Source organism: Rhododendron vialii, chromosome 13a, assembly GCF_030253575.1.
Source record: "Rhododendron vialii isolate Sample 1 chromosome 13a, ASM3025357v1".
Classification (NCBI taxonomy): Eukaryota; Viridiplantae; Streptophyta; class Magnoliopsida; order Ericales; family Ericaceae; genus Rhododendron; species Rhododendron vialii.
The window spans coordinates 10,133,575-10,370,620 of NC_080569.1; the positions used below are offsets into that span (position 1 = coordinate 10,133,575).

At 38.6% G+C, this 237,046-nt stretch overlaps 20 protein-coding genes, 1 long non-coding RNA gene, 1 other non-coding gene and 2 pseudogenes across 50 annotated transcripts; 18 read left to right on the forward strand and 6 right to left on the reverse strand.

The window, feature by feature from the left end:
- Positions 1 to 2,557: 2,557 nt before the first annotated feature.
- Positions 2,558 to 6,820, forward strand: LOC131313862 (protein NRT1/ PTR FAMILY 2.3-like). Its single transcript, XM_058342360.1, has 3 exons — positions 2,558 to 2,742; positions 3,406 to 3,623; positions 6,656 to 6,820. Exons 1-3 carry the CDS (start codon positions 2,634 to 2,636, stop codon positions 6,818 to 6,820), a joined length of 492 nt encoding a protein of 163 aa, XP_058198343.1. The 5' UTR covers positions 2,558 to 2,633.
- Positions 6,821 to 7,625: 805 nt separating this feature from the next.
- Positions 7,626 to 11,857, forward strand: LOC131314830 (protein NRT1/ PTR FAMILY 2.6-like). Its single transcript, XM_058343699.1, has 5 exons — positions 7,626 to 7,761; positions 9,180 to 9,397; positions 9,834 to 10,381; positions 10,537 to 11,092; positions 11,378 to 11,857. Exons 1-5 carry the CDS (start codon positions 7,653 to 7,655, stop codon positions 11,639 to 11,641), a joined length of 1,695 nt encoding a protein of 564 aa, XP_058199682.1. The 5' UTR covers positions 7,626 to 7,652; the 3' UTR covers positions 11,642 to 11,857.
- An 8,852-nt stretch (positions 11,858 to 20,709) lies between these two features.
- Positions 20,710 to 22,617, reverse strand: LOC131313863 (uncharacterized). The gene has a single exon (XM_058342361.1). The coding sequence runs from the start codon at positions 22,615 to 22,617 to the stop codon at positions 20,710 to 20,712; it is 1,908 nt and encodes a 635-aa protein (XP_058198344.1).
- Positions 22,618 to 36,336: 13,719 nt separating this feature from the next.
- Positions 36,337 to 55,214, forward strand: LOC131314833 (protein NRT1/ PTR FAMILY 2.3-like). 3 transcript variants are annotated; one of them, XM_058343710.1, is made up of 4 exons: positions 36,337 to 36,464; positions 48,466 to 48,683; positions 52,682 to 53,226; positions 54,257 to 55,214. In XM_058343710.1, the coding sequence occupies exons 1-4, from the start codon at positions 36,401 to 36,403 to the stop codon at positions 55,050 to 55,052; spliced, it is 1,623 nt and encodes a 540-aa protein (XP_058199693.1). In that variant the 5' UTR covers positions 36,337 to 36,400; the 3' UTR covers positions 55,053 to 55,214. The 3 variants fall into 3 exon arrangements, with proteins under 3 accessions (XP_058199693.1, XP_058199692.1, XP_058199691.1); XM_058343709.1 differs by lacking the exons at positions 48,466 to 48,683; positions 52,682 to 53,226; positions 54,257 to 55,214 and adding exons at positions 36,665 to 36,882; positions 38,644 to 39,188; positions 44,416 to 45,338; XM_058343708.1 differs by lacking the exon at positions 36,337 to 36,464 and adding an exon at positions 48,120 to 48,279.
- Positions 45,649 to 62,005, reverse strand: LOC131314832 (uncharacterized). Of its 4 annotated transcripts, none has more exons than XM_058343705.1 (11): positions 61,636 to 62,005; positions 61,106 to 61,315; positions 60,862 to 61,001; positions 60,547 to 60,632; positions 60,267 to 60,430; positions 59,902 to 60,038; positions 59,525 to 59,740; positions 57,167 to 59,397; positions 56,945 to 57,053; positions 56,160 to 56,240; positions 45,649 to 45,898 (listed from the first exon to the last, which is right to left on the reverse strand). In XM_058343705.1, exons 1-11 carry the CDS (start codon positions 61,787 to 61,789, stop codon positions 45,824 to 45,826), a joined length of 3,603 nt encoding a protein of 1,200 aa, XP_058199688.1. In that variant the 5' UTR covers positions 61,790 to 62,005; the 3' UTR covers positions 45,649 to 45,823. The 4 variants fall into 4 exon arrangements, with proteins under 4 accessions (XP_058199688.1, XP_058199689.1, XP_058199687.1 ...); XM_058343706.1 differs by lacking the exon at positions 45,649 to 45,898 and adding an exon at positions 55,332 to 55,694 and having other exon boundaries at positions 59,902 to 60,035; XM_058343704.1 differs by lacking the exon at positions 45,649 to 45,898 and adding an exon at positions 55,332 to 55,694.
- A 2,620-nt stretch (positions 62,006 to 64,625) lies between these two features.
- Positions 64,626 to 84,976, reverse strand: LOC131314834 (V-type proton ATPase subunit a1-like). Its single transcript, XM_058343711.1, has 18 exons — positions 84,597 to 84,976; positions 80,152 to 80,196; positions 78,983 to 79,105; positions 78,579 to 78,686; positions 77,645 to 77,773; positions 77,388 to 77,561; positions 77,053 to 77,190; positions 73,874 to 73,981; positions 73,662 to 73,769; positions 73,403 to 73,551; positions 72,619 to 72,772; positions 70,665 to 70,825; positions 68,940 to 69,146; positions 68,658 to 68,841; positions 68,481 to 68,564; positions 66,683 to 66,876; positions 66,547 to 66,606; positions 64,626 to 65,326 (listed from the first exon to the last, which is right to left on the reverse strand). The coding sequence occupies exons 1-18, from the start codon at positions 84,735 to 84,737 to the stop codon at positions 65,122 to 65,124; spliced, it is 2,472 nt and encodes an 823-aa protein (XP_058199694.1). The 5' UTR covers positions 84,738 to 84,976; the 3' UTR covers positions 64,626 to 65,121.
- On the reverse strand, positions 81,868 to 82,162 carry LOC131314835 (uncharacterized mitochondrial protein AtMg00530). The gene is given in 4 exon segments (XM_058343712.1): positions 81,868 to 81,892; positions 81,894 to 82,025; positions 82,027 to 82,078; positions 82,081 to 82,162. Coding segments are annotated over 4 exon segments (291 nt in total).
- A 1,660-nt stretch (positions 84,977 to 86,636) lies between the features above and the next one.
- LOC131314838 (uncharacterized) lies at positions 86,637 to 97,018 on the forward strand. The gene is made up of 3 exons (XR_009196525.1): positions 86,637 to 86,788; positions 94,954 to 95,987; positions 96,542 to 97,018. It is a non-coding gene; the product is annotated as an uncharacterized LOC131314838 (long non-coding RNA).
- LOC131314836 (tRNA-splicing endonuclease subunit Sen2-1-like) lies at positions 86,670 to 89,674 on the forward strand (annotated as a pseudogene).
- An 8,525-nt stretch (positions 97,019 to 105,543) lies between the features above and the next one.
- Positions 105,544 to 107,920, forward strand: LOC131314839 (dof zinc finger protein DOF2.1-like). The gene is made up of 2 exons (XM_058343713.1): positions 105,544 to 105,811; positions 106,818 to 107,920. Exons 1-2 carry the CDS (start codon positions 105,782 to 105,784, stop codon positions 107,742 to 107,744), a joined length of 957 nt encoding a protein of 318 aa, XP_058199696.1. The 5' UTR covers positions 105,544 to 105,781; the 3' UTR covers positions 107,745 to 107,920.
- A 12,950-nt stretch (positions 107,921 to 120,870) lies between these two features.
- On the forward strand, positions 120,871 to 126,971 carry LOC131314840 (tetraspanin-3-like). The gene is made up of 2 exons (XM_058343714.1): positions 120,871 to 121,609; positions 126,362 to 126,971. Exons 1-2 carry the CDS (start codon positions 121,097 to 121,099, stop codon positions 126,704 to 126,706), a joined length of 858 nt encoding a protein of 285 aa, XP_058199697.1. The 5' UTR covers positions 120,871 to 121,096; the 3' UTR covers positions 126,707 to 126,971.
- Positions 126,972 to 128,217: 1,246 nt separating this feature from the next.
- LOC131314841 (tRNA-splicing endonuclease subunit Sen2-1) lies at positions 128,218 to 133,222 on the reverse strand. Of its 2 annotated transcripts, none has more exons than XM_058343716.1 (2): positions 132,969 to 133,222; positions 128,218 to 129,191 (listed from the first exon to the last, which is right to left on the reverse strand). In XM_058343716.1, the coding sequence occupies exon 2, from the start codon at positions 129,128 to 129,130 to the stop codon at positions 128,396 to 128,398; it is 735 nt and encodes a 244-aa protein (XP_058199699.1). In that variant the 5' UTR covers positions 129,131 to 129,191; positions 132,969 to 133,222; the 3' UTR covers positions 128,218 to 128,395. The 2 variants fall into 2 exon arrangements, with proteins under 2 accessions (XP_058199699.1, XP_058199700.1); XM_058343717.1 differs by having other exon boundaries at positions 128,218 to 129,154; positions 132,969 to 133,199.
- A 15,397-nt stretch (positions 133,223 to 148,619) lies between these two features.
- LOC131314842 (LOB domain-containing protein 1-like) lies at positions 148,620 to 151,291 on the forward strand. Its single transcript, XM_058343718.1, has 2 exons — positions 148,620 to 148,950; positions 150,721 to 151,291. Exons 1-2 carry the CDS (start codon positions 148,672 to 148,674, stop codon positions 151,051 to 151,053), a joined length of 612 nt encoding a protein of 203 aa, XP_058199701.1. The 5' UTR covers positions 148,620 to 148,671; the 3' UTR covers positions 151,054 to 151,291.
- Positions 151,292 to 158,551: 7,260 nt separating this feature from the next.
- Positions 158,552 to 164,036, forward strand: LOC131313864 (E3 ubiquitin-protein ligase RSL1-like). Its single transcript, XM_058342362.1, has 3 exons — positions 158,552 to 159,424; positions 160,393 to 161,174; positions 163,350 to 164,036. Exons 1-3 carry the CDS (start codon positions 158,552 to 158,554, stop codon positions 163,549 to 163,551), a joined length of 1,857 nt encoding a protein of 618 aa, XP_058198345.1. The 3' UTR covers positions 163,552 to 164,036.
- Positions 164,037 to 172,831: 8,795 nt separating this feature from the next.
- On the forward strand, positions 172,832 to 178,173 carry LOC131314844 (E3 ubiquitin-protein ligase RSL1-like). The gene is made up of 2 exons (XM_058343723.1): positions 172,832 to 173,651; positions 175,932 to 178,173. Exons 1-2 carry the CDS (start codon positions 172,935 to 172,937, stop codon positions 176,685 to 176,687), a joined length of 1,473 nt encoding a protein of 490 aa, XP_058199706.1. The 5' UTR covers positions 172,832 to 172,934; the 3' UTR covers positions 176,688 to 178,173.
- LOC131315425 (U6 spliceosomal RNA) lies at positions 177,875 to 177,977 on the forward strand. Its single transcript, XR_009196754.1, has one exon. It is a non-coding gene; the product is annotated as a U6 spliceosomal RNA (small nuclear RNA).
- A 2,184-nt stretch (positions 178,174 to 180,357) lies between the features above and the next one.
- LOC131314843 (E3 ubiquitin-protein ligase RSL1-like) lies at positions 180,358 to 185,729 on the forward strand. Of its 4 annotated transcripts, none has more exons than XM_058343720.1 (4): positions 180,452 to 180,468; positions 180,546 to 181,339; positions 183,365 to 184,116; positions 185,193 to 185,729. In XM_058343720.1, exons 2-4 carry the CDS (start codon positions 180,623 to 180,625, stop codon positions 185,320 to 185,322), a joined length of 1,599 nt encoding a protein of 532 aa, XP_058199703.1. In that variant the 5' UTR covers positions 180,452 to 180,468; positions 180,546 to 180,622; the 3' UTR covers positions 185,323 to 185,729. The 4 variants fall into 4 exon arrangements, with proteins under 4 accessions (XP_058199702.1, XP_058199703.1, XP_058199705.1 ...); XM_058343722.1 differs by lacking the exon at positions 180,452 to 180,468 and having other exon boundaries at positions 180,502 to 181,339; positions 183,365 to 183,418; positions 183,677 to 184,116; XM_058343719.1 differs by having other exon boundaries at positions 180,358 to 181,339.
- Positions 185,730 to 185,764: 35 nt separating this feature from the next.
- Positions 185,765 to 185,858, forward strand: LOC131315429 (U6 spliceosomal RNA; annotated as a pseudogene).
- Positions 185,859 to 186,842: 984 nt separating this feature from the next.
- On the forward strand, positions 186,843 to 194,939 carry LOC131314846 (ATP synthase subunit d, mitochondrial-like). The gene is made up of 5 exons (XM_058343725.1): positions 186,843 to 187,287; positions 192,394 to 192,475; positions 194,041 to 194,105; positions 194,359 to 194,445; positions 194,577 to 194,939. Exons 1-5 carry the CDS (start codon positions 187,111 to 187,113, stop codon positions 194,676 to 194,678), a joined length of 513 nt encoding a protein of 170 aa, XP_058199708.1. The 5' UTR covers positions 186,843 to 187,110; the 3' UTR covers positions 194,679 to 194,939.
- Positions 194,940 to 198,040: 3,101 nt separating this feature from the next.
- On the forward strand, positions 198,041 to 203,430 carry LOC131314847 (uncharacterized). Its single transcript, XM_058343726.1, has 6 exons — positions 198,041 to 198,602; positions 200,211 to 200,402; positions 200,518 to 200,757; positions 201,705 to 201,922; positions 202,179 to 202,433; positions 202,884 to 203,430. Exons 1-6 carry the CDS (start codon positions 198,269 to 198,271, stop codon positions 203,148 to 203,150), a joined length of 1,506 nt encoding a protein of 501 aa, XP_058199709.1. The 5' UTR covers positions 198,041 to 198,268; the 3' UTR covers positions 203,151 to 203,430.
- A 274-nt stretch (positions 203,431 to 203,704) lies between these two features.
- On the reverse strand, positions 203,705 to 204,411 carry LOC131314848 (uncharacterized). The gene has a single exon (XM_058343727.1). The coding sequence runs from the start codon at positions 204,242 to 204,244 to the stop codon at positions 203,855 to 203,857; it is 390 nt and encodes a 129-aa protein (XP_058199710.1). The 5' UTR covers positions 204,245 to 204,411; the 3' UTR covers positions 203,705 to 203,854.
- Positions 204,412 to 204,971: 560 nt separating this feature from the next.
- LOC131314849 (vicilin-like seed storage protein At2g28490) lies at positions 204,972 to 209,430 on the forward strand. The gene is made up of 5 exons (XM_058343728.1): positions 204,972 to 205,575; positions 207,307 to 207,488; positions 207,582 to 207,662; positions 207,964 to 208,365; positions 208,740 to 209,430. Exons 1-5 carry the CDS (start codon positions 205,158 to 205,160, stop codon positions 209,214 to 209,216), a joined length of 1,560 nt encoding a protein of 519 aa, XP_058199711.1. The 5' UTR covers positions 204,972 to 205,157; the 3' UTR covers positions 209,217 to 209,430.
- A 1,894-nt stretch (positions 209,431 to 211,324) lies between these two features.
- LOC131314850 (pentatricopeptide repeat-containing protein At2g27800, mitochondrial-like) lies at positions 211,325 to 216,266 on the forward strand. 20 transcript variants are annotated; one of them, XM_058343745.1, is made up of 6 exons: positions 211,520 to 213,315; positions 213,467 to 213,546; positions 214,165 to 214,265; positions 214,420 to 214,504; positions 215,407 to 215,526; positions 215,644 to 216,266. In XM_058343745.1, the coding sequence occupies exon 1, from the start codon at positions 211,952 to 211,954 to the stop codon at positions 213,305 to 213,307; it is 1,356 nt and encodes a 451-aa protein (XP_058199728.1). In that variant the 5' UTR covers positions 211,520 to 211,951; the 3' UTR covers positions 213,308 to 213,315; positions 213,467 to 213,546; positions 214,165 to 214,265; positions 214,420 to 214,504; positions 215,407 to 215,526; positions 215,644 to 216,266. The 20 variants fall into 20 exon arrangements, with proteins under 20 accessions (XP_058199716.1, XP_058199728.1, XP_058199717.1 ...); XM_058343733.1 differs by lacking the exon at positions 215,407 to 215,526 and adding an exon at positions 211,325 to 211,468 and having other exon boundaries at positions 211,646 to 213,315; positions 214,165 to 214,504; XM_058343734.1 differs by having other exon boundaries at positions 214,165 to 214,504.
- A 3,385-nt stretch (positions 216,267 to 219,651) lies between these two features.
- LOC131314853 (uncharacterized) lies at positions 219,652 to 220,358 on the forward strand. Its single transcript, XM_058343750.1, has 2 exons — positions 219,652 to 219,904; positions 220,000 to 220,358. The coding sequence occupies exons 1-2, from the start codon at positions 219,819 to 219,821 to the stop codon at positions 220,208 to 220,210; spliced, it is 297 nt and encodes a 98-aa protein (XP_058199733.1). The 5' UTR covers positions 219,652 to 219,818; the 3' UTR covers positions 220,211 to 220,358.
- Positions 220,359 to 237,046: the final 16,688 nt, after the last annotated feature.

A 237,046-nucleotide genomic window follows, 5' to 3' on the forward strand; every position in this document is an offset into this window, starting at 1 on the left:
TTTGGTTTTCTCGCAATGGCTAACTGATTTGTGTCGGCTGCCATTAAAAATGGGAGTGATCCAGCCAGCGGTTTGGTCGCCTTCTTGGTTTGTGCTCTTGGTTTTCGCTTGTTTCATGTGTTTTTGGGGATGACTGCGACTTGTTGTTTGGAAGGTGTTTCATATGGCTTAGTTGTAGTTTTAATTGTTTATGTTGTATTTGTGTATTTGCGGCGCAATGCTCTGCTCCTTAGGCTCTTGTTGGCTTTCGCTTGTCGCCGGCGCTTTTTCTATCTTTCGGCGATAGCACTGTTGCTCTTTCTCTTGTATTATCTATTTTTATATCAATGAAGTTCTTTTTTATGCCAAAAAAAAAAATAGCACACTGGACGGTATGTGTTAGGAGTAATATAAATTCCCAAGTATGTGAAGGGAATTTTCTTTCCAAGGGTAATATAAATTCCCAAGTAGGAGTAATATACACAGGCAACCAGGCTGTAATACCCCACACCCCCCCCCCCCCCCCCCCCCCCGAATCAGAATACTAGTCAACTCCTTCACATTGGCAATCACTCCTCTCTTTTTTTTCAAAATTAATTAATTGGTGCTCAAATAATACACTATTCAACCAGAAGGCGAGCCTATACACTTTCATTTGGTGTTTTATTTATTTATTGGTTGTTAACAAAACGTTGGGAAAAAAAATAACTTCAACTCAGGGTGATCGCGGATGATCAACAACCTTTTTTTTTTGTTGCTCGGCAAAGAAAATATTATTGGCTCGAAAAGGGTACATCGAGAGAAGAATTCACTAAGCACACACGCTTACCGCGAGAGGAAAACAAAGCGGGAAAACAAGAAGAAAAAAAATAAAAAACAGAGGACCATCTAATAGAAAATTGGATTGCCCCCACCCTCATTACAAGTTTCACTTGCTACACTTTCTCCTTTCTCATTCCATCAATATAGCCCTTGAAATCTTCCACCGAGTGCAACTTAATATCGAACTTCACCTTGACCCACATTGCTACCCTAGTTTTAATAAGCTCCCCAAGATCCTCCACTCGCCAAGATGCACCGTTGAAAACAATCTCATTCCGAGCCAACCAAACGGACCAAATTGCAGCATGGAATGTCGTTTCCCACAAATATTTCTCAAGATTTTTGAAACCACTACCTATCCACCATGTGAATAAATCAATCAGAGAGCCAGGGCATACCCAACAAGCATGCCACCAGTCTATCAACAACAACCAAACATCCCAAAAAAATTGACAATGAAGGAAAAGATGTTCCGGGGTTTCAAGATGCACTGAACAGAAGGGGCACAAAACCGATTGTCCCTCCGGAATCAAGTTTCTTTGAAGGAGAACCGATCTCGTAGCCACTCTATTTTGAAGAGCTTGCCACGAAAAAATTTCCACTTTGGGTGGGCTAATACTAGTCCAAATCGAGCCCATCACCCGGTTGGTTTCGAAATTCAGTTGCTCCCATCTATTATAAACAGATTTTACCGAGAAGCAATTGTCAGTCGCCCATCTCCAACTCAATGCATCGTTTTTGGACAAATCCAAAGTCACACGTTGTAACCTCATAAGCAAGTCTTCGAATTGACGAACTTCCAATCCCTTAGCCTCCTCTGGAAAAGCAGATTCCATCTACCATCACTACTTGTATCAAATAAATCTCCAACCACCTTCTCTTTTTGAGTAGAAATAAGGTAGAGGCGAGGGAACTCTTCTTTAAGAGTCGTGTCCCCTAACCAAACCTGGTTCCAAAACGAAGTCTTCGGCCCAGAGTGAACCATTAATCTGAAGCCTTCCTGAATAATTGACCGGATACTTGAGGAGGGTTCCCTATCGAACATATGTCCTTCCAAATGTTTGAGGCCTTACCTAAGGATGGCAAGCGAGGTAACCAACAGCTTTGCTCCAAGTTGTATTTGCTTTTGATCACCTTCACCCATAGAGAGTCATTATCCTTATAAAATCTCCACCACCATTTAGCTAAAAGGGCTAGATTTTGGATCATCAAATTCTTTACCCCCAACCCTCCATACTCTTTCTTTTTCAAGATCACCTCCCATTTAACCAAATGAATTTTCCTCTTTTTCGCTGTATCATCCCAAAAAAATTGTCTTTGAATCTTTGCTATCACCTTCGCAACAGACATCGGCATTTTGAACAAGGACATGAAGTAAATAGGCAGACTACTAAGGGATGAATTCATTAGAGTAAGTCTGCCCCCTGACGTGTGTTAAATCTCCTACGCCAAACAGTAAGCCTCTTTTTCATTTGTTGGACCACTGGATCCCATGTTATCACTCTATTCGGATTAGCCCCTAGTGGAAGCCCCAGGTATTAATTGATTGGCAACTGATCAATTTTACAACTCATAATCATAGCAAGGGAGGAAACAACTTGGTGACTCACTTTTACTCCGCACAAAGAACTTTTGGAGAAATTAATCTTCAATCCAAACAAGAGTTGAAAACATCGCAGAATTCTTTTAATATTAGCCAACTCCTCCCTATCTTTATCAACAACCTTGCATAAAGAAAAACCATATACATATTTTTTTTTCTGCATATATAGCATTGCGATTTCAGAGGCCAAAACAGTCACTGAGTTAAATTCATAATCGTATTGAGTCACATGGGCATGGAAGAAGGCTCATTCCCTAGTGATGGAGAGGTTCAGCTGTTGGAGGCCGCCTCTGATGGAAAGCACCGTGGTGGCTGGATCACATTTCCCGTAATCATAGGTCCTCATTCTCTCTCTCTCTCTCTCAAAAATTCTGGAAAAATTGGGCCTCATTGTTCCGTTTGTTTTACGTATTTTTTTGTTTTGTTTTTGGCTGATAAAATATGGGGAAAAAAAACTCTAGTACGTAATTTTTGGGTGTGGGGCAAATGAGGGAGGGAAAATGATTTACGCATGAAACTTCCATCACGAATTCTCTTATTCACTACCTTTCACATGAGTCCTATGCAATTTATGCAAAACACGCTCTCTATATAACACACTGACTGGAAGACAATTTGTGAAAGTTTATCGACATTTCTGTTTTGACCTTTTAAAGTGGACAAATATTTTGGGACATCTCAAAATAAGAAGAATGACAGGTAATATGGGACGATGAGAGTATGAATTTTTTTGTAAAATATACGAACCCAAACTTAATTTATTGTGACGGTTCAAGAAAATTTTCACTGTGATCGACATTCTTCCCAAAATAGCCAAACACTGACAAAAAAAAGAACTACAACTTTTCCCCCCCGCAAAATCCTTTCACATAAAAGGTATTTTGCAACAGAAGCTATTTTACGTTGAACCATACCTTAATGGCACTTGAATTCTAAACTTGGCTCTTGTTCTTTCTGTGTTGATCCATGTACGCATTATATGACGTGTTTGTGTTGGGCAGCAACTATAGCGGGATTGACGCTGGTGTCGGGAGGATGGATTTTTAACTTCATAGTGTTCATGATCGAGGAATTCAATGTGAAAGGCATCGATGCCGGCCAAATCTGCATCGTTGTTAATGGCTGCACTGCTATGTTTCCAGTCCTAGGAGCAATTGCCGCCGGCTCCTTTCTGGGAAATTTCTCGGTCATCTTGATTTCTTCCGTCTTCTCTCTCCTGGTAATTATGTAACATCCCGTATTTTCCTTAATTGGTAATTTTACTTGAGTTGAATATTTAGACAATATAGGAAAAAAAATGAAAGAGGTATTCGGTGGTGGACTTATCTGACCAATTTGGGTTTTTGTTTTCTTCTAATTTCAGATTTTTGAATGAGCTACTATTGGACCGCATGTTTAAGATGGATGTGGCATGGATTGGTTGCTAGGTGGCATGCATGCACCCTTGAGGTTATTTATTTTCTAGCCATATAAAAAAAGCCTTCGGTGGAGAAACAAAGTATACCTAGCCTCATGTTATCATAGGACTCTGTTTCTTAACACAAACTTTTGAGCTTGTTCTTCACCATTTAGGAGGACTCATCTGACAGTGGAGATGGAGTTGCGTTGAGATTATTTAAAGTTGTGGTTTCTTGGTCCAATAATTTACATATTCTATAGCAACGATTATAATTTGAGGTACCAGGTAGTGTGCAATATATTCCTAACTAAATCTCTTTGCAAAGAGTATTCTTTGATTCTTTCATATTTGTACTCATTTGATGTCTAAGCTTTGTTGATTCAGTTATTGTCACTTCTTGTTTTGTGATAGAGAAAGTATTTGGCTGAAATCCATGGAACAGATTGGTACATGTTTAAGCCTACTGGGTCATAGAGTTATGAAAGATGTACGATGGACTGCTCCACGGGGAGTCCAGTATGTTTATGGGGCCCATGTGTCCAATACAGAGTTTTGACCTGAGTGGTGCTTGGCATGTTATTGAAATGAGCCGGGTATGAGGCTACAAATGAAAAGCGTTCAGAATGATCCTACTTGATTTGTTATCCTCGTTTATTGAGCATATTCTTATTGCTAGCCATGTTATTGTTCTCGTATTGCATATACTACCCGGGCGTTTTATATTTTTCAGGTGCAAAGCAAGTTAGTGGGGACCCGAGTTGGAGTATTTGAAAGACTCAGTTTTAGAGATTGTTTAGAAATATGTATATTTTGGAGGTTTTTAGGCCCACTATGTATATTTATCTTGAGGATTTGTAATTATTGGAGATGTACTTATTTTGAGGCAACGTAAAAATTCGGGTTGTCACAAATTACTAGGGAGAATTTTTAGGAGGTTCGCTATAGCATGTTTCTAACTCCACTAGTCCACTAATAATTCCAATAACAAAACTATCTTATGTAAAAGAAATAAGGGCCGTATTTGGCTAACACAAAAAAATGTATTTTTTCATTTTTTCGATCTTATTGCAACCGCATAACCACCACCACCTCCACCACCACCACCACACCAACACCACCAACACACCAACATATAACGTTATATGTGTTGACAAAAATTTGTCTTTTCTTTTTTTTTTCCCACCACCACCACTCCACCTCCATCACCACCACGTTAGCATATAACATTATATGTGTGACAAAAATTTTTATTTTCTTCTTTTTATTATTGTTTTGAGCCATTCTCTTTTTAAACCTGTCACCTCTTAACATATAACGTTATATGTGGAAAAAAAAAAATTTCTTTTTTTTTTTTTACTTGTTTTGAGCTCTTCCCTTTTTGAACCCGCCACATATTAACATATAATATTATCTGTCCCAATCTGCGTTCTTATCTTATGTTTGGCACTACATCAGCAAAAGTGCACATATAATCTTATATATGTCTCAATTTGTCATCTGTACGTTATCAAAAACGAAGATAGATCTGAGACATATAATATTATTTATGGATATTTGTAACGTATTTTTTTGCCAACACAAGCACATATAATGTTATATGTGTATATCTGAACTTTGTACCATGCCAAATATGTTCTTTGCATATTGAAATAGTACACATATAAACTTATATGTCACAATTTACGTTTTGCCTTATGTTTCGTAATACATTAAAAAAAGTGCACATATAATCTTGTATGTCCCAATCTATTCTCTGTATGTTATCAAAAAAGAAAATAGATCTGAGACATATAAAGTGATCTATGTATATCTGAAATGTGTTTTATGCCAAACACAATCACACATAATATTATGTGTATACCCACCGCCAAAAAAAAAAAACCGAATATTTATTATCAATGAGTTGACAAGATCCACAATCCAAAATGAAATAGTCCAAATTTCAATAAAAGTAGAAGGACCACATATACATAACATTAAAAACCCTTGAAAATGGCATGGATCGTTGCTTCCAACGTGAAATAATCAAAGCAAAGCAAATCCAAAAGTGGACCCATGTAGACCCAAAAGTGGACGTCCAATAAATAAAACAGCTAGATGTGAACAAACTATACACTTCTGTCAGAGAAAATACAACACTTCTGTCAGAGAAAATACAACAGAAGATGCAACATATACTTAACAAAGGTAGGCAATCATCCACTTGATCTAGCCAATGATCTAAAAGCCCGACGCATCATGCCAAAGAAGTTAGGAGGCGAAGAAATGAGAGACAGAGTATTTGATCGAGGCGGAGCCGACCAAGGAGGCGAAGAATGGGAGGCCATCGATCGGACCTGTTTACCGCAGTGTATTCGCCAAGGACGGGTTTTCGGCGCCGATCGAAGGCATGGACAACTGCTGGGACATTTTCCGGTGAGGTTTTTGTACTTTTCGAGAGAGAGAGAGAGAGAGGGAGGCTGTGCTCTAAATTTATTTTTGGTCTAGGATTTCTCTCTATATAACAGTTTATATAAAAGGATATTTTTGTCTTGGTATAATTTTTTTTAAAAAAAAGTAGACTTAAGGTCTTACTAAACTATATTAGTAGACTAGAGGGATTATAAACATTAAAGATGGACTAACTAGGTTACAAGTTCTCTATAGTGAACCCTAGACTAATTTTTTATAATTACTAGCACTTGCGCTCATTCGCGTTTTTCTTCGTTTACCTCTTCAACATTCTGTATAGGAACGTGAAGTATCATAGTATTGTTAAATTAGTCTGCACAAGTTCTTGTTTTTGCGTAATTTTGATCGCGCGGAATTACGTACGTTGAATGACAATGTCAAAAGTGCACCTGCAAATGCAGGGCCTAATCCTTCTTATCCTCTGTTCCACAATCGACTCCCTGAGGCCTTCACCATGCGATCCAAATGGACCCACCTCGTGTATCGCGCCGTCAACGCTCCAACTCTCAATCCTCTACCTAGCCAGAACCCTCGCAACGATAGGCGTGGGAGGCACACGCTTATGAGGTCAATAATATTACACTAAGGAAGCAAATGCATTGAGAGAACTTTGAAGATTATAGTACTCTCCTAGTAATTCGACTCGCATAACTTAACCTACTTCTCAATCCCTCGATAGCCCCTCGATTTTGTAAATAAAATAGTTGACAAGATGCCAAGTAAACACCTATTGCTTCAGCCCCCACAAAACCAATACCCAGGCCACATGCATTTTTATTTCCTGCACCTGTCATGTTTTCCAATTTTTTTTTCTTTCCCCAAAAGGCCAATACAATGGCCTTCCCAATAAAAAATGATACTTCATTCATGTGCCCAAGAAACTGACCCTTGAACTTCCCAATTAACACACCTCTCCAAAAAACATCTTTGCCAGAAAGAACAACCATATTACAATTGTATGGTACCTATAAATATGATACTGTAATAGAGTGTATTATTAATATAATGTACGATGCATGTGAAAGGAATTTTGTTCCTAAGTCATTAATTATTGAAATTCCTTAGTACCAAAACAATAATAATTATTATTATATTGAAGGGGAGTCAAAAGACCCACCCAGACAACCAGGCAAAATGATCTGTTTTCCCCCCTTCCCCCACCCCCCTGCACACTGGGAATCACTCATTTGCTTACATTGTTTTAAATTTAGTTGGTGCTTAATAAATAAATACTGCACCTACTGAACGGTTGGAAACAAAAAAAATAACTTCAACTTGGGTGATCGTGGATGATCAACCACACTGTATAGTGCATATAAATATATATTTTTCGTATATATAGGATTCCCCTTCGGAGGCCAAAATAGTCACCAAGTTAAACTCAGAACGCCGAGTCCCATGGGCATGGAAGAAGGCTCAGCCTCCAGCGATGGAGAGGTTCGACTGTCGTCCATGGCCTCCGATGGCAAGCAGCGAGGTGGCTGGATCACGTTTCCTTTCATCATAGGTCCTGATCTTCTCTCTGTTTCTCTTACATATGTAATGTACGCATATATATACTGCATATTCTGCACCTCTGGGTGATTATATTGGATGACACTCGATACTTTTTTGACTATTTTACCATCTTAATGAAATAATCAAAAGTAAAAAGAATATAGATTGGTTTTTTCAAAAGTTCAAAAAATGTGGTTTTTTTTAAAAACTAGTTAATACTATTCAACTCGCTTGGCTACTCTATTAGTCTTAAGTGGTCAACTTGTGAGGTCAGGTGTTGAGATGATTAATGTGCCTTACTTTTTTTTAACAAAAATAGCAGAACAAAATTTTTGGAAAAACAAGGCCTCAGGCTCCGTTTGTTTTATCAATTTTTTTGTGTTTGATTTTGATTGACAAAATATGGGCAAAATTAAGCTCTAGTAATTTTTTTTATTGCAAATTAAGGAAAATGACTTATGCATGAAATTTCTGGTCCATCCCAATTTCTCCTTCCATTCAACCACCTGTCAGCCACCCTACACCGCTTGGCAAGTTGCAGCGTAATTGAGAGCATCCCTCATTCTGTCCCTCCTCCCTTTCATTCTCTTTCACCAGAGTGCTATGCATAAATCATCCATTGTAGACTTCTCTCTCTCTCTCTCTCACACACACACACACACACTTACTGGAAGACAATTAATCTGGGGTAAATTTTCGTAGTCGTCCCTCCAGTTTTACGGTTGTCTCAATTTCGTTCTTGTAGTTTGTTTTACGTTTCAAATTGGTAAAATGGTTAACACCATTAATGAAACTAACGGAAAAAATATGATTAAAAAATTAAGTGTTCCAATTTTCAATCCGATTGAACCGGTGCGAAGATCTTATTTTTTTTTATCATTTTATCCTAGATGATCATAATGAATTTTTGGAGCACTTAATTTTTTAATCATATTTTTTCTGTTAGTTTCATTAACGGTGTTAACGATTTTACCAATTTGGAACGTAAAACAAACTACAGGGACAAAATTGAGACAATTGAAACTAGAGGGACGAAATTGAGACAATCGTAAAACTAGAGGGACGACTATAAAAATTTGCCTATTAATCTGTGAATATTTATACACTTCTTCCATGGGCTTTTAAAGTGTACAAGTTATATGAACGGAGAGAGCATAATTTTGGCGTAAATAAATGAACCCAAACTAAATTTGTAGTGACGGTTCAACAAAACTTTCATTGTGATAGATACTTTTCCAAAAATACCCAAATACCGAAAAAAAATATAACAAGTGTTTTCTGGTAAAAAAAATTTGGCATAAAAAGTTATTTCCATCGGAAATTCTCACATGGAAACAAACGGAGGCTTGTCAGAATTGAAACCATTGGCTCTTGTTGTTTCTTCGTTGCACCCATGTAGAATATGATGTGTTTGTTTGTTTCGGGCAGCAACCGTCGCGGGATTAACGCTGGCGTCGGGAGGATGGATGTTCAACTTTATAGTGTTCATGATTGGGGAATTCAACGTGAAAAGCATTGATGCCGCTCAAATCTGGAACGTTGTCAATGGCTGCACTACCATGTTCCCAATCCTCGGAGCAATTGTTGCCGACTCCTTTCTGGGAAGCTTCTCGGTCATCTTGATTTCTTCTGTCTTCTCTCTCCTGGTAATCGCCAGTACTAGTATATATCTTTCTTTACCAGTCATCTGCAGTAAGAATTTCTCTGTTAAGACTTCGACCGGCTTATTTGCGGGATATAGGAGCCGGATATCTCCCTTAGCCGGATTTGGAAATCCGGGTGAAGGAGTGTTTGTGTAATTTTTTTGCACCTGGATATGTATTGGCTTGAAAAGATAATTCCCTTCGAGGGAGATTAATTTTGGACACCTCTTGAGGTGTCCAAAATATATCCGGGTGTATGGATTATGGATAGAAAATTTACGAAATGGCTTTTAAAATATGGGCTTAAGATACGGAGTTTTAATAAGGGTGGTTTTTTTCTAATAAGGGTGTTGTTAATACCAAAACTATTTTTGTTTGTGTCAAATTTATAATGCATAAAAGTTTTGTACATTGTGCAACAACTGACCTACAAATGTAGGGTATAATCCTTCTACTCATCTGTTCCACAATCGACTCCCTGAGGCCTCCACCATGCGATCCAAACGGACCCGCCTCCTGCATCTCGCCATCAAGACTCCAACTCTCAATCCTGTATCTAGCCATAACCCTTGCCACGATAGGCGTCGGAGGCACGCGCTTCACCCTCGGCTCAATGGGTGCCGATCAATTCGACCACCCAAAACACCAATGGAGCTTCTTCAACTGGTACATGTTCACAATGTACACCACAATAGTGTTGAGCACCACGGCCGTTACCTACGTGGAAGACGACGTGAGCTGGGGGTGGGGGTTTGGCATTTGTGTTGCAGCTAACGTAGCTGGGTTGGTTGTTTTTGTGGCGGGGAGCCGGTTTTACCGTCGTGTTAAGCCGAAGGGGAGCCCGTTTACAGGCTTGGCTCGGGTGGTTGTTGCGGCTTTTCGGAAGAGGAATGTGGTGGTTTCCAACAAAAGTGAAGATTATTACTATGGAGCAGATGATGGACAGGTAAATGTGGTTGCTGCAACAGTACCTAGTGGTACTTTCAAGTAAGTAGTATTTCTTTCAATTGCTCATTAATTATTTCCCAATTTTGTGCTAACAAATAGGAATATATATCGAATTGATTACTATATATGTTCTTCAGCCACTCAAATTCTCTCTGATTTGAAATCCCAAAATTGGATTCTCAAAACACAAGCAGGTTTCTGAACCAGGCAGCACTAAAAACAGAAGGAGATATCAAACTTGACGGCTCAATTGCAAAAGTATGGAGGCTATGCACACTACAACAAGTAGAAGATCTGAAAACCCTAATCAAACTATCCCCACTTTGGTCAACCGGCATTTTGTTGAGCATCCCTCTCGCGGTCCAAACCAGCTTAGCCACCCTCCAAGCCATCACCATGGACCGCCACCTTGGCCCCCACTTCAAAATTCCACCAGGTTCAATGTTAGTATTCTTACCCATCTCCACTACCCTCACCATAATCTTCCTAGACCAGTTCTTGTACCCCGCGTGGCAAAAGGTCATCGGCTGGTTTCCCCCACCACTCCAACGGATAGGAATCGGCCACGTGTTATGTGCCCTGAGCATGGCGGTTTCAGCTGTGGTGGAATCAAATCGGTTAAAAAGGGCTCACAACGTTGGTGCAAATTCAACTGTTCCTCTATCGGCCTTATGGCTAGTACCACAACTAGCCCTAGCCGGAATAGGGGAGGCATTTCATTTTCCAGGAAATGTTTCGTTGTTTTATCAGGTATTAAATTGTTAGCCATAGATTTATTTAAAATGTTAGGCTTCTAATTTTATTGGGCATTTTAACTTTTATACTCTACTAATGATTAACATTCATAAGAGGCCGGGCTACATAATTAAATGAGTGCAAATATTTTACTAGTTAGCTAGTGAGGGTTGAATACAAACTCTACTTTCTGATCATCTGGTACCATGAAATTCTCTTACCAGCCAACTCATCTAAAAACTCAACTAAGCCATTAAAGAACGATAATTTTCTAATAATCAAATTCTGATCGAACACCAGGAATTTCCGGTTGCACTGAAAAGTACGGCGACAGCAATGGTGGCTATGATGCTAGCTCTAGCTTATTACCTGAGCACGGCTGTGGTGGGGATAGTCCAGAGAGAGACGAATTGGTTGCCGGACAATATAAATGAGGGGAGGATGGATAAAGTGTATTGGGTGATGTTTGGGCTTGGGGGGATTAACTTTGTGTATTACTTAGTATGTGCTTGGTTTTACAAGTATCAAGGTCTTGCCAAGGCAGCGGAGGGGAATAAAGCTTGATTCCTTAAATGTATTTGCTGGTTTGTAACATTTATCTGTCAATATTCAATTTACGGTCTTTCTATCGTCAGTCCACTACTGGATTGACAATAAATACACAAGAAGGCAAATAAAACATGTATTCTTGGGTACTTTTTTATACTTTTTAATACATATTCATACACTTATTATTGTCAGCGTGTGATCATATGTGAATATTCCAATGGTGATATCAAATTTTTTTCCCAAGCATAATCTACAAAGTTTTGATGTGAATTCCCTTGCAAATAAGAGTTTGGAAGAGGATATATAATCTGACAATGCTTTTTGTTGGTAATACAACTTTGAATTGGGTTACATAGTTATGGTTCATTTCCATTAATGTCTCAGTGAATTCAAGAAAATCTTTGACGAATTTAAACAAAATAGAAGGTATATAAAAATTAAAAAAAAAAACTTTGTGTAAGTCAGTGAGAACCATTTGAATCAAGTATTGGAGTGACTTTGCACTATAGTTAGCTCAACACCAATCAAAAATTCCCAAGGAATCCCAAGAATATTTGTTATACATTCGTTCCAACCCTCAACCCTCTTTTCTAGATTCATCGATATTGAATCAATTTTCCTCTTTTCTTGACATTTTTATTCCTCAACCGTACTCACTCTTTACTCGCACGATTGGTTTTTTCTTATTCTCATTATTACTCAGTTCAAGTGCTGTAAAACTCGTTTTTTGATATAATAGTAATAATCTAACATTTTTAGAATGACGACGATAGTCTGTATATAAATGTGATCCTCAAAACTAGTGCAGTCTTTTTTTTTTTCTCAGCAAAAGAAAATTTTATAAAGCTCAAAAGGATACATCGAGAGGGAGGAGCACAGATGCTCTACTCAACCGGGGGAGGGGGGAACGTAAATCATCCAGCACGAAGTTGAATGATAAATGCCAAAAAAGATTACAATTTTAGCAAACGGATACCATCCAGAAACATTTTAAAATCCTCCACAGAGTACAATCTAATATTGAATTTAACTTTGATCCACATAACCACTCTAAATTTAATTCTATCCACCACCTCCTCTGTGTTTACAACCGCATTCTTAAAAATACACCCATTCCGCATCACTCAAATGGACCAGATTGTAGCATAAAAACACACTTCCCCCATATGTTTTTCCAAGTTGCAATATGTTGTGCCGAACACGAAATTGAGAATATAACAAATCAACAAGCGATAAACAAGAACACAAGGATATACGTGGTTCCGTTCAAGCACAAAGCAAGAACGTACTCCACGGGGAAAAGAGCAAGAGGATTCACTATAAACGAGGAGAGAAACAAAGAGCTGGCTATACCCGTAACTCTAATTGAAGCACCAAACAGATATCTAGGGACAAATCTCTGGTGGAACCCAAAAGGGAGACACAAACCCTTGGTGGAACCCTAAGAGCATAAACAAAACCCTAATATCTAAGCCCTTGAACAAAAGACCATAACCCTAGGAACCCCCAAGGTCCCTATTTATAGGAAAACACTAAATAAACCTAAACCGAATAGGAAAAGGAATCCTAGTCAATTTAGGAATTCTAGTCAATTTCCAACACAATAGCTATTGTCGAACCACCAGACCATGAGACTTGCGACCGAAGAAGGGCATACCCATATGGTGTGCCACCAATTCAAAATTTGAGACCAAACAAACCAAGAAAATTGGCAGTGAAGAAATAAATGGTTGGGGTTTCCATAAGCAGAGAGCAAAATAGGCACGAATAAACATTCAGGGCAATATTCCTACTAGTGCAGTCTTATGACCTAATGTATCATCCAATAGACATTTTGATGAACGAACCTGCTCCTCTCAAGTTAATTTTGAATCAAAATTGAATCGGTCTAATTTTGGATTAATTTTTGGATCATATCTGGAGCTTACTTCAAAATTGAATCAGTTACTGCAGTCTTACATTTTATATCTTATTATCTTAAAAATATAATACTGAAATTCCCTTAGTCGATTAAACATTATACTCAAATGGCCAGTTATGTTGAAATATGGTAAGCTTAATTTACACGTGAGAAATATGTTCAAGGCTTTGTCAAGGATTTGGATTTGGATCAGACTAAGAGATTTTGTCAAAGATTGATTGGATAAGATTTGGTCTTGAAAGTCCAATTTGGTAGGCGCACGGGTGATTTCATGAGATTTGTCTTTTGTTTGATTTAGAGCTTGTATCCTATATATATGTGTACAAGTCGTAGTGTAAATGTGTGGAAAGTGAAAGATAAAAAGAGTAGAAGAGATCAGAGAGGAAGAGATAATCAAGGAGCCCCCTGCGGGGGACTCCCCCACCAGTGGATGTGAGAAATACAGTTGTAAGTGATAGATAGGGCTGCAATCGAGCCGAGCCGAGCCGAGTTTTAGAGTGTTCGAGCTCGGCTCGGTAAAAATTTAGTTGGCTCGAGCTCGGCTCGAGCTCGTGACGAGCTGCAGAACTCGAGCTCGAGCTCGGCTCGATAGGTATTTACGGAGCTCGAGCTCGGCTCGTTCGGCTCGTTTATGAAACAAATATATATAAATATATATATAAATAAATATAAATATGTAAAAAAAAAAATATATAAATATATTATATAATCGAGCTCGCGAGCCAATTCGAGCCGAGTTTCGACTAGCTCGAGCTCGGCTCGTTTATGAAACGAGCCCAGGACTCGAGCTCGAGCTCGGCTCGTTTTTGTCTTGAACCGAGCCGAGCCGAGCCGTTATCGAGCCGAGCTCCGAGCCGCTCGCGAGCGGCTCGGATCGTTTGCAGCCCTAGTGATAGAGGTGTAATTTTTGCAAGTGTGTTTGTGTTAGGAATCTTTAAAATTGAGATTGTACAGTGCACGAATTTGTGTCGCTTCCACTTTCCAACAAGTTAGTGCAGTCTTACATTTTATATCTTATTATCTTAAAAATATAATACTGAAATTCCCTTAGTCGATTAAACATTATACTCAAATGGTCCAAAAGCATATCAAATTAAGCCCCTCCAATTAACATTGCCTAAAGAATTAAGGTAAAATCGTACGTAGATTTATGGCCAAAGCCCCTCCAATTACGTTGCCTCCAGAAGCAACGGTAACATCGATCCTAGTAATCCTACGTAGATTTCTGTATAGTTGGCATCTTGTTAACTATAGTTTTTTTTTTTGTGTTATTTAAAAATTGAGAGTAACAGCATTAGAAGAGTCCTTGTTCACTGTTCGATGCTCTCTCTAACGCATTTCTTTTTCTATTGTACTAGTTCTATATTTTTATTCTTGTGATGTATAAAATTTCTTTGCCGATAAAAAAAAACATCCTATGTAGATTTGGAGTTCTTCGATGTCCATATAGCAATGTCAAATCTGTTTTTTTTTCTTCAAGGAAAATGATTTTCAATTTTCACACTCCCTTTTTAATCATCCACACTTCTTTTTTTTTTTTGTTTTTATCCACATGAATTTACAATATTGTCCTTAAATGCGTGGAAAAGTGTATTGACTAAAGGGCAAGATAGTAAATTCAAGTGAATAAAGATAAAAAATGGAGTGTGGATTGTAAAAATGGAAGTGAAAATCAATTCCCTTTTTTCAATGTCAAATCTGTTTTTGTTTTAAAAAAAATGACCATTTGAGAACAAATTCTTTTGTTAACCAATTAATAATTGCTGAGATTCGTGGGGGAATATTGGAGTCATATGTAACGCCCCGATTTTTGAAAATAAAATCGGAGGTTTAAATATTAATTTCTAAAAATTTATTAAATTAAAATTCGAAATCCAAACCGGATAATTCACCCTAAAGTTTCGTCTATTACAAATTATCGTAGAAATACTGAAAATAGTCTTTATGGTAATAAACTGAACAAATTCACAGAGCCATCCTCTAAGTTTGATACGGATCACAAGCATATTCTGGCTCAGCTCCCACCTCTGGGTTCTCTTCAGCATAAAACTGTTCACCTTCGGGGTTTGGTGTTTCTTCTTGATTATCTGCAAAATCTGGCACGGAAGCCAGGCAATCCGTACCTGAGTGAACGAGTTCACCCCGAAGTATAATCCAACCCAACTACCCTTCTTACTTTACAGTTAGCATGCAACAGGATAATAATAGCGCGAAAAAAAATAACACAGAGTTTGTTCCATATAATCAGTTTATTACTATCCATTAACTTGTCGTGTAATCTAAGATCTCCTCCGCGGGATCTTTCCTCCCCAACCACTAGCCATGCTCGGTCCCATGAGATCACTTCCCTTTGCTGTCGCAGATGCATCTAAGTTATGTACCGAGTATGCATCCCAATAACTACAACAAGGGGAAAGCTTATCATGCCTGAATCACGACTAGGGTTCGCTTATCTTATGTACCACTTCACAAACCACATCACAATCACCACTGGACTCCCGCCAGTATATCAATTCATCACTGAACACCCGCCAGTCTATCAATTTATCACTGGACACCCGCCAGTTTCAATCTCATCACAAATCTCAACATCACGCCTGCAGGCAATCTAGAAATAAAACTTTTCAATTCATCCATTATCTAGTATCGTCTATGTGAACTCTATTCGCATACCACCCCATGTCTCTAGGGTCCAATCTATCACTCAAATCGATGCAATATACAACGAATCAATAATAATTAAAACAATTAATAAACAACGTAATCACGCAACTTATTATGAACGGGCCGTTGCCCTTAATCTTGTATAGTCCCAATGTCAACAATAAAGTAAGAGTTTTAAAAGGAATTTAAAAGGAAAATTTTCCAGGCTTTTATTAATTAATTCTAAGATAATAGATTAATTAAAAACTAATTAAATACATTAATTGGACAAAAATATTGAAACATTTATCATGACTTTAATAAAAGTCCTAAAGGTCCTATGCAACCAGTGGAGTGTTAGAAGTTGGGTTTGGAAGGTCACGGGATTAATTTAAATAAAGACGTTTAAATAAAGTGGCCGAAAGTGAATTAAATAGATAATAAATAATTTGCAAATTTAAAATATTCTACTGTTAACAAGATTTCATCCTCAGAATATAGAGAGTCTAAATAAAAATTATTCGGGCATTTATAATAAGGTTATAAGGCCGTAAAGAATTTTTGATTGAAAACGCTATAGAGATAACAATAAATAGTAAATTAAATAAAAAAAATTATCTTAACAAGATATTATCTTTGAGATGCAAGAAGTCTAGGAAAAATTAGTTTGGGTGTTAAAACGTTGTTTGGAAGGTCGCAAATATTTTTCGTGTGTAAACTTTAATAGATAACGAACAAATAATTTAATAAATAGATAATTAAATAAATAAAATATGATCTTAACAAGTTATGATCTTTGAAGTATGAAAAGTCTAGGAAAAATAGTTCGGGGGTCGAAAACGATGTTCGGAGGGTCGAAAAGTCAATTCGAAACGAAATAGAAACTGTCGCAAGGTTTGACCGAGTCAACCTTGCGGCTGGGCAGCGAACCGCAACCTCAAGCCTGGTTCTTGCGGCCCGAAGGTTGCGGCCGCAAGGTCGCGTCCAGATTCGGTTTTCTTGGTTTTTCGTCACGGTTTTGATGCATGGGCTCGTTCGGGCTATTGGGTTACGCATAAAAACAATAAATATACTTAGAGGAGTGTTTGGAAGGGATTATACTACCTTGGTTCGGGCCGAATTGATTTTAAAACGAATTTTGAAACTTTGGAGAAGACAACTTCGGTTTTGGCGATCGGGGGACCTTGGGCTCGAATTGATTGACGTTTAGCGATGCTAGGAGTGGTAGAAACAGATTGGAATGGTCAATTTGGGTTTTGATTGGCTTCGGAAAGGAAACTCACTTTTCTCTCTCTCTTTTTCTCTCTCTAGAACTCCATTGATTGGAGTTCGATATTTCTCAAATTTCTCTCTCTCTGTGGACTGGTGAAATATGGGGAGTGGCGTGGTGTGCCCTAGGGTCGGGGTTATAGGATATATATAAGGGAATTTTTATAAAAGTTGAAGAAAATTGAGTTTAAAAAGGATTCTATTACTAGGCTTGAGATGGACGAAAAAGGAGTGGGGATGTGATCAGGGAGAGGGAGTAGAGTCTGAGTAGGAGAGGGAGAGGTGGAAGGAATTTTCGTAATATGCATGCATGCAAATAAAAAAAAAAAAGGTAGGATAATTAGAATAGGATAATTATGTTTGATATAAATATATCCTATTAAAGAATAATTAATCTTTATTATCAATAATACTAATTATATGATATTACTATTAATAAAAATATCGGGTTGTTACAACCTATCCCCCTTAATAAAATTTCGTCCTCGAAATTAAAAAGTACCTTTAGGAGGAAACAGATTCGGGTAGTTGGCGCGCATAGTATCCGTTCGCTCCCAGGTTGATTCCTCAATTCCTCGATGTCGCCAAAGGATTCGGACAAGTTGAATGGTTTTTCCTCGAATGCACTTCTCACTATAGTCTTGGATTTCCACTGGTTGTTCCTCTAGAGTGGCGTCCTCGTTGAGTTCGATGTTTTCCCAATTGACGATGTGGGAAGGATGTGCCATGTACTTTCGGAGCATTGACACATGGAACACATTGTGAACTCGGTCCAGTTGTGGTGGTAGTGCTAGGCGGTACGCCACTTCTCCAATTTTCTCGAGGATTTCAAAAGGGCCAATGTATCGTGGTGACAGTTTTCCTTTCTTTCCAAATCGAATAACTCCTTTTCGTGGTCTGATCTTCAAGAACACATGTTCTCCAACTTCAAAGGTCAATGGTCGGGTCCTTTTGTCAGCGTAGCTCTTTTGTCGACTCTGCGCGGTTAGGAGTCGTTGGCGAATGATTTGGATCTTTTCTGTTGTTTCTCGGACTAACTCTGGTCCTAGTAAGCTTGCTTTTCCCAATTCAGCCCAACAAACTGGCGATCGACAAGGTCGCCCATACAGAGCTTCGTATGGTGCCATGTCTATGCTGGATTGATAGCTGTTATTGTAGGCAAACTCAACTAGGGGTAAGTGTCGTTCCCAACTTCCTTTGAAGTCCAAAACGCAGGCGCGGAGCATATCTTCTAGGATTTGGATTGTTCTTTCGGATTGTCCATCCGTCTGTGGGTGAAATGTAGTGCTGAGACGAAGGTCGGTTCCCAAAGCTTTCTGCAAGCTACTCCAAAAGGTCGAGGTGAATCGTGAATCTCGATCACTCACGATGGATACTGGTACACCGTGTAATCGCACGATTTCTCGGATGTAGAGTGTGCTGAGGGAGTCCATCGAATCCGTCATCTTCATAGGTAAAAAGTGGGCGGATTTGGTTAAACGGTCAACTATCACCCAAATGGCGGTGTTCGATTGTGGAGACCTTGGTAATCCTGTCACAAAATCCATGGCAATATGTTCCCACTTCCATCCAGGTATAGGTAATGGTTGTAGGGTCCCACCGGGTTTCTGATGTTCCGCCTTTACTTGTTGGCAGGTGAGGCAGGATGAGACGTATTTTGCCACGTCTCTCTTGATTCCAGCCCACCAGTACTGTCGGCGGAGGTCTTGGTACATCTTGGTGCTCCCTGGGTGGACGGCGAAATTGGAATGGTGGAATTCCTTAAGTACTGCTTCTCGGAGGGTACCGATGTCCGGTACAAAGATTCTTCCCTGGAAGCGGAGGCTCTTATCAGTGTGAATTTCCCACCCAACTGCTGCTTTCCCAATTGAGAATTGGTGTCTGATGAAATCACACTCTTGTTCAAAGGTTTGGGCTAACAGGATTTCTCGATGTAAGGCTGGGGTTGCGACTACAACGAAGAGACACGCGTCAGTGCCCTCTGGGGTTGGTTGTAGTTTGAAGCTGTTAAGGTCCTCCATCATTTCCCACTCTCTTATGGCTAAGCTAGCCACTTGTCCTCGGTTCTTGCGACTCAGCGCATCAGCAACTACATTTGCCTTTCCAGGATGATAGGACATTGTGAAGTTGAAATCCTCCAAGTATTCCACCCATCTCCTTTGTCTCATGTTCAGCTCTTTCTGGGTAAATAAGTATTTCAAACTTTTGTGGTCCGTGAACACCTCGAACTGCTCTCCGTATAGATAATGTCGCCAAGACTTTAGGGCGAATACTACTGCGGCCAATTCCAAATCGTGAGTTGGATAGTTCTTTTCATGTGGCCTCAACTGTCGGGATCCGTAAGCAACTACCTTTCCATTTTGCATGAGTACAGCTCCCAATCCATCTCTAGATGCGTCGCAGTACACGGTATACCCTGCATCTCGTTCAGGTATGATCAATATAGGAGTGCTAGTCAGCCTCTTCTTAAGTTCTTGGAATGATCTCTCACATGCTTCGTTCCATTCAAACTTAACCCCTTTTTGGGTCAATCGCGTCAATGGTTTTCCCAAGATGGAGAAATTCTGAATGAATCTTCTGTAGTAACCGGCTAATCCCAAGAAACTTCTAATCTCGAATACCGTAGAAGGTCTTTTCCAGTCCATGACTGCTTCTACTTTGCTGTCGTCGACTGAGATTCCTTTCTCTGACACTACGTGTCCTAGGAATTTGACTTCTTTCATCCAGAATTCGCACTTGCTGGCCTTCGCATACAAATGGTTGTCTCGTAGTACTTGGAGGACAGTTCTCAAGTGGTCTTCGTGTTCTTTCTCCGTTGGAGAGTATATCAGGATGTCATCGATGAACACTACCACAAATTTGTCCAAGTACGGCGTGAAAATTTGGTTCATCAGGCACATGAAAACAGCAGGAGCATTGGTTAGACCGAACGGCATGACTATGAACTCGTAATGTCCATAACGTGTGCGGAACGCCGTCTTGAGTATATCGCAATCCCGAATTCTCAATTGGTGATACCCAGATCTTAGATCAATCTTTGAGAAACAAGTCGATCCTCTCAGTTGATCGAACAAGTCGTCTATTCTCGGTAGAGGATATCGGTTCTTGATGGTGACTTTATTGAGTTGACGATAGTCGATACAGAGTCGGAGCGTTCCTTCTTTCTTTTTGACGAATAGCGCTGGGGCTCCCCATGGTGAGGTACTAGGTCGGATAAAACCCTTCTCTAAGAGTTCCTGCAACTGTGTTTTCAACTCTCGTAGTTCTGCTGGAGCCATTCGATACGGGCCATCGAGATTGGGGCTGTGCCGGGTTGTAGTTCGATGGTGAAATCCAATTCTCTTGGCGGCGGTAATCCAGGTAATTCTTCTGGAAATACGTCTTCGTACTCGCAGACAACGTGAGGGAGACCCAACTCCATTCGGTTCGTTTCCTCCAACGTGAGACTTGCTAACCATCCAGCAAGCTTCCTATGCCACTTCGTTTTGTGCGCGTGGGGTGCAGATGGGTCTTGTCTATCCCCCTTAAACTTGAAGCACGTTCCATCTGGCAAATAGGCTGTCACCATCTTTCGATGGCAGTCTATGACAGCTCGGTGTGCAGTCAACCAGTCCATTCCGAGTATGACGTCAAAGTCCGTCATTTCGATTACTCGTAAGTCGCATGTTAACCGTAAGTTCGATATCTCTAGTTCGCACCCTTTACAAATTAGTACTACCGGAATCTTACCCCCTAGTGGTGAGGTCACATGCATAGCTGTCTTTAGAGATTCAGTTTCTAAACCAAGTGTAGATACACATGTGGTAGATATAAATGAGTGCGAAGCTCCAGAATCAAATAATGCTTGAACGCATGTAGTAAAAAGAGTGAGGGTACCTTGGATTACTGCAGGGTCCATCTCCTCTTCCGTCCCTTGCAGCGCAAACACTCTTCCCGCATTGGGCTGGATTGGCCCGTTCAATCCCCTGTTCTGAGTTGGCGGTTGGTTCCATCCACCACGAGGCTGGTTCTGTCCTCCAGCTTGGTTACCATTCCATACCGGTCTAGCTGGATTCTGATTTCTAAATCCTGCAGTCCTGACCTGATTCTGCGGTTGTCCTCCAGAGTTTCCAGTGCCGTTCAACTTAGGACAATTCCTCCTGATATGTCCTTCTTCTTGGCAATAAAAACAGCTGTGGTCTATGCTTTGATTATGGGGGAGGGGGTTGCGGTTTGGTCCAAGATTAAGGTTTGGGCCTCGGTTTGGTACTTGGATCTGGTTCGGATTAGGGTTAAGGTTCCGATTGAAGTTTGGATTGGGGTTTCTCCAAGCTGGGTTGGGTTGCATCTGTTGTGGGCGAGAGTAGTTTTGGTGGTACGGTTGAGTGGTTAGAGTAATCCGGTTAGGGGGGTTGGTGCGGATAGGTCCTCCAACTGCTGGTATTGCCTTCTTTTGCTCACGCCTTGCCTTGAAATCCAAGTTCTCTCTTTCCATCTTAAATGCGTATTGCACCACTTGTGAATAGGTGGGAAGTGTCTGTGCCACTACTGCTCGGCGTGTCTCATTGAGTCCCCACTCAAATTTTCTCGCCTTGTCGTCATCAGTAGGTATGATTTTCGTGCCATAGCGAGACAGTTCCTCAAATCGTGCTGCGTACTGGGCCACGGTCATTGTGCCCTGCTCAAGGTTCATGAATTCCAAGGCTAATGCTTGTTTGACAGGTGTTGGAAAGTACTTGTCAAGGAAAATTTCCTCGAACCTATCCCAAGTCATTGCTGCCACATCATGGGTGTTTTTCATTAGGTCCCACCAATGCTGAGCTTCACTCTGCATTTGATAGGTTGCTAGGGCAATTCGATTGCTGGCCTCTTGAATGTCTAGGGTTTCAAGAATTTTCTTGATTTCCGCTAGCCAAGCTTCCGCAGCTGTAGGGTTAGGTTCTCCTTGAAAGTAGGGCGGGCGGCGCTTGCAGAATTCATTTAGTGCCTGACTTCTGGTCATTGGTCCTCGAGGTGTGAGCGGGGCTCCGCGCTGATTTTGGTTATTCGCAGTCGCAGCGGTAATGAACGCTTGCATGAGTTGGACTAGTTCGGTAGCCCCAATTTGATTGTTGAGTTGAGGAGCTCCATTTTGTCCGTTGTTTTGCTCATTATTCTGGTTGTCTCTCGTTTCCTCCATCTAGATATCGTTATGTTGTAATTTAGTAAGGGGAGGGTTTATTATGAGAACATATATATTTGGGTATTTGTTAAATACACGGAAACAGAACATCATAAGAAACTTTTATTTTATTAACAAAACGAATCAAACACATCAATCATGTCAAAACACAATATTTAGACATGTAGCTACCAAAAGTCGAGATAAATCCTACCACCACAATTGTTTTCCTAAAAAAAATGTCTAGAAAAATTCTTACTACCACAATTGTTTTCCCTAAAAAAAAAATGAACTGTGCGTGAACTAACTAGAAAAAATTAAAGAAAGCGATCAATCGAAAAGCATAGGAAAGTTTTCCGCCAGAACACTCTGTTTCTCGACTGTGTCCTCTGTGAGCCCGTAGCAACGCCATGTTACTCGCCATAGTGGTTCCTGCTGGTTGGGGTAGTTATAAGGTTCTAGGCGGATGGGTACCTCTACATAGGTAACGTGATCGGTGAAGTCGGCATTCTCTGTAATGATGCGATGTTCCTGCTCGGGACGGGACCTTGCGACTCGTGAATAATGAATGCGGTCGGTGTAGTGTTCCCGAAATCCTGGGGGTACGGCGATGAGATAGTATCCATTATAGCATGGGGCTAGGATCTTTACTGGCCCTAGGTAGGCGGACTGGGATCGGATCTTGAATGGGCAAGGGTATAGCGGTTCCAGCTGTATATAGACCCAAGTGTTTGGATCGTAGTCAGAATGGTGTCCTACCCATGGAATTCCTGCGGGTCGAGTCATCTTAGGACGAGGTGGGGGGTCAGCATCTATGACTTCACACTCACTATCTGATTCTTCCATTGGTACGGGAGCTGGAGGAGGTAAAGGTTCCTGCATTTCGAGCCGTTGGCTAGTCAGCCACCACTGCAGCTCGGCATCCATATCTCTTGGTGCATCTATGGGTAGAAGCCAGCCATAATCATCCATCTCCGGCTCTGCCAAGAATCCGTCTTCACTGTCAGTGCTGTTTCTCGCATCTTCTTCTAATTCCGGCTCATCATCGTCCATCTCTTCTTCCTGATTTTGTCCTTCTGGATCTTCTTCCTCCTCGGGGGGTTCTTCAGGATCTTCCTCTTCTTCAGGGGGTTCTTCAGGATCTTCTTCTTCCTCAGGGGGTTCTTCAGGATCTTCTTCTTCCTCAGGGGGTTCTTCAGGATCTTCTTCCTCTTCAGGGGGTTCTTCAGGATCTTCTCGCGGTCCCACTTGTACTCCGAGGATGTAGGTTAGTATGCCTCGTATCTCGGGATCTTCAACGACGGAGCGGGTGACGGCGTCGGCGAAAGCTGCAATCCTTCGGTGGGCCTGTCTCATTCGATAGAGGGTAGGGAACATTTCTGCCAAAGACTCATCTCCCATCGGAAAATCTGGGGTGGCTGTCATGAATGCCCTTAGGTTTGTTACTTCCGTAGTCAGCTGGGCCATTAGCTGGGCCTTCTCATCCTCTTCCGGAATGGGGGAAAGGCTATGGTTATGGCTCTGGTCAGGGGTAGGAATCGGGGGCTGGTTATCCATATCCCTATAATGTGAGTAATAGGGTTCGCTCCAGATGTCAAAGCCTGGTATACTTTCGAGTATGTCACGGATTTCCCTCTCGAGGTTAGCCCTTCTCCATGGGCTTGGATGTTGCGCCGTGTATACCTCTCTTTGGTTTGGCGAATTCGCCCTCAGCTGCTGATACTGGCCGTACATAATAGGGAACTCAGCTGGTACGTAAGGGTCTCGGAAAGAGAAGTCGGATCCAACGGTGTTTTCCAAAAAGTCCTGCAATCTGCTCCATTCATCGGCTAGTCGGTCCGCAAACGTGGGGTCCATCTATAAAAGCAAGAAAAATATATTTATCGTTAGGTTTTGGTATGTTTCAAGCAGTGTCATTTTAAACTTGTAGTGAAATACTCAATCTGATGTGATCTACCCAAACTACCCATGGCCGAGGGTTGAACCTAAGGCTTTGATACCAAGTTGTAACGCCCTGATTTTTGAAAATAAAATCGGAGGTTTAAATATTAATTTCTAAAAATTTATTAAATTAAAATTCGAAATCCAAACCGGATAATTCACCCTAAAGTTTCGTCTATTACAAATTATCGTAGAAATACTGAAAATAGTCTTTATGGTAATAAACTGAACAAATTCACAGAGCCATCCTCTAAGTTTGATACGGATCCCAAGCATATTCTGGCTCAGCTCCCACCTCTGGGTTCTCTTCAGCATAAAACTGTTCACCTTCGGGGTTTGGTGTTTCTTCTTGATTATCTGCAAAATCTGGCACGGAAGCCAGGCAATTTGTACCTGAGTGAACGAGTTCACCCCGAAGTATAATCCAACCCAACTACCCTTCTTACTTTACAGTTAGCATGCAACAGGATAATAATAGCGCGAAAAAAAATAACACAGAGTTTGTTCCATATAATCAGTTTATTACTATCCATTAACTTGTCGTGTAATCTAAGATCTCCTCCGCGGGATCTTTCCTCCCCAACCACTAGCCATGCTCGGTCCCATGAGATCACTTCCCTTTGCTGTCGCAGATGCATCTAAGTTATGTACCGAGTATGCATCCCAATAACTACAACAAGGGGAAAGCTTATCATGCCTGAATCACGACTAGGGTTCGCTTATCTTATGTACCACTTCACAAACCACATCACAATCACCACTGGACACCCGCCAGTATATCAATTCATCACTGAACACCCGCCAGTCTATCAATTTATCACTGGACACCCGCCAGTTTCAATCTCATCACAAATCTCAACATCACGCCTGCAGGCAATCTAGAAATAAAACTTTCCAATTCATCCATTATCTAGTATCGTCTATGTGAACTCTATTCGCATACCACCCCATGTCTCTAGGGTCCAATCTATCACTCAAATCGATGCAATATACAACGAATCAATAATAATTAAAACAATTAATAAACAACGTAATCACGCAACTTATTATGAACGGGCCGTTGCCCTTAATCTTGTATAGTCCCAATGTCAACAATAAAGTAAGAGTTTTAAAAGAAATTTAAAAGGAAAATTTTCCAGGCTTTTATTAATTAATTCTAAGATAATAGATTAATTAAAAACTAATTAAATACATTAATTGGACAAAAATATTGAAACATTTATCATGACTTTAATAAAAGTCCTAAAGGTCCTATGCAACCAGTGGAGTGTTAGAAGTTGGGTTTGGAAGGTCACGGGATTAATTTAAATAAAGACGTTTAAATAAAGTGGCCGAAAGTGAATTAAATAGATAATAAATAATTTGCAAATTTAAAATATTCTACTGTTAACAAGATTTCATCCTCAGAATATAGAGAGTCTAAATAAAAATTATTCGGGCATTTATAATAAGGTTATAAGGCCGTAAAGAATTTTTGATTGAAAACGCTATAGAGATAACAATAAATAGTAAATTAAATAAAAAAAATTATCTTAACAAGATATTATCTTTGAGATGCAAGAAGTCTAGGAAAAATTAGTTTGGGTGTTAAAACGTTGTTTGGAAGGTCGCAAATATTTTTCGTGTGTAAACTTTAATAGATAACGAACAAATAATTTAATAAATAGATAATTAAATAAAAAAATATGATCTTAACAAGTTATGATCTTTGAAGTATGAAAAGTCTAGGAAAAATAGTTCGGGGGTCGAAAACGATGTTCGGAGGGTCGAAAAGTCAATTCGAAACGAAATAGAAACTGCCGCAAGGTTTGACCGAGTCAACCTTGCGGCTGGGCAGCGAACCGCAACCTCAAGCCTGGTTCTTGCGGCCCGAAGGTTGCGGCCGCAAGGTCGCGTCCAGATTCGGTTTTCTTGGTTTTTCGTCACGGTTTTGATGCATGGGCTCGTTCGGGCTATTGAGTTACGCATAAAAACAATAAATATACTTAGAGGAGTGTTTGGAAGGGATTATACTACCTTGGTTCGGGCCGAATTGATTTTAAAACGAATTTTGAAACTTTGGAGAAGACAACTTCGGTTTTGGCGATCGGGGGACCTTGGGCTCGAATTGATTGACGTTTAGCGATGCTAGGAGTGGTAGAAACAGATTGGAATGGTCAATTTGGGTTTTGATTGGCTTCGGAAAGGAAACCCACTTTTCTCTCTCTCTTTTTCTCTCTCTAGAACTCCATTGATTGGAGTTCGATATTTCTCAAATTTCTCTCTCTCTGTGGACTGGTGAAATATGGGGAGTGGCGTGGTGTGCCCTAGGGTCGGGGTTATAGGATATATATAAGGGAATTTTTATAAAAGTTGAAGAAAATTGAGTTTAAAAAGGATTCTAATACTAGGCTTGAGATGGACGAAAAAGGAGTGGGGATGTGATCAGGGAGAGGGAGTAGAGTCTGAGTAGGAGAGGGAGAGGTGGAAGGAATTTTCGTAATATGCATGCATGCAAATAAAAAAAAAAAAGGTAGGATAATTAGAATAGGATAATTATGTTTGATATAAATATATCCTATTAAAGAATAATTAATCTTTATTATCAATAATACTAATTATATGATATTACTATTAATAAAAATATCGGGTTGTTACATCATATGATGGGAAAAAATTGAATACAAGGCATGCCTCGTGGTGACAGAGTTTGGGTGGTGTTTATACCATATTTCACCGCCTGTCGATGATCGACCGAAAGATGGCAATTATGAGAGTGCTTCCTATTTTATTATTATTAAGTATTCGTATTAATATTAGAACTAGTATTAGTATTTCTTTTATTATTGTTATCTGCATGCAGGATATTTGGCTTGCTCCTACACATATGGAAGTTAAAAGGACACTTGTCATGCTCATACACATTTGAAGGGAAGTGGAAAGTTATTTTGACAAGCGTGGAAGCAAAGGATTGAATGAAGACTAGTGGAGAAGTTAGGAAGTTATTTCCTACGTTTGTTGTTTTCTATAAATAGTCTTTTAAGAAATCATTGTAATTCCTCTCCAACAAATCAAAGTCTATCTTTATTTGTCTTAATTTTTGGCATTACTAACCCATTCGGGTTATAATTAGGAGTAGGAGTAGAATTTCATATTCTAAGCTTAACTTAGAATCTTCGATGTCGCTCACGGCGATAGATCAATCGTTGAAGATTAACGGAAGTCTCTTCCATTTGTCTTCAATTTCGTTCTTAATCTCACATTTGACTCAACTGCCATTTCTCTTCCGGTGAAGTCCTAAAACACGACGTGGAACCACGGTTCCATCTTGTGGAGACATAGCCGCATTCACCCTTATTTTTGTTGTTGGCATTGTTTCCCGAAATCTCTGTCGATTTCGATCTAGGGAAAAATTGGTAAACAATTTTGGCGCTAGAAGGAGGGCGACATTACTAAATCGGAAGTAATGGTGAAATCATATGTGAAAAGAAAACCTTAAAGGTTTTTTGACATTTTATGTAATAGATAAACGGCCATTTGTTGGCCAATTGGAACAGTAAGGTTCCGGATCAAATGTAAAAAAAATAATAATAATTTTCAAGCTTTGCATGATGGGCTTGAAAGCAATTTATTGTTCAAAAGAAGCCGGCCAATTGTTGGCCAACTGTTCGAGGGATTTGAACCATGTCTCTGCCTTTGACAAAAAGGTTCAACAGAGGCATTGATTTGCCTCGTAAAGAATTTGTCTTTGCTTCTTGTTAAAATTTCAGCCTTGTATGAAGGCTTGAACCAATGTGAAATGTGTCATTTGTAAAGAAGATTAAATAAACAACTGGCCATGAAGTAAATCCTTTCTTTAGACCCAAATGAAAGGGTCTCCAATAAAATTTAATTTGCCATAAACATGGAGGCTTCGATAATCTTTTGTAAAAAAGGCCATTAGTGAAATTTGTCCCTAAATTGGAACAAATGTAAATGTTAATTTGGCCATTGATGTGCAGGGAAAGTCTCGTTGGTACGTAAGAAATAGTGCAGGAGACTATCATATGGCTTAATACGTTAATCCAATTTTGGATTAGTGTTAGCCTTTTTAATTCAAACATTAAATGGAGTGAAGACCTCATTCAGGTATGCATAAAGCCACTGTGATGGCTGTGTTGCAATTGCTCCTCGACAGGCTACATGGCTTTGTTTGTATCGAATCTGAACCCAAATTAGAGGGTTCATTATAAACAAATGTAAGAGATGAAAAATTCTAGCCTAATACAGAGGCTACACCAATTTATGTGTTTAAAGAATGTCATCCAATAGGAAGATTAACCCTTATTAAGTGGGACAATGTAGGGGGGCGAAATATCCGAAGGTTCATAGGGTTCGCAAGGTCCAATGGGGGAGAACAGGTTCACACGCTGTTTAACCAGTTGTCCAGTTGTCTCAGTTCATCTGTAAATAAAGATGAGCTTAGGCGTGATGTACCGTTAATCTTCCGAGGGATAGATGGATCCCCGGGTGCTTCACCGAACGATGTACGTCCATCCGAACGCACATAAACTCGAACTCACTCGGCAGTCTTATCTTCTGCCCAAGGATATCTTATCGTTCGGCGAGGTTGTTCTTCGGAGAGCACACCAAATGCTCGGAGCAGCTTCATCCATCAGGAGGGAGTTTCGCCGAGTACAGTAGTTTATGGAACCTTCTAGAAATATCTATTGATAAGTAAGTTGTTTTATCTGATATTCGAAGTGACATCTCTGAGCGATGTGACCTTTCTGACATCGACCCATGTGACTCTGTAAGATCTGGGGAAGCGGCGCTCATTAAATGGCTTTGCTGCATGACGTCATCCGAGCGTTACTTGACGCGTGGAAAGCAAAGCCATCTTGCTTAGCACTCCACCTTTCTGCCTATAAATAGAAGGGCATTATCACTAAGAAAAAGATGTGGACTCCTTCTCAACAGCACTCTCTCCTCTCTACTAGCATATTTCTTACTAAACTTCCTCTTATCTTCTCCACTTACTGACAAGTTCGTCGGAGCTTCTTCCCGGAGGAACACCCCCCCTCCGGTTCTGCAGGTACTCCAAGTTCAACGCCGTCTTCTACGGTCCAGCAAACGGAGAAAGACACACAGGAAATATCACGAAGAAAGCGACCCCCACAGACAATCTGTGAATTCTTGGCATCATTGAAAGGCTATACCCATAAGTCTTGGGGGGCAAAAATTCGTCCCTCTTTTCGATGATGGGCAGAAATTCATCTTTGGATATATGGCAACGATTGGATTGGTTGCTTGGTCCAGTCGATTTTGAACACTTTGCAGTTGATAATGGACATGCAGAGACATGTAATTTTGGGTGCCACCTGTGTTCCTAAAGGCCTTTATAGTTTATGATTTTCAACTGTTTTAAAAAGAGGCCATGGTTCATCGTTGGCGACTGGAAAATTTTGAAAGGTCTTGTTGGCATCTATGTCTCCTTCATCTAGATTTTAGTAAGGATGATTGAAATGAGAATTAGCCCTCTTTTGATATCGAGTTTGCATGGGGGGCAAACTCATCTTTAGAAGAGCCAGTTAGTGGCTCAAAAATTGAAACTCTAAGCAAGTCGAGTCATGAAAGTTACTCGACTAGAATAGAAAATCGACTGAACAAAATGAAAATGGTCGATGTACAAAGTGATCCACTATGGGTTCATGCATGGATGTGATAAAAACAGATTCTCAACATAAGTGGACTTGTATATAGGCTACGTTGAGTACACGTATTCAATCCATGTGTTATTAAATTATGTAATTAGACCCCAGTTGCCCATGGTTTTTGTTCCCGTCGATGGGAACATACTTATGATGATAATGGACAAGGCTAAGGAAGTTCAAGCCTAATAGTATGTTTATGATATGCCTCGACCATGTTTCCTTGTTTCCTGTTTTTCTTCAGTAGGAATTATAGTTGAAGGGAACTAATCGACAGAGCCATGTTATTCTCAACAGTGATTATTAAGCCTTGATGGCTTTATTGTACCAATCGAAAAGTGAAAAGATTGTGTAAAATTTATCTAAAACTCTTCGAGAGTTGGGGGCATAAATATTTACACCGTAAAGAGTTATCACCCGTCAATATCGACAGAGGAGTGATTTAAAATTAGTTAAATTATTCACTTGGGTTACATTAGCCCTTCACCCAAATGAATAAGGGGGGCATTGTTTACACCATATTTCACCGCCTGTCAATGATCGGTCGAAATGTAGCAATTATGAGAATACTTCCTATTTCATTATTATTAAGTATTCGTATTAATATTAGAACTAGTATTAGTATTTCTTTTATTATTGTTATTTGCATGCAGGACATTTGGCTTGCTCCTACACATATGGAAGTTAAAAGGACACTTGCCATGCTTCTACACATTTGAAGGGAAGTGAGAAGTTATTTTGACAAGTGGAAGCAAATGATTGAATGAAGACTAGTGGAGAAGTTAGAAAGTTATTTCCTACGTTTGTTGTTTTCTATAAATAGTCTTTTAAGACTTTATTGTAATTCCTTTCCAACAAATCAAAGTTTATCTTTATTTGTCTTAATTTTTGGCATTACTAACCCATTCGGGTTATAATTAGGAGTATGAGTAGAATTTCATATTCTAAGCTTAACTTAGGATCTTCGATGTGTTGCTCACGGCGATAGATCAATCGTTGAAGATTAACGGAAGTCTCTTCCATTTGTTTTCAATTTCGTTCTTAATCTCACTTTTGACTCGACTGCCATTTCTCTTCCGGTGAAGTCCTGAAATACGGCGTGGAACCACGGATCCGTCTTGTGGATATATAGCCGCATTCGCCCTTGTTTTTGTTGTTGGCATTGTTTCCCGAAATCTCTGTCGATTTCGATCGAGGGAAAAATTGGTAAACATGTAGAAAAAAAGGCTTTGATTTTGATGAATTTTTTTTGCCCATTGTGAAAATGTCCTCCATTCGTATTGTTCTTGGTATACATAGCCGCAAGTTTGAACCTTGAGATTGAACAACTTGATGTGAAAATTGCATTTCTTCACGGTGATTTAGAAGAGGAGATTTGTTTGGCTCAACCTGAAGGCTTCAAAAAAAAGAAAAGGAAAATCTTGTTTGCAAATTGAAGAAGAGCTTGTATGGCTTAAAACAAGATGGCATGAAAGCTATGGTTAAGGGCCCTGAAGACAACTGGTTGGGAAATTTTTTTGAGGAGGTGAGACAGTGGAGTCCTGATGTTGTTATTAAAGCTTCTCGCACAATCTGGATTAATTGCTATGGTGTGTCATTGCGCTTGTGGAATTCTGATACTTTCTTCCGCATCGGAAGGCTTTGGGGAGATTCGATTACTCTTGATGAAACAACATCCAAATTAAGGTTTATCTTTCTCTTCGGGTAGGGAGCAGATTTCTACCAAATCTTTTGGTATTATCAATCAAGGGATCAATTTGGAGGCTAACGGAAAAGTATATCCGAACTGGGTAGTGGAAGAACAAATGGTGGTCAACAATTTGGTATGGGGTGTTTGTGAATATAAGTGTAAAGGAAGAGATTGTCTCAGTTTCAAGAAATCTAATTTGGATAAGGATGATGATGATCCTGACGAGGTCATGGAAACTTCGTTTTGCTCAATTGATTCTACAGGTAATGAGGAGAATTTTGATTACGGCCGGAAGACAAGATTCTTGAGAAAGTAGAAAATCATGGAGTGGAAACCGTTGGAGCCCAAGACACAGGGTATGGAGGAGCGGCCATGGATTCTATGGGCCTTTTGGGAGATCCTCATGATGCTATTTTATCGGGTGTAGGGGATTCAAACCCATTAAATGAGGGCAATGATAAGAACGGGTGTATCATGAACAGTTTTGATGGCGTTAAGGAGCTTGCTTTTCCTTTGTCAATGGAGAAGAGGCACAGTGGTTCCCATGAAAGTACGCAGATGAGAGCTTCACTTATCCTCTTGCTCATGTGGTTGGTAAGCAGAGAAAAGTTGGGGAGTAGCGTTTCTGGAGATCGATCATCCCTGGTTGCTATCCATAAAATGGAAAAGAGATTGAGACGGTCATAGAGGAAGATTAATTAAAAAGAAGAAATCTCTAATGGAGCTTGGGGTTAAGGCCGTCAAGTTGAACCATAGAAACATGAAGGTCTCATCTTCTTCCTTGTCTTCCGATGACATCCGGAATAGAAACTTCATCCTCTTTAAAGAAGCTCGCAAGACGTTGGATTTAGCCCCCATGTTGGGCATTGAAGTTAGAGGGAGAAACTTTATTTTAAAAAGATTTGCTGAAATGCAAGAGGAAGAATTTAAGAAGAGGATCCATGCTCTAGATGACTTGGAGGAGGAGTTTGGCTCAGAGGAAGATGTTGATTTTGAGGATGGTGCCTCTCCTGGTTGTGGTCTTGATTTTGGTTTTGGTTTTAATCTTTTGGTTCTATTTCTTGTGGTCTTAGGTTGTTGGTGGAGTTTTGGGTTTTGAGGTGTAATCCTGGAGTTTCCCGTTAGGTTTTTGGGTGTTTTTTGACAAGTCTTTCTTAGGCTTTTGGTGTTTTGGTTGGTGTCTTACCGTCCTTTTTCGGTGGTCTTGGGTGACTTTTGCTGGTGTGCACTTGTTTCGTTTAATCTTTGTAATCGTTTATAAAGATTAATAAAATCTTTTTGCTGAGGAAAAAAAAAAAAAAACAAGCACCGAGGCAATGGTACAAGAAATTTAATCCCTTTATGATGGAGCATGGGTATTCAAGAGCCACCACTGCAACTGGAGTTGAGGAGATCTGTTAGAGAGAAACAAACATCAAGAAAATACTCTCCCGATCAATTTGTGACGGTAACAGAAAATGGAGAGCCCGAGAGCTACCAAGAAGCCGTGGAGCATGATAAGAAAGGTGAGTGGACCAAGGCTATGCAAGAAGCTAGAAATGAAGTCATTGCTCACTTATGATTTGGGTCTTTGCAGAACCAATTACAAACATAAGGAGCAAAATGGGTAAGGTAACAAAAACACAAGGAGCAAAATGCTGTGGACAGAAACTCATCTACTTTCCCTCATTTTCTTGAGAACCAAACGACAGACGAATATAAAATGAAATCGAGATCATTTGACTGTGAATAGAATGCGCAGATTACAAGAGAAATAAACATAGTTACAAGCGAGACGATCAAGCGGGCGGAGGTGGTGAAGACTCAATCAATGAAAAATAGTAGACTCAAACGGAGGATGTGAAACTCGTGAATGTAGAATGAGAGAAATTGAAGATTCCATTTCTGCCCTTCAAAAAAGTGCACATGCTCTCTTTTCCGTTAAAAACGTGGAGGGAGTTAATCTGAGGACAAAATAGAAGGGCTTTGGATAGTTTGAGGGATGAAATTGATGGTTTAAATAGTTCGAGGACGAAGTAAAAAAAATAATGATAGTTTAAGGGATGTTTTCATAAAAAAAACAAAAAACCATCCTATGTAGATTTGGCATTCTTCGATGTCCATACATATAAAAATGTCAAATCTGTTTATTTTCAATGTGAAATCGGTTTTTGCTTGAAAAGAATGACCATTTGAGAGCAAATTCTTTTGAAAACCAATAATTGTTGAGATTCATGCAGGAATGTTGGAGTCATATCAATCATGGATCCAATGTGAGGGGAGTGATCCGGGGATTGTGCTGTGCATTCATGCGGGAATGTTGGAGTCATATCAGTCATGAATCCAATGTGAGGGGAGTGATCCGGGGATTGTGCTGTGCAGCCCGTGTGTGGAGGTTGATTTCTTCGTGATCTTTCTTGTGTTGTTTTCTCTATCTGCTGGACCGTGGGAGACGGCGTTGAACTTGGGGTACTTGCAGAACCGGAGGGGGATGTTCCTTCGGGAAGAAGCTCCGACGAACTAGTCAGTAAGTGGAGAAAGAAGAAGAAGAAGTTTAGTAAGAAATATGCTAGTGAAGAAGGAGGAGTGCTGTGGTTGAGGAGTTCAGAGAGTTTTCTTAGTGACAGTACCCTACTATTTATAGGCGAAGGGATAAAGTGCTGAGCAAGTTGGCTCTGCTTTACACGCGTCGAATAATGCTCGGATGACGTCATGCAGCAGGGCCATTTAATGAGCACCGCTTCCCAGATCTTACAGAATCACATGGGTCCATGTCAGAAAGGTCACATCGCTCAGAGATGTCATTTCGATTATCAAAAAGGACAGCTTACTTATCAAAAGATATTTTTGGAAGGTTCCACAAACATCTACACTCGGTGGGGCTCACTTCTGATGGTCGAAGAAACTCCGAGCATTTGGTATTCTCTCTGAAGAACATTTGGGCCGAACGAGAGGACGTCCCCGAGCGTAAGATTATATCACCGAGCGAACTCAAATACATGTACGTTCGGATAGGCGTACAACGTTCGGCGAAGCACCCGGGGATCCATCTATCCTTCGGAAGATTTATGACACATCACGCCTAAGCTCACTTTTATTTACAGATAAACTGAGACAACAGGACAACGGGTCAAATAGCATGTAAACTTGCTCCACCCCATTGGACCATATGAACCTTCGGATATTTCGGCCCCCTACACCGTGCTGCACAGCAAAACGAGACGTCGTTTTGCTGTTGTTCTGGTAAAAATGTTTCAGCCAACAAGGGCTTCATTTGGCTGCCCAAATTTCTGCAATTTCACATTATACCCACAAAAAAGAGTATTCCAAATTGCAAAGTGTACTAGGCAACAAATCAAACCCAAACAATTTCAAATGTAGCGTCTGAAATTTGTCCCAATCTTCTCTGTATACGAAATGTATTCCATTGGGCACAAATCAAAACAGAGTATTTGGATGACGATATGAGCATCTGACACTGGAAATTGATTGTTAAGAGGCAAAACTAGCAGGCTCACCTGTTCCCACGTAGCCACAGCTTCGCAAAGATTAAAATTAAATGACATGCAAGCCTCCAAATTCTCCTGCTTTGGGATCTCTCTGTTCTAGATGTTGGATTCACTCAACAAAGTCAAAAAAGTAAAAGAGCTTATCGTATGGATGGACAATGAATATTCTCTCTAAAAGTCATTTGAATGTAGTCATTGGCGAGAGCAGCAAGAGTCGATGGTTTTGGGGGGAGTCAATGAGGGATTAGGGAGAGATGTTCGGGTTTTTCTCTACTGAACGCTGTCGTTCTGTTTTGTGGGTATAATGCAAAATTGCAGAAATTTGGGCAGTCAAACGGAACCCTTGTTGGCTGAAACATTAGGACCAGCACAGCAGCAAAATGACATCGTTTTGTTGTGCAGCACGCTGCGCAGCACAGTCCCTAGATCCGTGAGGGGAGAGTAGCCAACCTAGCTAGTATTCCCTTTGATAGTCTCTGTCCGTAGAACGTAACACAAGCTTTCTGACCAATCGATACGGATGACTTCAAACTTGAAGCTAAGGTAATGGAACCCTTGTTGGCTGAAACATTAGGACCAGCACAGCAGCAAAATGACATCGTTTTATTGTGCAGCACGTTGCGCAGCACAATCCCTGGATCCATGAGGGGAGAGTAGCCAACCTAGCTAGTATTCCCTTTGATAGTCTCTGTCCATAGAACGTAACACAAGCTTTTTGACCAATCGATACGGATGACTCCAAACTTGAAGCTAAGGTTGGAAAGGGAGAACTTTGTGGATGTCAAATTATCATACACGCCTTTAAAAAAATTTAAATACAAAAATTTGTAGCCAGAATTAAGATGCTCTTCTAGGTAGTAGGTACCATCGATCCCTGCACGTTTTTTAATTGGTCGCCTACAGGACCTAACTTCTTTATATACACCCACAAAGAATATCTCACCAAGAAGTGGAAAACAGCATAGTGTGTATGTGTAGAGAGAGTAGAGCAAACTGACGCATTTGTTTGCATTATGGAAGCACAAACTGGTCATCTTCCCAAACAAGGAGGGTGGATCACCTTCCCCTTCATCATAGGTCTCTCTCTCTCTCTCTCTCTCTCTCTCTCTCTCTCTCTCTCTCTCTCATACGCATATTTGTACCCTAATCAATTAACAAGAATATGTAGAAATTGCACCCAATAAGAAGGCGGTAACATATATCTGGGTTTTTTTTTGTGTTTTTTTTTTTGAAACGGAAAAATATTATTAAAAAACTTGAAATGACACTGCATGCAGCAACGTCAGCTTGCTTGACGCTGGGGAGTGCGGGATGGGTAAGCAACCTCATAGTATATATGATTGGAGAATTCAACGTCAAGAGAATCGATGCTGCCCAGGTTTTCAATATCGTCAATGGTTCCATTAGTTTGTTCCCTCTGCTAGGAGCTATCATCGCCGACTCTTTTCTTGGATGTTTCTCCGTTGTTTGGATTTCTTCTTTCATCGCTCTCCTCGTAAGAAACTTTGTAGTATAATCATGCACTATATAAACCCAAGGATTTTTGTTCATTACTCTGTTTCGAGATGTCCTATAATATTTTTCTTTTTTGAAAAGTCAATAATAAAAGATTTAGTACAATTTATATTGGAAAATGATTTTCACTCCCCCCCGCCCCCTCCTTTTTTAAAAAAAATTCTGGCGACACTCTTTTTCTTGTCTTTTAGTAAAAAAATTCACACAAAAACTTCACTAAAAAACAAAAAATAGAGTGCCATAATCAAAAAAGAAAGTGTGAAAATCATTTCCGTTTTGGTCTTCTCCTGTTGCATTGATGTAAAATTGTGATAGCTCTGAAGATCGAAAAGATAAGCAATAGTTTGTACGTAAGGATACTTTCGGAAAGTTAGCTTCGCAACTGAAATCAGAAAATACTCCATCTCAGTCCCCACTTGTTAGTCTTTTGTTATATTCTAATTGGATTAAAATATTGGTTATGTTTTTAATTGGTAATACATTTAATATGAAATATAGATATTATTTGATAGATTTTAACTAGCACTACTAAATAATATTTTTAAAATTAAGTAAAACATTATAAATTACGAGATACAAACAATTGAAAGTTGCACGAACTCAAAAAAAAAAAAGACTAACAAATGGCGATGAAGGAACGTATGGAGTAAAGTATGTGCATTATATTCAGTAATTCTGATAAATCTTATCATGTACTTATTGTTTGCATTAAAGTTGCTTCTAGCTACTTAATTGGTAGATTTTTTTTTTAATTTTTATCCAACTTCTATACTTGGTATATATATATATATATAGTAAGCTTCTAATGTGGACCTCCGCATCCAAGCAAAGTGCGGACCTCCTCTTTCCCGATCGAATTTCGATGATCCGAGTCGCTCAATGTGTTTAGAACGTGATTTTAAGAGTACCCGCGAGAAATCAGAAAAAAAAAAAAAAAAAAAAAAACCGGGAAGGGCTTCATCCGAGCAGTTTTTGTTTATTTTTTATTGAACGGTTCAAATAAAAACTGTTCAAATCAAGCCCTTCCCGGTCATTTTTTTTGCCGATTTCTCGCGGCTACCTTTAAAATCACGTTCTGAACACATTGAACGGCTCGGATCATCAAAATTCAATCGGAAAAGGGAAGAAATGGAGTGGTCCGCACTTTGCTTGAATGCGGAGGTCCGCATTATAATATATATATATATATATATACAGAAATCTTCAGGTAATGACCTTAAAATGAAGACCTTATATGCGGACCTCCCATTTCTCGCCTTTTCCGATCGGATTTTGATGATCCGAGCTGCTCAATGTGTTCAAAACGTGATTTTAAGAATAATTGAGCGAAATCGGCAAAAAAAATGACCGGGAAGGGCTTGATTTGAGCAGTTGTTATTTGAACCGTTAGATAAAAAACAAACAAAAACTGTTCGGATGAAGCCCTTCCCGGTCTTTTTATTTGCTGATTCCTGACGGTTACCCTTAAAATCACGTTCTGAACACATTGAGCGGCTCGGATCATAGAAATTCGATCGGAAAAGAGAGGTCCACATTTTATTAAAATAAAGAGGCCCTTATAAGAAGGGGACTCGTATATATATATCTTAAGATTTTATAATTTTTTTTTTATCCAGCTTCTATATTTGGTAGATTGAAATATATATATCTTAAGATTTTATAATATCACTAACTCAATATTCAAGAATCTTGTATGATCAACATCTTTTCATTTATTAATTAATTACCAAGTAATTTTCAGGGTACTGTTCTCCTAACACTAACCTCCGCGATCGATTCTCTAAGGCCTCAACCATGCAAAACAGGATCGATCACGTGCCCAACCCCGTCGAAGTTTCAACTCACTGTTCTCTATGCGGGTTTAGCCTTATCCTCTTTAGGAATTGGAGGCATGCGATTTACGTTGACAACGATGGGAGCAAATCAATACACTACCACCAAGGAGCAATCAATTTACTTCAACTGGTACTTCTTCTCCATGTACGCTTCTGCTATTACTGCGTCCACGGCCATTGTCTACGTCGAAGATAACGTGAGCTGGGCGTGGGGATTTGGTCTGTGCGCCGCGGCCAATGCCCTTGGTCTCGCCATTTTCTTGTTCGGAAGCCGGTTTTATCGCCATGTTAAACCTGAAGGGAGCCCTTTTACCGGTTTAGTACGAGTGTTCGTTGCAAGCATTAGGAAAAGGAAGGCCCAAATCTCATTGAAAAGTGATGATTACTATCGTGGTGGTCATGATAATGGCATCCAAGAACTGGTGGCTGCAACACCTACAACAAGCTTCAGGTACCAATTTCTGATTATTTTCAGCCCCGAGTATGTGGAGCCAATAGTCCTAGAGGCGCACACACTTTCGCTAATCCGTTTTATAAATCAAAATTTGAATTTTGATGCACCCATCGATGTCCGGTGAATTTAATTTTTTGAATCCTTGAGCCAAACCGGCTAGACCCACATAAAACATCTAATACGTGTTTTTATTTACTGTAATTAAAATTCTTAGAGACAACAATATTTATGGAGTTGCACTATAATTAAAATTCTTAGAGACAACAATATATATGGAGTTGCACTATATAACGGTGGTCTGAATATGGAATTTTTTTTTCCTATAAGCTTTTTACGAATTCTGAAACAGTTTTTACTGATATTATTGAATTGTGCTAATTTTTTTAGGAAGCCATAAAAAAACATTTTAAGAATAACTTGCGGTTTGAATAATCTTTGTGACTCGTAATAGGCCCCACAAAAATTAAAAAAAGAAGAAGAAGGCCAACCAAACAAGGACTAAAGCTGTAAATAGTGTGCATCATTTAAGCCCATAATGCCTTGATTTTGCTCGCAACAGCCCCCAACTCCCCAATTCTATGTTAGAGCTTTACAACTTCCTATCATACATATTCGTGAAGAATTCAGCTTGTTTTGTCCACCGGTAGTTAGGCCGGTAGTCAGGTCGGTAGTCGAGGACTACCATGGAACTACCAGCCAGTAGCTACAAGTACCGGGTAGTCGAGGACTACCATGGAACTACCAGCCAGTAGCTACGAGTACCGGTTCAACAGTGTTATTTGGGACCGGTCAACCGATGAACTGGTCGTCGCGAGAAGTTTCAGTATATAAAGTGCGTTTTAGGGTTTCATTTTTTTGTACTGAAATGCACAACAACTTTAGAGGGAGAAAAGAGAGAACTTTGAGAGATCTTATCTATAGCCTTCGGGCATCTGATTTTCCCATCCGTATAGTGAAATCCTCAATCATTTGACTGCTCATTGAGTGAGTATTCCTGCCGAACACGTCTGTTTTTTGTATTTGTTAACGCTTCTGCACAACAACATGGATAGGTTAAATTCCAAAACAAAAACCACCCTAGAAAATAAATAAATAGAACTACTAGTAGATCCAACTCTGTTACTAGTCAACCATTGAAAGCAAGTTCCATCGTATTTTAATTAAGGTCCTGTTTGGCTAAATAAGTTAACTGACTTATTTTTTTGTCTTTATTCAATTTTTTTTCGTATTTGTTAGTGTTTTGTCAATTTTTGGGGATTATTGCATTGTCATGACAAGGGGAATCTAAAAGGTAAAAAATTACGATCGAAACCTAATTTATTTGAATAAAAACAAAAATAAGCCAATTTTTTCGTCTTTATTCTAAAAAAATTGGATTTCGATCATAATTTTTTACTTTTTAGATTCATCTCGTTATGACGATGCAATAATTCCTAAAAAATTGATGAAAAACTAACAAATAAAAAAAAATTTGAATAAAAACAAAAAAATAAACTAATTAACTTATTTAGCCGAACAAGACCTAAATTTCTCTATTCCCCTTCAATTTTGTTGTAAAATTGACCAAAAAAGAGGAAACGTTAGTGGGTACGGCTTTAAGATTAGGATAATATATTTTTTTGCAAGTGGTTCTTTGACTGTAGCCTTTGATCCGGACCCTAGGTGGGTTGGAGATGAGAGTGATACAACCTCTCATATATATATATATATATATGGGACTCATATATAGTAATATGTATGAAACTCACATATATATATATATATATATATATAAAATGTGTAAATTATTATATTTAAATTGTTACAGTATATGAATATCATTTTTGTAATTACATATCATATGAATTTTGTTAGAAACAGCCCAATGGGCGTCTGCATAGGGAAGACAATGGATAGCTGTTTTCACAAAAATGGTGCACGTGTAGGGATTGTACTTTTTTTTATCCTCAAGGGATTGTACTTTCTCTCCGTAGGCTTTTTGAAACGTCTGCAGACAGTGTTAAGTATACTATAACTTCATTAAATGTCTATTTTAATCTTCCAACTTTAACCTTTTTTCTCTTTTAGCAAACACCTCATCAGGCCCAGCTACTCTTTAATTTTTCTTTACTCCTGTCTTTTTGGATCAATTTCTTATGCCTTGTGTTTTTTACTCCTGAAATGAGACAGCTACTAAGGTATACTCGAAAAATTCCTACATTTTTGGATAAAACATGAAGTCCTTCTGTGCACAATTTTTAAAATTTCTTTAAATTAATTTTTTTGAAATATCTAAGATAAAGCAGGCTTTTTGCACTTTTTTTTATTTTATCTTGGATATTCAAAAAATATTTGGGTAAAAGTCATATTTTTTTTAATTATTCGATTACTTTCGTCGAAACGAATCAATAATCCAACAAAAGTTTGTCGCAAAACTAGCAAATGCGAAAAAATAAATTGAATAAGGACAAAAGCGAAAAAAGCCCAATAATCTCTTAGGGGAACGCCACCTAAGGCTTATTTTGGCCAAATAAAATATTTCATCAGTGAAGGAAAAAAAGAGGAGAGAAGTGTCGCCTGAAAAAAAAAGAAGAAAAGATTATAAAGTGAAGGGGAAAAAAGAAAGAGGACAAAGTGCCTCAGTGCATTTTTTTTCAGTGCATTCAGTGTTGATAAAAGAAAAGATTATTTAGTGATTTTCTCTTTCTGTTAATTTTTTATTTATCAAGCAAAAATGAATAAAGTAGATACTACTATAAAAACGAGAAAAAATAAATAAGAACCCAAACTTACTGGAATACTGGAAGTGGTTCTTCAGTACGGAGGTGCTATTGACACAGATTTTCTGTGCAAAAATCGCAATGTAGGGTCTATTACGGGTCGCATACAAACGATCCGAGCCGTTCATTGAAATATTAATATTTTTTTGAGAATTCTCACCAAAAATCAGCTCTATACGATACCTATAAGTATTCGATCAAATCATCTAATTTTTTATTCATGTTTTACGATCCTATAATATGAATGAAGAGTTAAATGATTGGATAGAACATTTATAGGTATCGGATTTAGCTAATGTTTTGCAAATACTATCAAAAAAATATTTCAAATTTAATAAACTACTCAAATCTATTTGTTTGAAACCCGTGGTAGACTCCACATTACAATCTATGCACAGAAAATCTATGTGGACAAAAGTCGCTAGGTAGTACACTTGACAGAATCAAGTGCAAGCATTAAAGTTGATTGAAATATATAATATAATAAAATATAAAAGATAGTGATGCCCTTTGAGCAGTATGTATGTAGGAAGACCCATTATTCCACCCACAAAGATTTGACGCCGGTGGGTGGGTTTATACTTTACACAAAAAGTGTGGTCTGCCATCTGCTCTGAAGTTCAGTGAGATACTGATCCATACCCACCCCTGCATAGGAGATGCTATCAAGCACGGGTGTTTAGCAGTTGTGTCGAACGATCGATTCGATTGCTTATTTTGACATGAATGACTTAACTCAAAATGAACGGCTTGTGTCTAATTCAAATGGATAAGGATTGGTCGTTTGGCACGCTGCCAAGCAAAGGTGCTCGGCACATCCCTCAGTCCTCCACTATAGACTAATAACTCAACACGGAAGACACGGAAGTTAATTGATTGAAGTGACTCCAAAAGCAAAGACTCCAACAACTTAGTTTTAGTTTTAATTTTCTTTCTAATCATTACTTTACTTTTTTCTCCAATCATTATCTTATTTTTTTCAATTATTACTTTCTCATTTCTCTCTATCTCTCTCCAATCATTACATTTATCTTCAATTATTACTCAATTTCTCTCTCTACCTACTACCAAAACTAAACTAAACTCCCAACCAAACACTACCAAAGTTTTTTAAGTCTTCATTCCCGGGAATTTTCAAAAAAAAATTCCCCTATTGACTTTAGATTACTACTCCGAAATTAAGAATCATCCTACCATTAAATGAAAATACAACCAGACCCAGTTTGCATGGCAAGAATTTTGAGGTGGAATGAGAATGTTACATTACCACACTTATTTCAAAGTTTGGAAGGAACAAGAATAGGAATGTGATATCACACTCTCAATTCCTATGTTTTGGAGAAACAAGAATATGATTGTGATTTCTGACGACACATTCGACTATGAATCTCATTACCATATTGAATGAGAATCTAATCCTCTCTTGCCCCATGGGAATCTTAGCTCAATCAATAAAAAAAAAATGAAGAAGAAGAAGAAGAAGAAATTGACTTTGATAAATTTTCAAAATAATTGATTCCTATATAAAATTAAAGAATTAATCCAAACACTGAAATAAAATTACTTCATGTATTGCATTTCTATGAATTTCATTCGTAGTAATTTGATTCCTAATAATCATATTTCTATTCGTACTGAAGATTCCGATCATCAAAATTGTGCCCCAAGGTGAAGAAATTAATGAAGGGTTTCTAAAGATCCCCAAAAAATGAAAGCACTTCTGGCATTCTGCACACATACCTAGTACTAGTAGACATGAATGAAGTTGTAGCTGTTTCATGAGTGCGGGGTGCATCCAATGATTCGTGCAGGGTGCATCCAACAATTCCGAATGCACGTGTTCATAGCACCTCTCCCAATTAGCAAAAACATATATCCTCGTACAGATGTATTTTTAGTCGTTACATGAGTACGGATCTCGTGTGTACATCATATATATAAGACCCACCTGCATCAAAAAATTTCAAACATATCTACGTGGAAATCTCTTTCCGAATATCTCTATAGGTAACACCAATCTCAATGAATACACATTTTTGTTAGAGCAAGTACATAAAAAGAGCTAAAGTACCTTTTTAGCTATTTTACCTAACCAAAATCCCCAAATGAGCATTGCACTAGATTAGGTAAAGGGTTAGGCAAAATGCATCCATCAATAGTGTATAGATAAATATACCTAAATACTATTCATCATGTATCTATTATTTTATTAATTTTCCCCTCACTCTCTCTCCTCTTCTCCCCTCCTCCTCTTACCTGTGCATAGGTTAAATTAATATTTTAATACATAATAGGTAAAATAGATAATATTGATATAGTGTTGAAAGAAATGTGAGTAGGTAAAATGAAAAAAATGTACTGTTCAACAGCATTTTTAGCTATGTACTAGTGTACATGCTCTTACGATTATCATTGCATTGATGCAACTAATTAATTAACCAATAGTGAAGACTACAATGATGCAGGTTTCTGAATCGCGCAGCACTAATAGCCCAAGGAGATATTAGCTCATCAGACGGCTCAATAGCAAAGCCATGGAACCTCTGTACCCTCCAACAGGTAGAAGATCTCAAAACACTCATCAGAATCTTCCCACTCTGGTCCTCCTCCATTTTCTTGGGCACCCCTATTGGCATCCAAACCAGTCTCTTAGTCCTCCAGGCCCTGACCATGGACCGTCGCCTCGGGCCACACTTCACTATCCCAGCTGGGTCCATGCTAGTCTCTGTATTCTTCTTCGTTTGCATTGCCTTAATCCTCTCCGACCGTTTAATACGTCCCACGTGGCAGTATCTCGCTGGCCGACCCCCGACGCCCCTCCAACTCATAGGAGTTGGCCACGTGTTGAACATAGCCAGCATGGCTGTTTCAGCCGTGGTGGAGTCGACGAGGCGGAGGGCCGCCGTGCCGATGTCGGTTTTCTGGCTGGTCCCGCAGCTGGCCATTGTGGGAGTAGGGGACGCGTTTCATTTCCCGGGGCAAGTGGCGCTTTACTACCAGGAATTCCCGGCGTCGCTGAAAAACATGGCGACCGCCGCAATCGGGCTGTTGATTGGGATTGCGTTCTATCTGAGCACCGCGGTGATCGGTTGTGTCCGGACGGCAACGGGGTGGTTGCCGGATGATATAGACGATGGGAAGGTGGACTACGTGTTTTGGATGTTGGTGGTCGTCGGAGTGGTGAACTTCGGGTATTATATGGTGTGTGCTATGTTGTATAAGTACCGGAATCTTGAAAGGGTGGTGGTTCAACCTCATTGAGGTTGATCAAGGAAAAAGGAAATGACATTTGGTGAATAATGTATTTGGTTTCGGACAATCAATAATCGCTACGTGGTTAATAATGTATTTGGTTTCGAACAAAAAAGAAATTGATCGCGACGTCTTTTCTTAGTAGCCATCAATCAGAAAAGACTCGATTAACCATGTTTATTTGATCAATCGGTAGGATAGAAAAGAATGTTCAAAACATAAAAACTTGATACTACGATTATGCCCAACAAGCAGCATACAAAACCAAAGATGAAATCAGATATAGGATTGAGAGGGAGAGAGAATTGCAACTTTTCTAAAACCTAATGGGAAAATTCCATCAAAGTACTTCAAGAATTGTTCGTGTAATAACACTACAACCTAAAATAACAGGGCAGGACTAGTAGAAAACCTACAACAGCTTCTTCTTCTTCTTCTTTTCTCTCTCTAAAGAGTATGGTCTTAGAGAACTGCAAACCTCTAATTGGAGGTTAGCAGGATTTTTGGATATGAATCGAATAGAGCTTTGAACTCAGTTCATCTCCCAAGGCAAACCTATGAACATTTAACAAAGAATGTTATGATATGTCAGGATTGTCAAAATGGTGAAACCTAGATCAGTTAATCAGAGTCAGGTGGTGGAATGTTGAACTTTGTACAATCATATGGTCCAATCTCGGTGTGTTTCCGTTTCACCTGAAACAGAGACAATAAAGTGTTAGTAAAAATAGCTAAACAACTGCGATACATGGAAGAGGACAAAAACAGTTATCTATGTGCATTGCAAATTTAGAATTAAAATAACTGGAAACACCTTGCATATCAGAAGTTAGAAACGAAAGAAAGATATGTCTATGATCATGATAAGGCCGTAAAAAACATAAATGAGTCTTGAGGTTATTCGACAGACTTCCGGGATCACATAGCTCACAAGTTTTTCCTTCGTGTATGCAACCATATAACTTGAGAGGGGGAAGAGATTGTGCGAGTTTATGGAAAGAGAAGTGGGGCTTCAAACAAACAAAGTGCGACAACGAAACCAAAACGTTATTGAGTGAGCAAATTGGTGGTGTCAATGATGATATAAGCTGCATAATATGTTAGATTTATTCCAATTTTGTGGGCTAGTATATTCATTTATGTTAAAGGTTCTGGATTAGTTCGATTATCAAATTATCGGAGTATTTATTTGGGACCCATTTTGGTTAGTGATCACCATTTAGATAAATGGGTCATTTTGATAAGTGATCACCATTTAGATAATGGGTCATTTTGGTGCACCTAATTTTTTTTGGTCACCTCAAATGTGTTGCAAAACCATAACTCTTGGATACCAGTCAAGATAATTTTTGACATGTTAGACTCTTGTGAACGAGCTCTACAACATAAATAATTTCCAATTAGTAATAAACTCAAGATGGGATTCCAAAATCCAAATCTGAACCGTTTAAGTTTCTGCAAAGCACGGGAGGATAGGATTGTCTTGAGGAACATTACCAAGACACACAGTTTAGTTTTTGATTTGTAGGGCGTAATTCTTTTACTACTACGGCTGGGAATGTCCTCTAACGATCAAGTTAAGATCCACAATCGAGGACGTAAATTTAACGGAGAATAAATGCTTAATCTCGACCGTCCAAAAATGTTTTGGATGATCCGGATTAAAAACAATCTATTAGGAGTACTTGGTTTGTTAGAAGAGGACTGGATAATGTACGATTGTGTGATATTCCTATTTGGCCCTGGGTTGTTATCTCAGGCAAACTAAAATCTGGTCTCTCCATCTCATCTGAAATATACCCACCCAATGCATCTCCCCATGGAAACTCCAATTCTCTGGCCTGCCTATATTTGGGCATTGCTCTAGCGAGCGTGGGAGGCGTGCAGCGCGTTCTCAGCCCAATGGCCGGGAGGCGATCAACTCGACGAGCCGAAGCACCAAGCAAGATGGGGGTGTTTTTTTTTTCCCAAAATGGTAGGACGTTTCATTCATAGGAGAAACAGTACATCAAGAAGAATAAGATCCCCACAACACAACGGACGAATCAAGCCACAAGAGAGAGGCCAGCAAGAAAAATCGTACAACCAAACCAATAGAAACCCCCAAAGGGGAGGAAACAACCCCATCAGGGCTAGGAAATCCAAAAAAGAAACAAACGCAGAAGAGAAAAACAAATCAAAACCTACAGAAACAGATCTACACTCCTAAATCCGGTCACCGAGATCGTAGATTACCGCAACAACCACACTTCACCATCCAGCAACACCAACAGCTATCTCCGTCCCACAACAACAATCTTGTCAGGGCTTGAACGAGCGGCACCCAAACGACAAGGTCAGGCCGATCTGATAACGCCGATAGAACTCGCACAGTGAAGAAGATTGGAAAAGAGAGCACATAGGCGGATTGCACGCGGAGGATTGGCGCCATCGACGGAGAGCACCAAACTCAGGGAGGGACAAATTTGGAGAGAGACTACTTTTTGAGATATATTCTTCAACTGGCTCACAATGTACATCTCCTATTCTTTAACTTCCAGAGTCATTTTCTACCTCATGAGTAAACATTGCTGCGTTTTTTTTTTTACATTAACTATGTAGCAAGTAAAAAATTACTAGCTCTCACAGCAATCTCATTTTGACACCACGCCAACAGATAAACTTGGTTTTGTGTTTGAACCGCGATGATTTTTTTGAAATATGGGATGGCTTCTGTACGTCTGAGTTGTAGTCATTACATTAATTATGTTGTCATATTGACGCCTTGTCAACATTCAAGTAGGTTTGCTCTTTAAGTTTTTTGACGTCTTGTCAACATTCAAGTAGGTTTGCTCTTAATTACGGAGTGCAGGAGTATGTTTTTTGATTGGTGGCTACAGGACCGTACGTCCTTCTTTATACTCCTATATACCACCCACACACTCACAAAGAACATCTAACCGACAATTGGAAAACAGCGTATATAGTGTGTACGTGTAGAGAGCAAACTGACGAATTTGCATTAGTTATGGAATTAGCAGCACAAACTGATCATCTTCCCAAACAAGGAGGGTGGATCACCTTCCCCTTCATCATAGGTCTCTCTCTCTCTCTCTCTCTCTCTCTCTCTCTCTCTCATACGCATATTTGTACTCCATTCCATTAACAAGAATATGTGGAAATTGCACCCAATAATTAAGAAGGAAATATATCTGGGTTTTTTTTTCTTTTTGGTGTTGGAATTAATTAATAAAAATAGATAAAACGGCACTGTATATATGCAGCAACATCGGCTTGCTTGACGCTGGGGAATGGGGGATGGGTGAGCAACCTCATAGTATACATGATTGGAGAATTCAACGTCAAGAGAATCGATGCTGCCCAGGTTTTCAACATCGTCAATGGTTGCATCAATTTGTTCCCTTTGCTCGGAGCTATCATCGCCGACTCATTTCTTGGATGTTTCGCCGTCATCTGGATTTCTTCCTTCATCGCTCTCCTCGTAAGAAACTTTTTAGTATATATATCATGCACTGTATAGGCCCAAGATTTTTGTTCATTACTCTCTTTCGAGATGTCCTACAATATTTTTCCTTTTTAAAAAGTCCATAACAACTTAGCCTTGTTTGGAACACTTTTTGAAAAGTATTTTTCAAAAGATTCCTCCTACTTCCAATCATTTATTTCCCTATCTCTCTCAACTTATTACCTCTATTACTTTTTAAATTTTTTTTGAAAAAGTGTTTCAAACACAATACAATTTAAATAGTTTTTTTTTAAAAATTATTATGACACTCATTTTCTTGTCTTTTAGTGAAATTTTTTCACACAATAGCTTCACTAAAAGACAAAATCCCGGATCCCGGATTGGATCCTCTATGTATATATATAGTCCCCTTCCAATAAGGGGTCCCTAATTAAGTTAAGTTAAGGACCTCCTCTTTTCCAATCGAATTTTGATGATCCGAACCGCTCAATATGATCAGAATGTGATTTTAAGATACCTCGCTAAAAATCAGTAAAAAAATATGACCGAAAAAGGCTTGATCTGAATAGTTTTTCATAAAAATTCATTTATGGATAAATTATATTTAACCCCCCTTAACTAACACCCGTTAGCACTTTACTCCCTTTAACTATAAAACTCAACACTTAACCCCTCTAACTATGTAAATCCAAAATGCTTTAGACGTCGTTAATGGAAAACGTGAAATTCCCATTTTGCCCTCTATGAATAGGACACCATTGTCGAAGGCTCAACTTCTTTACCCTTTCTATAACACAAGCCGCCACCACATCTCAAACAACCAAACCAAAACCACATTCTTTTTCATTGAACAGCAAATCCAAACCACATTCTATCCCACTGCCATCACTGCAAATCCAGAAGACCGCTGACATTCGACACCAACGGATGCAGCGATGGGGCAAATTCAATCTACCAACTAATTTCAACTCCATACCAATAAGTTCACTACCAACTAATTACACAACATGCAGATCAAAAAAAAAACTAATTACAGAGCAAGTTTGGGGTGGCTTCTCCAACAGAGTCAAAATTCAGAGTTCCTTTTGCAGCACCTTATCCAGAGTTCCTTTTAAGAAAATACCTGTATTTTTCAGAGAGACGGGATCCGATGTTGAATGTCAGCTCAGGTTGATCCCCATTACCCTAACCCATCTTGGACGCCCACATCAACTATGCCTCAACATCAAACTCTACCGACGACAACCGCCTCTTCGCCGCCGAGCTAAAATCCGTCGCCGCCGTCCTCCGCTGCTGCCAACTTCCTTGTCTTCGGCTAACCCATGAAACCCTCCTCTGGAACGCCCTTAACCACCATGGCCGCACCATCTTCGCTTACCTTGTCTCCAAATTAAAATCAGTAAACTAGATCTACACGCACGATCTGGCCGCAACCGCCGTCTTTAGTGCCGGCAATGCTGAAACCCTAGCGGTCGCCGTTTTCATCGACCCAGTTAGTCTTGTTCTCGCCACTGGATCCCTACTGCTGCTGCTGTTGCTACAGCGCCGCGGACGACATCGTCGCAGGGTGTTGGTGGTGCTGCCCATAGGGTTTGTTCCAGCAGGTGGGTTTTTTTTTTATCGAATAGAGAGTGAAGGGAAAAGGGAGTGAGAGAGAAGGGGAAAGGGCAATAACGTCTATATCCTTCAAATAAGAGAGCATGTGACTTGCATGTGCCCATTTCCATCCAAATCCGTACAGAATGCTAACAGAAATGAGTTGGGAATGGATTTTCAATAGTTAAAGGGGGTTAAGTGTCCAATTTTATAGTTAAAGGGGGTTAAGTGCCCTCGGGTGTTAGTTAGTTAGGGGGGGGGGGGGTTAACTATAATTTACCCTTCATTTATAGTGTTTAAATGCATTTTTATGAAAAACTGTTTGGATCAAACACTTTCCGGTTATATTTTTTGCCAATTTCTTGCAAATACCCTTAAAATAACGTTTTAAACACATTGAACGACTCGGATCATCAAAATTTGACCGGAAACAATGTCAAACTCATGAAGTCTTTAACTTAGCAAGTCAATGGATTACTTAGTAAAAGTACATATAGCAATATATGAACTTCTACTAAGTAATCTATTGAGTTGCTAAGTTAAGGATCTCCGCTTTTTCGATCAAATTTTGATGATCCGAGCCGCTCAAAGTGATCAGAACTTGATTTAAGAGTATTTGCAAGAAATCAGCAAAACAAATGACCGGAAATGGCTTGATCCAAGCAGTTTTCATTGAATGGTTCAAAAAAAACTGCTCGGATAAAGCCCTTTTCTGTCATCACGTTCTGAACATATTGAGCAGCTCGGATCATCCAAAAAGTGCTCGGAACAGTAAAGTCCTTAACGTAACAAGTTAAAAGATCCCTTAGTAGAAGCTTACTCTGTGTGTGTATACATATAACTTCTTATAAGAACGCTCTTACCGTATTAAAGTGAGAACGCCCATTTTCCGATCAATTTGTGATGATCTGAGCCGCTCAATGTGTTCAGAACGTATGCAAGAAATCAGCAAAAAAAATGACCGAGAAGGGTTTCATCCGAGCAGTTTTTGTTTATTTTTTATCGAATGGTTCAAATAAAAACTTCTCGGATGAAACCTTTCCCGATCTTTTTTTTTTATTTCTAGCGGATACCCTTAAAATTACGTTCTGAACACAGTGAGCGGCTTGGATTATCGAAATTTAGTCAGAAAAAGAGAGAAAATGGGACGTCTGCGACTTAACTAAAATAAGAGCGCCCTTATAAGAAGCTAATTGTGTGTGTGTGTGTATATATATATAGTTCCCTTCTTATGAGGGATTCCCTACTTAGATTAAGTGCGGACCTCATAGATCCCGATTGAATTTCGATAATACGAGCCGCTCAATATGATTAGAACATGATTTTAAAGGTCCCCTCGAGAAATCGTCAAAGAAAATGGCCGGGAAGGACTTCATCTGAATAGTTTTTTATTGAATGGCTTAAAAAAAATCTGCTCAAATCAAGACCTTCTTGGTCTTTTTTTTTTTTTTTTGCCGATTTATTGCGGTTACCCTTAAAATCACATTCTGATCATATTGAACGGCTCGGATCATCGAAATTCAATTGAAAAATGGGAGAAATTGGGAGGTCCACACTTAAGGAGCTTATATATATACACACATACACACACAAAACTTCAAGTAAGGGCGCCCTTAACTTGTTAAATTAAGAACGTTCCCTTTTCCAACCAATTTGTGATGATCTGAGCCGCTCAATATGTTAAAAATGTGATTTTAAGAGTAACCGTGAGAAATCAGCAAAAAAAAAGATTGAGAATGGCTTGATCCGAGTAGTTTCTGTTTGTTCTTTTATCAAATAGTTCAAATAAAAACTACTCAAATCAAGCCATTTTCGGTCATTTATTTTGCTGATTTTTTGCGAGTACCTTTAAAAATAACGTTCTGAACACATTGAGCGGCTCGGATCATCGAAATTTGATCGGAAAAGATGAGAAAATAGGACGTCTCCATTTTATTTAAAATGAGGATGCATTTACCTGAAGGAGACTATATATATATATATATATATATATATATATATATATATCAACAGTTCACTTCTTATAAGGGCGCCCTTATTTTAGTTAAGGTAAGGACGTCCATTTTTCTCCCCTTTTCCGACCAAATTTCGATGATTTGAGCCGTTCAATGTCTTCAGAATGTGATTTTAAGGCTACCCGCGAGAACTGATCCAATTGAGCCCTTCCCGTTCATTTTTTTTACCGATTTTTCGCGAGTACTCTTAAAATCACGTACTAAAGACATTGAGTGGTTCGGATCATCGAAATTCGATTGGGAAATGAAAGGTCCTTACCTTAACAAGTTAAGGATGCCCTTATAAAAAGTTTTGTGTATATATCAATATCTTAAGATTTTATAATATCACTAACTCAATATTCAAGAATCTTGTATGATCAACATCTTTCATTTATTAATTAATTACCATGTAATTTTCAGGGTACAGTTCTCCTAACGCTAACTTCCACGATCGATTCCCTTAGGCCTCAACCATACGAAACAAGATCGATCACGTGCCCAACCCCGTCGAAATTTCAACTCACTATTCTCTACGCGGGTTTAGCGTTATCCTCTTTAGGAATAGGAGGCATGCGATTTACGTTGACAACGATGGGAGCAAATCAATACACTACCACCAAAGAGCAATCAATTTACTTCAACTGGTACTTTTTCTCCCTGTACGCTTCTGCTATTACTGCGTCCACAGCCATTGTCTACGTCGAAGATAACGTGAGCTGGGCGTGGGGATTCGGTCTGTGCGCCGCGGCCAATGCCCTTGGTCTCGCCATTTTCTTGTTCGGAAGCCGGTTTTATCGCCATGTTAAACCTGAAGGGAGCCCTTTTACCGGTTTAGTACGAGTGTTCGTTGCAAGCATTAGGAAAAGGAAGGCCCAAATCTCATTGAAAAGTGATGATTACTATCGTGGTGGTCATGATAATGGCATCCAAGAACTGGTGGCTGCAACACCTACAACAAGCTTCAGGTACCAATTTCAGATTATGGTGCTAAGAATGTGGAGCCAATAGTAGAGGGGCGCACACTTTCGCTAATCCGTTTTATAAAACCAAATTTAAATTTTGATGCACTTATCAATATTCAGTGAATCTAATTTTTTGAATGAGACTACTACTCTGCGGGCTGTACAAAATGAAAACGCGTTTGGACCCATTCCGAATCCCACAAAAATCTAGAAAAATATCTATAAATTTTTGAATATTATTTTATGGAGTCCTATAAAAAATCAGCTCCAACGAACATCGGTAAATATGACTTTTGGATTCATAGGGGCGAACTGAGCAGTTTTGCTCTACAAATCCAAAAGTAATACTAACCGATATCCGTTGGAGCTGATTTTTTACAGGGGCCCATCAAATAATATTCAAAAATTTATGAATATTTTTATAGATTTTTGTGAGACCCGAAATGATCCCAAACGTATTTTTACTCGCGTAATTCCCTGCAAATCTTTCTAGCGATCAGAAAAAGATCTGACGCCCGGTGGGTGGGTTTTATGACTCCAAAACCAAAAGTTCTTTTTAAGTCCTTCATTTCCGTGTGACTATAGATTACTACTCTGAAATTAAGAAACATTATCCTATCATTAAATGAAAATACAACCAAGGTGAAGAAATTAAATGAAGGGTTTCTAAATATCACCGAAGAATGTAAGCACTTCAGACACTGCACACATACCTAGTAGACATGAATGTAGCTGTAGCTGTTTCATGAGTTTTGCAGGATGCATCCAACGATTCCGATTGCACGTGGTCATAGCACCTCTTCCAATTAGAAAAAATATATATCCTCACACAGATGTATTTTTAATCGTTACATGAGTATACATCATATATATAAGATCCACGTGCATCAAAAAATTTCAAATATATCTCCGTGGAAATCTCCGTCCGAATATCTCTATCGGTAACACCAATCTCAATGAATACACATTTACGATTATCATTGCATTGATGCAACTAATTAATTAACCAAAAGTGAAGGCTACAATGATGCAGGTTTCTGAATCGCGCAGCACTAATAGCCCAAGGAGATATTAGCTCATCAGACGGCTCAATAGTAAAGCCATGGAACCTCTGTACCCTCCAACAGGTAGAAGATCTCAAAACACTCATCAGAATCTTCCCACTCTGGTCCTCCTCCATTTTCTTGGGCACCCCTATTGGCATCCAAACCAGTCTCTTAGTCCTTCAGGCCCTGACCATGGACCGTCGCCTCGGGCCACACTTCACTATCCCAGCTGGGTCCATGCTAGTCTCTGTATTCTTCTTCGTTTGCATTGCCTTAATCCTCTCCGACCGTTTAATACGTCCCACGTGGCAGTATCTCGCTGGCCGACCCCCGACGCCCCTCCAACTCATAGGAGTTGGCCACGTGTTGAACATAGCCAGCATGGCTGTTTCAGCCGTGGTGGAGTCGACGAGGCGGAGGGCCGCAGTGCCGATGTCGGTTTTCTGGCTGGTCCCGCAGCTGGCCATTGTGGGAGTAGGGGAGGCGTTTCATTTCCCGGGGCAAGTGGCGCTTTATTACCAGGAATTCCCGGCGTCGCTGAAAAACATGGCGACCGCCACTATCGGGCTGTTGATTGGGATTGCGTTCTATCTGAGCACAGCGGTGATCGGTTGTGTCCGGACGGCGACGGGGTGGTTGCCGGACGATATAGACGATGGGAAGGTGGACTATGTGTTTTGGATGTTGGTGGTTGTCGGAGTGGTGAACTTCGGGTATTATATGATGTGTGCTGTGTTGTATAAGTACCGGAATCTTGAAAGGGTGGTGGTTCAACCTCATTGAGGTTGCTCAAGGAAAAAGGAAATGACATTTGGTGAATAATGTATTTGGTTTCGGACGATCAATAATCTCTACGTGGTTAATAATGTATTTGGTTTCGAACAAAAAAGAAATTGATCGCGACGTCTTTTCTTAGTAGCCATCAATCAGAAAAGACTCGATTAACCATGTTTATTTGATCAATCGGTAGGATAGAAAAGAATGTTCAAAACATAAAAACTTGATACTACGATTTATGCCCAACAAGCAGCATACAAAACCAAGATGAAATCAGATATAGGATTGAGAGGGAGAGAGAATTGCAACTTTTCTAAAACCTAATGGGAAAATTCCATCGAAGTACTTCAAGAATTGTTCGTGTAATAATACTACAACCTAATAACAGGGCAGCACTAGTAGAAAACCTACAACAGCTTCTTTTTTTTCTCTCTAATTGGAGGTTAGAAGGATTTTTGGATATGAATCGAATAGAGCTTTAAGCTCAGTTCATCTCCCAAGGCAAACCTATGAACATTTAACAAAGAATGTTATGATATGTCAGGATTGCCAAAATAGTGAAATCTAGATCAGTTAATCAGAGTCAGGTGGTAGAATGTTGAACTTTGTACAATCATATGGTCCAATCTCGGTGTGTTTCCGTTTCACCTGAAACAGAGACAATAAAGTGCTAGTAAAAATAGCTAAACAACTGCGATACATGGAAGAGGACAAAAACAGTTATCTATATGTGCATTGCAAATTTAGAATTAAACTAACTGGAAACACCTTGCATATCAGATATTAGATACGAAAGAAAGATATGTCTATGATCATGATAAGGCCATAAAAAACATAAACGATGAGTCTTGAGGTTATTAGATAGACTTCCGGGATCACATAGTTCACAAGTTTTTCCTTCATGTATGCCCATATAACTTGAGAGGGGGAAGAGATTGTGCAAGTTTATGGAAAGAGAAGTGGGGCTTCAAACAAAAAAAGGGCGACAACGAATCCAAAACGTTATTGAGTGAGCAAATTGTGGTGTCGATGATATAAGCTGCATATTATACACGAAAGCTACTTGTTTTATTGCATATACAAATAATGGCAATGTTGAAGGTAAGGTCATACCGGTGACCATGGACCTGGTTCAGGTAGAGATCTATCAGGAGGGGAATTTTGTACAGCACCACTCTTCATTTTTAGAATATCCTGCAGAATACTCAACAATTACTGAACTAAATAAATGACTCGTTAGAAAATGATTCGAAAGCAAACAGAGTAGACACTTGAGGTATGTAGTTAAGAGTAGCCTGAGTCATGTTAATGAACTCATGAGATCATTAATGATACAAGGAATGTGACCGTGATCTAGGCCTGCCAAGCAGTTAAACTAGGAAGCTTTTTGGATTCAAGGTGTGATTGTACCATTTAAATAATCGGGTCAGATTGTGAGCAATGCATTTCCAAACATGTCTAATGTGAGGGGGCCACCACTGTAGGATAACGTTAAATGTCTAATAAGCTGAAGGTTTTAGATTTTAGAAGTTCCTCAAGGTCAAACTAATAAGCATTCCAGTTATCGAGTGATACTGGAGTAACCAATGAACTAGAAAGGATAAACGGTCTAGAAAGTCTGCATTGCTTGCTACAGGTGCCAAGCTCTGTTCATGTTCCTACACACCAAAGAATTCAAAAAGACCAAAGAAAACGGCACATAGCAGCGTGCAACATTAACCTAATTATCTGTAGAAGTCAAAACTGAACTTTTTCATTCAGTCTTCCAACCACCCAAAAACCTAAAATGAAAAATAAAGAAAGAGAACTGAAAGCATTTTTTTTTTAAATTTCTGCTTGGTCACTTTAGTCCACTTCATGTATGCACCTTGCACAAATATAGACAAATATATAACTACCTCTCCAGCAGCTTCCATGGCAGCTAGCCACTCATCAGAGAAAGGAACTGCATTTACAGGGGGGTTTATCATCAGATTGTTTTGCTTCCCACCATCTCTTGATTTCTTGCTGCAATGAGAGTCTCGGATTAAAGGTCCCACATTTTGAAAAGTACATCACACTTTCAGGAAGAAGATATGTCAAGAATTACAAGAAAAAAGAAACAGAATCAATTCACTTACATTTGCACAGTTCTATCCATATCTTCTGCGATACATATAGCATTATCCATCTTGTGCTGAAGTTTGACGGTAGGAGTAGGACTAATATTTGTCTGAGAAATTTCAACTCCAGTGTCATCCGGCAAGAAAGCATTTATATTCTCAACTCCTGGGTCCAATATCTCAGTTTCATTAGCCAGGTTCTGAATTTGCTGATCTGCAAAACCTGATTCTTCTCTCAAACAAAATGCCTTGTAAGTAGCACTTGTACCAATAGCTTGACCATCATCCCTCATCATCACGGCCAAATCAGATTCTAAGGAAGTAGCTTCACCAGTGAACTCCATGTCATTCCCTAAACCAGAATCAACTGAGCGCTCAATATTTTCAATTGAAGCCTCATTATCTACAGAGCTTGATGGTGCATGCTCCAGAAGTTGGTCCTCAGCCGTACCTACCATATCAACACCACTGCCTTGCATTGACAGTGGTACCTGAATTGCAGCACTGAAACTTTTTGATTCACTGCTGTCATCAGCATTTTGTTCTGGAACAAATGGAACATTTGCGAGAACCTGTTCTTCTTGGGGTGCATCAGAGCTAGTGCCTTTTCCATGCGACAAGTTATAATTCGAATGCAAACCATGGTTATACTGGAAACCATTATGAACTACAAGGCTGGGCATTTGCAGGTCTGGTAGCCCACTAGATTGTTCATTGACATCAGCAGTAGCCATTACACTCTGACAATCTATTTCTGAATTACTATGACAACTGTTGCTGCTTCCAGCTAATAGGTTGCCATCTAAAGAATGCGCTTCTGTATCTTCGGAACATAATCCATCTGTTGTCTTATCATTTCCAGCTGCATCTTCATTAGCTTGTTCTGTGTATTCTAACAGAGATGCACTTTGACATATTTCCATTTCGCTTCCACTAGAATTTCCATTTATCAAACTAACATCCGTACTATTTCCAAGATCTCCACTGTGGAACTCATCAAGAGCTCTATTCCCACGAACCAAAATGCCACCATTTATCTTCGTTCTCTTGTTGTCTTTGTGAAGATTTTCAGAAGAAAACTTAGTTTCAGCTTTCTCTGCCGAGATATTCTTCTTCAACTCATTAGCTCCTTTGTCCTCTTCTATGCTCAAAGAACAACAAACGATGGAGTCAATATTAGTTACATCACCAGCCAAATGATCTCTGCTCTTCATCAAGGATAGATCAGGCTCAAACTGGGTGTCACTATACCACTTGTGATTTTCCACATGTAATTTTCTGTTTGACGGGTCAACTGCCGCTGCAGATTCATTTGCTGCACTTTCACGTGGAGGACTTTTAGAACTTAGCTTTTCACTTCCAATTGTTTCGGGTATAGTTGAATCGACATTTTCAACATTCTCACTCTGGTATCTCTGGGAATCAAACGTACTTCTTGTCTCAAGCAAAATTCCCTCATTACTCATGAGGTTGCGTTTCTCTCCATCAAGACTTTGATCAGCTTTGTCAGAAGAAACCTTCATCGGTTCAACCTTTTTCCCAGAATATTCATCATCATCCGATACGTCACTTGAATTATCATTTTGCGGTATCAAAAAGTCCTGTTTTATATCGCCAGCAGCAAAATCAGAGTTAGTTTTGAAAATGACAGCATGAGTTCCAACTCCAAAACTGTATGGCTCGTCCTCGATATGTTGGTTCTTGATCGTATCATTGATTATAGTATCACCTTTTGCCAGCTCTACAAAGCTACATTGAGATGCAAAATTGGTACTTTCCAATTCATTCGTCTCAGTATCTTTGACTGGACCAGAATATCCGCTCTGCAAAAGCCTATTATTGTCATTCATCTGAAAGCCCGACTCCTCACAAAAACTATTGTCTTTATGAGCTTCTCTATATTCTTGAAACCCTTTGTCTTCATCAATGAAGTTATGCACTTCTTTATTCTCTTTCATCAGTTGATATTTCATCACCTCTCCTTCTAATTTCAATTTCCCTTTTTCACCTGAAGCATCATCATTACCAGCAGATGGAACAGATTCTTTACTTGGGTCTGAGACCCTAGCATTTCCACTAACTGTGGATTTATTATCTATTTTCGGCATTTTCCCTCGGGCACGCAGCAGCCTTGGGTCATGTGCATAATTTGAGGTGTTGATTCTCTGTAAGCTGGGGGTACAAGACTCAAGAATATTACTAGGCAGGGTAGCTTTCCCAGACGAGCTATTTGAAGCAGACGACTTAGGCTGAAAATTGAAAAATTGACAGTGAAAAAGAAATTCATTGTTAAACAATAAACATCAAAGAGAATAAATAGGTCACTTGCATGCATCTGATTCATTTAACATTAGATGGTTCTATACCCAACCTTACCTGACCAAAAAATCCCAGTGATGGAGAAGGCATCCGCAAACCTGAAGGTTTTGTGGTTGGAATACCAGATTTCCTAGATACATCATGGGAATCTGGTGCACGCGATCCAGAGGGAGGAAGTACTGCAGTTGGAAACACATCTAGACCACGCTTAGCTTTCATAGCCAGTGTAGGCTGTGGATCAGTAGATGGGCGTAATCCTAAAGCGACATTAGCCTGTACATTCACCGAGGCAATGGAAGAGACAGCAAATGAAAAAAAATCAATGAATATGAAAAAGAAAATAACAGTGAATTGGGCAGTGGCATGAAATCCCAATGATTCCTATGGTGATGTTTCAAATAAGCTAGATGTTGAAAGGGCTGTTGGCGTCTTACCATATTTCTTCTAGGAGGTTGACATGGTGATTTTCCAGCCATAATCGAGGAAACTGAGCCAGAGTTTGCTTTATTTGCAGAATTCATGGCTTTTTTAGAGGAGTCTTGTAATCCGGAACTCTTTTGGAAAATATCTGCTGAAAAATATGAGTTATGGGGTAGAAAGAAACCAATCAAATTTATTTGTTGCAATCAAATGGTATGTTCTTGAAAGCATTTGGAAGTTATGACTTTACAATGATACTTGCTATGCAATCTGATTAATCATTGGACCAAATCCACTTTCATCAGATGCAGAAATTTATCTTGATTCAGAAAATGCTATTAGATGACACCAGCCAAAAAAATAATAACGCCAGGAGTACCTGCTTGACCAATCTGATTATGCTTTGAGTGGCTTGTACTGAGGACACTACTCTTACTAGATTTAGGAAGTGAATGAGCACCAGGCCGTGAAACTCGTAATTTGGGCAGCTTCGATTCTTTCATTGCAACTTTGATAGTGCTTGCATTTGCAGGCCTTTTCAGAGTGCAATAGAGTTAAGGCTTTCACGATAAATGCCTTTCTAAGCAACAAATGTTAGCTGAGAAAACAACTTAATGAAATAAATTAAACGCAATACACATTTCACTGGAAAAGGATATGAAGAATACACCAAGGGTCGTGGACAATCACCACCTTTAGAGCCAGTCCTACTACTCTTCTTGTTTGAAAGCATTTTTGGCGTACCCTGGGAGAATATATTCAACATAGAGTCAAAAAGATAGCAAGTCAAAATCGTAACTCCTATAATTAAAGAAAAGAAGTCGTGTTCAAGCTCCAGAAAACTAATGACAGAGAAAGGGGTGCATTATTTTGGGGTGACGAAATATGCTTTATCAACAAATCCCCAGGACCCCAGCATCTCTTTCTTTTCAACTAGTGGTAGGAGAATACGTAAATAGCTTCTCCACAAATACCTGCATATCTGTTGAATCATTAGTGCTGCCAGTATTACTAGAGACCTTTCTCCCTTCTTCTTGTATTGTTGGCATCACCTCGCTGCTAGAATTACCAAATCTTCCACTAAGAATAGATAATTCAAGTGGATTCAAAACACCTGATAAAAGAACTACTCGTAAGTTTGCCCACTTTTCAAGCACAATGTAATCATGGGCAAAGCGGCACATGTACACGCAATTCAAGAATATTACTCAAAAACACCTTCTTCGGTGAAGAACGCCCTGTCCCACGCTAAGCTTTTCCGTAAATTGTATGCTCCGCCCCTTTTCTTTCTCTTCATTGGTTGTGGCTCCACACTCAATTTCGGCACTTCTGATTTGTTTCCATTTATGTTCTCTTTGTTACTTCTCGTACTACCCTCTGGAGATGAACACGTAGATTTCTCTACATTCACATTACCCTTCAAGCCCGCTGCAATCCACGAGAGTATGCGTCAAATGTTGTATCAATATTTGGGTAATGAAAGAAAATCTTATGGCTTGGGAAAATACTTTTGGCTGCCTTTTAAAGAAAACACTGGTGTACTCTAGAAGGCAGTAGACCAACACACATGGACACAATTTGATGTGTTGGAGATGATGAAATTAACAGCAGATTTGAGAAGAATGAATTTTATTCTAGTGAAGCAAGATTGGAAAAGCGACTGAAACCATATCTCTTAAAAGGATTGACCATTTCATTAGGAAAAAAAAAATTAAAAACCCTAGAAAAACCAAATTAGAAATACTTACTGAATGGGGAAAGACGAGCGCGGTCGGGGTTGCCGCTGGAACGCGGGATCTGCAGAGGCGAGCATGGGAAGTAGTAGTGATCGGGCGTGGGGATCTGTTGCACGAGGGAGTCGTCCTCGCCCACGATTTCAATCAGTGAGGGGTCCAATTCCATTCTCTCTCTCTCTCTCTCTCTCTCTCTCTCTCTCTCTCTCTCTCTCTCTCTCTCTCTCTCTCTCTCATAAATGTATGTACAGACTACAGAGGGTGGAAGGAGGGTTTGGGATGGAGATTCGTCGGACTACAAAGAGTGGTTTTCTGGTTATCCGTTTGAGATGTGATGCGTTTTCAAAAAGCAAGCGAGCGGGAAGAAGCGTTGACGATGTCACGTGCCTTTGAGCTGGCCTTCTCTCTCTTTAAAAAGACAAAAATAAATATAAAAACGGTCTTGCTATTGTCTGTCTAATAACCTGACGATAAACACACTAGAAGACAAAAAAAGCACGTATTTTTGTGTATTTTATACCCCCTTTAATATATATTCACACACTTACTATTATCGTTCCATTGAGCTGATTTTAGAATTTTTCAATATAAAAAGAGAACATATGTTAGGGAAAACTAGAGGTGTCAAATGGGTCGGGCTGACATGGGCACGGCATGACACATTTAATTGTGGCATGGCATTATACGAGCATGGTTTTAGACACGCCGGGCACAGACACAACACGAAAGTGGGTCGGGCAAGACACATAAGTGGGCCAGGAACGGCACAAAAAAGTAATTTTTAATTTTAATAAGTAAATTGACTCACCACGTTATTAATCATAGATTACTACCAAATAAATATCGCTAATTACGACACATACTTAAGAATTTAACAATTTTTCGTTACCACAAATTATTTTTTTGGAAAAATCAGATTGGAGATGGGCCGACACGGCACGGCATGAAAAGTAAACGGGCCGACACAAATAGTAAATGACATGGCACAACACGAAGCACAGTGAACACGAAACTAAACGTGCCAGACTTCGTAGGCTCGAGACTGGTGCATAGTCGTTTGATTGGCATGGCACTGCACGTTTTGACACCTCTAGAAAAAACATCCGAACTTGAGTTGGACCAAAATCAACCCATAGCTATGCCGGAGATTTATGTGTGTGGCTTACACTGTAGAAGCCATATTTTGCACTTTACCATGTCCAGTTATGTGCCTTTTAGACGTCATTCAAGAGCCGACATAAGCTAAGGTTGTTTGCATACTTGGTCAGAGTCCAGATCCTCTCCAAACATTTCTCTCCATTACATGTTTCTATAGTTGTATGTAACAGTATAACTGAAACAAAAGGAAATGGTACAACATTAGGGGAAATGGTATGAGGCGGCACTAGGGGTGGCAAACGGGCGGGTTTGGGTCAAATTGGGTAAGTTGTTAGTGGGTTGGGTCTTTAATGGGTCATTAACCCGTTTAGACCCATTAACTATGAGTCTAATTACCCATACCCAACCCGACCCATTTATTTTAAAGCAAACCCGACCCGCCCATTAACCCAATTACATATATACTAAAAATTATGATCAAAAAATTAGAAAAGTAAAAAAAAATTATGATCGAAACTCATAAATTTTTTCAAAAAGACGAGAATAAGTAATTTTTTTTGTCTTATTGATTTTTTTTTGTTTTTATTCAAAAAATTATAAGTTTCGATCAAATTTTTTTACTTTTCCAATTCCTCTCATCAAAACAAATTAATAAGTCACAAAAATATGACACAAAACAAAAAAAATGCAAAAAAAATTTGAAAAAGGACAAAAAAATAAGTCAATTTTTTAATCCAAACCCTTTGCGGGACTACCATGAGAGAAATTTATTCACGGCGGAGCACAATTTCACGGGTCCATTCGCGCAATTAATGGATGAGATGTGTTTTCAATTTTGACTGGTCAAAATAATTGTTACCGGTCACAATTGATTTTTAATTCGGACCATTCAAAATATTTTTGAACGCGTGTAATTTAGAACAAAATAATTGAATAAAAGAGAGAGAAGGCCATGATACTGAGGGTTTGGGAGGGGGGGGGGGGGGAGGAGAGAGAAAGGGGGCGGCTCCTGGGGGTTTGGGTTTTGGGTGGGGGGGGTGGGGGGGGGGAGAGAGAGAGAGGGGGGGGCTCCTGGGGGGGTGGGGGGGAGGAGAGAGAGAGGGGGCGGCTCCCGGGGGTTTGGGTTTTGGGTGGTGGGGGGGGGGGGGGGGGGAGAGAGAGAGAGCGGGGGGGCTCCTGGGGGGGGGGGAAGGAGCGAGAGAGAGAGAGACCAATTGATGGGTTTAGGTTTGGAAAAGAAATCAATAAAAAGATGAAATTTGGTGAGTTACTTTCATTGCCCATTGGGTCATTTAAGTTGACCCAATTGATGCCCAATTATGACCCAACTAATAATGGGTCAGCTGGGTTTGAACCCATTCTTACCCAACTAATAAATGGGTTGGGTTGTGTCTATTTTCTAGTTGATAGGTCTGGGTATGTTAATGGGTCTAGGTTCAATTTGCTACCCCTAGACGGCACACAGTGAATAACGGTATCGTGTAACTACAGAATTTTGTAAGTTGCAGCACTGGCTTCATCTCGGACATTCGAGTCATTCATTAATGAGGTGTCAACTCGTAGTGAAAAGCATTGGTGGATGGTTGGCCCAAAATATTTGAATAGGATCTGGGTCTTTCGTATTGAGGGGCTAATTGAAAGGCAAAGAAAAGATTGGAGGGTAACAAAAAAAAAAATTTCCAATTAGTGACAGCACAGGTAGACGTAAAGCTGAATTTACTTCTCTGAATCATTATTGTCATAGCTTTTATCAATATATGAATGTTACTCGTTATAACAAAATACCCTGCAAAATCCACACTAACTAGCGTGCGTGTGTATGTGTAAAATGCGATGAATCGGCATCGCCAAAAGATTTAGCACCCTGGAGGCGCATGGTAAAAAAATCCAATTAGTGACCACACAGGTAGACGTAAAGCTGAATTTACTTCTCTGAATCATTATTGTCATAGCTTTTATCAATATATGATGTTACTCGTTATAACAAAATTCCCTGCAAAATCCACACTAACTAGCGTGTGTGTGTATGTGTAAAATGCAATGAATCGGCATCGCCAAAAGATTTAGCACCCTGGAGGCGCATGGTACAAGGGAATCCATCTTCACAAAAGCAACCAACTCCCAACCCCCCATTGAGACACAAATTAACAAGGGAAAAAAATTACAAGTTCTTTTGTTGACCAACTCACGATGACCCTGGCGCGGAATCCCTTATACCTACATATTCAAAGAACCTGAGCTAGGATTTTACATTTTTAAGCTAATAGAGCCGGATGGTGTTAAAAGTGAACAAGCACTAATTTCGTGACAGCAGGTTGTGTAGGAATATCCACTCTCGCCTTGGGCTGTTGTTGAAAGTATTTGTTCCGTTCCTCGCAAAATTTAGAAAAACACGTGAATGAACTAGTCGTCGTCATCACTTAATAAAGCAAAGGAGAAAGGTCTGAACTTGTATCCATCTCCATGATAAAACTTGTTCTGGAATTCCACCCAGTGGAGACGCAACGCATGAAGGAAAGCACTAAGGGTCTCCATCATTAGTAGAATGAAGGCTGTTGCAAAGGCAAAAACCACAAGCCCCACCAACCGGATGAAGATATTGTCGTACCTACAACAGAGATATATACATATTAAGTTAGCAGATTAGAGTAACACAAAATCATTGGAGTTATATTGAGACGTTTCTGTAAGATAAAAAGGACATATATTTAACAACTAAATAAGTCCTAATCCGAAACCTTCCCATCTCAACTCCAACATACAGGAGATGGCAATATTCATCCAAATGAGGCCTCACACTTGAGCAAACCAAACATCCTGTATCTCTACAGAATGGTATTACAAATGACATGAAGAATGCATGAGATGTGGAGAACAAATAGAAGGCAGGGCGGGGGTTAATTATAACAAGATTAGTGCAATTCACATGTGAAGTGTACATCTCTTAAATAAAAAATGGAAGTAATTAGTTATGAGCATGAAATTGATTCACCACAAAATTTAATAGTTTCCCAACTAAAGAGCCCCAACCTTTTCAACGAATTTCATAAACAAGAATGACGAAGTTCTTATGACTTAGAACACGGTTTTAACAAAAGATCCAAGGCTTCTCATTGTTATTTGACAGCATCTGAGAATATTCAACAGAGGAAACTTTGACTGCTGCAAAACACTTATAGCCAAATGTACATAAGACAAAGACTTAAGGAAACATTACCTACATGTTTGGCTATCAAATAACATGACCACAGCATCCAGCTGATGTTAATCAACCATCTCTTTCTATCAAAAAAAAACCATCTCTTTCTATCTAAAGGAAAAGCTGTGTAAGTTGAACTAGTTTCTTATCCACTAAACTCAAAGAAAATATCAACCAAAGTTACTGCATTCAGCACTCACTTTACATATACACTCTACCATTATATTCTATCAATGCCACCACATTCATTCTATCATTGACCATCATTTAATCTCACTATAATACAATGGTACCCGTAAAATAAGTCTACCCACATAAACTTTGTACAGAATTGGCTATCAGCTATCAAATGAGATAACAAAGATATACATTGCAGTCACTTGAACATAAAGCCTTTTTAATTAGAACTCAGCCTACAATCAATAGTAGAGCCGATTCGAGGCTGAGTGGCCATCATCATGCAATAGCTTGGGTAGCTAGCATAGGTATGAGGGGAAATGAAGCAAAAGCAGATGTTGTCAAGTTACATGCACCAAATGAAGCCAACAAAGAGATGCTCACACAAAATGGAAGATAAAAATTGCAGAAGAAGACCATACACCAGGCTCAAGCTTGGAAATTGAACTTACCCCCAGGCAAGGAGGAGGACTTTCTCATAGAAGACAGTCGATAATTCAGAATGGGCCAAGCTGTAACAGTAGAAATTATCAAAAACTACAAAACAAATAAGCTAGAAATGCATTCACGAAGGTATGATGGCTGTACCTTAAAGCCCAAAGCCGAAGGTATGATGCAGTATTGGAAACAGCACCAAGAACAAACTCAATCGAATGTATCATTTGATGTACAAAGACCTCGCTAAAATTAAATTCCTCATGATGTTCCCTTGCAGAACCAGGTTCCATATCGAGATGCATCTCAGAGCTTCCAAGGATACCATATGTGCGTCCTTGAAATCGCTAGAAAACATATTGGCAAAGAAGAAAATAATTAAGTAGGTACCATATGGTCATTTCCAGGAAAACGAGTTTGACAACTTTGTTAGCTTGATACGCATAGTCATGCCCATGTCCTAACAGCTAAATTTAGGGGGGTACATTTGGTGGAGCTCCAAAAAGGCCCGAGTACAAGCCTTATCACACAATTATTTTTGTCCTTGTGCACTCTGCCTGCAAGACAGGGTCGCATATGAGGTGGAGTGTAAACTTGCTATAAGCTGGCCCATCTCTTAATGGTTTAAGCTTTTGGTCTATTGGTGATCTAACAACGTAATGGGCAATTTACGGGCCGCTCCAGAATACTAGCCCAATGCACGGAGAACTGCCCATTTTCAAAATGCACGCGCAAGGACTGAGAGTGTTTCTTCCGAGATTACCCCGCACAACATTCTCTCCGCTCAATCAACGACCAGAAGTCCGCCACGCTCGCCATGTACGCCTACTTGTACACCATCAATTCTACCTGGAAGAAGATTTCGAAGAGGAGTGCAAGGTCGTTATTGTTTTCTCTCCTTGCAACAACCACAAAGATCTCGTCCGTAACATTCGCTCGCAGGTCGACGTCCTCGATTCCACCTTCTCGCCGATCGAGGCGGATCGACTCACAGCAAGACTACCATTCACGTGCTCTGCGAACTCGCCGAGAACGGTCGCACCGCTGGTGAGGCATCTACAGGCGCTGCCGTTGTGCGCTGGTTTGAAGCCATATGAACACAAAGTTGAGAAAGGAAGTGCTTTCATGCTTGGTCTTCTCGCTGAAAAAATAATTACGGCTTGCTATTTTTTTGAAATTATTTTTTACTACTGCTACCTTGTACCTTATGGTGGACTATCTTTGGTATTTCTGAAAAAAGCTGTTTTGTTGAGTTTTGAAATTCAGTGAAATTCATGAGCTCAAACTAATGAAATTCACGAGCTCAAACTAGTGAAATTCACGAGTTTGAAAGCTAGTGAAATTCACTCGGTAAAATCTACACCCAGTGAAATTTGAAATCCAGCAAAAATTTGTGAAAATTTGAAAACCAGTGAAATTAATAAAATTTGAAATTAGTGAAATTTGAGAAGTAGTGAATTTCACTAATTTTTTTGAAGTGAAATTTCGCCGGAAAAAGTCACCGGCCGGAGTGGTTGCCGGTCAGAAGTGGTTGTGGGGTGGAGGTGGGAGGGGGTGATGAAAACTTTGAAAAGATTAAAGTGTGAAAGTATATTTAGTTAAGGGTAATCTTCATATGCGGTTGTCCTTGGAGGTAAATAAAAATTGAATTCATCCTTAATGGGAATTAAGTCTTGGTTTTCTAGACCCACAAGTAATTTGCTGCCTCGTAATATGTAAAAAACAAATGCTTTTTCATGAAACTTCTGACGAGATCGAGGAAAACAATATCTAAACAAACAGACACAAGAACCTACCAGTTCTACACAGTGTCCTAGAGCAATATATAAATGTATGACAAGAGAGGAAAGAACAGTTAAAAGCATAACCACAAATTCAAGAAGCAAAATTACAGAAAAAATATTTTCAAGAAAGATATTCAATTAGTTGAGAAACTATAAACACAGAGTACCTCTGAATGAAGTTTCTTCAAAATAAAAGGTTTCGGAAAAAGCATCCAAGGAACTGCAACAAGCGCTGCAGACAACAATATGATCTGCAAAATATCAACTATAAATCAACCAACACCTCTCAGAAGTAGGTAATCTGAGTTCAAGCAAGCAATCATAAGAATAAGAAAAGGCCATGCCTGAATGAATCCCTGGCCCCAAAACAATTGATTCTCACCAAGATCCTCAAAGGGACTCAGAAACATGTAAATCATCACATGATAAAGGTCAGCTTGAGAACCAGTGCACCACTTGATGATAATGAGAAGTGATAGATAACCAAAAAGGCTGTTTAGAAAGATCATCTGTGGCACAAACTGGTACCTGATACAAAGCAAAAGGTAAGTTCCAGTTAATCTACTAGGCTTTCAACGCTGTACAATGGTAGAAAGAGGGGAAAGAAGAAGGGAGCAAAGACACACCTAATATCCAGCGAGCTACGAAAGAAACGAGCATTGAAGTAACCTAATATGATTCCGAGGTTCATCTGGGTGACACCCAACAAAATTGACATTTTCATTTTGAGCGAGTTCAAGAAAGGAAGCTCTGAACGGCTTCCACGCCAGCTGGGATCGACACCAAATGGGTATGCATCTCGGACTTTGACTAAACCAATAGAAGTTGCATCACTATCAAAGAAAACAGTCCTTATTAAGTATTTCATTGGAAAAAGCTATCCTGAAACATTGAGGAGAGAAAAACAGGAACGAAAAAAAAAATTTGTTCTAAAGTAGGCATAAAATGAAGGATAGGCATTCAATCTATATTGTATACAAATGTAGCTAGGCTCAAAAGTCTCCAAACTTCCAATCCTCAATTCTTACAATTTTGATTTTTGTTATTTTTACAATTGAGAGAGGGAGACAAAAAGGTTGGGGGAGGGGGGATTGAGAGACAGAAAGGACGTGGGATGAGAGAGAGAGAGAGAGAGAGAGAGAGATGGGGGAGGGAGGATTAATTGGGTGAGAGAGAGCATGGGAGGGGTGGTTTTAATTTTGTTTATTTGCTTCGCTTATCGCCTTATGGCCCTTATCCTATATTTTTACAATTGAGATTTACTTCAAATAATGTTTATTTACAATTTAAAATTTTAATTTATAAAAGTAGATATACATCTTTCCATGCATAAGACGGGAACAAAGCTTTAGTCCAAACTTGGATGGTTCTGCCCATCTATTCTAAAAAAACATAACTAGCATTGTACCCGTTCGATGCACGAAAAAGGAAAAAAGTTACTGTTAACTTTTTTTATTGTCCCGTGTATTGAACAGGTACAATGCTAGTTGCCTAGTTGGAGAGAAAAAGCATGTGAGCTACATTATGTGTAGGAGATGCCTTGCAATTTTGTTAGAACGATACAAATATTACTGAAAAAGGGAAAAAAGAAAACAACTTGTGTTGATATCAAGAATAACTACACTGAGGATCCATTAACTTGATGCAATAATCAACCGGGCTAGAAAGTGAAGAAGTTGATTGATATTACAAAACCTAATTTTACAAACAAGAATCAAACTGCCACCAAAAAAAGCCCAAACCACCCTTGGTGACAATGCGAATTGACAAACAAACTACATGTGCATGCACGCACAGACACACACATACTGACACACACACAGGGAGGGAGAGAGAGAGAGAGAGAGATAAACTTCAAGACTTCTAAAAAACAACACTGTCACAAATATACTCGGTCAAACAATCATTTATGACCTAATACTAAAACCAAGGAGCTCAACATGGAAGCACATGAAATAAGGAATCCATTTGCCCCTTTATTATTCAAAAAACAGCAAATCAAGCAAAGGACAGCTACATACATGCTATCCTTCTTCTATTCAACTTGCAAACATGTTTGATGCGTGCGCACAAGGGAAATGTGATTCCATTTTGTGCTCTTTTCACAAGATGTCTTCACCAATTTTACACTAGGTACACTTTTACACCAATACACCAAGAAGATAACACATTTATTTGGGGGCCAAAAGTAGCTAAAGAATGTTATCAAACACCGTATTTCCTCTTCAACACTAATAAGAACCAGAGTCATGCTGAAGAAAGGGCTTTGGAAATCTAAAACACAGTGCTAAGAAAGAACTAATTCCTTCCATTTTGGGATCCATAAAATAAAAGGAAAAATTGAGATATACCTGCATGTAGTATCTCGGCACTTGTAAGCAGACAGTCCAAATATATGAAATGGAACAGAAAAGAACTCGTTGTAAATCAACCCACAGTAAATTGAGAACAGTGACATTAAGAGGAGCACATAACGGCCGCCAAATAGCATCTCCATGAAGCTGCCAAGTTTCTGAAGTGAAAAATTAGATTGCATATGAAATACCAGCACAATACTTACATACTAAAGAAAATGGAACTATACAATTGGTATATTCAACAAAAAATTAGCACATCAAAACTCATATTGTATACAAAACAATCCTTCACTTTTTCATCCAGATATCATCATCACCCCTATCATCATCAACATTAACATCATCATATTTTACACCTCAGGACTCAAGAAATGTGAAAATCCTACCATTCTTTCAACCATGTTTCAGTTTTGAAATCTATAAATCATCAAACAAAAGATAAGCTTTACAGAAATTCAATGAAACCCTCTTTTTCTTCACACTCACTGCCGGCAGCTCCCACCTAGTGGCAAAATCCTGCAGATGTGGCCTATAACATTGACTTCCCCAAGTGTGACTTCAGTTACCAGAATTTGGTAGACCACTGTAACCTTTTTTACCTGCCTTTTGGATAAGCTCAATACAGGGATGGACCCAGGAGTTGATCTCCACGGGGTGAAACTATGCAACACCACATATGCACATGGTATTTTTTTTTTTTGGAAAGCACATATACACATGGTAGTGCAAATCAATTTTGATCCCGCTAACTACCTCTATAGACTTTCTCCATCCTAGAACATCTCCATCTGCAAATCAACTTCAATTTTCATATTGCATATAAGCTCATATATCGAGACACTGTCATACATAGGCAGGAACCTAAGTCAATCCATAGCCCTCAAAACATAGAGAACAAAAGACCACAAATCCCTTGGCAATCAACAATGGAGAGCTAAATGACCAACAAACTCAACCAAGGTTTTGAATACCGTACCGGCCTAGGGTACCAGTTTTGTTATTGGTACGGTACGTACCGGTACCGGTCAGATACCGGGTACCATTTTTGATTTAGCACTATTACCATCATATATAACTATATATCGATTATTTTTCCCATGTCATCCATTTATTATAACATCAACTTTCATTAGACAGCACAAATTACACTCTCATTATATAAATCTCGTCTAATCCAAAAAAAAAAGAAGGTAAAAAGCTCCCATAACCATCAAATCTTGAGAGTTCAAACTTTATTTCAAATAAAAAATAGCCTTTAAGGTCACAGGAATTTAAAAAAAAAAACCTTCTCATTAGACTCATCTCCCCATTGGCAACCTTTTCCCCTTTTTGAACAAAGTACTACCCCACGTGTAACCTGTAATAACCATTTCAAAAGTAAAAATAAAAGGGTAATTTGGTCCTTGTGTCATTCTAGGGTTTCCAACATTTTATAAACCTCTCTCTCTCTCTCTCTCTCTCTCTCTCTCTCTCTCTCTCTCTCTCTCTCCGGATTTTCCAGTACTCACCAGTATTAGAGTCGGGACCGTATTAGAGATGCAAGGTACCGGTTTCACACAAATCTAGTACGCGCCAGCTGGTACGATATGGGATTAACAACCTTGAACTCAACAGTCTCCTCGCACATGATGCTTACACCAAACCTGCTTATTTCCTCTGATACAGAACTCCCAGTCAAAGCTCCTACACCGAGACTTGGTCAGAATATTTTGACCAAGCAAGGGATCCACATTCATGTACTGGTTCTCGGAACAGTTTCAGAAAACAAATAAGAGAATTTGTGAAATGGTGATAAAAAACCAACTACTTCAAAAAAAAAAAAAAACTTGATGAATTCTTAAATCATCTACAGGACAATCGGATTTGTATTGTTTATTCCTTCTCTGAAAGTAAGATTTCTTACTCAGCTTCAAGATAAAAGAAATAATCTCTGGAAAAGAAAAAATACCTGAGAACCAAGTTTACTTTCACGAGCTATAAGGAATAAGGCTCCCATCAACAAGCATATTCCATGACCCCAGTCCCCAAACATCACAGCAAAAAGAAACGGAAATGTAACGATGGTATAAACTGCAGGATTTGCTTCCTGATATCTTGCAACACTGCCAAAAGATAGATGTATTAGCATCTGCCCAGGGTTGACAGGTAAAACAATAGCAGAACAAATAGCACCACAAGAGTTCAAATGATTGATGAACACCATTCAACCAACCACAAGATTCCTATGGTCCAGTTAAAAATAGAAATACTCCACTTGCTTTTTATATTTTACCAAGCAAAACTTGGTATAGATATGGCTGTGAAACAACTGTTTTGCTTATTGACTATAAGCTAATGATAAGTTGCAGCCACTGAGTGCAATTTATTGTGAGCTCCAATAACCCTTCAGATCATTTCAAAAAAAAAAAACCCTTCAGAAAAAAACATAAAGCGTTTCAAAAAAAAAAAAAACCTTCAGAAAAAAACATGAAGCACGCAAGGGGAATGAATGCATTAATACCAATGATTCATTCAAAAGGTTTTTCTTTTTTCGTACAGTGACAGACAGTAAATGAGAGATTACGAAGAAAGAGACTCAGTGGCGTTGTGGAACTACTAAATAGACTTTCTATTCGATTAGTGTGGTGAAACCACTGCATAAAATGCTTCAAAAGCAAATTACTTGTCATATCAACATGCACTATGACACGACACCAAAAATGACCTCAGAAAATTGTCACATTTAAACATACCCATATGCATCAACAATTTCCTGGAATGCACTGGTGAAGCGGTTGGTTCTGAAGTGAGTTGGAGGTGATTCCACAGCATCCATTGCATGAAATATTATACCCACTTGTGAATTGCTATCAAATGTTGCCCGTTGTAAAGCTTCCTGAATCTGTACAAAATAAAACCTTCTCCATTGTGATAACGCGAATGTTGTAATAACCAAATCAACTTCAGATATCTTCGCCAAAACAGAAATTAGATAAGAGAAGACCATAGTACCTGAGGTTTCGCAAATATTGGACACCAGCCCTCTCCAACAAGACACTTTTTTGTCACATCAAAATTCAGCATGTTCAATGTATCATAAACAGCTTTCTCCCTTCTGACCTAGAAAATGATGAGAACTGAACTTACTTTTCACATTAAGTTGGAAGATGAGCAGTGCCCTCCAACTTTGGATATTGAGAAAAGACAAGAAACAAACACTTTACCATGTTCGTCCATTTTGGTAGCTGACTTTCAATGGAAGAAAGGGCATTATTTCGTTGACGGATTCCAGCATCCAAGGTGACCTCCAATTCAGAGAGACGTGACAAAACCTGCAACAAACATGTTGACCTTTTGACAAAGAACTGTTGCCCAACATGTTGACCTATTGACAAAGAACTGTTGCAGGGCACTCAATGACTAAACCTACAAAATAGTAGTATAGATGAACCACTTCAACCCACTCCAATAACAATACTTTAATGCAGAATGCAAATATTTCATTCGAAATATATAATTCCATGTCTCCGATACAGGGCAAAGTCCTATACTGTTTTGTTGGTCCTCTAAGTATACACTTGTTCATATTATTCCCCAATATGCAACTGTGTTCAATTAAATAATCAAAGGCAATAAATACAATTACGATGTCTCCAAGCCTTATGCCGTCAGTAATGAGCAGCATAATGACAGGTATTTTTGGCAAGAAAATAGGAAAATTTCAACCACTTTTATTAGAAAGAATGAAACAATTTTATTCAGTACTGCCACATAGTTTAAGTGGGGTAATGCCACACGCAGCAAGAATCACCACTGCGAGGTTACTTCCCCTGCCACTTTCCACATCAAGGAGCCACAACCATATTCCTTATCAAGGAGCCACCGACTCCCCCACTGCAACCACCTGTGACCAACATCACCCTCACCATCAACATTTCTCTTTTATCTCTACCCTGCACCCCAAATGCCCCTCACCACCCCAACCCCCAAGCGACATAACATAAATAAGACTCTACTGCGATTATTGCTTGACTATCCATGCTTTCTTTAGGTCCCATCTTGAGATTATGTGGATTTCCATATATTGTAATCCAAAAGTTTCCAACACCTGTCGTGCATGTGGAGATGTACACATCCTTACATAGAGCGAAGTAGAATGCAAAGGGGAGAAGCAAAATGCAAATGGGAAACAAATGCAAACATGGTACCCAAAATAATAATAATAATAATTTAAACCAAAAGACTTGAACTCAAGACCTCTCACAAAATGAGATTTGACATCATGTTAAGTTAACAATTGTCCGAAAAACTTAAGCTGTAAGGGAATGGGCCAAACAATGTATGAAGCTAATCAACAATATCTACCTTATTGTTTATTTAGGGTTTGTTTGGATCTTAAGGAAAGGAAAAACCACTTCCCTTGTTTGGTTTGAGGGGAAAGAGGAGATAAAATCACAAAAAACAATATTGAACAAAGTAAATTTTCCTCACCCTTTTCTCAATATTTTCCTTCTTAATTATTTTCTTTTCCTTTCCTTTCCTCAAGTCTCAAAAAGACCCTTAGTTTTCACTCTTTATTTCCTTGGTAATATCAAAAGAGTTAACAGACAAAACAATGGATACCTTGACACAGAACAAAATAAATGGCACATTAACTACCACACAGATCGAGCTGGTTTTTGTTTACCGGCACACCCACAGTCCATTCATTTTTCTAGCACTCCTCATCAAAATTATCCCAATCTCGCTTGACAAGATACCAACTCGGAACAGACCGAACAGACATTATTCCAAAGCAAATGTTCAGCACAATTACTGGCAGAAGATGCTACAACTTCTTTGAACTATTCCTACACATAACAAGTCTATATACAGATATACAGGTACCCAGTCAAAACTGATAAACACAATTACTGACAGAAAATGCTACAACTTCTTTGAATAACTAGATACATGAGAAGCATACACATAAATAGGTATGGCTATGTATGCGTTCATGTCAAAATCCATCTTGCATGAAAATAATACGTCCACTGTGGTAGGTGGAAGCAAATTATAGGGTGTTCAATGACTGACAGATCAGAAAGAGGGTTTGACACCCTATCCCAAATCCAGTGGGTATGATGAAATCTAATGTCATATAAGTGAAGGCTTAAAACTCTCAATGTATTTCTTTTCATGTCATGTAGTAGGAGAGTCTTTGTACTTTTCGAATCTCTCAATGCATTTATTATCTTATTGTATTGATTTCATTTTTTTATCTTTTATGATTAAAGGAATTTTCTTTGCCATTCAAAGAAAAAGTGAAGACTTAAAACCTTCCAGTACAAGGCCTTTCCTTGGGAAACATAGGAAGAACAAAATCGTGCGCTAGCGATGTGGAGGCGCGTGACAGGAAAAACAGATAACATGGTACTGGGCAGGACCGGGGTTGTTCAGAGACGTTATAAACTTAGTGTCAGAACTAACCCTAGTCTGGTGTGGTTAGAAGAGTTGAGGCTCCGGAGAGTAGAAGTCCTGGGAAACAGAACCATGTACAGCTTATGATTACTCTATAGTCACTTATGACCGCTATCCCACATTGCTAGCGAAGGGAAGAAGCTGGGCAGTGTGACATCGCGCATTTAAGGGGTATGGATAGTGACACACATCCCAGAATAAGCGTGTATGAGAAAATTGAATGCCATAGAAGCAGGGGCGAAGCCAAGAATTTAGAATGGTGGAGTAAAAGATCTGACATGGGGTTGGGGTTAAGGCAATTTTAGTCTCCACCTTTGCCGATTTTCTCCAAAAGTACTCAATTCTGGGCCAACCAATTGGGGTTGAGGCATGCTAATATATTGATTGGGACTGTAGGGTAAATATGGTCAAATTCATTGAAAACTATCTGGCCCTAAGGAAAAATTGGAAGTTCATTCGGTCAATTGACCCCGCAGGTAAAAACATAGCTCCAACCTTGCATATAAGTGACTGCTTAGGAGCCCATAGTGCAAGGCTGCCTCCCAAGAAAACTTGGGAAGAACAAAATCATGTGTTGTGCGCAGAGGGAAAAGAGAATATAATTGCACTGGACCAGACAGGGTTGTCAATTATCATAGAGGGAGGTCAAAAGTAAATTCAAGCCAATAAAGAGGTTCATTTGAAGAGGTGAACTCGGATTGGGTTAGGTCATACTACTTTTACAAAAAATTACCATTGAATCATTGATGTTGCTGTTCATCTTAAATGGCATTAGGCTTGAGTACTACACAAAGACATAATTTTTTTTTATTTCTGGTACTTTATTAGAACCCAAAAAAAAAAAAAAGATTCAGGACAACAATCACACGTGCAGCATAATTTAAGGATATACACAAATGGAATACATATCATCAAACTGCAGCCAGGCAATTTAATAGCATACTTCTCGCATTAGTTGCCTCTGTTTTGTTTTGTCTTCTGGTACAGGATAGCAATTTGCCCCAAATGCTTCACAAATTTTCAATATTTTTGTCCTTGCTTGCTCCCCCGAAAAGAACACTACAAACACTATTTTCTCAACCTGCGTAGGCAATTAACAAGTAGTTAAATATATACCATTCAAAAATCCAGGCGACATTCTTGAACGGAGTAGAAACATACCAGCACAAGACTCGAGTGAAGAAACCATATACAATTATGAAGCATAATCGATCAAATTTGCTCATTTATTAACTTACAGTGAAAAAATAAGCCTGTCTACTAAATGAAGAAAATTACCATTTCGGTTGATACAGGATCCACAATTTGTTCATCCGTCGGTGCCTGATTAAAAAGCATGTTGCCCCTTGTAGCTCGAAATAACATCCGTTCAAAATTAAGAACCTTGGCCTTACTAATAATTCCACTAATAAATCTTAAACCAGATTGATTTGATGGCCCTGGTCGCATCTCCTGCAGAATGGATTATAATAAACAAACCAAATCATGTTTGTAGTTCATCATATAAAAAAGTATTTGACAGAGCAAACAATCACCTGTTCAAGTAAAGATGCTGTATCTGCATAGTCACTATCTGCATAGTCACCATTAGAGTACACACGATCATCTAACTCTGTTTCCTCTGCAGCTGAATGGCCGTTACTTGAAACAAGGAAACCAACTGCCTGAAATTAAGCACGAGAGGGCCTAAGATAACCATCTCGAATCATATTTGAAGGGACACTTTGGCACATTGTCAAGAAAGAACACTCCAGAGATTTTGCATCGATTTATTGAGCCTCACTTAACGACTGTTGTCCATTGGGACGGAGGGTGTAAAACATAAAACTCCAATATATGAATATTACATCTGTTTGCACTCCACCTCAGGTAAGGGACACATTAGTAAGAGGAAACAGTGATCACTTCATGGCTTGGCCTCATCTACCAATGATTGGATAGTGACACTGATAACTTCATGGCTGGGGAATCATCAGCCAAAGTTCGGATGATGAGTCAAAGATAAAGGATGGGGATCTAACAACAGATCAAAAGAGGGAATGAGTGTGAAGACTGGTTGATGAGTTGAAGGGAGTCAAGTGACAAAGCGCAGACAATTTCTTGAGGATGCGACTAGTACATGAAGACATAATAATAACAATAATATTTAAAGTAGTAGTAATCATAGCTCATAGGGTTTAGCAAAACAAGTTTGATATCCTGAGTTAGCAAAGCTAAGAAACAAACAAGGCAAAGAATAACAAGAGGAAATTTCCAATCATTCAGAGAAAGAAACTTGATTACCATGTCTGTAAATAGCAAAGAGCAACATATGTTTATCAAATATTAGAGCAAAATATGTCAGTGAATAGTAGTAGGTTGTCCCTGCAATCATTCCCTTCACAACTGTAGCAGGGATTGATATGAGAAGAAACAGATAGAATGACATTGGTCCTCATTGCACAAGAGAAAAATTGCAACAAAGTGTACCTTCTGTAGTACCATCTTTAACTCCAGCATCTCATTGTACGTTTGCCGTAGCTTCTCACTGTTGTTGTTCATCTCAATTAACTCATGTTCATGCTCAGCAAGTAGTACCTGCAATTAAGAGGAAGACAAACTATGCTTGTCAGATTCGTAACTCATTATGTTCCACAGAAAACCTTCCACCACAATGATGAGAAACCATTTCTTCACTTAATGTAGATGGTGCCGGGGGGGGGCGCGGGGGGTGGGTGGGTTGGGTGTGGATGAAACAGCCTTAAAGCTCCTTCTCCTTTAGGATAGAATCATCATTGGTCCAGTGGTCCTTCTTTCTCTTTTTGAAGATGCTCAAATACTAACAAAAATAAAAGAAGGATGACTTGCCAAAAGATGAGCAGTTAGAAATGGACCTCTAATTCCTGCAAATCCAGATCCGGTTGCAAGGGAGGACGAGCAGAAGACATTAGGCCAGCTTTATGTATTTGATCTTTGAAAAACCGTAGCTTCCTTGACATCTCTCCACATCTTTTAACCTGTGAATTTATATATACATGAAAACAAAACTATAAGGGGAAACTACGACACATATGGTTTCTAATCATCAGAATCATAGTGATATCGTATTATTTAGCAGTTGTGGATATTAGTGATATCAAATTCCACTAGAGAGTACGTCTGCCGTTGATTTCTTTCCTTTTGCTCTTTCAACAAAAGGTGACCGAGGTTTTTAGCTTCCTCCCCCATTTTCTGGTGTTTGTTAGAAAGCTAAAATGGGAAAGGTGCCCTGCGAGATTTTAAGAAGCTATAAAATTATGCTCAAAGAGGAAGCATATTTAATCTTGCTTATTCATCACACAGACATGTGAAGGCTAACTCTCGTTTTAACCTTCCCCGTATTCTTTCCAGGAAACAAATATATGGTGCTTTCTCCAAGGCCAAGGCAAACTGGCAGTTTCACAGGAATTGCACTGACCATTTAAAACTCTCACCGCCGATGAAACTCTACTCCCAGATTAAAGAATTAAATAAGCAAAGAATCTCTAAGGAGCATAGGCCCACTTTGTGCCATCCCTTGTGTTAAAGTACAACGTAAGTACAAGTGAAGCAGTAGACTTCCATTTCCACTTAAATAGAACAAACCAAAGGATTATTATAAAAGAGCATAAGTCTATAACCCCAGTAACAATATGTCAACAACTACATCACACAATGTAATTTCTTCACTAAGTTCAGTAAAATCCTTAGGCAGTATCTGTTTAAATGATAGGAAAAAGACCATGCAATACCAGAAGACTTCTCTTTTCCACAAGCTGAGGAAGTATGAACCGAAGTATGATTCCCTAGCAGGAATTTACATTTGAGCCAGCTATACTGACCACGTTTTTTTTTTTTTTTGTTATAAATGTAATAAAGGTTATATCTATAAACAAATAAACACAAGACACATGCTACATTGGGTTATTTCTTTGTTCCTAGACAATAGATGGAAAATGCAACCAATTAATTTCAATCTAAAACATATTAAAGTTCTGATTGAGAATCCCTTATGGTATTAAATAGGAGAAATGAGCGAAAATACCTGATTAACGAATGTTCGTTGGAAAGGGCTTTTATCAGCATTTAACTGCCAAGAACAAACCATAACAAGTGCATCAGATGAATCAATTATGCAGAAAGAGTCCTTCAGCTTTATTTAGGATAGGCTAGCCATCAGCAAATAAGAAGACAACTTCAAACACACCAGAAGCATGTCAATAAATAGGTTTAAGGTACAAGAAAATCCTGCAACTTCATCTGCATCTTTAACAATTCCAATTATTAGCACAGTTTCATTAACAAAAAAATACAAGATTTAAAAAAACTTACAATGTCCCAATGCAGTACCTTGTTGAGATTAAGAATCCTAAGTACTTGCAGATTGAGGGATTTTATTTTTTTACAAGATTCAAAATCAAATTAAGAGAAACTAGCAGAGATTGAGATAGCGCATCTAACTTTCTAATTCTGTTTTGAGAAAACCCTAAAGAGAACAACTGGATTATCAAAACAAGCAAGGTTCAATCTTCAACAAAAAAAAAAGATGAAAGAAATGCCTACTCATGCTTCATTACAACCCTCACTATAGCCAAAGAATAAAGAAAATCCCAAAAGCCAACCAAAAGTGTTGAAACTGTTAACTTATAACACAAAAATATTTAAATATCATTCTGGTTAACTGTCAATACCTCTTTCACAGCTTGATAGTCAAATTTGGTCATGTAATCTGTGTCACTAGGCCGGCTGCCCTACATCCTAAAGGAACGATGATAAAATTGTTTACTGTCAAGTTCACTTCAATCTCCTAAACAGAACTAACGTCATAATGTTCCAATATGTTTCACAACATACTGGAATAACACTCCTTAAATGACAGAGTAAGGCATCCTCCAAAAACATCAAAATGGAACAGCAGATGCTATAAGCTGTGAAAGCAGTCAGCATCTATAAGTTCAACCCACAGACGAAGAAATAAAAAAATAAAAAAAAATTGACGAAAATTCCACCTTTTTCTGAAAAGCAATGCAAATTGGACAGTCAACATATTGGGATTTGGGTCAAATTGATCAGAGAGTCAGAATAAGTCTTTTACAAAAATCATGCTATAGTAACTAGCAAGGATGCTTCGGGCTCGAGTCATGGTATCCATAGCGTTGCTTCAGTCTTTTCAACTTGGGCACCTTTAATTATAGCCTTACGGTGTGCAAGGGATCCCAGATGAGGGAACCCTAGGAGAGCCGCTGACTCCAACTACCACTATTCTATTCGAACGTATCACAAGTATTAATCAAATGGATAGTTAGCGTCAACCTACTCTTGCATTAAAGATCTCGAAGAAAGATGAGGAACCTGCTTCCCTACCGTTCCCAGAGCCCAGAACTGCTTCTGGAACTAAAGTCAGGACCTCAACCCGCCTACTCGGGTCTTATATGGATATGAAGGAAATGACTTGTCCTTTCGGGTGGGTGAGCAGGACCACTTCCCACTTCAATTCCTAATACTACTTCTTTCTTTCTGTGCAGTAGCATTAGCAGTGGTAGGGCTGGGGTCTCCCTTCCTTTCATAGCGGTAGTACTGCAAAAGAGTACACCTAAAGGTAGAGTTACTACATCTCAGGAGTAGGCATCACAAGAGAAACTAAGTTCGTTTCGGTAAGTGTGGATGAATCAACATCAAATAGAGTCATATTTTTTTCAGCAATAACATGAGAAGAGCATCCCTTTCACAAAAACCGAAAGACCCCAGATATCCTGCCATTTCAGCACCTTGTGATCTTTGAGAAGTACGAGCCCTCCTCTAGAATGTTTTTGTAGATTTCCAAAATTCCATGGAGGATCAAGATGAGAATGAATCTGGGAATCCAGGACATACTCATCCTGGAGCTTCTGCTCTCCTCTGGGTAGGGGTTTTTTATAGAGAGAGGTGAGTAGAGGGTAGCCCCCCGCTTGACCGATTTCTCGGAGTTGAGGAAGATCTCTCATCTGATGACCCTGAACAAGAAGGAGCTGCTCTCGATGTGAGATCAGCAGCAAAAGAAAGAAGAAAAGGGCCATGATCCTATGTTCGTTTTCGCCCTGCCCCGATGATGCGCTCCTAGCCTGCGGAGGGACATACCGGAAAGACTCTCTATTTCTTTGAGAAAAGAATCGTTGGTTTGACCGATGGACTATGTGGGAAATACAAGATCTAGGCAAGCCGCTACATGTTCTCCCCTTGCCCTTGAACGATAGAAGAACTAATTATCTTCTCTTAGATAGCGAGGTTCGAGGACCGTACTTCAAAATAGATAGGCACAATAGAAGGAAGGGAATGGGCAGTCCTAAAGGAGCAAGCTACCTAGCTAACTAGATAGAAGGGAAAGGATGGCGAACCCAGAGATCACCCGAGGGTAGACTCGTAGGACAAGAAGCTACAGCCCTATCAAACGAAGTCGGTCCATAGGATAGAAGAATACGGGCAATTGAATTTATAACTTCGCTAAGTTAGTAACTTGGAATATTCGAAAGTACAGCAGAATTTGATTCACTTGTTTATGCAATAGGATGTCTAATATTATTAGATTAAAAAAAAAAATTAAACATACACATTTGATTGGGCCAGAACCCTGAAATATTGGTGTAACTCTAATGTTCACAATTACACGTTACTCAACCATCGAATTCTAAATTACATCCCCAGTAGTGAAAGTTTGTCTACTCTAAGTCAGAATTTGATTGGAGGAGGGGAAAGAGGAAAATAAAGGCTACTATGGACTTCAATTAAGCAAGCAAGCAATCACCTTGCCCATTTACCTAACTTACACACGGATGGATCCAGGGGGCCACAGAGGACTACCATCCCTCCAAAGTTTTGGAGAATCTCCTTTCATAGTAGTATTTGTTGTAAAACTTCCGTATCTATAGGTTCTACGATCCACAATGGCTTGGAAAATTAACTTATAGCCTCTTTACGATTTTTTCATAGTAGTATTCGATGTAAAACTTACGAGATATGCAGGTTCTCCGATCGACCGTGGTTTGGAAAAATCAAGAATAGCCTCCCTACGATTTTCTATGAAAAAGGGAAGATTCCTAACCACTTTATTTTTTAGGAAGATTCTTCATGTTTACTCCTTACTTTGGCACAAAATTCAAGCAGAACATAATGCAGAAAGTTGGGGAGTTTTTTATCCATCCTATGCTTGAGGTATTGAATTTTATCCATATGGTGTGAAGTTGTTTCTCCTTTCACATGTTTCCATGTTAACAAATAGTTATAGATCATTCCCAAATTCAAGCTATCTGCAACCTTCAAATAAATGCCATCACAACTTTGCAAAGCAAGAGAAACTACATTTGGAACTCCAATTTAGAACCTACAAGATCAACAAACCCTGACAAAGACATTGCTCAAGCTTTTGATATTGATTCTATCAAAGGTGCATTTACGTGTCGGAAGGGTGTCAATAGCAACTCTGTAGGTCTCGTTGTAAAGCAGAGCAGCATGTTTTTTCTTTACCTTCTTCCGTAAATTGGCACTGTGTCAACCCTGCTCAGTGCTTAAAATACCAAAGTTACTATCTGTGTGCATCACTAACAACCTACTGTCCAACGGACCTACGCATCGAACATCTCCAACTAGAACTACAATTCACCTTATTGTCAACCTCTCAGAGGCTGGGTTTGCTTGTGTTACATAGGTTTTTGAAGTGAAACTCTTTATTCCATCTATAGAAAACATGAAAGCCAAGAATTAAATTCCACGGCAACCCCAAGGGGTTTGGCCAAGTGGGCATGAGACAGCAATGGGCTCGCTCCCAATAGGTCGCAAGATCAAATCTCACAAAAGCCTAACGTTCCAAACCTTGGGGCCACTGAGTTTGTTAGCGGTAGTTAGAGTTAGTTTTACTCTAAGCGTATTTCTGGTGTATTGCTTTGTGGAAGTTAATTGAACTGTTATGAGCTGGCTATAGGATTTAGTTGTAACTTGTAACAGAATTTGTGGGACAGGAAGAGATAGTAGGAGTGCGTTATCTTGTAATCAATCAAGGATAATGAAATCAAGAATGAAAGAAAACTCCATTTGTCTTTATCTCAGTTTATGATTTTCTTCAAGGTTTGCCCGGCCATTAACTTCAGGGTCCTGGGATTAGTCGAGGTGCACGCAAACTGGCCCGAACACCTGGCTATCCAAAAGAAAGCATTAAATTCCACGGCAAGAACATGCAAGAACATCCTCCAATTGCATTTGTATAAACCACAAAAAAGTAACAAGAACATAAATTAGAGTGTAGATTGAATCGCGGTGTATTGGGGGCCACACCAAATTGTCGCCTAAGTGAATCTGTTCCATGTAATTAAACTCCTGTGCTGTTTAATTATGCGTAAGCCAGACACAATCACTGCCAATTTCGTCAGGAATTCAAATTTCAATTGAATGCAGTTAAATAGAACAGTGTTATTAGTACTAGTAACAATAAAATAGAACTGGTGTGTTTGAAATGCGTACGTCTTGGAATTGAAGAAGGCCGAGATCGCCGAGGTACAATACGGCTCGCTGCGCGGACTCGACGGGCATTATGAGTTGGACGGAACTCATCTTCTCCGACCGCATCAGATCCATTTCCGGCAAGTTGTCGAAGCGCTCCATTTTCCATCAACCAAACTGAGCCTGACGCCTAGATCTCCAGATCTGATGCAAACAGAGTCTCTCTCTCTCTCTCTCTCTCTCTCTCTCTCTCTCTCTCTAGATACACAAGCGTATTGCAACTGTTTATATATATATGTTTGTCTCGGTGTGGTTAGTCTCGATGGCTCCGTTTCAGTTTTCGCCCAGCAACTGCCATTGGAACAGGGAAAATTCGAGTTGTTTTTAGTCAATGGGGCTGGAAAGTTAAAAAGTAAGAACTTTAGGAAGAAGCACGCTACTGAGGATCGACTGAAATTGACGGTGATTAGAGAAAGAGAGATTTGTCTTACGGTCTAAGTTACCGTACCCAAACGTTTTTCTCGGTGGTTGGGCCCACAAGTAAGGTTTTGATGGGAGTACAATGTACACTGATGCGGAATAAAGGGAAAGTAAAATTGCTGCTATAGGTACATACCTACGTACGCATTATGGACCCTTCTTGAGTTTTATAAAAAATATTCGAACAGCTTATTTTGTTCAAAAAAGTTATTTACGGTTTTTGTAAAAAAATAACTCAATTCGATATCGGTAAAGACGTTTATGAAACATCCAACTTTGTTACAAAATTCAGGCATGAATTCTAAAGTAAAGTTGGATGTTTTGTATACGTCTTTGCCGATATCGTATTGAGTTGATTTTTTACAAGTGCCGTAAACAAATTATTTTGAACAAAATGAACAGCTCATACCATTTTTATAGGACCCGAGACGGATCCAGAATGCGTATGTACCTGGTGTATGTTGTGCTTTCGTTATTGCCACGTGAAGTCTTTCTATTATAATTGAAGGATAGTTTTTTTTTTTTATTCGTTAATTTTAATTTATTCCATTTTTTGAAATTTGGGTAAGGGATGGATACTTATAAAAATCAAACTATGCTTATGTGCATGAAAATATAAGAAATATAAAAAAGATAATATGCATAAGAGTATAAAGGAGGCATCAATTGCACTAATCTAATAAATTCAGTGTTTGAAAATTAGCCCATGCGAGCTTTTTGCATCTTCATTTAATACTCTTCAATTACATGCATGAACCAACAAACAAATTTACTCCTAACCTAAGTTTTTATGGTTTGGTGTGCTACGGTTAAGCTACAAACCATCTCATATTGTATGAATTTAATTTGGGGAGTTATTTTGGCGCTCTTCAAATTGATAATCATATTGTCAAAAGAAAGTACCAAAATTAATTTGGGGAGTGTTGTTATCAATTCCCATTTAATTTATACGGAGTAGCATCTTTTTGCTATATTTCCTATACAAATAACCAAATACTATTTCAATTTTATTGGTAAAGGAAATGTGAATATTTCACTAGTTATTTCTTTGAACTCCAAAAAAATGGAACTAACATATATGTGACCTAAAAAAATGCAAATTAACAAATTTTATGAGAAGTTACGAGTGAAAGAATTTTCATACAAATTTTGCACAAAATAACAATCAAACAAATCCTAGACAAATGGCAACAAAGTATAAAAACACATCAAATATACTCTTCAGATTTTAAAGATTTAATATGCAGATATCATTGAAACATTGTCACAATTTCTTTATTATGATTATAGTTCAAAATAGAAGTTTTTATTTTCCCTTTAAAAAGATTAACACCTCACGCCCTCTTAATACCTTCTATGTCATTTTGTGTAATGTGCACGCGAACTTAAATTTAGTCCTGGGTTGACTTAAAGACCATCTTTTTTAATTTTTTTTTTTAAAAAATTATGAGTTTAAATGAAAAAATATTATTTTTTCAATTCTTCTCGATGAGATAAATTAATAACTTACAAAAATTTGAATAACAAAATTTTTTTTTTGAATAAAGATAAAAAAAGTCATTTCAATTTTTTAAGCCAAAACCCTCGACTCCAGTACGGGCACAAGGCCACAATTGAGAGCACAGTACGCTCCTCTCCAAACCCTTCCCGACTTCCTGTCCTTCACCGGACCTCCTCGTCCTCCTCCGGCCCTCCACCTACGGCGGCGACTCGCAAAATTCAAACGCGTTCAGGTACGTCGGACTGGCCTCTCCTTCAAACCACTTGTACTCCGTTCCATTCGCTTTAATCACTATTAGTGTTTCAAGTTCTGTCTTCTCGTGGTGTTTTGTTCCACGATTGTTTGTTTGTTTGTTTGTTTGTTTTTTTGTTTTTTTCCATAGTGGTTACCACCTTTGTTCGTTGTACGAATTCCTTTTAATTCCCGACGTGCTTTTTGTTTTTGTTTGTTTTTTTAGATTGATAACTACGTGAATTAGGGTTAATGCTCTTTCCAGTTTCCTGTGCTCAATTTTTTTAGTTCCTTGTTTATGTTCAACGACACTCGACTACTAATAATACGCAGAGTCATTGGGATTTGCCCCCAGGATCAGACGAGGTGCGCTGTAAGCTGATCCGGACATCTGAGTTATAAAAATAAATAAATTTACAGTCATTGTTTTCAGTTATGAACTTAGAATTGGGTTCAGTCTCGAGGATCTCTTCATATCTGATTTAGAAAGACCAGTTATGCTTCTTGAGTGGACTAAAGTTGCCTTAAAAGAATGACCCAGATTGGACTTTTGACTCTAAACGGTGCCGGCCCTGATATTTTGGGGGCCTAAAGGCCAAAGTGTCTCAGTACTGGCCTCCCTACATCTTCAGATATATATATTTTTAAAGTACATAACAACAAAGAATTACAAAAATAAAACTAAAAGGAAACATTTTGGACGTGCCTTGAACTTGATTTGTGGATTTATCACATAGTTTGAAAACAATAATGATGCTTATTTGGTTACCTTTTGGTTTCCATCTTTTTAAAGAGAACTTTTCTCTAATGGAGATAAGAAAACTTTACCTGCGGACATGTTTTAAATTATAATGCTTTTGGTAAAGCTGCGGAAGAATAATGCACGGGAATATTTTGTTTTCTTGCTTATCAGCAGATGCGTTGTGTGTTGATAAAAAAAAAGAAAAAAAAGACAGACATATTGTATGGCAATGACTCTCTAAAACAGATGAAAATGCAAGCACAGAGCTACGCATGTAGGGTTCAGTTTGACAATATTGCTTGCAACCTTACGTCTTTGATTAATTTCACCTTCTAAAACGTGCTTTAATATGTGGAGATTAAATTACAGGTTCAGTGTTTCTTTTGGCTGCTGTCTTGGTTTACCTTCAAGTTATTCCCAAGTTACTGAACTTTAATGGGGCCACGGTGAAAAGGAAAGGGATCAGAAGCTAAAGCTCTAGCTGATCCAATAACTTACGGCAATATTTTGTTTACTTGCTTATCAGCAGATGCATTGTGTGTTGATAAAAAAACAGAAGTATTGTATGGCAACGACTCTAAAACAGATAAAATTGCAAGCACAGAGCTAGGCATATAGGATTTCAGAACATTTGACAACATTGCTTCCAACCTTGCGTCTTTGATGAATTTCACCTTCTAAAACCTGCTTTCATCTGTGGAGATTAATGTACGGGTTCAGTGACTCCTTTGGCTGCTGTCTTGGTTTACCTTCATGTTTTTCCTTAGTTACTGAAGTTTAATGGGGCCACGATGGAAGGGAAAGGGATTGGAAGCTAAAGCTCTAGCTGATCCAATGTCAAAGATAGTCTCTCAGCTTAAATCAACTCTTATCCAATCAGATTCTCATGGTCTACTTTCCGGATGCAGTATTCTTCTTGAAGTGGAAACAGAAGACAAACTGAACTTCTCAATCGTGCATGTTTCGGTGGACCCATTGTCACCGCCCAGAAAGATAAGCAGTGGTTTCAGCTGGGTATGGAGGAAGCCTTTTACTTGTATTACGAACTGAAATGTCTCAAAATCGTGGGCGAAGGCAAATGTACCAAAAACGAAGACGAACTGTGGAACTACATGAAATCCAAGAGAGAGACATTCCCAGATTTTCTCAAGGCTTACACCCATCTTCGTACAAGAAATTGGGTGGTACGATCAGGATCTCAATATGGTGTGGACTTTATTGCCTACCGTCATCATCCGGCTCTAGTGCATTCCGAATATGCCGTGCTTGTTTTATCAGAAGGACAAGGTAATGCGAATGGTCGGTTGAGGGTTTGGTCTGATTTTCAATGCACGCTTAGACTTTGTGGGAGCGTTGCAAAGACATTGTTAGTTCTTCGCATTGATAGAAATGGCGTCGGTGAAGATTCTCCGTCGTGTTTGGAGAGTTATAGCGTTGAAGAGCGTACAATAACTAGGTGGAGCCCAGAGCAAAGCCGTGAAGATAAAACAGTTGCTGTAAACGGAACCACGTGAGTCATACGCTGATTCAATCTGTTGTACTACTTTAAACGCCCATTACTACAATACTACTATCTTATATCTACTTCCACATTTTCATGGAACATAAATTTCGTATTCATTTGGTTCGAAAATCTGGTGGGACAAGTATTGGCCACAAAGGTTATCACTTTTACTGAGATGGCATGTGGTTTCTATATGTTTTTGAATTTGCTTTCTATGATGTTGGAAATTTATGCTTTCAAAACGTGGTGGGGGTTAACGGCGTGGTTTATTTTCAGGTCAAAGTAACTTGCACTGATTTTGGAATCTTTTACTTCAGATCACTAAGTCTTGATGATTTCTAAAAGTTTCATACTAGTTGATTGTGAGGAAAATTCGGTAAAAAAAAAAAATCACTCTACTGCTTATTCCTTTTCAGCTAGACCTTTGACAAGATGTCCAGCCAAACCCAGCATTTGAATGTTTTTCCAACAGTTACAATGCCAACGAAGACTCGCCTTGTTGATGCTACAAGAGGTCACGCTCTCCTAAAAAAGAAAAGTGATGCTTTGTTAATTCAGTTCCGCCCTATTCTCAAAAAGATAGTCTCAGCTAAAGAATCAACGGGAAAGATCGTGAAAACATCCTCGTTTGTCCTAACCGAAGCCATGTATGTTACTAGCGAAAACATTAGGACATTCTCCTTGAAAGTGTCAAGAATGCATCGCATTAAAGTGCGATCTAGGCAGGAGAATGTTGCAGGCATGAAACTCCCCAAGTTTGAGTATTTCACTGAAGGTGATATAAAGAATGACCTGACTGGACTGGCAAGAGGTTGCCAGCAAGTGCAAGCTTGTCGTGCTGTAGCTGCTGCTTCTGTCAAATCCATTGAGGTTGTAGTTGACCTTGCTTCTCTCCAAACATCATTCTTGACAGTTGACGAGGCAATCAAAACCACAAACCGAAAGGTCCATGCATTGGCGAATGCTGTCAAGCCTGGGATAATGTGGTGAAGCCAAGGATAGAGAACGCAATAAGTTACATCGAGGGAGAACTTGATGATACAAGTGGCCTTTAATGGAGCTCAATGGAGGAAAATGATTCATGTAGCCGACCCCAATTGATTGGGACATAAGGCTCTGTTTGGTTTGGTTTGGTTTGGTTTGGTGAGGGAGAACTATGACATAATATATGAGAGAGAGAACTGATCTGTATTACTAAATATTGAGAGTAAATGGTTACAATGCTAACACAAACTTAAATAGATAAAAGCCTAGAAATCTATACCTAAAATAGAATATTGCAAAGAGATATGATTACGATATTATCACGATACTCCTCTATGCCTAATTAATACAAGATACAATGAGATCATGATGCATAATACTTTCACAAGAACTTGATGAGTTGGAGAGGGAAGATTTTTTCAGATCGAAAACGATCCAAGGTTATAAGAAGAGGGAAATTGAGAAGCCGCGTGGATCTACCAAGCAGTTTGCAGAGGAGCAATCTGCGGAAAATTTCTTTGCAGAAAGGGATCTCAATTATTTCGGCCATAACTTCTTGTCTGCTGCAATGCAGAAAGGCGAGGACATAATTTTCTGATGTGGAGGTTAGTTTCTTGTTGTTGGGCTTTACCCCTGCTGCTTGTATATGGTGGAAATGTGTTTCATTTACTGGATGGCCAAGATTTTATGTCTCCAAATAAAAGCTTCATGTAAATTGCTTCTTTTTGTTTTTAGGAATCAACTTGCAGCCGAATTTTCCACCTCTTGGTTTTGTTAACGTATTGGTTGGGCAGTTTTTTGTTTAAGTGTTTCAGGACAGGTTTATTTATGTGTCCATGTGGTTGGATTAGTTGCAGTGCAGGAATGTGGTATACTCAAGTGTTATAGGTATATGGTATACCTCTAGTTGTAAAAAATGTGGTAATTGTTAACTTGCATTTGCTTATTTAGATCTGGAACACCTGCTATGTCAATTGTTATGCTTTGCTGTTGTTGGTACCATGAATCTAGTTCTATGGTTTATTTTGCTTAAACGATGCCCTAAAGCAAAAAGAAAGAGAATTAGTAAAACTAGAAATAAGAAAGAAAAAAGATTAGGAGGATTATGGGAATGGATAAGCATGACTGATATTGTTATTATTTGTACACTCATGCTGAGTACCTTTGTGGCCTATTTGGCTCAGAAGACACTGTTATAGCCGTATCGCTACTTTGTACTACTTGTTTCTCTGCAAGTGAGAGCAGGACTGGAATGGGATGGGTGGAGGGAGCAAGATGAAAGAATTTTGAACTTAGTTTTGTTGCTTTTGCCACATTTTTCGTAAACATGCTGCTTCTCTTCCTCTGCCCAATTTATTAGTTTTGAGGTTGACTCATCTTGTTGCTTTTTGGTACCTTAATCAATTCTTTCAGCTGGAGTTCATATAAGTGATGGCTTTCTATTTTTGCACACCCGTACTCGAGTAGTTAAGATGAAGGATTTTTTCCCAACAACTGCAGGTAGTTTAGATGAGGGGTTTTACCCCAACAAGATTCTGAGTCAAGAATCCTCCCTGATCTACTCTATGGCGAGCTTCTCCTTTTTATTCTTTCTGCAGATTGAAATCGGGGGTAGGGTTTTTTTTCCAGGCAATAACTAAGCAGTGCCTCTCCCCTTTGTTTCTTTTGATGATGAGTTTTTACCAAAACAAGATTCTAAGAAGTCAAGCATTCACCTTGATTTATTCTGTCAAGCTTTCCCTTTTCTTCTTTCTTTGGCAGATGAAAGTCAGTGGTTGGGTGTTTCTCAATTTTCAGGCTATAGCCAGCTGTCCCTTTCATGTATTCAAAGTTGGTCCGGGGCCGCAAAGCCCAGATGTATTAGGTACAGGTAGTTCGGGAAGGGTCCGTTACTGACCTAGACCCGAGGGAGTCTTCCATGTGTTTCTAATCATGCACTAGTTTGATGGAATTCCAGATCCGGTGCCTCCGTCCTATGACTGCCTTCTTTTGGATCCCTTGAGCAGGTTGGGTTTTCCCTTGTAGTGACTAGGAATTGCAGCGCCAGCCAGCTGTGGACTAAAGTCAGTGAGGTTCGACAAAAATAACGTTTGTCCTCATTGACGATGACCTAGCCATGATATAAGTCATCGTTCTACTGCTACATGTACTTAAATAGATTACATCACTTTTTGCCTGGATGGTCATGTTAATCTGCATTCATATGCCTTTGAACCATTTTTCAATTTCATTTATGTTGAATTCATGAAAATACGTTTTTATTTTGTTTAACTGGAGGATGAATGGAAATTATATCAGGGGTATGCGAAGAGAACTTTATTTCGGTAGTATGATAGAGACTATAACAACTATTGATGTGATTGAATTGTTGTTTTCTGCTGAGTTTGATTGTTAGTACAAAAAGGAGGAAATTACAGGAAGCTCAAGTGACAACCCTTAAAGGGCATACGGCCCGGGAGGCTAGGCTACATATGAAAACGAGGAGGGATTTACAAAGAAATATGGATCAGTAAAGCCATCCACCAAAACAGGGGTGGAATTTTTCTAGAAATCACATATTACTGGTGAAAATAGGATGGTGGATCATATCTAACCTGCTTATATTGACGTAAACCGAACAGATACTTCTGGGTTGCCGTTTTGGAATTGTCTTCTTTTGAAGTCAAAACTTAGTGCTGCATGTCATATGGCAGCTTAGACAAGGAACATGATTAGAGGAATACCTTGATCACATGTTTGCATGCCTGGGGACTGTTTCATAAGAAGCTGGCTGTAAGTTGCCCAAAGAAGCTGGCTCGTAATCATCATGATGAGTTTTGGATAGGCTTATTGACTCAGAAGAGTTGTTTTTTTTTTGCCAGTCCAATTCAATGAAAATGGTCGAACTTGATCCTTTTGTTCAGGGGACATGCTGCACTTGAAGGGTAAGGAACTTATCTGAAGATCGGAGAATTTGAATACCCAAAAGGATTTGGTATGGTTGGTGCTCATTCAAATATGCATCCCTTTTCTATCCGATATTAATGTATGCACATTTGTGAGTTGGTGGAGTTTCTGCGTCCACATGAGCATGGAATAGTTCGTGGTAATTTGTCAGGACCTTTAAGTAGTCAAATTTCGTCATTCAATCCTCCCTTGAGGGAGCGGAAAAGAAGTCTTGGTCGAGGGTTCTAATAGGTGGAAGAGATGGAAGGCATTTCAAAGGATGAAAGGCGTCATCCTTGTGATATAGAGCAAAAGAGCTGTCTGGTGATCCATCCTTGGTTTCCAAGTGAAAGTAAAGGGATTGATGAAGTCGCCTTAAGGTGTGGTCGTGACTGGTGGGTTAATGGAGGATAAATTCATGCTAATTTTGTTTCCGTCTTGCCTATGGTGAGAACACGATAATACGATATGCATTGCTTGGTATGCTCCCTAATGCTGAAAGCTTTTGGGGCAAGTGGTTTGTTGGACATTAGATCGAATGAAGCTAACTTTTTGTAAAACGTTGATTTGGAATATTGAGGATGTGCAGCAGCCTTACCAATGGAAACAGCGATCTCCACTTCCACCAGAATTGGAGAGGATATCAATCCACGAAAGTATGGCTGCATTGTGAGGGCTTGTAGCCATGTACATTTCACTCCAACGTACAGTTGGTAGTTCTCAGACTCTTTTCTAAAACATTAGCGTTGTATCCATCTTATCGTACTTGTAGAGTGTACAAGATGAATTTATGCATTTACAAGCATAGTAGTGTCTAATGATTTTTGGGTTTTCTCCTCGATAGTTGAGAGGGATGGAGTGTTTAGGGTTGAGAGACTTTGGGTTTATTTTAGGGAGAGAAAGAAGAGATGCTGGTAATGGTGGAGATATGACACATAACAAACTGAAAAAAGGACTTATATTTTAGCATTTCACCTGAGTGGCTAACCTCATTACCATATTGCCCTTCGCAATAAGGCATTGTCTTTCCCTTTGAATTGCCATCTCTAGTTCTTAATTCTTTGGTCTGATCCTCCTAAAGGAGGGTTTAGGTGTTGGCTCTTGGCATTCAGCCTTTTCATTCAATCTTCCACGAGTTTAGCCCCTCTTTTCTGCAGTGCATGGAGCGTGGGTCTCTGGATTGGTTTATATGTTAAATTGCGCTGTCGTGTTCTCTCTCTCATCTCACCGACTCTGTTTTGGTCTGTTTCTATCAAAGAAATCGTGTACTGTAATTTAACAAAAGTTGCATGGTGTGACTTGTCTCTGTTTTCTTTTTTATTCATCATGTTGAGCTATGCGGAAATTTGCATGTTCAAAGCTTTTTTGTTGATAAAAAAAGCTTCTTTTTCATGCTTAAATTTTGAGATTTGATTAGTGGTGGTGGTGATCAAACATCTTTTTCTTTTCTGCAGTATATGGAGCGTGGGTCTCTGGATTGGTTTATATGTTGAATTGCGCTGTTGTGTTCTCTCACCGTCTCTGTTTTGGTCTGTTTCTGTCAAAGAAATCGTGTACTGTAATTTAACAAAAGTTGCATGGTGCATGGTGTGGCTTGTCTCTGTTTTCTTTTTTATTCATCATGTTGAGCTATGCGGAAATTTGCATGTTCAAAGCTTTTTTGTTGATAAAAAAAAAAAAGCTTCTTTTTCGTGCTTAAATTTTGAGATTTGCTTAGTGGTGGTGATGATCAAACATCTTTTTAGACTTGATTCTGATGATTTAAGTCTCTTCTTCAGATATGCCAGCTGCCCAAGCAAAAAAACTTGTTTTTTTTTCTTTCCCTCCTAAGTTGAAATATGTTTCAAAAACAGGGGAATATTGGCCGGAAAATACATCACCTAGAGTTAGTACATGTGATTTTCACTACTTAAAAACCTTTCTAGGGTAGACTTGAACTTCAAAGATTGCTGCAATGCTCTCTGTCCTAAAGGATCTTGCTTGAACTCTGCAATCCTAATTTCTTTTACAGAAAGTCTCTGCGTACGGGCCCCACATAGTCGTCTGTGCAAAGAAGATCCGTGCACAGTCACAACAAATATAGACGCCTACGGCATCGTTTGCGAAAGAAGATAAGTTCCTTATGTCATAATTTCCTACTTAAAGTTTCTTCTTCCTCTTCTACCTCGCTGCATCAACATTCAACAGGCATAAAGCTGCCTTGTGAATAGGCAGTTTTCCTCCAGGAACACTGCATAATTTTATGGGGAAGTTTTGCATGAAATGTCAGTTTGTATAATTGTCATTAGTTGATTCCTTGTTTGTTTTTTGTTGCTGGATTTTTTGTATTGACAAGACCTGGGCCCAAAGGCCAAAACCCAATTTCTGTCAATGACATTTGCATTCAGGTACAAGTAAGACAGTTACACAATCATGCAGATTGGAAGCTAGTTGATGGAAGATAGCCACATCCCAGAGCTATCATGGGATTGGGCATTGGGACCCCACAAAGATCAATAATACTTCTTCCACTAGAAAATGTACATCCACATTACAGAATAAGGACACATAAGAAAGAACAAACACAACTGACCCACAAATGCCCAAAAACACTTCCACCCCAATGCATTCCACCACACCAAACCATCTCTCTCTCTCTCTCTCCAACTTCTGGTCCATTGTTTAATCCTTCAGTGTGCTCCAGTTTTGGACCGTTGCAAGCTCATCCCAGGTCCAGGTCCAACACAATGATTAAAATCATTTATATTTTAGATGTCGCAAATCAGTACTTATGTCTTTGTAAACAATTAGCTTTGATTGGACAACTGCATGTGTTAACAAGTAGTTGCGTTTGTGGAGAACAGAAAGAACGGTAAAAGTTCAGACGGTTCATTCTATCTTCAACAAATATAAGCCATTGCCCGTTGGTGTATCTATCGATGTTGGACCGCACTAATTTTCTACGGGGACATATTTCTTTGCGACATTTAAGACACTAACGGTTCTGGACCCACAATGATCCAAAACTGAACCGCACTGGAGGATTTAAGCTGGATCAGAAATTAGGTCCCCTCTCTCTCATATATATATATATATATATATATATATATATATATATATATATATATATATATATATGAGTCCCTTTCTCCTAAGGACCACCTTAACTTAATAAAATAAGGACCTCCTTTTTCCGATAGAATTTCGATGATCCAAGCCGCTCAACATGTTCAGAACATGATTTTAAGGGTACCCGCGAGAAATCAGCAAAAAAAAAATGACCGAAAAGGCTTCATCCGAGCAATTTTTGTTTATATTTTATTAAACGGTTCAAATAAAAACTGCTCAGATGAAGCCCTTCCCGGTCATTTTTTTTGCTAATTTCACACGGGTACTCTTAAAATCACGTTCTAAACACATTGAGCGGCTCGGATCATTGAAATTCGAACTGAAAATGGGAGAAATGGAGAGGTCTTTATTTTAGTTAAAATAAAGATCTCCTCATTTGAAAATGACTGTATATATATATATATATATATATATATATTTATTTATTTATTTATTTATTAGTATCATTTTTGTGTATATGGAGCTGTGAGTTTCTCTCTCTAAACATGCAGGGCACGCAAGGCGGCAAGGGAAGGCCTCTCTCTGTCCGTTGCCAAACTACCTAAGCTTGGAGTGGAGTGTGGGGTTGCATTTTTTGAACAGATCTGCTGACACCATTCTTTTGTTTCACTAACGTATTAGGCCCTATTCTTTCAACGGCCCAAATAATACTTAAGTCCGTTTCAGAAACCACGTGATTCTTGCACAAATGCTACAGGAAGCACGTGACTACCCTCGTTCTTCCCACGTGCCAAGACAACCAAACCAAAAATCGAACCACTATCCGTCTGGAATTGATTTTCACCCTTCCCTTATTTATATATATCTACACTCTCTTTTTAATGCAAGGGTGCACGATGAAGTGCGCGAATTGAGCCGCTCAAAAGTACTTTTAATTGTTCATATTTGCTACAAGTATCCTACGTATAAGATACTGTTTGAAAATAGATGATTGACTGTAGAGATTTAATGGTTTGAATTTTGTAGTACACTCTTGTAATGCACCCTTCCACTGCGGGAGCACGGGTCCGTTTTACATAGTCCTATATTTCCTTGTTCCCCTTGGCTTTTTTGGTTTTTTTTTTGTCCTTATTTAAATTTTTTTCGCATTTATCTAAAATTGGCCACACTTTGTGGATTTTTTATTAGTCTCGACAGTGGGAAAAGTACAAAATTAAGACTTTTACCCTTTTTTTTTTGAATGTCTAAGAAAAAAACTCTTTCTTGGATATTTTTTAAAAATTGAAATAAAAGTCATAATTTTGTACTTTATTTATTTCTCTCGTCAAGATAAATAAATAATACACAAAAATTTAACCAAAAAAATCAACAAATACGAAAAAAAATTGCACAAGAACAAAAAAAAAAAAAAACCTCAAAAGCCAAGGAAAACATGGGCTAGTTCTACTTGGAAGTACTGGGAGTATATTTATTCCTAGTTTTTATTCCTGGATACTACTCCGGAGTATATACTACTGTAGTATATTTTCTCTCTCTACACACCTAAGTCATCACCACCAGCGTGGGGGTGGGGATTATCCTTTCCTTCACCAGAGAGAGAAGCGACTGGGAGGTGGGGGCCACCAAGCACTAACGAAACAATGATTTGATTTGACAGAAGAGGCTCTCTCTCTCTCTCTCTCTCTCTCTCTCTCTCTGGGACAGCAGCTTAGATTGGGGCCATATCTAAACTGAAATATTCGTCACTTAGCCGCATTTTGTTGCCACGTGTACTAGTCGACAATTGGAATCGTAAGGGGGTCCCACATTCCACCGACCTATCCACTCAGCTAATCAATCTTGGTCCCCCCCCATCCCTAGTCCCTACCTTCTCCTCGCCATATTCTCTCCCTCCTCGTTCCCTCTCTTTCTCTCTCTCTCTCTCTCTCTCCAAAACGTTTTCTAATCTAAAATACAGTACTTAAAAGGAAAACTAGTCCCATTTTCAGCCGAAAATGGCAGGGATATATATATCAACCCACAATTCATTCCTAATCCCATTTCACAATTCACATCCCTTTTATTGAGTTGATTAGCATGCCGTTTTTCTTCTTCTTTTCGATCTACGCGATTAGCTAATGAAGTAGTATTATAATTACAACGAAAAGCGTTGTCACTTGACACTCTGAGAAACATCGATTAAGTTGTGCTCAATTCGGACTTTAGTATTTCACTTGTGCTTTTGGATCAGACGTACAGTATTGCTATGGTGCATAAGGATGGATCACATTGGCACATTTGAAACTCTTTAATCGGATGGACTTTTAACTGCAAAAGAAGATTTGCACTCTTTTCCTTCCATTTTATTTGTTCACCATGTCCTTATGAAATCTTGTCCATACAAATAACCTTTTTATTTCTTTGGAGCTTATAAAAAAAGAAGAGTTTTAGTAAAAATTAGTATAAAACTAGCTTTTCTCTTCTATCCTCTGGTTTGGTTTGCGGAGGGACAAAAAGAGAAGAAAATAGTAAAACCATATGTACATTATGGACAATAAATTTTCTTTGCACATAAATTACACTTTCTCTCATAATTATTTTCTCTTTCTTTCCTAAAAAACCAAAGAGATATTAATTTATTGGGTCCGAAGTGCCCCCATAGATTTGGTTACACAATGTTACTCCCTGCAACCACTCTAAAAACAGACCTACGGATGCGATGTCGAATGCCATAAAAGACCTAATTGAAACCCTTCCTACCACCAATTAATTTTGGAAGAGATGGTGAAAAAACGGTCCGACACAATTTATCCAACACCCACCTCAAAAAATCCCTTTGTTTTCTTTCATCACCTGTGCTACCGACATAACAAAACTTGCAAACAATCCTCTCAAACTCTCTTTCCAAAACTTTTCATTAAACTACTCCTTTCGTTCTAAATTGAGAGTCCCTTATTTCATTTTTGGATTTTTCAAAATGATTGTCCTTTCCAAAAATAGAAGTGAAAATTTGATAAAATTTTAAATGTATCCCTCTTATTTGAATACAAATGGTGCAAAATAGGTAGAATATAAGGGTAATGGTGAAAAGTAAATGTAATAATTACATGTCTTCTAAAAAAGTCGGAATTCCAAATAGAGACTCTCATTTAGGAGTAGAACGGAGGGAATAGTAATTACGTTTTCAGTATTAAAAAAAAAGAAGGGCAAGTAAAAAAAATAGTACTCCACTACACAATACATTTGGTGGTCAAAAAATCGAATTGGTCAGTTGTACTTATAGTACATGTCAAAGCCAGAGTTCATCCCACTGACTGCATGCATGAGATCTTTCATAGTCTGAAACGGTAAGGGGACAAAGCCTGCTGCAGAAATATTCACTGGACAATTTGATCTGTCTGTCTGTCTCTCTCTCTGTCTGCTCAAATTCCACATAAGTAAGTGAGAGTAATTCTCTCTCTCTCTCTCTCTCTAGACTGGGAAATGAAGAAAGATTCTTTGCTTCCCTTATGGTTTGTTTCTCACCATATCAAAATGTGTTGTTGGGAGCTACTCCGCTAGCACAGTTTTCTATAACATAATCCCAACTTTCACTTTTTCTCCCAATGTTTTTCCTTGACTGAATTTGCAATTTTGACCGGTCAACTAACTTGACTGATCCCCATCATACCCCATGGTCCCACTGTTTCAAATTAAAATTTGGCCCACCACAGTGTATGTCTGCACCCCAAAACCAAAGTGCTGTTTTCTTGTTTTTGTTTCCTGTTCTCCCCAATGATATATCCATACAATATTCTTTTATAACTCAGTGCGATCTGGTAGTTTTTATGACAATCACATTTGATTACCGCATTTTAAGCATCAAAATGTGATTCACCTGACATGTAGCGGAGTATATTCTATTAATACATTGATGACATCACGTGATATCCAAATGTGATTACCAAATTATTAGTTAAGATGGGTGATGTGATACAGATAGAAGGTAAACCAATGAGAGACTAGGCATGAATTCATGACTCCTGATCGAAAGAATTTAGGTTTGTTAAATATCACAGAACATGATATATACCATCAGTAGAGCTAAATGAGAAAAAAAGATTGAATAGCCGATCCCAGTCGATTGGCAACTCGGGCTTGGTTACCAATTCCATCGTTCTCCATCAGTGTCCTATTAAAATCTATAACAAAAGTTTCGTATGAACTATCCCTACAAAAATAAATATTATCACGAAATTTTAAAACTTTTATGCCAACCTAAGAAAGAGCAAACTCTTAAATCTCATTATTCCTGACCACCGTTAAAATTTTGCAATGCGGCAAAGAGGTAGGTAAAGCCATTTTCCTAGGATCCAAACACAATCAATCAGAGTGGGATCAATCATTGTCTCTTCATTATGTACACTGATGTTGTGGGAGGAATATTGGTTGGGTGAGACATCGATATTCACGCCACTACTCCAATAATCTTGGCCCTATATCTAGGGGGCATTGATCAATAAGTGAAATTAAAAAATAAATAAATAAAAAATAAAAAATTAAAGTGGCTGAGAATTATTATAGCCTTGCTCGTCTCTTGTAAATTTGATTGGGCGATCAGTAGTCTTGAGTGGATTGCATGTGTGTTTTGTTCGCTTGATATCTTAAGAGAGAAGAAATTCCCTCAAATGATTCGTTTACCATCTCATGGTCTAATTCTCTTTTAATAAAGAATGACCCTCTCAGCATATGATTATAATACACTAAGAATGGTCTTTACAACACACTATAGTGATAATCAGTCTGATTAATTAATCATGCCTTGATTAAGTAATGAAGTGATTTAAATTTTCTTTGGATCGAAGTTGATGCAACTCATGATGCTCATTATAACGATGCGATCGAAATTCTAGTACATGATGCAATTGCACATGATTTTAATGAACATTAGTTTTATGTCATACAACTCCTTTTGAATACGGTGTGGCAATTAAAGACAGTTTGGTCGACATCGCATATGACGGAGTACTAATCACATTGTGTCGTAACTCTGAACTACACGAGTAGATGCAACTCCTTACATACCGCAAAAAATTGAACGGATGTAGCATCATATATTGCCTAAAATAACTATTTTGTACGTTTGAGTAAACATTTATGATGATCATCACGTAGATCATTCATAGATATTTCAAATCTCGATCACTTGCCATTAATTATTTACTGCAACAATTAATTGAATGTGTTTAGTTAGTACTTAATTTCAAGTTGATGATCACTTACATACTTGTTGAACATTTTTCGGCACCAACTGGACAAATGATCAAGTGTAACAACTACTCTGGTACTCATACAATCAAGTGTTGGTTAAGACTAGTCATGAACTAATATGTTACAATAGGGGACCAAAGGGGCAGCAGAGCAAACAAATTTGAATTGGGTCCAGGGGCATGTTAGCAAATGCAAAGTGCACAAAAACCTTCTGTCCACTTTGGTGTCCCCTGCCATGGCCATCTCCATCATCATTGGTCTGCATCAACCAGGACCTTCAATGCCTTCCACCACTTACACCCATTGCAATTTTGTGGGGACCCAGAATCTGCCCACATTAGAGGGTTTCTCAATAAGATTATGCCTCACCATTTGTGGGGTTTTCTTTATATTTGTTACTTTCTTTTCTTGGGGTCATGACCAAGTGTTTTGTTTTGTTTTTTTTAAAAGTACTTGATTAGAAGGTTTGGAATTGAGGTAACAATACTGTTTTAATTAATTAGCTAGTGATTTAGTTTGCACATCAAAACTCATATTAACCAAAGCGTTTTATCAAGTAACGATATCTATGATACTAGATTCGAAGAATTAAATATTGTACGTTTCGGTACTTACCATACCTATTATAAGAGCATCCATATTGTAATAAGCAAATTGGTATGGATAAGCAAACTTAATAACAATGCTAAAAAAACACATCACATTGTAATAAGCAAAGTTACAAGTCTTTTAGCAAATAATCAAATTCCATCCATTCCATAACCAAACTTAACAACTTTTACCAATAATCAAAACTCAATAATCAAACCCAATAACCAAACTCAAAACTAAAAAACACCCACATTAGAATAGTCTCATCGAGACGAATAATTTGGTGTGGTCGGGTGCGTGATTAAAACTCGTTTGCAATTGGACATAGGTGCATTGCGTATAGTGGGGTTTTTTTTTTATAGGGATGCAAAAATAACCAATATGGAGGTAAAGTTTGTTAAGTTTGATTATGAACTAAATGGATAATCAAATGCTGACATGACACATTTTGATTATTGAATTTGATTATTCCCATTGCGGATGCTCTAACAAGTTACTGATGCAAGAATATAACAATAGTAACGCCTATAACTGGTTGAGCAGATGCTTGCAATTCTCGTGGATGTTTCCCAACAACTTTGACTAGAAAACAATTAGTATTTGTTACTATTTTGCACTTAAACATTGACCAAATTGAAGAATCATTAATTAGGGGGAAACAAGTGAAATAGAACTCACGATTTTCCTCGTGAGACCATCATAAAAACTCTGCCGACAAAGATTCCTTTCAATTATAATTAACTCAATGATAACGAAGTACAGTACAAAACATTCCACATAAAGATACTTAATTAGTGAGCGTATGGCCAAATTAATCAGACCAAAGTGGTGGTTGTTTATAGAGTACAGTAAAGACAAAAAAGTAGTCAATCAAGAAAGTTTTATTTTTGTTTTTTGTGGATATATAGATTATATTGAAGTTGGTCTAGTTTTATTATACACGTAAGGTTCCTCAAGAGGAACTGAAAAGAAAATTTGATCAAATAAATATATATTTACAAAAAAGTTCAACAAAGCGAAAGAAAAATCATATAAAAAGAAATTCAAGTCTTTGCATGTATAGATACCCATTCAAGTTCCTTGGAACTACACCGATTAGTCTTTGGGTTTTGGCGTAGTGGTGACTGGTGAGGTTTGTTTGTTTGCTCGGTGAGGGAATCGCCGAGTTTTTGGCGATGAGAGATTGGGGTGGGTCTAAGTACAGTTGCATTCCACGCGAATGGGACCCACACGAAACTGGCATCTGAATCCATTGTAATGTAAGCAGCCTGTTAAAATAAAAACTCAATCTCAAGGGGTTTTGGCAACTGTACCTACGAGCCCGTAAACTTAGGCATTTTGAGTTTGGAGGAATTACCAGACAGTGGTAAGAGGGGCAAATAATGCCAAACTCATGGACCACTTTTTTTCAAATTCATCTAGACATGAAAAGGAGAAAAGAAATTGCCAATAAATGAAAAGGGCCACCTAAAATGACTATTATGCCCTCAAGTTTTTGTGAAATTGCACATAAATGAAACGGAGAAAACAAAATTCCTAATACTTGAAACGGAGAAAAAGAAATTTCCCATACATGGAGTCAATTTGTAGTTGAATTTGGGTTTGGATCCAAGTTGCCCCTTTTGTGGACCTAAGTTGCCCCTTTTATGAACCTAAGTTGCCCATTGTATGAGATTATGAGTTGATATGTAGTTGAATCTGGGTTTGGACCTAAGTTACCCCTTCTATGAATCTAAGTTGCCCTTTCTGTGGACCTAAATTGAATTTGGGTTTGGACCTAAGTTGCTCCTTCTATAAACTTAAGTTACCCTTTCCATAAACCTAAGTTGCCCCTTGTATAAGATCATGAGTCGATATGTAGTTAAATCTGGGTTTGGACCTAAATTGCCCCTTCTATGAATTTAAGTTGCCCCTTCTATGGATTTAAGTTGTCCCTTATATGAATCTAAGTTGCCCCTTGTATAAGATCATGAGTCGATATGTAGTTGAATCTAAATTTGGACCTAAATTGCCCATTCTATGAATCTAAACTGCCCCTTCTATGGATCTAAGTTGAATCTGGGATTGGATTTTTTTGTTGTTGTTGTTAAAACATTTAGTTTTATCTTCTCTTAGAGTTCTTTAACGAGAGTCTTAGAGTTAAAAATTAATTATGATCCTTTTTGATAAAATGATCAGAAAAATAAGATCTTTGTACTGATTCAAACGGATTAAAAATTAGAACACTTAATTTTTTCATTTGGTTTGTGGTTCTCTTAGGGCTTTTCAACGAGAGCCCTAGGGCTAAAACCTAATTATGATCATTTAAGAAAAAAATTGATTTTATTTTTCTAATCATTTTATCTTAAAAGATCATAATTTAATTTTAACTCTAGGGCTCTGGTTGAAGAGCCCTAAAAGAACCATAAAACCAAATGAAAAAAAATTAAGTGTTCCAATTTTTCAATCATTTTGAACCGGTGCAAAGATCTTATTTTTCTTATCATTTTATCTTAAAGGATCATAATTAATTTTTAATTGTAGGGCTCTTGTTGAAAAGCCCTAAGTGAACAATAAAACCAAAAAAAATTAAGTGTTCCAATTTTTCAATCATTTTGAACCGATGCAAAAATTTTATTTTTCTTATAATTTTATCTTAAAGGACCATAATTAATTTTTAACTGTAGGTCTCTCGTTGAAAAGCCTTAAGAGAACCATAAAACCAAATGAAAAAATTAAGTGTTTCAATTTTTCAATCATTTTAAACCGATGCAAATATTTTATTTTTCTTATTATTTTATTTTAAAGGATCATAATTAATTTTTAACTGTAGGGCTCTCGTTGAAAAGCCCTAAGAGAACCATAAAACCAAATGAAAAAATTAAGTGTTCCGATTTTCAATCCGATTGAACTGGTGCAAAGATTTTATTTTTCTGATCATTTTATCCTAAAGAATCATAATTAAATTTTAGCTCTAGGACTCTCGTTGAAGAGTTCTAAGAGAATGATAAAACCAAATATTTAAACACAAAAAAAATTCCAAAACGGCATCATGTACATAAGGTATTGGTGGAAATTCATTGACTTGGGAATCATTGGACATAACTTCACTGCTCTTTTAATCACATAATATTGCACTTTCAATCATATAATACTACTCCCTGAGTGTGTGTACATTGCTCTTTGAATATGTGCTCATTGCTCCTTGAGTGTGTATTACAATAGAGAGGGGTATTTTTGTCTTCAATACCATGTATCGGAAATTATTCTTTTCCTTCCATGGCTGGACAATTTGAAAAAAGTGTCCCATGAATTAGGCATAAATTGCCCCAACCCCCACTGAACAGCAATTCCCCCTTTGAGTTTAAAATTTAGGAATTTTTTGGGTTAGGTTGCAAAAAAGAAATTTTTTGTCAATCTCGTGAATTTTCTAATCCTGACGTAGATAACCTATCTTTGATTGAATTAGAAAGACAAATAATTGATATACACGTAAATTGTCCTGGACACTATTAACCATTAAAAAAAAAACAAAAACAAACCTTTAACCGTTAAAAAAAAATACTCAAAAACAAACCTCTATCTCTCTCCATTTGCTTTCTCTGCGTGCAAGACTAGCACACATCCATACATACATCCCCCGTACACGCTCACTAATCATTACTACGTCCCTTCAAACGCGTTCTCTCTCTCTCTATCTCTCTCTCTCTCTCTCTAAAATAAAACATTACTAATGACAAACACAAAATAGAAATAGAATTTGATCAGCTTTACTTTATTTAAATATATAGGCAGAGCCAGAGCCTCATTTCACTTCACTTTCCATAAACTCTGTCCCCCCTCCATCTTTCGAGTGTTATATAACCTCTATCTCTCCCCCCCTCTATACATATCTCAACAATCCTCTCTCTCTCTCTCTCTCTCTCTCTCTCTCTCTCTCTCCCTCCATTCAACACTCGCTCTCGTTCTGAATCTCTTCTGATTGTGCATGGATGGATCCTTCAAGTGCACACCACCACCAGGTATGCTGAGGAAAAACACATCATATATATGTCATCACACACCATGATTATCTTCGAAAATCTTACTTTGTGATCACTTGACTTGATGACTTTGCTCTTTCATTAAGTACACTTCTTTTATGTGATCTCGGTTTCTTTGTTTAATTGTGGAAAGGTTTAACCTTTATGGACCATCTCGGATGGATTTTTAATTTTCCTTTGGTTTTACAAAAAGAGAGGCACTGAAAGAAAGGGATAAAATTAAGGATTTTTTTTTTTTTTTGGGGTTTTTTTTTTCTTTAATTGCCATTCATTTTACAGGGGGATCTTCTTAATTAAAGTGGGTATTGATAATTTTTGGGAAGGAAATTGAATTCTCCCTTTGAATTTTAAAAGAAGCTGGCTCCCCCCTTGGCGTCCTTGATTCCTAAAAAAACAAAATGTTGAAATTACTAGAGAAATCATGAAACTCTATCCACATATAGAGAACAACTCCAAGCCCCTTTGTGTTTTTGATTATTCCATTTAACCCCCTTTCATCGGATTTCATCCTTTCTTTAATTTTCCTTCTGTTGCAACTAAAATTTTGGGCTTTTGATGAAGGCAGTCATGAAGGAATAATGGAGCAAAATTTTCACCCTTTCTATCAAAAAGACTCAATGGAAATATTTAAATAAATATCTAATACAAATTAAGCTTGGTTTGAGAGGCTTAGATTAGAGGCATGTTGAGTACTTTTTGCGAATGACAGTACTTGGAAGGTTTTATACTCTTCGAAGCTCGATCTCTCAATGTATTTATTTTTATATTTTAAAGATTTTAACTTTTTTGATTGTCTATGATAATGATACTTATTTTCTTTACCAATCAAAAAAAGGAAGGTATCGATGTTTCGCTTGTCTAATTCATTCAATTCACATTTCTACTTCATTTTGTTTAATATTTATTTGTTTGTAGTACTAGTAATGGTATTGTATGCTTGTAATTAATAGTTTTTTTTTTTAAATTTTATTTTTCTTCAAAACAGGAAATGGGTACTCAAACCCTAGAAAGCATGTTGGTTTGCACAAAAGCAAATCAAGATCAAAAGAAACCAAGGCCACAGCCAGAACAAGCCCTAAAATGCCCTAGATGTGACTCCACCAACACCAAATTTTGCTACTACAACAACTACAGCCTCACCCAGCCAAGGTACTTCTGTAAATCCTGCAGAAGGTATTGGACCAAAGGGGGAACCCTGAGAAATGTTCCAGTGGGCGGAGGGTGCAGGAAAAACAAGAGATCATCGTCGTCATCATCGAAGAGGAGCAGCCAAGATCCATCACTCACACCCAATATTCCCAGCCCTCTATCTTCTGCTACTTCTCTCCCACCCTTGTCCTATGATTACTCGAGTGATCTCAGCCTTGCATTTGCTGGGCTCCACAAACAAAGCAATGGGAATCTAGGGTTCGATGCTCATGACCATCATGATCATTTTTCAATGTTGGGGAATCATAACATCACCCAATGTGATTTTCTCGGAAACCCTGATCATGTGACTAATGTCCAATCTTCCTCTCATGCAACTCCCAGCTCCTTTCTCGATGCGCTAAGGGGCGGATTTGTGGAAGCCCCAAATGGGTTTCAGAATCTGAATTATGGGATGGGTACTGTCAATGGAAATTACATGGGGAGTTTGGAAAATGGTGGGGGAATGGCAATGCCATATGATCATCATCAAGATCAAGGGAGTTGTGCTACAACAACAGCTGTGACTGTTACAACAATGAAGCAGGAGGTGTGTAATGGAAGAGAGGGAGGAGAGAATAGGGTTTTGTGGGGTTTCCCATGGCAGATTGGTGGAGAGGGTGGTAACAGTATGGGAGAGGTTGTTGATTCAGGAAGAGACAGGTGGATCAGTGGGATTAATGGTTCAAATTGGCATGGACTTCTCAATAGCCCTCTTATGTAGGTAGCTCTTTAGAAACCTTTTTGAGATTTCAATTAATGTCTGTTTGAGGGGGGGGAAAAGTGATCATAGCAGAAGTTTTCTTGTGTTTGGTTCTCAGACTCAAAACTTAATTTTTAACCCTTTGAGTTTGTTTCAAGTGAACTTGATGAATTAATCTCTATTATTTTAGTTCCTTATTTGTTGTATTTTGTTTGCTTCCTTTAACCCTTCTTAATTTGTTGATTGCTGAAGTATGGAAGTTTCTTACTTTTTCTCTATCCCACTATGGAATTCAGTTTCATGGATGTTTTCTCCATTTGAAAGTGAGATACAAAAAAGTGCATGTAATTAATACCGCCAAAGCTCAGTACTTTCCTTTCATCCGGCGCAAGTAGGTACATTGAATTTGAGTGCATGCCGTACCAACCACGAGATAGAATTCCATCTTTCATGGACGTTGCTAACCTCCCAAAAGGTAACGGAGGTGTGCAAAGATTTCTCTTCAGAAATACCTGATACAAAGGAATAAAACGAAACAATATAAAATTTCATTACAATAACATATATATAGTAATGTTATTTTTGAAAGTGCCATAACTAAAACTTGGAGAGCACATTGCAATGTGTACTGCAACTAGGTGCGTATTGAATTTTTGAAAAACTTCGCATTTGATCGTAACGACAATTGAGCACAACCTCATAACATATACATGAGAGTGATAATCCGATATCGATACTTCAATTATAATGTATCTACATTGAGCTGTATATATGAACAAAAATAGGAAGAACAGTGACCATCACAATACGTGCTTTGGAGGTTGATTGATTAGTGCATGTCTTTTCTATTCAATTTTCAGATTGTAAACCGGAGTACAATAATGAGTAGCTTTAAATATAATGAAATAATTTACAAATATGCATCAACTCCATCCTACGTTTATAAATGTGTCATTCCTCTTGCTCAAGGTAGACAGAAAAGGGAGATTTTGAAATGATGCTACATAGTATTAATAAGTCTGAACTCTCTTCATTCTAGTTAGTCTGATTCCTCTTGTTGTTTATGTTTGGTATCTTCCCAACTGTATCTTATCTTAAGAGTCTCGGGTGACATATATGATTGTTAGAGGTGTAACTTAGTTGGGATGCTCCTACCCCATTGTGATGCCGTCGTGCCCTTCATCATTTTAATCTTTGTAAGCTCCTTCGAAGCTTAATAAATTCTTCTTCTTTTTTTCTCATAATTAGAAAAGTAAGTCTGAACTCTTTGACGATTAAGAATATACTTTGGTCGTTGGAGGAACTTGGATTTTGAAATAGAATGGGGAATTCACAAGACAATATTCTTCCTTGGCTGCTTTTTTTTTTTTTTTTTGATCAGACGTCCTTGGCTGCTTTTGTTACTATTTTATTTCCAGCTAGCTGCAGAGATGCAATGAATGATTAAAATAATAAGCTAAAGTTGTAATTAATTAAGTAGCATAAATTATAATGTAATGATACAGAATAGAATAGGGTAGGTGAGTTGGTGGGGGTATTCTCTTATTCCAAGGCGTGAGAATTTCAGTGAAGAAAGCACCAATTTCGGGATAGATTTCTTTCTCCTACCAGACCAAAATCCAATTCTAAGATTTGGGCGTGAGAGCTTTTAGTTAGTATATATTTTCATGTCTGTCGAGGGAAACAACACTATTGCGTCATGTGCGTTGTTGCATTTGAGTTAGGACCGCTGGTAAGTTATTTCTCTTTCATTTTTCACAAATTACTACTCCGTATTGTAGTAGATTGATAACATGCAATTTGGCTGAATCATTCCGCTTATATTCAACATTGTCCATCGGGCAAGTTTTCTCGAATCAATTTCTACTCAGCTTGCTAGTACTTCACTTTTTTTGTACAAAACATTTATTAGCTGAAGGACACAGTTACTTATTTTTCAGATAAATACTACGCTCAACACAAATTAATAGGCAAATAGCAATAGGTATCACTTCACTAATTACTCGGCTAGGTTCTTTGATATATTACTTGTTAATTATTTCTTTTCTATTGTGGCTTGGCGTAGGGCTTGGGCCGAATATTTGGAAAGAGACAAATCACACATCACACCAATTAAGGGTCACTATTTCTGGTTTTCACGAAAGCTTCTTGCTTTGGTAACTGCCCCCATATTGAAAAAAGGGATCTAAAAATCATTTCCCAAAACTCCAATGGTAATACTATAACGAAAACATAAAGTCGAAAAAAAATGCCCAAAATCATTAAAAAAAAAAAAAAAAAAAAAACCTCGAGTAGAATCTGGAAAAGAAAGAGATATGGCCGGAACGCCGCCGTGACTACGACCATCACAACTCACTCCTTCGATGTGAGTGGTTGATGAACTTCATTGTGTTGTCTCAGTTAGTTATGACATGGTCTTGGGTTAATCCTCAAGAATTGTACGTAGTAGTCGTCAAATATATTTCGGATTTTTCTCTTACAATCCCTTGCATGTGCTCGAAAAAAGTCGGGCCTAAACCCACGTACCCTCCTCCAAAATTTAGGAATTTAAAGTCCAAACTTTAGGCTTCTCATTAACTAAACCAAATTCAATTTTGAATTTCTTACCTTAGTCTCAGAAAGAGAAGTCAATGCAGGCCTATGGGTTTCAAAAAAATAAAATTAAAATGGAGGCCTATGAATCTAGCATAGGTGGGTTTTTTTTTTTTTGATCCTGGCATAGGTGGTTGAATCAGGCCCAAATCCGCAAGGCCCAACATTTTTCGTACAACCTTTATCCGAAACATCCATTGGGCTTTGGAGATGTTTGTGCGGAAAACATTAAAACCCAGCTTGAAATCGATCCGATCTCTTTTATCCCGAAAACTCATTGTGCTGAGAGATTTTTCGGTCGTTGAATTGTGTTTGAATACGGCCGTTGGATTATGTTTAAATCCAACAGCCAGAATACCCCTCAGCACAGAGACACAGGGATTTTCGACAGAGAGGATCCTATCTCCTTGAAATGATGCCTACAATGCAAATTTCCAGTGAAAAATAAGAAAACGATTTTCACACTACCTTTTTGCATATAGGCCTTATTTGATAAGTGAGTTAGAGGGTGGGATATGATTACTAATTCTATGGGTTCCCTAATTCTATGTTTGATTGCACAAAATGGAAGGGGATTAGTTATCCCATGAGATGGGCAATATTCCCCTCACTAGCTAGGGAGGTTAGTAATACCTTGGGGGACTATGTATTAACAATCCTATCCTATGAAATTAAATTACATTGACCCAATTACCCTTAGTCATTTGGATAAATTATGCAATTACCCTTGGGATCTCACCCGTGCACCAAAAAGCCACCGGAAATTACCACTGATATAACGGGTATGATATTGGCTGTGTAAAAATTAGATTATCAATGCATTAGTCCATTTTTGAAGAGTGAATTAAAAACATACATTAATTTCCTACATTTTTTGCGCAATGATTTTAAAACAGTTTTTTTTTCATGTTTTTTAAATTTTTTGTTTTGTTTCACTTTTTTTTTTGCGTCATTTTTTTTTGGATCTTGTAAAATCTAAAAAGGCAAAACGGAAATGAAAAAAAAAAGGCATAATAGATTTAATTAGTAATTTGAATTATTTGTGTAGAACTCAAAAGTGGATTCCACAAACCCAGTTGTGCGCCGTCTGTACACGGTGTTGGGTAGCCATAATTGTGTTGGCCATGAATGTAATATAAAAATGTGCATTAGTTGTATTTTCAATCCATGTTAATTGTATTTTCACAAAATGTTGAGTACAGTTAAAAAACAGAGAAGAAAGACTAAAAAAAAAAAGGACATTTTAATTGTATTTTCTCTTCTACGAGGGCAAAAATTAAAGAAAATTATTATTTTAATTAAATTTAATCGTATCCTGAACAAACATGGTATTAACAATTTTATAATTCTGTTCTTTTTTTTAATAAGTATTCCATTGTTTATTGCCTAAAAAATAAATTAGGTAAAATTTTGGAAATTACGCCTGAACAAGGGTAATATTGGAATATCAATCTTCCAATCCTATTCTACGTGTGGGAAACAAACGTAATATTACTAATCTCATTTCCTTACGAATCTCACTTCATAAACTCATCACAATCTCATCTCTTTACTAATCCTATCTAATCCAACACATTTATCAAACAAGGCCATAAAAAAAAACCTCCGAAAAATAAAATATTTGGATCAAACACCCTACACACATCGGATGCCGTTGATTTCCGTATAAGCCCCCACATTTTTTTTAAAATTTTTTGGACAGCTCTAATCTTCTATCCGGTGACTGGAGCTAGCCCGGCGCGACTGTCGGTACAGTTTCAATATGTCCCTATAGCTTCTTTTTTTTTTGGATAATTAGTCCCTATAGCTTTATATATTGGTATAAAAAATACGAAGTGTATTTCCCAACGAACTGTTCACTGTTGCAGAAGTGCATGATAACTTGTCACGAACCTAGAAAGAAAAAACTGAACTGATTAGGAAGAGAAACAAATCTCTTTGCGCGCCCCCCCCCCCCCGGCCGACCCCACCCCCTGGACAAAAATGCCCCCCGGCAATAATTCAACCACTCAATCCACGGCATTTTTTTTTATTTACTTAATACAGTAACTTTTATATCTTTTTTCATTTTTATTTATTTAATATTATTTAAGTGTTCCAATTTTCAATCCGGTTGAATCGATGCAAAGACCTTGTTTTTTTTAACATTTTGTCTTCAATGATCATAATGAAATTTTGGCTCGAAGGCCTTTCAACAAGTACTCTAAGACTTATTATTTAGTTTCAAGTCTCTCTTAGGGTGCTCATTGAAAGGCCTTAGAGCCAAAAATTAATTACGACCATTTAGGATGAAATGTTAAGAAAAATAAGATCTTCGCACCGGTTCAAACGAATTAAAAATTGGAACACTTATTTTTTTACTCTTTATATGTATTTTTAAATTATTTAATATTATACCCTAGCAATAATAACTTTTATATCTTTTTTGCATTTTTATTTATTTAATATTATTTAAGTGTTCCAATTTTCGATCCGGTTGAATCGATGCAAAGATCTTATTTTTTTTATCATTTTGTCTTCAATGATCATAATGAAATTTTGGCTCAAAGGCCTTTCAACAAGTACCCTAAGACTTATTATTTAGTTTCAGTTCTCTCTTAGGGTGTCCATTGAAAGGCCTTAGAGCCAAAAATTAATTACGACCATTTAGGATGAAATGATAAGAAAAATAAGATCTTTGCACCGGTTCAAACGAATTAAAAATCGGAACACTTATTTTTTTACTCTTTATATGTATTTTTAAATTATTTAATATTATATGTGTGAATAAATTTTTTTATGTTATTGAAATTTTACTCTTATTTTTTTACTCTTATTAAAATTTTATAATTCTTTTATGTTATTGAATTCATTAATTTTGTTTTTATTTATTTATTTTATCTATTTTATTTCTAACCACTTGTTTAGATTTCTTTTTATCTTTTTATCTTCAACTATAACCACTCATTTAAATTTTCTTTTTATCTTCAATTACAACAACACATTCAGTAAAACAAAAAACTATTAAAAGTAAAACAAAAAATAGTAAAAGTTAAAAGTTAAAAAAAACAAAAACAGTAATTAAATCTTTTAAAAGAAAAAAAACTAGTAAAAGTTAAAAAAACTAAAACGATAATTAAAGTATTTTAAAAGTATAAAAAAATTAGTAAAAGTAAAAAAAAACAGTAATTATTTACTTTTAAAAAACAAAAAAAAAACTAATCAAAGTAAAAAGAAAAAAAAATCGAAAAAGGCGGGAAGGAGGGGCAAAGGGAGAAAAGGTGGTGGGGCCGGGGGGAGGGGGTGTGTCAGGGGGTGCGAGAAGAGGCTCTTCCGAGAACGGTACATTGCAGGGGGTTTTCAGATGACAGTGGCCGGACCCAGGCCTTTATGGGTCATCACCTGCCCATCTTCCTTCAATACTCCTCCCTACACACGTGATTTTTGGAGTTTGTGATACAGAAAGTCTACTGGCACAATAAATTTATGAACAGATTATGCACAAATTTTTATGTGGAATCCACTACAGGTCCAACACAAGTGATTCGAGTTATTCATTATGTTTAAAATATTTTTTCAAGGGCCTATTGAAAAGTTAGATGGTCAAATCAAGCACTTATAGGTACCGGATTGAGCTGATTTTTCGCGCAGGCTCTTGAAAAAATGTTTTAAACATAAAGAACGGCTCGGATAGCTTATGTGGGACCCTTAGTGGGCCCCACATAGAAATCTGTGCACAATCTGTGCACAGATTTGTTGTGCCAGTAGACTGGTTCTTTGTGATATTATATTTGAGTCTTCAAATTGCCTTTGGTTCTCTAAATATGGAGACCATACTTCCATTTTGGAGACAAAATCTCCAAAAAAATACTATGGTTCCCTCATAGATTCTCTCATAAAATGCAAAAAATAGAAATAAATTATAAATCTCCATTCAATATGTCACATCTATAGATTTTGAACTTTTAGAGATAGGTTGGAGATGCTATAAATGTTTATTTGTTCTTTAATTTCGTGTGAAAATTTTCAAAAAATTATGTTTCGAAGTACTTTATCTTATTATCAAAAAATTGTACGTCTTTTTATAGAAAACTATCAAAATGGGATGTAGGGAGTATTTAATTTGCATGAATTGGAAGACTCCTTTCAGAAAAATTCCTTATGATATGTCGAGTGTTTGGGCCAAGCTTTATGCACCTCGATTAATTTCTCGGAGACCAATCCCTCTGTTGACTAGCGATAGCTTCCTATTAACTGATCTCATATGAGTTAATAACATCTAAGATATTTCAAACCTAAAATTCTAGAATAGAACAAATCTTTGAGTCCCAAAGTTTTAACCACCTTGCGAATCCCCACGGAAGACCCTTAAACATTTGTCATGTTCACGAAAGTGACCAAGATATGATTTGAAAAGAAAAGAAAAAAAGTGGTCATGATCTAATGCATGTAAGTTAATCTATATACCTCATTATGTCAATAGTTGAACAACTGAAGACCTTAAACATTTATCATGAAAATAAGAAAGTGACTAATAAGATATGTGATCTGAAAAGGAAGGAGTCGTGATCCAACGCATGTATACTCAATTATATCCCTCACGCAATTTCATGTACTAGAATCTCCTTTTATCCTAAAGCGTGTTAGCCCGTAGGCCCCGTGCTTTGTGGTTAATTAACAATATATAATCAAAGGGAAATGATTTTGTCAAATTTTTTTTTTTTTAACATAACTTTTCTGTAAGTTTATTTTTCATCAAAAATAATACACTTATAGAAAAGTGACGTTAACAAAAAAAAAATGCAATAATCAAGTATGAACTCCCTCCTTCGTTGTAAAATCAATTGTAAGAGCATATCCAAGTCTCATATTCAGTTGAATCAGATCTAGCAGCCCTCAATAATGAGACAAAAGAAAAGGAGCAAGATATGTCGGCAAAAAACCCCAAACATTTTCGCGCAGGAACAAGTGTAGACCTGAAAATTGAATCACGATTAAGATAAGTACTGAAAAATATCTATCTATGTATGGAGAGAAAAAGATCTCATATTCTCGATCATACTGTACGTTTAACCAGCGATCATTGGCTGGCTACATTAAAGAAGCGAAAGCGAAAATGACGGACTGGAGGAAGCTGCTGTGCAGCTTCGTGCTGCACAGCGTGCTGCGCACCCTTCGGGCAGCCTCGCCGGCATCGGTCCGGCGATCGGAGACGTTCACCGCGTAGAGCTCATCGAGTTCCTCGTGTGCGCCAAAAATCAGCTTGATCAAATATTGTTAAGTGCCTCATCGGAATATATATAACTTGAAAAAAATAAATCCTAATGGATACAAAACACTGGATCAAAACCACTGAATCCATTTTTTCAAGTTATATGTGTTCAGATGAGACACTTATCGATATTTGATCGAGCTGATTTTTGGCGCACACGTAGAAACTCGATGAGCTCTACGCGGTGAATGTCTCCGATCGCCGGACCGATACCGGCAAGGCTCGCCAACGGGTGCGCAGCATGCTGTGCAGCACGAAGCTGCACAGCAGCTTCCCCCAGTCCGAAAAGGACTGAGAGCATAAGGTATAATTGGGCGGCCGGTGTGTTTGAATTTGGACTCCATTTGACCTTTATAGGGTAGAAATTAGTGATGCTCTTTTAACTTGTCCAATATTATGTGAATCTCAGTGTTCCAGAATTTAAAAATAAATGAGCTTGGGTTTGCCGTTTGCGTTAATGTTTTGACAAGTTTCCTTATTACTTTGAGGATGTTCAGTTTTTTCATGTGGATTTTGTCCCACATTGTCTAGGTGGTAAAATTGAGTGACTAATATATGGAGCTCACCCGGTTTATAGCTCTTAACGGCTCATTTGTTGTTCGAGGGATATAGAATGAGGAGAGATAAGGGATAGATGATTTGTTTGAGGTATATAACACAAGGGAAATATGTATATGTTTTCGATTTGTTTGAGGGATATATGAAAGGGATTAGGAGTGAGAGACAATAGGAAAATGGGTAAATCATGAGCAATTTGCCCTACTTTGTTATTTTATGCTAAATCAAACAAGTTGGAGCATAGTGTAATTTTGAAAAGTAATTTGAAGTTATGTAGGGTTAATAGATACTGTCTTTAAAGAGCGACATAGTAACGTGTCTCAAAGCGTCTCTTGTGTCCCAGAATTTACAAGAGACGTCATCGATTTTTTTATCTTACCACATTTCCAAATGACAAACATCCAAATCCTCTGAATTATCCTCGTTGGCCGGTACTTAAATTTTCAAGTGAAAGGCTTACAATTAATTTTGAATCTCAAAGGATGAATGAAAGAATTAATACTCCATTCCTCGCTCAGTGAGTCACTCGCCCTTAAGTCAATATCAAGGACTCAAATCAAGAAATAATTACGTACCAGTTGTTAATGAGATGAGAAAATTGCACGCATTCGTTGTCCGTCACTTCAGAGAGAGAGGAGTCATGAGATGTAACATACTGCCTACGTACCCCAGGACATCATGATCATTTTATAGGAACATTATTTGGTAGGTTTTGATGTAACGAACCCGTGCCGACCTGCTATTTCTTAAGCTAATTACGTGACTCAATGTTAACCTTAAATTATACAGTAGTTGATCGGAATCACTTACATACTAATTTCATTTTCTTTTTTCTTTTCGGTGTGGGAAAGAGTTGGGGTCTCACAATCTCTCCACCTTATGATACAATGTTCTTGTTGCATTAGCCCAGCAATCTTTTCCTAGTAGTCATGGTCTCGTTCCAGATTCTAGAGGTGACCTCCGCCGTGTAAATCAGAGTTGTTACTCTGATACCAAATCCGCGCTAACTAACCTGCTTACCTTTAGATTGTGTTCTTTTAAACTTAATTTATTTTTTTAATTCAGTCTATTCTTCTACACTTAACTTATTTTCCATCATTAAACTTAACTTATTTGTAATTGTGTGTGTGTTAGACAATTAAGTTTACGTTTAGAAGAATGGATGAACTTAACTTATTTTCATTTAAGTTCCAAAAGGGAAGAAAAAAATAAGTTAAGTTTAAAAGAATGCAACCTTAGCCTAATCACGTGGCTTAAAAGGTGAATCTCAGGTTATATAATCCTTGGTCGGAATCACTCATATACCACTTTCACTTTTATTTTCTTTTCAATGTAGGAAAGAGTTGGGGTCTCACATTCGAGGCACCGCCAGGTGACGCCCAATACCTTTATCCACATATTGCTTTGGGGACCAATGCTAAGTATATAGATTCCATACAAATGTTTGATGAAGAACGGTGTTAGGATACTAATTTCGATACCCTAGAGTACTACTGAATAGTTACTTTTTTTTATAGTCTTTCTTTAATCAATTTAGGCTTCGTTCCGGAAACTTTCTTAAAAAATAAGTACTTATTTTGCCACTTATCATTCAAAAATAAGAAGGGTCATTCTACAAAACCCAAATAATAAGTTTCTTTCACATTTTCAAACTCAAAAATAATGTAAATGAACAAAAAAAATTTAATTTTTTTGCACCGTATTAAAGATCTCAATGAGATCTATCAAACAAGATCCATAGTGATAGGAAAATTATTTGCGTAAACACATGATTTTTGAGCTTGAAGTTGCCTTATACAAAAAATAAGATTGTCGCTATGATAATGGGTGCCGGCGGAGGGAAATCGTACCGACGGCCGCGCCAGGCCTTCTCCGGCCACCGGATAGCTGATCCGAGCCTTCCAAAAATTCAAAAAAGAAAACGAGGGGGCTCATGCGGGAATCAACGGCATCCGAGGTGTGTAGGGTGCTTAATCCGAGCATCCCTCTTCCGTGTATATATGATGATCATATATACACGGAAAAGGGGTGCTCGGATTAAGCACCCTACACACCTCCCGATGCCGTTGATTCTCGCATGGGGCCCCCTCGGTTATTTTTTTTTAGAATTTTTGGACAGCTCGGATCGACCGTCTGGTGACCGGAGACGGCCCGGCGCAGCTGTCGGTACGATTTCCCTCCCCGGCGCTTATTTGTACCTATATAAATTCTTCAAAAATAAGCACCTCCTTTTTATCTTTGTGGAACAAGCCTTATTATTGAACAAAAAATAAATTCTTATTCCATTTTTGGAACAGAGACTTGATCAACGACTTCAAAACTCTCCACGTCACCTCTAACCCTCTAATACAAGAAAACTCCAAAAAGCCCTAAGAAGCTACCCATTTGCCACTTGCCTCCTTAAGCAACTGTCCAGCTGTTTCTCGAAAATTTCCTAACTTCCACCGTCCACTGATTTGTTTACATCTATTTAAGCCAATTTACACATAACTCAATTAATTCTCTCATCGGTCCATTCAGAGTCAGTAATATTATAGTATTAAGGAAAGGGGAGAGGGAATCCAATCAAAAATTGGACTATAGCCTAATGGAAAACAAAACTCATAACACCCAAAGATCAAAAAGTCTAAATACAATAATTATTGCGATCTGACTCTAAAAATAAAATCTTAATTAATTATATGGGAGCAAACCCACGCCAACCAAAAGGGCTAATCCTTGGGGTAAACGTTTATCTGGTAAATTGTGAATAGTGATTCCCATTTTTCACGGTCCTCATTTTTTATAGCCCCACACTGATTTTTTTTTTTTCCCACGTTAATCTCTAGTCACGTATTTTTGTTATGATAAATTCGATCTCCACGGCAAGTGCTATGAGTAATGAGTGGGACAATTCGAATCTTCGAAGTAACAACGAAGAAAAAGGATGGGCTTTTCGTTATCTATAGGGAAAAAGTTGTCTTCCATTTAAGGCGAGTGCATCTCACTCTTCAATCTCCCCAAAAACTTTTATTTTGTTTTTTTTAATGAAGGGTGTTCTGAGCCATCTGCGCATCTCGGACTATTTCCTACAGCTCGTCCTATATTCGTTTCGCATGCTTACGCTTGAGGTTGAGGTTAGGGCTGCAAACGAGCCGAGCCGAGCCGAGTTTTAGAGTGTTCGAGCTCGGCTCGGCAAAAATTTAGTTGGCTCGAGCTCGGCTCGAGCTCGTGACGAGCTGTAGGACTCGAGCTCGAGCTCAGCTCGATATGTATTTACGGAGCTCGAGCTCGGCTCGTTCGGCTCATTTATGAAACAAATATATATAAATATATATAAATAAATATAAATATGTAAAAAATATATATATATATATAAATATATATAATATAATCGAGCTCGCGAGCCAATTCGAGCCGAGTTTCGACTAGCTCGAGCTCGGCTCGTTTATGAAACGAGCCCAGGACTCGAGCTCGAGCTCGTTCGTTTTTGTCTTGAACCGAGCCAAGCCGAGCCGTTATCGAGCCGAGCTCCGAGCCGCTCGCGAGCGGCTCGAATCGTTTGCAGCCCTAGTTGAGGTGACCCCAAGTACTACTAGCGAGTGAAATCGAATTTAAAGGTGTGTTTGCAACATTGGTCACTTGTTGATGTTTTAATTTGATTTTTTTCCCACGCATACTTTGGCGGTTCCACCATTAGATGAGGGGATTCAAGCGGAGATGTGTTGCATTTTTAATATTTTTTGATAAGTCAAAATGAATAAAATTCACTTAGATTTGTGTATAATTAGATAGTATGGCTCGACAAAAGAACACAAACCAGGCCCAATAAATTTCCTTCTAACTGTAATAAAAACCTTCAATTTATATAGAGTTTTGTATCACAAAAAACTTATATGCATTTTTGTCATCGGCTCACTGCTAACCTGAAATTCTTGATCCGTCCCTATACACACACACATATGTATGTAGATTTAAAATTGTGAATAAATATGAGTCTGGTACAATAGATTATAAATGCTCCACTTAATTATGGAAATTGATTTCTACTGCTCTACGCTCCCCTAATTGATGCATATTGCCATACTCTCCTTTTTTTTGTTTTTAGTGGATAAATTTACAAAATAGTCCTTAAAATTTGTAAAAAATGTATACATATAGAGACTATTCTGTAAATTCATACGCTAAAAGACAAAATAAAAAAATGTGCACATCAATTAGGAGAGTGTACAAATGAATTTCCCTTCATTATCTAGTTTAAGTAGTATATATATATATATATATATATATATATATATATATATATATATATATATATATATATATATATATATATATATATATATATATATATATATATATATCGGGGCGGTTCCGGGGACACCCAAAAAAACACCTCATAGTTTTCGATCAAATTTTGATGATCTGAGCCGCTCAATGTGATCAGAACGTGATTTTAAGGGTATCCGTGAGAAATCAGCAAAAAAAATGACCGCTCAATGTGATCAGAATGTGATTTTAAGGGTATTCGCGAGAAATCAGCAAAAAAAATGACCAGGAAGGGCTTGATCCGAACAGTTTAGAAAAACGGTTTTTTATTGAACGGTTCAAATAAAAACTGCTCAAATCAAACCTTTCCTGGTCATTTTTTTTGCTAATTTCTAGCGGGCACCCTTAAAATCACATTCTGCACACATTGAACGGTTCGGATCATAAAAATTTGATCAAAAACTATAAGAATGAGATTATGGATGTTTTTTGGGATGTTTTTTTAGAGGGTCTTTTAAACCATTCCGTATATATATATATACACGGTAGAACTAGTAATAGATACACACTACCGGCCTCAAATATATTCACTCCTCTCCCACCTTTTACTTCCTAGCTACTGCTCCCCCCTCCAACACAGAGAGAGAGAGAGAGAGAGAGAGAGAGAGAGAGAGAGACTTCTAGAGAGAGAGAGAGAGAGAGAAACGAAAGAGATCATCAAATCATGAGAACCAGCAACCACCTGATCGGCCTCCTAAACTTCCTAACCTTCCTCCTCTCGATCCCCATCCTCGGCGGCGGCATCTGGCTCAGCGGCCGCGCCAACAACACCGACTGCCTCAAGTTCCTCCAGTGGCCCCTCATCATCATCGGCGTCTCCATCATGGTCGTCTCCCTCGCGGGCTTCGCCGGCGCCTGCTACCGCAACACCGTCCTCATGTACCTCTACCTCTGGGCCATGTTCGTCATCATCGCCGTCCTCACCGGGTTCATCATCTTCGCCTACGCCGTCACCGACAAGGGGTCCGGCCACCCCGTGACGAGCCGGGCCTACCTGGAGTACGACTTGGATGACTACTCCGGGTGGCTCGAGAATCGCGTGGCCAGCGCGAGCTACTGGAACAAGATCAGCTCGTGTATTAGGGATTCCAAGGTCTGTGCTAAGATGGGTAGGCAGATTGGGGGTGTGCCTGAGTCTGCTGATTTGTTTTACCTCAGAAAGCTTAATCCTATTCAGGTAAACATTACTAGTACTTAACAAAGTCTATTTCCTTTTTTTCTGTTCCTTTCTTTTTCTTTTCTCGTTGCTTTTAATGATTGATTGGGGAAATTTTTTTTTTTCCGAAGTTCGATCGTGTCCAGGCCAGCTTACGCACGCCTCAACTATTTCTTTTCTCAGTCTGGTCAAAATCAGACCATTTAAACCAAGACTAATTAATTCTCAAGCGATTTCTCTTTTGCGGCCTGACGTCAATGGATTATCAAATTTTGAACTCAAAATATTTGGATTTACGGCTCATCTCTAAAGTTAATAGTATAGCATATGCATATGCCTACAAATACGGACTATTTATATAGTTATGGAGTATTTGGTTAGAGGGGATGACTACCTTGGTGGTGGTAGGGTGTTAAGCTGCTCATTTTTTCCTCTAGTAAATTAATGGCTGGATTAGCTGCCTGATGCGCTCGCTCTGCGACTTATTTATGGGTCCAATTCGACCTTATAGTTACGGAGCTGTGGTATGTGCACAGACTGCTGTGCACAACAGCCTTTTGCTCCCGCCTCGGATCGCACAAAGATGATCAGAGCCGCTCATTTTGTTCAAAATATATCGTTTAAGGTCTCTGTAAAAAATGAGCTTCGTTTGAGGCGTTAACAAAACACCCAAAATCACTTCAGAATTTAGGCTCCTTAAACGATATATTTTGAACAAAATGAGCGGCTCCGATCATCTTTGTGCGATCCGAGGCGAGAGAAAAAAACTGCTGTGCACAACTTGCTGTGCACGAATCATTTCTGATAGTTACGATTACGTTATCAAAGTATATACAAAGATCTGTAATAACTTAAACAGCTTATTCATTGATTGGTTTAAGTGGGGACGACACGATGATTGAAATCAATTTTTTTGGACGACTTTTGACAGATTTTTCAATGTTCTGTTTCTTTCTGGGTTAGCAAATTGGTGGGTTTTGGATGACAACTCTTTTCTTTGGAGATTTAAAAAAAAAAAAAAAAAAAAACCTCTTTTCTTTGGTGCATTATTGGCTATGGCTAGGGTGGCCTGAAACGCCAGCGTTTTTGGCAACCCAGATTGCCTACTTTTTGATAAAGAGAGCCAAATAAAATAATCTTAATTTTCAGATGTCTCTTGTTTTTTTTTTTTTTTAGTTTTTTTTTTTAGTTTTTTGGGACTTTCGGTAGGCAACATTTGCGTGATCGCAACCGGGTTTCTTTTTTTGGTGGAATGGTATATGCTGCTTTCTTTATGGGATTTTCTCTTTTTTGCTTTATGAGAAAAAATTCAAAGGAATATTTCATAATTTCTTTTTTGAATCCTCCAAGTATCAATCCCTCCAGCTTTTTCCTTCTTCTTTTATTCTTTCGTTACCCACTTTCTTGTGATGGCAACTGAATTTTCCCCCTCAATTTTCTGAGAAACCAAACAGAATAATCCACCATTTTAGTATCGCTCTCCCGATAAGGGCCCGTTTGGGAGGGGTATAACCGTATAAGGAACGGGAGAAAGTGATGGGCCGCATTGCCACTCATACCTTTTTCTGAATGGGGAGAAAGACCGAATTGCCACTCAAACCTTTTTCTTTATTCTTAGTGTAATAATTTAATAAGGACAGCCAGATAATTTCTTGTGTCATTTACTCAAATCAAATACTAATCAAACCAAGTATAACCCAATTCCCTCCTCAACTAATCCCCTATAACATATCCACATCTTATCCATTATTAATCCTGATCCGCTCAAAATCTTATCTTGCCGATAAACGGGTATTATGATTCACCAATCGGTGCATTTCCAAGCATTAAATAGCGAACATGTTCCATACTCCTCTTTTTGTATTTGCTCTTTTCAAGTCCGAGGGCCCTTCTAGCTAGTTCTATCAAACCATTTAATAAACAAAAATGAACAGAAAAGATGGGGCATTTTACTTTTCAATTATTTCCCATTCTTTATAATATGGGCTGGTGGACAAAACTTCACGATCCCAAAAATGCTTTTTAACTATTCTTCTGGCGATTGCTTTTTTAACAATGCAATTAACCATTTATTTAATAATCTTCATATAAAGCAGGTTTTCCCTGATTTCCATCTCAAGTTTCATGTTCCCGAAAACGTCACGGGCGAAAGAGTAAAATTAACAAAAGGAGTACTTCACGGTCATGCTAACAATCATTCATCGGACAGATCTTAATATGGAATAATACTCCAATCTTTAATCCACTTTTATAAATATCTAGAGACTTTCACACATTTTAGAGTTTTTTCCCCATATATTTCTAAGTAATTTCTAATGTTATTAGTCACCATTCGATAGGCTGTGGCTAACATTTAACATGTAGGGAGTAGTAGTTTTGAGAAATGGAAATCTTGACATTCCTGAACTGACCCTGAAGCAAGTACACTGTAGTTGAAATGTTGAATTAGGTGGTGTTCCAACTAGCCTTCTTTTTGAAAAAGTTTTTTTTTTTCAATTTTCAAACTCAAATATAATGAAAATAAAAAATAATTTTTTGATTTTTCTTGCACCGTATAAAAGATCTCAATGAAATCTATCAAACAAGATCCATATTGGTAGAAAAATTATTTGCATAAATATATAATTTTTGGGCTTGAAATTACTTTCCTTTTTCCAAAACCTTCTTTTTTTTTAAGTTGGAACACCCCTACTCCCTAGGAGACAGCCTGAGTAGTACTAACATTTTTTGGCCTACCATTATGCGGAAAAAATTTTCAGTGCCGAGCAGGTGTGATGTGGTGCCCGCTTGCGCATCAGAGCCGTCCGTTCCGTATTTGAACGGCTCAGATTTTGAGAGAGAAAAATGAGAGAAAGTATTGGGGTGAGAGGAGAGAAAGAGTTTCAATCCGAACCGTTCAAAAGTATATTGGGTGGTTCGAATGTGCCGAGCAGATACCACGTATGATATACCCGCACGGCACTGAAAAATCTCTCAAAAGAACAAGTGATTTTGCGTATAGAAGGATGGCCCCCGAATTTTCCTACAAAAGAACAAGTGATTTTGGGCCCTCAATGCCTACTTTATTAATCTCTTTTATTGACATTCTACCAACCAGTGACACGTGCTCCGCTTTCAGATAAATATCTAGTCCTATATATGTTAGATATTGATGATTACACGTTTGGCCCGAATGCCTAAGAATTACTATATCAGAAAGTCTATTGACAGACTTTTCATACACATATCATTATGTAGGATCTATTATGGGTCCTACACAAATGATCCGAACCGCTCATTAAATGTAAAATATTTTTTCAAGGGTCTCCACAAAAAATTAACTCAATCCGATACCTATAGGCTCTCGATCCAATCATTTAACTTTTCGTTATTCTGAAATCTGAATGAAAAGTTAGATGATTGGATCGAGCTTCTATATATATTGGATTGAGTTGATTTTTTGTGTAGACACTCGAAAAAATATTTTACATTTAATGAACGGCTCGGATTATTAATGTGGGATCCGTAGTGGATCCCACATTGAAATCTGTGCACAATCTGTGCACAGAAATCTGTGTGGAAAGCACAGCTATGCTCCTCGTGGCTAGTGATCTTTACTGAATATGACCCTTTTGGATTGTTATAGTTCGGTGAATTTTTCTGTGATGCCCCAATCTTTATAGAATTTGAAAAACCAAAGGACAGGTTCAAGGCAATAAAATCTGAAAAATACGTATTTTTCTGATTTCTAGGCTTAAACAAAAGGATTACAGTGGTATTGGAGCATGGATGTTCTCATAAATAGAACCTTTAAATTGAAAATCTCAGTCATTTAAATCAAAATTGCTCACAAAAATAAGATGGTTTTATGATTTTTCCGTGGGCCACACTTACCACAATGTATGGCTACATTCTATATTCACACTTACCACAATGTATGGCCACAATGTATGACCACAATCTATGTTCCAACGGTGGAGGAAAAACTGGGCATGGATGCCCCAAAACTAGATTGGGACACCATAGCCGGATCCAACAACATCCCACCAATTTTAATGGTTAGAGCCGAAAAAAAAAAAAAAAATTTAATGGTTAGCTATTGTTGATGGATGATTAACCTAGCTATATAACCAAGTATTGGGGGTATCTTGTACAATTGATCTTAGAACACGCGTACTTTTTTGGTATTAAAGGCTCTCTCTCCGTCCTAAAAAAAAAAGCGTTCGATTTGCAAAATGAGAAATTAAAAAAATGCATTTTCTTTTCTCAAGATACTACTAGATTTTAACGAGTTCTATTAATTTTTGGAAGAAGGTTTGAATTTGTTAGAAATTTTTGGAAGAAGGTTTGAATTTGTTAGAAAACATATTCTTTTTATGTTCTCGAGCATTTGGGGATCGGACATTCTTTTTGTGATAGAGAGATTATATTATCCTTTTTTGAGTGCCACTTTCAAGTTTGAATCTTGGCTCTGCCACCGGTTGAGTGCTCCTGAAGTTGACTCCATTTCATAGCTACTTTGTTTTGAAATCACAGGAAAAGGCGATAAGCCTGATAACATCCTTATCAAAATTCACTTGACAGTTGAGACACTTTTGGATAGAAGTAGTCGACAATCTTGCTCCATTTTGTTTCCGTGGGTTGATAGGATACATGAAAAGTGTCCATGAAAGGGAAATCAGTCACCATTGAGTTTTTGATATTTCCCACGAAAGTGATAACAAAAAACAGAATGATTGAAACACATCTTCATTCTTCTGTGTAACTTATCTTCTTCATTATATCTTCTTTTAGTCTGGATGCTGCAAACCACCGACAGAATGCGGGTACACTTATATGAACGAGACTGTGTGGACCTCCGGAGGAGGGCTTGGGGGAACCAACGCCGATTGTACTAACTGGAACAATGACCAAAGCCAGCTGTGCTACAACTGTAACTCGTGCAAAGCAGGGGTGCTGGCAAGCTTGAAAAAGAGTTGGAGGAAGGTTTCTGTGATCAACATCGTCATCTTGATCATCTTGGTGATTGTGTATGTGGTCGCCTGTGCGGCGTTTAGGCACAACCGCCGGATCGACAATGATGAACCCTACGGTGAGACCCGAATGGAGAAGGCGCAGCCTAGTAGAATACATTTCTAATCGAGATTGTTGCGCGATTAAGTAAGGTAAAATTTACAGCTTTTGTATGTTTTTTTTTTTTCCCTAAAAAGAATGATTTTCAGACAATAGGGTGGATGTATATGTTCTCTTGGTGGTGCATTTTCCTTTCATGAATCTTCCACTGGAAAAATTCGAATTAAAAATGTATTGTGTACATCAGAGGCTTGGGTAATAGCTAGTTAGCTTTCAAGTGTTGTATTGACTTTTGTTTGATTAACAATGATAGAAGCAGGTGAATTTAAGTTAGATGGGCACTTTATGGATGGGATACAGTAATGCTACCACTGAATTTCGAGTTCACTGAGAGGAATGGAAAAGGAAAAGTGAAATGAAATTAGTTCATGAACTTTACTTTATATGCAAGAAAATCATTTTTTTAATTACAATACCTGTTTCTCTACTAAATGAAGTAAAATTATTTTGAATTTACTTCATTCTCATTTATCTTTCTTGTTCATTTTGCATAGCCTACAACGTCGTCTAGCATCTCTCTGTTGTACTGTTGTGGTTATGTAAATGAGCATGCGAGCTAAATTTTATTTTCAGAAGAGTTGTGTGTGCCAACTCTATCATAAACTCAAAAAACAAACAACCTTCCGAGATTTTCAGATTTGAAGTAGCAAAAGAGAAAGTTGCGTTGTGTGATGATCTTCTCAAACAATGAGCAAGCACAATCAATTTGCTTGAATAAAGGTAGGTTGTTTTCATCACTATATATGAAATGAGGTACTATAGTTAAAAAATGGAACCTAGGGTATGTCTCAAGTTTGAAAAATCTTACTAGTTACTATGAACTCTTACGGAATGAGTTCATGCGGTTCTAATCGAGCCCCCGCTAGTTGATAGTGGTATGAATATCGCATAAAGATATGGATGAGATTATCTGGCCGCCTTGAATCATTTAAAAAACGAGAGAGGTATATTCAGAGTGGTTCAGAGCAACTACCGATATCTAAAAATATTCGGAGCAGGTTGCACAAGCAACAAAGTGCCTGCAGTCGTGGACAAGGAAAAGCCCAAAAAAGAGGGCTGCAATTGCAAGTTACAAAGAATGGAGCAGCAGCAGCAACAGGGGCTTTTGGTTGTGAATGGGGCCTCGGCAGAGGGATCAAATGTCCCCTAGCCTACCGACATCCACAACCACCATGCTGTTTTGGGTACATTTTGTAACAAATAATATCTCAATTGAAAGTAATGCTGCTCTCCCTAGATTCCACTAAGACTCATAATTGCAGGATTGAATGATATGTAAAGTTGGTGTGTTAGTCCCAATAATGGGTTGGCAGCTTTGCTTCCGACACAATTGATCAGGGTTCGATTCTTTGTATCAGGCACAAGAATATAATTTCTTGTGAGGTGTGCGCAAACTGGCCCATAAACTGAGTAGAAAAAAGAAAGAAAGAATAACATCTAAGGTTGGGTACTTGGGTGTTCATCATTTCACGTGCAAAGAAACTTCCCATGTAGCCCTCTAAAAAGGAGGGAAAAAAGAAAAAAAAGACTTCACGGGTAGCCAGGATTAAATAAAGCAAATGGTAATGAAAATCTCAAGGGTCGTCCTCACAACTTACGGATAACCCCCACAACGTTTTGAAAGCATAGACTTCTAACGGGCAACGTCATAGAAAGGAAATTCAAAAACATGCCATATAACTCACTTGGTTCCGTTTATAGCAATTGTGAAGAAGCAATTGTTTTATCTTCACGGCTTTGCTCTGGACTCCACCTCGTAATCGTACGCTCTTCAACGCTATAACTCTCCAAACATGATGGAGAATCTTCACCGACACCATTTCTATCAATGCGAAGAACTAACAATGTCTTTGCTACGCTCCCACAAAGTCTAAGTGTGCATTGAAAATCAGACCAAACCCTCAACCGACCATTCGCATTACCTTGTCCTTCTGATAAAACAAGCACGGCATATTCGGAATGCACTAGAGCCGGATGATGACGGTAGGCAATAAAGTCCACACCATATTGAGATCCTGATCGTACCACCCAATTTCTTGTACGCAGATGGGTGTAAGCCTTGAGAAAATCTGGGAATGTTTCTCTCTTGGATTTCATGTAGTTCCATAGTTCGTCTTCGTTTTTGGTACATTTGCCTTCGCCCACGATTTTGAGACATTTCAGATTGTAATACAAGTAAAAGGCTTCCTCCATACCCAGCTGAAACCACTGCTTATCCTTCTGGGCGGTGACAATGGGTCGACCGAAACATGCACGATTGAGAAGTTCAGTTTGTTCTTCTGTTTCCACTTCAAGAAGAATACTGCATCCGGAAAGTAGACCATGAGAATCTGATTGGATAAGAGTTGATTTAAGCTGAGAGACTATCTTTGACATTGGATCAGCTAGAGCTTTAGCTTCCGATCCCTTTCCCTTCCATCGTGGCCCCATTAAACTTCAGTACCTTAGGAATAACTTGAAGGTAAACCAAGACAGCAGCCAAAAGAAATCACTGAACATGAAAGCATGTTTTAGAAGGTGAAATTCATCAAAGACGTAAGGTTGCAAGCAATGTTGTCAAGTGTTCTGAAATCCTACATGCCTCGCTCTGTGCTTGCATTTTCATCTGTTTTAGAGTCATTGCCATACAATCCTTTTGTTTTATTATCAACATACAATGCATCTGCCGATAAGCAAGTAAACAAAATATTGCCGTACATTATTCTTCCGCAGGCTTACCATAAGCATTAAAATTTAAAACATGTCCATAGGTAAAGTTTTTCTTTATCTTAATTAGTGGAAGGTTTTCTTTAGAAAGATGGAAACCGAATGGTAGCCAATAAGCGATCATATTATTTTCAACTTTGTGATAAATCCACAAATCAAGTTCTAGGCACGTCCAAAACATTTGATTCTCCTCCAAGGAAATTCATTACTTATATCCTGTTGAAGGGAAGTATTGCTAATAAGTAGAAGAGAATAAATTCTATCCACCGCCGGTGTAAAACCCCACTTTTCCGCCACCGCCTATTATGGGCCCCACCGAGTGTATATTGTTGTGATTTGAATCGTTCATATTTTAATACCCGCAATATAGTATTGCCATGCAAAAAATCAGCTTGATCGGAAGTCGATAGGTATATCAAAATTTGAATTTTGGTTTATAAAATGGACGATATGATTTCTGTCAATAATAATAAAGATAAACTATCGATTTTACAAAGCAAAATTTAATTTGTGATACTCCTATCGATATCCAATCAAGTTTATTTTTTGCATGGATACACTATTGGTGAGGTCTACAAGATGAACAGTTCAGATCAACAATAAACACACGGTAGGACCAAAAAATGCGGTGGTGGAAAAGTGGGGTTTTCTACTGCCGGTGGAAAGAATTTAATATCTAAGTAGAAGACGACGCCAATTCATAAAGAATTCTGGATGGGATATTAAAACTCCACCACATACGGTACACATTTCCCCCAAATTGAATAGTTTATTGGGTTTGTAAAGCCTGATTTGGTTTGATTTGCATTTTGCTGACTACTTGGGGTTCGACCTAAACTGGGGTATTGTGGTGCTTGATGATTTAAATCTTAAGTTATAAATACTTCCCATACGCAGCTGATGTAACTTATACCTTATTCTTCATTCGATACATAGTGAAAACTAGCGTGAGCTGTGATGTACTTAACTACACGATTGGGAAACTACGTTAAAATCTATGTGTCTTATATTCTTTATTTCTTGTTTGATTGTTCTTCGCACGTTGTGTGTTTGTTGGTTTGGTAGATTTCTCAACAACCTAACAATTTGTTTCACCAAAGATTATAAGGTCATCTTTGAAAGTGATTTCTGTGGTTTCTTTTCTTGACTTAATAGCTGGGGCAAGCTACTAAATTTTCTGCAAAAAGGTGTACTAGATATGGCACTTGATCGTGTCTAGGGCATTAGCGTAGGCTTTATCGCTTGAGGGAAGGTCGCCCTCCAATTAGCGCGTAGGCTTTATCGCTTGAGGGAAGGTCTCCCTCCAATTAGCGCGGAAGGTCTCCCTCCAATTAGCGCATAGGCTTTATCGCTTGAGGGAAGGTCTCCCTCCAATTAGCGCGTAGGCTTTATTGATACAACAATCGCTCTGGCCAAGAAGCCATTCTAGAGCATATCAATAAAGCCTACTGATAAGGGCCCAAAACCCTTCCGTTTTGAATCTATGTCGACAACAGAAGTAGATTGTGGTTCTATTATAGGAGAGCAATGGGGACTTCCAGTCACAGGTCCGAGTATTATCCAAGTGTCAAAGAAGCTATAGCAATGCAAGGAAGAGCCGAAAAGGTGGCATGAGTCCAAGTTTGGGGCTTCAAAAATCAAGTTGCTGAACTCAAGGAGAAATTAGCCTCAATCCAAGCTGAGCTGCTCTCGGTAGAGTCCAAATCAGAGGAATAGGGGTTGATTGATGAATCGGATAAAATTTGGGAGCAAGAGGATCAACAGGAAAAACTAAACTATCTCAGATTTGGGAACAGAAATATGAAGTTCTTTCACTCACAGCATTCCAGCGAAGACAAAGGAACCAAATTATTCAGTTCAAAGATGAAAATGGTATTTGTGTTTCCTCTGCTTCCAAGATTTCTAAGATTGTTAAAACTTATTTCCTCTCACTTTCTGATGTAGATCAAGTGTATCTTTCTGATGTAATTAATTCCGTTCTTTCTATTGCATATTTCTCTTTCTGCAAATGAACAGTTGTGCAAACAGGTCGTGAATTAGGAAATTGACAGGGCAGTTTTTCTACTTGGTCCTCTTAAGTTTCCTGGCCCCGACGGCTTCCTAGGCCACTTCTATCAAAAGTTTTGGGACACTGAAGTTTTATGTATGGAGAGCCTATCGCAATTTCTTTGAGGATGAAATGAGCATCAGTGAACTCAATCAGACCAACATCATCCTCATTCCGAAACTGATTACAAAGATGGTATTTGTGGAAAGCAGATGGGCAATTAAAGTCTGGAATAAGAGTGGTATCAAATTCAGAACTCATATTCAACAAACTACTTCGGCTATCACGTGGTTTAACGACCTTATTTCCGATGAGAATACTCCCAAGCAATCTATGATGGGTGGATTCATGCCCAATTCTGTTCAATGATTTCTCTAATGAGTTGTTTGATTTTAGTTTTGAGGCAAGTGAGTGGTTAGATGTTAAGTGTTTGAAGAAAAGGTTTTTCTAAATTGACAATTTCTCAGCCTGAGTGGAAGCCATGTCTAAACAGCAAGTATGGTTATACTTTATGAGCTTCGGAGATTCCGCTGGTGAGGTCATCATTCAGTTTAAGGTTTGAAGGGATGTGATGGTGAACTTGATCAGGCTTTAACTTATCGTTTCCATGAAATAGTGGGAGAAGAATCGACTGACCCTATTGATATCATGTTCCTTCTTTTTATGGGCTACATATCGTTTTGTTGATATGCCTTTTCTTTCTCCCCCACAATCTTCAGTTTGTCAACAGTTCCAACTAGGTTTCTACAGTATTGTTGGCTGGATAGCAATTGGGTGCATGTTGTGCAACCCAGTTCTGCATTAAGGCATCTAGCATTATAGCCTCATTGTACAGCTGAAAAAAACAAAAGGAACAACCCTGCAGTTTCTTATTGTCCAGTTTAAAGATTATTTGGGACCAGGTCTTGGATTATATGCTCCCTGGAGACCAGGTCCTTTCAATTGATTTGTTTCAATGGAATTTCAAATCCACAGTATTATCCTTATGTGCGCCATCTAGGATAAATGTGATCCAAATACTAGGGCAAAAGGTTTTCAAATCACAAATGGCATTTCTTTGGCCAACTCCATTATAATAGTGGTCTGGAGCATGTCAAGGTCCTGCTTGCATCAATAGACCCTGAGATTCTAATACACAATGAGAGGTGAACTCATACAAACCACTGTTGTACACACCACACATATATGCCTATTTCATTACCAATATTATAGTGAAAAAAAAAAAAAAAAGCAGCCTTGGGCTTCCCAGTGAATACCAAAAACCATAAAACCTAGACCTGTAGGAGTTGTGTAGCATTTAGTGGTCCTTTCACTAGCAAAATGTCATTGGCACCTTATCACAAACACCTTGTAGGCAGAACCTAAACTTCACTGAACCAACCACAAAATCATACAGAGGGAATGGTGAAATCGTCACCAACACATACATGCCTACTTCATTACTAATTTCACACAGTATATCAAAAGCCAAAACAAAAAAAACTGTCTAGGGAGATGGGAGAGAAACAAGAATACCTTCAGTGTTTACCGGAGATGAGATTCAACGATGGAAGAGAGGGCTGATGAGGGAGAGAGAATGAGGATCAGTTGTGGCTGTATGTTCCGTTCCATTTTGGCGCCAAATGAGGCTCCAGATTTGGCGGGAGGAAGGAGGCGAGTGAACAGTTCGTCGTGTGTTTCAACGAGTAACTGTTGCTCCGTCTCCTCAGGCAATTTCAATGAGGCTGGAAACGAAGGTTTTTTTTTTTGGGTTGGCTCGCTACTTTGGTGTAGAAAGAGGGAGAGAGAGGGAGATGCGGATGTGCATTTGGGCTGACAGAGAGCATCTACGGCCCTTACTGAAATTTGAGTAATAGCTTCATCTGGTATTACTCTAAAAAGAAAAAGAACCAAAGGCATGGGATAATAATATTGGGCTCAAACAATATTATGGGAATCATAGGGTACTCTTGGCTACAACAATTTTGTTAAATTGTTTCATCATTGCCCTAGCCAACAATTATGATCATGTGCAGAAATTAGTGGCCTAACCCACACCAAAGCCACACCCATACTGACCTGGACTTGCACAATTTCATCCACAAAACTACACTTGTAAGTTACACACACTGATTTGCTCTTGCACAATTGCAGATACTGCACTGCACTTGTAACTCACACACACACACTGATTTGCACTTGCACAAATTCAGACACTGCACTACAGTTGTAACTCACACACACACTGATCTGCCACAAACAAACACAGTTGAAAACTACAAGTATCCACAAGTACTGCCTGCCCATTGGCTCAGAGCAATGTCATCATAGCCACTAGTGATGATAAAGAAATTGTGCAAGTGCACTCGAAATCCTCTGGAATCAAATACCGATTCATACAGTCTAAATCCACAAAACAAAATCGAACCCTAAACAGCCATGGAATCGAAAACCCACAAAACACTCCATAAAATCTGGAATCGAAATACTATGGAATCGAAACCCATGAATACACTCGAAATCCATGCTAACAAAATCGAACCCTAAACAGCCATGGAATCGAAACAGTAACAGAAACACGTGCGGGAAGAGTAGAGATAGAAAGCCCCAAAAATTCAAAGCATACCTCACTGAATCCAGATGAAATTGACCCAAAAAGCCCCCAAATCGCCACAAACCTCTTGCTGCTTCAAACAACCAGTGCGGAAAAGAGTAGCGACAGGAAATGGGTACCTGGCGGTTGGGAAGCGGGATTAGGAGGGATACAATCGTCCTAAATGGAGGGGGATTAGGGAGGATTCCACAACAACAGGTCCAACCCTACCCATCGGTAAGACTCCCTCAGCCGGTATTAGCCGGTGTTGTGGAAGAGGGGTGATGAGAAATCCCCCTGCCTTTTGACTTGCCAAACGAGGTATTCGGGTGGGGCCCAGGTACTAAACGGGGGGATTGTGGAATCCCTTTTGCAATACCCCATCCAAACAGGTCCTAAACTTCATTCAGCCCTCGACCCAAACTCACACCAAATTGAGTTCTACCCAAATTTTCATCATAGAACTCAAATTTTTTGAAGGCTTGTTTGGCTCCTCACAATTTACAACTCTGTCATTTATGAAACTTTTACTCAAATTTATGCTCATAGATGGGTTTGGACGTTACGGACCGTTTGGATGCGGGAAAAAAATTGGGGGTATTAGTTAATAAGGGGGATAAGATAGTATGGAGTATTAGTTAATAAGGAATGACCCACATTGATGTGATATTTATAGAGGGAGAATTAAATAGTAGGTTGTTTGGATGGGGTATTAGAGAATGGAAATTAAATAATACTTTGTTTGGATGGAGGATTAATAGGTGGTATAAGGAAAAGTGGATGATATAAAAGCTGTCAAATGACCCTTTTGCCCTTGTGCAGTCCCTAAATTAATTATGTACTAAGTGTTCTATGTAATTACAAATTTAATTATTCTTTCACAAGTATTCTACTAACAAATTAACGAATTTAGTATTATTATTAAACAATTTTTTTTATAAAATTTGGTTTTTTAAAAAAAATTAAATGTTTCAAATTTCAATCCTTTTGAACGGGTGGAAAGATTTAAGTTTTCTGATCATTTTATCCTAAATGTCCATAATGAAATTTTGACTCTATGGCTCTCGTTGATTAGCCTTAAGAGATATTTGATTCTACGACTTTCTTAGGGCTAATTAACGAGAGCCCTAGAGTCAAAATTTAATAATGATCATTTAGGATAAAATGATTAGAAAACTAAAATCTTTCTACCGATTCAAACGGATTGAAATTTGGAATGCTTAATTTTTTAACCATATTTTTTAGTACTATATAAACTGTCTAAAGAGGTTGAAAAATTAAGTGTTCCAAATTTCAATCCGTTTGAACGGGTGGAAAGATTTTAGTTTTCTGATCATTTTATCCTAAATGACCATAATTAAATTTTGACTCTATGACTTTTGTTGATTAGCCGTAAGAGATATTTGATTCTACGACTTTCTTAGGGTTAATTAACGAGAGCCCTCGAGTCAAAATTTAATTATGACCATTTAGGATAAAATGATCAGAAAATTAAAATCTTTCCACTGGTTCAAACAGATTGAAATTTAGAATACTTAATTTTTTAACCATATTTTTTAAAAAATTTGGAACACTTCATCTTCCCTCTCTCCGATTTTCTATTCTTCTTCTTCTTTTTGTTTTTCCTGCTAAATCAAAAAACCCAGCAAATAGGGGGTTGAGAATGGGGATAAAGAGGGGTGAAATTGTCCAATTTCAAGCGGAATTGGAGGTATAACTTAATAACACCTCAAGGGCCTGTTTGCATGGGGTATTGTGAAGGGGGAATGTGTTGGTAGTTCATGGGCTGTTTTCATGTGTTAGCTGGGCTATTTTGTAATTTTGTAAACTCGTGGCTATGATGAAAATTTTCTGTGCCAAAAATGAAGGCTATGGTTTTATGTTAATTTCTGTTGGTGGTTATGATGAAAATTTTGAGATGCTGCAGTTGTGTTGGTGGTTATGTTAACTACTGTAGCAGGTGCAGGGGTCAGTGTGTGTGTGCAGGTGCAGGCCTGTTTCTTGATCTGTTCCTTTCACTTTTCTGTGCAGTTGGTTTCAGTTGTGTGGGCAACTGTGTTGCTAGTTCAATGGGCAGTTTGTGGGCTGTTTTTGCAGGTTACTTGGTCATGTAGAGGTTGCAGTTTTGGCATGGGTTTTGTTTCTGTTTGCTGGACTGATTCTGTTTGCAGTTTTGGCATGAGGTTGTAAACTAGTGGCTATGATGAATAATTTCTAAGCCAAATGTCATAAAAGAAGGCTATGGTCTCATGCTTTGTTCTGTTGCTGTATGTGTGTTTGTGTTTGTTTTTGTGTTTGTGTTTGTGCTGCTGAATAAGTTCTGTACTTTGTAGAGATCAGTTTGGTATCGGGGGTTTGGATTGTTATGCAGGGGTTTTCGATTCCTAGAATTCAGTTCGTAGCAATCAGTTTTGTGTGTGCAATTGTGCAAGTGCAAGTGCAGGTCAGTGAGTGTGTGAGTTAGCAGTGCAGTTAGGCACATTGTCAACCCAATTAGTTAGGCACATTGTCACCAAATTTACCAGTCCATGCAACTGTTCTTTCTTTTTCTTTTTTTTCCTGATCTTAAAAGATATATGGTTTTTACTTGAACATGTTTTAGTCCATTCGATTTCCAGTCCATGAATATGGTTTTGTACTTCAAAATGCAGGTTTTGGTTTTCAAAATCTGAGGCAGATTTGTGCCAAACTAGATACACCTAGTGGGGGTGTGTGAGCAAAAACTAGTGCATAAAATGCAGGTTTTCAACTGCTTGGTGTTGCTGCTGCATTGTTTTGTGCAGCATTGTTGCATTTTGTGCTTCTAATGCATTGTTTGCTTGGCTTCTTGACTGTTAATGCAAGTCATTTGCTATTCAAAAATCTACGCAGTCCCATTTTTGTTTTTTGTTTTTTTGTGTGTGGCTATGATGATATATACAAACATTTCAAGGCTAGACACTAACTTGGTAGGACACTTGTGAGGGTCAACGGGTTAACGGTTAACGACCGTTCGGCAACATAAGGTCCATTCAAGTGGTGCATTGTGTGCCAATGGAACAAATATCTCAGCCATAAACAAGTTTTTAACTCCGCCTGTGCAATTCTTAGTACACAGCCGGTCCCAAACCCGGAGAAAAGGAGGAGGGTTGATTAGGTAGCTTCTACCATGTAAAAAACTTGTTGATTTTCACCATATTTTATATTTTTCATTAGGCTTTGTTGGTTCGTTTTTGTCGGCACTTGTATTTCATTCCGAATGAAGTTTGTACATTTATTTTCAAGATTTTGGAAATGAAGATACATTACATTACTTGAGATACATTACATTACAATGGTACAAAGCGACTACTCGTAAGATTTTCGAGCAACTCCTCCTTCTCGCTCCAAGTCTGGCGTGCCATTCAACTGATGAAAAAAATAAGGAGAATATGAAAACACAAATTAGAATGATGATATGTGGGATGATATGAAGAAAAAATGAGACTTATTTATTGAAAAAATTTGCCTAACAAAGTTGTTCAACCTACGAACCATATGCTTCAACTGCCGCTATAATTAAATTACTTTCAAACTAATGAACCATATAAATCCGATTTAAAAAAAAAATCATAACAAAAAATTAAAGTTTACAGAATAGGACAAAACTAATTTTATGAATTTCGTTTTTTTTTTAAAAAAATTCGAAATTTGTAAGGCTTTTAACATTTTTTAGTTTAAATGAATTCATTTTATCAAAATTTAATGGTAAATAAGTATTTATTCTAATCATAATGACACTAACAAATTTTGTCAAAAAACACTGCATAAGGGCAAAAAAGTCATTTAAGAGTTTTTTTTACATCAATCCCCCTTTCTTATACCCCCATTTAATCCTCCATCCAAACCAAGTAGTATCTTATCCCCTTTTTAATACCTCATCCAAATCAAATACTATTTAATACACCCTCCATAAACATCACTTCAAATAACTACTACTTATAAAAACAAGAACTTTAGTGGAACGAAACCTTGTGCTAGTTTCACATGGAAGACGAATTCGGTGGGTATCCGTTCGCCTGGCCATCTCTCTAGTAGATCAAGTTGTCTAGTAAATCTCGAGTTGGTATTTCGAGATTTTATATCTATTATTTTCACCCACTTTGGCACAATACTAAGTGCAGACCTTGACATAAAACTTTAATCTTGTGATCTTAGCTTGAAAGTGGTATTGAAAACCTTGTTAATAGGCTAACAAACCAAATCAAACCAAACGGAACCTCTATAATAGTATGCAATCTTTTCATCAGTCGCACTGTGAAAGAGGTAGATTGCCTGCAAGAGTTCTAAACTTCAGCACTGTTTTTGGATGCTCAAGATCTGTTCATTGTGGATATTAGCGATTTCTTGATCTCGATTTACCATTTAGAGGGGTCGGTGCTATGATCGGTCTGTTTGTTGCTTATTCTATGGCCTCATGGCACATTCGAGTGTCTTAGGATTCTGCTAATATATAGTCTCTGCCTTCTATTCTAATGGCCTTTTTTTATGTTCTTGAACCACCATTAAAGGTTGAGCTACTGTACATTTACTGATGCTGATTTCCGAAACATGGTAAGAACGGTGGACTAATCTAGGATAAAAATATATTACTTTGATTTTTGTAAATGTGAACCAAATTATCATGTTTTGTTGGAAAGCAGGACTTCTGGAAATGACATTTGGATAACCATGGGCATGGATGATTCATTGCCAACAATGCTCTCTTCATGCACATCTGCGCGCAAATTTTCTCCCTTGTACCATTCAAGTCTTAGATTACGATATTTCTTTTCCACTCTAGAATATTCTGGATTACGAACTTTTTTGAAATCTTCAATTAAACTTTTTGTATGCTGTGATATTCTTGATCCTGCTGCTTTCCGATGAGGGCCTATCTGCCTTCATTATCTTACCACGAGTTGGTATCCTAAGAAGAATGACAAAAAGAAAATTTTCCCTTTTGGATGCCTTTTAGTAAATCAAGTTAATGGGGTATATGAAAGGACCTGCAATTCCTGAAAAAATGTGGTGGCCGATTGTGTGCTTTTTTCCTTTGTGACAATAGGGTCGATGTAGTGCTTAGGGGTGGACTTCTGCAACATTATGGTATTCAATGAGATGGCCATATAATGCGCGCCTTTTCGGTCGAAAAGGGACCGTGGTTATAAAAAATGGGAGAGTGAAAATGAATTACCTTTTACATTTGGCTTGTGTTCTTGTGAACCCTAAGGAAATCGTTGTGAACTGTGTATTATGGTATGGATTATAATTAGTGTTAATGCTATGTTTGAATTTTACGTTTGCGGATGGAAATTTAAAGGAAAGAAAGAGAGATAGAAATGAAAATGTCGTACAAAAAGTAAAGAACCTATCCCTTCTCTGTGCGGGGTGAGAGTCCTATCAAGTTTGTTATGGTCCATTCCCGTCCGTGTGTGTGTATGTTTTGTTAGGAAAATAAGAAGAAATGCATACATGTGTGTCCAAAGAATTCACTTCTTGTTTTGTTATCCATGAAAAAAGAATATGCTTAACGCTATCTTCTCATCCAATCAGAGCATTCGAGAAAAATGCTTGCTAACTAGTTTAGAGCAGGCAGAGTTTTTGAAGGCCCAAATGAAATTTTTAAATGGGCTCTCTATATATAATTTCTATGTATTATAAAAACACAAGCACAAAAATATTGATATAATTATTCTATTTATTCATAGGCAATTACTTATACTTCACTCTCCTCGCTTTTTATGAGCAAAAGTAGTAAAGCTCTCATAATTAAGTTAATTCATCTTCTCACTTTCAATGCGTTACATAGTTAATCCTTTCAACATTTTTTGAGATTTATAGTTGACTGAACGCAAGATTTAATCGATTTTAACTTTGAAATTTCCTGCGGATGCAATTGTAACAGGCATAGTCGATAACGCTTAGCAAAAAAAAAAACAGGCATAGTCGATAGAATTTCTTTTCTTGGGAAGTCATAGTCAATAGAATTCTATAAGCAATCTACGCATTCGGAAAACAATCACCCATTTAGATAGCATATTTAATTAGCTACTAATTTTGCATCTAGAGAACATAGACTTTGGGGTTTATTGTGGCCGTATCCTCGACGTATGCCGAAAGTTGGCGTGGTATGGAGACTGGAGGTCCTGGCTTCTATGTGAACTAACTGCATCTACAAAAAAAACCATAGTACTCACCCCTCGTCCCTCCTTTCTTGGTTCTGCGTCTTCAATGATAGTTTTTGATGGTGCAATTGACCATCAAAATTGCACAACCACACCGCCGCCGCCGCCCCCGCCCCCCCCCCCCCCCCCCCCCCCCCCTCCCTCCCTGAACTTAAGAAGCACGGACACGAATACGGGATCGGATACAACACAACACCGACACACGAACACATCACTTCTCCGAAAATTAGGACATGGACATGTCAAATATCAAGCGTATTTGTATTATAGAGGTGTGTTATGATTTCATATAAACATCGGAGGCATTTTAATGAGCCCTTATCATGTTCCAAGAGTACTCTTTTCAACATGTCCTAGACTAGAGTATATCAACAATGTGTCTAAACATTGGACAAGTATTTAATGTAGAATACGTGTCCGGAGAGTGTCGTGTTGTGTCGTGTCTTGTTCGCGACCGACACGTGTTGGACACGGATACGTGAAGCCAGTAGACATATCCGTGCTTCTTAGCTGTGGACCCTTCAACGGATTCAAGGGGTTGGAAAGCAAATAGAAATTGTGCTGCGTACAAAACGTCTTCACAATATATCCCTTCTTTGACTCGGTTGATAGTGATTTGAAAGCCCCCCAACTGGGAAACCTTCATCAATTACTTGAAGGGTTCAAATTGAATAGAATATCTCCCTACTAAATTACTAATAAATTTCTTGTCTCTGGAAATTTGTTGAATGTGTCTTCCATTTTCATGGCTTTTCCCTTGCTTTAGCACTTAAAAAAATACTCCATATAAATTCATAGCACGTTCCTCTACCAATACGGACAGGTCAAGCCGAACCTAACTCAACTAGCGTATTGAGACTTTCAGGAGACTAAAACATGACAATTTTGTCGTTTGAATTTTACGCAGATAACGACCCCTGTGGCCTACAAAACTCACTTGTTTTCAAACCATTTGACGCGTGTTTTTCTCACAATCCTAGTGTACTTTTCCTCAATCTATGATGAAATTAGTACCGGAAGGCAAAATCAAATGAACAGAAAGACTACAAACACAACTTCAGAGTGTTCGGAACCGTTCGATGCGTGTGGACTATGGTCTATGTGCATCGAATGGCGTTGGATGCAGTTGTGTTCGGAATTCTTTTTTTAAGTTTTCTTTTAGCATTGCTCATCAATAAATTACTTGGGTGGTTTTTTTGATCGGCAAAAATAACAATTTATTAGGGAACTTGATAAAGGTACATCCAAGATGGGGGTGGGGGGGAGTTGTGTTCGGAATTCTATTTTTAAGTTTTCTTTTAGCGTTGCTCATCAATAAAACTTAAGATGGGGGGTGGTGGTGGGTGGTGAGAGGAGGAGAATTCAACCAAAGTTGAATTAAAGGGCAAAGCCATACCGCCAAAGGGCATGACGCCCAAACACCTAGAGGCCTACAAATGTCCAGATTAAAGCATAAAAGCCCAAAACCTCTTGAAAATCTATACTTGGGTATCACGTGGCTTTCGTCATTGTGAGGTTTTTGATTCTCTTGCTCCATAGAGCTTATTAACTCTTCAAAATTAAGGTTCAAATATGATTTTTTTTTCATCATGGCAAATATATATATTTGTTTTGAAATTGAAAATAGAAATGACAATATAAAGTACTTCCGTGCATAATTTTCGGATGAAGTATTTTATCTTTTGATCCGAAAATTACACATCTTTCCATATTGGACTATAATTTTCAGGTTGTCGATCTTCATATCGTAAGAGTACACACTCATAATATTAAAACCTTAAATCTGTTTATCATGTCGTTTTGGCCAAAAAAAGATCTCGTGTACGTATTTGAGACAATTCATGGCTGGCGGGACCCATAGAAGCTCTAATTTTCAATTGGTAGCTACCCGATTCAACTGTTTCCTTGGCCAAAGTCACGCACAAAATGAGAAATCAAAGCAAGCTAACGAGGACTTTAGCTCGTGTCACTGGTGATGGGCGGGCTAGCGGTCTGAAACGGGAAAAACCTGTTCGCTGAATGAAACAATCAAAGATATTTCTTTTGTGCTCACAACGCATAACCGTGTGGGCCTGTCTTGAACCCCCGTCTCACAGGAAATGGAAACCAGATACTCTTCTATAGTGCATTCTGTTTTTTTTTTTTTTAATCTCGGACTGTCCGGATCAAGTTACGGATTTCTCGACTAGCTAATCTCTAGAGGATCAATTTCACCGTCCATTAGTGAGAGCCGATTAAAACCGGGACAAAGCCTATGCAAAAGTTGCATACAAAGACCTAAAAATGAGCAAGCCCTTAAATCTCAGTCTCAGGGTTGCCTACTTAATTGGCTAATCCAGCTGTGGGGTTTAACTTTTGACAACTACTACTACATTCCTTGGCATACTCCTATTTCACAGATGAGTATGCGTAACGTTCACCCCATTAGAATATACATCTTCTAGGAGAGAAAATATGTGAGAGATTTGTTGTAAATTTGTGATTGTAGCTAGGCCTATTAATGGACATCCAAATCCGATAGGATCCAAATACGAAAACAGAAATGATAGCAGTATATACAAAAATCTGTACCAGCGCCTACAAACCATCTTTTGGGCTTGTTTTGGGTTTCAAAAAAATGATCGAAGCCGCTCATTTGGTTTAGAATACTTTGCTTATGGTCCTTGCAAAAAATAAGCTCAATCCGGTATTGGTGAAGGCATTTACAAAAACATCCAACTTTGCTTCAGAATTCATGCTTGAATTCTGAAACAAAGTTGGATGATTTGTAAACGCCCTTACCGATACCTGATTGAGCTTATTTTTTGCAATGACCATAAACAAAATGAGCGACTCTGATCATTTTTTTAAGACCTGAAACAGGCCCAAAAAGGGGTTTGTACGCATTGGTACAGATATTAAATCTGTACTAGTAGCACCTCTGATACAATAATAGCTCAAATCCAATCTTAATTCGAATGTGGTATATTCGATTTTAGTAATCCAAATCCGAATCTAATCCGAATTATATTATTATTATTTAGTCGTAATCTCTTTTTTTTTGTCTACAGAAGAGGCATATTCATTTAAACAAGCCATATGGCATCTACAGATTAGCACTGAATACAAATCAGGCTATATGGCAATTACAGATTCCCATCCGAATGTAGAGATACAGAAACACAACCAAGTCCTAAAATTAACGAAAAGAGACGAAGATGATGTCTAGCACCTAAGCAAGAGCCATCGCTCGATCCACACCGTAATCAACAAGGATCGGTTTAAGTGGACCTAGTACTCAGACATCAGACGCCTTGGGATGGCAGATATTCATATCAAAGACAGCATAAAACCCGATGGAAATCAGGTACCAGATCTGAAGAAACCAGACAGGAACAAAACCCCGAGGGGGAAAACCGCCGGGACAGAAACCGAACCCAACTTGCGAACAAAGACCGGCCTAAACAGACGGACGAAACAAAACCAAAGAACTAGACTATTTTAGTCTTAATCCAATGGAGTATTTATTCTAGAATCATCTCAATCTCAAGACCTATTATTTTTATGAGCCGAATTCGGATACCGATCCGATTAGCATTCGGATTATCCGATTGGAGTTATGGATTCGGATATTCCGAGGAATCAGATTCAAGCCCAATGACGGCCGGGCCTAATCGTAGAAAAGTTGTTCATAGAAAATCTCTTCTTATGTCTCATGATTATCATTTGATCACTCTCTTTCTTGTCGCACCCTTCAAAATTCTGTAAATGAGTGTCAAAAGTTACAATAAAAAAGCCACTGTATGGAAGGAAAAAAAGTTGAGGTTGCCTAATCTGGGTTTTCTCGGCCGCCAAAAACAGAAATTAGTGTGAAATTAATTAAATTCTTCCTTGTCTCTAGTCAAGAATGTTCGGTACGGAGTACTTTGGTCTTGGTCTTTGTCGTACACTTCTCTCACTTGCAAATTAAAATCTGCGCTGCCAGAACATCAAGAAGGAAAACTCCAACCATACGTCGAGTATATTTTTTGGTCTTGGTCTTGGTCTATAGCCCCGCCCGCCCGTAGTTAAGAATCCAAGCACCTTAATTTCGTGACTATCGCGACTTTGGTCTATAGCCCCGCCCGCCCGTAGTTAAGAATCCAAGCACCTTAATTTCGTGACTATCGCGACTTTGGGGTTGATCGGAGATTTCAGAGGGACCGGATATGATTTTTGGTATGATAGATATTGAACTAAAAAAGATGCTTGAATTAATGATAAGTCTTTTTCTTGTTTTGGTCGACATGAATGATAAGTTAAACCGATCAACTAGAGTTCTTAGGATTTTTCAATTTAGCATTGTGAATCAGAAAATCTAAGAGAATTGCTTTGTTTGCCGTTAGAGACGACTAGCTCTCCTCACCACAAGTTGCAAACTGTCAAAATAATTCGTGTTAAAAAAAAAAAAAAAAGCGTTGGACTCCAAGAAAAAATTGACGATTACTACATCAACAAAGTTCAATAGGTCAACGGACTCTCTCATAGTTCAGGGAATTGATTTTCGTACTCTCCATTTATTAATTGTCTTTTTTTGTTGAAACTTTCTGCATGTCAGTTTACACAACTGTCCTTTATATGTTTTAAAACAAAATCGAAACATAGAATTACAATATTGTAGTGCACACAAAAGAAAATTAAAATAATTAATTACGATTAAGAAAAGAGATAATGTGAAAATTCGGACACTATTGAAATATAGGAATGTTAAAAAAATTAATTTTCGGAGCGCAATTAAATATAGTATATTCATATATACAGCCTGGTGATCCTAACTAGACACGGGTTTTTGAATTTGATATGCATCATGAGGCTGCTTATTTTCTGTAACTTAGCTTTTCGGGTTAGCTAAAGCGCACTTCGATTGATCGTAGGGATCTAATCTTACCATCCACCTACAAGGAGCCCAATTAAACCGCAGAAAAACTTTGCATGATTTAGCCTCAAAGGAGTTGACAGCTCCTATGAAGTTTTGATCGAACCAAAGATCTTGAGAGGAAGTAAACTCCAAAGTCCTCGACCTAAACCACGAGGCCAATGCCTTGAGGTTATCATGGGGCTGCTTATACTTTTGTACTGTTTGCTAACTAAAAAATTTATGCTATGTTTGGTTTGATATTTGAAAAGTTTTTTGAAAAATAGTAGGGATAATAAGTGAAGAGAGATAGAGAGAGAAATGTTGAAAGTATGGGGAATCTAGGGGGATCTAATCTTACCGTCCACCTACATGGAGCCCAATTAAACCCGCAGCAAAGCTTTGCATGATTTAGCCTCAAAGGAGTTGACAGCTCCTATGAGGTTTGAACCAAATAACTTAAGAGGAAGCAAACTCCAAAGTCCTAGACCTAAACCACGAGGCCAATGCCTTGGGGTTATCATGGGGCTGCTTATGCTTTTGTACTGTTTGCTAACTAAAACGCTTTGTTTGCTTTACAACTCAAAAAGAATTTTTAAAAAAATTTCCCCTAGATTCATCCTACTTTCAATATTTTTCTCTTTCTCTCTACACTTATTACTCTTACTATTTTTCAAAAAAAAATTCAAAAACCAATTCAAACAAGGTTGATTTTGACACTTTTTTTGGTTAGTATATTTTGTTATATTCAATATGTGAAGATGCAACATCGTCATTTTATAGTATATATATAAATTGTTTTTAACAAAAAAGGATAACATTACAAACCCACATTTAAAAAGCAAAAAATAAGTTCAATTATTAAAAATAGAGAGTGTGAAAAATGAAGCAGTAAAGAGATAGGTAGATTGACATAAAGAAAACAGATTAAAAAGAATTAAGGAATAATCATTTTAATGACTTTTATCCACTAACCAGGTCCACACGCAATTGACCTTGTAAAAGTAGGGGACTCGGGGACACTGCAAGACACTCATTCACTGTAGAACGGATTCAGACCGTCGATCTCGGTAATTAATAGTTCGAATTTAAAATAAACTCTTCCATAAAAGAGAAAACAGTTTTATGGAAGAGTTTACTTTAAATCCAGACCATTAAAAAATATTTTTAAACGACTATAATTGTACCCTACAGAATGTACAACAAGAAGAAGCGGCCTGCAGCGCCCCCGATCCGTAAAAGGGGAGAGAGAAAGTAAGTTCGGTTTTGCGGTGGAGATGAGGGTATGGGATATAGAGAGAATGACAGGTTGCATATCGTGCGACATGCGGTTAAAGTCAAAACCACTTCCATCACAAAATTAAAAGCTTATTGGATACCGATTACCGGGGAACAAAAAGTACGTGGCATCTCTCTCCTAAAACAAAAAAGTCTAGCTTGCTTGGTACGTCCTTGGCTTAATTAGCTGAGCTCACATGGAATTACTACTATACAAACTACTGACTTCTTAACCTGTTGGCTTAATTAGCTGAGCTCACATGGAATTACTACTATACAAACTACTGACTTCTTAACCTTTTGCCTTCAACATTTGTTTTATTCGATTCTTAACCTTCTGCCTTCAACAAGAGTTATTCGAAACTGTGTGTAAAAGTTGTTCGGTAACGCTTCGGTTTGCTTGTCTTGTTTCTATGATTTTGGCAGTGAGGCTGGACCTTTTTTTTTTTTTGGGGGGGGGGGGGGGGGGGGGGGGTATTGGGTAATTCGGAAATGTGTCACCTCAGCCATGCTATCGAGAAGCGGACCCCGTGTCTGTTTTTAAATGGCGATCTTACAGCCGTGATTGTAAAGCAACGGCTGTGAGACCGTTACTGCATCAGAACTCCAAAAACAAAAAATAACGTTGAAGCAGTAAAAGTAAAATAAGGATATTAAACATGCAATCCTGGGGATTGCGAGGCCGTTCCCACTGTGGCCCTCAGCTAGCTTTGTTAGGTGACTTGCGAGTGTTTGGGTTTGCGTGGCAGAGCTTTGTTGGAATATTTTAGGACTACTTTAAGCTATGTTTGGATGACAGGTATTTTAAAGGGAATGAAAATGTAATTCCGAAACATTCCTATGTTTGTGAAGAGTGGAAATGAGAATGAGATTACTGATCTTTCAATCCATGAGAAATCACATTTCTGAATACAGGAGGAATCTGATCCCTCCCACCAGGCCTCCGTGGGAATCTTATATTTCTAGCTTGATTAATATAAAAAAAAATGTTTGACTTTAGAATATTTCCAAAACAAACATCGGAATAGAATTACTCTGAGTATAGTATCGAATTACTGGTAATCGAATTCCTATTCCTAAAAAAAAAATTACGGACATCCAAACTGAGCCTTAGGGTCGGTAGAAATTAGTGGAGAAGTGCTTGGGGTATTGAGAACGCGGTATTTCGGATGGGTTGGAGACGGAGTGCTGACAGAATGTAGTGGAGTTGTGTTGCTTTTCAGAGTGTACGAATGTATTGCCGGGTGTCTTCGATGTGTTTGGGGTTGGAAATGCCTCTCCTATCTATAGAAGAGGACGCGGCTAAAAGAGACAGGGGACGCTCTCAGGATCAAATCAGAATCAATTAAGTCAAGAATGGAAATGATATATATTCTGGATCATGGGGGACGCGCCTTCAATCAAACAGCCGTAGGAATGATCAGACGGCCGCTTGTTGGATCACGTTGCCGGGGCCTTTGTAGCGTGTCTGCAGACTCCACTGAGCGGCCGCGGCGTAGGTGGTGGGAAAAAGGAAAAACGACAGTGGAAAACGTGCCAAATAGAAGGTACGGCCCTGTGGATGATTACACGGCCGTGATTATGAAGATATGGCTGTGACTTAGTGTTGGTTTCAAAGGTGTGTGGGGAGGTTTCCTCACTCTCAAGTTGCCATAGTTTACTCCTTAGGCTCTGCCAAAGCATTGCTTTTGTTGTTAGGGACTAGCTTCATCTGGGTCCAAGATGGAAACTTAGTTAACTTAAGTAGTCAAATTAGAAGTGTCGTTTTTTATAATTGACTAACTTGATACTTACAATTAGTATTTTCATTTAGAAATTGCAATTCTATGTTGTCATAATACTCCGGTATAACACAAGGAATTTCAAACTCAAAAATAAAAACAAATTGGTCATTAATTTTTGGGGTATGAGTTTTTTTTATCAGTAAAAGAAGAGATTTTTCTAATACTTGCACGGATACAAAACGACATCACAATCGAAGACCTTAATTCCAACTAGATTGGCACTAAGGCAAGGGACAATCACACGACACCCGCACCCATTTTTGTTAATCTAGTTTTTTTGTATATTTTCACCAAATGCCCTATACTCCGATAAAACATTTTGAAAGTAAACTATGATTAGCATTATGCCATTGTCTTTACTCTTAAATTTTTTTCTAAGCAAACTGACGTCCCATGACGTCATCTCTCCTACTTCCCCGCGCTAGGAGCTAGAACTCCGCTATATAAATCCCACTTCCCACCTAGACTTGCTTCCAACTCCCAACACTCAACTCTCTCTCTCTCTCTCTCTCTCTCTTTCTCTGTGATGGAGAGCAGCAGTGAGACAACGGCGACAATCATCAGGACATCATCATTATCACCCCACTCTCTTTCGCCTTCATCCTCATCTTCACCTCCACAACCACCACAACTACCACCGTCGCATCAGGCAGTTGTTGTTAGCCCTTGTGCCGCATGTAAGATCCTCCGGCGGAGGTGCGCCGAGAAATGCGTCTTGGCGCCTTACTTTCCCCCTACCGATCCCCTCAAGTTCACCACCGCCCACCGCGTCTTTGGCGCCAGCAACATTATTAAGCTCTTGCAGGTGCTTAATTCTAGCTCAATCTTCGCGTATCGTGATCAGTCGCGAGTCCAGAGACAAGTCGTATAATTAGAGTTTTGGATTGTTGAAGGCAGTATCTTTGGTAACGTTTTTGTAAATTATTATTAATATATGGTCCTCAAAGGTGTTTCCACTAACAAAAAAAAACTTACGTATTTTACCATTTCATTTTCACCAATAAAAAAGTTTCAGTATTTTATCATTTCATTTTCACTAACAGAAAAATTGTCAACAAACTCTACTCACAAATGCATCAACAACTTATTCACTATCGGAAACGCCTAACAATTTTTCAACCACAAATAAAAATCTATAAATTTTTCACTATTGAAAACATCCCCTCAGTTGAAAGAGTAAGTGGCCGAATAGTTGTAACACTTCTCGTCCCATCTTAGGATAATTAAATGACAATTTTAACCATTTAAGACCAATTTAGATTTCCATCTCGACAATCAATAGTCCAGATTAAAAATGAAATCTTCAAGGGAAAAGTTAATTCTTCCTTGAAAAGGTTTGTTTTCAATCCAGACTATTAATTACCAAAATGGACGATCCGGAAGAAAATCCCCACACGATTCTCACAGAAAAAAAAATCCTCATCAGATCACTTGGGTTCGCTCAAAAGGGAAGAAGTATTGTTGCTAGTTTTGGAGGAGTGTACTTAGGAGAATAGTGTAAATGCACGGAGGCTAAGTTTGTTTTATAACACAATTGTCCAGGCAAGATTACGGACATCTTAACTCTTTGACTAATATTTTTAGGGGATCAATTTCACGGCTTACATTTAGGATTCTAATTACAACTAGAAAATTAAAGCTCTTTATAGATTGATTCCAAAAAAAAAAAAATTGATAGCACTTGAGTGATTTCGAATTTAAAATCGAATGGGGGAGCAAACTTTTAAATTTCAAAACTTTGACTTTTACGCCCATGGGGTTACGGAGGCCGACGTTTTGGTTGGACTAATCTAAATGTAAGTGTTGATGAAGCTGATATATTTGACATGAGTGTACACGCATGCTTTGAATTGTCAACCTAGATTAATTAGACAAGATCATAATAGTACTATATTCAAACTACTCAAGTGTGACCCCCTCTCACAATGTCCTGTTTGGTAGGTAGCTATGGCCGCCGGTCTGTTGATTTCAGTTACCAAATATATTTCCCTTTTGGACTTTGGTTTGCTTTTTGTTGCCTTTTTATTAATTCTCTATTTTTGCATATACTTTTCACAGCCTTTATGCGTTTACATTTGTGGATAACCCAAAAGAAAAAGAAAAAAATAAGAAGTGGATGCTTAATTTAATTGGCAAAACTCTTTTCTTTTCTCCACTTTTCCTAACCCAACAATGCTCTCTTTTTATTTATTTTCTTTTCCTACCTCTCCCCTCTTGCCTTCTGTTTTTGGTGCGACATTTCATCCTGATAGCGGGTCACATGTATAGGACCAAATCGGGGACATGGCCTAAAAGATATTTTAGAAGAGCATAAAGGTTCATTTACTAGCCAGGTCCATAAACGCCTATATGCATGAGATCCTAACAACGTGTATTATATTGCGGCTCGTAGAGAAGTGCAAGCTGATTTGTACCTATAGTGGATCTTATGATTTGAATTCCCTCGACATATAAAGTTAAAAAAGATGATAGATAGCTTTACTTTTTCAACTATACTCTAAATAAATTCATGTACTCTTACCAGACCTTAAACAAATTATTCTACATCTATATATATATATATATATATATGCAGGAACTTCCGGAGGATCAAAGAGCTGATGCAGTAAGCAGCATGGTTTACGAGGCCAACGCCAGGCTAAGGGACCCTGTTTATGGTTGTGCTGGGGCAATCAGTCACCTTCACAAGCAAGTGAATGAGCTCCAAGGCCAGCTTGCAAAGGCCCAGGCAGAGCTGATAAACATGCAAAGCCAACAAACAAACTTGGTGGCCTTCATTTGCATGGAAATGGCACAATCTCCTCCAGTACTACCCCAACAATCAAGTTTTGACAACTTGGTCATTAGTAACCCTAGTTTCCTAGATGAGACCAATCCAGGGTCACTGTGGGACCCTCTTTGGACATGATCAAAAAGTTGTCTTCTAACTCCAAGCTAATTGCAGAGTCGGAAGAAAAAATATGTATGAATAACCACAAAAATGTGTGGTTGTAAAGTGGTCCGGAAGTACCCTTATTGTATAATTTCACTGTATTGCGAGCTTTTTGTTTATACAACAAAAAGACTCATCTTGTCGCTTATAATTTCAAATCTGCCACTCGACCACCACATGATTTTGGTATTGACTTATCTTCGGGTGTTGAATTTGCATCCTATTTTACTGAATAAAGTTGATCCTATCTTCGCGGGAGTGAATGCAGTATTAATTATTTGAATGATTAGCTCAAGGGTTAATTAAAGGTAGGGAAGTGCTGCAGTACACACATTTTATTTGGATGTGTATCATATGCACCCTCAATGAAACACACCAAATTGTTATGATTTTCAAAATGTTATAAATCTATTGCTAAAAAGTTACGAATCATATTGATGAAAAGTTACGAATTTTTAGTATAAAAGTTACGATACGAAATAAAAATGTTATGAATGACTGGTTCTACAAGTAATTTTTCATAAGGTGGCACAATATGAACCACACAATAGATGCATATGATGCACACCTTAAATGGGTGTGTATTGAAGACTTTCTTTTAAAAGGTAAGGCAAATTAGGTCCTAATGTCCTCTTACAATTATGCAAAAGAGGTTGATGGGCCATTTCCTTCTTTAATTATTTGTCCCAATTATCTTTTACTAGTACTGGAAATTAGGAAACAAGTCGTTGTTACAAGTTTAAATCGCATCGCATTATTGATCAAAAGCTTCAACAACTTTCTGGTCACCTAATTAATTGTCTATTTTTAAAAGTGATGTACCATTGAGTATCCCTTTTGGACAATCTCTTGACCATCTTTTATTCAACCACTCATTATGTTGTTGACTCTAATAAATACGGTACTCTCTTCGTCCCATAATATTTGGCAATTTCAATATTTCAGCCTTATGAAAAAATAAACTATATCTTTTAATCCATAATTTTTTTTTATAAGCAATATGGATTTTGTTTGATAGAGTTTAATTTGTTCTATTAAACAAAGTTCAAAAAATCGCCTAAAACATTATGGATTGAAAGATATATGTAATTTAAAAATGGCACGCATTCCTAAAAATGCCAAACATTATGGGACGGAGGGAGTAGTAAATTTAAAACAACATGTCTAATTACCAGGGACATCTGCAAGATTTTAAACTCAATCTCGACAAAAAAGTATAGAAACATTTTACATCCAAAACACTATATAAAATAACTAAATTAATTTTGATTGAAAAATTTTCGGGCCTAGTTTATTGTATTTTATTGAGATATATAATCTACTTATTCACAAGTTTAAGTGAATTTTCATTTACTCTGTACTTGTACGAATGATTCGGTGTAAACAACATTAAAGAAAAATCAACTTATATATACCAAAAAACTTTGTTCATTTTTTAAACTAAGCGGATTCGCATGAACTTCCTCAAACCCTAATGGAACCGCCCTTGGTGATTACAACAAACAATAGCTTCTTCTTCTCTTTGTCAATATTACATACATCGGCAGGGATGAGCAGAGAGTTAGTAGGGTAGTTCACATTGGATTTCAGAGACTATCCAAATCCCAAACGTTTACGATAGAGCTCGAACCTTGGCTTCCTACATGGGGAGGGTCAGAAGATGCCAACAGATCGAGCTAGAGCCCATTGGCTTCAAACAATAGCTTAACCAACCCGGATTTTGAATAGTTTGAAATGTCAAATTGTCAATTAATTGATGTCATGGGCTGATCGATTAGTAATTAAATTGGGACCAACCGAATACTTAAGAGTCATTCTATTACGTTACGTTGTTACCACAGTTATTTTGTTTTTCTCTATAAAATAAAGGTGATTTCGTTGATCTTTATTAGTAGGATTTAGGTGGACCTCTTTGAGCATAATGATGGTGTTCCTTCTAAACGCGTTTTTAGCTTTTTATGATCAATAATCATGCATGCATGTGCCCCGCGCGTGACTTGATCGTTATATCCCCGATTCTTGCTCATGAGATTAACAATTATTCTATAACCACAAACATTTACACAAATTCATTCGCATTCATATTGTAGCTCACATACTATACTTCCAGTGTTTGTGGGATCCACCAAAAGATGTGAGTGTGCGCGTAAAGTGTTTGTGTGAGTACATGTGATTCTATAATTATTGTGAGAGACTAATCTCCCATCGGCCATCCCTTTACCAAACATGCTTTTGTTTTCTTCACTTGAAAGGACAGCTTGGTCCTTAATTTGACTAACATGGACCAACCAATAACTATAAAATACATACCCCTGATAATATGATAAAACAATTATTTTTCGCAGTTGGTTTCATTTTTCTTTTATGTTTTCCCCAGAAACAACAATCATGAAGGGTTGGAAATGATATTCGTAATTTACACTTGTGCAGAAAAAGGGATTTTGAGACTTTTTTTTTTTTTAAAAGGTGAAGATATGACATATGGAGCACCTCTTAACGAATGTCAGAATATAACTGTACCGTCATGTTTGATCACTATGTTCATGTTGCAAGATTAGCTAGGAAGAGAGGATCATATACTACATGTGGCCATCAGGCCTTTGGTACAATGACATTAAGGTGCACTTAGATGCTAGAAGAAACGAGATCAGAAGTTTAACTCATTTTTCAAAGTGCTAATATAATAATTCTAATAATACTAATGACTTTCTCCGATTAGAAAGAAAAAAAAGAAAAAGAAAAAAAGATATACTACGTTTGTGGACAAAAAAGCCTTGTAACCTTTTAAGTAGATCTCGATTCCTATAAAAATCTAGCTTTTGCGCAATCGGGTTCAATAATGACTCGGCTGCAAGGTTGTTCCTCGGTTACCAAAAAAAAAAAAAAAGAGTACCTTTTGTCATATTTTTCTTGTCTTGCTTTAAAAATTGCCCCACCTTCTCTGCCATATTTCTCCATACATATCTATCAAGTTGGTGCTGGAGACTTGGAGTTGTCGCGCAGCCTTAACTATTTCCTCTTTTCTCACTTCTTTCCTTCGAGTTATTGTTAAAGCTTTTGGTCCGTACATCATTTGCAATTGATTTTCTGTTGTTCATACATCATAGATAGTATGTTTCTGAATTTTTTTACGCACGTTAGACACGGCCACCTATCTACCTATGGGCTAGAGATAATGTGCAATCGTTTTTTAAACATTTTTCCTCTACGGTGATCAGGGGTGTCCAGGCACTTCGACTATTTTTCTTCCCGGTTCGGTTCTAAAGCAGGCCATTCATGCCGGATCGAATTAGTGGATTCACATGCAAGAGGGTTTTTCTCTTGCGACTTGGCCCCAAAAGGTTGACAAATTTCGACTGAGTTTACAGCTAATCCCTATTGCCACTCGAGTTTCCCCTTGGAGTAGTATGTTATCTAGTACTGTTTAAACTCTTCTTAATACCCATTTCAAGTTTGTTAATTAACTAATATTTTGTTATTCTTTTTATAACTCAGACCTATCTGACCTAAAGACCGACTAAATTAACTGATATTCTCTTATAGATGGCATTCCTCGTTAACCAATATTTCCCAGATATGTAGCTAGCTAGGTAGTTCTTTAAAGTTAGTCAATTGTTTTAATCAGCCCAAAAATATTCATGTGGGGAGTGCTTCAGAAAACCCATGAAAGTTGGCTAGCTATGTACATTTTGGACCAGAAATAGCTAGCACTGGCTTTAAATACCATGCTTTTCTACAATTTAAACATACATGAAAGATGTTTTTAAGATGGATGAATTTCAGCTTTAATTGTCTTGAACATATGGCGAATTTTGATCTTTTGGTTAGATTGTCCAATGACCATTTGCATTTTATTCTTCGATCCTTTCTTACTATTTAAGTCCTCCTTTAATTTGGGTCTTTTATTCTGCTGCCTACCACTACCACGTCTAGAAGCACCGACAGAACTTTCTCTCCTCAGGGAGTCAAACCATTTTAGGCACGTGAAAACTTAGTACCACAAGTGGAAAACTAGTCTTAGGCATGACCTGGACCATCTGTGGATCGATCTAGGTTCTAGGAGAATCAAGTCTGTAATTTTCTGGTATAGAGTTTCCCTGAAATTTCTGTGCTGGAAATTAGTTTTCGGGTATAGCTGGATCCAGAGGTGATCCAACAATGGCAAATAATTCTCTCCAACAATTTTGCCTTTTCTCCACTTGTAGATGGGGAAATATTCTTTTCTTGTAGCGGAATCATTGTTTCTAGTAGTGTTTGGCTGCCTGATTTGAGTTTCCGTTGCCATTAGCTGGACCTTAGTCACATAATTCTTCAAAATATCATGCGCTCCCGCTCTCAATTCTTACATTACTCGCACTCTCAATCCTCGCTCTCGCAGATTTTCATAATTCGGGGGATGTGTTTCAGAGATGTTTTCCGATTTGCGCTCCTGCATGCGAATTATGTGAATTAGGACCGAAAACATCTATCCTGCATCTAGTTTGGGGTTGGGAGTTTTTGGAAAAGTGCAAATCAAACTTAGGCCTATTAGGATTAAAAAAAAAAAACTTAGGCCTATTACCTTCTCCAAAGAAAAAGGCCTAATAAGCCTATCTTCTGTGGGCTTTTTTCTATAAAGTCGGTGAAGAGACAACTGATCGAGCTTTCGGTGGAAGCCTTTTTTCTCTTGGTGCAGAAAGCCCAAACAAGATGCCCATACGGAGAGATACTCGCCGTCAAATAAGCCCATAACAAAATAAGCGGTGATAGAATCCAACTCCGGCCCAAGTACTACGCGCGTCACTCTCAAGTCTCGACTCCCTCGAAAAATTAACCGTCACGAAAACTTTCACTGTTCGACTTGAATTTTGAGGGAAATTTTTTATAATAATGAATAGAGAGAGATAGAAAAAAATTATTAGAGACCGTGCTCAGAAGCCTTAAGACCCCAAAACGAAAAAGACGTATATATACTCTTCTTTACCAAACAGCAAACACTTTTGTATTATGGAATTGTACTGTATTACTGTGTCCCACAAAGCATTCAGTGGTGGAGAAAAGTGTTTGTATACTTGCCTCAAGACCATTGAACAATTTCTACGACTCCCTCCCACCCCCACAAGTATTCAAGAGCATGGAGCACGGCCGTATGGTGCCCAACACTTTTACTATTTACCAAAACTTTCTACTGGTTCCATACGCTACCTACCGAGCTTCACAGAAAATACATGGTTACTAAATGTGCTGGGGCAACATGTAACCGTTCTCATGACCACCAAAACAAAATAATTCCCCTCATTCACGACGACAGGTTACTCTAACACGTTTATTTATATAAAAGAAAAATGTTAAAGGGGTGTGTATTGAAGACTTTCCCAAGAAAAATACATGGTAAATAATGTTGGGAAACAGAATCCCAAAATTCAATAATAACGCGTACAAATTAGACAATAAATAAAGACAGCATGTGACGATTCCCTGACCACCTAATAAATTCCAAAACCCCACTATGAAACTGGACAAGGGTTATGTCTAGTTTCCTCACTGTCAAGTCCTCTCTAGTTTGACTTTTGTAGGTTCTATCCCAGGCTCATAATAATGATCGAAATTATTTATTTTGTAGAGCTCGGCGAAACCTTCGATCTTGAAAAAAAATGATGTTCGTCGGTTATCAAACAAAGCCTAATCGAAACATATTTATCTTTAAATAAGTGCACTTATCACACTAGATCTACCCATGTGTTCAAAGATAAATATGTTCAGATGAGACATTGATTGATAACCGAGGAACATGATTTTTTTTTGCATGGTCAAAGTTCAAAGGTTTTGACAAATTTTACAAAATGAATGATTTCGATCGTTATTGTGGACTCATGACAGAGTTCAAAACAATCAACTGAATGGGAATGGACAGTGATGAATTGGACATAAATACCACACAAACGTCTTCGTCTTGGTCTACTCCAGCAGTAGCGGTCCATTATTTTATTCTCAACTTTTTACAGTATCTAGTACTCGTCTGTTCCAATATTTTAATCCCTCGTTATAGTTTTATTTTTATAATTTATAGTTTTGTTTTTTATCGTAATTTTTAATATTAATCATTCATCTCGATAAGAGAATTTAGAAAATTTGAAATTTCGTTTTTCTCATTTTATCGTTTACTCATTACATTTTATTACTTTTTTAGTACTATCAATTTAAAAATGGAAGGTAAAAGAAATAATTATCTATTACTCATTTAATTTTGAAGTGGGATAATATTCTTAGGATGGCAAAAAGTGTTAATTGAAACCATAAAATTGGGACATATTGAGTAAAAGATGGCAATTTAGGAAAAAAAAAACACCCAATGTTTGATACTTTTCATCTTCAGTAAAGTTTTTCTTATTTTGGTCATAAATAACGTTTTAGCCTTCTCTTGTCAAATGATTAATTTAATTAATATGTGAATTTTTCAAAAAAATCAACAAACCACAAATAGAATTACCGAGAAAAAAATACAAATTAAAGAGAATGGAACTTGGGAGTGCCAAAGGTCATCCAATAATAGCATCTTCAACCCTCTCTTCAAAATTTTGCATCAAATTTATCCATATTTTGCTTATTTAATTTGTTTACTACGAGTATTATTATTTTTTCTTAAGTATTCCTTCCGTCTCTTTTTTTGTGTCCAATATTTCATTTTGGGCTGTCCCTTAATAAGTGTCCATTTTGTAAAGTTATGGAGGTAAAAGTTGGTGTATTGTTTATTTTGTCCTCAAAAGTAGATTTTATTTTGAAAAGTTAGTGGATAAAAGTGTAATGATGATGGGTAAGTAGGGAAAGTGGAGGAAAAAGTTGATGTGAAAGGTGTAATGATGATGTCTTTTTAATAAATTGGAGTTACGAAACAGGACACTTAAAAAAGAACGGAGGGAGTAATAAGGATAAAAAGAGGTGGGACTACTTTTTTTTTATTTTTTAAGGCATTTGGAGAGTTACTTAATCACGAAGAAAAGAATGGGTTGAAAGTACAAAATCCCATATTGCTCGCCAAATTTAGGTAAAAAAACTAAAGCCTTGTTGCACTTAACTTTTCCTAGTACTTTTTGTTTTTATTTTAAAAAAATGCATTTGTTAATTTTGTATGAATTATTAATTCGTTTTTATTTGATTTTTTTTTTAAAAATAGTTATTTCCCAAAATAGATGGGTAAAAGTAAAAAAAAATTACACTTCTGATTTCTTTCGTCGGGACGAATCAATAATCCATAGAGGTGATAAACAAGCCAAACAGGTAGTTGATTGTGCTTGGTTTGATAACTTAACGAGTTTTAAAAATATGTTCGAGCTTAGCTTGTTTATGTATGAGAGAGTCAATCTCAAATAAGTTTCAATCAAGCCAAACATGAGCTCTTCTCAAATAGCTTGAATTTTTTACGAGTAGTAGCTTGTTCAAGTTTGACTTAAAATTTTAATGAGTTTCAAAAAAAATGTTCAAATTTAATTTGTTCATGTACCAAACCAATTTTGAACAAGTTTTTACCGAACGAATACGAACTCATCCTCGAGTAGCTTGGTTTGATTCTTTGAAGGGTGGGTTGGAGTTGCTCTGGTGTTTTTTCCCCACCCCACCGCACAGTGTAACAAACTTTCCAATTGGAAGACCCGAAAACCTGTCTTCGTCTACTCCAGCAGACGCGACAAATACCGACTACGACGACCTCCACACCATCGCTGCCGCCCAACGCCGCGAGCTCATGGCCGCGCAAATCCTCGAGTCCGACCTCGACCTCGCCTTCCGCCTCCAAATGGAAGAAGCCATCACCGCCTCCCTCTCCCTCCACCCCTCCTCCTCCTCTACCCCTCCTCCTCCCAATCCGCCCCCCCAAAACGACGACGCCTTCAACCTCTCCGCCCTCCACACCGAAGAGCTCGACAAACTCGACCAAACCCTCCGCGACCTCCTCCTCACCGAGTCCGAAACGAACCGGGCGAGGGAAGACCTCTGCCGCCGGATCCACGACTCCAAGCTGGCCCGGGAGATCGAACGCATGCCGGAGGAGGAGTGGGAGGAGCGCGGCGACGAGTTCGAGCGGCCGTTCGGAGAGGGATCGTCGTCCGGCGAGACTTTTAGGGTTTACTTCAAGGGCTTGGTAAGCGAGGAGAGGGTGGGGGATTCGGACGTGCCGTTGGCGGGGATCGGCGTGGCGATTTGTGACTCGAGGGACGGGTTGGTTTTCGAGCTGAGGAAGCCATTGGTGGGGATAGGGAGGAGCCGGCTTGTCGCCGAGGCTAGGGCCTTGATCGAGGGATTGAATGCCGCCGTCGTGCTGGATTTGAAGAGGATTGTTTTGTGTTGTGAATACTATTCGCTCTTCCAATTTGTGAGTTTTTGGTTTCTTTTTCCCTTGTGCCATCATTTCGATTCTTAGTAGTGATAGCGCTCGGTACTGCATTGAATTAAGGAAGCTTATTTTTGGGTATGTTCTGGCAATCACTTGATTATTGTGCAAGCACTGATATGTATATGTAGCACGTAACAAACACACTCACACAAATCTCACAAACAGAGAACAATTTTAACATGGTTCTGCAAATAGCCTACTGCACGGGTAGCAAATTGGTGAGTTTTCGTTTCTTTTTCCTTGTCGTTCATTCATTCATTCAGTAGGGAGTCATATTCAAGTTAGGAATGCTGGCATACTGCATTGAATTAGGGAAGTGTATGGTTGGTTATGTTCTGGCAAATGCAATGCAAGTTCTGATATGTGTATATTAGCACGTAACAAACAAACACACACAAACAGACACAGAGATGACCATTTTTACCTGGTTCAGCAAATAGCTTGCTCCACGGGCAGCTGATTTCCGTAGGTGGAGAATGGTTACGATGGTTTCGCTCGCTGGAGCCCAAAACTAGAAACCGACTTAATATCAATCTCACTACATCTTGTCACACTCAAACCTTACAATTACAGAGCAATATATGGGCAGAAGGGCTGCTATTCACAATTACACTTGATAAAAAATTCAGAAGGAGAAATCAAAAGAGGAATTTATCTCCACATAACCAGACTAACAAGGAACTCACAACCTTGTTGAGAAATTCACTGCATGATATCTGATTTCTTAATTCCCTCTATTGATTTCTGGGTACAATGATTCCTAACTTCTGTTGGTATCCTTTATGGTTTATTTGTTGATCTGCTTCTAAACTAATGGATTCAGAGTGTTTTATTGGGAAGCTTAGGATACCATCCTGTCTTTGGTGTTACTCTAGTCATCTTCAGATCCTTTACAACTTTCAAATGTTCTCAGATAGGGGACTTACGCATTGTGTTGGTTAATGCAGATTACTGGTCGATGGCCTCCCAAGCAACGGAAGGTTGCAACATTAATTAGTCAGGTGACCCAACTTCGTAAGAAATTTTTGATCTCTGCCCCATCTCATGTGGCCCGAAACGATATCAAGTTTGCATTTAAACTTGCACGAGAGGCAATAGTATCTCAGATCAAGAGGCCTTCAGAACCTAGCGGTGCCAATAGCACTTACGGGAACTGTGTAATTTGTCTAGAGGATATGGATATTAGCCACATTTTTTCTGTTGATGATTGCTCTCATCATTATTGCTTTTCTTGTATGAAACAACACATTGAAGTGAAGTTACTCCATGGTATGGTGCCCAAATGTCCTCATGAGGGCTGTAATTCCGTACTGGAAATTAATAGCTGCAGAAAATTCTTGACCCCTAAATTAATTGAGATGATGAGCCAGCGCATGAAGGAAGCTTCCATCCCCGTCACAGAGAAAGTTTATTGCCCCTATCCCAAGTGCTCAGCGCTAATGTCTAAAACTGATGTTTTAGAAAATTCTAAGAAGACGATCAACACAATTGTAGGCGTTCAACGATCCGGAGTGAGGAAATGCATCACATGTCAAGGCCTCTTCTGTATCAATTGCAAGGTTCCTTGGCACGACAGCATGAGCTGCCATGAATACAAAAAGAAAAATCCTTACCCCCCCGCAGAAGATGCAAAGCTGAAGACTCTTGCAGATATGAATCTATGGCGTCAATGTGTGAAGTGTAACCATATGATTGAACTTGCTGCAGGATGCTACCACATGACTTGCAGGTACCTCATTCATTTCTAGTTTTGTTATTTTGTGCTACTAATTCTTGGTTAGGTAATTCTGAGTCCAGCAATGCTACACACACAGTAAAAGTGCACAGATTTTGTGCACAGATTTTTTGTGGGGCCCACTACGGGTCCCACATAAATAATCCGAGCCGTTCATTAAATATAAAACATTTTTTCAAGGGCCCCCGCGAAAAATCAGCTCAATCCGATACTCATAGGTGCTCGATTCAATCATTTAACTTTTCATTCAAATTTCAGGATAATGAAAAGTTAGATGATTGAATCGAGCACTTATAGGTGTTGGATTAAGCTGATTTTTGGCGGAGGCCCTTGAAAAAATGTTTTACATTTAATGAACGGCTTGGATTATTTGTGTGGGACCCGTAGTGGGCCCCACAAAAAATCTGTGCACAAAATCTGTGCACTTTTGCTGTGTGTGTAACATTTCTGTTCTGAGTCTCTGACTATGACTAATGACCCTGAATGATTTTGCTTTGCACCCCCTCCCCCCTTTCTCCGAACCCCAAAACCAAAAGAAATGAGGAAAAAGAACAAGTATTCTTCCTTTTGCTTATAAGATTGAAGAGTTTGTAGTTTATTAAATTCTTTCAATGCTGTGGATACCGCATAGAGCTTTTCTTTGTCGAAGAACTTGGCTGAATGTTCTATTTCAGTTCTAAACGTGCCGAGGCTGTCTTTGATTTACAACTTGATTTACATTCTGGCCCAATTAGAGTTGCTCTTATCAAAGAACTTAGTTGAAAGTTCTGATATTACCTTCACATTTACTGCTTTATTAATTTTTGGGGCCATTTAGAGCCGTTGGTTTCGCGATTGCTGTTTTGGATTTATTCATTCACTTTTTGAGGTTATTTATGTAACCATTGTGGCACTCCTTGTTATTGTTGTTTGTTTTTATAGGCGGCGGCACATTGAAGAAGTTGAACACCCTAGAAATTTTCTAGGGTGTAAATGAGTCCTATGTACTTTTATTGTATCCCTGATTTGAACACCCAATCCAATAAAGTTTGAACACTCATCAGCCTATAAGAGAGCAATCAAGTCATATCCAGGTTCAAAACCTATCAGATACTATCAACTCCTTTGAGGCCAGTCCATAGCATTTGCTTTGGCTTTAAGTGGAGCCACTGCTAGTGAACGGTGTGTTTATAGTCTCCCAAAATTAGTCGAGATGCACGTAACTGGACACCAAGTTATCCCAAGAAAAAAAAAACCACCATACCCCACATCCATAATTGCTTGTAAAAATTGAGAAATCAAGAGAAAGAGAGAATGATAAAATTTTCATTCTATTAATTTCTAGTTGTTCATTGTGTAAGATATCGATCCATTTCAGGTTTTGAATATATGTGACGAATATAGATTTTGCTTTATCTTTTTTAAAATTTTTTCTAATTAGTTAAACTACTTAAGCCAAGGAGAGATAGATGAATGTTGGCATTGATTAATTATATTTGAAAAGATGAACCAAATATTGTTGATTATGAAACTATTACGCAACTGTTTGAAAATAGTCTAACTCATCGACGACAGTTTTGCTTGGTTTAATAGTTTCTAGTAAAATTTTGTTTACCCGTTAGTGTTGTTGAACAAAGTTAGCGGAGATTAAGATATTTTTGAACACCCTAGAAAATATTTCTGGAGACGCACTCCACTGTTTGTTTTCCCAAACCGCTGAATTGCTTGTCTTTAATTAGTAGTACCTTATTTGATATGTCATAGTAAATTTTTCACAGAAACTTGTTTGTTTAATCGCAAAGGCATGATCCGGCATTGTATCTCCATTCTCTGGAGGTCTGGCAAACGTATGGATACTGCTTTGCTTGCCTCTTCAGTTTGAGGGATTACTTGCGTGTGCTTTAATTTTTGTAGCAACAATATGGTTACTTAAAACAATTGACCATGGCACCACGGTTACATATCAGTAAGTAAACCATTATTGACCTGCCAAATCACCCGGCCGAGGTTCTGATGATCTCACAAGACTGCATGAGCAACTCTGTCAAATTTTAGGTCCCAACTTGTTTGCTTTATATGTGCTGATAGCCTGATACTGCTTTAAAGAGTCGAATGCTCTCATGTTTTTAGGAACAAAAACTGGGCAACAGTGTCCATAATCCTATAGCCTACACCCCTTGTTTTCTGCAGATGTGGGTATGAGTTTTGCTATACTTGTGGAGCTGAGTGGAAGAACAAGAAAGCGACGTGCTCCTGTCCACTTTGGGATGAGGATTACATTTTAGATGATGATGATGAAGAAGATGATGACGACGACGACGACGACTATGACTCTCAAGTGTCTGAAGTTGATGACTTCTACGACTCTGATTCAGATTATTATGACATTTGATCACGCAGCTCGCGTGTAATTGCATCTACATCGCTGCATCATTTGTTTCCGAATGGCAACTACCTCTGATTCACTCTCTTCTTTTGTGCAAAAATAAGGCCTAGATTATATGCGCCACTATCAGTGCAGTCCACCGAGATACACTGCATCCCCTTGGTGCATTGATGCACCACAGGGATCTTGTCCCCCATTTTGTCGCTTCTCATTGGTGGATTACAAGTCGATGTGGACCCGGTTTTACACCCACATTTATTGGAGTTTTCTGCTCGGGTCTTGGGGTCCAGAATTGTTGATGAATTCAGGGCTTGTATGTGTTCCTTGGAAGAGCATGAAACCTACCGATGATAATAGACTACTGGTCAGGGATTGGGAAGTGAATTCTAGGTGTGCATTTGTATATTTTGTTTCTTGTTGCATTGCTGCCTTTTGCTTTGTTGTATTGACCTTCGAGGTCTGCTGGTTGTAGGACTATGCGAGTTTTGGTTTGTTTGCTTCAATAAAATAGTTAACTTACCACAAAAAAAAAAAAAAAAAAAACATTTGTTTGAGTTTGTGTTATTGTGTGGGGAACTAGGTTATTCTAATTGTTTGGTTTGTGTGCTCTTAATTTGTTTCTGCTCTTAATGGTATAACTTTTTTTGGTGTGACAAATTCGTGGTAATTGATGACATCTAGTGAGAACCGTTAAATCAATGACGGTACGTAGTTTTTTACATGACCATGAAGAAGATGATGACTACTTTTTATCTCGACTTTTTAAAATGGACATTTATTTAGCAAGAACCCAAAACAGAACACTAATAAACTCTTATTTGGGCACAGAGGGAGTATTATCATATGCTGAGGGGAGACATAAAAAATACTCCTATCCCACAAAAAGTCCACAAACAATTCGTGTGAAGCAGCTCAGGCAAACAGGAAATACTTAAATGGCGAAATTTCTTCCAAGTTCCTTGGTCAACACCAAGCTCTCTTTTATAGGAGTAAAAACAATGCTGCAGCTAAAAGATGGTCAATGTCAAAATGTCAATACCTCTAATTGGTCGACGTCATATATATAAGTTAACCTACACAACTTATTTTGCTCCTAGCTTCACATTTTCTAGCCCTACTGATCAGCAAAAGATGGGAAAGATAACAACTATGCTTACAATCTACTTATAGTCCAATTTTTTAGCTGCAAAGGATTCCAAATTGTTCATGCTGAGCTTCTCTACTATACAAACCTAAAGATTGAGCTCGGTCTTGGCTTGTTTAATAAATGGACAAGCACAACCGAGCAATTTATGTTGGCAAAACAATCCCAAACTATTCATGAAAACCTCATCTAATTTGCATTGTAACAGACAGAAATCGGACATACTGAGATCTCAAGATGTTTTTTTTCATTCCACCCTCTCCTTGGTTTAGGGAATCAGCTTACACTAGGACCATCTAATCAATCAATTGCGAGTAACAACCACAATAGGCAAACAGAGACTCCAGAAAGACAAACCACAATTGGCCAACGAAGAAGTTCCTGCAAACTGAACAAGTTCGCGGTCTCAAACTCCAAACCTTCGAAAGGATCAGTGTCAACAAAGTCTTCAGAGAAATGAGTAACTGGGACTGAGTAGTCGAAGAAGTGAACTGCAAAAACGAACGGGAACGACAGCCTAGTCTCATCACAGAGTGGCTCGCTAATCCATCCCATTTCTCTCATAATTGCAATTCTGATTTGTGGTGGCGCGTCCAAATGATAGAGCAAAAGAAGCGGCTTTTGGAACGAATGGATCTTTTTCCTTCAGGCCACCCAGTTTCAATGCCTTCAAAGTTCTCAGCATTTGTTTTTGTCTTGAGGGGGAGAACTCTGATTTTCAGACCAAATGTTTTTTGGTGTGAAATAGGGCCCACAGGCCTAGACTTATTTTAATTCAGCCCATTTTTCTAGTAACTTTTTTTTTAAAATTCAATCCATTCTTCTAGTAACTTTTTTCATCCTTAAACTTAACTTATAATAGTAATTATTTACAAAAACTCTGGCTACTACAAAATTATTTTTCTGGCAAAAAGATGGTCACTATCGAGGATGTTAGGAAGGCGCAACGGGTTGAAGGCCCGGCAACAGTCATGGCGATCAAAACCGCGACCCCACCGAACTGTGTTGATCAAAGCACGTATCCGGATTTCTACTTTCGGGTTACTAACAGCGAGCACAAGACAGAGCTCAAAGAGAAGTTCCAGTGCATTTGCGAGTGAAATACCACCATCTTTCCCTCTATATATGCAGTTTTGGTAATTCATTTTCATGTTCCTAATCAGGGGGTATTTGGGAGCCTATTTTTTGAATTATGAATAGTGTATATTCCGATTAAAAAGGTCATCCCTTTTACTAAGCAAAATGCTCATCCAAACAACACCTATAAACATAAACTTTTTAAAATGAAAATGACGCAAAGTCCTTTTATTTTCCTTTCCTTCCACCGCAAGACTTTTTTTTAAGGTAGTGTTCTTTTGCACTTAATTTATTTTTTTAATTCAGTCCATTCTTCTAGTAACTTATTTTTCATCCTTAAACTTAACTTATATTATAATTAGCGCATGTCCGTACCTGAAGGCACAGCTCGAACACTCAGCACACACAAATAAATACAAAACAACAAATTCAACCAAGTAAGATGCATAGAACAAACTCAAACGCATAAAACTTGATCAAATAAAAAAATACCATCCAAAACACCGATTACAATAAAAAAACGATATATATTAACGAACATGCATGCCTCGAGGAGACATCTTAAAAAAAACATGAAACATGTCAAGACTAAAAATCTTCAAGCATATTGATCATTTTGAGTTTTGAGGCTTCTCGATCCCAATCCTAAAAAAGAATGATATGTCAACAGAAGCCTAGTTAGTATGCCAAGTCATTTGTTTAAGGGATGATATATGATAACAGAGAAAAACTAAATTATAATACTCTTGATAAACATAAGTTAATACCAACCAATCTCGTCTTATAAATTGGACGATAATCAGAAAAAACAAAGAACTTCTATATAAATTGGATATATGCCGTGCCACGATTGCAAAGAAAACAGACGTACCAGAAAAAAGATTAAATTCATAATGGTGCTTTGATGAAGATCTATAACTAAGGGTTGCTAGTGACTAACTGATAATTTAACATACACATCAAAGTTGTCTCATGAGAAAAGAATATCACATAAATAATTTCGTTAATAATTCTTTTTTTCTACCTATTCTTCTAATTCCGTTTTCTCCCATATCATTTATTTATATAGTTTCAGATTTGTAAAGGTTTTTTAACTTCTTTTCACCGCTTAAAATTCTGTGACTTCTTTTATGCACCCATGAAAGCAATTTTCAAATCCCATATTTTAAAAGAAAATCAGAAAGATTGGAAAGAAATATATGTTGTGCCATGATTGCAAACAAAACTAAACATCCCAAAACAAAGATTAAAAAGAAAACTCTCCAATTCAAAAAGAAAAAACATTAGTAGTACCTCGAATTTAAGCTCAACACAAAATTTCTCTACAAATATATTTGTTGATCCTTCGATGTTTGAATCTCTTCGATGAAGTAGCAAAGATTGATCTTATTTCCAAATTTTCGGCTAGCTCCAAACATACCATTTTAATCCTCCTGTGATTTTGGGTACCAAACATACCATTTTAATCCTCATGTAAATGTCAATAGTAGTTTAAATCAAATTTTAAATCTTAGCTAGGTTTCCTTTAGTTCCAAAATCTGCAACGTGGTAATCAAAATGGTAATTATGGTAACAATCTTTCCCGGAATCACAGGGAACCAATGCCGAAAATGCGGCATTATAGTAGTAAGTATTATTTCCTAATTTATCGTCAAGTTTCTTATGCTGTAATCTCAGCCGTAGAAAAAATGTGTACCGATCATAGGGTCCAAAATATAGGAGAAAATTTAAGAAATTTGAAAACTTCCCTATCATATTATATAGATATAGATTATGTGTGTGTAGGCAATTAAGTTTAAGGGCCTGTTTGATAAAACTGAAACTAAATGCTGAAAAATTAAGTATTGAAAGCTGAATGCGGAATTTTTTAAGCTGAAAAGCTGTTTGGTAAATATATTAAGTATTGAATTAAAAAAAATGATAAATTAATTTTAGTTTCGATTCTCTCTTAATTTATTAATGGTCACAATGTACTTATAATAATGGTGGAATGGTGATTGTGGTGGTGGTGGTGTGTTGGTGGGGATGGAGTGGTGGCAGCGGCAGTGGTGGTGTTGGAGTGCTGGTGATAGTGGTGTAATGGTGGTGGTGGAGTGATGGTGATGTGACGGTGGCAATGAGTGGTGGTGTAATGGTGGCGGCGACGGTGGAGTGATGGTGTAAAGGTAATAGTGAATGGTGTCGGTGGAGTGATAGTTGTTCAATGGTGGCATTATGGTGGTGGCGGCGGTGACGACGGTGTGGTAGTGGTGGTGGCAATATGGTAATGGTAATTACACTACAAGAAATTTTGCTTTTCACGGCATTTTATAAATGCCGCTAAAAGTTCAAAAAATGCCGGTAAAAAGTATTACCGGCATTTGTCAAGTATTACCGGCGTTTATAACAAATGTCGTCTAGGAGTGTGTCGGTAATGGTACAAATGCCGGGAAAGGTCTTTATAAATGCCGGGAATAGATGGACTCATTTGCGGCATTTGTACAAATGCTGGGAAAAATTGTACCATATAAGACAAAATGCCACGTGGGCGCTTGCGTGTCGCCCATGTGTCACCCACGTGGCGCTTGCGTGTCGCTTGCGTGGCGCCCACGTGTCAAGCAAATTTGCTTGCCCCAAGATTCGAACTCGTGACCTTTGCCTCGCGTGTGCATGTAGTTACCATCTAGGCTAGCCACCATATTCGGTTACAATGCACAATGAAAAATATTTATATTATGTATTGATTTTTCCCGGCATTTTTTTCAACAAATGCCGGTAATAGTTTGGCGGTACTTATTTTGGCGGAAAACTTGACTTTTGCCGGCATTTTTTTGAACAAACGCCGGTAATAATTATTTTTTTCCGGCATTTCAAGAAATGCCGGTAATAGTGGCTTTTCCGGCATTAATTAAAATGCCGGGAAGAAAAATGCCGGGAATGGCCATTTTTCTTGTAGTGTAATGGTGGTGATTGAGTGATAGGACAGTGGTGGTGGTGATGGTGGTGTAGTGGTGGTGGTGGAGGTGGAGTGGTGGTGAAGTGGTGGTGGTGATGTAGTGGTGGTGGGAGTGGTGGTGATGGTGGCGAAGTGGGGGTGGTTGTGGTAGTGATGATGGTGATGATGGCGAAGTGGTGGTGGTGGTGGTGGTGGAAGTGGTGGTGGTATTGTGATTAAATGCAAGTAAATAAGAATTCAATCAGAATTAAGTAGCTTAAACCTACTTAATTTTTCTCAACTTTTTAGCCTACATTTTAAGTAGCATTTAATTTGTTAAGTAATGTTTAATGTCATTATCAAACCTAAGGGTTTGATATCCCATATTCAACACTTAAAACTGAAACAATTAAGTAATAAGTGATTAAGTAGGTTTGATAACCACATTTTACATTTCTTAACAGATTAAGTGCCACTTAAAATATAGTGTAAAAAGTTGATAAAAATTAAGTAGCTTTGAGCTACTTAATTCTGGCTGAATTCTTATATGCTGGAATTCTACCACCACCACCACCGTCATCACTCAACCACCACTATGCCACCATCACTACAACCGCCACCACTCCCACCACCACTCTACCACCGTCATTACTTCACTACCACCACAACCATCACTATTCCACTACCACTCTACCACCGCCGCCGCCACAACCACCACCACAACTGCCACCACTCCACCACCACCACCATCACTACATTACCACGCTACCACCACCACAACCATCACTATTCCACTACCACGCTATCATCACCACAACCATTACTGTGAACAGCGTGCCCAGAAAAAGGGCGGATAGATGAGCACATATTTTTAGCAGGCGAGCGCTCAATTCAGAGTCGCCACTTGGGTTTGAAAGTCCGACACCCAAGGAACCAAACTTGAAATGCTCGCTGCGTTGTTTGATTTGAAAAAGGTGAAGGCACCGGTCCGTCATAACCATATCTAGGTTCGGAAGCCAGGTTATGAGAGGGGAAGGGTTTTAAGGCACCCCTTTCGCCCAATCCGGAGATCGGTCTCTACTTAGGCATTTTGTGAAAACATTTGCGATTCTGTTTGATTTAATCAATTTTTAGCCGATTAAGGCGGTGAAACAGTTAATCGGGGATTAAAACTGTAACAATTTACAGGATGTGATTGAAAAATAGCATGCATAGATGAAATATTAAAAAATAAATGAGATAAAATTCAAAACTGCAATCGGATATCAAAATAGTGTGCCTTTGTATGAATTTGACACTGACAATAGACAACTTGCATGCATGGATCTACGTGCGTGCAAGCCAACCATCACGCGACAGAACCATACAATCGCGCGCGAGTTGATATCCTACCAGCAGGTTGGGTTTTATCCCCTTTTGGACTCTGGAAGGATCAGTGCATACCCAGGACAAACCAAATAGTCTATATAGCAATTGATAGGCAATTAATATACAATTTAAAGGCTGAAAAAACCCTACAAATTAACAAAACACCCCATAAACAGTGTGGGGACAAAATAATAGCCTAAAGCCAAGCTACCCGTGCAAGGTCACTTACTGGTCAGAGGCACTCCGGCGCGCGAGTGTGGAGCTCCGGCGCGCGATGGAACCAGTCTGACGCGCAATTGTCCAGCCCTGGCCCCAGACCAGTGCTTGGTTTGCATGTTTTTGGGTTCTGGGACAGGTCCAGAATGATCCCAAGGGTACTCCATAACAGCAGAAACTCATATTGAACTAAGACTAAAAGTTTATGCTAAGGAAAGCAGTAAACTGATTATTATTATGCTTAACAGTGATCTATATGAAGTAAAGCATAAAACAGTAGGACACCATTCCTCACGCGGTCCTGCGAGCGCAACCACAAAGTGTCGCGTGCGAGAGTCGCGCTGGTTCCCACCATGACGGTTTTTGAAATCTTGCCAGCTTTAAGACCAGGACAGGTATTGATTATTAGCCTTGGCCCTGCCAGCCCCCCTCAAAGATTTGAACAGAAAAACAGTAGGTATGCTATACCTAGATTGAGTTTGAAAGAGGTTGAGCTTTGAGGTTTGAAGTTGATTCGGGTGCTTGTGTTGAGTATTTTGAGGAATGTGAATTTAGATGAAAAACACAAGAGTTTATGTGCTTACTCTTTTTGAATTTTTTGCAACCCTTTGAATGGAAGAACAATGGGGGCAATATATAGGAGGAGATGGAGGTAGGTATAAGCTATAAAGAGGGGAGTTCAGCCAGTCCACGAGGCTGGCTTTAGGTGCATTGGTGGCAAAGTTTTCACCTTAGGAAAGGTTGGTGGGGACTGGCATTGTGCTCTGGCGCGCGATGAAGTCAGTACGACGTGCTAGAGAGTCAGTCTGGCGCGGGAGGGTTGCGCCCTGGCGCGATGGTCAACGATCAAACTTTGACTGTTGACCACCACCTGACAGTTTGACAGGTGCGCGTAGGAGTCAGTCTGGCGCGCGATGGTGCGCCCCGGCGTGTGTCAACAGGGTTTTTAGCTTTTTTTGAAGTGGCTTAGAATTATGTTAGGTTCAAAAGGGTGTTAAACACTAAAACTCAAACACTCGACATTCTCAGGGTGTTCTTGATCCGTTTCATCATTGCAGAATAAAAAACCGTAAGTAAACTAATCTAGAAGCTCAGATTGGGGTGTCTACAATTACAACCATAACTACCATCACTCCACCAACTCCACCACTACCGTCGCCGCCGCCGCCGCTCCACCACCATCACTCGACCACCACTACTCGACTACCACCACCACCATCACCACAACGCTACCACTACCGCTACTCCACTCCACCCTCACCACTATCACTTCACCACCACCACTACAACCATTACCACCCACCACTAGTACACTTCACCGCCATCACTCCGCCACCACACCACCCCAACCACACCGTCGCCATTGCCACCGCCACCACTGCACCACCATCATTCCACCGTTACTATCACACCACCATCTCTCCATCGCCACCATCTCACCTACTATTCCATCACCACCACCACAATCACCAAAATTAAAGAGAATTAGAACTAAAATTAATTCATTAATTTTAATTTAGTGCTTAATATGTTTATCAAACAGCTCTTTAGCTTAAAAAATTCAGCTTTCAGTACTTAACTTTTCAGCTTTCAATTTCAGTTTTCAGTTTTATCAAACAACCCCTTATTGAATCACTTATTACTTGATTGATTCAATTTTAAGTGCTGAATTTATATTATCAAACAAGCCTTAAAAGAATGAATGAATTTAATTTATTTTTATTTAAATTCCAAAAGGGGAGAAAAAATAAGTTAAATTTAAGTTATGTAAAAGAACGCAGCCTTATGCTATGTTTGGATGGATTTTTGAGAATTTTTTAGTTTGATTTTTAGGTAATGAGTGGAAAAAGAAATTAGAGTAATAATTGTAGATAATGATAATGTGAAGAGAGAAATGATAATGAGTTTTTTTTGAGTTAACAATTTTTTTTTCAAAATGCAAACCGAACAAAGCAAACCTCCTTAAGGTGAGTTTGGATTAAAAAGTTGAGTGATTTATTTTTTTGTCCTAATTTAATTTTTTTTTGCGTTTGTTTATTTTGCATCAAATTTTTGTGATTTATTGATTCGTATCGACGAGAGGAATTAAAAAAATAAAAATTTTTGATCGAAACTCATAATTTTTTGAATAAAGACAAAAATAAGTCAATAAGTCAGTTTTTTTAACTTATTCTTGTCTTTTTAGAAAAAATTATGAGTTTCGATAAACAAATTTCACTTTACCAATTTTTTTTCGCCGAGACGAATTAATAAGTCATAAAAATTTAACGCAAGATTAATAAATACAATTTTTTTTAATTAAAAAAAATTACTGTTCCATTTTAAATCCAAATGAACCTTTAAACGACCGGACCCGGGGACCCTGCCGAGCGGCCAATCCGGCCGTTCATGTCAAAATCGACGGCCAAACATCTTTTTCTTTTCTTTTTCTTTTTTTTTTTAAATTCATTCGGTATCTTTACATTCGGACCGTCCAAAACACTTTTGGACGATCGAGATGCGCTCGGCACCCCTGCTTGGCAGGGTCTCCCAGTCCTAAACGACCACGGTCACACCACGTCGAGAGAGAGAGAGAGGGAGAGGGAGAACGTAAAGTGCGAGTCTAGTCTAGTTCAAAAGTTCAAAACATTCGACAGTTATCCCTTCCTCTTCTCCGCATTTGGGGCCACCATGGACTCCGACGACGAGCTTCAGACCATCCTCATCGAGCAAAGCCACGAACTCGCCGCCTCCAAGACCTTCGAGTCCGATCTCGACCTCGCCTTCCAACTCCAAATGCAAGAGGCACTCCACACCTCGTCCTTCGCCCTCCACCACCACTCCCCGCCGCACTCAACACCACCGCAGTTTCAGTTTCCAGACGACGACGGCTCGGACCTCGTCGCGGAAGAGCTCGCGGCCGAGGAGATCGCGCGGTTCGAGCGGGAACGCAGCGACCGCGAGCAGGCCGAGGCCGAGACACGGCGCATGCGCGACGACCTCGGCCGCCGGATCCACGACCAGGCCTTTGCCCTCAACCTGAGCCAGATGGACGACGACGAGTGGGCGGAGAGCGGTGGGAGCGTCGTCATGCCGTACTACGGGGAGGGATCTTCTTCCGGTGCTGCGGGGGAGGCTCTCCTCAGGTTGTATTTCAAGGGTGTGGTGAGAGAAGGGACGGCCAGGGGTAAAACGACGGCGTCGGCTGCGGGGGTAGGGATCGCGATATGTGATGTGAGAGATGATAGGGTTTTCGAATTGCGGAGGCCTTTGGTCTGTGGTGGTGGTGGTGATATGAGCGCCGAAATGGCGGAGGTGAAGGCGTTGATATTAGGGCTGGAAGCCGCTCTTAGTTTGGGCATTCAGCGGATCACCGTGTTTTGTGCTGACAATTCGCTCCACCAATATGTGAGTCACTTTGTCTCACCCGAGATCCTGTGTACCGAAAAAATGGGTCTACTTCTGAAGAAGTACCGAGGTGTTTTGGGTCGTTAGATTATGTGAATTTTTTGAAAGTTTCAAAAATTTTATGCAATTCAATGGCAAATACACCGGGACAGCGTTATAGAGAATTTCGGTACAGAGGATTTGATTCCACTTTGTCAATGATAGTTCTAAATTTTGAACAGTTAAAAAGACAAATATTGGAGTGTGGTTATCAAAATGCGGAGTGCCAAAATAATTTTTTTTTGTTAGATTCTGTCGTTAAACTTTTTTTGATTGCCATTCCTCATAATGAGAACTAAAAATTTACAACCAAAAGCGAAAACAAAAATGTTCACAATAAGACGAAAAAAGTTTGAATTGTCTGTTTTCTTAGTGTTGGCCTATCCGAACTTTTTTCAATCACCATTTTTTTTGGACAAAGAGTTAAACAAAAAAAAAGGTAAGAAAAGCAAATATATTATAAGAATAATTTAGGAAGAACTCAGCCTAATCACACAATGTGCGTGCTTGAAAGCCTCTTTTAGAAATGTAAACTTGAATTTGTGAGAGCGAGGATTGCTGGCGGGAGCGGTGGGGCCTTATTCGTTACTATTCTAAATCCATTATGCCTGCGTGTTTATCTGAATGTCTCTTGTGTATGATAGATAAAGACATTGTATATCCTCTGAGTTGCCCACTATGAGAATTAAAAAAGTCCGTCAACATGAATCCCGAGGAGAGGGCTATATGTTGTAGTTCCTGCATGTGTGGAATGTCAATCGATTATTTAATGGTTTGACCTTCCCATTGGGTTATTCTAGGAAGAGATGTTCCCAGATAAACCCCATTTTTTGTGATTGAGATCGGCTAGTTATGTAAAGAAGCCAAATTTGAGCGCATTTGGAAACTCATTAAATCTAGGAGCTTTCCTAGAGCTAGATGAAACATCAAGCTACTCGAGCTCACTTGTGATGAACTCAATTGAAGTTCGTTTGATGTGTAATTTTTAGCTGAATGTGAACTTCGCACTACTTGCGGCCCATTTGGTTGGCCTGGTTAACTTAAGCAATAAGCAAATAAGATGGTTTGCCTTACTGCAGTGCTTATATTCTATGTAATCACGAACCAAATTAAAAGCAAATAAGCAAAGGGGGAACCTAACAAGTTTCCTTGTCCTGTGTTTTGCTATCTTCTCATATCAGCTTATTCTTGAGAAAGAAGCATATAAGCGGATGAAGGAAATGGGCCCTTGGTTTGGTTTGGTTCGCTCTTCATTGATACAATAATTGTTTTGTTGTTAACGGGTATTTTGGTTTTTATACGGAAAAAAAAAACCTTTCAATATATGCTTTTTTCTTGTCTTATTCGTATTGCATTATTTGCTGGGGATGTGTTTTGGGACAACAAAACGAAAGAAAAATTGAAGATAGTAGTCCAATTAAAAGAGCAAGCCAGTTGGACAGCGGGTAACAGAATTTGGTATTTATGGAATGTTAACTCAATGCCCGATATTTTCTATTGATCTTTATTGGAATTGCAGCCTTTAGATCTCTACTTATTGGAGTTATAAGCATTCCTTTTTTACAAGTATTAACACTAAGATAGCTTAGGGTCAATAATCATATTCTACAAAAACTTCGTCTTATGTTAGGAATGCTTTTGTACAACCATGGAGCCTTTAACATCCCTTTTTTTCCAAAATATTTCCGTAAGAAGGGTCCCTGGGTGAATTTCTAAACAGTTTAAAGCAATGCAACACGTTTACCAAAAAAAAAAAAAAAGAAATTGTAAAATTTCTCTCCTGATTTATGGAAGGACCTGGAGAAATATGGGAGGAGTCCTTGCTGCTTTAGAATCTTTACAGTTGGGGCAGATTTCTTGAAGGGAAAAAAATCCTTTGTTTCCTTCAATTCAAAAAACTCTTTTTTTATGACAAAGCTTTGAAAGAACCATCTTGTAGTCATTTTGGTTGTAGCCCAAAAATTGTTGAACTAATCCATGTTGTGGATGCAGAGTAATTGAATAAAGGTTTAATTAGTGATTCACCTTTGTTTTGCACTTTTGACTTTATGCATTCATTCCTCATCTCCATCTTGTTTTCTTATGCAAGTCGAATTTTGACAAAATTTATGAAAAAGTAGACCGAAAAATATGTGGGAAGCATTTGTCTCACATTTACTGCTGCACTTCATTAGCTAATGATGCAACTAGGTCGTCAAATACTCAAGTGACAAATTACGGATGTATATTTTACTAATGCAGGTTACTGGAAAATCGATACCAAGGCAGGGAAATATAGCCACCTTGGTTAGTCAGGTGACTCTTCTCCAAAGGAAGTTTTCATATTGCAGTCCATCACTTGTAAGACAAAAAGACATTAAGTTTGCCCTCGAACTTGCATATGAGGCTCTAGTTTCTCAGGTCACCCGGCCAGAAGTAAATACCAGTAACGGGAATACAAAGGAGAATTGTCCAATTTGTTTAGAAGATACGAATAGTGGCAAGATGTTTGCTATTAAGGGTTGCCTGCATCGATACTGCTGTTCTTGTATGAAATCGCATGTGCATGTGAAGTTGGTTCAAGGGATGCTTCCAAAATGCCCTCATGATGGATGCAAGACTGACCTCACTACAGAGATGTGCAAAACATTCTTGACACCAGAGTTATATGATATTATGTGCCTCCGTGTAAAGGAATCATCCATTGATGCAGCAGATAAAATCTACTGCCCATACCCTAGGTGCTCGGCATTAATGTCGAGAATTGAAATTTCTGTGAATACTTGTGTTGGCGGACCCTGCAGATGCAAGAGGTGCCGGGGCCTGTTCTGCTTGTATTGCAAGGTCCCATGGCACAATAACATGAGCTGTGGTGCCTACAAAAGGTCAAATCCATCCCTCTCTGCAGAAGATGCAAAGCTGAAGTCTCTTGCGAGGAAGAATATGTGGCGCCAGTGTGTGAAATGCAGCCATATGGTTGAACTTACAGAAGGTTGCAACCATGTTACCTGCAGTTAATTTCTTCCAAACACTTCTACGTTGACTTGCCTTGGGGCTTTGAATCCTGTTGTAGCGCCATAATGGACCCAATTAACCAACTGGGATAGCTAGTTATTTTTATCGTGAGGAAGGAAGAAGATGGAGGGTACTGACCTATTATTTTTGTAACGAATCCAACTTACTGCTTTGCTAGCCACTTCTCTTTTATTTTCCTTCAATTCTGCAACTCCCTTTACGAGTCCTATAATCAAAACACAATTTAGTGTTTGTTATACTGATTTCTCAATTTGCTCCTTTACCGTGTGTTGTCTTTGTAATGACTGCTTGTCGAGACTTGAGATATCCTTGAACACGTGTGCATGCATGAGCGCAAGTGCGAGCGTGAAAGCATATTTCAAATACATCCCGAACAACTAAAATTTGCGAGAGCAAAGATTGAGAGCACGAGCATAGAGTAAGGATTGAGAGCGCGAGCGGAGGCCCCCTATTGAAGAATTATGTGACTAAGGTCTTACCTATTAATTGCTCTGCATCATTATCACCGAAAACTACCATGAATCTAATCCTACCTGGAATGAATTGATATCTTGGATTACTTCTATCTTTGTCTGTTCACGTTTGCCTCAATAATACTGTTGCCAACCATACTTTTCTTATGTGTCCAGATGCGGCCATCAGTTTTGCTACAGTTGTGGATCCGAGTGGAGGAATAAGAAAGCAACTTGTAAATGTCTTCTCTGGGATGAGCAGCGTATCTTATATGCTGAGCGTAACGGACAGCGGCAAAGACTGGGATGATACGGATTTGTGGAATAACCAAACTCTGATCCAGATTGCCCACGAAATTGACCTACAAATCTTTATGCGCACACAACCATCGGGGCTTATATTTCCCGAAAAGGGAAGTTAAGTTATTCTAGTAGGATAGCGAGTGGTTTTCATGATTGGTAAGCTTAATTTACTGCGGTATCTTCTAATTTTTTGATGGAAATTAGGCTGCAAGTTGATGACTGTTTCCTTTCCAATAAGCAAAGGTTCCTGATGACTCTTTTCTGACTACTGTCTACTTTATGAAAGTGCCATGCCGTTTTTTCGCCACAAACTGTTACTATGAAGTTTTGTTGAGGGGGTTGTCCAGCAGTCCCACATCGTCAAAACGTGAGAACTTGTAAGCATTTATATAACACAGTCCAGGAGGAATGTTCGTCCCTTCGGGGACATCCGATAAAATTGGAACGATACAGAGAAGATTAGCATGGCCCCTGCGTAAGGATGACACGCATAAATCGAGAAATGGTCCAAATTTTTTTATATATATTTTGAATTCCCAAACAGCACTCTAGTTTCTTTCCTTTCCGAACACAACCCTGAGCTTCAAGAGCAGCTCTCTCCTTTTGAACTCTGGTTATATGATCAATTGGGCTGTAATCATGAAAGCAACCATTGTTTGTTCAGGGTTCGTGACAAATGTAGATAAATCAGTGCCGGAATGATGTTTCCTTTCCATCGGTGTTTGTGATTAACCTTGCGGAGATTTGAATTTTTTTTTCCTCCCGATATGTTGCTCCTGCTTTTGCTTCCGGTACAGGTTCCACCAATGAATCTGAGAGAGCAAGGATCTCTACAAGATAACGTATATTTCCAGGTTTGCATTTGGAACTGCTTTTATTGTGGCTTAACAAAGTGATTTTGTTTAATTTTCAACAGGACAGTAAATATTTTAGGAATCATTTCGTAAGTATTTTGAATGTGTTCTCCTAGGGGAATACATAATACATACATGCATCTGATTAGCTCTTGGCACCCAAGAAAAGGAAAATGCTTCTGACGTCTCTAGTTGATGAGCTATTTAAAAGTGTGATTTGTAAACAAATGTGTTAGGACCACCGCACTTTTTCCACCGCATGGGTGGTGATGCCCTGTGGTGCCCACTCCGGATCTCACAAAAATGTCAATGATCGCACTATAGGTAATGAATCGCCTCAGATATGTAACAATAAGCATATAGAAAAATACCACAAGCATATAGAAAAATGTAAAAACATTTACATTGAAAATTTAATTATTTTGGTTTTTCTACAAGGAGTCAATCTAGTGAATCTACTAGCTAAGAGGTGCACATCGGGGGTGTTTGGAAGCCTTTTTTTGTGTGTGTGTGTGTGTGTGTGTTTTTAGATTATGATTAGAATATGTTTTGAATTTGTGGGAGTGTTTAAGAATTATGTGCAGAATTCAATTTGTAACGAAAGAAGTGTTTGGAAAATACATGTATCTGTATCAATAATGTAAGCATCCAATTTTTTAAAACTATATTGTGGAATATATATATTTTCTTAACAAATACTTGTATCCCTTTATTGAAAGTCTCCATTTTTATTTATGCTAATTTGGAAGAATCAAATATTTTCAAGTATAGGCAACAAAGAAAATGATTAAATAATGATCAAACTCAAATCCAACTAAATGCAAAAAAAAAAAAAAAAACTACCTAGAACTACTCCTACCAACTAAAGGAAAAAAAACAGACAACTTATACATTAGGCAAAATAACCCTAAAATTTTAAAAGCACTTGAAAAACGTATTGCAACAACCGAGCCATGGGAAATTTCCATTTTCGACCATACCCTTGGTTATGTGAGAATATTTGTTACTATTATCTAAATAAGAGGAGGGTATTGTGGTCTTTCAACACATTGTAAAAATGAAAAAATACAAGTATCTTTAGACCTTTTTTTCATTTCTGCTCTCTGAACATCAAAGTTGAGAACTCACTCTCCTAAAATGAATTTTGAAATCAACCTGCCAAACATCTGAAATTTGAAATGAAGAAAATGAAAATACAAAAATGATCCAGACAGTGGTTCGACTTTTATGGTCCCTCCTTCCAATTTTTTCACCATCCCATAAGGGTAGGGACTGCACACCACAGAGATTTAGAACTTCTCTTGCCCATGGGTTGGCAGAACAACCTGTCGATCAGATCGGTTTTAGTGAGAGAATTTCTCCGTGCCTTGGGGCGAAGCACGGATGTTTTGGTTCAAGAGAAAATCTTTCTTCCCGGGTCCTGGCCCACCTAAAATCATGGGTACGGAGCCGGTCACCGGGCAAGGCAGGAAATGATACCACTCTCTACTAAGCAAAAACTAGATTTCTTGGGCCATTTGTCTTCAATTGCTCGTGGTTTCGCATCCAGTGGCGATTGCTCGGAAAAAAAGACCCAAAATGGCTAAAAAAATTTGGAACGGCTAGCTTTGTTTGGATTGGAATTTGAAAAGTTTTTTGAAAAATAGTAGGGGTGATAAGTGAAGAGAGATAGAGAGAGATGTTGAAAGTAGGAAAACTCTACCAAGCAAAAACTAGATTTCCTGGGCCATTTGTCTTCAATTGCTCGTGCTTTCGCATCCAGTAGCGATTGCTCAGAAAAAAGACCCAAAATGGCTAAAAAAATTTGGAACGGCTATTATGCTTTGTTTGGATTGAAATTTGAAAAGTTTTTTGGAAAATGATAGGGGTAATAAGTAAAGAGAGATAGAGAGAGAAATGTTGAAAGTAGGAAAAATCTAAGAGAAATTTTTTGAAATTTTTTTTTTAAGTTAAGCAAAACATTAAATTCTAATTTTTAAAAAGCATTAAATTCGAACAGCTAAAACGTTGGTAAATGCTCATCCAAACAAATCCCCATGGACTGAAGCAAGTCCTTTTCCTTTCCTTCCGCCACAAGACAAGAACCTCAAAACCCTAACCCACCGAGAGAGAGAGAGAGAGAGAGAGAGAGAGAGCAAGGAGAGGGAGAGTGTAGTTGAACCCTGGAGTATTACACAGAGAGAGAGAGAGAGAGAGAGAGAGAGAGAGAGAGAGAGAGCAAGGAGAGGGAGAGTGTAACTGAACCCTGGAGTATTACATAACTTATTAAAATCTATCGCTTCCCTTTTTTCCTGCATTTGGCGCGGACATGGACTTCGATGATGACGAACTACATACCATTCTCATCGAGCAAAGCCGCGAACTCCCCGCGGCCATGATCTTCGAGTCCGACCTCGACCTATCATTCCAAATCCAGATGCAAGAGGCACTCAAAGCCTCCGTCGCTCTCCACCACTCCGACGACGACGACGAAACACCTCCTCAGTTCCAGCTTCCGAACGACCACGTCAGCTTCGCCAGCCTCCTCGCCGAAGACATCGCGAGGTACGAGCGAGAGCGCAGCGACCGCAAGCACGCCGAGGCCGAGACCCTCCGCATGCGCGACGACCTCGGCCGTCGGATCCACGACCAGGCCTTCGCTCGCGACCTGAGCCGGATCCCCGACCCCGAGTGGGCCAAAACCGGCGACCAATTCGTCAGGCCGTACGGCCAGGGCTCCTCTTCCACTTCGTCTTCGTGTTCTGCCGCGGTTCCCAATGCGGAGCCTCTCAGGTTGTATTTCAAGGGTTTGCTGAGAGAGGAGACCGCAAGAGGTAAAACGACGTCGGCGGGTGTAGGCATCGCCATTTGCGACATGAGAGATGATAGGGTTTTAGAAATGAGGAAGCCTTTGGTTTGTGGTGGTGATATTGTGAGCCCCGAGGCGGTTGAGGTGAAAGCTTTGATATTAGGGCTCGAGGCTGCTGTTAGTTTGGGCATAAAACGGCTCACAGTCTTTTGCGCTGACAGTTCGCTCCATCAGTATGTGAGTCTCACTTTGTTTATGATAACAGTAGTAATATATTCCGTGAGTCTCACTTTGTGTATCGTTTAAAGACATTGTTTATGACTTGTTTATCCTATGAGTTGCCCACTATGAGAATTAAAAATCCCTCAATACGAATCCTCAGCAGAGGGCTATATGTTATAGTGCCTGCATGTGTAGAATGAATTGATTATTTAGTTAATGGTTTGACCTTACAATTTTGGGTTCTTCCGTGTAAATATGTTGCAAGACAGTATTTCTCTAGTGTTTGGCGTGTTACACCCGTTTTTAAGATTGATATCGGCTAATTGTGTAATGAAGCCAAATTTGAGCATTTTGGAACTCATTAATTTTATCTACGAGCTCATTAAAATGAAACATCAACCCAGTTAGAGTATGCTTGAGGGGCAATATTTCAGTTGAATTTGAACTTTGCATTACTTGCGGTTCATTTGGTTGGCCATCTTATTTGGTCTACTTAAGCAATAAGCAAATAAGATGGTTTACCTTTTTGCAGTGCTTATTCTATATAACCACCAAGGAAAGTAAAAGCAAATAAGCAAAGGGTGTACCTAACAAGTTTCATTGTTCTGCGTTTTGCTATCTTTGCATATAAGCTTATTCTTGAGAAATAAGCATGTAAGCGGGTGAACGAAATGGGCCCTCGGTTTGGCTTGGTCATTGATGCAATCATTGTTTTATTGTTAACGAGTATTTTGATTGTTGGAAAATAAAACTTCCAATTTGGGATCCCGTTTGTTTACTTGTCTTATTCTTATTGCATTATTTGTTAGGTAGGATATGTCTTTGGACAACAATCCAATTAAAAGAGCAAGCCAGTTGGACAAGGAGTTACAGGATTTGTTTTTTGGTCAAATGGATTGTAGAATGTTAACTCAATACCCGACATTTTTGTATTGCTCTTTATTAGAATTGGAACCTTTACATCTCTACTTATTGGACCTTTTTTTCCAATTATTAACAACAAGATAGCTTAGGGTTAGCAATTATATTCTACAAAAACTTCGTCTTATGTTAGGCATGCCTTGTTACAAGCATGAAGCCTCTAAAATTTCTTTTCTCCAAAATATTTCGGCAAGAAGGGTCCATGGATGAATTTGAAAACTGTTTAAAGATATGCAACATGTATACGAAAGAAAAAAACTGAAAATTTCTCTCCCTAATTATGGAAGGAACTGTAGAAATATGGGAGAAAAGTCCTTGCAGCTTTAAAATGTTTACAGTTGGGACAGATTTCTTGAACGGAAAAAATCCTTAGTTTTCTTAAATACAACAAACTCATTTATGACAGAGCTTTTATAGAACCATGTTATTGTCATTTTGGCTATAGCCCACCGGAGAACTAATCCCATTCCTCAGCTATGCACTTTCGACTTTACGCATTCATTCGTCATTTCGGTCTCTTTTTTTTTTTTGTTATCAGAACTCCTCATCTCAATCTTGTTCAGTTTTTCTCTTACGCAACATATCTTAAAAATATATATTTGAGATTGATGACTATAAGTGGAAAAGTTTTAGTTCTGGTTTTCTCATTTTTGTCACACTGCCTCTAACAAAATATTCAAAGTGTGTAGTGGTAGTCATTGCCTTCCTCAAATCCTCATATGGTATGGGGAAACCACCTGAGTATAAACAACTGGAAAGATGGCATGATCAACCTTTTCTTTGGAAAAACTTGTTCTAGTCTATCCGTTGCATTTTTGGTGTTCAACTTCTTTGTTGTGCAAATTTTAAAATGCGTCTTTCTGCCATATTTGTGACAGTGTAGTTTCTTTTGCATTTTGCTGCTGTTAGTTGATGGATTATCATCCTTTGTCATTGAAGCAATTTGGAGAACTTTTTGGAAAAATGATGTTTTGGTTTTCATTACTCATCCTGTTGTTCTTGTAGATGTTTCCACGTTTCAGACATCTTTTAGATGCAGTAAACACTTGATGAACTATTTACATGACTAGGTCGTCAAATACCCATGACGAGTAATGGATGTATATTTTACTAATGTAGGTTACTGGAAAATCGATACCACGGCAGGGAAATATTGCCACCTTGGTCGGTCAGGTAACTCTTCTCCAAAGGAAGTTTTCATATTGCGGTCAAGTGCTAGTAAGACATAATGATATCAAGTTTGCACTCAAACTTGCAAATGAGGCACTAGTTTCTCAGGTCACCTGGCCGGAAGCAATCAGCAGTAGTGAAAATATAAAGGAGACTTGTGCAATTTGTTTAGAAGATATGAATAGTGGTAAGATGTTTGCTATTAATGGTTGCCTGCATCGTTACTGCTATTCTTGTATGAAATCACATGTACATGTGAAGTTGGTTCAAGGGATGCTTCCAAAATGCCCTCATGAAGGATGCAAGACTGACCTCACTACAGAGATGTGCAAAACATTCTTGACACCGGAGTTATGTGATATTATGTGCCAACGTGTGAAGGAATCATCCATTGCTGCAACAGACAAAATCTACTGCCCATACCCTACGTGCTCGGCATTAATGTCGAGAATTGAAGTTTCTGCGAATACTCGTGTCGGTGGACCCTGCAGATGCAAGAGGTGCCAGGGCCTGTTCTGCTTGTATTGCAAGGTCCCTTGGCACAACAACATGAGCTGTGGTACCTACAAAAGGTCTAATCCTTCCCCATCTGCAGAAGATGCAAAGCTGAAGTCTCTTGCAAGGAAGAATCTGTGGCGCCAGTGTGTGAAATGCAGCCATATGGTTGAACTTACAGAAGGTTGCAACCACATTACCTGCAGGTAATTTCTTCCGAACACCTCTATTTTCAGTTGCCTTAATGCTTTTACTTTTTTACAAATGGGCTTTGCATCCTGCTATAGTGCCATCCCAAACCCAATTTGCCACTGGGCTAGCCAGTTTATTTTGTAGCGACGAACAAGACAGAGGATTGGAGGGTGATCTATTATTTTTGCAATGGATACAACTTACCACTTGGCTAGCCACTTGTCTTTTATTTTCCTTCAGTTTAGTAACACGCATGGATGTTGGTATCAAAGTAATGGCAAAGCCAGATGTGGTGGGCTATTCAGGAACAAGGAAGGAGAATGGCTACTGCCTACTGGATTTCTATGGCAAATTTGATTGCAACTCAAGTCTTGAGATAGAATTATTGAGGTCTCACAATTATCTAAGCCAAGGGCAGTACAGATATTAAGATTGAAGCTGATTCTTTAGAAGCGGTCCTGCTCATCAATGGGGAACCTGAGCCTAATCATCCTCACCGTGCTATTATCGATGACCCTCGTCTCTTGCTAAACTGAACAGGTTCATCCCTCTTCCACATTTACCGGCAGGCAAACAAGTGTGCTGATCACCTGGCTCATCTTGGTGCTGAACAAGAGGAACATCTAATGGTGTGGGAGGAAACACCCCCTTCCGTCAGATACTTCCTCCGTGATATCCTGGGTGTTGGTTGCCGTAGAGACTAATTTAGTGTCTGTTTTGTAACTTTTTAACTCTGTTTCTGTTTTTTGCTGCTGTTTGTTTCTTCTGAATTTTCCGGTATACCCAAAAGAAAGTTCGTAACTCCCTTCACAAATCCCATGATCAAAACACGATTCGGTATTCATACTGAGATTAAGGCAACTGAGCTTTAGATAATTTTATTTCTCTATCTGCCCCTTTACAAGTTGTCTTTGTAACAACTGCTTGTCGAGACTCGGGTTGTTCCTCCTCTTACTTCCTCAGCATCAATTTCACCTAAGACTACCGTGATTGGAATGAATCTACTAATATCTCAGGTTGCTTCTTTCTTTGTTTGTTGACCTTTGCCTCAATAATACTGTTGCCAGTCATACTTTTCTTGTGCGTGCAGATGCGGTCATCAGTTTTGCTACATCTGCGGAGCCGAGTGGAGGAATAAGAAAGCAACATGTGCATGTCCTCTCTGGGATGAGCAGCATATTGTACACGAGCGTAATAGACAGCGACAAAGACTGGGATGATATGGGTTCATGGAATACCCAACTCTGATCCAGATACCCACAAAATCAGCCTAGGAAAAGTCTTGATACATTCTGGGCTTTTTTGCCAGAAAAAGGAAAGTTAAGTTATATAGCTGGTGGTTTTTGTGATTGGTAAGCTTTACTGGAAGTCTCAACTTTTTGACGGAAATTAGGTTGCAAGGCCAGGATTGTTTCGAAGATGTAAAGGTTCATGATGACTCTGTTCTAACTGTAGTCTAGTCTAGTTTACTACTTAAAATGGCATGTGGGTTTTGCCACAAATAGTTATGAAGTTTCTGTTATGGGGTCGTACTGTAAATATTTATATAACGCAGGACAAGATATTTTCTTTTTTGTTGGCAATTAGGCCAAGAGAAGTTAATAAAATTGCAATCCAACTAGGTACATAACTATCAAACCACAATCCCTCACATACGTGTGGGGTCACACTGACTTTTTGATAAAACTAGAAGGATAGAGAGAAGATCAGTTGGACAAGGACGACATGCATAAATCGAAAAATGGTCCAAGTATTTTTGGCTGTCAATGGGGAAAGCATGAATTACCAAAACAGTAAAGAAAATTTGAACTATGTTACAATCTTTTATTAATCTATAAGTTTTACTATGATGTTGGCCCAACAAGTAGGGATGGCCATTTTGTTGGATCCGTTTCCCTCTCCGAACGAATTGGTAATTTGGAGATTTGTTTGGGGATTAGGTAGGATATGGGATTTTTTTTAAAAAAATCTGGGAATCGGGTAGGAGGCAGGAACAAATATATCCGGCCCCGAATCTGTTTTGCATTTGCTCCCCTGCCTTGCCCCGTCCCCAATTTCGCAAAATATATGTACACCTTTTAGTATTACTTATATTTTTTTAGGTTACTTTTCATTCCCACTACCCGTTTTCATTTTTCTAGCGCCGCACACACTTTTTGTGCTCTATTGCTCTTGTTGTTTGGTTACCTATATTGTAAGCAAATTTGTGCTCATTTTACTTCAGCTATAAAGTCCTTAAAGTTCTGCATCTTATTTTGAATCTTTTATTCATTAATTTTTTTTGCTCTTTGTAGTTTAGCAAATTTGTTTTTTTTTTCTTTTAAATTAGTAAAAAATGGATTCTCAAATTTCTACAGGGATTCCCATTCTCCGTTTGGAGCGGAGATGGAGGGAAAAAATAAATTCCTATTAGGGATCGGGTTGGGGTTGAGGATGGGGAAAGAATTCGGGGATATTACTCTTTGGCCTCGATCTATCTCCATTGCCAACCCTCCCTACCAACGAATGTGTAAAAGTACTTAAGTGTTGCAAGGTTGTGGATTCAATTCTTTGACGGGTTGGGTAGAATTGGTGTAGGATAATTTAGCTTCTAAAACATGAAAAAAAAAAACACACCACTAGAGGTTCCCGGATTCAAGACTGCAAGACCGCTGGGCCAAGTCACGATTTTTGTTTTGCAGTAAGGAAATACTCCATATTATAACGGAAGCCGAGCTTTGAAATATATATGTATTTAGTATGAATGAACAACTTGAATTTTAATTCGTAGAAAGGACAGTTCGAATTTACAAAAATAAGACGCCTTTAGCTTTTATTTCTTAAAGTGTATTAATCGTAATAGGATAAAATACGAGAATAGATTAGAGAAATGTCCTGATCGTATGACCTATAGAAAGCAGGCATATGAGAGCGGAGCATCGTCGCCTTCTGAGTGGACAGAGAGAGACTGATACAGGGAGAGAGAGAGAGAGAGAGAGAGAGAGAGAGAGAGAGAGAGAGAGAGAGAGATGATGAACGGAACGTCAGGGAAGAAGGTAGTGGACGTAGCATTCAAGGCAGGGAAGACCATCGATTGGGAAGGCATGGCTAAGCTTCTCGTCTCCGATGAGGCTCGCAAGGAGTTCGCCACTCTCCGTCGTGCTTTCGATGAAGTCAACACCTCTCTCCAGACCAAATTCAGCCTGGTTCTCTCTCTCTCTCTCTCTCTCTCTCTCTCTCTCTCTTTCTGCATTGAATCTACTGTTTGCTCTATCTATTTATTCCTTTCTTCTCTGCTCCCTAGGGTTCGGTTCTCGTATGGTTTTGTGGCAGATCTAAGAGCTTTAGGCTTTAGCTAGTTTGAGGTTTTTTGTCCGTGATGAAATGATTCCTGGGCGTTGTAATCGATTACAGAATCGGTGAATGAATTAGTTTATCCTCATGATCGATATAGCTTTCAGACATTGTTGGATTGTGGTTTGATAGCCTTCGTCGCGACAAATCGTATTTTTTAGTGGTTTATCTGGAAATGGTCATTCCAACTGTTGTCTTGTGACGTCAAATAAACATCCGTGTGTTATGCTGAATAATAATGGCTTAACGGCTTAGTTTAGTTTAGTTGATGGTAGATGAGAAATTAAAAGGGGAAATGGAAACACAAAATAAGCGAAAGGAGAAGAGGTACCCGTACATCATTTTGTTCCTTTCCTTCGTTTACTAAGCAGCGACTGCAAAATAGAGGAGAACTAGCGCATGCCCGTGCCTTCAGGCACGGCGCAATGTATTCTGAACCCAACCTAAATGACTATCCTTCTCTATTATTAAGATGGTGTTCCACTATTGAAAAAGTTAACTTTTTTTCGAACGGAGGTAATTTCAAACTCAAATATAATGAAAATGAAAAATATTTTTTCAATTTTTTTTGCACCGTTTAAAAGATTTTAATGAGATCTATCAAACAAGATCCATATTGGTGGGAAAACTATTTGCATAAACACATAATTTTTGAGCTTGAAATTATCTTCTTTTTCAAAAAGTTATTTTTAAGTTTTTCTACAAAACCGGAACACCCCCTAACCACCTCTACCAGTGAACCCAACTTCTCCGGAAAGAAACTAAGGCTAAGTTTTCCTACGGGACTAAGGCCGAGTTTTCCCTTTTAGCCCCATAGGGAAACTGAGCTTAATACTATCTAATCAATCAAGCAGTGATTCATCTCACACCCATGTACAATATAATTCGCCCAACAACCAAAGATAAGGAGAAAAATGACAACTCGACCGACTCAACAGAAAACACACGGGTAAGGAAATTGTATTTTAGTAATCTTGCCGTTTGTGCATTAGACTACTACCTGCAAACACACACACGCACACAAAAAAAGAAAACCAATAAGTAAGCATCTTCCTTTAAACAAACATGATTCTAGAGTAAGAATCAACAAAGCATAAACCATTTTATCTAGCAAATTGTCAGTCCTAACCAATGACCTTCCCTACTATGACAACCCAGGTTAACCTAACTTCACTAACATAAAAAAAAAAAATACTAACTTTAATTTACTTAGCCAAATAGATGCAGCAATGCTATAGCTTGGAGTAGAACCAAGCTAATTGTCATAGACTCGTTGAAGAAATGCAAATGCAACCTGTTCCATTTCCTTTTAAAGTTCCACTGCACATCGTTAGCCAGTTAGAACTTCCAACCCATGGAAGCTTAGTCATGAATATACCATCTTCCAAGAAAAATACCCAAATGTGAACAAAATTGAAGAAAATAGAAAAGGAAAACAACCAAACGTGTCGAGTACTCTCTGTAACTCCGTGAAAGTGGGCGGTGGAGCCCCCAAGATTAGTTAACCGGACAAATTGTATATGGGGGAGGAACCGGATTTCCAATCTAACGGCTGAAAATACATATTATATAGATATACTCTCGCTAAATGGCCCATCCAGAATTTTAAAGATCAAGTCCGACTCCAAGTAAAAATAACTGGCCCAATGATATAACACATACTCACACGTACATATTCGACTCTTTCAGTCACAGGATGCATATTAATTTCTCCATCTAGATATAACAAAGGAAGATTCTATATCGACAAATATACTTTTGGAATGGAAAGCAATCATAAAACGTCAATTCAATAGTATAGGACATATTCATGTCGCATCACTTTAGTATTCATAGATCATAGTTACTGATATCCAAATTCATAGTTCTTCATGCTTACCATTCGTTGGGTCAATTTTCACATTTTGCTTTTCAACTGCTGCTTGAGCATCTTCATGTGACTCGACTCTTTCAAACATTGGAGACATTAATTTCTCCAACTAAATAGAAACAAAGGAGAATATTTAATTTTTTTTATCGGCTATTATCCAAATTCATAGGTAGGAAAATAAAATTTCATTTCAAACCCATTTTTTATTCATGTCGTCAAAATATTTCAATTATTTACCTTGTCAAAGCACGACCACCAAACCTTCAAGTTGACTGGTGAACTACTATTATAAAATGATAATAGAAATAGTTACTTTTTCATATTTTTTCTTGAAACCACTGGAAAAAAAATCATGCGCACCTATGTTCACAAACCATGCGGTCAAAATTCTTACCATGTGGTGCTCTATCATTCAAGTTTATCTCTCTCGGTACTTGAGCGGTACGCTTCCTCAGTTGAACTTGAACATGCACTCCTATTAAAAAATACTTCATGTTAAATAAGACTTGATTAAAAATAAGTATTGGGTGGTGGATATTAGTACTTTCACGAATAAGCTTTTTGTTATGTAGGACTCCTAATCTAACACGGCGTGCTTCTTTGGACGTTTCAGTATCTGTGTGACATATAGATAGTTTTCAAAAATCGATTGCATCGGAAAATATTAGGATTAACATTCTCACTATTCATCATGTGAACGGGACACCAAAAAAACGAAGATACGTAACTTACCCAAAAAAAACAAATGAAGAAGAATGGAATTGGAAATAGCAACATCGCCGCAGAACAATGTAAAATCAACTAACCTGAAATTGTTGGTAGCGGCAGCGTCGGGTAAGTATCTTCGAAATGATGGGAACTACCAGCGGCATGCTTCCCAAGATGGGAACTATCTTCGAAATGAGGAGCGCTATGATCTCCAAATGCATTAATACAGAGCTTAGCAGCGGCGTCGGGTAATTAGGAAATGATTGGTATCTTCAAAATGGTTGGTAATTACTAATTAGGGAATGATCATTTACCAACCTAAAGTTGATTTGGTAAATCAAATTTAATGTAATTGAATCTTTCCTTTATTTTGTAATTCGAAAGTTCAGTGGCCGGAGTGGGCCCGACGGGGCGTCGGGATCAGATCGAGATCCCTTGGTCGGGAACCGTAGACTTTTCGTTAATGTAATTGAATCTTTCCTTTATTTTGCTAATGAATCTTTCCTTCTTCTTCTTCTTTTTTTTTAATTCGGTATTGAATGTGATTGAATTGAATGTGTTGGCATTTCCTAATGAGTCTTTCCAATCGAGATCCGATCAAGATCACTTGGTTGGGAACCGTAGACTTTTCGTTAATGTAATTGAATCTTTCCTCCTCCTTTTTTTTTTTTAAATTCAGTATCAAATTTAATGTAAGAATAGTGCTACAGTTCCCGACGACCAAGGGATCCCGATGCCCCGCCGGGCCCACTCCGGCCACCGGACGACCGATCCGAGCAACATATATATATAGCCATTGAGTGTTTGGATCGTGCACCTACACACATCGGATGCCGTTGATTCTCGCGTAGGTCCACTTGTTTTTTTTTTTAGAATTTTTGGACCGCTCAGATCAGCCGTCCAGTGGCCGGAGTGGGCCCGACGGGGCGTCAGGATCAGATCGAGATCCCTTGGTCGGGAACCGTAGACTTTTTGTTTATGTAATTGAATCTTTCCTTTATTTTGCTAATGAATCTTTCCTTCTTCTTCTTCTTCTTTTTTTAATTCGGTATTGAATGTGATTGAATTGAATGTGTTGGCATTTCCTAATGAGTCTTTCCTTTTTTTCTGTAATTCGAAAGCTTAAAAGGATTTTGGTTAAAAGGATAACTTCAAAGGCATTTAAAAGGATTTCCAATCTAATGGCTGAAAATATGTACCATCCAACGGTGGAAATATAAACCACCCTCCCATATTATATAGATGTGTTGGTTTCACTATAAATTATTGCTGGTTGAAATTAAGAGGAAAAGAAAAAAAATACAACATCAATTATGCACATTATATCTTTTGCTCTTCTTGTAGAAAAAATTAAATAGCTTTGATTTTAGGGTGGTAAAAGTTTCCTCTTCCTTTCTCTTTTCTCATTAGTGGTGGAGTGCCAGCAAACATTTCCTCAATGTTCATTGTTGCATCTCAAGGGTAACTTCCTTTGTATGTGGAATGCCAAGTTGATCATGGTATGCTGCACCTCTAAATACCCAGGATTTAGGATTACAGTGAATCATTTATAGGAATGTAGCAAGGTAGTTCTTATGCATGTGTTATTTTCTTTGCCATGACCCTTGTATGTTATCTCCTATCCTTGCAAGCTCTTTCATCCAGTTATATATCATTTTGGTTATTATGGCTTCTGAAAAGAAATTGATGGGTAGATGTAGGAACAAACTTTTTTGATTGCTTGTACAACTTTTGGAAGGCAAGTATATCATGTTCTGAAGTGTGTTATTGCAAAATAATTTTCATTGTAGTGTTGCTATTTGTTTGTAATTTTGGATCATTGTGTAGCTACTTGTTTTGTCCCTTTTCTGGGGTTGAGCTCAAACATGCTAAATCAGCCCTTTAATTTTAGTATTATGAACGTGGATTGATAAATGGGACATTAATAGGGAAACTATGGCGATTATGGACACTGTCTTAGATGAATTGTAATTAAGACATATCAAAGACCTATATGTCTCCTCCCCTATCCATGTGTCTTTTTTCCCCCTCCAAAAGCCTGCGTTTTCTATGAGTATATATGATGACTATGGACAATTTCTTCGGTGAATTGAATTAAGACACATCAAAGACCTATTATGTCTGCTCCCCTAACCATGTGTCTTTTTCCCCCCTCCAAAAGCCTGTGTTTTATATGAGTATACTCTTGCTACATATTGATGCCCCATGACCCATTGTCGTGTCCGTCAAAGAGTAGGAGATCCAGTTTAGTTACTCTTGTTTCTCACTATGTACATGGATTTAGAGTAAAGTTGTGCTCTGCATTTTTTTATTGCTTTGACAACTTAGTGCTTACTTTATGTGATATAACTTTTCTCAGTTTTGGCTTTAAATCATGCAGGAACCTGAACCCATTGACTGGGAATACTATAGAAAAGGAATTGGATCTGGGTTGGTTGACATGTACAAAGAAGCATATGATAGTATGTTAACTGCATTCATGAAGTCTACTCTTTCTTTCAATTTTTTCCTATCGTTTGGACCCTACTATCATTTTGTTACTTACTATATGAGAAGTGTAACGTTGAGCTTGGATTCGTTTTTGGGTACTGCTGTTACACGATCTTGGGTAGAACCAATCCCAAAAGCTAGCTATTGAAGTAAGGGTGCCCTCACGCTTATTTACTTCATATTACTCTCGTACCCAGGCGATGTGGGATTTCGCTTCACGCCCTCCCTCACGCGCAGCGTCCTCACTCGGCAGCACCTGCCACGTGCAGGCCAGAGACATGCACCCTACCCATCTTTGTTACCTAGCTCGTAAACCATGTTACACGGTCTTGCAATGTCATTGGTGGTGTAGGCAGACTATCAGCCCTCTGGATATCATGGTAATCACTAACCTTGGTCAGAAATCACTTGAGGTGGAGGAAGAGAGAGCTGAGGCACTCTTGTAGAGGGAGAGACCTTGGTATATTTCGCGAGATCGACCTATGGCTATGGAGAACAATGCACCTTGGGAGGCAGCTTACTCCCTTTGGCCCAACAACCTTGAAGGATCTTCTCTGATCCGAACTTTGTATATTTAGCGAGATCGACCTATGGAGAACAACACACCTTGGGAGGCAGTTTAATCCCTTTGGCCCAACAACCTTGAAGGTTCTCCTCTGATCCAACAGTACTATGGGATGCCCCTTGATGTTGTTAGAGGATCTCCCAGTAGACCCAGCCACACTCTTGAGGTCAACCTGCTCCCTTTTGTCTGATCGCAGTGGTACAATTTCGAGCGCACTTTTGCAGATATCAGGTGTTGGGGAAGTTTGTCTTCTCCTAAGAGTTGTTAAGAAGGGTCATTTGGGGAAAACCAAGCAACTTGAGTCCATGACAATACCTCACCTTTAGCCTCCAAGCCACAAGTCCTTCGATGATCCCCAATGGAGATCATAGGTCCTATTACCAAGCTGGGTTGTTCTGGAGCTATATGTAAGATTTGTGTGTCGCGTCTCATTTGACAGATGTCACTCATTGCGGTGATCTTTTATGAGTGCAAGTGTGATTATTGTGCTGTTATCTTCGCAGATGGGAATGGAAAAACTGTTTGTAGGCTACCAGTTAAGGCCAGTGTTCCTTTGGTAAGGTACTTGGTGGTGTACTCATGATATCGAATAGAATTGAGAAAGGGTATATCGAATAAAATTGAGAAAGGGTATACATCTTCCAATTGCAGTTTGCTTACTATTCATGCCAGAGAGACTCCAATTTGATGGGACTCGTATATCTAGATTCATGGTTATGGGTGGTGCTTTAGCAGCGTTTAGTTGTTATTAAATGACCATCTGGTAGAATCTATCCTTGTTTGGCTCTTAATTTTACTGGTTGAAATCACATATGTGCCCCGTTGAAGCTTGGGAGGAGAATTTAGGCACTGCTTTCATTTGATCTTCAGTAGTTTGACAGTCATATATGGTCTCGATTAATGCTTTCTCTTTATGTGGCTTGATTCAGCATTATTTGATTCGGCATTATTTGACGGTTTGCCGCTCTGCAGGTGTTGAGGTTCCAAAGTATGTGGACACTGTTACTCCCCAGTACAAACCCAAGTTTGAAGCCTTGGTGAGAGCCCAAAGTTTCTTGTTGATTATCAACTTAAGAATTGAAACCAAGAAAAAACTGTATTTTAAAGTTACGACAGGAAATTCTTGCCGAGTCCTAGGCAGTTGTAATTGTTGTACTCGAAAGAGTAAAGGAAATAAGTACTCATATTCTTTAAGATTGCTGACCCAAAGGAAGTCAACGTGCAGCATTTTAGTTTATGGGTAAATCAAAGAGATTTTTGTCTGACAAAGCTGCGTGTTTTAACTTACAGTTGGTGGAACTGAAAGAAGCAGAAGGGACATCTCTGAAGGAGTCTGAAAGATTGGAGAAAGAAATTGCAGAAGTCCAAGAATTGAAGGTAATGCAAAAAGAGTGCTTTTGTCGGATTTGTTTCTTCACCTTTTCCCTGTCAATTTTCTTCGTGTTGATTTCCCTGTCAGTTTTCTTCGCGTTGATTACTGATGGGTTTTTTTTTTTTTTGTGTAACAGAAAAAGATAAGTACCATGACCGCAGATGAATATTTTGAGAAGCATCCAGAGGTTAAAAAGAAGTTTGATGACGAAATCCGAAATGATTATTGGGGCTATTGATTTCACCTTTGTAGCAACTCTATGGACCACTTTTGCAGGTGAACCATTTTCAGTTCATCTGTATCTGTCCTGATTTTTCTCAATAAAAAGGGAAGACCAAATTGTTTTGCTTTGTGGCTGCTTTGAAGAATTTGGAATACAATGTAGTTCCGGTTGAGATGTCCTCATCCAGCTTCTTAATAGAGATGACAACATGTTATTTTGGACATCTAATGAGTTGATTTAGACCGCATATTGATACGTTTTTTGTTCTCCTGTTAACTGGAATCATGCAAGCTCATCTGTTTGTTTTTTTGTTTTTCATATTACAATGCTGTTCGAGATCGATTAGGAGTAGATTGGAAGGCTCCAAGAAAGATGTCGGAAATTTTTTTAAAACCGACTTTGAATTTGTTTGCCCAAGTAACGGTGGTGGAGAACGTGACCTTCCCTCTTATTTTGAACTGGACCTCCTCCCTCTTTGTCTAAAGAGCGCGAGATTGACTGCTTTTAATGGGTCTATATCACTGCTTCAACCATTGGAAACACATTCGCTTTCTTCAAATCTAAATCATGAGAGAGAGGTTTTAGTGTAACCTCTCCAGCGGCCCCGCTGGTGAGCTAACAGGTTACAGCCCTAAACCCCCCCCCTCTCTAACCTAGCATTGTAGAAGCTGCAATTTCTTCCTTCTTTCTTTTTTTGGTAGTAGCTGTAAAATAAGATAGTTGAATTGGCATTGATGGCACTAATGTGCCGGTTTCTGGGTTGCGATCCTTGGCATCATGCACCGCATTGCGTCTGTTCTACTTATCCAACAATTGAAGCTGATAAAAGCCAGGCCACTTTTTGTTGGTTCTGAATCTTCAGATGAGGAATGCTTCCAAATAACACCTCCTTTTTTGTTTGAGTCACGAGATATACTAAGTTGCAGGCTCTATAAATCAAATAAGTAAACTTCATTAGTTCGTCATTCGAGGCCCAACTTTTTTGTTGCATTCTATGGAATTTGTGTTTTATCCGTTTGTATATGGATATTGATCTGCCTGTTTGAGGGGTTTGGTTCTGGCATTTTAGAAATGTTCACTTGGGCAAGCCAAACCCATGTGGCAGGCTGGTAAAGAACCCAGTCTCCTTTTTTATATTCCATCTGCCCTGAAATTAATTGATGGATAAAAACAAAACTATGTAAATAATAATACTACTATATACATGCTTGTATGGGTTGGAACTCTAGTATATTTCAGGGCATGATTATTACAACCTGTATTCTCAGTGTAAGATTAGCGTTGGAATTGGACCCCTCAAATAATTGTTGCAGCCCACTTGTTATGGCTGTGGCATGGGCCGAAAGTAAACACTCACATGCTCTGCTAATGCTATTCTTGTTTTTCCCCTACTCTAAATTCGTTCACATTTCTCTACCCTTTTGAAGGAAACCAACCCCCTTGATTACTTACCCAACCTTTTTCTCGTTAGATCAGGAAGATGGGGTTCATTTATGCCTTAATGAGGAGTAGCTTGGTAGTTGAGTAGTACAGTACTATATTTTTGCATTTTGAAAGTGATTATTACTAATTGAATAAAACCCAACAAAAGTTGATGGTATTCAATGATACTTGTCTTGAGATGGTACGTAATGAGTAATTTTAGTCACAGTTGAAATCATCTTCATCTTTACGATTTCTCATGGGACCCTTCAGGATCAGGTCATGTCACTGAGACATATAATGATGTTAATTGATGATCCAAGTTGTTGATTTTGTAGATGTGCGTCATTCATGGAAAAGAAATAGATTGATTAAATATCGGTATTCATTTAAACAAACTATATGTGCATCTATAAAATAGTAATGGTTGGTCAGAGTTGTGAACTTTGATTTCTCTTTAAACAAAACATATCTCGACAAATCAACGTATAGTAATTTTTTTGCACGAAAAACGTGCACATTGTGATCTATAAAATGAATGACTTAGATCGTCAAATGAGACTGACGCCATCTCATTTGCATTGCATAAAGGCTGACTCCAGACATTCTCACATGAAAGTATCCTCACTCTCTCCAAATGTACAATAATCTGCACATTGGTTCACAACCTAATTTTACAATAAACAGTAAAAAAATATCAGCACTTTTGTCCAAACCGAGTCTCGGTCTAATATGCCGGCACATGGGGTATTGACTTTAACAGAAGGGGTAACATTTACACCTCATTTTGAGAGAGACTTTCTTTGTGGTAGTTAAAAATTGGAATGGAATCAAAACTAAGTCCAAAAAAAAAATCTTCATCTTCAAAAAAAAAAAAAAAAAAAAATGTTCAACCTAAAAAAAGAAATTTCCAATCTAATTTAAAAAAAAAAAAATAGGGTACAAAAAACTCGTTAGAAAATTAGTTTTGCTATTTCTTCTTCTAAAAAGCACAGTTGACAGACAAATTCTAAATTGCTTTGTGAGATGGGATGGGATCATCTCCGGTTACACTCCAAGACAGTTCACATTTTGCTCACAGCACATCGCATTCTTACCGGTAAAGATATCCTTGTGCGATTCACATTTGTGAGACATCTCCCACAACTGTCTCGGATGATTACCAGAGATATAATCTTTTTGCTTGCAAAATCTTGAAAACTATTTTTTTGAGACAAAAGTACAATATTTGATTTAACCAACAAAAATAGTTTTGACATTATCATTACTCTTTTATTAAGACAGTGTATATGGAACCGGGGATGATGCATCGTGCTATGCATATTCGGACCATCCATTCGGCAATCTAACGGATTAAATCTCATTTTCACCATCCGAGGATCCGACCCGTTCATTGTTGAGATAAAATTTAGACTATTGGATTGTCGAACGGAGGGCCCGGATGTGCACATCACGGTGCCGCACAGTACTTCCCCGGGTCGGTGTATATGATCCGGTTAAAGAGACCGGCTATAGCCGACGACGGCCGTTACTCCAAGTAACCCAGTACCCAACCCCACCACCACCACTTCCTGTACCTCGGCCGCGACACTTTTCTCACGTGTCCCGAATCTCCACCGTACATTTCCAACCCTACCCCAACCACCCCCAAACTCTCCCAAAATTACACTCTTACCCCTCGAGAACATTTTCAATGCCGAGCAGGTATCACGTTGTAGCCACTCGGCACATCCGAACCGTCAATTTCTTATTTTTTTTTATCATGTCCATTTTGATTTTGGACGGTTCGAATTTAAAAAAAAATGAGAAAGAATATTTCAATCTGAGTCTTTCAATATACTTTTGAACGGTCTGAACGTGTGGCCCGGGCACCACGTCGGCCAGATGGCGTGGCACCCACCACCCGGCACTCACCCAAAAATTTCTACCCCTCCCTCCCCCTCAATAAAAAAAAAAAGCTTTCGAAAACCAGCCACCAATGGCGACACATATCCAAACCAATCCATACAAAATCCTCGTCTACCTATCCGCACACCTTCTAATGTCAGATTCTCAACAACAACTACACTAGCTTTGAATTCACGGCGTTGGGAAAAAAATATAAATATCTTCTCCCGAGCAGTTGAACGATCCGAACGAATAGAAGTTACAGAATCCAATCGCATGAGTCTCTACTCTCCGCTATGACCGAGGTCCACGGGGAGGAGTTTGCGAGCCGGTACGCCGGAACGCGGGGCAATGTCGGCGGCGGCGGCGGGGAGGAGGAGGACTGGAAGTACCACGCGGCGGAGTTCGCGAAGGGAGTGGCGGAGATGAGCGTGGAGTTCGGGAGGGGCGTGAGGGACGTGGTGAGGCAGAGCTTGCTGGCGAAGGATTCCTACTTCGTGAGGAACTTCGGGGAGCCTTGCGCCAGGGCGTGCGAGAGGTTGAGGTTCCTGAACGAGTACTTGCCGGAGGATCGCGATCCGGTCCACTCGTGGACCGTGGTGTTCTTCGTTGCTGTCGTTGCTCTTGCAGGTACTCGTGTGGGTGCGAAAGTTTATCGCGGACTTGTTGTGCTCTCTGTTTGGAAAATTTTAGCGAATTTGTTAATTTAGGCTGATAAATTTCTTAGGATTCGGTGGTGAGAGATTCATATTTGATTGCGATCTTGAATTGAGCGTAATTCGGCGTTGACTGTTAAGTCTGTGCGTGAGTTGAAGCAAGTCGTTCGTATGTGTTGACTTAGCATCTAATACAAGACTCGTAAATATTTATCACGGATATGTTCTGCTAATTTTAGCGTATTTGTCAATTTAGATTCTTAAATCGCTCTTGAGAGATTGATATTTTATTGAGCATAATTCAAAGTTAAGTCACTAAGTGAGTTGAAGCAAGTTGTTGATATATGTTGCTGTTGAATCTAATAGAAGACTCGTAGATGTTTGTGAAAACAAAGAGGAGAATTGAGGTTTTTCATGTTAATGTGAATTTGATTATTGGAAAGAACGCTAGTTGTAATTTTTTTTTTCTCCTGTGGGTCAAATTGGTTACAGTAATTTGAATAATTTTTGTTGGCAACTTGAGGTCAGATTTTAAAGAAAATTGCGTGATTAGACATTGATCAAAATGGTGGAGAACATTATAAAGGTACCGAATTAGAATCAGAAGTCTTTTAGAATTTCTCTAGAGAAATTTAACAATGATCCTGAATTGAGCCTAATTCGACGTTGAATTTGGGGAATTAATGTATTCGTCTTGTGAATTGGCTATTGGAAATAGTGTCGTCCTTTGACTCCTTTCACATTTGATAGTAATTTCTCTCTTGTGGATCATATTACTTAGTTATTCATTGTAAGAAGTACATTCTACATTTGGTTGCAGTTTTAGCCCTGGTTCCAAGTTGAATTTTTGTGCTGGTGAGGATCAAATATTGGGCAGGTCATTGCCCAATTTTAGCGGGTCACTTGTTTATTTATGAGTGATACAATAGGATTTATCTTGGGACTCTGCGAGATTGTCCCTGTGTTCTTCAGGTCATTGCCCAGTGTAGTGGACCACTTAGTTGCTCATGAATGATATTAGTGGATTAACTTCAAATCTTTTTCTTGTGGAGGATCCTACTCTTACCATGCCAGAATCCTATTACCACAAACTATCATTTGCTCAATGGTTGTCAACCATTAATAGTGTTGGCAATATGCTCTTTGTCAGCCATTAGGATTTCGAGTTCATAAATCTCAAATTTTGCCTCTGCTTATCTGGACTTTGAATTAATCTGCTCCTGCTTACAATAGGAGAAATGAATATGCCCCCTACTTGAGTTGAAAAAGAATCACTTACATATGAACTGCATCTTGAGGAGATAATCACACGACCAGGACTTTGAATGGGTACAAAAGGGTTCTCCCATTTTAGGTCTTAAATTGGGCCCTTTGCCAGCAATTAGAAACTCTAGAATTGCTTTGTATAAAGGAAAAAAGTATTTCTTGAATTTTTCACTTGAGGAAATGTAGTAGAGCTGCAGAACAGTGGTCAACATATATTTGTGCCATCTTAAATTCTTAAACTTCAGTTTCTCCTGAATAATTTCACATTCTTGTCTTGTTTCTTCATGGTCTGCTCACCCTTCTATCTTATCTGCAGCGCTGTGTGTAAGTAGTGGACATGATACTACCACCCCATTGGTAAAGAGATTGTATATACATCCTCCTAATGCTTGTCGTATATTACTACCGGATGGCAGACACTTGGCTTATCAAGAACAAGGCGTTCCAGCTCACAGAGCTAGATTTTCCATGATTAGTGCTCATCCCTTTCTTTCATCCCGACTTGCAGGTAGAATAATCTCATTGCCAAACCCTTAAATTGGTGTGACTAAATCTAATGAGTTGTGGGTAATACTGCTTCATGCTATCATTTGGCACTAATTTCTTTACTTATGTTAAAATAGGAATACCTGGTCTAAAGGCTTCACTGCTGGAGGAATTTGGCATTCGCCTGGTAACATATGATCTTCCAGGTTTTGGTGAAAGCGATCCCCATCCCAATAGGAACCTTCAGTCGTCAGCTCTGGATATGTTGCAATTATCATATGCTGTCAATGTCACTGAGAAGTTCTGGGTGCTAGGATACTCAGAAGGAAGCATGCATGCTTGGGCTGCACTCAGATACATTCCTGATAGAGTAGCAGGTATACCGCCGCGCTTCTCTCATACGTCAATTACTATTAAATTCATGAATGTAGCAGTTATGGGTTATTATCCATCTTGTAGTGATGTACATTGTACGTGTTCCTAACAGATTTTCTCCAATTTTTCGAGGTCTCTAAGGGGCATGAAAACACATCTCTCCCTCTACATGTATCTCCTCATAGAAATGTTCTTCTTCATACCTTAATTTTGCATCTAAGATGGTTGGCCTCAAGCAAAGAAGTTTTGAACCTGTGGCATCTCGTTCGCAAGGCTAGGTTCTAAGCGACTGTTCTACACCTTAGAGCTAAATAGTTTGTTTTTGTATGCTTGTTCTGCCCATTTTGAGTAATTAGCGACCTTGTCTTGATACTGTAGACGGAGTATGTTAATCTGCAATATTTTCTTGGATGAGAAGGATTTCCCCTTCAGAAACAAGTTTTGGCAACTGTCATATTTTCTCTCCGCGGAAGTGATGTATAAATAAGAAGTAGATTGATGATTTTCTTACGATGCACGCTGTATAGCTATTTACAAAAATTTGAAAATTGTAATATGATGAGCCATAAAGGGGATGTAGGTCTCTAGCTAGAACTTATAACAAAGGCTTTTTGATCTATAAAGGGAATTCATGCAGCCAATCCCCAAATACTTCAATAGACTATAGGTACTATAAAATGACAACAAAGAATTGAAAGCTTGCAAATCCTCAAGGAATTGGACCCTCAAGTACAACTATGTAATATGGCATTTTTTTTCATGTGAACAATCTGATATGCATGGGGCCACATAGGAAATGGTAGGAATGTTCTGCTTCATAATACTGAAATTCAATGAGAAGATCACCCATGCTATCATAGATCTGAACTTCTGTGTTGCCCGGGAACAGAGAGAAATGAAATTCTACTTGATGCTCTTTATCTCTGATCTATCCTGGCTGGATATGCAGGTGCACTGATGGTTGCTCCGGTTGTTAATCCGTATGAACCAAGCATGACAAAAAAAGAGAGATCTCGAATCTGGGAGAATTGGTCACCGCAAAGGAAACTAATGTACTATTTAGCTCGTAGGTTTCCTAGTTCTCTTGCTTACCTCTACCGCCGAAGCTTCCTGTCTGGAAATCATGGTCAGATAGATAAGTGGCTATCACTATCAGTTGGAAAGGGAGTACGTCATCTTGCTATACCCATCTTTCTCGTAAACATGTGTTCTTGTTATGCATTTAGATGGGTAGAATAAGTAAACCAAACAATTGGGATCTACATAAATATGTAAGAACTTGCCGAAATCTCAGTTAGCAATCCTAATGGTGTGGCGACAATTTGGGAGTTGTTTCAGCTCCTCGCGTTGAAGGAATTTCTTCTAAATGTATCGATCAGTTACTTCGATGGTTTCTCATTGCGGAAAATGCTGATTTGTGTAGGATAGAGCTTTGATAGAGGAGCCAATATTTGAGAAGTTTTGGCAGAGGGACGTAGAGGAATCTGTCAGACAGAGAAATGTAAAACCATTTGTGGAGGAAGCTGTTTTGCAAGTCTCCGAATGGGGTTTCAGACTTTCAGACCTCAAAATACAAAAGAAACGCCAGGGTCAAGGTATCATTCATTGGCTGAAGTCCATATATAGCCAAGCAGAAGAACAATTGACAGGCTTTCTTGGCCCAATTCATATATGGCAGGTTAGTGCACCTCATATAATCTTCTTCTTCATTTTGTTTTCTTTTCCTCGTATGGAATCCAATAATATCGTCTAGAATTTTTAATGCCTTGCTTATGTCTTCAAAACGAAGTGCTTTGCTTATGCTTAGGAACAACAGTTCATTTTTACAGCATTGTTTCGTTTATTTAGTCTATTTAATGGAGGCCAGATGGACGAATTTAGTTGTACACTAAACCCTCAAGCACAGTTAAGTTGATAGCAAAATGATGTCCTGAGAAACAAACGATGCGTTGAATTTGTATCAAACTTTCTTTTTCTTCCAGGAGTATTGAAGTAAAATAAATAAACTTAATATGCCGATTCTGCTACTGACCCTTCTACCATCATGTGAATTTTCCTATGCTCAACACATATGCCGATTCTACTACTGACCCTTTTACCCTCGTGTGAATTTTCCTACGCTCAACAGGGTATGGAGGATAAAGTTGTCCCACCCTCAACGACCGATTTTGTGCAGCGAGTTATACCAGGGGCCATGGTACATAAGCTTCTTTACGATGGCCATTTCACCTATTTTTACTTCTGTGATGCATGCCATAAACAGATTTTTACTACCGTTTTCGGAAACCCACAAGGGCCACTTCCTGCTGAAGTAGAAGATCGAACGCCCATCAAAATAATTGAGGAGAAAGATGATGAAGAAGAAGACACACTCGGCGATACTGTCAGGGACTGAGGTCATTTTTCTGGTTTAATTGAACAGATTCCGATGTATATATACAATAGGTTTACCCCCGGTAAGCATTGAGTCTAGAAGTTAAGCCATAAGTTTTGGTTTCACCAAACAGATAATTGGAAGTTGGAAACTTGGTAAAGACAATAATTCAATTGTCCTGGTTCAATATCAAGGGACCGATTAAGATAGAAGCGTATACTGAATTGAATTGGGTCATTAATTTTCTTGGTGTGTAAACCTGTTCATGGATAAATGACACGCAAAGTGGACCTTTTCAACAGCTGATTAGTTAATGCTCAATTTGTTGATGGAGACTTAAGGCTCGGTTTGGTTTGGACGTCAATCTCATCCCCTTCAGTTGGTTTGATCCGATGAGTTAGGAATGTGTTTGAATTTCAAATCATGTGGAATAATGGAACAAAATGTAAAATAAAAAGAAAACAAGGAAATAACGAAGTAAAGGATGTAAACCCCGTCACAAATTTGCAATCCAAATTCAAAGTTAAGTGATTGTATGGTTCGAAATTCAGCATAGCAAACAAGGTTGGTTTTATAAGGAAGAAAACTTATTGGAAAAACCAATAATCAAATTACGAAGAGGGAAAAAGAAGTTAGTACATAAAAAGAAAGGGGAAACTATGAAAACTAGAAGGAAAAGGAAACAGAGAATTTACAAATTTTCTGTTCCAACGATTTGTAGAAAATCAAATGGTTCTGTTCCTTAGCAGTTTAGGACGGCTGCTTGCTTCACCTCTAAACCCAAACCTTTTCCATATCTTAGTCCGTCCTCTCTCAACGTCCTCATCAACTTCCCTTCGACCCTCAACCGATGGTCGGATGAGCCAAGTGAGATCAGAAACACCGGCGTGGTACAAAACCATAACCGTTGTCGACAAAAGCAGCTGAAAAATCCAAGGAGCGGTGGCGAGGGCAACGCCAGAAATGGAGAACATGAGGACGTAGAAGAGGTGTTTTTGGGAGTTGGCGGTGGCGAGGCGGAAGAGGAGAACGCCGACGGCAGTGATCCAGAGGGAGTGGATGAGGATGGAACGGAGGCGGAAGCCTTGATGAGTGGTGCATCTGTTGGCATCCATTTCTTCTATGGGGTTTAGAGGATTGTGTGTTTGAGGATGATTAGTTTTTGAATGATTAGTTTGGGACAATGAGAGGGAACAAACTATTTGAAAATTAAAATATGGTTAGTTTACCGTTAGAGAAGATCCCATTGAGTTGTTTATAAGGAGTGTGAAAAGAAATTCGAAAAATTGTACAAAAGAATGTTTTATTTTTCAAATTAGTAATCAATTGATTTATAAATGTTTGGATAAAGATAATTTTTTCACGTACTGTTCAAATGAGCAAGCCTGCAAAACCTGAAATTAATGAATCTATTAATGTTCATAAAATATTCTAGATATAATTTCAGCTAGTTTTTGGAGTTTTATCTTTGATATTTTTAAAAATATTAGAACAAAATTCATAATTTTTTACTTTTTCGATCCATCTCGACAAGACAAATCAATAATCTAAAAAGTTAAGCGCAGAACTAACAAATGCGAAAAAAATTTGATTAAGGGTAAAACAAGAAAAAGTCCAAAAAATCTTAGCGGAACTTAGGCTATGTTTTAAAATTTTCGAAAAAACAATCAGAGATTTTTTTTTAAATTTTAAATTTCTGTTTTGAAGCTTAAGCCCTGCAAACATATCCATTTTGCGCATCACAAGGCCAGAGACTTTGTCTGTAGGGGTAGACCTTACAAAAACTTGTGATTTGGATCACAAATGGTGTCTATTCTAGCCAATGCCACCAAAGCAAAACACGCTGCATGACTGCCACGTATCACCCTCTCCCTCTCTCCCTCTCCTCTACTTAAACCTCCTCTCTCTCCACGTACTTCACATGCACTCTCGCTGATTTCAGAATAGAGTAGCAGTTGTTACAACACAAGAAGAAGAAGAGCAGATCAGAGAAGAGTTTTTAGAGAGAGAGAAGGAAATTAGTTGAAGATGGCAAGGAGAAAGGGTGTAGTGCTGCTGGTGCTGTTGATGATGTGCTATGCAGTGGCAATGGTGGGTGGTTCTGATGGTGGGAGGGGGAGGAGAGAGAAGGAAGAAGAGGGGGGTGAAAGGGGGAGGAGAGAGAGAGAGGAGGAGGAGGAGGAGGGAGAAGAAGAAGGGTATGACGAACGCGGTGGTGGTGGAGGGAGGAGGAGAGAGAGGGAAGAGATGTTCTTGATGCATGAGATGAAGACCGTGGTGAGGACTGATGCAGGGGACATGAAGGTGGTCAAGGGTTTCGATTTTGGAGGAATAGGAGGGGCAGTTTCGGAAAAACAAATTCATCTTGGGTTTATCACCATGGAACCTAAGAGTTTGTTCATCCCTCAGTACCTTGATTCCAATTTGATCATCTTCGTTCGCAGAGGTATTACTAATTCTTGACTCTCTCTCTCTCTCTCTCTCTCTCTCTCTTCATTGATTGAGAAATGATAGGCTAAGAAATGTAGGTATATGCATCCATGTATGCGGAACCATTTGATACACACGCAGGGCGGTCGTAAGGAGTGCAAGCGGGGGCCAAGCGGGGGCCGGGGCCTTACACCCGCCGATTATCCCACTAAATGCTATTACTATATTTTAAGTTTTGTTTGCAAAAACTATAAAGAATGGTCCATCAAAATTGTGTTATTCGTTTGTAAGGATGATATTTTTTTTTTGTTGATTTATGAATACATATGATTTCATCCTCGTATTGAAGAATCCTCCGTCCTGCCACTGTAGGTACGGTTCCGAGTTGAGTTTAGATTTGTGCTTATAGACTTTTCTTTACTGATTCTGATAGTCGGGTTTTTTTTTTTCTTTCTATGGTACGAATTGGTAACTATTTATTAACCAAAATGCTAAAGCCCACTAAAGCCACTGACCACCGACCGGGAAGCAACAGCCGTATCGGCCCGGATGATCCGAGCCGGTTAATGATTTGAAAAAAAACACCCGAGTGGTCTGTGAAAAATTGACTCAATCCGATATGTGTAGGTGTAGGTGCTCGATCTAATTTTTCATTTTTTAATGATCTTGAAATATGAATGAAAAAATGAAAGATTGGATCGAGCACTTACACATGTCGAATTGAGCTAATTTTTCACAGGCCTACTCGGTTTTTAAAACGATTGAATTGAGCTGATTTTTCACAGGTCCACTCGATTTTTTTTTGGAAAGGATTGAGCTGATTTTTCACAAGCCCATTCGTTTTTTTTAAAAAATTATTGAACGGCTTGGGCTTGGATCATCAGTGTGGACCCACCCCTAGGTCCGCACGGTGGTTGGTTCCCGGTGTGCCACTGTCGGTGGCCATAGACGGTTCATTTCTTAAGTGTCATGAGCAAAGATTTTAAGCAGTTGGGTTAGCCCAGTTGGTATCGTTGTTATTCTTCTAATCTAATGGTCTAATTGGGAGGTTAGGGACGATCATTGGTAAAGGTGATTGGGGGTTACTCCTATTTCTTTTCCAAGGGCTTTTAGTTAGTAGCTTATGCCTTGCTAGGGTTTATGAATGAGAAAGAGCACGTATGATAGCCTGGACACCCGTGAGGAAAAAAACAGTTCATAGATGAGGATTTCCTGGCGGTGTTAATAGATGAGGATTTCCCGACACTCCGCCGTTAACTTATTGCCACCAGGCACCAATGTATCCTGTTATTATTCTTTTGATGATCAAGATATGATAATATCGGACATGGTAATAGGAAAACTGTGTCGGAGTAATATAGGACGTTTGGGTTGTACTCATCTCCATCCTTCCTTTGTGAAAACAATACAAGTCATTTTTAGATTTTCCCAAAACTAGGGTTCATATACCTTATGAAGGATTTGAGTTTTACCCTCCAATAACTACGAGTGGAACTGACCTTTTAGAGTGGTTGGAACCCACACGATACATGGGAGACCTACACACATCGGATGGTTGTGAACACTTCTGACTCAGAACACCTATCGGATGGTTGTGAACACTTCTGACTCAGAACACCTACGTCCAATTATTTCCATTTAGGATGGCTTTTGCAGCCTTACAAAAAAATAAAAATAAAAGAGACAAAAAAAAGACAGATTGTGAGAATCACAACTTATATCATTGCTTCGTTGTGATTGGGTGCAGGGGAAGCGAAAGTGGGATCAATCTACAAAGAGGATTTTGAGGAGAAAAAATTGAAGGGTGGAGATGTGTACAGAATCGGAGCCGGTTCCGCGTTCTACTTGAGGAATACCGGGGAGGGCCAAAGGCTTCATATCATTTGCAGTATTGACAAGCCTGATGGCTTCGGATGGGGCCGTTTCCAGGTACTTTAAAAGTCATTTCATGACTATTGTAAGAAAATAGTGTTCAGAGTATTAATTCGTTAATTCACTTTCATACCCTTTTGATTTGTGCAGTCTTTCTTCATCGGTGGAGGAACGAATCCCATGTCTGTACTTTCTGGTTTCGACACTATGACTCTTGCAACCGCCTTCAATGTAAGCATTATGTACCAATGGTTAAACCGTAGTGCTATGTAACTATACTTGCATCTAATTCATGCCATTCTCATATTTAACGTGGCATATGGAATTCTTGTATCGAATTGATATCATTAGCACTGTAGTTCATAATCTCAATTCCAAGGCCTGATTTGAGGGGCATAAAAACTAAACTACTATTTTGTATAGTGTGCTAAGGGCTCTTCACTGGTCCTTTCGTTCTGAATTAGAACACCCACTATTAATTTGTGACTCATCCTTTGGGGAAAAGAGAGTATTCAATCCACATGGATTGCAGGTGTCAACATCAGAGGTGAGAGACATCTTGACCCGGCAACGTTCTGGCCCAATTGTGTTCTTGTCGGAGGATTTGCACCCCCCAAACATATGGGCGCAATTCATGCGACTGAAACAGCATGAAAAACTACAGCACCTAAATCGAATAGTGGATTTGCAAGAAGCAGCCACTAAAGAAGAAGAGGAGGAACCAACATGGTTGTTGACCAAGCTATTCAAATCTGTATTTGGAAAGGAACCAAATGGAGAAGACAACCGAAGGAAGGCACCGGACTCTTACAACCTCTATGACAGGAAACCAGACTTCGGGAACAACTATGGCTGGAGCACGGCCATTGACAAATCCGATTACTGGCCTCTCGGCCACTCCGATGTTGGCCTTTATCTGGTCAACCTCACCGCGGTAATCTGCTACTTCCATTAGCCATTACTTATTACTGTGGCACTTTGTTTCTCAAGTTGGCAGACTGTCTCTAATTACAGTACATAACTAGTTTTTGTTTGTCATCATCAAGATGAAGCAGTTCATAAGATAATAGTGGTTATAGAGAGGGAAACAGGTCCTTTTTCAAGGAAAATATTGGCAATTAAAAAAATAGCATTACCTACTTTCAAAGTGTTGGGAATGCCAAATAGTGCTTTCCCCATTTATCAAACAAACTACTTATGTACTTTAAAAGCAGAATAGCCAAATATCTAATTCTTTAATTGTAGGGATCCAAACTACTTATGTACTTTAAAAGCAGAATAGCCAAATATCTAATTCTTTAATTGTAGGGATCGATGATGGCGCCGCATATAAATCCAAGGGCCACCGAGTATGGTATCGTATTGAGAGGATCAGGCACAGTTCAGGTAGTGTTTCCCAATGGGACCTCAGCAATGAAAGCGAAGGTGAGCGAAGGAGATGTGTTCTGGGTTCCCAGGTACTACCCATTCTGCCAAATAGCATCTCGAACGGCCCCCTTCGAGTTCTTTGGGTTCAGCACGTCGGCACGCAAGAACCGGCCACAGTTCCTTGTAGGAAGGAGCTCTATTCTGCAGAGCATGAAGGGTCCAGAGTTTGCTGCCACCTTTGGGGTAAGCGAGGAGAAGCTGAGGAGATTCGTGGATGCTCAACAGGAGTCGTTGATACTGCCCTCCGCCTCTGCGGCACCACCGGAGGATGGGGAGGTGAAGAGTGAGAGGAGGAGGAGGAGGATAGAGAGGGTGGTTGGGAGGTTTGGAAAGGGAATGATCATGGACTTCGATTAGGAGAATTGATCATAGAGGAGGATCGGGTGGAAGCCAGAAACCGTTTAGGACACGGTTTGTGAGTGTGTTCAACTTTTGGTTTTGGTTAGTGTTTTGTTTTCTTTGGCTTGTGTCAAATGTTTTTTGTTATTTCATTTTGAGTTCTGAGATCATGTGTGAATAAGATGACTCGTTTTGTATTTGTTCCCCATAATACTATAGCAGTTTTTCCTTCTGTTTGCCTTTTTGGTCTCTTGTTAGAGAAGAATGTGAAGAATTTGAGTTTTGCTGCTTCTCATTTCTCTTTTACAGTTCCATTTATCTCTCAGGATCAAACAAAATCATTAGCAGCTTTAATAGAGAAGGGCAAAAACCATTTTATTAGCTTTGCATGTAGGTATCATTTTCGATTAAAAAGAACATTCACCTGACGAAGTTATCCTCAACTAGTGATCATTCATCCTAATTTTATTCCTAAAAAATGAACATAAAATCTGACATAAAAGGAACAGAAAACCTTGAGTCATTTACTCCCACCATTCCAGTTCCGGTTGTTTGTCCAATTTCGACATACGTGCCTTTTAAAAAATTGTTTATATCTTACAATCTATAATGTTTTACCTAATTTTGAAAACATTATATTTTAGATTTAATTGATATCTATCAAACAAGATCCATATTGCATATAAAAAGCATTATAAATTGAAATATATAGATAATTTTGTAAAAGATCTCAAATAGTGAAAATAAACAAACAAATCGGGACGGAAGGAGTATAAAGAAAAAGGGTTAAAAGGTTGTCCTTTAATGATCTAAAGCTTCGCCTCAACCCGATAAATCAAGTGCTTAATCCAATTTACTACTAATTTTTTGTGTATTAATTTTTTTTATGGATTATTGGTTTAGTTTTTAGTTTTCTGTAAAATCGGACCAATCTCTTCCTTATTCACGGTTACTTAATTTACCAAAAAGAAACAGAACAGTGCTACAGAGATAGATGTCTCGACATGGATCTAGATACAAGTGTATTCATAACCATAGTTATCAATACCGTTCCGTACCGGCCAGTATGTACTATTTTGACGAAGAACCGGTACCCTAACCCCCCAATTCTGTTCCGGACCAAATACCGCTCCTTATCGGTTGGTACCGGTAGTTTTGGGAAATACCGGTCAGTACCGGGTGACCTGAATTTCCAGCCAAAATTTTTCAGAGTGCTTTTTTTTTTTTACCGTCGTCACGTTATCCTTTTCTGGTAAAAAAAAAAAAAAAGTTATCAGAATTTTTTTCCTGGGTTATCTTAACCCAAAAAAATAAAAAAACTTGCACCCCCTTCACGCGAATAACCCGTGACGCGCATCCGGTTAACTGGTTTCCGAATCAGTTTTTCCAAATTGCCTTTGGCCACGGCCCATTTTTCCGAGCGCGCGAGACATCTCCTTGGGTCCTCATTCACAAGTCCACTAGTGTGCAAAGTCATTTAAGATGAAAAAGAGTTTTGTAACTCGGCAATGTAGGACAGAGGCAAACACATAGGTATTTTAGGATGAATTGCATGATATGGGAGATTTTTTTGAATTATAATTATATACTCCCTCCGTCCCATATTATTTGAACTTTTTTGATATTTGTGTCAGTTTTCAATCGTTTGTATCTTCCAATATGAATCTCCAACAATATACAATATGGATCTTGTTTGATAGTTCTCGATTAGATCTATAATACAAAGTTTTCAAAATTATAAAAAATATCATAAATTGAGAGATATAAGAGTTTAAAGAACGGCTCAAATATCAAAAAATACCGAATATTTTGGGACGGAGGGAGTATAATTATTTTATATATTATAGTTGCGATAAATTTAAAACGGTACCCGATATTTGACCGGTACTGATATGTACCGTATCAGTAGAAAAATTGGTAATCTGACCGGTACGGTATTTAGAACATTGTTCATGACTGCTGCGGTATCCACAGCGCATAAATAAGGACTGTGAACACATCTATGCCAGTTTTTTTTTTTCCAGATTCTTTTTTTTTTAAATTCTTGTTTAATGTATTTTTCCAAAAAAGAAAATAAAAAATGGTCAAGTTTATAAACCCAGCCAGCCTTTCCCCCCCGGCCACACCCATTTGGAATCAACACCACCGTCTGCAGTCCCAGTTCCCCCAATCACCAACTCTATAGCACTGCCACTGCAACCCGCCGCCGGGCTCCATCGCACCACCCTCCGCCCAAAATCGGCGTCAATCTCATCTCTCTTCCCATAAAGGTCAGCTCTTCAAAGCAACCCCCCCCCCCCCCCCCCCGTTCGTTTTCTTAAGTGTCTGATTCCTAAAGTACCATATTTCTGCCTAGTAAAAAGTTCAATTCTTTCTCATCCATTTTATGGTTTACTCATCTTCTCCATCTGGGTTCGAATCGTGCGCATTTTTTTCTTATAACTCAGGTGTAAGGGCTAGCTTTCGTGCACCTCAACAATTGACGGTCAGAAAATTCAACCGTTCCTTGTTTTCAATAGAAATGAGGAACTTACCGATATCTGATACACTTGATTTTTTGCCGGAATGATCTAGGACTAATCCTGGGGAACCAATCCCACCGTCCACTTGTGGGGGTCCCAATTAATTCCAGAAACTGATTAATTTTCGACAATGAGGCTATGCTTCTTGGCTGTAAATTGCACTCTTCACTGTCATTGTAACTGACTGAGGATTGTAGTCAATGAATTTGGGCTTGCTCTGTGTGTGTTAACATGCTATCTGTTGGCAAAATCCGCTTGCTTCGCCTTTATGTCAACAGAAGTTATGCAATGAATCATCTTGTTTGTTTAGAAACTCTATACCTGTCTCCCATTATATCTCCTCCGTCGATAGTTTGTAATGAAATGACCATGTTTTCGGCTCCTCATTCCAGCTGCCCTAGCTTCTCTCGCCGTTTGTATCTCATGAATAACTCATTGAAGCCTATGGACCTTCGAACCCAGACCCAATTTGACACAGGTGCCAATGTCACTTCGAGTACAGTCCTACACAGATACTTGCACCTTTCACTTTATCATTCTTCCTTGACACCTGGGTCACAATCGTTAAGGCCAAGAATGAATAAGAGATTAAAACCTCCATCGAAACCTGTTCTCGATGAAGCCCGATTTAGGCGTGCAGTGTCCCAACTTGCACCAAGGTTCACTGCCGAAGAACTATGCAGTGTCATAACACTAGAGCAAGATCCTCTTGTGTGCTTGGAGCTGTTTAATTGGGCTTCACAGCAACCTAGGTTTAGTCATGATGTTTCCACATACCATATAACCATTAAAAAGCTTGGTGTTGCGAAATTGTACCAAGAGATGGATGAGGTTGTGAGCAAGGTGCTTGATGTTCCTCACATTGGTTCGGAGGCCTTGTTTAATACGATAATTTACTTCTTCACAGAAGATCGTAAATTGACAAAGGCTGTCAACACATATAAGCACATGAGAAAAAGCAGGAATATGGAATGTAAGCCTTCGATACGAACCTACAATCTTCTGTTTTCTGCACTTCTTAGTCGGGGGAGAAATTCTTATGTAAACCACATGTATATGGAGACCACCAGATGCCTCTTCAAGCAAATGGTGAATGACGGTGTTGAACCCGACATTTTCTCGTTGAATTTCATGATAAAAGGGTACGTCCTTTCACTTCACGTGAATGATGCCCTCAGAATATTTCATCAGATGGGTGTGGTTTATAAATGTTTACCGAATTCGTATTCATTTGATTATTTGATTCATGGGTTGTGTGCCCAAGGGAGGACACAGAATGCTATGGTTTTGTGTAATGATATGAAGAAGAGAGGGTTTGTTCCGAGCAGTAAATCATATAACTCCCTCGTGAACTCTTTGGCTCTTGGTGGAGAAGTTGACGAGGCAATAAACCTTTTGTGGGAGATGAGCAAGTGTCAGAGGTCTGCTGATTTGATCACTTATCAGACATTGCTTGATGAGATCTGCCGGCATCAAACGGTTGGAGACGCCAAGTTGTTGTTGAAGGAGTTGCTAGAGAAGGAGCTTGTGGATAATCATACTTGCGGGAAGCTTCTGCATAGAATTAAGGAGAACCAGAGGAAATAATTGGTCAGGTACAACCACAAGTGTTGTTTCCATCCTGTTTGCGGAGATGATTGTTTAGATGACATTATTAACATTGAGAAGTATGCTTCCCTTTTTTTCCTTTTGTTTTTTTGTTATAGAGGTGGGTGCAAGTTTTTATCATGTAGCTGTTTTGTGCAGTCATGGTTGGACCGCAAGGAGTTCTTGATGGGGGAGCCTGTTCGATCTAAAGTTCGGCCGGTAAAGGTCTCCATTTCAGGGTAACAGCTATTTACTTCGGAACTTTGCATTTGCAAAAAACAGCCTCCCACCTTCTCCCTCCCACCAAATCCAATGAACTAATAGCTGGATAGGCTGTTGTAGGCAAAATAATCTATGTATAACCTTTTCTATATATATGGTGTGCGTGCTTGTAACTTGTACGTTTTGTTTAGAAGTTTCCTTGAAAGCTTCTTGTATGCTCACTTGATATGTACTAGTACTTCTGCACCTTTTACTGTCTTTGTAAGTCCAATATCAGAAAGCAAATGCAGTGGTAGTCCAATAATCCTAGTAGTATATGTTTCTCTGCATTTGATGCAAATCATCTTCAACATATCTGCATCAGTTAGGACTAGGTTAAGAGCTGGAAACGTGTTTGAAGTGTCATACGAACTGTGTAATAATCACATTGAGGAAGTGGCAATGAGCCATATGTATGTCATGATTGTTTACTTGAAGATATGATCGAGTTGCTGGACTTGGGTGTTAAGAGTTTGAAACACATTGACTTAGATCTTCAGTTTCATGGTTGGACACTTGAGCAATTACATTCTTTCGCTTGCAGCATTACATCTTTTCGCTTGCAGGGATTGATGTGTGTTATTTTGGATTTGCAGGTCTGTAAGGTATATTGAAAGCAAGACAAGTCGAAATCTTACAAAAATTCTGCTTTGACTTCCTGGAACTAGATGGTGAAGACTATTTTTCTTGATGGATTGTATGTTTTTGAAATACTTATTTCTGTATGCCCACTTTACTTTACGTAGAAGAATATGTTAATCTCGATTTTCAAGTTTCACCCATTTTTTCTGGTGATTCTTTACACACACCTTACAGAACACAAGTGTCCTCTCTTCTTTTCTTGGTTTCAGTGCAAGCATTGTTGAACTGCCTGAAGCTGGCAGAGTGGCACCTTGTTGATTACTGTTCTCAATTCTGAACCATGCCTTAAGTGAGGTATTTATTTTTGGAGAGATCTTTTTACCTCAATAAATATTTTCTGCAAGTAATCCATATATTCGGCTCCTGAACTGATCAAGAAATGAATGGGATCGCAATACCCCCTGAGTTTGACATAGACATACGCATGTGCTAGTTATGCATAATCACAAATTCTTCTGGATTCTTTAGTCAAGATAAAATCATGGCAATTGGATACCATTCCGTAAAGCTTCTTTATTATGTTGCTAATCCTCGGCTCAAGAGTTGAAGATCATGTCGCTTGAAAATGAAGCATGATCAAGTGATGCAAAGAGTCAGAATCCACATTGCCTTTAACAGTGAAAATAGTTTTAATGCTCCATTTCCTCATCGCTTCACCAATCTGCACTCAGCTTTATGCAAGAAGCACACGACATGATATAAAGCATTTATGGTCCCATGACTACCTACAGACCATTTGTTTGATGGGATTTGAGCATCGGATTGGACTTTATTATATTAAAAAAAATTACATATTTGGTGATTGCCTTAAATGTTTTCCGACCCGACTTATATATCTATCGGATATATTATCCCACAAAGTGTAGAATATATACAATACTATTGGGCGGCTGTTTTATTAATTTATCACTACATGTTTAAAAACCAAAACTAGGCAAACAGAGTCTTAAGTCCCAACCAATTAAGGTCGACTGGTCGACCTTATGAATATGTTTTCTCCATTTAGGTATGTCGAGAGCATCCTGTTTCGTAATATCCAACAAACTTAAATCCTTTCAAAATACCGCTTCTAAGGTCAACCCTGACCTACTCCTCTCCCCTTACTACTACCCTCTACCCTTTACCCTGACCTTACCACTTAACTACCGCATCCATCATCTACTATTTGTTGTATCTGGGTCTCCTCCTATTCCTAGGGATTGAGCCTTTGAGATCCTCTTTAGAAGATAAAGCTTTGACTTGTTGACTGCAGAAGATAAAACTGTCAAAGACACTCCGGCCGGCGATGACTGCCGAGAATGTCCTCCGACGGTCAAGTAAGTCTTCTCCCCAAGTTGGAATATTAACTCAACAATGTTTTACATGTAAAACTCGGGTGTTATTTTTCTCCTTTTTCGGATCCTTCATCCCCTCCCTTCTTCCACTATTTACAGGAGAATTCGATTACCATGTCATAGGTATCGTCAATGCCATCTCTTCGAAAAGCTAGGTACACTCTCGGGAATTTCCGAGTCTCCCAATATGCTCGGCTAGCGCACATGAATACAACTAATCAATCTCACCCAAGTTGGGTGAGCTGAGCAGGGCTCTTCCAAGTGAAATGGATATTTGTCAAGGACGCCCTTCCGTCGTGAGATCTCCACGCCATCAGGTCGTCGAGGAGATTCCTTGTGCCCCGATGGGTCTATCTTCTAGTTGGGTAGTTAACATCTGGCAATTCCTCAAAGACATGCTAGAAGATATATCTTGTCACCACGTCGGAGTCGGCTTCGCACACTGTGGAAGCATCTAATGAGACATGAAGGGCTGAAGAGGAATCAGTTGGGACAGCTTGCTAGATTTGGCCTGAGAGAAGCAAAGCAGGCTATCAGAAAACCTTTCTTTCCAGTCTTCCAAATATTGGCCTCGCTTTTACTTGAGCCGGGATGATTACCGGATTTGTAACCAGAGCGAATATATATATTTTTTTATCTATAACCTTTGTTGTATTTAGTTGATCGGCTAGCAATGTTGACTTCAACACAATGCTTTTGACTTTCATCTCAGTGATCTTGTTTGCATCTTCTTACGTGGTACTTATCATTAGAGCGTCCGTACGTGACTCTTTAAACAACTCTCTAAACTAAAGTAAAGAGCAAAAATGAGAAAATAGACAAAAAATAAAATAAAATGCCTTGCACCAGCCTCTCTTCCTTCCTCTTTACTTTGCAAAATAAATAACTTTGATACAGTGACTCTTTTGTTTTAAAGAGTTACTATGCACCCTTTTAACTATTAATTGGGTAGAGAAATGTGGGAATAAATAAAGGAAATATAAAAGTATGAATATTAATTGAGTAGAGAGTGAGAATAAAGAGTCTGGTGCAGTAGACATTTTAAAAGTGAGTAGTTAAAGTAATAAAGTGGATTTTTAAGGTGTAATTTAGTCCAAAATTTAAAAAGGCTGATGTGGATACTCTTAGTTATTAATTTTCACCTCTCCCAGTGTTCAAACCATCCTAATTTAGGTTGTGTTTCGCTAAGGGTTCTTAAAAAATTAAGTACTTATTTGCAATTTTCAAGTTTAAAAATAATGGACTTACTGAAATAATTGTTTTCGCAATATGGATCTTGTTTGATAGATCTCGATGAGATATATATAGTATATTTTTTGTTGGAAGGCCAAGAAGCTTCATTAAATGAAGAGAAGTACAATTGTGCTATCGCCATAAAAAGCGTTAGCGATGGTCAAAGACCTAAGGAACAAGACACAACGCACTGAACTGCTAAACACAAACACAGATCTATGCTATCGCCAGTAAATCTGACGCCGACGATGAACGAAGGCCAACAGGAGGCCTAAGGAACAAAATATAGCATGCGTGTGCGGCAAACCATAATAATACAGCATAAACAAAAATAAAAACTACGGCATAATAAAAAAAACGAAGTGCGTCAAAACCACCACATCCGTAGGGAAACACCGCCGCGCGTCGGAGCCAAGAGCGGCAGCCAAAGGCGAACCACTGCCAGAAACCTAGAAACAATCTTTGCTTTCTGGGTTTTGTCCACAGAACCACACCTACAAATACCCACATCAGAACAGATCCCAAGGACAGTCCAAAACCACCATTACCAGCCAAAAATAACTCTCTAGTCGGACCAGTGGCGGCTCTACAGTCAAGCCACAATGGTCAGATGACCACCCAAAAAAAATAATTTCCTTATAATATATCTAGAAATCATGAGGTATACATACTTTGATCACCCAGCCTACAAATTAATGAACACTCAGCCAACAAATTAATGAACACATACCCAAAATATTAGCCCACAAATTAATCCATTTGAACAAATATGAATGATTGCTCCGTTACTTATGTTAAGAGTGATGTATTTGATGCTGTTGTTGATACTGAGACTATTATGCAACGGTTTCAAAATATGAAAACTCATCGAGAGCAATTGTAATACCTCAAATACTTTGCAATTTTTGGAATAATATTTTGTTTATACATAGCCGTAGTTTTTAGAGGTAGTATAGTGTAAAGTATTTTTGAACACCCTTGCTAGAATTATTGGAGCCACAAGTTTATGGTCAACTTCTCCATAGAAACCTAATTGTTCTGGCACCCCAACATCAGAAAGAGGTCATGCATGCCTCATACCAGTCGGACTCAACGGGGGAGGGGTGGACGAAGGGGGAAGCCGGATCTGACCGAATGAGGAAAAGAACCATCGGACGGGGAGGGGGATCCAGGAGGATGGGGACTGATTTAGAGAGGAAACCGGCCGATCGGATGGGGAGAAGGCAGATCGGCTGGAGAAAGAGAAAGAGAACACCATGCCGCTTGATGATATCTTTTGAACGGTGCAAAAAAAAAAATCAAAAAATTATTTTCGTAATGTATTTTCCTAAATACATTATTTTTAAGTTTAAAAATTATAAATAAAGTACTTATTTTTTAAGAAACCTTAGCAAAATAAGGCCTTATTTTCTCTCATCTTATCTTTTATCGGTGCTATCCCTATCATGCTGCAAATGGTTTTCGATTTTTTATTCTCTCTCGCAAAATTTTATCACAGATCTATCTCAATATTCTCATTTCAACATCACTAATTTTACTCGTATATCATTTCAGTTACACCCATTACTATTTGTTTGTATTATTGATTTCGTCACTAGTAATTGAATGAGGTTACTGATCCTAGGAAATTCATACTTCCTCCGTCCCTAAATAAGTATTCGGCGCGTAAAATTAGGTCTTACAAAATATGCATGTTTTTCATTAAATATATTTTTTTTTACAATATAATAGAACTCATTGTTATCTATTGATTTGTAAAAAAATTGATTTTTTTAACGAAACAAATACATCTTCTTAAAGGCCCAAGTTTAAGCATCGGACACTTATTTAGAGACAGATAGAATATATTATATAGGACTATATTTTATTATTAGTCTCGTCAAACAAATCAACCATAAACTTGAAGCTCAATGGGAGTATAGACAATTGATTTTGAGTTTTTTGTCTCCCTCTGGTCATTGTCCCTCTTTGTTAAGTTCAGTAATTTTCAGTGGTAAGCATTTTTCTGTGCAAGTAATCTAAAAACGCCAAAGTCCAATGCTCCTACTCCTGTGAAGTCTTTTCTTTTTTCGGGAAATTTCTGTGAAGTCTTTTCACCCCTAGTACATACACAGAACTTTACAGGAAGGCCAGTGGTATACTATAACAAAGTTTGTATTCTCTTTCTTGTGAATTTCCCTTATTGAATTAGGCCTCGTTCCAGAAATATTTTTAAAAAATAAAAATTTTATTTTACATTGTATAAAAAATTTCGATGAGATCTTTCAAATAAAATCTATACTGCATATTTTTAGATTTTAATAAGCCTATAATTTTTAAACTTGAAATTATCTTCTTAAAAAATAAAGAATTTTTTTGCGTTCTGAAACGGGACCTAAACCAATAAGTTAGCCCTTAGGGCGTTTTTTCCGGTTAAAAAAATAAAGTCCAATAAGTTTTTCCGAAAAAATTGAACATATAGGTCTTGTTTCAAATTCCAAAATTTTGTTGTTACGCATCACATCTTTGAAGTTTATAGACATTTTCCTTGCAGGTAAAGAGAGCATTTTCTTTTAATTTGTTGGATTAATCGGGGCATTGCTTTATAAAAGTAGCGGGACATTCCTTCTTCTAACTCGAACCCACGACCTCTATACGAGGAAAAGTGGCTAGCCACTCATACTAGTGTGCGGGGTATAAAGGTAGGGCGGGCTGTCTTGCAGGACTATAGAGTGGTCGATCCGATTGTCTATTTCAATAATAAAAAACTTGAATTTTAATCTGAATAATGAACGACTTAGTTCAATAGAAGCTCGAATTAACCCCAACCGTCAACGTCAAAATGAATTGTCGAATCGGCTATCCTACAGCCCCATATCGAAATTCGAGTAAAAGACACCCTTGTACCTTTTGCTTTAAATTATATTCTCTCTCCGAAAGGCAAGAGAGAGAAACAGAGACAGGGAGGGAGAGAGGACCATACCACCACATTTTCCAACCCTATTAGCCCCAAAACCATAGTTACTGTTCTCTATGTTCATCTCTTCAAATCTTGAAGCAAAATGCAGTCCATCTTAAATCTCCACAGCAACCGTGGCCTTCCTCTCTGTCTTTCTGGGATCACACACCCTCTCTCTCTATCTAAAGAGTAATCTCTCTCTCTCTCTCTCTCTCTCTCTCCAGATCTTTCTCTCTCTGAATTAAATATGTTGTGATGAAACTCTTTTGTTTGGTGGCATACAGGATGGCGGATCATGATCGCAGGAGGGAGGCCCTGAAAAAGAAAAAAAGAGGGATTGTGGTTGTGAATTATGATGTGGGTATTGTGAGAAACCATGAGAGAGGCTTGGAAGAGATCAGAGGAGGTGATCGTGAAGTGGAGGGAGATCTGGTTGCTGATCTTGTGCATGATTTGATCTACTTGTTCTTGGCTTGTCCGGCAAAAGCTGCATAGCTTCCACCGGAATTGTACTTCTACTATTACGTTTTGTTAATTTGTAGACTTGATCTGTGGGGTTAATTGAATCCTCTTTCTCTTTTTCTTCTAGTAGATTTATGTCTGGAATTGGTCCCCCCCTTGAATTAATATGTTTTTTTTGTCATGATCTTGCATTGATGGGTTCTTGTTATTTCGCAACTAATTAATGAATTAGGTAAGTACTTATTTCCGGATAAAAAAAAAAGAAAAAAAAAAGTACTTATTTCCCGCTTTATTTCCTTTTTTATGGTACATGTCATCTTTTATAATAGTATATCACATTTAATTTTAAAAAAATATTTATTTTAATTAGTGAAACACGTCCTTACTTGATTATCCTAGTGTCTTCGCAATAATTGCCTAATCCATTACAAAATAAAATATGATAAAAAAAAATACTCATTCCGTCCTAATTTAATTGTCTTTAGTTTTATTCTAACTGGCTAAAAAATGAGTTATGTCTTTAAATTCTTAATAAATTTCATATCAAATTTGAATCTTATTTGATAGATCTTGATTAATTCTATAATACAATATTTTCGAAATCACATAAAATATTACATAAATTATAATATATAATCAATTAAAAAGTAACACGAACTTTCAAAAAGAATAATTATATTGGAACAGGGAAGTATAAAATAACGATGATCAAGGGAGTTTGAATGCTTTGTTTGAAACATGTGGGAAAAAAAAACTGTGACTTACATAGCAACTCACTCTCAGTCACACCCAATAAGTTTTCCAGCAATTTAATTAACCCATAACTTGTCTCTCTCTAGCTTCTTCCCATCAACACCCACCCCGTACCCTTCTAGTTTATTTAATTTTAATCTCAAATTGATTTTTGTTATTTATTCTGGTAGTTGATATAAGTAAATGATATGCATGCAATTCATTACCCAACTGATTTCCCAATGGCAAAACCCACCCCAATTGAATACTATGTCGGATCCCCCCTCCTCTCTCTCTCTCTCTCTCCCTCTCTCTCTCTGGGGGTGTTCGGACAAATAAGTCAAAGTGGCTTATTTTTTGTTCTTATTCAAATTTTTTTCGTATCACTTGGCTTATCCTCATTTTTTTGGGGATTATTGCATCTTCATGACGAGAGGAATCTAAAAAGTATAAAATTTTGATTGAAATCCAATATTTTTTGAATAAAAACGAAAAAAGTGACTTATTGGCTTTTTTTTTTTTTATGTGGGTTTGTTTGGCTTATTTTTGGCGGGAAAGCCAATGGCTTTTTTTAGCCGAACAGGGCCTAAATACAGTACTTCCTCTCCACGTCTCTCTTTCAATTAAACTCATGCACTCTCTCCTCCCTCTCAGGCTTTTTTCCCCGGCCCAAAAACCACCAGATCACTCTTTGTCACTTTGTACAACACAAAAACAAAAACAAATAGTTTTGTTTGGTTGTTAGTTTAATTTTGGTAGTGGATAGAGAGAGAAATAGGGTAACCATCGAATCATCCTTCTTACCAATTATAATAAACTTGGTTTTATTTACGGACGTGGATTAATTAAGGCCTGAGGTGATTCTAAAATCAATGATCGGTCATAGATTCTTACCTTTTAGATTTGGGTCGTGACAGTGCATGAGGAGAATGCTTTCTGCATATCCCGTCTTATCAGTCAGATCCGGGTCGGGTATACCCGAACCAAATGGCCCCGGGCAAGGCTACTCGGTTGCACCGAAGAGTGACCCAAACCGTTATGTTCGAGTAGAATCCTCACTGGACGGTCTAGGTTTCCTCGGGCGTGCCCGCCTAGTCGGGCTTAGCGGTTCACATCGAACGAGCTCCAAGTTGAACGTGAATTTGAAAGTAAAAAGTCCTCCTTGATTTGGAAAACTAGGAAATGAAACCCATATATTCCAATATATTAGAGTAATATTTTACTTCAGGACTGGACATGCCATAGTCAAATAGTACTAAAATAGAAAGGACAAAAATTAACTAAATGGGCCGGAAAATAACTCCCTTCCCTCTTCTTCTTCTTCTAGTTTTTTTTTTTTTTTTTGGCTTTTGGAGATGAATTTATGGTACAATTGCAATGGAAATGGGGTGAAACTCCAGAGAAAATCTTTTTAACTGCAGAGAGCCAATAGCGACTGTCCAAAAATGTTTTAGTCGATCCGAATGTTAATAAAATTTCTCTGGAGAAGACGGTTGCAATTGATTGTTGATGTAATGAACTTGTTCACGGCTCCTCTAAAAACTCCAAACATGATATTGGGGAGTGGACAAATTCTGACACGTTCCTCTGTACCTAAATGTTTTGTTTCGGAATGAAGGTTTGCCCAGTGAGTACCCTCACCCAATTTCTTAATTTGACACGCGAAAGGTTAATGAGGGAACTAAAAAGTCTAAGGAGATGGGAGAGTCATGGGACCATGGGATTTAATTTGTTTTCATATTGGCAATGACTTCAATTTTTTTTTTTGTTTTATCCGAATGACTTCAATTGCGTGGAACCCATTTCTGAGTGTTATAGGAGTACGAGCATTACAAGAGCTTGTCCAACGCTTTCAGCTTCTTTCTTTTTCACCCTCGAAATCAAAGCTATTTTTGGAGTTTTCTTTCCTCATAGCCATAGGTGGTGTTTTAACCTTATAGTGGGTTCTTCAGCTCCACGCCTCCACCCAATACCTCCCAATACTTGTTTTTTGAACGGTAAATTTTTTTATTAATCTTGAAAATTAGACAAGACTAATAGGAGCAAGGAAACAATGTCCTATTCAGAAGAACTATCAGTCCAATCTAAGACCTAGACCAACAATTGGCAAGAAACCAATCGAGGACACCCATATGAGCCAAAGACCACCTAAGGGCCGAGGCCCAAACACCCAAAGGGTCACAAAAACCCAAATCATTACAATTTAGCACAAAGAGGCCTAAAAATGCCCAAATCAAACGATAACGCACAACACAACCAATGGACCAAGCCCAGTCCAAATGGACCCGAAACCTAACCCAAACCCAAACCAGAACACAGACATCACACGCCGCTGCCCACACCAGACCTCTGACCACCAAAACCAGGCGAACAACCACCGCCAAAAATCCCGCACAAGGCTGTGATCAAGACCACCAGATTCCATAGCCGATGACCAGCGCCGTCGCCCACCAAAACGGCCGGAGACCCGCAACATGCCACCAACACAGAAGACCTCCCAATACTTGCTTGTTAGTAATCTAAGAAAGGCATGTTTGATTGCTGAATTAATTTTTTTTGGAAGAATTTAAAAATACAGGATTAGTGATGGGATAAAGGGAACATGTGAGTTTGAGTGTAGTAGTAAAAGATTAGTTGCACTGTGTTTGATTTAAGTGGGATAAATTATGGGATAAGGGGTGAAAAATTATTTAATTTTTGACCATTGGATGAAGAGGAAAATAATCCCATGATCTGGATTAGCTAATACCACCCACCCCCTCAGGTGGTATCGGATAGTCCCGTAAGTATGGTGTTAATTATGAGGCCAAATAATCTCCTCTAGTCCAGTCCTAACTTTAATTAGTCTCGTGGATCAAATTAAAGTGGGACTAGTTAATCCTGAAGAACATGTGGCCCGCCCCATATTTTCCCTGTAACGTGAATAGATCGGATTGGAGGATTATAAACCCACCACCAATTAAACATGCATGACCATTGGACTAGAAGGTAACTTGTTAATTTATATATTATTTTTAAATTGTTTTTCAGAAGACTAGTCCCCCACAGCAAGTTATAAATTTTGAGTTTGTAACTTAGTTAGTACATGACCTTGAACTAGAAGCCCGAAACTTTAATTTTTTTTACTCAGATGTAAGGAAAATAATTTTAAAGTACTATTGATTACTATTTGACGTTATCGAATCTCCTGTGAAAAATTTGATAAGTCGGTTTTTTTTTTTTCAATCTCATCATCGATCGGTGATTATGGTGATGAAATATATGAGAGAGCTACTGCACCTGAAGGCAAATTATAACTTCGTTATTATCATTGGACACAGACCACTGGAGCTGCTTTTAGACAAGACATTTCCCAATGACTGTGTTGCTCTTGTTGCTAAAAAATAAAAGTGATAAATACAAGATTTTTTTCATTTTCATTTTCTTTTTGGTTCAGAAAAATAGAAGAGAGAGCCAACAATGCTGTACTACACATGCGGAAAAGTAGCTAATCAGGATTTGTTCTGAATAACAATTTTAAAACAGTGCTACGAAATTCAAAACCACAACAAATTTACCCAAAAATATTTAGGTCAGGAATGCTCAAAAAAATAGTAACATTTAGGGGTTACTAAAAAAAGTCGATTGGGCTCTTTGTTTTGTCCTTTGATCAAATTTTTTTTTGCATTTGTTCGTTTTATGTCAAATTTTCTTGGATTATTGGTTCATCTCGACGAAAGGTATCGAAAAAGTAAAAAATTATTACTTTTACCCAATTTTCTGAAAATTTCCAAGAATAAGCTCAAAAGCCAGCAAAAAAATCCAAAAAGCCAAGTGGCTTTTGTTTTTTTCTGGGAAACTGGCCCTAATGCATATTTGACCTTTGTCTTTGTATGGTGCAATTCACTAACATCGACATAAACTCTTAATGCATAAATAGTCTTCTGGCATGCTTGATATATTTGAAAATGGACATCAACCAATGAAATGAAGCAACTACCAGGAAGTTTCTGAAAAGGAATATCTAGGAGACAACATTGGATGGGCGCAGCTAAACCGCACGGGCACCAAGTTATCCCACACTTACCACAATGCCAATCAATGTGCCGACCATCTTGCTCGCTTGGGAGTTGAACAAAATGACGAGCTGATTATTCCAGTGACTATCCCCATCTCCCTAGGAGAGTTCTTGATAAGAGATAGCCTTCTTCTTAGGCAGGTTTTAGATTAGTGCTCTTTGACCTTATCTCAGTCTATTATGTTCTTTATTTTTGCTATGACTCTACTATGAAACTTGCTTTTTTAGTTAATTGAATTTTCGACGTAAAAAAAAAAAAAAAAAAACATTGGATGGGCACTGATAACACATGAAGACATGGGTAAATTAAACTTTTGAAAATTCTCGTTTTTGACACACGTACGTCGAGCAAGGTGCGGATGCGTTTGCAGGCATTGGTTAGTTGAGTGCGGGCGTGTCAGGACTTGTAGCGCCTAATTTCGGATGACGATTGCCGTGAATCGTGACTTCTAACTTGTCAGGCGATTGGGTGTGATTCAAAGGGTGATGATGATCACAAGGGGGTTCGTGGTTTGTCACACGGTTGTGGACTTAAAATTTTTCTAGTTGTATAGGAAATGAAACGTAAATCATAAACTTTATTACACCGGGATAATAAAATGGTACAAGAAAAGTAAAATTCAAACTATTTGAAGAAGCGAGTTCGAATGGGTTTGAATACAAGGTACTCGATAATCTACTTTATTGAAAGTAGGAAAGTGTTTTGGAGCGCTCGGCTTTGATTGGTGTTGAATCTATTTTTCTTTTTTGATTCTGCTATATATAGGCAAGCAACAAGCTGGTTCAGGCCTGAATCCGAATTTCTGCTTGAACCACAGGCCGCCATGTGTCTCATGTTGCTCCTTCTTTTATGCATGCGAGATCATGGGTGGTTTTTGGCAGTTGAAATATCATAGGGTGATGTGGCAATTAACTCCTTACTTCTTCCTTCTGTGTGAGCTTGACGTGTGGCCAATTGACGTAGTCAATTAGCCTTTGAATTGGAAGGAAGTAACTACCTCCTGGAAATAACAAAATTCCCTATAATTGTGGGCCTTACCTCCTGATCCACATGGGAAAATGGCAGCCCAGGACGTGTTTTGATAATTAATACCCTCTAAGGACATGTTAAGAACAATTGTTAATGCTGAAAATGTCCTTGGCGGGTATTAATTATCAAAACATATCCTTGGCCGTCATTTTCCCGATCCATAGAGAAAATGACGGCCCATAACGTGTTTTGATAATTAATATCCTCCAAAGACATGCTAAGAACTTATCAACCAATAATTAATATCCTCCATGGGCTGCGTTTGGTTATTGGGCCCAAACATAATATAAAATCCATGGCCCAATAAACTTATCAACCAATAATTACATAATTTTGACCCAATTTAATTAAAGAATTAATTAAATCGCCATTCATTGCTAGCCGGATTCGTGGTGCAAAAAACGGGTACAAACAACTTCACAAGCAGAAATCACAACACAAGCACGTGAGAAGTCATGTTGCCCCTGGCTGGGCCCATTTCTTGTTTCACACATATCATTATCGCATTTTGAAATCTATTTGAATAATATATACTGTGTGATTTCGGAAAAATATCGTGCGATGCTATTTTGAGCAATGATGGAGGGATAATTATTGTTTTTTCTCAAAAATTGGTCAGTTTTCTCGGACCTCTCGGAAGGACCGAGTCCCACAACTTGTGGACCTCGCCTTGGGCTCGTCGCTTGTGTCCGATTCGTGGACGGTGTCTGTGCACAATGAAATGAAGAGAATGCTAACAGTTCCCTTAATACGGAGAAGGAAAATTCGGATGATCATTTGTTGGCTCCGCCAAGCTGTCTTGTCTTGTCCAAGCGAATAGGAATTAGTTTTCAGCCATACAATTATCAACTAACTGAATGAGACTTAACAAAGATTTGGCACCATATACATATATATGGTATGTTGTGTATGGTTCCATCAGCCCCCAAAATTGACCCATCATGTAATGCACCACTGCCACTTGAGGGAAGTGATCAGTAGTGAGGGTTTAGACAGGGAAAGCCCGCAGGCCGGCCGCAACCTAGCTACGAGAAAGTCACGAATGTAGCAGAGTTAGCTAGGGAAATTATGTGAAACTTTTAGAACAGTTTTCTTGTTAGTACGTAGGAAGAGATTCCCACGACCCCCGGTCTATAGAATTGTTAAAAAATGAAATTTAGCCGGCATTATTACAATGAGACAAGATCATAGTGGCCGGACAACCCAATAGAGAGGTAATTCAACTGAATCGATCTGCTCATCTCGCTCACATATTTGATCATTCATACCCTCCCAGATTTGGCTTTTCCAGATAAAGATTAGGTTCATTAGTTTTATCCCTGAGGGACAAAGAATGCCCACTTGTGGCGCCGTGGTAATAGATTTTGTAGGTGAGTGAGTCGTTGACGCTTCCTGACTCTAGAGGCGCTTGTTACTTGGCGTGGTTTTTTGTGTGTGGAAATGATGGGACCAAGTCCATCAAGTGGGTAGTAGGGTCCGCCGAGTCCAACGAGCAGGGACACGAGGAAGAGGTCTTGGCCCTCCTCAATCCAGTCCCTTCTTAATGGGAGCATGAGCCTCTTTTACAGCCGATTGAGGTACAACATTCCGTTTTGCTTTAGTCGGCCTCAGGATAGAGGGGAACGGCCCTCTCATGTTGCGAGCATTTGGCGTTTCAGCCATTGCTGGTCCTGGGTTGGTCGTCAGCCCTTTCTTCTGATCATGGTCTGGCCTTGCGATGTTCCGGAAGCATCTAATGATCACCTTCAAATCGCATTCAGACGGTCTGAGGAACCTGACTAGGCATTTGTCAATAGCTAGCTCCTTGCTAGCGGCTATTCCGCGGTTTTATGTAGATAAGGTTCGTCGATGACGGATTCGCCTGGGGTTTCCACAATCTTTACGTTCTAGTAGTCTTGTAATCTATGGCTTTTCTCTTGAGATATTGCCAAGTAGCTTGTATCGATCGGCTGTGAGATGAAAATTATGATTATAAATCTCTGTAAATTTGATAGTACTTTTGATTATGTATTCATGAAATACGCGTTCGCATTATGATAATTCACCGGTCCTTGTTGACTTTCAACGCTCTGTTAATCTGACCTTTTGACTTTTTGACTATGTTTGACCAATTGTTGAATATTGTGATTTTTGCATCCCACACACATAAAAAAAGTTCATGAGGTCTGCCCTAGGAGTACCAACCTTGTATGTGTCCCACGCTAGTATTGGCTCGCAGAAAATCTATAGAATTGTTGGTTTAAATGTGTAATTTGCTTCTGTTTTATCCATACTTCCATAGGTATAGATGTAAGTTGCGTGTATGTATGAAAGAAAATTGATTTTAACACTCCCATTCTTATCGTTCACACTCTTTTTTACCCTTTGTGTATGGGAAAGTGAACCTATGAAAGGGTAACAAAGTAAATTCATATGAATAAGGACAAAAAAAAAAAAAAAAAAGAGTGCGGATGATAAAAAAAAAATGGAAGTAAAAATTGTTGGGTCGTGACCCCGACTCCGATTCCACACCCTCAAGCATAAGCACGCAAACAAATCAAACACAAATAAGAGATGCGAGGAAAAACTCCTTAATTGTATTAAACACAAATCAAATACAATTTACATGAAAAAACTTCACCGGCACGCCACAACCCGGCTGCCATCACTCCGCTATCTCTCCCTCACTCCGGTGCTCTCCAACAATATCTCCGAGGAGCCCGGGAGGAGCCTCTCGCTCACACTCTCTCTCTGTTCTCACCTGTCTGCCTAGCACACACTCCCCACCGCCGAAAGGCAGTCCAAAAAAGGAGAACAAAACAAAGGGGTTTTATCCCCTACATCTCACCCACTCCACTTGGGTGTACCCAACAAAAATCACTACCCTATATGAATCAATCGATTACGTAGGGTATCGGCAAGCTGATGACGTAATAGAATGTCAATGATATCCCTCATCCATCTAATTTTCGAGTACGTGATGAATTCCCAACCACATGTGGAAAAAAAGAATGCCAACGGTTGTGTAAAACATAACACACAATCAATCTCTAGCCGTCTATTGCTGTAATAAATGGTCAGGATTCACTCAAATTCTTTTTCATAAAAGTTAAGACTTTTTCTTGGAAGAGTTTGTTTAAAATCTAAACCATTCAAATACATCTGAATGATCAGAATTACGCACACAATCAACACAACGGTTATGCAAATAGCATTTTTAAAACAAGTATTAGCTAGCTGTTCACAGCTTAACGCTGACACCACTTGTTTGGAACTACTCCAGCTAGTTACCATTGCCAAGCAGTACTGATTGCATAAATAAGCCACTTGCGCTATAAAACAAATGGGGTTGCATTTTCAGAAGAAGAACAAGTATGCATAGAAAGGTTCGCTACGCAGGAGAGATGATGCTATCGGCTCCCCATGGCTGTCGGTTATCTGATTTGGGTGGTTCGTCAGCATCTTCTCTTCCGCTTAGGAAACCTTTGCCAAGTGCCATAAAAATCCATCTCAAAACGCAGACGTTTCCCAGAGAACATTCTTTTCTTACCAGGTTGGTGTTTTCTTCCCCCTTTTATGCTCTTCTTCTCCCTACGTTACAGTTAATAACCTTTCTATCAAAAATACTAAAATAAGGCTTTACAATAGTCTGCGACGAGTTTTCAAAAAGCTTTGCATGATAGTTTCATCGTCAATACCTTCAAATCTCTCTCTCTCTCTCTCTCTCTCTCTCTCTCTCTCTCTCTCTCTCTCTCTCTCTCTCTCTCTCTCTCTATATATATATATATATATATATATATATATTGTGTGGCCCGTGATTCGTTGACCTGCAACCCTCCTCCGTTGGCTCGTAGGTTTTCTATCTTCTCCCCGATTCCTGCACAATGAACGCACGACTAAGACCTGACCGGGATTACCCGGCAAGGTCCTCCGGCGAGAGGATGAGTAAAGGCAGAGAATCAAGAGAGAATTTAGGGTTTCTAGATAGCGTAGTGTGTGTGTTTTTTAGCATACCTTTTTAGGGTCATCCCTCCGGTATTTATAGAGTCTTCTTGGCTTGCTCTCCAAGCACATGCATGTGCCTTGCACGAGCTGAGTGACATCACTGAACAGATCTGATAACCGTTTCAGGCGTAAGCTGGCGCGCCCATGTGCATTCATGATTATCTTGTAAACATAACCGTTTTAGCACGTAAGAGGTCACGTGTTTAAACGGGCAGCCGAGCTCCACATTCGGCCGAGTCTAACGCGAGGCTTGGATGAGGGATTTCCAGATAAGGCTGTCTTCCTGGAAGTAGCCGAGCCTGTGTGATACAACTTTGCTATCAATCGTAAAACGGGCATGCCGTGGATCGACTGAAGGTGGCCGAGCTTGCATGATACCTATCTTCAGTCAGCCGTAAGGCGGGCGCGCCTTGGCTCAACTCATGGGTTCCGATCCATGGCCGAATATGGATTTAGGTTCGGCCACTACTGATTAGCGCGAGCAGTCATGTTCGGCCTACTATATATATATATATATGCAACCATGATATCACTCGTTTAATTGATCAGCGTTTAATTTAGATAAAATTGTAATCGAAAAGTAAAAAGTAAAAAAGACTCCGAAATTTGCAGTGGGGGCTCCCAAGGGAGGCAAAAGAGGGGAATCACTTGGTATGTTTGGCTTTTGAACAAAAATGCATAAACATACACTATGAAAGATTGTATTAAGCAAGCCTTGAGTGAATGGCAAGAAAGCCAAATTCAAGTTTCATTCCATAAGGCTTGGGCTTCGGTTTGTGAACTGATTCTTCAACTCGACCTAGCTTCCTTATCTCAAGTTTAAGCCTCCTGGACAAAGTCATTCAACTTGGTCGGTCTAGGAAAAGGAAGAAAGATAATAGAAGAGGCCTGGTAGGTATGGTCCAAGACACTAGGTGAGGTTCGAGCCCCCTGGACAAAGTCATTCAGCTTGGTCGGTCTAGGAAAAAGGAAGAAAGATAATAGAAGAGGCCCGGTACGGACCGTACGGTCCAAGACATTCAGTCCATGAAGTATCCGGGAAAAAAAATTGATGGTCCAGATTCGGACACTTTTATAGACCGAGTGTCCTGGATCCTAACACTTTCGATAATAGAAAGACTCTACCTGGGCCAATCATATGGGCCGAAGCTAAATCTGCCGCTGGTCTATAGGATTTTTTTTCCCTATGAAAAATGAAACATTAGCTGGCATTCTGATAATGAGACTAGATAGAGTAGACAACCCAAAAGAGAGGTAATTTAACAGAATCAGCCCATTGCCCTCCCAGCTTTGGTACCTCAAAAGTTATCCAGTGTTACGGAGACACGATTCCACAGGCTTTTTGGATCACAAATTCATGTGAAGTCTAGTGCATTGGGTCCGCACGATTCAACGGGCTTCTCTGATCACAAATTCATGTGAAGTCTGCTACATTGTATCGACACGAATGCTTGGTCAAGATAAGCGTTAGGCATGTCCAGAAACACCGTATTATTTTTATCCGCCTGCTAGGCTGCCAGGAATCATTTTTGGCCTCTTCCTTGGTTGTGGGATCAATTGGACAATTACTCCGTACAAAAGAGAAGCCATAACTGCAAGGGGGGCTGCATCCGTACATGCCACTTTTTGACGAAGTGTCCATTCGTGGTAGCCTTTTTTTTCCACCCAAAACATATTATCATAAGTTTTGTTTCAAATAAAATAAAATAAAAAACACATGGCACATAGATGTAGGAGGACATAGGGAAATTATCCCGAAATCGCGGGACATTTCCTCCAATTTACTCGTAATTTAAAGGTCGTACCCAGTCCACGAGGCTATCACTTCGGATAAATGTTTTGGGGGAATGAGATAGCAATGCTATTCTTTAAAGAGTCTGCCTTTTGAGATGCGAAATCTCGTCTTTTCGCTTTCCATCTATTTACGGATATATTTGATGAGCACCTAACAACGTAGGTGTCACAAGCTAATAGGTTTATGCATTATTTGATACTCAAGTGTTCGGACCAGTTTGTGCGCACTTTGAGTAATACTGGGGAACCAATTCCACCGCCCTGCCCGTTTAAATGTGTAATAAAATAATTATCAAATTGCTTTGGATTTTATCCATAGCTATAGTTATAAGTTGTGTATATGTGAATCAGTAGGTGACATAAAGGAAGTGGGACATGAAAGAACGAAAACGATATGCCATCATCCATCTGTGGGAGGAGAAAAACTTATTTACGGAGGCTAATCTTGCGCGTCCAAAAGTGTATTAAATGGTCCGGATTTTAAAAAAAAATTTCCAATTAACTTTTCCCTAGAAGAGGTTTTTTTTTTTTAAATCTGAACCATCCAATACACTTTTGAACGTGCAAAATTGAGTGATGCTGTAAACAACTTATTCACTCGCGGAGGAGCCGTAAATAAGTATATCTCCTCTGAGAGTGATGAATTGCCAACCACACATGTGGGAGCACAGAATGCCAACAAAAATACAAAACCAATCTTAGCTGTTAACGTACGACTTCACAGAAAACCACTTGCATGGTTGGAACTAGTCAGATCGCCAATTGGTACCGATGGCATAAATAAGCTCTGGGGCTGATTTTACTGTGTTCTTCTTTCTTGAGCCTTCTCCTATAGACTGTAGGAATGTTATAGTGATCTTGTGTACCTGCAGAACGGAGGGAGCTGTTCCTCCGGGAAGAAGCTCCGACGAGTAAGTTAGTATGGAGGAGGAAAAAGAAATTTAGTCAGAATATTTTTGCTATGAGAGAGAAGAGAGTAAATAGTAAATTTTTTCTAGACCCCTTTGCTGTTGGAAGAGGTCCTATATTTATAGCCAAAGATGTTGAGTACTGCACACCATAGTTGTCAGAATCGTACGATTCACGATTCGTATCGTACGATTCGGTGGGTAATCGATACGAATAGGCTGCCGAATCGGAAATAGCTGAGAATCGTAAGTGAATCGGTGATTTACGATTCGTATCGTATGATTCGGTGGGTAATCGATACGAATAGGTTGCCGAATCGGAAATAGCTGAGAATCGGAAGTGAATCATTCGATTCACTTAAAATTTCCGAAATTCATTTTTTCCTCTTGTTTTGCTTCTTTTGTTGTTTAAAAAAGGTTCAAATATTTTTTTAAGGTCTAGTATTGTTATATGTCATTTTTTGTCTATGTTATATGGATAGATAATAAGAAAAAGAGATTTATTATGAGAGTGAATCGAAAATGAGGAAGATAAATGGAATATAACAACCCTATATACTTTTTAAGGGTTTGTTTTATATTTATAACTCTTTCGTACAAAAAGAACCATAAGTAGGCTTTACGAATCATCATCTCTTGGTAGTTGCAATAGAAGCAACTTACCTAATATTCCTCGTTATTATCAAATCATCATTTAGAAGAAAGTATTTATTGATTTAGGCCTAAATCTTTCATTTGTAGTATATATTGTTGGTACTCTAATCAATAACCATAGGTTTCTATGCATTATAGAAGTCATGACCGAATCAGAGCGATTCACGATTCGATTCGATTCACGATTCGAAAAATGACCATTTCGATTCTCGATTCGATTCACGATTTGACAACTATGTTGCACACGCTGGTTTTACAACCCACGTGGTGTGCCACGTTCGGATGACGTCATATGTCAGTGCATTTATTAGGCGTCACTTCTCTAAAGGTTGTAGAGCCGCGTTTGTCAGTGTCAGAGAAGTCACATGATACAGAGATGTCATTTCAGTTATCAGAGATGACAACCCACGTGTCATCGGAAGCTTCTAGAAGGTTCTACTAAGACGGTGTCCGGACAAACTTCGTAACGCCTCCAATTTTGGGTACGTTAAATAAGACATTTTATTATAAAAACGAAGTGAGTCTGACTCATTATTACATCATAAACCTTACAAAAATACTGTTATTCAAATAACGGAGGGAACTAGGGTTCCTATCTACTGCTCCGCTTCTTCTTCCATCCTGGCTAGCTCCTCGGATCCGAAGTCCTCCAAGGTGTACATCTCACCCTGTTCATCTATGAGGTCTGACACATTATATGTCAGGGTCACCAAAAGGTAACACCGTGAGCTACAACGCTCAATAGGAAATTCTTACCCACCAACCTTACAACAGTAAATCATTTACAACAACACTAACAATCACACATCCACATTCGTTAATCATCTATCGTTGGTGTCCAAGATTTCCATGTTTCTCCTACGCGACTCATCATAGATCGTGTCAACATTTTCACATACAGATCAACCTTTCAAAATCATTTGTTTAACTCACCCAACCTCGGTTCCGCCGCGCCGGGTTTCCATTGGCACACAATTGCATTGGCTCCGTACCGCGGATAACCAAGCCATACCTCACCATGGTTCTGCTGCTCCGGGTTCCCATGGGAACACACACAACCACAATGGCTCCGCTATTCCGGATCTTCATTGGAACACACACAACCTCACAATGGTTTCGCTTTCTCGGATTTCCATTGGAACACACACAACCTCACAATGGTTCTGCTTTCCCGGATTTTCATTGGAACACACACAACCTCACAATGGTTCCACTTTCCCGCATTCCCATTGGAACACACACAACCTCACAATGGTTCCGCTTTTTCGGATCTCCATTGGAACGCACACACACATTCCCTCAATGGGCAAGTCCGGCCATATTGGGGTTTCAAAACTTTTTCTCCTTTGCAAAACACGCCTTGTCAGTAACACATCCTAGGCGTCATGTTTCTACTTTGTCGGTTCTCGTGTCTCGTTACATACATAGACTCCGCGGTAGGATAAAAATAAGCATGAAACATTCTAACAAGATCATCCAACTCAATATCACTTATAGCATAACGCCACATGTACGGACGCCCTTGAAGTGAAATCACTTATGCTTACTCAAAGCACAACGTCACATGTACGGACGCCCTTGAAGTGAAATCACTTATGCTTTATCACACCACAAGTAATACAAGCAACTCATATATGCATACTCATAACCATCTTAAATATCAAAAAATACAAATACTTCGAAATAAGTAAGTAAGGATGCACTACATATAATTAGGAGTAGTAGATAGGGAGAATCTACCGTTCTTCTTGGCGGTAGTGACGACTACGACAGGCAAGTCGGCTATCGGACGGAGTAACCTCCTACGGAATGCTTCCAGTAGCTTCGAAAGAGAAGGGTCTCTCTCGAAACCTAATCTTGACTAAACTACTTAAGCTTTTTGGATCGAAGGGTGGTCGGGTGGCGGTTTAGTGGCGGCTTTGGATGAGTTTTTTGAAGAACTCAAGAACAACTCAAGAACATGAAGAACAAAGAAAGAACAAACGAATTCTAGAGAGAGAAGTTGAAGATTGGAAATGTGTGAGTTGAATGGCATGGGAATGGCTCTATTTATAGCCAAAACTTGAGCTCCTTCTCTCTCTAAGGCCGCCCCCCCCTCTCTTCATTCCTCAAATGATGACACTTGTCATGCAATCTTGGAAGATCAAAGCCTAACCCTAGGCTTGCATGGCTAAGATTTGTACCAAGGATTTGATTATGGAAGATTTTGGAAGATTTGATGGAGGGAAAGATATATTGTACAAGATTTGGTGTTAAACAATAATAGAAATACAATGGGGAGATAGATTTAGGCTAGGAAGAATATTTACCCAAAGATTTGAAAAGATGAAGAAAGATCATGGAAGGTACAACCAATCTTCCTCTCTCTTTCCTCCTTCCTCTCTCTCTCTCTCCCTCTCTTTCCCTCTCTCTCTCTCTCTCTCTCCCTCTCGGCTCACTCTCTCTCTCTCTCTCTCTCTCTCTCTCTCTCTCTCTCTCTCTCTCTCTCTCTCTCTCTCTCTCTCAAGTACACTACATATATATATATATACACATATAATAATATAAAAGTACAAAAGTACACTACATATATATATACACATATAATAATATAAAAGTACAAAAGTATAAGATTTTCAAATCCAAATACCCCATTAAAGAAATCTAATTAGGCACATGCCCCATTAAACAAATAAATTGAGTACACTAGGGAGATTTAGGCCTATATATAATATGCATATATACACATGCCTATATATACATAGGTATTAAAATATATGACTTAAGATTTTTCCATTAAAATAATAATAAAGTACTTGTATTAAATTAATCAACAAAGTACTTTAAAAATCTAGGGTTTAGATATACCCCAATATTTTAATACATAAAAGTACATGGGAATCCAAATCTTGATTATAAAAATAAAACTTTGTACCTTGTTGGAAGATTTGAGCTATTACCCAATGGGTAATAAATTCCCTAACGGTTAATAACCAAAGGATAATAGAGGTGCAAGTACTTTTTATTTTTAAAATAAGATTTTGAAAAGACTACATATACTTTTAGTCAAATATTATAATGAAAAACTTATTGTTCAATGGACAAAAATTACGCTAACAATATGGACCAATGGGTAAAGGCAAAAGGTCCAAAAGGTTCATCTAGTAACTAGGTGAGTTGGTTGCTCGGTTCCTCCAACTAGTCAGTTGGAAACTAACTAAATTGGTCAAGTAGGGTTTCTAGTCGAGAGTTTAACCAATGACCAAAATCTAACTACGACGAAAATTTAACATGAAATCATATAGCCACTCAAGAGAAAATAAATAATTCAAATAAAATTCAAATATTTAACGAAATTTTTACTGACCAAAATTCAAGGTTGTTACAAACTTATTTCCGGATGAACGAAGCCAATTCGAACGAACTCATTGTCCACCGAACAATAGGAACTTATCCGAACAAAGGGGTTCTGGCGAGCACTGAATAGCTTACCGAAGAAGATCAAATCTACATTCGCTTGGATAGCCCTTCGACGTTCGGTGAAGCTTACGAGGGCCTTCTTATCCTTCGGAAGACGGTTACCGTATCATGTCAATTCACGTTTAAATTCACAGATGAACTGAGACAACTACGTGATGAGCTCAAACAGGCATGACCCATTAGGACGCTTTTACCCCTCGGATATTTCGGCCCACTACATAAGCTACTTGCACTGTAACAAATAGCTACAT

Coding starts and splice junctions, on each gene's coding strand:
- LOC131313862 (XM_058342360.1), top strand. CDS start 2,634: ATGGGCATGGAAGAAGGCTCATTCCCTAGTGATGGAGAGGTTCAGCTG. Junction 2,743..3,405: donor CACATTTCCCGTAATCATAG/GTCCTCATTCTC, acceptor TGTGTTGGGCAG/CAACTATAGCGGGATTGACG. Junction 3,624..6,655: donor CTTCCGTCTTCTCTCTCCTG/GTAATTATGTAA, acceptor CTGCAAATGCAG/GGCCTAATCCTTCTTATCCT.
- LOC131314830 (XM_058343699.1), top strand. CDS start 7,653: ATGGGCATGGAAGAAGGCTCAGCCTCCAGCGATGGAGAGGTTCGACTG. Junction 7,762..9,179: donor CACGTTTCCTTTCATCATAG/GTCCTGATCTTC, acceptor TGTTTCGGGCAG/CAACCGTCGCGGGATTAACG. Junction 10,382..10,536: donor GTACCTAGTGGTACTTTCAA/GTAAGTAGTATT, acceptor AAACACAAGCAG/GTTTCTGAACCAGGCAGCAC.
- LOC131313863 (XM_058342361.1), bottom strand. CDS start 22,617: ATGGAGGAAACGAGAGACAACCAGAATAATGAGCAAAACAACGGACAA.
- LOC131314833 (XM_058343708.1), top strand. CDS start 48,210: ATGGAATTAGCAGCACAAACTGATCATCTTCCCAAACAAGGAGGGTGG. Junction 48,684..52,681: donor CTTCCTTCATCGCTCTCCTC/GTAAGAAACTTT, acceptor TGTAATTTTCAG/GGTACAGTTCTCCTAACGCT. Junction 53,227..54,256: donor ACACCTACAACAAGCTTCAG/GTACCAATTTCA, acceptor ACAATGATGCAG/GTTTCTGAATCGCGCAGCAC.
- LOC131314832 (XM_058343705.1), bottom strand. CDS start 61,789: ATGGAATTGGACCCCTCACTGATTGAAATCGTGGGCGAGGACGACTCC. Junction 59,398..59,524: donor CACTGGGATTTTTTGGTCAG/GTAAGGTTGGGT, acceptor TTCAATTTTCAG/CCTAAGTCGTCTGCTTCAAA. Junction 57,054..57,166: donor ATGGATAGAACTGTGCAAAT/GTAAGTGAATTG, acceptor CTCTCATTGCAG/CAAGAAATCAAGAGATGGTG.
- LOC131314834 (XM_058343711.1), bottom strand. CDS start 84,737: ATGGAGCGCTTCGACAACTTGCCGGAAATGGATCTGATGCGGTCGGAG. Junction 72,773..73,402: donor GAAATTGTTGATGCATATGG/GTATGTTTAAAT, acceptor ATCTTTTGGCAG/TGTTGCAAGATATCAGGAAG. Junction 68,842..68,939: donor CGTAGCTCGCTGGATATTAG/GTGTGTCTTTGC, acceptor GCTTTGTATCAG/GTACCAGTTTGTGCCACAGA.
- LOC131314839 (XM_058343713.1), top strand. CDS start 105,782: ATGGATCCTTCAAGTGCACACCACCACCAG. Junction 105,812..106,817: donor CAAGTGCACACCACCACCAG/GTATGCTGAGGA, acceptor TCTTCAAAACAG/GAAATGGGTACTCAAACCCT.
- LOC131314840 (XM_058343714.1), top strand. CDS start 121,097: ATGAGAACCAGCAACCACCTGATCGGCCTCCTAAACTTCCTAACCTTC. Junction 121,610..126,361: donor GAAAGCTTAATCCTATTCAG/GTAAACATTACT, acceptor ATCTTCTTTTAG/TCTGGATGCTGCAAACCACC.
- LOC131314841 (XM_058343716.1), bottom strand. CDS start 129,130: ATGGGGCCACGATGGAAGGGAAAGGGATCGGAAGCTAAAGCTCTAGCT.
- LOC131314842 (XM_058343718.1), top strand. CDS start 148,672: ATGGAGAGCAGCAGTGAGACAACGGCGACAATCATCAGGACATCATCA. Junction 148,951..150,720: donor ACATTATTAAGCTCTTGCAG/GTGCTTAATTCT, acceptor ATATATATGCAG/GAACTTCCGGAGGATCAAAG.
- LOC131313864 (XM_058342362.1), top strand. CDS start 158,552: ATGTACCAAACCAATTTTGAACAAGTTTTTACCGAACGAATACGAACT. Junction 159,425..160,392: donor ACTATTCGCTCTTCCAATTT/GTGAGTTTTTGG, acceptor TGGTTAATGCAG/ATTACTGGTCGATGGCCTCC. Junction 161,175..163,349: donor TGCTACCACATGACTTGCAG/GTACCTCATTCA, acceptor TGTTTTCTGCAG/ATGTGGGTATGAGTTTTGCT.
- LOC131314844 (XM_058343723.1), top strand. CDS start 172,935: ATGGACTCCGACGACGAGCTTCAGACCATCCTCATCGAGCAAAGCCAC. Junction 173,652..175,931: donor ACAATTCGCTCCACCAATAT/GTGAGTCACTTT, acceptor TTACTAATGCAG/GTTACTGGAAAATCGATACC.
- LOC131314843 (XM_058343719.1), top strand. CDS start 180,623: ATGGACTTCGATGATGACGAACTACATACCATTCTCATCGAGCAAAGC. Junction 181,340..183,364: donor ACAGTTCGCTCCATCAGTAT/GTGAGTCTCACT, acceptor TTACTAATGTAG/GTTACTGGAAAATCGATACC. Junction 184,117..185,192: donor TGCAACCACATTACCTGCAG/GTAATTTCTTCC, acceptor TTGTGCGTGCAG/ATGCGGTCATCAGTTTTGCT.
- LOC131314846 (XM_058343725.1), top strand. CDS start 187,111: ATGATGAACGGAACGTCAGGGAAGAAGGTAGTGGACGTAGCATTCAAG. Junction 187,288..192,393: donor TCCAGACCAAATTCAGCCTG/GTTCTCTCTCTC, acceptor TAAATCATGCAG/GAACCTGAACCCATTGACTG. Junction 194,106..194,358: donor AACCCAAGTTTGAAGCCTTG/GTGAGAGCCCAA, acceptor TTTAACTTACAG/TTGGTGGAACTGAAAGAAGC.
- LOC131314847 (XM_058343726.1), top strand. CDS start 198,269: ATGACCGAGGTCCACGGGGAGGAGTTTGCGAGCCGGTACGCCGGAACG. Junction 200,403..200,517: donor TCTTTCATCCCGACTTGCAG/GTAGAATAATCT, acceptor ATGTTAAAATAG/GAATACCTGGTCTAAAGGCT. Junction 202,434..202,883: donor GCCCAATTCATATATGGCAG/GTTAGTGCACCT, acceptor TACGCTCAACAG/GGTATGGAGGATAAAGTTGT.
- LOC131314848 (XM_058343727.1), bottom strand. CDS start 204,244: ATGGATGCCAACAGATGCACCACTCATCAAGGCTTCCGCCTCCGTTCC.
- LOC131314849 (XM_058343728.1), top strand. CDS start 205,158: ATGGCAAGGAGAAAGGGTGTAGTGCTGCTGGTGCTGTTGATGATGTGC. Junction 207,489..207,581: donor TCGGATGGGGCCGTTTCCAG/GTACTTTAAAAG, acceptor TGATTTGTGCAG/TCTTTCTTCATCGGTGGAGG. Junction 208,366..208,739: donor ATCTGGTCAACCTCACCGCG/GTAATCTGCTAC, acceptor CTTTAATTGTAG/GGATCGATGATGGCGCCGCA.
- LOC131314850 (XM_058343733.1), top strand. CDS start 211,952: ATGCTATCTGTTGGCAAAATCCGCTTGCTTCGCCTTTATGTCAACAGA.
- LOC131314853 (XM_058343750.1), top strand. CDS start 219,819: ATGCAGTCCATCTTAAATCTCCACAGCAACCGTGGCCTTCCTCTCTGT. Junction 219,905..219,999: donor CCTCTCTCTCTATCTAAAGA/GTAATCTCTCTC, acceptor GGTGGCATACAG/GATGGCGGATCATGATCGCA.